The 288,358-nt window shown below is 40.2% G+C and overlaps 1 protein-coding gene across 1 annotated transcript; it reads right to left on the minus strand.

Annotated features, from left to right (window-relative positions):
- Nucleotides 1-49,225: 49,225 nt before the first annotated feature.
- On the minus strand, nt 49,226-227,325 carry CDH8 (cadherin 8). Its single transcript, XM_065416681.1, has 11 exons — nt 227,074-227,325; nt 173,261-173,555; nt 153,955-154,074; nt 136,303-136,470; nt 131,272-131,459; nt 128,576-128,829; nt 120,166-120,302; nt 90,352-90,473; nt 82,692-82,809; nt 51,088-51,339; nt 49,226-49,719 (listed from the first exon to the last, which is right to left on the minus strand). Exons 1-11 carry the CDS (start codon nt 227,323-227,325, stop codon nt 49,226-49,228), a joined length of 2,400 nt encoding a protein of 799 aa, XP_065272753.1.
- Between the last annotated feature and the right edge of the window lie 61,033 nt (nt 227,326-288,358).

The following is a 288,358-nucleotide window of genomic DNA, read 5'->3' on the forward strand; positions in this document are numbered from 1 at the left end:
GGAACAGACTAGAAGAGTGGTTTAGGATTCACTCATTCTCTCCATACAACATTCACATGAACAGCTGTGTGTACGAGGAGGGAAGATACGGTCAGGAGGGATGCCTGAGCTGCACAGATGATTTCTTCCACACACCCATCATGATTACCGTATTGTAGGTAAGGGAAAGGGAGTGAGGAAGAACAATCAAACTGGGGGGCAGAGGGCTGTTTCCTGCAACCTTCTAAATCAGCAAGAGGAGAAAAGGAGATGGGTGACATTTGGCTAATAGGTGATATACCATCATAAAATCCTTAGACTATGACTTGCAAGGCATTTTAAGTAGATGAATGTGGGCATACTTTATTTTTTTTCCAGACTGAATGACAGAAGCATGTTACACAAGGATGAAATTTCTCAGGCAGTTTCCTGCTGTTGATGAATACCAAATATAGCTAGGCACGAGGCACACTTTACAGCTTGTTAGGAACTTTGTCAATAATAAAGTTCTTTGGCTTTTCTCAGGCCTTGGCTACACTGGCGCTGTACAGCGCTGCAACTTGCTGCGCTCAGGGGTGTGAAAATGCCCCCCCCCCAAGCGCAGCAAGTGCAGCGCTGTAAAGTGCCAGTGTAATCAGAGCCTGCAGCGCTGCATGCTCACTCGCAGCACTGCAAGCTACTCCCCTCGGAGAGGTGGAGTACATACAGCGCTGCGAGAGCTCTCTCGCAGCGCTGGTGGCGCAACTACACTCGCGCTTCACGGCACTGCCGCGGCAGCGCTGTGAATTCCCGAGTGTAGCCAAGGCCTCAGTCATCAGATACCTTGTAGGGATGCTAGCCTTTCATTGTCCCCTTTGCCAAACAAGTCTTTCCCAATACAGCCAACTACTGCACCAAGCATTCACAATTACTAATGTATAACAAAAACCTCCAAACAAACAGTAAGGGGTGTGGGCAGAATGACAAAACAGGAACAGAATTAAAGTTGTATGTGGTATATGGTACTTGTAATGATAAAGTGCATGTCTGATGGCAAAGGAGTGGCTTAACTTTTCATTTCCTTGCTTTAATGTATTTGTATTATGTATGTGTTACATAGCAAATTTAAGTGATTCACAACTTTTTAAAAAAATAAATTGAACTTTGTGTGTGTGTGTGTGTGTCTCTCTCTCTCTCTCTGAAGCAGTCAAGTAATTATAACAAAGTATATGCAATATGTGAAGACAAGAGATTTGTTCTAAATAAAGATATTTTATTGAGAAACAGACTGAATAATTTATTTTCATTGGTCCCTCCAAAGGGTTTTCACAGTCTGTATTAAGTGTGGAGAGGAAAGAGTGACAATTTACTTCTTATGGCTCTTTAAAGTGAACAATGATCATCATTACAGCTAGTGAAATTTTAACAGCTATTTCTCTTCTTTAGTATTTGTTGTTTACAGCTGGCTTTAAGATTAAGGGGAATAAAAAGTAAAAATAAATAAGTGCTTCAATTCACAAGGCTAATATAGATACATAAGTCAAACTGACAGGTCATGTGATGTCTTCTCTGATACCTTAGGCTACTTTAGGTTGCTCCATTGGTCAGTAAACAGCAGTGCAGTAGGGCATATAGTTTTCACTTAGGTTGCCAATATTTTATCCAAACAATGAGTTGATAACATTCAGGATTACTCTGCTGTTCATTTGTATCACTGACTGTGCTACACTTTAGTTAAAGCCAGCTTAACAAAACAGCAACAGCATGATTAAGTAAGGTGCACGATATTTTCAGCTGTTTACATCTTGTCAGTTTCTGATGTGTAATACATAAATCTTAATGTCTAATAAATTATCACCTGTGCTTAATTGTTTTTTTGGAAAACAGTCAACTTTTAAGTTTGGGAATTTTTTTCTAGGTTATTTATTTCATTTTTCCAATGAAAAATTGTGTAATGAGCTGGTGTCGAGAAAATATTATATATTCTTATGTTAACCAAAAGATGTAACTAGATAATATTATTCCACTGTGTATTAGAAATTATATTTCAAATAACAAGGACATTAAGGGTTAGATCGTGTCCTTAGGTACAGCCCTGGAAATCAGTTGATGTGTAAACTGTGCCATCCCAAAAATAGCCTTAGGCATTTTACCTATGTCTTCTAAACAGTGTACTGTGGGTTTAATCTGATATATATATATATATATATATAAATAACTGTAGTAAGAACATGTGATGACAAAGCTGGAAATGTATTACAGCAAGAAAACTAAGTCCAAAGCAGGCTTCACTTGAGTCAGACAAACACACTGCCTTCAGTTACTACTGCTTCATGACAGTTTTTACTTTTCAACTAAAAATGGGAATCATAGTTAGAAAGCAAATGAAGACATCAAAAGCATCAATCATTTCTAATAGTTCAGATCTGAGTGGTAATTGTGGCAACAAAATAACAGTCTCTACATAAAACTCAACAATTTTAACCCTCATTACATCTATTTTTCCTGAATAAAACTGGGGAAACCCAGTGGTGAGATACAAGCCTGCTCTATTCCAGTTGAAGAAAACATGATGACTATATCGAAATTGTCTCCCCTGGCTATGCTGAGAGCTAATCATCCATAAGACTAGATTTGTCAGAAAAAGGCAATCCGTTGAAGAAAGTTGAAAGTAAGATCCAATCTTCAAAATTTGAGTTGCATTAGGTTTGCACTGAGTCCCAGTGGAGATAATTAGGTCTGCAAGTGTAATCATCCAATGCAATATAACAGCCTTTGTTCTCTCCAGGCAGTACTTATTTCAGTTCACTATCTGAGAAATGGGAATATTCAATGTCAATAATCAATTGACCTAAATAAAGAAATATCTTGAAATTCAAGGACTTCAGAGGCTTTGTAAAAATCTGGTAGTCTGGGAACAGGTGAAACAGATTCTTTTGGCCATAATAATTTGATTGTATCATATCAGTAATTAAAGGTGTAAAGTGCAGTGCGTTACACAGTCTCTGCTTATATGAGATGTAAACAGAATCCCATAAGGGTAGACTTACTGTGAAACTTAATTTAAAATGTCTTTTTTTTTTTTTTGGTAAGATCTAGTATAAGCAATATTTATTCATGAAATTTATTGCTAAAAAAAGGGCCAGACGTTGGCTTTTTCAAGCTACGGGCTTCATGCAGCCTGGGGAGAGAATATGTAGTTCTTCCGGCCTTTGAAAGGATGGTCTCCCTGACAACAGGCCAACTCCTCTGGTTGACCCAGAAGAAGAGAGGGAGGAAAGTTTTGTCATCATCTCTCCCTTCCCTTCCTCTTTCAAACTGCTAGCACAAGCAGGAAGCCATCTTTCATTTCCCCAAAGGCTTCTTAGCCCCTAATGAAGGGGAAATTTAATCTGAAAGCAAAGGATTATGTTTCTGGAAAATCTGAAGAAGATTCAAACTGATTTTAAATTGCAGGTCATTTTTTTCCATTGTAGATGCCCATCACACCGTACATAAATCATTAAGAACATCATAATTCTTACAATGTTCATTGTGACGAAGTTCCTCCTCTACCTTAGTGGGTCCTGCGCTTATTGGTGGATTTGCTCACCTCACAGATTCACCCTGTGGGTCGGGAAACAGCCCAGAGACCTTCCCCTCTGGTAGAAGCCACAGTCCAGGTCAATTCCTCCTGTGTCTGATCAGGAGTTGGGAGGTTTGAGGGGAACCCGGGCCTGCCCTCTACTCTGGGTTCCAGCCCAGGGCCCTGTGGACTGCAGCTGTCTAGAGTGCCTCCTGGTACAGCTGCGCGATAGCTACAACTCCCTGGGCTACTTCCCCATGGCCTCCTCCCAACACCTTCTTTATCCTCACCACAGGACCTTTCTCCTGGTGTCTGATAATGCTTGTACTCCTCAATCCTCCAGCAATATGCCTTCTCACTCTCAGTTCATAATGCCTCTTGCTCCCAGCTCCTTGCATGCACGCTACAAACTGATGTGAGGTCCTTTTTAACTCAGATGCCCTGATTATCCAGCCTGTGCTAATTGATTCTACCAGTTTCTTCTTAATTGGCTTCAGGTGTCCTAATTAGCCTGCCTGCCTTAATTGGTTCCAGCAAGTTCCTGCTTCTTCTGGAACTGCCCCTGTTACCTTACTCAGGGAAAAGGGATCTACTTAATCTGGGACTAATATATCTGCCTTCTAACACTCTCCTGTAGCCATCTGGCCTGACCCTGTCACAACATGTAATTAGACTCAGCTCAAGTTTTCAAACTTTGTGTAGGTACTTAGCTTCAGGCACTTAAATAAACAAGGCACTTAAACTGATTTTTCAAGGTGCTGAACACTGAACTCCCTTTAAAGTTCATGGGAGTTGGGTGCCTTCCCAGGGGCTGTAGGAGTGTATTTGTGCACATAAGAGTTTCCCTTCACCCTCTCCTTCCACTTGTGTATTTGCAAACCACTGGGCTCATATTGCTATTATCAATCCTTGTGCAATGCAACAAACATGTGGGGTTTCACTGGCAGCAGCAATTGAACCTGGGAACTCGATCTAAAAACATTTGCCTAATCTAAAAGACCTAGGTTTATTATTTCAAAGACTGTAGATGCATAGTCCTTCATGTAGTACAGCCACTAGAGGGAGACAAAGTTACACTTTGAAAGCATTAGTTACATGAGAAAAAATGTCAACAACATGTATAGTGTGCAGCAATTTGTTTAGGAAATTCAAAAGATTAAAATGGTGAGAATCTTTGAGGCTGCTGCTCACTTGCATTGTCTGAGTTAATAGTTTTCCCTATGAAATAGAAGTGGAACATGCAGTATTTTTTCCATGGGGTCTAACCATGATTTGTAGAGTTGCCTTCTAACATTTTTGATTCAGATTCTTTCTATTGATTCATCTTAATACCATATTTATCTTTTTACTATAGTCACAAACTGAGTTGATAATCCTTCCGTTTGATATATACTTCATGACTCTCATTGGTTATTTTGCTATGGACTTCAAAGGGAGGAGGGTTAGCCTGGAATTCTAGTTGTGCTCTAAATGCATTCCATAGGGTCTGATCCTACATGCCTTGCGTGCCCATAACTCCCACTGAATTCCAGCTGGGAGTGATGGGTGCACAAGGAAGGCAGGACTGGGCTCTGTATTACTGATTCTGCTTCCCTGAAACTTGTTTCTTGAGGCAAATCTCCCTTTCCCAGTTACATCAAGCAGAGTTTTGCCTGAAAAGGTCTCCAGCACTGGGCCTGTGTTTTAATAATTTAGTCTCCAATCCCACCAATGTAACCCACTGGTGAGTGTATGTTACAGGTATCCCCTCAGTGTCAATTTTCAGAGGATATGAGTTGTTATAATACACAACTCCAGAGCTTGGGTCTTTAGCTCAAACTGTAGTATCTTGTGCTTTTAGTTTAGAGCATGCCCAGTTCAATCCCTAGTGTGTCAGCCCAGCACATGGGGTGGCTGTTGCACCAGAACTTATGCAACATATGCTTAACTTTACTCACGTGCGTAGTCCCACTGAAATCAAGATAACTACTCACATGCGTAAAATCTAGCACGTGTAAATATTTGTAGGATCAGGCCTTCATAGTCATAATCACCTTATCTCTCAGTCAAGGAGAATTTGGCTAGAATTCAGATGAGACTAGTAAAATGCATTTCAATTAAAGCTAGGGGAAAGAAAGAGTTTGCCCATCAGAGTATCAGTGTCTTCTTGCTTTATATTTCTTAAATTGCAGTCTGTCAGTTTTGCTTGCTGTTCCTGGAATGGCCCAAATTCATCTCAGGTGAATTTGATCCAAGAAATTAATAGCAAAATAATTGATCTGGAAAAATAAAACAACTGTTGCACAGAGGTGTTTTATTTAATAGCGTTCTTTGTTTCTTTAAATAGTCTCTGCCACTGCCTTAAGAAATATATCACTTATCGATAGTATGCGGGTCATGCACAGGAATTTCTTTAAACAATGCATTATTTTAGTAAATTTTCTAATTCATTGTAAACGGCACTGTATATTTACACACTTGCCAAATTATATTAAAAAATAGCTTGGTCTTTCCTATCAGCTGAGTATGTTTGCAGAAAACCAAACATGACTAAAAATGGCTGGTATGCATGACACCCCTCTTTACTTTACCTACTTTTGTTGTAGCAATGGATTTTCTTAAACCATTTACCAAAGAGACGAATCTTACATATAAGAGGAAACAGAAGATGTATTCAAGCAAAGAGAATAGCAGTGCAGAGCAATGACCTGAAGTTTTTGTTTTAATTATTAATAGCACTAGCTTCACCTCTTCTCACAGCACATCAGTTTCATCTCAGTTACTATTCATCTGCAGTGCAAATCCTATATCACACTACCAACCATGACTGGTATGTATTTTTAACTAGCATTTCACTTTGTAAAAAGAATCTATTTCCTGTTTGGGAGGCACCATGGTGATTGACATTGTGTAAAAAGAAAGAGGAATGGTGTCTTTGGTAGAGTAGCTGCCCAAAATGAATGCTTAATTGGACTTCAGAAAGAGGAACCCCCGCACTACTGACTCCTTATCTCATTCTCCAGGCAAAGCACGGCTGCATAAGTCACTGGATACTGTGTGATAAGATAAGGAATAAAAATATTCTTACCAGGAAACTTCCTGAAGTTGTGAACATCCAGCAGGCAGGCCTTACTCATTACACTTGTTTTTTCCGATTTCCATCTGTGTTAAAATCATTGCACCAAGTTCACCCATGCCATATAATAAATTGTATTTGGGAAGGGAGGCAACTGTGACCTCACAGCTAGGATCAAAATCTCACACAATGCTAAAAGCTATTTCACATAATGGAGGGCTGAAGATCACATGATGTTTAAGATCATTGCTGGTTTAAATAGAATATGAGCAAATGTTGCTCTTTCTATGCACCAACACCTCGCAAAGAGACATTAAAATAGGAGGCCTTTTGATAATTAGGGGCACATATAAATTTCAGTGCCTACTGTAGCTGCTATAAAGGCCCACAGCTGCTGTTTTGCAAAGATTCTTTTGTATGCTTATGACATTTTAGAGTGTTACTACTCGATTAGCAGCAAATATGTGATTATTCATATTGTAAAAAATCACATACAAAATAATCCACAGAAAATCTTGAAAATTCTTTGCTACTTTCCACAAACTTCACATTTTTTTTCTGTAATTTTCTCTTGGTTCTGCTTACTTCTCAGTTCTTAAAGTAATTTTGTACCTAGTGACCTAAGTAATTCTACTATACAAAGCAGTGGGAAATGGACATTAAGAAAAAAGTCTCTTGGAAAGCACCTAGCATTTTTAAAACTAAATACCTACTTCATTCTTGTTATCATTAGCAAAAGTTTCAAGACAACACCACTGAAACAACACTACCACTAAATGAGTTGGAAACCAAATTAATTTGCAAACAAAAGGTATGTAATATCAGACTCTCTTTTCATAAACATATAATATCACCTTGCCAATATCTCTGTTTTCCCAGGCTAGATATGTTGCACAGTTACTAAGAAAAACTAAGGATAATCCTCATTTGTGCCTGGTGCACTAAGCAGGATGATCTAGCTTGGCTGAGGGAAAGCCACTCAGGTTGCAGATGGTAGAGGAAGGTCTTTTCTCTAAGCACCCGCTTGACCTGCCTTGTCCCCCAAATTATGAAATTTCTGGCAGACTGAAGGACGTGTTGAGTGACCTATGGTATTTCCTTACAAAACAGCTTCAACACATGTGTTACCCAGTCCTGCTCCCACTGATTTCCCTGGGCGCAGAGGCAAGCCCATAGAATATTAATATGTACAATAGTGGTTCTCAAACTTTTGTACTGGTGACCCCTTTCACATAGCAAGCCTCTGAGTGCAACTCTCCCCCCTTATAAATTAAAAACACCTTTTTATATATTTAACACCATTATAAATGCTGGAAGCAAAGTGGGGTTTTGGGTGGAGGCTGACAGCTCGCGACTCCCCATGTAATAACCTCGCGACTCTCAGAGGGGTCCCGACCTCCAGTTTGAGAACCCCTGATATACAACATATTATATATAAAGGCTTCTGCCAAGCCAAATACTTTTGGCTACTGGAGATTTAGAACCCAGTGTCATATCTATCATAGAGTTTAGTCCTAATATATATTTGTTTTATTGATTTGTATACAACAATCACCCTAGCAGCTGATTGCTTATACAGCTGTAAAACATTACTTAAAAAATGGGGTTGAGTGGGGAGAAGGGGAAGAAATCACACCAAAGCCAAACCAAATAAATATGTCTGTATCATAGTTGAATGAATACCAGTGTCTGAGTCCAGTGAACAGCGAAGGGGAGTGAATTCCAAAAGTGAGGTTCCTAAAATGACAAAGTGCCAAACCAGGAGAGCTTTGCAAGTCAATGGGAGTTAGACGCCTAACTCATTTAGCAGCTTTTGCAAAATCCCACTTTGCCCCTGTCTGCAACTTTAGGCATCTAAATACTTTTGTGAATCTGGCTCTAGGAACCTAAGCTTCATTAATAGCCAATGGGATTTATTGTTCTTAATGCCTCAGTTGCTTTTGAAAATAGGACTTAGTCTCCTTTTGAAAATTGTATGGGTCTTGCTATGAATTATTTTTACATCAGCTTCAGAGGTGTTGGTAATTTTGCACAGCTCTTATTAGTTATGCATTTTTTGGCTTTCTTCTAATTCACATGACATATTTATTAGGTATAACATCAGACTCTGATCACAAGTATATCTCATATTTCAGATACAACAGAGACTAACTTACTGTTTTGAACTTAGGGGAGGATATAGTGATGCTTGTTTATAAAATGAGTATTTGAGTAAGTGTTGTATGCTATAGTTAGCCAGGGAAAAAACAAACAACATTAGACTTCTCCTTTGACAAATAATGATATATATAATGAAACATGAAAAATACCCAAAGATGTGGGAGCTTTAAAAAAAGATTTTGTCTATCCTCTCCCTTTTACATTACGTAGCGGTCTTTCAGCTTGTGAACCTACAGGGAATTTAATTATAGTTAATTACTGTTATTTTAAAATATGTCTGTTCCCACTAATCAGCATTATTTCCAGTGGGTCTTGCTGTGATTTTTCATAAAGGCAGGAATTGAGATATTTTAAAGTGACAGGCCTGTAAAACAAACCGTTCTTTTGTTTTTCCTACACACAGTGGGGAACTTCCCATATTCAATGGAAAAAGAATATTCATTTTATTTTGCTTTCCTCACATTTCCATCATGTGGCCTGTTTTGAACCAGAATGCATGGCACAGCACAGCACTTCCTTCTGGGTCAGGCCAGGGGCGGGAGGGGTGGGGGGGAGAAGGTGGGGAGGTAAGAGGAGAAAGGCCTCTCAGCTGTCCATCATCTGCTCTCAGCCAGAACACAAAGTGATTTCCCCTCCTGGCTGAGAACTCTTTGGTTGAGAAGCGCAAAAAAGAGGGCATGCTAGGGTTCAAATGTCACCCTACCCAAAGAGGGTATAGAATGTGGAGTGTCTCAGAGAAGTAGAAGGGATTGGGGAATGAGAGGGTAATGCACAATGACATTGCAGAGGAAGAAAAGCATTGCAAATAGAAAGAAAGGAAGAGCCATTAGTGTGAAGAACAGAGAGAAAGACGGGCTACGAAAAGGCAAGAGAAAGGGAAGGATGGGAGGAGAGGAGAGTTACAAAAATTAGATTTTTGTCAAGGGTCTGCAACCATATTTTAAGCTAAAAGAATAAAGATAACACCCAAAAGCAACATATCCTGGTAGCAAGAGACAGATATCCAGAGTTCTCACTGACCCACTACTCTTTCAACAGCCTAACTGTACCAGGTCTAGACATCTTATGTAAACCAAGACTCTGCCAGGACCACACAATTCCAAGGCCTGTGATCCCAAGTAGGGAAAAAAAGACTAGGAAAGGGGGGCAACATTAAAAAGAGAGGGGGGGGAGAGAATGGGATATTACACTAAAATGAAAACATTTTTGGAGAATTTTTTTTTTTTGTTTCGAAATATTTGGGGAAAACAGAGAAAACCAACAACAACAAGTTTTCACACCTACATTTCTGGTTCATTGAAAGGCCATTTTACCATCAAAAAAGAAACTGATAAAAATTTCAGACAGTTCTAAGTCCCATAGGATGGCTCACGGGGCAAGGCTTTGCAGGATTGGACCTATAGGATTGATTTATGCTCAGTCTCACACCCAGAGACACCTGAGAGCATTACATTGGACCCTTTCAGATCCTAGGGCAAGGATGGAGCATGATGTTTTTCCACAATGACATCTTTTGGCTGATCCAAACCACTCTATTTTTGCTTCTCTAGCTCAGACACTGTCTGACAGAAGAGGGAAAGCTATTAAAATCCCTGCTTCCTTTCTCTTTCCTTTTCCTCTTCTCACAGCCTCCATCACATATGTCATCAGTTTGGCTTCCATCTTACTCCTTCCCAAGTCACTTTCAGCTGAAAATCAAGCTGTAGAGCTAGTGAGCTCATTCTGTCATGAGTCCTTAATGGCATTATTGGGTTCAAAACCCACTCAATGAACTTCCACCTAGGATTTAGAGATTTCAGCTCTGGCTGATGTGATTTTCTTTCAACACTGAACACATAACAAGGATACCACTCATAGCAGCAGACACTCTATCTAGAGTCTAATTAAACAGCCACCAACAAAAGATTTCAAAAAGATGTCAAAGACTACAAGTCAAAGACTTGTTCTGGCAACAATTTCAGCATCTGCCAGCTGTCTTCAGCAGATTACAGATGAACAAGTAAAGGATGAGACTTGCTAAAAACTTACTCAACTCTGCCAAAGAAGTTCGGGTTAAAGCAATCAACTTCCAAAAGACATAATACCATATGGACTGAAATGAACTTCACATTGTTGATGGCCTGCTTCTGAAAGAATAACACACTCTTATCCCAATGGTACTTCAGAAAGAGATGCTCTCCAAAATTCCTGAGGGACATTCAAGGTATAAACAAGTGCAGCACATGAGCACAACAAGCCATATAGTGGCTCAGTCTGAGTAGGCAAATTCAGACCTCAGTAGAGGGTTGTGAGATATGTAACCAGGGAAAAAGGGAGCAGAGAACTAACACCTGAACTACTACTCTCTACAAAGCTACCTGGCAGACCTTGGCAACAGATAGCCACAGATATATTTTTTTCCCTGGAAAGACCCACATACATTATAGTAGTCAATTATTTCACCCATAGCATCAATAGAGCTTAAAACTAGGTAGCCCAACATGAAAAAACCTTGAAAACAGGAGGCTGAAATAATAATTCCTCAGCAAAAAGACTGCAATGATCCACACCGAACAAAAAGCACTACCTGAACTGAGATTAGGGAACAAAGTTTGGCTCAGAAGCTCCCAAACACTAAGAAGTGTTCAAAGTATGGCAGAAACTCCCAGATCCCATCTAGTGGAGACTTCAGAAGGACTTTTCCAGAGTCAGGTTCATCATCATTTCCCAACACAACAAAAAGGGGCTCTGGAAGTGGCAGGGACTCAATCGGGAAGAGAGCCCCTTCCACAGGGAACTCCAAACAAACTCAACAGAAGTGAAAGAATGATCTGAAAAACTGATCAGATCCCCTCGTAGACTAGACCTGCAGAAAAATGCTTAGGACCATTTAAATGCAATTGGTAAGGGGACATAGCAGCATAAATAGTTTTAAGAAATTTAAATTCATTTTCAATTATTATGCATATATACAGTGGTATATAATTTAAGTTTTAATCTTTGGATTATAAAGAAAGGGAGATGTGCAGTGAGTACAGGGTTCCTGGTCCTCCAGTTCCAGCGAGGACCAGAATATGTTGTATCTGGGAGCTCAACAAATGAAGCAACTTACTGTTTTCAGGAGTTCTCTGGTTGTTATTCTTTGTGTTTATGTTCTCAAGCTACAGCGGATATGCAAAAAATAGCATTTTCTACAGTCTCAGAGGTAGAAATTTAAACATTATCTTTAGACGCCCTAATAAATGGATTCAGGTTCATGATGAAAAGGAGGCCTAGAAGGCCAAACAGAAGACAGCTCCCAAGTTAAAACTGGCAAGCTTAGACGAGTGCTGTTTGCCTGAGGATGCAGCTGAAGTGAACAGTTTGATATAGCTCTAGGTAGTTCCAGCTCAAGTATGTTTCACTGGAAACAATTCCTAGGAATTATGTAAACAAAACTAATATTATTCATTCCACTCCATCCTCCCCATTTTTGAGCATAAAAGTTCATCTCTAATTTTACTGAAAATTCTGTAGTCTGCCTGGCAAAATGTTACAGTGATAAATTCATCATTTCATGTTTGGGAGCTAAAATAAAACACAGCTTTTGAGATAAGAAAATTATCAGATCAAAAATGGTTTTCAGGCTAAAGGTTCAGTGACTATACTGCTTGTCATACATAGGTAAGTGATCCCATTGGGACTCACCCTATACATTTACCTACTGAACTCAATGGGGGTTACAAACACTGAAGACTTGTAGCATCAGGGCCATTCACTTTGATGGGATTACTCACATAACTAAGGCAAAGCACAATTTGCCCCCAAATTAGAGAGATGAATCATACCTCAGGGAAGATGAAGGTCTTGAAATAATTTTTTTAAAGGAGGGAAGAAACCTTTTATTTCTATAGAAAAGAGGCCCGAGTTTAGCTTGTAATGGTTCCTTATCATCAAAATAATAATAATTTTAAAAAGTTGGAGTTTTATACGGTTTCAGAAACAAATATTGAAGGAAAATGTTATATGATTGAAAAGAGGAGGGTACTGATTTAAAATGTTTCCACCTTCACTATCATTATGCCTTTCTCTTTCTTTTTTAAAATAAAAATAAAAACCACTTTCTTGTTTTAATAAGAAAAAGAAACATTTTAAGAGCATACGGAGAGCCTAGCATACAATGCTTATTTTTTAAGAGGCTAAAAAGTAGCAGTAATCAGTTCTCCTGTTTCAAAGACAGTAGTAAATAAAGAATTTCTCCATATATGAAATTGAAAAATCACTTTCCTTACTAACACACGCTGTTTCAAAGTAAATGCCAGATTTGTTTACTTTTGCTGGAACTTTATGTATTAATGAACAACTCAGTTACTCAGGAAGTTTTTGTTAACATCAAACAAAACTGTTAACCCCCAAGTTTAGCTCTAAATGAATAGTCCCACTGAAGTCAATGGGACTACTTGTGAGAGTAGCTGTGAATTCCTTACTCACATTGGTAACCCTGTGGTCCATATTATTCAGCAAAGCATGCTGCATTCAACATTTCTCAAATTGGTCATACTTCCATGACTTTAAATAAGAGGCATTTATTATCCAGTAGAGTGAGGGTCAGGAAAAGCAGACACTGTAAGGAGGTATTTGAAAAGCCACTCTAGGATTTGCAATCTATTGATTTCCTTTTTTGCCATGACCCCGCAATCTATGATTTTATCAATTTGACCTGCTTTAAATTCAACTGACAGCATCGCAGAGAAGGGTGATTGAAAGTTATAAGTTTGACCTCATAGATTTGAAATGAAGACCATAGGCCACTTGCTGAATTGAGCCAATTCTAGAAATGTTGGTGTGGGCAGAGTTTTAAACCCAGAGTGGCTTGCTGAAAGAGTCACAAGCGTTAGGACTTTGATAGACTTCAAAAAGTTCTCAGAAGAGAAAAAGGCAGACATATGTAAGGTTTGGCCCACAATACCTTCGTGGTGCTCTGTGGCCCAGACCTGGTACTAAGTATCCACAAAGCAGCCTCATGGCCCCTCTGGGTAAGACTCTGAGTATAGTGGGCCTCCCCAGTACATGCTGAGCTGCCTGTGTAGCTTCCCTCACAGGGCTCCCTGCCACAGGGCTGTCATGTCCAGTGCAACTTCATGTGTGACATTTTATCCAAATTGTGCCATGAGCTAGATTGCATCATTTGAAAGGTTTTGGAGTGACAACAGTGATGACGGGTGACCAGTTTCCCTCACATGGTTCCCTACATGTGGGAACAGTTGTAGGGTGGCAGGACTTGATTTCTCATATCCATCAGAAACAGGATGGGAAGAAGTGTGGATAAAGGGAGCCAGAGAAAGTCTGAGGGTAGACAACTGGGGGAGCCTGGGTGAGAGGACTATTAGAGTAAATCTGGGAGGGATTCCTAGGTGGTGGTATTGACCCCAGTCCCTTGTAAGCCCCTGCACCCAGGCTGTTCCACCTTTAGATCCTGACACCTCCCCCCGCCCGAGCTCCTGACCCCTCCCCCAATGCTTCAGTTGTTGTTCCCCCTCTTTTCCCCTGATCAGACCTTGCTTTCCACTCGTTAACGCCTGTTCCTTCTTACCATTAGCTTCTCAACGGCCCTATTTATGAAACACTGGCAACTATGCTGTGGCCTTCCCTCCCCACATGGCTAAGAACAGACAATGGAGTAGAGAGCAGACAGAGGGAGAGGCAAGTACGCGTTCTTCTCAGCTGTAGCAGGCCTTGGCTTTGGCCAAGATCAAATGCAGCTCAAATGTTCCTGTCTGTCCAGATGCCAGCTGCATCCATGGCATTAACAGTGGGCTGTGGGTATGCATGAGAGTGGAGGAGCCTGCATGTTAGGGTGACCAGATGTCCTGTTTTTATAGGGACAGTCCCATTTTGGGGGACTTTTTCTTATATAGGCACCTATTACCCCCCATCCCCTGTCCCGTTTTTTCACAGTTGCTATCTGGTCACCCTACTGAAGGTGGAAGTGTCACACAAGATACATGACACCTGGCAGGTCTGCTGGATGTTTGGGGCATTCTAGTGTGTGTCTGGGAGCAGGCAAGGGGGGTGGTTGTGAGGTGAGAAGAGGTGTAGCTAGGACATGCCTACTGCCTGGCTGCCATAAGGACCACAGGGACCATGAGAGCTGGGTGCAAGTTATGACAACCCTCAGAACTGCTCTAACCTGCACCATGGGTTGAACTGCCCTAAGGATGGGGGCAGTGTAATCTGCCTCACTTCAATTACTGCACGGGGCTCTGCAGTGGCACATGAGTGCATCAGGCCTAGGAGCTTGTTGTAGGCATGCCTCTTCTCCTCATATATCCATCCCCTCAATTACTTATTTCAAAGCCCTTCCTAGTAGGAAAGGGCTCATATTCATCACCGGTAGATTTTTCTGTAAATTAACAGGGCTTAAGCAATGCTAATAAACAGGTAATTCTATAGTTACAATGGGATCAGCTAATTAAAGTGGTGCCAAATGGGAAATATCTACAGCTCTGTTCTGGCAAAGAACACAGAAAAATTATCCGCTTCTAGTATGCAACTTGAGCCAGTAACGTCTCTCAGTAATTCCAGATTTCTTCCCTTTCTGATTTAAGGATCAGAATTACTTGTGACAGGGTTGTTAATAAGAGAGGAGCAAAAAGGAAAGTTTAGGGTGAGATTCTGCTTTGAAATTTGATTGTGTAAAAAATGGCACCTTTACCCTTTTTCATCAGATCTGATCCCTGTATGTCATCAGTTTTATTTCAGCTCTTGACAAACCCAGGCTTTCACCTCAGGGAGGCAACCAAACAACAGCAGCAAACTGGAACAAGTTTCCTTGTTTGTTTAATACCAGCAGCCCTCCACAGTCAAAGCAGGAGGGTGCTGCATTCTGCTCTTTCTTGTGAATCAGCAAGAGAATTGTTTACTGAATTCTCGTCAATTACACTTGTGCAACTCCACTGAAGACAATGGGGGTTGGCAAGGTGTAATGGAGGGCCAAATTCATCCTGCAGAACTTTTACATACTCTTTTAACTCCCAAAGCATATTTGATATGAAAATCATTGACGAAAACATAGCCTCCCGCGATGCCATTTTAGTTTTCAGACAAGAACTGAAATGTTCAATTGGATCTGTGCTTCCACTTGCAGACCGTAACTCCCATACACACCTGTTGTGATGGACGACAGGGGCAAAGGCCAAAAAAAGATGAGAGAATAGGAAGATGAGGAATGTATTAAATGTATACATCTATTTTTATGAAGAGATATGGGATCCTTAGTGTGCACTGGCTCTATGTAAAGCAACTTGGTATATGAGCTATAAAGCTTGTTAAATCAGCACATAAATAACGGTGAAGGGGAACAACCATAGTCTGTATTTATCTGAAGGCTCTTAACAGCAAGAAGGATGATTTTTTAAGGCAGTATAACTAGGGGGATGGGATGAAATTGATAAAAGAAAAAAAATAATGGAGGTGGGTGAGTATTGGAATCACCTAAGGGCAGGGGTCGGCAACGTTTGACACGTGGCTTGCCAGGGTAAGCACCCTAGCGGGCCAGGCCAGTTTATTTACCTGCTGATGCGGCAGGTTCGGCCGATCGCGGCCCCCACTCGCCACGGTTCACCATCCCGGGACAATGGGGGCGGCGGGAAGCCGCGGCCAGCACATCCCTCGCCCGCGCCACTTCCTGCCGCCCCCATTGGCCCGGGACGGCGAACTGCAGCCAGTGGGGGCCACAATCGGCCGAACCTGCCACGTCAGCAGGTAAATAAACTGACCCGGCCCGCTAGGGTGCTTACCCTGGCGAGCCGCGTGCCAAACATTACCGACCCCAGCCTAAGGGAAAGACAGGGCCGGCTCCAGGCACCAGCCAAGCAAGCTGGTGCTTGGGGCGGCAGCTTGTAGGAGGCGGCATTCCGCCCAATCCTAGAGTGGCACGGCCGCTTTTTTTTTTTTTTTTTTTTTTTTTTGTGGTGTTCCACTCCGGCCGCCCTGTAGGGGGTGGCGGCACGGAGGACGGGAGCGCCCTGCAGCAAGCCCGGCAGGGCAGCCCGCGTCCTTCCCTCCCAGCCGACCGAAGCAGCGCAGAGCCCTCCCGGCAGGCGGCGGGGCCGCGTGGCAGCGCCCAGCTGAAGCCCTGGCCGCCCCCCTTCTCTCCCTCCCCCCGCTCCCTCCCCCTTCCCCCGCTATCCGGGGCACCTCTGCAGCGCAGGAAGTCCCCCTGCACCCTGGCTCCGGCCGCACCGCAGGTTTTTTTTTTTTTTTCTTTGCCATTCTGGCCGCCCCGTTTTTTTTTTTTTTTTGCTTGGGGCGGCCAAAAAGCCAGAGCCGGCCCTGGGGAAAGAGGATGGATCTAGATTGTTCTCAGTGGTAGCAGATGATAGAACAAGGAGTAATGGTCTCAAGTGCAGTGGGGGAGGTTTAGGTTGGATATTAGGAAAAACTTTTTCACTAGGAGGGTGGTGAAACACTGGAATGGGTTACCTAGGGAGGTGGTGGAATCTCCTTCCTTAGAGATTTAAGGTCAGGCTTGAGAAAGCCCTGGCCTGGATGATTTAGTTGGGGATTGGTCCTGCTTTGAACAGGGGGTTGGACTATTTGACCTCCTGAGGTCCCTTCCAACCCTGATATTCTATGAAATAATGGAAGTCTCATCCCTTGGGCCCTTTAGAAATAGGCTAGACAAAGCACTAGTAAAGAAGCTGTATGGAATAATCCTGCAGTACCAACATTGATACATGACCTAACACATCTTTTCCATGTCTATCTTCTGCAGTTCTAAGATTTTTATAAAATACTATTATTGTGCAACTACCATTCTCTATCAGAAGCTATGGTTACACATTCTTAGTTCATTTTTAAATTGTCACCATTGACAGCCGCCATGTTTCCATCTTTCTGATTCATTCTTTTAAATACAACTGGAAGTAAAAGGCAGAAAATGGAGGAATTATGATATTTAATTTGCAGGAAAAGCAAATGCTGAAAAATATCTCATTTGAATTTTCTTTTGTTAGTAATAATGGCTAAATGCTATCCAATATGAAGTTCTACATGCTGAATAGTGAGCAGCAGAAGGATAAAAACAACAAATTCTTTCAATACCAGACAGATCCCATAGATGTTTTCCTGTTACTGTATATTTGCCAGCAAAAGGGTCTGCCACTGGATTTACAGCTTTGTTAGGATGGAAATACTCAGTATACAGACCCATTAGGTTTTTATTTATGTTTTCAATAGCATTGCCACACTCTAGTAAGGACCTAGTCCTAGAAGAATGATCCTGGCAGTTGCCTGTCATTGGATCCAGTTGAGACGGGGTGTAATTAAATGCCACTACATTAACTTCAATCCTACTTTCTATGAAGTCAACGGCAAACCCCCCCCCCCCCACCAGCAACTCAAATGCAACTGACATCCAGGGGAGTAGCACCCAAACCGTACAGGATAAAGGAAGCATGAATAATAATGCCTGTCTCTTATATAGCCCTTTTCATACATAGATCTTAAAGTGCTTTACAAATGAAGTCAGTATCCTTATCCCCATTTTACAGATCAGGAGCTGAGGCAGTGAGGAAAGCAATGGTCCCTAGCAAAGCTGTGGCAGAGCTGGGACTAGAACCTAGATTTGAGTCCCAGTCCAGTGCTCTATCTATTAGGTCATGAAAGCTCCCCATTAACGGTATGCATTTGTAAAGATCAAAGCTTGCACAATGAACTTTACTGCTCTTTTGTTTTTGATGAGATTACAAAATGAATGGATGGAGGAGATAAAATGACCTGTCTGAAGAGCAATAGGCACAGCTGAAGAGTGAGGACATAGAGGTGGCATTAACCCACTTTTGCAGCCAGTCCTGGGGCTAGCCCCACAGCACAAATTAGAGCAGCCTTAAGGCTACTTTAATTTTTGTCCATAGACCAGGGGTCGGAAACGTTCGGCATGCAGCTCGCCAGGGAAAGCACCCTGGCAGGCCGGGCCAGTTTATTTCCCTGCTGACGCGGCAGGTTCGGCCGATTGCGGCCCCCACTGGCTGCGGTTCGCGGTCCCGGGCCAATGGGGGCGGCGAGAAGCGGCGCGGGCCGAGGGATGTGCTGGCCCCGGCTTCCCGCCGCCCCCATTGGCCCGGCACGGCGAACCGTGGTGAGTGGGGGCCGTGATCGGCCGAACCTGCCGCGTCAGCAGGTAAATAAACTGGCCCGGCCCGCTAGGGTGCTTACCCTGGCGAGCCACGTGCCGAACGTTGCCGACCCCTGCCATAGACTCAAGGAGTCATTCTGGCAGCTAAGGAATGCTGGGACAACCCAGCCATGCCCCAGTTACTGGGAGAAGGTATCATGAGAGCTGTTTCAATGCCTCCGTGCCATCTGGAGACTCCTCCAATAGCTTGATAAATTCACTTCAAGGCTGCTTTGCACCAGAGATGTAACAAACGGCCTCTCAGAGAGGAGGATCTCTATGGTAGTAAATTATTAGACATGCCTTACACAATCTTCCAAAAAGCAATTTGAAATGGCTTGGACGCAAGCCAGTTGGACTGAAAACTGACTAAAGAACTTCGAGCAAATGGTAAAGTTAAACAGCAATGCATTGAGTTGTCCACTCAGACACCAGAAGGAGCAGTGTTCTGTCAGCTCTTATTTAAAGTGCAGCTGTGCACTGGAAAATGGCTTGATAAAATGACACCTTCTTCCTCAACAAATCTGTTTCTTGCATGTACCCAGTCATGTCTGATTAGTGATAAAAGTTTATTCCTATTATCCTTCAGAGCCAAAATAGTTACGAGAGTGAGCTGGGATGAATTAATGATAGAACATCATCAGAATGGTTTACTAGGTTCCAATCAGTTATACCTGTGCCATTCCGTGGTTGCACAGGTGTCACTAAGAGACTCATCGGCCATGTAGAACCTTTATAACTGGTGAAAATGCCAAAGATGGAAAGAATCCTGCTTGACTCTCCGGGCACAGGCTGAGTTTGCAGGGGTAGCAGGCAGACATCTCTTTACTTGTAAGCTGAGCACATTCCAGGTAGATTCATAAAGGGACAATAAGCATGGAGCCCTGCACCACCCTGTTCACAGAGTCACTTTTTAGAGTTGACACACACACTTAACATATTTGTTAATGATCTGAAAAAGGTAGGAAAGAGACTGCTAATGAAGATCACAAGTGATACAGAAATGAAGGCCGAAAAAGAACAGAAAGGAACCTTTAAAGGTTTAAAATACAGTGCACAAAATAAGCCTTTAAAATAATGGATCTTTAATGTGTAATTATTTTAGTATTTCTGCTCTGGCAATCTCTTAAAATACTTATGTATTCAGTGTCTTAAAGTGTACATAAGCTGATTGTACTGGAATTGCCTTTAGTTCTGAAGCCAGGATCCGTGCTGTGACTAGATACTCCTTTTCCTAGCTGCAATTCTAGTGAATGTCTGGGAAATGGTACCAAAGCCAGCAGGTGATATCGATTATTTTAAAATAAACTAAGCTAAACGTGTACAATATACTACAATGTTAAGGGTTGCAGCATACGGCACATAATGGATTTCTTGTGGTTCATAAGTAAGCCTCAAGTATTGACTTGATGTAATAGGAGCTAGTACAAATTGGGAGGGGGGAGGGAGAGAGAGAGAGAAAAAGAGAGAACTTAGACTAAATTCTAAAGAACTGTGGGACTTTTTAAAAAAAAGTTCTAAGTAAACAAGAACATCTGTTAAAAGGAAATAAAAAGACCCCTGCGTGGAATGGGAAACAATAATGGAAATTTGGATGTTGCTCTGCTGCAAATTTTGAATTAATGGTGACCATTGCAGAAGCATTAATCAGAAGAACAGAGTGACCTAAAAATTTCTGAAAGTTTCCTTCCTAGTTTATAAAATACTCTTCCTTCCAGGTTTTCCAAGAATGCACGACAATGTTTTTTTCCTGTATCACATTCCTACTGTAGGGTAAGCCATGAGTAATTCCTTGCTGCAGTATGTCTGCTGTAAGGATTTGTCTACTTACAGTTTCCAACTTGAAATGGACATTTCCCAAGAGAGGGCTTCACAAGACGATATCTCCTGTAACCAACAGTGAGTGAGAGAGAGAGAGAGAGAGAGAGAGAGAGAGAGAGAGAGAGAGAACTTTCCCCCCAAAATGAAACAAGCTGTTTCTACAGCAACCAAATACAAATCTCAGAGTAGCAAAATAATAAGCACCCCCCTCTGCTCCATATAATCCTAATAATATAACAGAGTTCTTCCCAGGCTGTATAAATTCCCACAGTAGAATCATCTTCATCCCAGACTTCATGAGGAGGGGACACTTTGGACACAAGTTTTCACCCATCCTGCACAGAAGGGAGTAGGGTTAGTTGCTTCTTGTGCTACCATCCAGCCCTTCTCTGTACCCCACTGAGGGGTCTCTACTGGTCCAGAGTCTGTGCTGGGGAAGGCACAGTGAGACAGAGTGTAGCGGTGAGCAGATTAGGAGGTTAATTAGTGGGGAAAGTGGTGAGGAACAACCATCACTGGAGGAGCCCTTGGTTGAATGGGTCCAATGACCCTGGTCTTCCACAGATTCACCTGGAAGAATGATGATTCCTCAGTTTTGGAAGGGATGGTCCTGCAGAGTATTTGCAATGAAGAAACCCCTCTAACCTCTTACAGAATGATTGGGGAAGAATTCCAAAAGGTAATCTTCATAGTGATTTCCTTCCAATATTACTCCTACCCCACATTAGGGGGAATTATGTAGGAGTTCTGGATTGACATCAGCAGAACTTTGTCACAGTTTCCTGCACTGAGAATCCTCCTTTTAATATAAAGGCATAACATTGATATTACATTTGACCCCCAATTGTATTCAGTACAGAATTTTCCCAATGTTAGCCTTTCCACATATTTAACTATGTCTAGAAACGGCTGAAACAAAACCCCAGGTCTGAACACCCCAGCCTTCTCAAAGACTGGATCCAAACTTTATGACTCATTCCATTTATAATTATGTTCAATATCCTCTTTCTGCTTGATGTTATACTTTTTAAAGGTTGGCTTTCTCTGAAAAGTGACTGTGTGAAAATAACTGTTACTTTACATTACAAACAGAATGATGCATTGTCTAACAGCCAACCTTGCAAATTTAAGCCTTAAATCAGAACATCTGCCTCATATTTCACCAAAACCAAACATTCTGCAATTGGATCTTAGTAAACAATCCTGCTGATTATGTTTGAGTCCCAGTAGAATTGTGCTCCTTCTCCTCTCACTGTATTTGCTTTGCAGTGCCAGTAAGAAAACAGAGTTGTAGAAAAGCAAGTTGTCACTCCAAATCAGCAAATGTAACTATATAAATAGAATAGATCAGATGGGTGAGAAACTGCCATTTTTAGAGTCACTTGTCAATTAGAATTATACTGCAGAACACCTTTAGTAGTAGTACCTCAAATATCTCCCTAGCTATATGCTTCCATTGCCTAATTTCCCTTATTGTTAAGGCCTTTTTCTTAATGTCTGACTTAAACGTTTCTTTTCATACAGTCGTTTCACATTATTGCTCCTTATTATGCCATTCTCAGCCACTGTCAATAACACAACAGGGATTCTTGCTATTCAATTATTTGTAGACAGTTATGTCCCTATCATATTATCCTGTTATTTCCTTTTTTCCTGGTTCTGCATATCAAAGTGTGGTACTAGTTGGAAAGTGACTAAAGCTGAGATCATGGGATGCAGTATTTATCCTCCATCATTAGCAGTTATCCTCCATCATTAGCATTTATCATCATATAAAAATGATACAGTTTGCATATATAAAAAACTCCCATGCCCAATGCATCAAACTCAGTCTGTGCTCTGCAAATCCAGCTGTGTTCCTTCTGCCTCATACACCATCATTTATAATAAAAATCCTGCAGTGGGACTCAGCAGGCAGTTCTGCCGATGACGCAAGAGGATAAATATGGGGCTAAACATAAACTCTTCCATTGGCTCTGCAGTTCTAATAGCAGTAGAAATTGGTTGTCACTCAAGCATAAGTGACTTATGGGGCAAAGCTATGCTGTCAGCATTTTATGTTTAACCTGTCATAGAAGTCCTTACTTTGGTGGATTCGAGTTCTGAAGCTTAACATCGAGAATGTTGTGACAATATGTTCTGTAGGATAGAAACCTACATCTCTTTTAACTAAGTAATTTCACATGCATTAAATACTATCTTTCATTTGCTCTTTTCTATTGAACAATTTGCTTTCCCACCACTCCTAAATTGTTATTAAATGTAGTACTTTTTCTAATATGAATTCATGGATTTAGATAGTATTTGTTTTGTGTGATGTATTAGTGAAAGTATACATGGATTTTATAGAATATTACATATCCTTTAGAATAACAATGTATACTTTTGAGTTTATTGTGCATCAATGTCAAGTCTGCTTGTTTAAATTGGTACTCATGCAGTTTTTATTTTCCTTTTAGTGACCAAATTCTCAAACTATTGACTACATTGTTGTGAAGTTAACATGGCAGTGCCTAAGGTTGCAAAGGAAGTACATAACACATGCCTTGCCACCTTTATTGGACTATGATATTGACATCTTTATAAGCACCATTTGTTGTCTGTGATCTGTGAAATATAGTGTCACATTCACATGCAATAGTTGGCTTTTCAAATAGTAATAAATCAGAGTGCTTGTTCATTTTGTATCAATGCCTCACATACACACTGGGCATTTGTTGAATCTAGAGGAACTTTTAATCTGATACTTTTCTATAACTCTCCAGGAACAATTAATTCTTAGATGAATTCTGAAGCCTGGAAACAACTTTCTACTACTTTGCATAACAATTTTTACATTTGGTACAGAGTAAGGAGTCAGGACGAACATTCAGAGATCAGCAAACAACAAAAGAGACCATCTTAAATACTTTGAGGAGATTAGCATTTATATCATCAGACCATTTTTTGGGACAAAACATTTGTCAAAAAAAAAATTCAGATTCAGGTCTACAAAAATGATTTGTGAATTTGTGTTGAATGTTATTATTATTTTTGGTTGACCCCCCCCCCAAATTCCAAAAAAGTAATAAAATTAGAAAATATCAAAATGAAACATTACAGCTCAAAATGACTTTTTTTCAAATTGTACTTCAATTTTGTAACAAATTGTTTTTTAAAAAAATTGAAAATGCAAAAACTAAACAAACATTTTGTTTTGGGTTAAAAAACGTGTTTAGATTGACCCAAAATGGCTTTAAAAGAAATACAAATTGGTTTGGCCACTGAACTGGAAAAATCATGTATCTGCATAACTGTAGTCGTGTTGTATTTTTAGCTGCAGAGCTAATGTATTAGAACATGATAACTGGACCTCACTGCTTTTGTAAGAACAAGAGAAAATAACAAATGTGGCAAAATACAATAAGGTAGTACACGGTGCAGCAATATTTTGAAATTACTTGCCTGTTAGCAAATTGAGCACACATTTTTTCATAAAGCTTTTTGTACAGAGGGTATTACAATTCAGAGGGATGTGTAGCAGCTGCAGAGACACAGGCCTAAATGTCAGACCCTGATCTATCAAAGCACTTAGGCGTGTGAGTAGTCCACTAATGTCAATGGGAGTGGTCACATGCTTAAAGTTAGGCATGTTCTTCAGTTCTTTGCTGAATCAGAGCCTAAATCTGCACTTGATTAGGAACAATGTTGTTAATGATGTGTACCCAGTTATCATAGTCATTGATAAGGTGCATGTGAGATGTAATGCAACCACAAGACAGCTTCTATATCAGAGTTGTACTGATAATTTACTTAAAGTGATGCAGTCATTTTCTATGTAGAATACAGATGTAGAAACCATTCCTAAACCTTAGCTATACTCTTAGATTTTAATAAATAATAATTACTGTTATTACTAAATAAAATCTGCTAGTTAGAGGAGAATGCAAATTCCCTAATGGACTACTTCTCTATTTATGGTATTTTAAATTTGATTGGAAACAATTAGGAGATAGAGAGATGCCTTTGAGCATTCATTATAATAGGGCATGTGGATTGTGACTGTTGATTTTTTTGCTGTGCATCTAGAGCTGTTTACAGTGATGGCACAGTTTTGTCATCATAAAAATAACTGTTTCCTATAAAGGTTATCCTGGCACAAAATCATATTAAAATATATTAAATTTTTGAGAAACTTTCCAGTGAGAAGCAGCATCTTGTTACCCGAGGGAAATTTCTATCAGATGACAACCGCTCACGGACAATTTAATTTGCTGTTTAGTTTAACAGCTTGTAAGTCTCTCTCCTATAAATAACATGCAGTTGTAAAAGCTGACTGCTAATGAGATGATTGACCCTAAAAGTCATACTAGCAGAATCCCCCATTGTTTGCTTAAGGATATAATTTTCATTTTGTCTAACTGAAAATTGACATTCAAGCATACTGTGATGAGGAATTAGACCAAAAAAACAAAAACAAACTATGTGCATCATCAGGACTCTCATCTGCTATGGAATTTTCTTTGAGAAACATTTTCACTCGGGGACTAGCTTGGATTGAAATGCTTCTAAAGTTACCCATAGTTAATCAGATGACCCAACAAACAGGGTTCTCCAAAGGCTGTAGTGAGAAGACAGGGAGATAATGCTTTGAAAAATATTCAGTGATTTAAGAAAGTCTCAGAAATGTGCACATACGGATTTCTTTTTACTCAATTCATCACCAGAACATTTTAAAAACTACATTGAAATGTAGACATGGACAGAGGGCCTCTGAGGTTTGTATTGACATATACTTTGGAATTCACTTTTAGCTTCTGTACTTGAAAGTATTATTGTTACTGTTTGAAAATTTTAATCTTTATCTATTTATTTGTATATGCGTCTGTTGGGCTGGTAGAATCCTTGGGCCAAATTCAAATGAGATGTGTAATAGGATATAAATTAGACTTTTACACCAACCTAAGCTGCTATGCATTCAGTAAGACTTCCTTAGAGCTACTTGAACCTATTCCAGTGTTGTGCAAGGCAGCCTAATGACTTGTCTACATGGTCCCGCAGTGCAGACTACAAGGGTAACATGCAACTTGCATTAAAGTGTTGCATTGTAACTCCCCTGTGTAGAACCTGCTAGTGCAAACTAAAAGGTACCTAGTTCTCTTAAACACAGTTTAGAGCCATTTAGACACTCTTAACACATTGGTAGAGTTGTATAAGTCAACCTAAGGAACTGTAAGTTAGTACCACCTGACATATTTTGAGATTACAAGCAAGACTAGTTTATCAGAAGTAAGGGTCTCCATCCATCACTCACTGAAAACAGTAGCAAAACTACCACTTATTTTTATGGGAGCAGCATCAGGCCCCAAATATTCTTAACAGGATTTTATCATGATGCATAATGAGGGTAGATAGTGCTCAGTTTTCTGATTTGGTTCCATTAACTAGCTTGGGAAAAATCTGGTTCATGATCTAAACTTCATTGCATAGACCCATCACTAGCTCTCATTTAGTTTAGTAGGCATCTATTGGGCTTCTGTGCCAATGTGTGCATTGACATACAGAATCACCTGATTAATAACTATCATGCAGTAAATCCAGAAATTATAATTTCTAACCAGAGACAGAAAAGAGCACTAATCATTCAGATGAACTGGTCCAATAATACTCATGAATAATGTATACAACAAATGTTTCCCTGTCAACTGTCAAGATATATTTGTGAATAATTTTGCTGGTTATTTGACCAACCATCAGGGAGAGAGGAGTATGTAAGCGGGCTTGTAGTATCACAGATAGAACAGATATAGATAACATATCTCAGTACCTTGACCTCCTCGATAAAATGCTTGGAGATATACTGATAAAAGCACTATATATGAGGCAGGCATCACACACAGGGTTTATATCATGATATTAGTCATGTAGAATGCAAAACTGTCCACTTATTAAAAATAATTACGGGTTTCAAAAAAAGGAACACTTTTGTACATTCTGGAGCAATCTTCCAGCTTTAGGTTTTAAATGAATCACAACAAAATTACTTCAGATGGGCAGTCCCTGGCATTTAGTTCACAGAAACATACACCAGCAGGGTGATTAAGATTAGCGTTAATGCTCATAGATCAATCCACAGGAAAATTATAGGCTGTGGGTAGGTGGACGGTACCTCATTTTTAAAGTCATGCATATTCACTAACCTAACAGGAGCTGTGTTGTTTGTATGGCTAAAATAGCTGGCCCATTTACATTTCTAAAGGTTTGACAGCATGGCACAAGGAATTCAAAGTCTCCATAGCAATTCTGTAGGTTGAACATCTGTTTTCATGAATCAAAACTGATCTCCATGTTTTCATTCTACTTATGATGGCATGCTGGCTTGCTGAGCTTGAGTACAGCCCAGCTTTCATTTTGAGCTCTTCTACTTTCTAACACACTTTTCAGTGGTTACACACTCTTTTAGGGGCAGGAAGACAAAAAGTGTCACACTGTCTGGATAGGAAGAAAGAGGAAGAACTGCTTCACTGTAGTGGGTGGAAGAAGGGGTGGGGATTGCTATGGTTTGGAGCTAAGCAGTAGAACTTTCTGATTTTATCTGAAACGAACCAAATCTCCAAACCTCTCCAAATCTCTTATCATTTTGCCAGCCCTGACTCTCCATTTATTCACTGGTTAGAAAGGCAGAATATACAGTCTCCTCAAAGACCAGCATTACCATCAAACAACTAACCATCACCTCTGTGATATGACCAGTCCTTCAGCATCACAACTCTTGCCTACACTGGAAAAACTATATTGTGTTAAATACAGCCTACTGTTCTGTGTAATCAGTGGCTGTCATGTTTATCCTAGCATCAGCTGGCTGTGTTTATCTCTAGGATCCAGGACAGTCCAGTCTACAATGAGTGTTATTAATGTTATTTATATTAGTTAACCTGATGTAACGGGGTCAGTACCCACGTCTCACAAGCACTCCCTCTGGGTGGGTGTGTCTGTATTCTTTCAGTTCTGGTGACCCCTTTCACTGGTTCTCAGGTGTTGTTTTCAGCATTTCAGCCCTCTGGCCTCACAAGTCAGCATGTGAATTAGAATAGACCCCTTCCCGGGTATACAGTCCACCAGGGCTTATCTCAGTACCTCTCTGATGATGTCTCTCTAGCCCTCCCTGGGCTCAGTCTTTAAGTAGTCCTGGCCCTGGTATGGGGCCAAATCCCAGGGCTTCCTCCCTGGACACTATCTTCCTGCAGCCCTGCTTGGGATCAGTCCCTACTCAGTCCTAGCAGCCAGCCAGGAGCTCTCCTGGTCCCTGCCAGCAGACAGTCTTTGGCTCAGTCCTAGCAGCCAGCCAGAAGCCTCTCACTCCCCCAGTCTCTGTCCACACTGAGCTGTCTGTGGTCCTGCTGCTCTTCCTTCTTTAGTCCTTTCTTGTCCAGCTCCAAGCAGCAACTAACTGCTGCTCTGTTCTGCACACACCCCCCCCTTTATAGGGTCCTCTTGGGTCCTGATTGGCTGTTTCCCCTGCAGCCACTCTAGCCTGCTCGGAGGACCTCTCCACTGCTCCTTACCTGGGATGAGTGTGGCAGGACACTGAGGCATCCAAAAGGGGGCCTTTGGATCTAGTGCACATTTTCCAGTGTATAGAAACCATCAAGGGCTAATGAGTCCAAACATCACCTATGCTGCCATTACATACAGCTGACTCAAAATGAAAGAAGAACATTTTCAAACAGATGTAAGAAATAGAGCTATGTGATAAACAATTCTTTAAAAACAGCATGCATTAAGCACCGAAAAGAATGAAAAAAGTGACAAAGCAAGAGAAAGACAATTCTGGTAGGAATACTTCAGGGATTTGTCAGATGTCTGCATAAAAATACGGTGTGCCGAGATTATCCATCTATCATTGCTTTAGCAACATCAGAAGTGTAATTTTCACTTATTCCCTCAATTTCTTTCTCTGCTGACCCCTCTCTGTTTGGTTGTTGATTTCCATTGGTGCTGTTCCTAAAGTAGCATCTTTTAATATCTCTACAGAGGCGCCGTGGATGATGGTAAGGCTATTACATTAAAAGCAATTTCTAGACCCTCTCAACAATTTGCTTCTTAGCATGTTGGTGACATTCAGAGCCTACGTTAGTCAGCATCACTTTTGTATTAGGGAAATTATGATTCCCACAGAAAACTGATCTTTGAGCTTGGCTATATAATTAGAGCTGGGCAAATTTTTTTCAGACTAATTTTTTATTGACCAAAAAATAAAATTTCAAGTCTACCATGAAATTGTGTCGAATTAGCTGAATATTTCCAGCCAAAAATAAAATACAATAAAGAAAAATCAGGTTAGATTCACAAGGAGACTTCAGTACCACTTACAAAGAAGGAGAAAAAGATGCTTTTATACCTTAGTGACTAGAGCATTCACCTAGGATGGGGGAGACCCAGGTTCAAGTCTCCGCTCTGCCTGATTTGGTGAAGGGATTTGAATTTGGGTCTAACCTCTCCTAGGTGAGTGCCCTAAGCCTAAGTACTGGGCTGTAGCAGCGTATTCTGGGGCTGGGGCTCTCTCAAACTCTTCTGTTGAAGCTGTTCCACCTTGTATAAAATACATAAATATTCACTGGAGCAGGAAATAGAACCCTCCCCCCCAGGGAATATGTTAACCACCTTAGTGCATACTGGCCCTCCAAGCCACATACGACAATCTTCTGAAGTCCCATTCTTGCTGAAGCCCCGAGCCCCGGCAGGTGCGCCGTGCAGAGCTGAAGCCCCAAGACCCTCTCCCCGCTGGACAGAAGCCCCTACCCCACTGCAAGACAGAGGTCCTGAGCTCCCCCTCCCAGTCTGGTAGGCAGAGAACGGGGGAATTGGGGGGGGGCCTTGCGAGCAACACTTTAACGGTAAAAGAGCCACAGTGTGGCCACCCCTGCCTTAGAGTGTCACACTCTCCCCTCAATGAATATTTGAGTATTTAAATAAAGTGGAGCAGCTTCAACAGAAGATACTGAGCGAGACATACCCTCTTGCCCTGTGGTTAGGGCACTCATCTGCTGTGTAGGAGACAGAAGTTCAAAGCCCGGCTAAATTAGGCAGAGTGGACTTGAATCCCATGTAGCATGTGAGTGCTCTAGCCTCCAGGAAGGGAGCCAGCACCCATTTCCCCCTTTGGCTTTGTGAACATCATTTCCAAATTTCCTTTGCTTTTAATAAAAAGCAGTGGTTAAAAATGCCCCAAAAGCAAAACAAAATGTTCCATTTCAGGTCAAACAACATGCTTTGTTAGACCCAAGATGATTTCCTTTGTTTGGTTTTGGTTGGCCAAGAAAAATGAAAAAAATAAAATAAAAATCAATTCAGTCAGCAAGCCAAAACAATTGATAATTTGCACAGCACTATATCTAACACTGAGGAGCAATCAGGGGTATTTTTCCATAAAAGAGGTGATTTCTGACTTCCTCCCTCCTCCTGAAACTCATGCTTTGCATAGAGACCCATTGGATTCACGGCTGTGTTTTTAACAGCCAAACAGGTTGCAAGAGAAACATCATGCCATCTACACAAAGCTAAAGCTAACTGAGGTGCTGGTTGTCAAAGCAACACTCCATTTTACCACTTGGATGCACCCAGAGTTCACGTACAATTACTTTAGTGACACTGTAGGTAACTTTTGGTTAAAAAAAGATAAACAGAGATGAGTCTAGATGGTGTGAAACTCCTTAATAGTTCTGAGCATAAAAGTGTTGAAAGGCATATAATGGAGTGAGACTTCTTACTCCCTATAGTTTTTCACTGTTCACATTTTCACTGTTGTCAAAAGTGTAAAAGTGAAGCCTCGTGTGTGTGATTTTGTGTGTGCATTTGTAAATGAAAAGTAGCTTTCACAGGTAAAAAAAATAGATGCTGCTTGAGTAAGGGCAACATTTCACTCCCTTCCCTTCCCGACTCCTCAAGAAAAAACTGTATTTCCTAACAAAGATGACAAAATTACAACTTGAACCAAATTTGTGACCTTTGGCTTATGGTTTTTAAATGAAAAGCTCAGGTTTTTGTTCCCCCATAATTTACTCTGAATAAAATCTCCATTACTGTATTTTGCTAAAATAAATGTTATGCTTTTTTCTATACATATATAATTTTTTCTCAAATTATAATACATATCCCTAGTATATCCAGTATTCTATGTACTTATGCATCTGCCATTTAGATCTCTTTTGTATTCATGTAGCTTTAAAGCCACTTCATAAAGTGACTATCTAGAACGATAAGCATAGAGGACTGAATTTACACAATCTGATATTTCCAGGATATTGTGTGCTTCTTTTCAGTGGGAGAAACACGTAATCCAACAAAATGCATGCAAGACTGTTTGTAGGCCTCCATTACTTTTCAATAAATAACACTTACAGTTTACAATCATGAAATGACAATAATTAATTATTATTTAATGTAATCCATGGCCCCCAAAGAATTTACAATCAAGTAGGTGGAAAGAAAGGAAAAAAGGATAGGGAGAAGACAGAATACACTGGACAACCGGGATGAAGGAAAGAACAGTGGATGGGTAGTATATTTGATTTGCTTCACAGTCCTACATGACATCCATGTGGGATGGAATTTATACGTAGGCCTCCAAAATCAGCTGAAAGATTCACACAATGGCTTAAGGTTGAGATTTCCATATGTACCATGCATCTGAAGAGACTCCTATGCATTGTTCAGGCCAACAACTTCCTGAAGTACCTTTTGCTTGTGCAATGTCATACAGCAACACTTGTTGTTGACAGCAGTATGAAAACAACTGAAACAGACCTGAAACAGTTAGGGAATCACAACTTTTTAGTGAATTATGTGAATACCCTAGCTGAGCTAATAACTTTGGGAAACCAAGACTATCCTGCTGTGGCTAAATAGATTATGCCATATAAGGGGAAGGAGTTTATGAACATGCCTATCACTCTCAGTTTAGAGATGAGCTTTTAAATCCGTCTCCAAAAATGAATCCTTGGAAATCTAGCCGAATAGAATAAAAGCATTTAAGATTTAAGCATTGTTTATCCAGGAGAGAATAAGTGTCCCAGGTTTGAAGAGTTGTACTTTATTCATAGCCTGGCAACACAGGGTAATATTCTGTCTGAAAGAATTGTACAAAGGAGTTTATTGGACTCATCTCAACCCCTGGTGAACAAACCTAATTACTAAACTGCCATGGAAACATCAGCACAGTTCCAGTTGATTGATAGCCGTTGTTATCTTCTAAAACACAGAGAGCGAGGAGGAGGAAGTATTTAAGTAAATGAACAATGCTTAAATGTAGGGGGAAATGTTGCCATATTACTAAAGAACATTGCTGTTTTAAGAGAGTGGTGTGCTTATCAAATCAGCATACATTATCTCTTCCCTTTATCCATAATCACATAATAATAAAACCCCACAGCATTCTTTTGCAGAGAGTCTCCCCAAGCCCACCAAATTTGCTGAACCTCCAGAGCAAGAATACAAAGGATCTTCAGATATCTGGAGCTAAAGCAACACTTGGCAATATGAAAAATACACACAATCAGAGCAAAAGAGTTAACAGAGATCATGGGCCAAACTCTGCTCTCAGTTACACCAAGATACAACCGCAAGGGTCTAATCCAAACACCACTGAAGTCAGTGGAACTCTTTCTGTTGACTTTAGTGTGGACGGTGGATTACACTGTAGCAACACTGGAGTTACCATGGTATCAATAAGAGCAGAATTTGGCCTTGTAGCTTAGAGGATAATTTTATTACCCAAAGCCTCCTTGATCATGCCTTTTACAACATCTCTTGTCTGTCTAGAGAGAAGTTGTTGCAGCCACTCTGTTTACTTAGCTGACAGCCTGACAACTTCATTATGTTGTAATGAAAAGGAAAGTAACAAGGTTGTCAAGCACACACTGTTACATGGATTTAAATAAGAATTCTTCAAAATCCACAAATTTTACTCCAGTTTTACATGGAATGAGTTTCCATTTCCTTTAGCAACACCTGTGCCTGCATTTCTTTATTTGCAGTTTGGATCAATGGCTATTTTCACCTCAGAAGCTTGCAAAAATTTAATGAAAAATTCATTCTCGCTCAAAAACAGGCAACTTCAATTGAAAAATTTGCATACCCAGGGCCTCCACACAGCTGATCAGTCCCTCTGTATTGCTTTTTAGGTTCCTTCCCCCCTCCATTCCCAGCAGTACAGCTCATACAGGAGCAAGGAGACCAATTTGCCCATAATAAATATATTTACTCCTCAAATTATGGGCAGTGCATTCTGGATTCATGGCATAAGCCAATCACCCATTATTTCTGTATCTCCTTAGGTAGAGAAAGAGAGAGAGAGAGATGAATACATTATTGAAATGTACAATTCCCAAGCATGGAAACAATAGTCCTTGCCACATAATCTCCATTGAAATTACTTTAGAGAGACTAAAAGCCAAATGCAAACTAACATTAGAAATAAATGTTATAAATAGTTAAATAAATAGTTTTGTACAGAGCAAACTTTCACCCTTACCCCTTGCTTCTCCCCAGACTTTGTGTTTCCTTTGGCAAGTCATTAAGCCTCTTTCTGCCTCACTTCCCCATCTGTAACATGGGGTAATATTACTTCCCGACTTTACTGGGGTGTTTTGAGAATAAATACATTAAACATTGACACATTCAACTACATGATAATGAAGATCATATAAGTACTTGGAGAGAGAGAAATAATTAGTAGTACATAGAGATAGCTATCCCTCATTTTTCTGAAAAGACACGTCCGATGGCATCAAACTCTCTAAAGATACATTTCTGAAAGGATTTTGAAATCCCAAAGTCACCCGAGTCTAACCCCTAATGTGTGTCCTCCCACACCCCCATGGGAGTGAATAGCCACTCTAATATTTCAAACACCAAATTTAAAAAAGAACCCCTGAAACATCTTTGATTTAAATTACCGTATTTTTTGTGTGTCTTTTCCAATCCAGATAGCTACATACTGTGGCCTCCTTTCATATTCTGACAGCCAGTACCTTTCCACTAACCTCAGACAATGTGAGGGCAAACCGTTCACATTTTTCTTTATTGATGAGACAGACTCCAGACATTAATTGACTTGAATGTTCCATTTTAATTTATCTTTGGAGACTTTATAATTCAAAATGTAATTGTCTTTGGTCAAGTTGATAAAGATACACATACAAATGGCACCAGTTCCTAACACAGACACAATTTTGGCAGATGAAATTCTTGTTTAAAGGAATTAGGCTTATTTTTAGCTGTTATATCCATCCAAAAGCCAGGCTAGTCTTAGAAGGAGCTGGAAACAGCTCAGATATACTACACTAAACGAGTCTATTATTACAAGAAATAATAGACTAAGTGATTTCTATACTACTGAGGTGCATCTACTTTGAGTGTTTGCCATTAAGGGCCTTACATGTCACTCTTCTAAATGAAAAAAAAATAGATTACTTGAAGGAGCAGCAATAAAGAGGGAAAATATGTTTCGTAATAGAACCATGTACTAACCCACACTAAGTAGAACAATTGATGAGTGGAGTATTCCACAGAAACATCATCAGTGGCACACAACCATCAATAGATAAAAGTCATGAATAGCACATAAAATAAGAGACAAGAATAGAGTAATGACTAATGAGGAACTGACCACTGTTCTAAAGCATCTACTTGGGAGCAAACCCTCTTTACTGTTCCCTGTATTATGACAATTCCTATCCAAAACCTCAAGTTATTTATAGTGTTATATAATTTATTGATGCTTATTGTATATTTTGACAAAACAAGATACTGATGAGGCCTTCTTTTAAGTTCTTGAGACAGCTTTTCTTCAATAAAATATGATGGATAGGATATAGCTACCTCACTGTTAGAGACTAAAGGCAAACTAAAATGGCTACCGGGTAAACTGTAAGTTCCGGTGCATTCTAGAGGTCTCAAAAGGCCAATATATGGGATAATAGATAAACTAGATAATTCATCTGGTCATTTCCACCCCTGTGTCTTTTATAGGCCAGATTCTGATACTAAATATGAAAAAGGTATGTTACTCAAATCCTACTCAAAGTGAGTAAAGGAATCAGAATCTGACCCTATGATACATCATTTATGAGACAGGAAATTATTTTCAGAGGAAGCTGAAGTCATCTGAGTCTTCTTCCAGCCTTTTCTTTTTGAAATATATAGATCGGGGTCGGCAACGTTCGGCACGCGGCTTGCCAGGGTAAGCAGAGAAACACTGGCTTAGTGGTTAGGCTGGTCATCTCAAAGCAAGTGCCTGTTCCACAATAAGGATTCAAACCTGTTTTTCCCACATCATAGGCAAGTGCCCTAACTACTGGGTTAAAGGGATGTGCGCACGTGAACACACATACACACAGGAATTTTTTTGATGGCCTGGAAAAAGGTTTTTCCCAGCTGAAACTAATCACGTAAAATTTGCAAATAATTTAAGGTTGCCCCAAAGTGCATTTTTTTAATGAATACATTATTCATCCAAACAAAAAATTGCACAGCTCTAGCTAGCACATCCCTGTTCAAGAACTGACCTTTTAATATAGGTTAACATGGTTGGTCCCATGCAGCATAGTAAAAAGGAGTTCTGGGGAGTGTAGGGTGTTGCAAGGCATTCTTGGAAGGAATATCAGGGAACAAAGTAAGTGGCTTCATTTAAAAGAGTGAGACTTGGAGGGAGTAGGAAGTGTTGAGGCAAGGCTTTCATTGAAGTAAAATCTGGTGTGGGACTCCCTGCTAAGGGAGCAGGGAAAGGAGTAGTAGCAGTGATGGTACAGCCTCTAAGCAAGCAGCTTGGAGGAGGTATGGGTGCCAGAACCTCTTGGAAATAGCCTAGGAGGGTTGAGCTGAAATAACCTGGGAAGGAACTAAAAAAAGACCTTAAGCAATTATGCTCCATACATCTGAAAGCTGGACAATGAAACAATCATTTCCCACACCACCGCCTTCAATGATTGCTGTTAAATACTCCTCTTAATCTTCCATGTCCTTTCCACTCTTTGGCAGCCACAGGCTTTGGGCTAAACAGGCACTGTGGGGAGCAGCCCTTGAAAACAAAGCTGGGGGCTTGAGGTGGAATGCAAACAGCCCCTTTGTGATGTAGTGCCCCAGGGCCTTTGGAGGGCACAGGCCCCACTACAGTGCATAGTGGTGCTGTGGAACTTATATGGCTGAAGGGTGAAGAGTATTGTGAGCTCTTCTCAGAAGAGTAAAGGAACATTTAACTGTTTAGCCTGAGGAGGCTGAAAGATGGTTGGTGGAGCCAAGTGTGAAAGTGATGGTCGAAGGAGGGCTAAGCACATATGGTGTGTGTGTTTTGGACTGTGTCTACCCTGGAAACAGAGGACGCTGACCTGTGCTTTGACTAAAATCAAACAAATGCTCAAGAGTGAAAGAAAACCAAGGTACTATTGCACAGGAAACATGAACATCCTGCACCGGTTCAGGTTAGCCTCTGCTACAGTCATCTGAGTGTTTTCCCTAGAAAACTTGTTCTAAGAATTATGTTCATCCAGTCAAAATAGTTGAAATTCAAATTATGAATATCAAATTTTCAAAGCAGTGCTTGCAGCACACAGTTGATATGCAGTTCATAGACTTGGCTATGTTAGCATAAAACACTGAAATAATTTACCAGAAGTCATGAGTTGTACTCAGATAATTTGTGAACAGAAAAAAATAGGGTTACACTAGATCAGGGGTCGGCAACGTTTGGCACGCGGCTCGCCAGGGTAAGCACCCTGACGGGCCGGGCCAGTTTATTTACCTGCTGACGCGGCAGGTTCGACCGATCGCGGCCCCCACTGGCCGCGGTTCGCCGTCCCGGGCCAATGGGGGCGGTGGGAAGCTGTGGCCAGCACATCCCTCGCCCGCGCCGCTTCTCGCCGCCCCCATTGCCCCGGGATGGCGAACTGCGGCCAGTGGGGGCCGCGATCGGTTGAACCTGCCACGTCAGCAGGTAAATAAACTGGCCCGGCCCATCAGGGTGCTTACCCTGGCGAGCCGCGTGCCAAACGTTGCCGACCCCTGCACTAGAAGAATACCTTGATTACTGTAAATAGTTCACCCAGCACAAAGGGTGACATCTACTTCTGTGCAAAACTAGAGCAAAGTTTATGCACCACTTAATTACCACTTAAACCCTTACAATAGGGCCCTTTTTACGGGAGTGATTTTCTCCCAGGACCCAAAGCTTGAGGAGAAGCTCCAAGCTTACAGGATATTGCCATTATCTTGGCAGTCTCATGCATGGTTGCAACTTTCATGCAATAGAATGATCAAATTTTCCAAACACACACAATGAATATTTAATATTCTTATATTCAGACTCTGGGAATACAATGTCCAAATTTAGTCTCCCATTGAGTAATTATTGCAACTTTTCTCAATTCTCAGTCATTTCTAGTCTGCTCAGTTACTTACTGGAAAACACTTCTATTCTAGTTTCATTATGTTCTTTCCTCACTTAATCTCCAAACCAGACTATTATTATTTACTATCCCTTCTTATGAAATAAATGATCATCTGAGCCACACAATGTGGGGCATAAAATAATGTTGCCTGACCTCACTACATTTAAACAGACTTTCTTGCACCAGATTCCCTTTTGCTTTAAGATGAAAGATAATTACATATTTTACAATGTATTTGTATGATGTTTTGGTGTTTCATTTCTTTGACAATATTTGTATAGTTCCTTTTGTCCTATTACAAGCTGGAGGGAGGCAAAGATACATAGGAAACGGGGAGGGAGGGGGATGTTTTTGCTAGCCACTCTCAAAGAAAAGTAATTTTTCTATCTGATGCAATTTGAAGTTACAGGGAGATAGGATAGAACTTCCTCTTTGGAAACAACCTTACCCCCTCCACCCTCCAAAAAAGATGGATTCTCCCCACTACCCCAATACAGTACATTACGGAGAAGAAGAAACAAAAATGTATACAATTACCTTGAGCACATTGAGTTAACATAGCCACTGAAGGAGGAGTGGATGGCTAAGGAAATTTCATCTTTAAGCAACAAATTTAAATCCCAACCAGACTGAATCATAATTGTTAGAGTGGATGATGTAGAATGAGCTGAAGACAGATAGTGAACAAGTGTACACACTGCAAAGCCACCTAGAAAACAGTGACCCTCACAAGAGCAACATGACTGTTGCCATCCATTCCCCAACACCACCACCAACTTCCATCATCACAGACTTTCTGCTGATAAAGTTCATGGAGTGTCAAGGCTCAGGATGGATAGCAAAATCTCAGGCTTGAACACAGAAATCATGAACTATACAACAATCATAGAACACATGTATCGTTTTGACATAACCAGTGTATGTTTGATTATGATAGTCCAGCTCAGTTTAGGCTGTTTGGATTCCACAAATAAACATCAGCTTGGGCATCTCTGGATAAGCCATGTGTACCCAGACAACATGCCTGCCATTATCTATATCAGGGGTCAGCAACGTTCGGCACGCGGCTCGCCAGGATAAGCACCCTCGGCCCGCGCCGCTTCCCGCCGCCCCCATTGGCCTGGGATGGCGAACCACGGCGAGTGGGGGCCGCGATCGGCCGAACCTGCCGCGTCAGCAGGTAAATAAACTGGCCCGGCCCGCTTGTGTAGGGAAAGCCCCTGGCGGGCCAGGCCGGTTTGTTTACCTGCCCTGTCTGCAGGTCCGGCCGATCGCGGCTCCCACTGGCCGCAGTTCGCTGCTGCAGGCCAATGGGAGCTGCTGGAAGTGGCAGCCAGTACGTCCCTCGGCCCGCGCCACTTCCAGCAGCTCCCATTGGCTTGCAGCGGCGAACCGCGGCCAGTGGGAGCCGCGATCGGCCGGACCTGTGGACGAGGCAGGTAAACAAACCGGCCCGGCCCGCCAGGGGCTTTCCCTACACAAGCAGCGACCCCAGTTTGAGAAACACTGCACTAAGCTATCAGGTTGAGGGAGAAAGCTGCTCTCAGTCTCTCCTGTTGAAGCTGTTCCAGAGTGTATAAATACTTATATAATCATCAGAGTAGGGAGTTATTTTCACCCCACCCCTTGCCACGTGAGTGTCTTAACCCCTAGGCTATTCTGCTCTGAAGCTGTCCTATTGATGATGTTCCATTTTGTATAAATACTTAAATATTCAGAGGGCTAAAGTGAGTGAGAATAGCTCTATAGGCCAGTGATTAAGGCACTTATTAGGGAGATAGGAGATGTGTTCAAATCCCTCTAAATCAGGCAGAGACAATTTGTCTTTTAAATCTCCTACTTCACAGGCGAATGTCTTAATCAGCAGCCTATGAAGTAATGCTCACTCTCTTGCTTTGGCCTACTGAATAATCAAGTATTTATACAAAGTGGAACAGCTTCTACAGGTGAGATTTAGAGCAACCAACCCACCTCAGAATAGCATCTTGCCTGGTGGTTAAGCTGCTCAGCCAGGAAAATGGGAAGATAAATTTGAGTCCTTGCTCCCCACTAAGGATTCAAAGCTGGATCTCCCACATCCCCTGGAAGCGCTCTAATTGCTGGGCTAAAGGTTATAAGACATGTAATGGCCTGAAAAGACTTTCCATTTGCTGACAAATTCCAAACATTTTTGGAACAGAACCAAATATTTTTTTCTGATTTTTATGTTTGCTTGTCAAACCTGAAATATCAATTATTCATCCAGCTCAAGTTCTGGCCTATTCTTAAAAGGGGACAGAACTCCTTGTATCAATTGCTGATTTATATATTGCTTTCCACATATATTCTACAATATTCACTTAAAGTTCAAAATAGTTATGGGGATTCCTTTGTATTTGCTCAGGGTATGAAAGATTCATGTTAAAGTTTATCTCCTCCAACTGGGGTACCAGTGTACCATGCTCACTTCTAGTTTCCCTCTATCAAACCGTAACATAAAGAATTTATCTGTGTTGGTTTTACAAAAACAAACAAAACAACCAAAAAACCCAACAAGACACCACATGGGGTAAAATCCTGCAGTCCGTAGTCTGTTCTGTTTGGACAAAACACCCATGCACGTCATTGGGAATGTTTTCTTGATTAAAGATTGACAAATAGACTCTAGCTTGCAAATACTTTCCTCCTTTAAAAATATAATTTTGTGGGTCCACACATGGAATTTTAGACTCTAATGAAAACCCTACATGAACAATCCAGAGACCCCAAGAGTATTCAGCAATAGAAGAGTAGCTGCTTGAAAGTAAAAGAATGCTTCCTACCAATAACATTACTTCAGCTTTCGGTATGTGTTCTCTTGGGATCCGGGAGAGGATTTTCCCTGTGAACCCTCTATAGATATCTGACCATTTTGGTAAGCATTCCCTGGAGCTATATCCTGCTCCCCTCCATCATGCAAAACTAACTGGAAGACGTTGACTCCCGTGAGCTGTGAGTAGGGTAACCAGGATCCAATGTTAAGTGTCAATGGAACCAATAGCTATAAAATGAAAACTGAACCGACCATTTCCAATGTTAAAAAAACAACAACAACAACAACCAAGTATCATCTTTTCCTTGTTATTTTACAATTTTGTGTGTGTTTGCACTACTGCTTTCTGCTCTTAACTAGAAGGGGATAGTGACAAATACTCATTCAGTATCAGTCTGTGCTGGATTGGCCATGTAGATAATGTAGGAGGATTTAGTTTCATATCAGTGTTAAGAAGATGCTCAAAAAAGTTAATTAATTCTTTGTTGTGCTCTTAACTGACAAAATATATAGAGAGAAAAGGCAACGGCAGAAAAGACTGAAAAGCAGTTATTAAGGCAATCACTGGTTCTTAAGATATTACTTTCTGTCCCTATCTATTATTAGCAGGATGAGAGAAAAGGAATAATTCTTAATAGAGCTGAATCAAACAGCTCTCAAATGGGCTCTTATGTGGATGAGAGATGATAAACATAATGAATGGTTAAACAAGCCAAGTGCATTCATGAGCATAGGATAGAGAGAAGCCACTAATGTCATCTGCCCCTCTGTTCCGATACCAACCTGTTATTATGGGATTCAGGCCGGTTTAAAAATGTCCTCTTGATTTAGCTATGTGAGATGTAAGAAACATAAAGGATCTGTATTTACACTGTAGAATACTGTAACATTTTGAAGGGAAGGATTTCTGTTATGCAATAGTGGTGATGACAGGTCTTTGGCATGAAATAGGGAGCTTGGAAAATATCAGTTTTAAATAATACGAAGTGTAGACCAGGGGTCGGCAACGTTTGGCACGTGGCTCGCCAGGGTAAGCACCCTAGCGGGCCGGGCCAGTTTATTTACCTGCTGACGCAGCAGGTTCAGCCGATCGCGGCCCCCACTGGCCGCGGTTCACCGTCCCGGGACAATGGGGGCGGCGGGAAGCGGCGCGGACCGAGGGATGTGCTGGCCGCGGCTTCCCGCCACCCCCATTGGCCCGGGACGGCGAACCGCGGCCAGTGGGGGCCGCGATCGGCCGAACCTCCGCGTCAGCAGGTAAATAAACTGGCCCGGCCCGCTAGGGTGCTTACCCTGGTGAGCCGCGTGCCGAACGTTGCCAACCCCTGGTGTAGAGAGTCACGCTTGACCTTTTTCTGCAAAGATTAGTTATTTCTCTTGCTATATATTTTGATGACCTTATATCTAACAATGACCTGCCTTCTTTTGGCCTAACATGCTATATTTTCCATGAGACAAACATAGTTGTGGCTGCAAAGGTTGAAAGGATGGCAATGTTGGTTGGAGCTTGAAAAAGTTTACATGATGTGTAATTGCAAAAAAAACTCTAGGATTATTTAGTCTTCCAAGGAAGAGTAAGAGAAGGTTTGTTGAGACTATAAGATTATGAAGGGTATACTCAAACCTGCTGAGTTCCTCCTTTTGACTGTCCTGTTATGTGGTGACACAGGATCAGTTGGTAGAGTTAATAGCTGGGGAATTAAAATAAGTTAATACATGGAAATATCACCTTCTACGGTGTGTGTAATTCTAGAGGAGGTCATAGGGTCCTCATTCTCCTCTCACTGGCCGGAAGACTAGTCTATAAAGGAAGGATGGTCTCATGGTTAAGTCACTGGACCAGGAGATTTGAGTTCAGACCTTGGCTCTGCCACAGCCTGTGTGAAGTTGGACTATAAGTCAGTATAGATTTTGGCTCCAGGCGTAAGTAGTCCTTTTCTCATCCATTTTTTAGGTCATGGCATGTCCCTGGGATAAATCATCAGCAAAGGAAATATGGAAGTAAAGCCCCAAGATAAGCATTTTGGCTCCATTGTTTAAAGATCTGTTTTTCAAAGACCAGCTACCCATTGGAATGAGCAAAATTGCATTAACGTTTGCACAATCAAGCTGCATGCTAAATGCATATGTAAAACAGATACAAATTCCCAAATGGGCATTCATTTATATGAAAAGCACTTTATTTCCTTATGCAGTCACAGTAATTGCACAATCATACAAGCACACCTAGCTGTTTGAAAAACCAGGCCAGAAGTGATTGCGTATTTATGTGGAATTCATGACTTCTGGAATGTTGAATCTTTGTAAAGGGGATTTGACTCTCCCTGTATTGCCACTGCAGCAGCATGTGCAGATATGTTGGTTTTTCATATGAACATCTAAAAGTATCTGTAACCTATGAAATGTGATTGCATGAACTGTAAGGCTGGGTGTGCTTTAATGCCATCCACTCCTTGGGTCAGTGTTGTGAACAACAGAACTTGCATTTATGAAACAAGAGCAGAATATCCAACAGATAATTATGCATTGTAAATAAGATCTGCTATGAACATCAGGGAGGAGAATTTTGCCCTTATTAAAAAAAAAAGTTATTATTGTGATACTCCAGGATTCACTGAGGCTGAAGATATTGGGCTGGATCTTGGACATATTAATGAGGACATATCCTGATTCTTAACTTACAGAACAACTGCTATATGTGTTATCATGAGACCCTGATCTAGGCAACTTGACCTCCAGGGGAGGTGTGAAGCGGGTGGGCGACGACGACGATGTACCATGCTAGCACCTACTGCTGGTCATCTTGCAGATCAGCTCCATAGGTTGGTACGCTGACTCTTGGTGGTGTCTCACCCGCCATCACTTATGCTCCTCGACCGTCGCTCCGAGGACCATGGCATCCTTTTCAGGACACAGCCCTCCCACTGTGCCACACTCTGTGCTCTTCCCTTCCGGGGGGACAGTACCATAGTCTGAGTGTCTAGCCAATTCTTCAGTGGCGAGCATGGCGGGGAGAGGAGGAGACCCAGGTCTGCCCACTACGCCAGGGCCCGGCCCAGGGACCCTGTAGATAGCAGCCAAGTACTGCATCCGCTCCAACCTCTCAGTCTACTTCCCTAGGCCGCTTCCCCACAGTCCCAGCACCTTCTTCGCCCTTGTCTCAGGGCCTCAGCATGCCAGTCTTAGCAGTCAGCCAGGAGCTCACTCTCACTCCCCTGATTCTGCCCAGCACTGCTCTGTCCAAGGTGCTAGTGTTCTTTCTCCTGCAAGGCAGCCAGACTTCCATCCTCAAGCTCCACGGAGGAACTGAATCTGCTCTGCTCTGCAGCTCTTCTTATATGGGCCAGTCCAGCCCTGATTGGCTGCTCCTCACAGCCGCTCTGCTTACAGGCCAGTTTGGGTTGGACGCCCCATCACAGAGGTAATGAGCAGACCTCACACTTTTTGGATAGGAGAGGAATGTCTAGTCAAGGAGTATTTGTGTATATTTAGAAGGCTTCATTTTCTCCATATGTTTTTCAGGTGCCCTTCATCCATGCATTAGACAGGGATGTCATTGTCACACTGAGCATACTAGTGTGGGGCAAGGTCCACAGTAGTGTAAGGGAGAGGGAACATGGCTTTGTAAGTTATATTTACCCCAAACATGATGTCTAAAGCTGCAGCCTTCTCTTCATTTTGTTCATTTTTATTGGATTAATTCTGGTAAAAAGTGAGAGAGAGGCTGAGGAAGAAGTAGGTGTGTTGCAATGCTAATGAGCACATTTGCCAGCCTCTGCCAGAAGCTGACTGCCTCTGCTTGCCTTTATTAACCATTTTGGAAAATGTCTCAGTTGCAGATGCACAATAGCAATTGTCAGTGCTTTTATAATTTCTCATTTAGAACACTATGACATTATTTGGAGTAGGACTAGTTCTGCAGCACTCAAGCCTATATCAGTATTTTATAATAGAGCAGCTAGACTCATTTTGCAGTGTGATTACAAAACCCATCAATGTGAATTATACAGCAAGCTAAATTGGTTTCCAACTTCTGCAAAGCCAGAATATTATCTTGCACAAATAGTGTACAAATGTAGAAATAATATGAGTCCGACTTATCTGAATGATAGACTACAGAAAGCTTCTACTGTTCGCTCCATCAGTGCTGTGTCTGCTGCTAATGACACCTACCACATTCTGAAAGTAAATTCTAATAATGCCGAATAAGTCTTGCTTATTTTCCCCCTACAAAGGCTCAGTTTACTACACCATTCTGCTGATTGCTGAAACATTCTCCCAAACTGAAAATTAATTTTTCAAGTAACATTTCTCTGGGTCAGAAATACTTGTGAACTTATTTGATTCTAATGCACATACATCCTGTTAATTGAACATTACTAAGAATGTTTTTGATGTATTTTCTGTATCATTTTACATATAAAACTCTATCATTTTTGATACACTGTAGTTTTGTATCATTTTACATATATTATTTAACAGTAAATAACCCAGATTGTTCACCGCAGTTTCCCCTCCATTTCTTTGTGTGGTTTTCCATTAATGTGTTTTATTTTTCATATTGTGTTTGATCCATGTATGTTTATGCTATAGTTCTGGTGCTATATCTGGACGAGCAAGCTGACTGCATGAGGATTTTTTTATGTAACTGCATAAATAAGCTAGTGTAGAAGAGGCAGAGAGCTGGATGAACTGAGATATGCTGCCCTTCCTGGCTGTCTCCCCGCCTTGGGAGAGGACCATGGGGGAACAATATATGAGCAGGGAAAAGGGAACCTGGGTAGATTGAGACCTAGTTGTGTTAGTTGTTTACAGTTTTTTGATGTAAGAAACAATTTCTGGATTGCAGAAACAGGGTTGGGAAGGAGGGAGGACCAGTATGGATCAGGAGAGCGAGTTGAAGGAGATGGATGTCTGGGGAAATAGAGGACAATGGATGGAACTAGAAGAGCCAGGAACAAAGAAACAGCCGGGAAAAAACAATGAAGATAAAAATAGGGGCCAGGTGAAAGAGAAGAAACTCACCTCATTTGCTCACATGGATGTAAAGAATTTCTCTGTGTAGAAACTTGCAGCTAATGAGTGGCATGCAGGGGCAGAAATGACTGGTAGAAATGAGGTGGTGTGGTGGGCTACAGCAGCATGTGGTGTGAAAAGTGGCTGGGCGAGGCAACAGCAAGAAGTTTGGAGCCCTTGATAATCAGGGGAAACCGCTGTGAGTGGGAGCACTCAGGGAGTTAGAACATGGACTAGGTGGGAGGAGGATGAGAGGCAGCTAGACAGCTGCTGGAAAGGAAATAGGTTACTTGGGGCACAGACATCAAAAGGAGCATGTTCTAATTTTTGCACTGGGCCCAGAGTCTGCACTTTGGCCAGCCCTACATTATGTTTATACACTATGCCCTGTATGCTAGGCCAATGGTCTTCAATCTGTTCCAGGCTGAGTCTCCCTTTTCCAAACCAGGACCCTTCCACTGGAATCCCCCCCCACATGTTGTAATACAGTGTTTCTCAAACTGGGGTCGCCACTTGTGTAGGGAAAGCCCCTGGCGGGCCGGGCCGTTTACCTGCCCCGTCCGCAGGTCTGGCCGATCGAGGCTCCCACTGGTGGCGGTTCGCCACTGCAGGCCAATGGGAGCTGCAGCGGCGAACCGCGGCCAGTGGGAGCCATGATCGGCCAGACCTGTGGAGGCGGCAGGTAAAAAAACCGTCCCGGCCCACCAGGGGCTTTCCCTACACAAGCGGCGACCCCAGTTTGAGAAACACTGTTGTAATAGGGGAATGGCAGGTTGCCAAAAGTCAGGTTCTGCAATGCCTAAATCTCCTGTGTGAATCTATACTATCTTGCCTCCTCTGTGCTTTCACCCATGGGATGATTTACTTATGTATCCCAAATGAATGAGGTAGCATAGTGGGTCAGGGAGGAAAAGCAGAATATAAGGTAGCTGGGCTCTAGGCCATTTAGGGCTTTTAAGGGATTTGGGGAATTTACCTTAGGAATTTGTAAATGTTATTAATTCTAATATAACCCATTTTACTTGTCATTTAAGTTGATCCAACAGCCAAATCAACCTCATAAAAAAGGACAATAATTATTTTATGTGATTAAAAAGACCATTTGGATAAAAATGTCTAAATCCAACTGCAAAATGAGAGTTGGTATGATTCTAATCCCAAGGATTATAAACCATCAACATGGCACACAAATCATGCAGCACAATTCCTATCCCAAACAATTTCACACTGAACTAATTTCATCCACACACAATGAGCAAGTACGGAGAACTAGAGATCAACATTTCACTTCCTAAACTTTGTGAGGATCCACAATGCCATAAATCATCCATTCAAAGAATCCTGAGTTTACTTGTTTGCCGACTGAATCTTTTTGCCATTAATATTATCAGATTTAAGAAGAAAATGTTGCACGTTACCATTGGTAGATACAACGGTTCCATTGCTTTTTTGCCCCCTCCTTTTCATTGGTGATATTTATGTTTAGAAGCTATATGGAAGCACAATTTAAAGCAATACCTACCAGTAGTGGTTACCTTATCTTTTTTACTGACAACGATGAGATTTCTGTCATGCTTTACCTCTCCTATAGTGCTAGTGATGGGATTTTTTGGAAATCTTATTACTAGGGTCACAGTCATGGTCTCCGACGGAGCTTTCAATCAAAAAGGCAATCAGAAGGTTATACATTCGCGAGTTTCCCTACAAAGGAGCCCTGCAAAGAGCCACAGTGAACAATATAACACCTACTCAGGAGCTACTTGTGTTATATCTGTGTGTAGATATAAACAATAATCTTATCCATATCTTACATCAACTTCCTTTGCTCCAAGGAGTGTGGTCTAGATTAGAACTTGGTCTAACATCAGATGGAAATCAGATCTTAACACGTGTGTTATCGTAAGATGGCACATTACACTACACAATACCCTTTCACTTTGGCCAAATGATTAATAGAGCCTTCACAAGAATGCATTTGACTATTATTGAAATCTATTACAAAATGTGTTGAGTTTCATTTGAAACCCTGATGAATGCAACTTTTCTATCTTTAGATGACTCCACTGTTTAGTGTACGTTGCTGAGAGCGTTGTGGAAAGCTATTCAGATGGAACTTGTGAATACAGCCTAATTTAAATAAATTGGAGACTTCATTAATTTCATTAAAACCTTTACAATGCATTTAGAAGTGGTGTTAGCATATTAGTTATCTGCAAACTGCAGTCATTAAAGGCAGCTGCGGCATAGCTAAAGCAAATGTCAATGTTTCCATTTTGAAATGCATGCAGAGTTGGGGATGATGCGTCAAGCTATTTTTGTTTATAGAAGAAACATAACTGAGAATCCTAGAGACAATAATTTATTTTTATTAGCAACATTCAAAAAAGGTTGGGAGGTTAATTTTCAGCATGGCACACAGAAAATTAGACATATGCTTAAATCCTCTTGTGGTATGAGGTTGCTGCATGTTCAATTCTCCAGGCACTGTCTCAAAATTGCCCCCAACATCTTTTTCTTTTGTTATTCTCACTTTATCCCCTATTTTAAACAGTGTATTGATGTGATTGCCAATAGTGAACTATTTAATTGATTAATAAATGACTGAAGAAACTGTAGCAGTCAGAGGTTTATAAAGAACCTTTTAGCTATTCACAGCTGATGATTCCTCTCTATAGGGTACAGGTTAAACTGAAAAGAAACAGCAATCACCAGAAAGGTATTTATAAAAATATATTTCACAAAGTAGGAAACAATACAGGAGTTTCTCTGAATACAATACATGAAGTAAATAAACAAATGATAATATAGCATCAAAACAAAGTAGAAAATTAAAATGATTTGCATGTAATACTCAGTTTTATTATACAATTGCTACTTCTAAATGGCAAGTTTGCATTACAAATTGAATATGCTTGCAGCTCCTAGTGCTGTTTTCGGTGTGTGCAAGAGCCCTGGTGCATCACCATGAATATTATATAAAAGAAATGCTAATAACAGAAGCAGTAAAATTATGTACATACTGGTTCCTGCTCTAATACAGTGGAGAACTATAAGCATTGTTTTACTGTACTGTGTAATGTGTGGATTTCTAAAAGTCTACAGTTTAAATATTCACATGAACCAGTTTACTTCCAGCTGTTTGTGCTTGTATTAAAAACGCCAGTTACTAGATTTATGAAGAAAATATAAAACTGTCAAAAGTTTTATCTGGGAAAGTTTTATTCCTGCCAGCATTCACTTAAAACTCAGCTACTGCAAATGGATAGGTTACTGCTTTAACCTGCAACAAATTGTCATTTTCTTTTCAAAATGTACATGTATTAAACATTCATTTTATATATAGAAAAAACTCTAAAGGTTTATTAATGGATATAATTTAGTTTTCTTTATAATCTTACTCTATAGATTATTACCCTTAATAAATAAAAGCAGTAATGGACATCAATAAAATATTTATTTCAAGGATTAAACAAATAAATTCAATCTTTAGCAATATTTTCATTAATTGTTTCATATATGTAAGTCCATCTCCTTTCAGAGTTTCTTTTTCTTTCCCCTTTCAGAAGATGGAGTAGGAGTTCCTTCTTCTAGAAAACAATCCTCTTTTAAAGTAGGGTTTTGAACCCCCACTCTTGAACCTCTGCACATTGGTAGGGTTTATAATCCCATCACTGGAATGAATTAAGAACATGTGAATATTTTAAGGCTTGACACAATATTTAAAGATGACGTTCAGTCTGTGGTTATGTGGCCAACAATTACTGTATGTACAATGTATGGTCACTGCACAGTAGAAGCCAGTAGGGATTTACAGTGCTGTTTCCATTCAGCATTGCAAAGAAGACCAGATATTGCTTTTAACATTTTTGTGGTAGGATCTTTGTTGGCAATGCGGAAACAAACCATTAGCTTTACAGACTGACAGCCGATTCTGTTCAATAGCAGAACCACTGCAGGTCCATTATCTAGAAAAGCACTTTTTTCTTTTCATTCCTTTCATTTCACTGAAGATTATCAAAGATCCAAATCTCCATCTTCAGAGTGGTCAAGTGAATATCGAATATCCAAAGACTTCTAGACACTCCACATACTTTACTTCACACTCCACAAGACTTATACCTCCTAACATATACTTTTTTTTTTATTCAACATTACAATGAAGGTGATTTTATGATTTTTTAGATGACTGGCGCTAAACTTGCCTCTAAAACAAAAAGCCACATTAGTCATAACTAACAGCAGTGGCCCTAGAATATTACATGATCCTTAAGTCAAGAGTGAAAAAGTTTGTAATCCACTGTCAAGTTTCTTTGTCACTTTCTCCGACTGAGTAGAGTTCTCCAAGTCTTTTAAAGCGGGGACCCCATTCACTGAGGTAGTCAAAATTCTGATCTGAGTCTGATGTAGAGGACTCCAAAGAACTAAGGGAACCAGCCACTGAGCCTCTTCCTTCATAGCCATAAATCTGGATGGAGTCATAAGGTGGAGCCGTGGGATCATTATCAGCTTCATGAAGCCTTACGTTAATAAATTCATCAACGTCAACACCATTAGGAACAGGTGCAAGCCCCTGCCTGGGCATAAACTGAAGATCAGGCTTAATATCCTTACGGGGTAAAAATCCATTAATTCCATCTGGATTTTGCAAAGTCGCAATGTCAAAAGCTTCTGTATCTTCTTCGCCACCTCCTTCATCATCATAACGGATTATATTTTCCCTCACGTCTTCCTCATCTTTGATAATCAGAGGCTCATTTTTATGTCTTCTCAATGTTACAAACAGCACCACAATAACTGTAAAAAAGCATCACAGGCTGATTACTTAAGAAAACATCTAATCAAAGCAGCTGTAAACTAGATTTTTTTTGTAGAGGGCTGCAGACAGTATCCTTCTACAAGAGTAATAAAGCCATAATAAAAGCTGAAAGAGCTAGAAATGTAACACGCTGGTGGAATGGCAAAAATTTGATCAGGAGCTAGGGGAAGGAGCTCTACCTTCCTATTACCGTAACCCTATATGTATAAAATAGCTTATTTAGGCCCTTTTTTTTTTTAAAGAGTCAGAATTTTGAATGTCTCCATTTCTAAGCTTCACTTCAGACAGCTTTGGCCTGATTTTCAGATGGCTGATTTCTGAGAATTCACAATCCCAACTGAAATCAATAGGAACTGTTCAGCATCTCTGAAAATGAAACCCTAGTGCCCAGATGCATAAAGGTATTTAGGTACTTAACTCCCATTGATGTACCTTTGTGAATATGGGCCTATGTGTCTAAAGCTGGGCATGCAAAAATGGAGACAACCAAAATTAGGTGACACTTTTTGAAAATATGGCTCTGATCATAGTCACAGGAAGAAATCTTTTGTTGACCTGTTGCTCGAAGGCCATACAGTACTACAGTAAGGAGAGTGAAACTGTGATGGAGGGGGTGGGGGAGAAGAGGCTTAGGTCATCCTAATTTTAGAATTATGGGTAGGTGCACAAAGAGTTGGGCTTTAGTTACTATTTGTGGTTTCTGCAGCTTAATTCTGAAACCTGTTACTCAGCAGAGCAACAGGGCTCTTCCATCACTGTTCTCTCTTGCTTGCTGATGTCATATACTACTTTTTTATGTGTTTGATTCAAATATACTGTGCTTTTTATCTTGTAAAACTGCAATCTCTCTAAAGCCAGTACAATCCGGAATAAACTCATACAAGTCTTGGAAAAAATAGCAAATAATTCAGTTTCCAACATCCACGGTATAGTCTCAGTTCACCTTCTTACTCAACATTTCTAAAGCCTGATATGAATTGGTAGATTTGATTTCATAATACAACTTTTATTTAAATGCAATTTCTATGTAAGGATCTTTGGAATAGGGACTGTGCTTTCTGTTTTTGTACATCATTTAGTACAATAGGGCTCATCATGACTGGGTCTTAGGGCATTAATATAATTCATATATATTCTTTTTCTTCTTCTAGCCTTAGACTCATCTATATGCAGTTGAAGCAATTACTCCAAAACTCCACAGCTACTCAAATGTATATATATTAACACTAATAATTAGATAATATTTTTCCAGATAGCATCACCTTTACCAATTGGTTTCTTTGTTTATTTATAGTCATTTATGAACCAGAAAAATGTTGAACAGCAGGCTGTAAATGAATACATACCTAGCAGCAAAATGATGCATGCTAATATGGCAATTAAGGCTCCCATACTGAGTCCAATAGGAAGTACATAAGCTTCAACGTTACAGGACTGAACAACACCATCACTGCTGCAACCGCAGACCCGAATTGTAAGGGTGCTGGTGCTGCTCATGGGAGGATTTCCACTATCACTTATTACGATTGGTAAAAGATACACTTCTTGCTTCTGACGGCTGAATCCACTGTGCTTTGCCAAAATGCTGAGTGTATTACCTGGAAAAGTGAACATTTAAACAGCTGGATCATTTCAGAATAGCTGCTGAAAACAATTTTTCCCTAGTTCATAAATCCCCCACACAAGCACATACTGTGTCATGCACATCAGCCCCCTTCACCAGCCCCAGCCCCACTTACCAGATACATAAGGCACTGACCTTCTCAGCTTGCACATTCATAAAAACTAACTTCATGAAACTAGTGTATGGAAAAGTATTATTTTTAAAGTAATCCCACCTGCTATTAGTTCATTTAATAAAGTACACCCATCAGTAAAAACAAATTGAGTTTTGTATTTTACATTGAAGCTACATAGTATTGCTCCCACAGTAAAAGAAACATTTTTGTTGTTTAAAGTGGCAGAATTGTATAGAAGAAAACCAAAAGGAAGAGCTAGATTGGGTTAAAAGCTGTGGGCCTGATTTTCAAAGGTGATGGACATTTTTATTTGAAAGGTAGTTATTGGTACCTTGAAAACTAAATCCTATTTTCTTTTGAAAAAGTAAGAGAAACTGATTCCAGAGCATCCTAGCCCTCAATCTTGCAAAGACTTATGAACATGCTTTAATTCTATGCACGGTAGTTGCCCCATTGACTTCAGTGGGATCACTCATGTGTAAAGCTACCCTTTACCAATGCCTGACTTCTGCCATTGGCAGCATATCCAGCCTTGTGCACTGGAACTGAGCACAGTCACCAATGCGAGGAGAGTGACAAGGGAAGAAAAGGGATTTGCCACAGTTACAATTGGAAGAACTGCCTTCACTTTGGCAACTTTTTTTCCGGTGGTGTTTTAAACACAGTTTTGGCAGGTTGTTGGTTAGAAAATTCTAGGAAGTCACCATCAAGAAATCAGTTTTGGCCATCAGCTGCCTATTTGTTGGCTTTGTGCTTTAAAGAGATATATGTGGTAATGAAGTTGTGCTAATATCAAGGATCACTCAGCTAGATCGTATACATGGGCATTTGCTTTACCCATGTGGTTAGGGTGAATATTTGATTTACAAATCACATGTACTGTTCTCTCACACATAGTTAAACCTCTTGTATTCTCACAGCTTTCAACCATAGTGGACACAATTAAAACAATCCAGATTTAACTCCTGCGGTTGTTAAGTTTACTGTGCTATTTGTGATATTTTCAAAAATTGGCAATACTGTAAATACTATGGTGTGGCAAATGTTGATTTTGTTTAATGGTACCTAATATGTGTAGCTGTACATCAAATAACTGACTCAGATTCTCACAGGTAATTATTGAATTTAATTCCTCACTTAACATAAGAGATTTTCTATTGCCTTTAGGTAACCATAGAATCCAAACATTTACCAACCCACGCCTTTCTAATATAAATGATTTTGTATGTGGCAGAATGTTCATGTTTTAACGACTGTAAGTAAGCACTTAAAATATACAAGACACTTTGATTTATTTACATGCTTAATGATTCATCTCAGCTTTTAACTGCTTGATTCAGAGGAACAAATAATAAAACTCAATGTTTGGAGTCATGCCCTAACAGAGTGCATGTTGATTCATGTTAACTTGTTTTGTATATTCCTTCACAAAATAATAATAATAATTAATAAAATAATTACCCCAGACCCCTACATACAAGTATTGTGATGTTTATGTGTCTTTCTGAAAACCCTAATATCAGTGATGGAAAATGGAAAGATAAAGCTATACATCACATTTGGGGCTGAAGGGTTAGATTGCAGCTCTTTTCAGTAACCTCTTTTCTCCTGTATTCCCAGAGTAAATGTGCTTGAAATGCTATGAAAAAAGCAGTCTCCTCATATTTTGTGTTATGAAATGGTTTTGACTTAATCGCTAAATGACATTTCATGGAAAGCAGGAAATTGAAGAGGGAGGGTTGTGTGGCTGGAAGGGAGAGAAAATTGAAAGATAGGCAAAGTTCATACAACAGACAGATAGCACAAAGGCCCCTCTCCTGAGATGTGGCTGAAAAACACTCAGTGCAGCTCAGGAGGTGGTTGGTGTGTGTGGGGGGGAGAGGGGGACGGACAAAGGAACCTCTGAGATACCTTTGTGCTCCCTTGATCCTGGTGCCATTCAGGTTTCTGGTGTACACTGAAACTCCCTTAGGGCTGTTCTATGTATACCAACTTTTCATGGCCCCAGGGGCCATTCCAACAGCAATAGATCACGGGGGCAGTGACCACTAGCATTATACCAACATTAAAGAAGGCATGCTCAGTGCCCTCAAAGAGCTTGCAGTCTGTAAAATACAAAATACACAGGAAGAGAGAGATGGAAGGTAGGGGAATGGGGGGGGGGAAGCTATTCAGGTGGTTGGTCACATTCTGATAAAGTTTTAACAACATAGTGCATTGTTCTTGGTGTGTGTGTGTTCATTTAAGTGAGGGTAGATACAGAATACAGACAACTCCATACTACCCAACAAGAATACCCTAGGACAGGGGTCAGCAACATTCGGCACGCGGCTCATCAGGGTAAGCACCCTAGCGGGCCGGGCCAGTTTATTTACCTGCTGATGCGGCAGGTTCGGCTGATCGCGGCCCTCACTCGCCGCGGTTCGCCGTCCCGGGCCAATGGGGGTGGCGGGAAGCCGCGGCCAGCACATCCCTCGGCCCACGCCGCTTTCCGCCGCCCCCATTGGCCCGGGACAGCGAACCGCAGCGAGTGGGGACCGCGATCAGCCGAACCTGCCACGTCAGCAGGTAAATAAACTGGCCCGGCCCGCTAGGATGCTTACCCTGGCGAGCCACGTGCCATACGTTGCCGACCCCTGCCCTAGGAGATACTTACCAGTAGATGTGGTATTACTGATATAATAATAGTAATTTCTATAATTGATTGAGCCTGTAGCAGAGTATTAGAAAATGGACAAGTTCTTGTAGCTGACTAATTAGTTTTAGGGTGACCAGATGTCCTGATTTTATAGGGACAGTCCCGATATTTGGGGTTTTGTCTTATATATAGGCTCCTGTTACCCCCCACTCTCTGTCCCAATTTTTCACACTTGCTATCTGGTCATCCTAATTAGTTCCATAAACAGAAGAAGAAAAGAGGGAGTTGGATGTTGCATAAAGCATGGAAATGAAGATTAGGACTTCTAGGAACCTAATTCTCCACTCGCATACACCAGTTTCATGATGGTGTAGCCACAAGGACTGGGTGAGAAATGGTTTTCCCATCCCATGAGAATTTAAGAGTTCAATAAATGCTCCCATCCCAAATTGGGACAAAAAGTCAAATTCTAAACAAAAAATTGTGGTCCAGAACCGCCCTCTCCCCCACCCCTATCAGTTCAGGTCATTCAACACATTTTGTTTCAATAATTTCAAAACATTTTTTTTTAGATTTTGACCTTGTTTTCCTCTTTTTTTGAAATTTTTTTCATATAAATTAAGTTACATTTCTAACTGAAGTCATTTTGAACCAAAACAAAAACCAAACCCCCTTTTTGTTTAGAAATTGTCAAAATGATACATTTAAACAATTTAAAAACTTTTAATCGCCATTTTTTCACGTCAGGAAACTTATCTAAAGCAACCCTTTCCTGTGAACAGTTTCAGTTTCAATAAATCAATATTTTTGGCAAAAAAAAAATTAATAAAAAATTTCCCAATCAGCTCTAATAATCACGTGGGGTGTGTCTACACTGCAGCTGGTAACGAGTTTCCCAGCCTGGGTAGACAAGCTCCCACTAGCTTGAGTCAAGTGAGCACACTAAAAATAGCAACATGGCTGCTGCAGCTTGGGCTCCCAAGCCCATCTGACCCTCTGGATCTGAGCTCAGGTGGTAAGCCTCTGCCAGGGCTGCAAAATTCACGCTGCTATTTTTAGCATGTGAGCTTAAGCCAAGCTAATGAGTCCATCTAGCAAGGTGGGAGGCGTGCTCCCAGCTGCAGTGTAGATACACCCCTAGTGTAGCAGAGGAGAGAACCAGGCCCGGTTCTACCAGATTTGATTTCAAACATCCCTCCTCGCAAAATTCAGAGGTGCTTGGTTTCACAGTTCTAATTTAACTGATTATATCTAAAGCGGACCTAATTATTTAGATCTGAGTTTGAGTTTGTATTTTAGACATATTTAGAATAGACATTCAAACAAAGACCACCATAAATCAAAATAGTGATAGTATAAAGCAACATTTTTGAAGTTGAAGCTGATTACAGCTGAATACCTCTCTAGTACAGAAAGGATTCTCCTTCACTTTTCAGCTGTGGGAATCAGATTTTCCTTATGTCTTTTCAAGTTAGCAACAGTCACATCACAACTGATGGCACCATGGAGCTAAATAGATAGTCTAGTCCTTTCTCATGTCCTTTTTGGAATTATAGGAAGTGTGCCTGTTTATTAAAGCTAAATTTCAGGTGTGAGTTCTCAAGGATTTAGACAACCCAAACAGCATCAAACTCCTTAATTATACCCCTTATTCTGCGTGCCACTCTGATGTAATGGAGAAGATGTGTGTATGGAATCAATGATTAGTACATCTTCAGAATGAAGCACAACTGCACTTCTTTACACTGGTTAAAAATGTCAGAGGTGACACTGAAATGCACATATAGCAACAAAATCTCCCTCCTATCTCATACATGCTCACCAGCTGAATTGCATGGTATCAAACATCCAAATGTAAAGAAAAAAGGTACATTACTAAAATTATGCTGTAGTTCAATTTATTTAAGGGTTATTTTTAAAATGAACCTAATTTATTTTGTGGGTATAATCTTGGAATATCCTAGCAGGGCATGTTCAGCAAATCGTGTTTCCCCCCTCCTAGTCCCAGTCACTATTTTGGTGAGATTTTTTTTTTTTTAAAACACACATTTCTGTACATTTTTTTTAAAATGACCATTTAAAGAGATTTTAGCATGAGTTAAATCCATAATCCTTTTCTTTTGAGCTTCCAAAGGAGGGGTCAGACAAAACTAAACTCCAATCCTCCACAGAGAACCACACCCCTGTGTTGAAGTCCTTGGGACTGCACATAGTTCTCAAGGAGCAGGACCATATATGGTTGTTTTGTCCACATTGTTCCTATGCTCTTTTCTTTCTCCACACCTGATTCTTAAAAGAAAAAGAAAAAAAAGGCAGCTGAACTTCTGGGGCTCAGTCCCTACCCTCTCACTATCTTGTATCTAAGACATAGTCCTGCATGGGATAGCATCATGCATGGGGTCATTTTCCCATTGGGAGCTCCAGGTGTGCTTGTGCATGAAACACATACAATGATTTCCAGTTACAGAGACCCTCCCTCGAAGAAGCTACTTGCCTGTGTGACTAGCCAGCTCTGCTAAACCTGGCCTGGCCTGTACCCTTTGGAAAGGCTAGCACTACTGTGAGTGGGATCTTTTCACAGTCTTTATGCTGCTGGAACACAAAGCCCTCTTGGGAAGGCTCCTTGCATTCCATTCCTGGCCTCCTCCTCCTGTCCCCGTTACATATAGGAAGGGTCAGACACTTGCTTTGACATGAAAACATATTTTTTGTTTGCAGCTCCTTCTTCTTTCTGACGCAGTCACCCTATTCCTGTTCGCACCAGTGTAACGTGTTGCGGGTGTAGAACAGGCAGATGCAGACGAGTCATGAACAAAACGGGCAGGCTGTGCAAAGAGAAATTCTTTTTACTGGGCCCTGCTTGCACAATGAGCTTCATAAATAGAACTACTGCTCCCATGCTGCCCTTCACCTATTACCCTTTCACACACAAGGGTGCATCTAAACCATTCAGCCAATAGGTGGCTCCACTGAAACCTCCATGAGAAAGAGCACTGACAGCTGCCATTGCACGAAGAGGGGATTCTTGTATGTTTAAAGATGTTTACAAACAATGGATGACAACAGATCTTTCAGTTACAGCACAAGGAAGAGGGGGAAGAGAGGAAGAACTGGAGAGTGACGTAAGAGGGAGGAATTGGATGCTCTGGGGATAAAGTGGAAAGGCAGAGTGTGGGGGGGAGGGGAAAGAATTGGGAAAAAACACATGGGAAAAGGACTGGAGAAAATGGGACGGAGGAGAACTGGGATGGGGACAATGAAGGATGAATTTCTTCCACCCTTGCTCATGCTGGGTGGTATGTTACTTTGCAAATAGTCCTATTGATTTCAGGAGGACTACTTCTCACAGAGTGAGGTACTACTCAGCGTGAGTAATCTGGCCCAAAAGAAGGGGAAAAGAGAGGACTAAACTTGCTCTTTGTGCAGTGACTGTCATTTACTACATATTTATACAGCTAGCACCAGGTGAGCTCAACCTGGCTGGCCTGTAGGTACCAACGTGATATCAGAAGAGGCAGTAGACAACAAGAGGAGAGAAAGAGCTTTGTCAGCTAGAAGAAGACTACTGTTGAGCTAAATGATAATGAACCTTAAATATGGTGCAGTAGATATCGAGGAGACACAAGGGTGGGGCTCAATCAGATGTTCCCACAGTGGCAACCTGAACCTGTCCTCAGGAAAAAAGCAGCGGGTGACATTGAGAAAATTGTTTTGACAATGGATAGAAACTGCTCACTGCTGCTGTGGGAATCATGTTAGCAAGAGCCTCTAATTTGCCCCCTCAAAGTAAAAAAAGAAGAAAATGTCACCTAGTGCTGCTGGAAATATGGCCTGTACATGAAGAGCAACAGCCCTCAGCTTGCCTTTTATTTAGTTCCTAAAACTTGAAACTTGCAAATAAATCACACCAGCTGATTAGTAATAAATTCAATTTATCTGATTTGCTTTCCCCTCCCTGTGGACACTTTCTTTATAGTACTTGTAGCTGGAAAAGCAGCAGGCAGCTCCTCCAGGAACAGACACCAATGCTTCTGCATGAATTAACTTGGCAGCAGATGCTCAGCAGGGTAGAGGATGATCACTCTCCACTCATCTCTCTAATTAACCTGCTGATCCTTCATTATAGCGCTGTCCGTGTTATTTATTCATGCTACTTTTATCATAACAAAGAAAATTACGGGGGGAGGAGGGGGGACAAAAAACAACCCCCCTCCATATATTAATAAAGCTCTGACTGAAGCTGACAGAAGCAGAGACATTCAAAACTCAGGCTCCTAGATGCACAGAGGATTCAGACCCACTGTTCAGAGAGTCCACTAACATCCATAATAGTCACAGTGACAAAATGTAACACCCTTGCTGCTGAATTCTGCTATGAACTATAGGACATTGATGGAATTCATTGGAATACCCGAGTTTCGTTAAATATCAGTTGTTTACTGGGGAGGGAACGGGAGATGCATTTTATCCTGAGGCCTGGAGAATGGTGTGAGACGAGTATGGTAGCTCAGTCAGCATAGTGGTCAAGAAATTTGCCTTGATTCAAGCCAAATTCTGCTGTTATTTACAGTGATGTAAATCCAGCGTAACTTCATGGACTCCAATAATTATGTTTTTTTGTAACGCAGAACAGAATTTTGCTTTGGGCGTTTATTTTAACCAAACACAAAATCGGTAATTTAAGTCTGAGAATGAGTTTCAGTTTCTTGACATGTCTCAGTACAATGTACTTCAGTGGAGGCACAAAAATGAGAGCACTGGGACAATGAAATATTAAGCATTAAGACTGTGTCGTAAGATAGTTTAGTGAAAGCATCATTTTGATAAATAGTTTGGCAATGTCAAATAAATCTGACATCCTATTGAATCGCATTGTTTTGATTTCATTTGTGCAGGCTGACACCTTATGTTTTTCGTGGAGTTTTTAAGATGTTTTCCCCCTTTCACTCTCCTTGTGCTCAAAACTGGCTGAATCATTCTTGCTCAGACTTCCACACACACACAAATATCCACAACTTTGGACGGATACCAATCCTAGAATATCTGAGCCAAAATGATGAAAGTTTCAAAAATTACAAGGGACTAAAAAACAGGGGGATAGATTGGATATTGTGCAACTTTATTTATGCCAGTTGCTGCTGCTCCTACTATCACGAAACAAGGACCAAGCACAATCCACAGTATGTCCAAAGCTTGAACATGATCTTTCTAACGATTCAAAAGCAGTTCACTGAAAATATTTTAAAACGAGCTTTGTGGCTGTCTCTGTACTTACAACGTTTGTTTACAAGTGGATTTGCCAAATTCCCATAAAATAGATGGCTATGGAAATATTTCCAGCACAACTGAAACCAAGAAGTGACAATGGAGACAGTACTTGTGAGATGGCCAGTGTGATTTCTAGACCCAATGACTTGTAAAAGCACCACTTAGCACTTGTTCCTGCACAGGGCTGAGTGCTTCCTGAAGGCTTCCAAGTACCCTCAGCTCTCACTGAGCTGTTCCGAGATAGCTGGATGAAAAGTTACAAGGGCAAGTGAAAAGTGTTAAGATCACAATGCCCCAAAGTTTCAAAGTAAAAAGCCATGTTCATGATAAAGTATGTTGATTTTACTAAGCAAAATGCTAACCCTGAAACATATGTACATAAAAGTGTGGGTATACATGCAGTAGACATGAGTGGCTTTTATGACACTGGCATCAACCTTGATTAACTTGCATGTGAAAATAAAAAGCTGGTCCTCAAAATGGAAAGACACATACAGAAAATGTGATTGACAATTTTTAAGCGTTTAAAAAAGAAAGAAAAGAAAAAGAAACACCAGCAGTCAGTTTACATTCAACTGTAACTTTGTGTATGCACCTCATCTTGCTTCTTTAATTCCTTGACACACTCTATTTACAGATCAGTAGATTTTCCTGCTGGGTAAGCTTCCACCTACCTAGCTCTTTTTCTGTCTCTCTCTTTCTCTCCCTTTTGTAGTGCTCTCAGAAAGATCAAATCATTAATGGTATTAAAGACTTTGTGGTAGAAATTATTATCTATGCTGGATATATTACTTACATGAAGAAAGAGTTTTTAATTGGAAATTTTACAGCTGGAAACCTCAGCACTGCAGAGTTGTGTATTTCTTCACGTTTATTGGAGCTAATACGTATTGTACAGGGTTTGAATAAACACTATTATCATAGGTGGCTTTTTATATGCACTTTGGAGAGCTAAAAAGCAGTTTCTCCATAATACAAAGAGCCCTGTCAGATAATATGGAGAGAAGTAAGGATATCCTTATTAAGATGTTCCGTGCATTCTAGAAGTGAAAATATGAGGACATTTCATTCATTTCTTATCTCATTCCATAAGTGATAGGAGTTCTCCTGGAGAGTTTTAAAGAATTTAATAATAAAGTCATCAGTAAGTATGTTTGAGTGGGAATGGTCACAAAACAAGCACAGAATCAAAACTCTGTTGTATTTAAAGAAATGAGAGTCATACATTTGGTAGCCAAATATAAGTCTGTAGAGGGGAAAAATACCAGACAAATACTTGGAGAACATTTCAGCTCTTTACGTGACTACTAATCCACTTTAATCCATGTGAATATTAATCCATTATGCCTCCTTACTACTATTAACTATGATAAGCAAATGTTTTCAGATCATCTAGCAATACTTTGTTCATGTATTAACTTGCTCATTGACAATTATGGTCAAATTTTCAACCCCCAATACATGCACATTGAAAGAACTCTAACTTAGATTGTTAGCTCTTTGGGGAAGAGACCATCTTTTTTCTCTGTGTTTGTACAGCACCTAGCACAACGGGGTCCTGCTCCTTGATTAGGGCTCCCGAGCACTATAGTAATACAAATAATAATAACAAATGAACAATTGGTGCCACATTGTTCTACACCAGGGGTCGGCAACGTTGGCACGCGGCTCGCCAGGGTAAGCACCCTGGCGGGCCGGGCCAGTTTTATTTACCTGCTGACGCGGCAGGTTCGGCCGATCGCGGCCCCCACTGGCCGCGGTTCGCCGTCCCGGGCCAATGGGGGCGGCGAGAAGCAGCGCGGGCGAGCGAAGATCCCTATTTTACAGTATAGAAAATGAGGCAAAGAGATGAAATTGCTTTTCTAAGCTCACACAGTAAGGCTGCTGTAGACCCAGGGGTTGAACCCAGAGCGTCTCAGTTCCACACTAGTGCCTCAATCACAGGACTACCTTGCTTTCTCGTATGCCTCTATGTTAACACCTGTACAGTGACAATAAAAAAATCAAATGGACGCCCAAACTGTAAAGTTCTTATCTGTAGAGGCAGGACCAAAATTAAGTACACACCAAACCAGTCACTCTCACAGTCCTGTACATTTGGGAACCCTCTGTGAGCTCAGCTATTCAGGAATGCATTTCCCTTTTCTGGTTCTAGCAGACCCAGAGAAAAAGAAAATTCACAGATCAATCTCTCTTCTAGCATCAAGAATTTAGGAGCCAACTCAAAGCCCAGCCCCTTCACCACCCACAATGTAACAGGACACACAAATCATAAGTAAGGCTACGCTTATGTCACGGAGGTCACAGAAGACGTGCCTTCCAGAGACCTCCGTGGCATTTTCTGTTTCAGCCCCCAGTCTGTGGGGCCCAGGCAGGGTTCCAGAAGGGCGACAGCCTCCTCAGAGTCCCCCTGCAGATTTCCAGCAACAGCTTATAGCCTCTTCAGGGTCCCCCTACAGGAGACAGCCTCTTCAGGGGGCCCTCCCCGGGTTCCAGCCACCAGGGACAGCCTTGCGGGGCGGGGGGTTGGGGAGGAACCCTGCAGCTCCCAGCCACCAGGGTGGCAGGGGAAACCATGGAGCTGCAGGAGGTAGGTCACGGCTTCCGTGAATTTTTGTTTATTGCCTGTGACCTGTCCACGACTTTTACTAAAAATAACCATGACAAAATCTTAGTCTTAATCATAAGGCTAGCCCTGTGTTGCAAAACTGGGCTACGAGTCCTAGTCTAGGCTAGAATACAAAGCACAGACACTACTTTGTTGCTCCTGAAAGGATTCCATTCACACTGCTTTGAAAGATACATCTGAGGTTCTTTTACTTAACAATGTTCTTTAGTCTGTAGCACATTTAAAAAATATGTAAAAGGGGAACACAGAACAGGACAACTTTTGATTATGCAAGTCACCATTGCAAACCATATGAGCAAGTGAACAGTGATTAATTTCACTGTGGGAGAGGTGAGACAGCATTTTTTTTTCTAGAGTAAATTGAATGCTTTGGAATACCTACTTGTATGCAGTGTAGTTGTAGCTGTGTCAGCCCTGGGATATTAATGAGACAAGGTGGTAATACCTTTTATTGGACCAACTTCTGTGGGAGACCTGAGTTCAGTTCCTGCTCTGCCCTAGCTTGTCTCTCTCATCAACAGAAGTTGGTCCAATAACAGAGATTATCCCACCCATCCTGGAATATGTGGTGCATCACACATATATATAACACCGGATACTGTAGGTAGGTTCACATGCAAGGTCTGCTTTGAAAAAGGATTTTTTATTAAAAACAAAACAAAGTCTTGCTGATCATGAGAGCAATATTGCTTGAGTAAGGCCCTTTGCATAATCTTTTACAATAAAGATAAAAATGTCCCATTGAACCAGAAGGCTTATTAAAATAATCTGAAACTAAATTATGCAGTTTTTATGGTACTTTTTGGGTGATTTATGATAACTAATCTTACAGGCTCTGAAGCATTCATGGATATTTCAAAATGACCTGCTTTTCATGAAAACCAACATTTGTGATGTATCTTCTGAAAAAAAACAGATTGATAGCTGCTATCAAATTTGATAGCAGATACCAGATATGAAGAAAAAAATTTGCACTGTAAAATTTTAGCTGGCTGATCAAATTATGTCATTTACATCCTATTATGTCACATGTCATGCTGACACATGGCAGAGTAGAATTTAAGTCACATAATAGATGGCTGCCATATGCAATGTAATTTCCTAATTGTGAGCTCTATTAGTCTGGGGAAATAGCCTTCCAAGAGAAGTATGGAAGACCTAAATTTCTTGAATCATTTAAAATACTGAATAAAATACCAGAGAACATAGCAGAGAGAACAATAGTGCACAGATGGAGAGATGGACCACATCATTTCATAAATCTTTTACATCCCTAAATTTATGGTTCTTTGCCAACAGCTTAAATAATAATACTTGTTTATAACATAAATTAACCACTGGATCAACTGGTGGATAATCAGCCTAACGTGTTTACAGAGTATCTATTCCTATGCTGAGATTAAAGTGCACCATGGAGAATTTCAAAATAATGAACAAACTATTTTCTGGTTTATTGTTATCATTCTTATAGGCTAAAATTTCCCAGAAATGAAAAATAATAATATTTATTCTGCTCTTGTGCAGCATTGACATAAAAAGGGATTATTTAAGTAATAATAAATAGAGGCAAACAATGCCAAGGTGAAGGAATGAACATTTTTTCCTCCCTTTTGAAAAATGTGAACTTTAAATAATTGTCTGAATAATTTCTAGTTCTATGCCTTTGGAAAAGTCAGAACTTTAGATAATTGTCTCTTAAGTATTCTAAAACTTTCCTGTGACCTTTAGTCCAGCAGAGCTGTAATCAAACATACCTGTATGGTCATTTCCAGTCTAGAGGCAACTATTATATTTTACACTTGGGTCTGCTAACCCTTTAAAAGCTGGATAGAAATTTCTTTGTCCATGAGGTGATCATACAGAAAATTTGTACTGACAGTATGAGACTGTATTTGTTTTATCTTTAACAGGAAGGTAAAAAAACAAGTGAATAATTCAGATGCAGAATCTCTACTTTTTTTTTTTTTACACTTACATGCTTCTATGAATGTGGGGAATGGGGGTGGAGGAGGCACAGAGGACAGCAGCTTTGGTTTCCAGATCTATCTCATGTACTTATATGGTCCCCATCACCACACAGTCTTTAACTTATTTATCCTCCCAACACCCAATGTGAGGGAGGGAAATGCTACCATCCCCATTACAAATGGGGAATTGAGGCAGAGTGACTTGCCCAGGGTCACACAGGAAGTTTGGGGTAGAGCAGGAACTGAACACAGTCCAAGTTAGTGCTCTAGTCACTGGAACATCCTTCTTCTCTAAACTCCTATTGACATCAATGGGGTCAGGTTTTCACCTGAGTTTCTTAATTTTGTTCTGTGCTGCCTACAGTCATCAGACAGTTTCAAGGTACAACTTTCCCTACCATCCTGATGTATATTTGTACCCTTGTTTCTGTTATTTCTCTATTCCATAGTTGCCTGGTTTAAAAAAATCACTGCTAAAGATAAGAATCCCTATTGTGTCTTCAGCACACTTGTGTCTTTAGCTGAAATGGCAGAATATTCACCTGGGATGCTTGCAAATTTAGGGGCAATTTCTGCTCTCAGTTACACTGTTGGAAATCCAGAGTGACTCCATTAATTTCAATGACCCTTGGATTTTGGTCCTCCCTGTAATTTCTGTGTGTTTTCTCAGTATTAATTGCCACGTATGTCTTTGTCTTAAAGAAAGGATGTAGCAGACTTTAGATGAACCCAGAGGATTCCAACCTGCAAGTGGAACATTCCTGGCCACATAATATTTTGTGTGTATGAATTATCACAATTTTCACTGAATTGCAACTTCATTACAGTCAATAGCTTGATGCTGATCTCACTCAGACTGATTTATCTCCACTGACTTCAGTGGAGCTTCTTCTGATTTATATCCTTGTAAAATGGAATTGGAGTCAGACCAATGGAATTTCAAGAGTTAGCACAAAATTTGGCTCCTCAGTTTTGCCCAATGTACTCAGCTAGCCAGACACCTTGGTTACTTGTAATCATATTGTTCTGACATGATGTACATTTCATTCGGATCACATCACTACATATCATGTGTGTTGAATGTTGCAGCTGTAAACTATGAGAATTAATGCAAGATGCCAAGCTCTAGTATGGAAAAGAGATGAAATGGTTGTCAAATGTGCTTAGCATTAAACATACATTATTAACATGGTAATTTGCATAGACTAATGGATCATTTTCAGCATCTACAGATTATATTTAATTCTATTATGTTGTTCATTTAATCAAAAGTTTCAAAAAGTAAGAACGTACTCCATTGGTCATTGTTTTAAACTGCTTTGGTAAAACTAGTGGCTATATTCTGACCTGGAGCCATGAACTTCCAATTAATTAGTATTTATATTTTGCCAAATTTGGACCAGGTGCTATGGGGGTAAATGAAAAGCTAACAACCCCATCCAGAGGGCCTTGCAACCTGAATTTTACTTAAAATAGGATGAAATGTCATAGTATTGATGACTTTGCTACAGGCATTGACATGTGAGATTTAGACATTGAAAATAATGGAAGATATGTATCTAACCCCCCTAAATCATTTTGAAAGTTTCAATTGAGAGTATCTTTCAATGCTCAGCCTCAAATGACATGGGTTTTAGTGTATGTATATATCACCCCGGTTCAATGAAATTCATGAACCTTTCATCAAACAAAGGATGAGTTTCAAGAATCCCTTCCCTAGCCCCATCTCCTTCCCTCACCCAAGCTATTTCCGCACAGGTTCTGGGAAGGGTTTCTTAGCTTAAATCAAAACCATGAGAAAATATGAAATTATTCTTGCTTTCTAAAAATCAAACTGAACTAAAAAATTTGAACCCCATGCTATGAAAAAATAAAATAAAAGCAGAGACAATTTAAAATATATCCATTTATAAAAGGTGCATATGGGGAGCTTAAGGATCAGGAGTTTTTTATATTGGCATTAATCAAATATTAGCACAAATAACTTAGCATCTCACTGTCAATGCTGAAATGACTCTTAGGGTATGTCTACACTGCAAAGAAAAACCTGTGTGACAGGGCTTTGCAGGGCTCAGGCTGTGGGGCTAAAAATAGCAGGGTAGACGTACCTACTCAGAAGAGCCCAGACTCTGAGACTGTTCCCCGTCACCGGGTTTCAGAGCCTGGGCTCCAGCCTGAGAGGGAATGTCTACGCTGCTATTTTTAACTCTGCAGCCTGAGCCAATTGACCCAGGCTCGAGACTTGGCGCCGGTGGTTTTTCTTTGCAGTGTAGACATACCCTTGTTCACACAGATGCTGACTCTACACACACATAGAATTTTAAATGATTTACCAACAGATCATACAGCACTCCAATAGAGTTGACCTGGGATCAACCATATCAACCATATCAAATTTCTATTAGAACATTTAAAAGGGCAAATGTAGGCCATGGTATTTTAGTACTGCTGTACCATTAATTCTTATAATGTGTACTTTGAGATAGTGGCCACCTTACTATAAAAACTGACTAGAATTTATCGGAGAAGTGCCTGTTGGTACTGTTGTAATAAAGATTCTGTCAGCACTTCCATTACAAACTCTTATTTTCAGGGGTTTATAACTCAGCTGTAACTTGCTATGAGAAATTTTTTAGCACGCATACTCTTTGCCAAAGATCATTCCAAGCTAAATGTGGCTTAAATTATGAGACATTTTAAGAAAAAAAATATCACTTGAAATTTCCTTGGAGCTGCTGCAACTCAAAAATTGTGGCTTTGGTTTCAACAGTGTCTGATCCTGCAGTCTTTCAACATGCAAGAGTCCATTTGATTTCCGTGAGAATAAGGTGTGCGTATGACTGCAAAAACATGCTCTTACATATATTTTTAAATGTAATCCATAATATAAACTAGTGACATCATGTGTTATATTTGCTTTTAAAATTTTAAAGTCTGAGATATTGAGGTGTATAAATACTCCTTAATGTATGTGCAGTATGGACAAAGGTCATAACTGGAAGACCCACACACAGTAAAAGTCATGGATCCCAACATATCTAGCTTGGAAAGATGAAGGGTTGTCAGCATATGACACTTTGCTTCTGGGCAGTATAGTTATTTCAAACCTGATGACTAAGCCATGTAAATGCTATAGGCATACAAACTAATTTGCACCACTATCAAAACTGGCAGATAAAGTGCTGAACAGTTTTGCAAAAACTGAAATACTTGGCAGGTACAATTCATTTGTGTGTGAGAGGAAACAAAAAGGCTATTTATTTATTTAGTTAGTTATGAATCACTTTTGTACCAAGCCAAAAACACGTGAGGCAGAAATCAAATATGGAATCCTTCCCACTGCCTCTTTCCTAAGGGGTCTCACTCCATTGATTTTGCGGCTTCTGGGTAAATTGTCCCTTTTTCGGAATTGCACAGAATTTTAGATTTATGCCACAATTGGCCAGTGAGATGCCTCAATTGTTCTGACCTCTAAATCTCTGGGGCACAGCTTGCACTAGTGTTACTGGTAGCCATATATCTTGCTTGCCACACTGGATTTGCTCCCTCTATCATCTGTAATTCATGGATGAAGAATCTGTAACAGTACAGACAGTAGCTGTGATAATACAAGGTGAGACGAGCATAGTAAAACCAATAAAAGTAATAAGAATCTCAAGTGATTCTATTGGCCCAGATTAGGGACATGAGAAGATTTTAACAATAATCCAACAAATAATTTCGATCACGGCAAGAAGGCTGAATTAGCTGAGCAGTGAATCAGAAGAGCAGAGGGAAATAAACTTGGAATAGCATGAGAAATTCTGAAGGAGAATGTTAGGTACTCTGAGAAAGATATCAGTTTTCTTACTGGATGAACTAGAAGATCAGAAGGCCAGATTAAAGGAATCCCAGAAGAAGATGAGTGTAAGAATTCTTTATACAAAGTTTTCTGAAGGAACTTCTTCTGATAGAAAGAAGGCCATAGAATTCTCAACAACAAACAAACAAAAAAAAGGAAAGGCGTATTTGCTGATAGCTTTCTGTGTGTCAGGAGACAATCATGAGAGAAGCACAAAATAAGAGTGTGGATTTTTCATGAAAAAAATCGACTGGAATCTTTACTGATTTAAAAATTTGAGATGTTACAAGAGAAATGGGACTAGTACCACTTCTGGAATAGACTAAGCAGATGCAGAGTGATATCTGAAGTGTGGTATCCATCCCCAAACTACCCTCCTTTATTTTTTAATACTAGAGATCAGCACAAAGATTGCATCCAGATGAACAAGGAATTGGAGAACTTGCTGGTATGAGTTATACCCACCAGCGAGAACAACAGTATTTCTTGAGACTAGTCCCTCCATGTAGTTCACTTGGTTGAGACCTAGAAGCATTTACTTATTTATTTTTATGAGAATTTTCTACAGAATCAAAGGGTAGTTAGGGATTTCCTTTGTGGCTCTTATGAAAAATCACAATTTTTATTGATTTATAGGCTATTATGGTCCCCATCATCATCTGAGCACTAAGCAAACATTAAAAAAATGTACCCATACAGCCCTTCTGGGAGATGAGTATTCTATATATGGGGAAATGACACACACACCATGATTAAGTGATTTATCCAAAGCCAGATAAGAAGCTTGTAGCATTTCTAGGGAAAAACACTCTAAATCCCAGTCCAGTTCCATAATTGCAAGCCATCCTTTGGAGTGAGGCTTGCTCACAAATAATAAGGTTTAAAGTTATACTGGAATGACTCCCATGTCAGTTATAGATGGATAGAAAATGGCTACATCAAAGATTATTGTTTATTATTTGTATTGTTGTAGCACCTAGAATCCTTAGAGTGAAACTTAGGTATGGCAGTTCACAACAAAACATTTTTATTTCAGTTCTTATGAGTTCCCACCTCCTATATTTTGCTTTGAGTTTGGGGTTAGGTTGAACCAAAGTCTCCAAGAGAAACTCAGACAAAATCATGAAATTCTACCTGGTTTTAGGTGAAAACCATATAAAACCACCAAGTCATTAGTTATATCCTAAGGAAAAAAATAACCAACTCCCATGTGTGAGACGGGCAAAAATCTGCCTAAATGTGCAAATATCAGAAAAGATTGCTCAAGTGACCACCTGATTTTTCTCTTGAACAACCTGAAAATTCTATAAGCACTGCGACAAAATGGCTAATGTTGATATGGTGGGTCCCACGCTTTTCTTGGCAGGGGGGCTAAGATGCCACCCCTTGCCCCTGCTCTTGGGTGCCAAGGGCCCCGCTAGTGGCCTGGGAAGGTGGTAGAGGAGGGAAGCGGGGGGAGGGGTCTGGGTTTGTTCCTCACTCTGAGCCCCAGCCCCTCTCAAACTCTGCAGGTTTCTTGCCCTCTTCCCCCTTGGGTAGGGTTACCCTCAGTCCTTAATGCTAGGAGAGGGAGTCTCCCTTCCTTCGGTTCTCTGGTCTTTCAGGTCTCAGCAACACACCTCCAAACTCCAGTCCTCTCTCCTTCCTCACACACTGACTGCCCGAAGCAGGGTTTTTTATTAGGTTCCTGACAGGGCCTTAATTGACTACAAGTGCTCCATTTAACCTGTAGCAACCCTCCCTAGTCTACAGGGAACCACACCTTAATTAGCCTAGAGCTTATATATCTCCCCTCTCCCACTCCTCCCTGGCCCTGCTGTATCACAGCACTCAATGGCCTACAATCTTGCCAATTTTACTGAGATGGTCATAAGCACCACATGGTAGTATTCTCATTGAAACTCCTCCTGAGCTCAGTCTTGCATTCCTGCTTCCCATCAATTCAAAATATGAGAGCCAAATCTTCCTCCTGGCTTATCCCTCTGACCATCCTCCTCCTCAATTGGCTCCCCTGTTTCCACAGCACCAAATACAACCCTTTTGTCTTTTCCCCCAATTCTCTTCATAACTTAGCCCCACCCTACCTATCTGACTTGTTACCTTAAGGCTGACTCCCATCTTCACTCTACCAATAATGTCAGCCACAGTCTCCCAATTTATTGCTTCTCCAACAAGCATTTTCGTGCTTTCTCCTATACTGCCCCTTATGAGTGGAAATAGCCCCCAGTCTAAATCTATACAATCAGCACCTTGTCCCCCTCCAAACCCCTCCTCAAAATTCACCTTTTCTGTAATTCATACCAAAAACTGGCATCTGAATACAGCTAAACTGGCTGGAACAGCTCATCTCCTATTCTGTTACCCTGGCTTCCCAACCCCAAGCCTGGCCTGCAAATTTGTCTCATCCACCTATCATGCCTTGTCTTCTAGACTATAAATTCTTTGAAGTAGGGATTGTCATTCATCTCACAATACAGGGACCAGACCTGGTTGCCCTTTAGGTGCTACCATGATAGAAAATAATAATAATTACTCATGAAAAGTGTGACTAGCATAAATGTGGTTGCATGAGAGAATACTAACCCTGATAAGTTGAATTTTAACAATTAGGTACAGGTTGGAGACTCATACCGCATTGTATTTTATGCATACACATGCCGCTGTGTCTGTTACGGCCAGAGGAATCCACTATGTCTGTGAATGAAATTTGCTTGCTTATGACTAGTGAGGAGGGATTCAGGTTTTTAGGGATATATTTGACACCCTCCCCACAGCCAGCCAGTCTCTGCAGCACAGAAAGGGTTCACATTAAGATTGATGTAATGGTCATCTGGCTGGGAAGAATTACTGTATTTCAAATGAATAAGAGGAGCTCCGTGAAAGCTCAAAAGCTTGTCTCTCTTGCCAACAGAAGTTGGTCTGATAAAAGATATTCTCTCACCCACCTTGTCTCTCTGTACTTCAAATGATAATTTATTACTTCCTCAACACCACTTGTATATTTGGCACTGTATGGGAGGTTACAATCTATGCAAACCAACTCCATAGTCTTGCTTTACACTGTATGTTGTCCGCAAACCGGATTCTCTCCCTAGAAGAGGTGTATTTATCTGTTTAACTGTACTACAACTTCAGGCAGTGGGAATATCAGCTAATTCTCATCTACTGAGACCCAGTGGTTAGAAGAGAAAAAAATACAACTGAGGGGTGGAAGAATTAATTAATATTCTTCCTGACAGCCATTGGAGGATGATTAAAACAGAGCAGGTATGCAGAAACCTTACAAAATAAAATGCAAAACCAGTGACTAAAAATGGACTTATGCTATAATTGCCAATTAGCTGCTCAGAACTACAAAACCAAACACATGCACACACTCCCCCAGCCAATAATGAGGTTGGGGAAAGGGTAGGGAGTGTTTGTTAAAATATCATGTTTGTCCTGACCTGTGACCAGATTAGGGACAAAAATCAATGGCAATTTCCCCTCCTACCAACACCTCCACTTCTGAGACATTATTTCTCCTACTCAGTGAATAAATGCCACTTAACAAAATATCCAGCATGGATAGAAAGCATATTGTCCATGAGTACCTCTACTAAGGGACCTGCTTTTTGAGTGCAGAAAACTTGGAGGGATTCATTCCAAATAAGAAACCAGAAGCGCCTTATATTCTGACAGAGGCATCTAAGCTACATGTTTGCAGAAGACTCTCTCCTGAAAATCTGGAAAAAATATGTCCAAGAGTACTGATGTACATTTGGTAAAAGAAGCCAAGGCAAAGATAGCCACTCTGCTTATATACATGATTCCAGGCAGGAAGCAACAACCTGTGAAAGTTGTGCGGGAATAGTTTCTTTCTTTTGCTCCCATATAGGTTGAGTTCTGAATGAGACGTGGTGATCCAGTACATCGTGAACATTGTAAAGCTACAATTGGAGAGATGCAGAGATCATCTTCTTGGAAGAACATTCCCCCTTTATAAACACCTTATACTTCTAATGCAAACTATCAGATGTTAGAGTAGAAATACTCCACCATGCACAACAACCGAATGAGACTGGCAAACCTGACACATAATGGTGAGGAACAGATTGTGAAAAGTTTTCCTCTCAAATACACTGATTCTAAGCCCCAACCTATACAGTGAAGTTCCCACGCTGTTTTCGAGGAGAATATGGCCCACTGTCTTTATTATTGAAAGACAATTTATTTTATAAGTCTTAGCATTTTGCATAAACAGTCAGTACACTAATCTGTATGCACAGCCGAACCAACATGTGACAGAACACTTAAGCAATTTGTAACAAGGAAGGAACAGGAGGACAAGTAGAGTTACTGTCACTAAAGTTTGCTTATTTATAGATAAGTTCATTGGTTTAGACATCAGATAGATACTCTCAGGATACACAAAGATCTGAAACACGGACAAACCTACAAGTGTCCAAGCAGATGTTGCCAGATAAGAAGAGGAATCATCTCTCGAAACGCCTATTAATGTTAAGGTTTATTTTTCTCTGGTTTTCTTTCACTCACTTTCTTTATTTTAATCATGGTTAATGATTATATTAAAGTGACAAAATGGGAGGAAATGTGTGTGTGTGAGGGGTAGAATATAGTTTAATAGTCTGTGTGTACTGAGGAACTTTTGGTGAAGAGATACAATATTGCTGCTATGTTTGACTACACGTTGGCCTCCCATTAAAAGACAAGTGGAAACTGAAATGATACAGAAAATAAACATGATGAAGGAAACATTTAAGTCCTCTCACCAAATTATCATGTATGTGCTGAGGCTTCATTAATTTATGTTTGTAAAGCACTTTGAGATCCTACAAGGTACTACATACAATCAAGACATTGCTGTACATCTGAAAAAACTTCTAAAATTTCGGAGGGATCCAACTTTGGATTCCTTTATTGCCGAGATGCTCCTGGATGTGAAATTAGCACACTTGCTACCCTCAAGGCCTGAGGTCCATTGTTTAGCTGAAATTATGTCAGACTGAAGCTTTAATTTGTTCTTATCTCTATGTGTCTACCTGGTATTTTATCCGCATTCCAGATTTTCTTTGCTAAGATGAATTTATTCTTTCATGGTGATTGCCTGGCCCATTTTTTTTCTTTTTTCTGTTTTGTTTTCTTAATCTTTTTTTTCCTTATGTGCTGTTTTAAAATGATGCCACTGTTACTTACTTTACTGTATTTCTATTGACAAGTTAATGAAATAATTATTGGAAAAAGAAATAAAACTATATTAAACTATTAGATCTGGCAAACACTACAGCAGGAAAATTCGCAATGTTTTCCATTGTAGTGCATTTGATGCTCAACACTGACCTCAGATCTTTTTCACTTAGACTGCATCTGGTTCTTAATTAGTTTGATTTATAAAATGAAACATAATTGACTTCTTGTCAACATTATGTTGCTAGCAGCACAAATCATAAATTATAAATAAGTGAAGTAAAAGCCTTTTATGATCATGTATGCATAATGGCATGCTGTACATATACAATATTATCCCTTCCTTTATTGCTCTCCTTTCATGTTTGCTTGTACTGGTTCATGTTCACATAAATGTTCTGAAATAAACTGTCATTGTGACTGATAATTCACGTGGAAAAAAAGGGCTCTCTCAGGAGGGATATGATGCTGTGGAAGTGAGCCCTCCATTTGAGTATATGGATTCCCTGACTATTGGCTGGATACTTTCATCTGTGAGGGTGATGGAGAAGCCAACACAACAGAGATAGGATGAAGACAGGACTGAAAAGGTTAAAAGAGTATCTGGAACAAAAATGCTCCAGTAGAAGCACTTTGTTAGCTATAAAATTTCAAATAGAGCAGGGAAAAAAATAATAATAAAAAAAAAAACCAACAAACAAAAAACCCCAAACCACAGCACAGCTGAAGAAGAGCCTAAGGATGCCTAAAAGAGGACAATCAGCTTACCAGGTGGCCCCCTCCTTGCTGGCTGGAACATCAGGTTGGCCTATCCGGTCCAATGAAGACTTGATTGATCACATCTGGCTTATGGCGGAGGAGAGAGGGGATCTGTCTGGCTGGAGCCCTGCATCCTGAATACAGGAGAGGAGTGAATAAGGTTTCAGCTGGACAGAATAGACAGCATGGTCAAAATGTGGAGGAGGTTGGTAGCTGTGTTAGAATTTGTGGATCTGGTTCTGTTCTCTGGCATTGGGTTTCAGCTAGAACAGAGGAAGTTCATTGTCAAGCTGCCAAAAGGAGGCCACCTCTTCAGCCTACAGAGGTGGCAAAAGCTGCATCAATCATTGAAAGAAAGCGTAGACAGCAGCCAGGTAGGGTTAAAAGATATGTTTGAAGAAGAAATTGCACGCAGTCCTCACCTGTTCCGTGGCTCTAATTAGAGGTGAGCCTGGAAAGAGTAGCTGCCTACACGTGAAAAGAAAGATGGGGCAGGTGGCAGAGCACCAGGTATTGGTGGAAGAAGCAGAACAAGATTAAATGTCCAACATGGAGGGATTACATGCCCAATATACACTCTGCTACAGTGGTGGCAGTGGGAAAATGCAGGTTTCACCCTGTATTGCTGTAGTCCTCACTACAGACAATAATGGAAACTTCTTCTCTACAAGACAGCCCATTCAAATATCACTCAGGTGATAGCATGGGGGCATTACAGAAAATAGCTTGTAGGTGAGGTAGTAGAGGAGGATAGGAAAAGGGAAGAAGGAAGGTCTCAGACATGAAGGATACATGCTGAGCGAAAGAAACAAATGCTGGCTTTTCATTGTTACTGGGGTTCTAAGTAGATGGTGCACATGCAAAGTGGCATGTTCTAAAAAGTGAAATATGTTATTTACATTACAATATAAGACAACACCACGGAAACTGAAACACAAGTGTATTTGTACAGTGTCTAGCAATATGGGACCTCTGGGCATTTCTGCAGTGTAACAGAGACTCCTTTGTAAAAAAAGGGGGAAAAATCATTTACTTGAAACCCTAGTGGCCTGTCTCTGATTTAGAGTAACTGTCAAGAAGAGTGTGAACACTATGAAAAAAACAAAATCAAATCAGATGTTCCTGATCCCTCACTCATCATCAATACAAAGAAACATCATTTGCCATCATGTTGCTGTTCATCTCATGGAGCAACAAACACATCCAACACACTTGCAGGATGACGTCATGTTTCAGAACTTCTTCAGTTATATGACTGAATAGGTTTAAGTCTACTTGCCTACTTAGTGCTAAGAATGAAAATGTCCACCACAGCCACTGATCCCTGGCAGTTCCCATCAGATCAATCATCTAGGGACTAAGAATGGGTGAACCAATGCAGAACAAACAGATAACCCCACTCCATTCTCCATGTCCATTTCTACAAGTGAACCTTTTCGAGACTTTACAAATGTCATCCCTCAAAGACACCCCTGAAACTCAAGTTCCTCCCAGCTTTTTTCTTGTTCCAGAGACAATAATTTTCTGCCGGTTTTGATAGGCAACAAATTACCACACCCTCTGTACTGGCTACCTTCCACTTTCTGACACGTTGAGGGGCAGAGCTTAGGCATCACCCACATTCCCAGTCTAGCACTGACCACACTTCACCCACCTGCTACAGTGGTGGTTAAGAGTAAGATGGTGGCAATATCTGCTTACCTGTGTGTCTCTAGACCCAGGGTGCTTACTTCTTCTTTGCTCCCCTGCACTGGCGCAAAGTACAACTCACAAAGCTAGGCCTCCCCCCTCCCCTTTTTAAAAAAGAGTTGACCATGAACAATCACCAAAATCTAAACACCCCTGAATTTTGCAAATCTTCTGGCTCAAAATCTGAATTTTGTGAATCTGTAGACCTATACCTAGAATGTTATCTTTTAACTAGAACTGGTCAGAAAATGCTGATTTGATTAAATTGAAAAATTTCATGAGAACATATCTATTCCATTGATTATTTGCAGGAAATTAGTGAAACCTTTTGTTTCAATAAGGTCATAACATTTAATTTTGACTAATCATTTTGACATTTATATTATAATACAAATGTCAAAATAATAAAGTTGAAACAAAATGGTTTAACCTTCTTGAAATGAAATGTTTCAACCTTATCAAAATGTATCATTTGGATAAGATTAAAATGAAATATTTTTGGAATGTTTTGCGAAAAATTCTGAGTTTTTGACTTTTTGGCCTGATTTGGGACAAAATGAAGTTGATGGAAGTTCCAAATTTTGATCATCTCTACTTTTAATCCGGTACAAGATTGTTAATATGATATTGATAACATGATTTATAGGCCTAGGCCCAGACACTGCCACAATTTGTGTTTTTGGAGGAAGGTGCCACTTCTGTCAGTGGGTGGCAGATTGTCTCACACATGTTACCCAATAACCCTAGTGTCCATGAAGTATTTTCAGATGTTCAATTATTTAAATACATAAGCATCCAGTCTACTTAGGTCCGAATACTGGCATCTGCCCAGTGAGTAGCACCTCATTATGCAAGTAGTCCCATTGATTTGAGATGTCATAATGGTGCCCATAGCAATTAAAGAAATTCTGACCAGTGGCCTTTCTAGGGCTTAGCAATTCATTTTTTTTCATTAATAAAATTCAACTCATATTTTAAATGCATGTACACACTGCCAGTGCTGCAGATAGGGTGGCAAAATGTTTACTTATAGGCATCAGGACTTGCAGTAACTGCTTTGCAATCACATCAGTGATTTTTAAATAAAAGCATGACTTCAGATGTGATTTGGTACATTTCAGAAATGCACTTTGAAAAATATGCAAACCACCTTAATTACTATGGATAAAAATGAGTATAATAGTTAAACACATTAGAAATATGGAAGCATGTGCTTCCCCTGGAGAACTGCCACTGTTAAATGAAATCTGAGCCAGGATGGATGACAGCTGGCCACAAAGATTCCTGATGCTCATGTAACACTGCATGAAATGGCAATGGAATATGAGGATTTATAGCACATGTGCATAAGACAATAGGAGTGCTGACATTCTGGACATGCATTGTACATCCATAGGCAGTGATGGGTTTAATGGTGTCGTTGGTAAAGCAATTTGTACTAGAGGTTATCTTTCAAACTGGGCAGAGCAAAGAGAGAGCATTCAGCTAACATATTTTAACTCTCCAAGCTATCTATATCTTATATCTATCTATCTATATCTATCTGTATATGAACATCAATCAAAAACACAGTAGGGACTTTTAAAGGCGATGACAGACAGACAGACAGACCGGAAAGGAAAGGAAAGGGAGCATGATACTCAGTGACAGAATCCTGTATTAGCACAACCAGAGTTACTATGGTGGGAGCAAAAGCTATTTTGCCATAGATTACCCTGTGAGTATGCATGTGAGAGATGCTGCTAAAGAAAATATCTGACAATTGGAATATTTATATATTTTTCTCTTTTTGTTTTTATTAAACTGAAGGCAGAGAGATAACAGAAACATTTTCTGATCTCATATATGTTCTGGACATTGGCTTTTAGCATTTTCATTTTGGACAGTAAAATGAGGGGAAACAATCCCCAAAGGTGTTGCATACTTTTTCAGATCATTCATATAGTTTGGAAACAATTGCTTATAAATGGAAAGGAGGTGATTTGGAAAGCAAGTTTTAAATAAGGTGAGTAATTCAAGCACAGGATGTCATGTAATCCAACTAGTGCTTGGGTGATATATACGGTATGATTATAACAACAGGCTATCTTACTTTAACCACATGGCACATTGCCTACCAGTTTCAAGTCACCCCACTGAGGAAATAACTGACAGATTAAAATTGTTCAATCCAAGGAGCAAAATATTGCACTTTTAAGCATGAATATTTTGGAAAATATTGTGTACATGTACAGACACACACACTGATAATTGTGTGTGTGTGTGTGTATATGAGCAGAGAAAATGGTGCATGTAGTCATAAGTGTGAGAGTCTAGATACAATATTGATTGTATATATAATAAGTATTGTACCTAGGCTACCCAGAAATTGAGAATGGCATTTATAACATTTAATTTTGCTAGGAATAAGCTACACCACAGGTTTCTCATTAGAGTACATATGATGCTTCAATTTAAAAGCAAAGTAAATAAATATATACTCTTGGTTTTATTCACTACGCCTGCACCAATATTCACTTTGGTCCAGATTCTGGGCTTCTCATCAAGAGCATGGAATGTCTGTTGAGCTTTTTCAGGAGTATTAATGTATGCCCCTAATGTGGTCCCCTCTGTGCTTAGAGGGGCAGGTTTTCCCTTGTCTTGCCCATTCTCTTCACTACTGCCCCTTGGTGGGTCCCAGCAGAGTTTAGCACTATGTACTCTCTCATTGATGCAGTGAAAATGTACCATTTTCTCTGCCAGGAGAGCCTCTGCAGCCCTGGACATCTGGGGACTATTTGATCCAGGGCATATTTTCAATACACAACACATTTGCCATTTGAGGAACATTTTGAAGTTTTACCAGTTAATGGCAAACATACATTTGCTAGTTTTAGAATGAAAATTGCAATTTGCATTTGCAAACAATACTTGAATGCCTGGGAAAACTGTCTTTTTTCATAAGTCTCTGCTCTTGACTGATCAAACAATAGGGATAATCAGAACAGGGGTTGCTTAATGGCATATACAATACACTATGTTATAAATACAAGAGAAAGTTATATACGATATACTATGTTATAAATACAAGAAAAAGTTCATGTGCTAGCACTAGGCTTCTAGTTACATTTTTCATATCACGCTTTTATCAGAATACTATCAATCAAATTCCAAAGCCTCATTTTCACAGGTCTCATTTCAGTTTAGTGGTGCCACAAGGCTACAAAATTCCTTCTCAGTTTCCTAAATAATTGGTGGCATTTCGTTATCCACCTCTGTGCCAGAATTAGTGACTGGTGACCCATTATATGTTGGGAGATTGGCCCTAAATGGATAACCATTCTAAGGGTTGAGATACATTGTCAGAGTTTATCCAAATCTATCTGAACATCTTTGTTTGCCTGGACATCTTACAAAATCAGGTTTTCACCTGAGATTATTTTCAGCATTTCTTGCTTTGGAGGCAGTCAGAAGTAATGCAAGAACAGCATTACTCACGGTATTTCGTTCATCCATCCAAAACCAGATACAAAGACATGCAAAAATTAGATAATCAATAACTTCACTCATAATTAGCAACTGTGCGGCCATACAGCTCCAGGTAGCCAAATATGGGATCTGTCCTTGACTCACATGGTTGGGTACCTGGACTGATGTTGCCACATGGTTTGTAAGAATGGGTGACCTGATTATGTGTTAACTAAGTAGGATTTTCAAGTCCCAATCTGATGGAGAGAGAAGGGTTTAATACATCTGGTCAGTTAACAGAATGATCAACTCTGCTTGCATCACAGTTCTAGAGAGTGAGCCTATCTTTCAGTAGGTTTTCTGTGACCAGCAGTAGCACATTTTGCTAAATTTAAAAATTATCAACCCATTCAGTGACACAGGAGATAAGAAAACATACTCAGGAACTGAAGTTTTGGGCTCAGACAGAATGGAAGAAAATCATTGCATATTGTTTTCTGAGAGATGTTCTATGGGCTTTAGCGAGATGCATGAGGTTCCTGATGATGTTCAAGATTACTTTGCTAGTCTAGCCATCAAAAAGGCAGTAGAGGTCCCAGTGAGTTATTTCAGGATGTCTTGTCTATGGAAGAGATTGTAAATATGCAAATTTACCAGATAGAAAATACAAAAAATCTTGTCATGGTGCCTGTAAATCATTTCACAGGAACAGAATGTAGCTATGAACACTGGCCAATTTCTGTAACACATAACATATTCTTGTGGGGAAAAAAGTGTTTTGCGGCGTGCAAATGAAGGCCCAACATTATGTCAAAAGGTCAATTAAAAACATTTAGTAAAGGCAGGTTTTAGCCTATTAGAGTATCACTCGTCACCTGTGCAGCACAGTTAAGACAGCTCACAAATTGTTAGATCACCTGGTGACAGTCTGGAAGGCTTAAAAGGCATATTAGCCCAAAGGGGATGAATTAAAGTGAATTGATAGTCAGAGGTTTTTGTAAGTATGTTACAAGAACAAACTCAAGCCGGTACTAGTATGTAGCCTTTCTTTATTATTTGGGCCAGAAAATATGCCCGTCAGAAACAAAACCACTCAGCTTTGATTTCCACAACAGATGTCAAACTGCATTGGTTGAGTGCTAGTGCCAAGAGAAGAGATCAATTAAAACTACTGCTCCTTCAAGTACAAAGGTGTCTGCCAATCCCAAAAATGCCAGTGCAGCACAAAGGAAGCAATATTAGAGAGTAAGACAGTTTCAGAAAGACCCTAGAAAAGTGGTGGTTTTGCACAGCATTGTGCTTCACAGAGTATGGAGAAAGGCAAGAAATGCTCAAAAAGAAATTAAATAAGCATAAAGAAAAGGAAAACACAAATGTAGTAACTTTACAATTTAAAAAAATGCATTTGTAGTTTAAGAAGTCACTGAGACACTGGGCTTAATTCCACATTCAGTAATGCTCGGGAAATACTCTAACAGTCACCAAAGCTATTCCTGACTTGCACTATTACACCAAAAGCAGAATTTGGACCAATGAGTTGAATTTTACAGGAACAATAGAGTAAATTCATCAGGCATAATCAGTCATGCTGATTGTGAAGATAGAGAACATTTTATAAGTCATCCTTAAGCATCGATGATTCAGTGGCTTGACTATGTAAGGAGCCTTTATGGCTCTGTCCACATAGATGCTGGGAGTGAGTTTCGCAGCCTGGGTGGACAGAGTTGTGTTTATGGAGCTCACACTAACATGCTAAAAATAGCAATTTGGATTTTTCCGGCTCATGCTGGTGCTCAGGCTCTGAAGCCAAGGGACGGGGGTGGACTTCAGAACCCAAGAGCCAAAGCAATGTCTACACTTTTATTTTTAGCATGCTAGCCTGAACCCCACTAACATGAGTCTGTATAGACATATCCTCTGTGACATGACACCTTGCCTCACCTCAGCTATATTATCCCAATTTTGGATTTGGCAAGAATCCTTCCTATACAAGGGAAGATTTGTTCTAGCAGACAAAAATTGGACTGTTTTAAACAGCGTAACAGTCTTGATAAAACATGCTTTAAGGGTGTATGTTATAAGTATGTTTAAAGGGAATAATGTTATTAGGCAGAAAAAGATGGATGTAACTATATAGCCTCACATGGAATTTGTGAACGTTTATTCCTTAATGGGTGTGGATTTGTTATAGAAAGAAAAAGTGTAGTGGATTTATTATGATGATTATTATTAAAATGTTAATTATAAAACAGTATCTCTATTGTACACAAGAGTGGGATGTCGAAAAGAATATTAAGGCTCCACTCCTTCTCCCATGCTAGTCAATGGGAATTTTGCCATTGACTTCAGTTGGGAGCAAGAGTGAATATTAAAAGGGTAATAGATTGGAGCAGGAAGGTTAATTAGTGGTATGAGCGGATAGTCTACGCTCCAAAAAAGAAATGTAAAAACCTTTGTTTATTCTGTCGTGCTGTGGAAGGTAATCCACTGTTTATAGGAGCTTCATATTTAGGGCACTTAATTCAAATTGTGATCTATGATTTTTGGATTATGAAGAAGGTTTTTTTAGTCACTTTATTTTCTATAATGAATGTACTAATTAAGAATACAGTCCTATAAAGACTCTTTAATTTCCTTTGTAAAGATACATTCATAAGAATATATATAAACTTAGAGTGAATAATGCTACAATAAACATATCCAAAAAGCGAAAACCATGATATTTTTAAATAGGTTCAGAAATTTATTTTGTATAAGGCCATATTTATCAAAGCAGTACCAACATACTTCATTGGCTGCTACAGCTAGAATAACAATTGGTATGAAAATGGTGTTTTCTTCTTAAATGCTTAAATATTTCCTTTATATACACAAATAAAATGTCATATTAATACTAACAAGGCTGACTAGCATATTTTGATTTCCTTCATAATCATTGCACAAACATGATATAAGAGACTGAAATACAGGATGCAATGTTATGAGAAAGAAAACCCTTGCCTGACATACAAATACCTAGGAATGCACTGTTTACAGAATTATTGTGATCATTTCCAGCTCTCTCACTATATGACCTTCAGGTATAGCTGTGTGCCAAGAACAAGGATCAGACTAAATTTATTACTCAAAAAAAGTAAAATGGATTGAATTTGTTTTCTTCTTTTTTCCCCCCACCATGAATGAATTCCACTTCTATAGTATTACACAATGAGACTATGCCCTTCCAGAAGTGCTATAAAACAGCAATTCTAATACAAAGTGCCCTTCAAGACTTTGCTGACCGAATAGTTTTCTCATCCTAGTTAGAATGCGTTTAACTGTAGTAGTTCAGAATCTGTACACAGACACCAAGATGGCTTAAAATGTGTTTCCCTTTGGGGATTTAGTAAACATTTAGTTAGATGTTCTTGACTAGATGTGAGCCAATGTGTGTTCAATATTTATTTATCAGCATAGTTTTAACCATTTATTTTACAATCTCTCTCTCTCTCTGCTATCTCAAAATCAATAGAAGTATAGTACAAATTAAATCCCTCTGTTCAAGTTTTATGTAACCCAATGAGTTATTTTCTGGATCTAAATTCTGTTTTCATTTTAGTTTTCTTCTTATCTATTGTACAGATATTGGAAATAGCGGAAGATGTGTAATTATGGTACCATTACACAGATAAACCACATTCTAATTGCTCAAGTGAGATTGGTAAAGTAAATGGAAGTCAACCAAGCAATGCAAAAGAGAAATAAAGTAAGTTATACAGTGCCGCACTATATACGTTTTATATTTACCTTCATTTTTCTTGATGGTGAAATTCGGATTGTTGACCATTTCAGGAAGAAGACTATATAGAAAAAAATGTCCATTTTTAGGATCATCTTTGTCAATGGCACTGACAGTCTGAATTACCTGCAATAGAAAAAGGTTACATAAAATGTACAGCCTCAACGTAAGTTCTATTGATCACCAACACCAGGTTTTATAAATTAACCTGCTATATATAAAGATACTGAAAAATCTGCATTCACTGATGAAAAGGACATTCTTTATTATATAGGATACATTCTGATTTCTACTTTCACAAGTGTAAGAACCCTCCCATACACATACCTAAACTTCTATGTGGATTGCCCAGATCGTATAGAAATGTAGGGCTGGAAGGGACCTCGAGAAGTGATCAAGTCCAGCCCACTGTGATAAGGGAGGACCTAGTAAACCTAGAACACCTCTAACAGGTGATTGTCCCACATATTCTTAAAAACCTCCAATGATGGGGCTTCCGAAACCTCCCGTGGAAGCATATTCCAGAACCTAACTACCCTTAAAATTAGAAAGATTTTCCTAATATGTAACCTAAATTTCCTTTGCTTTCCTTTCCTTTGTAGATTAAGCCCATTACTTCTTGTCCTACCTTCAGTGGATATGGAGAACAATTGATCACATTCCTTTTTATAACAGCCCTTCACATATTTGAAGACTGTTTTCAGATGCCCCCGCAGTCTTCTTTTCTCAAGACTAAGCATGCCCATTTTTTGTAACCTTTCCTCATACGTGGTAGCCTCTGAGGCACAGTGCCTCCTGGGCTACTCATGGTTTGATATAGCTTTGCACAGGGAATGTGCCTAGAACAGTCCAGCCATAAAACTCCCTCCACCACCATTCTCTGCCCCCCGAGCTGAACAAAGTTCTTAAAAATGTACCTTTTTTGTGTGAAATTTTGCATGTCTAATATCAACCTAACAGTGATACTCTGTTTTTAAGTTAGAATAAAATTTGACCAGCCATTTCAGAATGTATGGAATTGCAAAAAACAATCAAAACCTTTTCTTCTTTTAATAAAATGCTTAACAATTCTTGCGCAAAAATCCCCACAAAACTATGTTTGATTTAACACATTCAACTTAGGATGCTTTGCACATTGTCCAGAATATGGTGCTATTTTAGCTATGTTTGGTGAGGAGGGTTTTTTTAAATACCAAAGTTAGGAAAATTTGAAAATCAACTGCACTTATTCTGCACAACATCCATATTCAGTGGTGTATATGGAATGCTAGCACTGCAGGTACAGTTGCTGATCTTCCTCCAGGCCAAATGGGATTGCAAAGGACAGGGGAGAATAATATAAGAATAGAACACTTCCAGAAAAGTAGGAGAGGAATTTAATGGGGTTTAAAGTTTGGGACAGATTTACTTGATTCCAAATATTTCCCCATCAGAAGAAGTGGAGACCGGGAGAGATAGGGACCTAGACACAGGTCTCAGGGCCTGATACTGCACTCTTGAACTCAATGGGAATTTTGCTGTTAGATTCAATTATGTAGGATCAGAAACTTAATGAGTATTATTTAAATTTTCATTTCCCCACTGAAGTCAATAAAACTTTTCTCTTATTGCTTTATTGCCAAAAGCATCAGACCCTAAACCAACCAACCAACCAACCAAATAAAACCCTCATAATAACAACTAAAAATGTGAAACTCCATCCTGAGACAAATATATTTAAGAGTAACAGGACTGTGGCAAGAGGAGCCATGACAATGAAGCGAGATGCTCCTCCAGTCCAGCAATTTTCAGGGCTGGGTACACAGGCAAGGCTCTCTGCAAGCGTCTTGGGGCTAAGGACACAGACCTACCCCACCACTGAGCATTGTCTTCACGTATGGTCCTAGAGCAGAGAGAGTGTCCGCAGCAGCAAGAGACAGGGGATGGAGGAGTTGGGGAAGAGGTGCTGCTGGGACTTGCGCAAAAGAGAAGCCCCCAGGCAGCAGCAAGCATCAGAGTGGTGCTGGGTCCAAACAACTGAGAGGGAGAATGGTATGTCTGAGCTAGGTGATATAAGCCATAGTTCTCACATGTGCTTACATTGTAATTTGACGGTGTGCACCTTTTATAATTGTATACTTTGTTAGTTTCCTAATATTTTCTTCCAGTAGTCACTGTGGCTTCACTGGACTTGACGAAGGCTTTCAGCTAATTTTATTTATTTTATATATAGGGCTAACTTTTACATTCCTCCACTTGCAAAGATTTAGCTGCCATAACTTCAAATATATAGTGCTTAAGGGGAAACAAAAATACCTATAAAATAACCTAAAGTAGCTTTTCACTACATAACAAGTCTCCCAATTAAATAATTGTATCAGGGGATCTTCAAGGCTAGAAGCAAGTGTTGCCTGTCCCACTGCAAATATGGGATTTTCCCTTTTCAGAGGTGTTCAGTTCCAATTTCTATCTCTGCAGGTTTGTAAAATATCAGACCATGTTTCTAGCTCAGGACTGAATATTGCTGATCATGGGTCTTAAAGCAGTGCAGGTTGGAATGGAATTCCAATTTTTGGAGGAAAGAAAACATTGTTGTGCGAGGGTTTTTTTTTTAAACTGTGACTTTTTGAAACTTGGAGGTTTAGAATGTTATTGGAAGACATAATGGGGAGATCTATTTGTGGGCAGAGTGAAATTTAGGTGCTCAAGTGTGCATGATAAATGCAATTTATCACATGGGTATGCAATTTAAATATCTTGCTGGTTGCTTAACTGTAGTTCTTTCCAGTGTTATGTGGGAGAATTGGTTCTAATTATTTCTCTCCTTCTCCAGGGTTTCAATGAACTAAAAGTCACTAGCCAGCCACCATAGTGCCATGAACTTTTCAGCTCCCAGAAACTATGCAAGATAATTCAGGTCATTATTTAGATTGGAAATATTTGAGAAGTGGAATCTGTGGGCACATACATTGTTTTTTGTGCACAGATTTAATGCTTCTCAATCTCCTATGAAACGTATTCCTTACATTGAAATTATTCTCATCCACATGTTATCAATTATTTTTTATAAATACACACAAAAATATAGTCAAAACTTAGCATTAACAAAATGTTACAGTTGTTATTTTACTAGCACAAGCCAAGAATTTAGGAGTTAGCATTCCCATAGCAACCTTACTCTACTCCTTTCTGTGTATGCATTACAAAAGGATTTTCTTCAGCATATAACATATGTGCAGTAATATTAACTGCTTTGTAGTTGACCTGTCCTCCTGTTTCCTCACAGGATTTTCAAATGATTCTGAACAGCACAATAAGGAGCTCCACAGAATAAAATTGGTTCATAAAGGATAGTTTTAAAACCTCTGACTTATTGATGCATATATGTCAGGTTGCTACCCTTAAGGTTGCTGAATTCCTCAACATTTTTCCACATAAAATTTCAACCTTGATTTTCTGTTAACAAAGTTTGTGCATGTAATTGAGTATGTATATGTTTTAAGGAAGAGAGCACTAAATTAACATCTTACCTAACAGGCATATCTGAATTGAAATTAATAGCATAGGTATCCCAGAGGACCACGTATCGTTATATTCTGCAACCTTGTATTACATTCCTGCAAAGCCACAGATGCCTAAAATTATAGCATTCCTAGAAGAATATCAGTATAGTAATAGTGAATGCTACTGAAAGGTAAATAGCAAAATTTTGTAAATATAATGTACCTATCTCTGTATGATTTTAATACACAGCATAGTTTTAATATACTCAAAACATACCAGAGCTGAGCAGCATTACAGAGTATGGTTTTATGCGATTACAAAACTTTGCATTGGTAGAAAATGGGAGGAAAGGCATTCTCAAAATTAAAGTCTAGTTTCTACTATTTGTAACCCTCCCCGTGACCAGGGCCGGCTCCAAGTTTTTTGCCGCCCCAAGCAAAAAAATTTTTTCCTGTGCCCCCCCTCCCGGCCCCGCCCCAACTCCGCCCCTTCCCCGCCCCATTCCAATCCCTTCCCCAAACCCCTGCCCCGCCTCCTACCCCTCCCTCCCAGGCTTGCCTGGGTGGTAGGGAGGGGGGAGAAGCGGAGCAGCAGCGTGCTCGCGGAAGGAGGCGGAGGTGAGCTGGAGGGGGAGCGGTTCCTCTGCCCCCTCCCCCAGTTACTTCCTGCGGACCTCCCTGCGCCCCCCACCGCCACAGCTCACGTCTGCTCCGCCTGCTCCACTAAGCGCTCCTCCGCCGCTCCGCTTCTCCCCCCTCCCTCCCAGGCTTGCCGCAAAACAGCTGATTCACGCGGCAAGCCTGGGAGGGAGGGGGGAGAAGATGAGTAGCGGCGCGCTCGGGGGAGCAGGCGGCAGTGGAGCGGAGGTGAGCTGGGGGGGAGCAGTTCCTCTGCCCCCCCCCGTTACTTCCTGCGGCCCTCCTCGCGCCCCCCACCACCGCAGCTCACCTCCGCTCAGGGCCGGCTCCCGGCTTTTTGCGCCCCAAGCCAAAAAAAAAAAAAAAGGAGCCGGAGTGCCGCTTGGAGCGCTGGTGCCAAGAGCCGGCCCTGCCCGTGACTAGAATATCACAGACTACAAAACTTTCACAGAAAGTGTGCTGTGCAGGCACCCTTTGGGTTACAACTGAACTATCCTGCAGGTTCTCAGAAACGTAGAAGTGGACCCCGGTCTTTGCAATCGTCTCCATGACTATGCAGCTAGAACCCACCTTCACCAGGAGCATGGTCTTCCCCTCCCTCACATGGGACTGGTTGACACTGCACACTATTAGTACAACTAAGTAGAATCAAGTTAGAGACAAAATGTCTGAGAAAGTTGTATTCTATTTTAAACTAGCCTGGCCCTAAGGCCTATGGGCTTGCTGGGTCTACAGTAATTTGAACTTTGTAGCTAGCAAGGGATAATATTAAAGGCATAAACTGCTTTTCATCAAGTTGGAAAATGCCTTGACAATAAATCTGATTTTTCCCCTCAAAAAGACATTTTTAGTATTTTCCTATTGTATGTAAAATGTACAAAGAGCTACACGTATACATGTGCGCACACACTTTTTCTATCAGCTTTGAGTTTTGTATTTTGCTGTTACAGATTCGGAATAAAAAGCAAAGAAAATTCATCTGGCAATATTATACATCAACAGTTTTTAATACATTCTGTCACGTCACCAGCAGCCGCGCTTGCCACTCTCAATTGTATCAGGACCGAAAATAGAACACTTGGAAAACTGAACTGTAATAGATGGTTCAGTCAATATATTTAGGGACTGCAAATAAGGTTTGGTAAAAGGTTCAGATGTAATCTTTTCCCTTAAAGTGATTCAAATTCAATTTGAACTTAGGTTTAAGTTAAACTGCAAATGTAAATATACTGATGTAGCATAAAGCTATTGCACCCTTTCTTCACATGCAACCATGCTGCTTTAAAATTTTAAACACCCAGCTAAATTAGGATTTAGATACTACGTATTACAGCATCACTTTCTCATATTAACCTTCTTATGGCTTGGAGATGTAGCATTATTTCAACTTCAGTTTCTTTAAAAAAAAATGAAAACGTTGACTTGTCCATATGTTTACTTGCAAAATTTTAACACAGAATACTAAAAGAAGTAAAAGATCAGCCAGTGTATTTGCTGAGATTTTGCGATGAGCTGTGTGCTGTGTAGTATGACTGCTAATTTAGACCCTGCTCCTGTAAGTTACAGTGCAATGGTGGATACTTGCACCTGCCCTGGGGCAAAAAATGGAGAATAAGTTGCAGAATCAGGGCCACATGCCCCAGTGTGGGAATTAGGAGGATCTGCTATTTCATAGGATTCTCTGTCTCTTCTCTTACTAATGTTTGTGGTAGTCTGATACTATGGTGATTAGGGCAGTATAGAGCTGGTTACATTTTTTTGATAACATTTTAAAGTGTTCATGAAAAAATTGTAAGTGATTTTGTCAGTGTTGTTCCTGGTTTTCCACCAGCTGTTTGAGTTTTTTAATTTAAAATTTTGGAAAAAAAAGAAATTGTGATTTTTTTTCACCCAACTCCAATGTGGTACAAATGCTGAGATAGATGGATACTAAAACCAATTCAGAATATATCTTTCTCATTTCAAGCTACATCTAGTACATGCTCATATTTTGAGAACAGTCACTGAGCCTTAGATGAGGATGTAATCATTAGCATAATACAATATTGGAAACAGAGATTATGGGGATCTAAAATCCACTTTGAAATTTGGGAGTATAAATATCAATATATTCTCTGGAAAGAAAATACCCTCTAAAAGGAAACATTACAATAAGCTTATTTTCAATGGTTATAAAGAATGTTTACTACTCAAATGATGCATTTGTGACAGTAAGGGAAAAAAGTAGCTGGAAGGTCAAAACATTGATCTTTTACAACAATCAAATCTTGGCACAAAAAGGTTCTCAAACAGTACTACTAAAATAAAACAATTTCTGATTCTATTGTCAGGTAAGATATTTTGGCAAATAGTGAGTTTAATGCCTACCACCCACATGAGGCACAAGAATAGTCATATTAACAACTCTAGTGTCATGCTGTCAGCTGCTGTTTATTTAAAATTAAAATGTCACTACTCAGAATAAATTATGTAGTAGAAAAACAGTGGATTTCTATAACACAAGCTGGACAAAAATGATTATATTTCATTCGTTCTGTATCGCTTTATGTAAGGTTATGTCATATCACTGAAATTGCATGTGATGTACTCACCCTTAACTCTCTATACTTCTGTCTAATGAAGGACACATTTGAAAATGCTTGGAGGTTTGGTTTACTTTGAAGAAGACTCTAAAAGTTAGAATTCACTTCTTAAACATAACCAAATTTATCTGACCTTTTTGAAGTCTCTTATCCCTTCCTGGCGTGCATCCTTCTTCTTTCCTCAATCCATAGTCCATTTCACCAAAATCACAAGATGCACATCACCCACCAAGTGTCTCTCTGAGTCTACATTCCTGAACCAAAACCTTCCAAAACTCTATCCATACCCATTGTTAAGGTCCATGCTTTTGGTGCCAGTGTGACATACACTTTGGTGTTTTATTATATATTCAGAGGTTTCTCCTTCCGCCCCATAATAAATCGCTTCCAGACACAAGTGAAACCTGAGAACTCTAGAGCAATAGAAGAAAGCAACTTGCCCAGAAAAGACTGCCAAACTACATGAGATGGATATTTATCATAGCTGAGAATCAGGAAGAGGGAAGGTCTTCTTAAATGACCTCTTTTCACCTAACATACGGTTTGAGTTAGGCCCACCATAGTTTGACATTTGAACAGAGATTCAGGCAGGTTCATAATTTTCTCCTAATCAAGGACATGATCTTGTTAGGTGCTGTTGATCTCCCTGAACTCCTACTGAAGTCAATGGGAGTTTAAGGAACTCATCACCTTACAGGATCAGGGCCCAAGCTACTTATCTTTAGTTCAAACCTCATTATTTTGATTATAAATAAAGTAATTAGGTTTCTCCTAAGCGGTGACTAATAATAGCTCATACATCTCCAAAGGCAAATATTTTGAGATAAAGGGCGTATTGGCTCAACATCATTACATTCCAGACAAAATCTACGTAATTTGGAGATACGATACAACTCACATTTGCTGACAGATTACTGGGAGAATTTACAAAAATTACACAGCATCAACAACATGGAGATATTTACTTGTCCAGGCTTCCCATTCTCACATAAAAAGGCTTCATGCTCTGATGCAAACTCAGGAGCGTTGTCATTTACATCAAGAACTTTGATAGCAACAGGCACTCGGGATACTTGACTGTGGTTCCCTAAGAGAAGAAAACATAGCATAAAAGGTAAGAATATTTCATTTGGGATTGATGCCATAAAGGGCCCAAGATATAAACGCTTCCATATCGAAAGTGTACTGTGCCCATTCTCAATTTTTGCTTAATTGGGGTGCTTTCTTCGCAATGGATTATATAATTGGAGCAAAAGATAAAGATGAATAGTCAGTATTTATTGAAGGGAGGAAAAAGCAAATAAATCCCTACTGCAAACAGCATTTGTTGTTAGACCTTCTCAGCCTAAATTGCTAGATTTTTCTCTGATGAAGTTTGTATTGTTTTATTGATAAAGTCCATTATACCATGGAAAGCGAAGGCTGTAAACAACATAGATTTATTTCTTTGTTTATCTTTGGCAGAGCACAGTGCATTTTACTCTATTAGTAGTTTTGAGTGCACATCTATTATTTCTTCATTGCAAATACGATTAATGTTGAGACCGAATTGGGAGAGAGATGGGTTGCAGGCTTGACGTTGACGATACTGGATATTACTTGAGATTATTAAAGCACTCTGATTCATTTATTGTTGACCAGAAAAGTGACCGATGAACGTCTTAGTTTTCTGAAATAAAGCCCCATCATTTTTAATATTAAACTATTTTGCATAAGGTTCATCAGTGTACATTGCAAAATAACCTTGTTAAGCTCTTTGGAAAGCTGAGCTAAAGCAACAATTGGAGTTTTACTTTGACTGAAATTTACAGACAGATTTTATTGTCCTCACTGAATTAGAGAGAGAGTGTGTGTGTGTGTGTGTGTGTATTTTAGAGACAATTAATAACTTAGAATATCTGATCTTATGACTATTTCCCCTAAATAGCAAATATATGATTTATTTAAAAGAGTGATTGTTCAAATGGTTAATAGAAAAATATGTTATAAACCATAATAGTATTTCAGTAGCCTAATGCTAGCTTCATAATCCAGCTATGAATCATAGAATCATGGAAGTGTAGGACTGGAAGGGACCTTGATAGGTCTTCTAGTCCAGTCCCCTGCTCTCAAGACGGGACTAAGTATTATCTACACCATCCCTGACAAGTGTTTGTTTAACCTGCTCTTAAAAACCTCCAATGATGGCGATTCCACAACCTCCCTAGGCAATTTAATCCAGTGCTTAACTGCCTAGTGGGAGCTGCGATCGGCCAAACCTGTGGACGCAGCAGGTAAACAAACCAGCCCGGCCCGCCAGGGTGCTTACCCTGACGGGCCGCGTGCCAGCGGTCGCCGATCCCTGTTTAAGCCCATTGCTTCTTGTTCTATCCGCAGAGATTAACAAGAATGACTGCCCTGCACCTTTAAGCGGGGGGGGATAGCGGGGGGCTGAGGGGTGGGGGGGCACTGTGTCTGGCTGGCCGAATGAAGGGAAAATTACTTTATGGCTGGTGGGGGAGGGGGAGATGAAAACTGCTGCAAAAAGCATGGTCGCTGACTCATCTTCTGGGAATGTAGGGTTTAAAAGGGGCAGCTCTGCACCTGAAGCCTTCCTTTTTACATGGACCAGGCTGAAGCAGGACCCACCCGCCCTCCGTTTTAGGTGGTAAAATACCAGGTTTTTACCTGATGGGGGGCATTACACTAGCCGCCCCTTTCTTAAGGGGACTAGGAAGGAATTTTTCCTTTACCACCAGATTGGCTTGGGTGCGGTTGGGGTTTTTTTCGCCTTCCCCACAGCGGATTCAGCAAGGGCTCTGTTCATGCATGGCATGATGGGCAGTAGGCTATATGTTGCAACTCATTATTTAAGTGTAGGGTGGATGTCCAGTGCAGATACTCCATAGGAAAGGTATACAGTGACTGGATAAATGGCTTGGAAAAGAACTTAAAAAGAGGTGTTCCTTAAAGGAATGAACGGGGAGCGGCTGGGGAGTCCTATGATTGGTATGACAGGGAGCCAACCTCCCATTCTTATAGCTCATCTTAACCCTCTTACAAGGAGGGGGGAGGGGATGATAAGTTCCCAGCAATGGATTTGCTGGAGGGACCTGGATGGAAAAAGAGGGGGAGCTGGTAAAAGCCCCCTGGGTAATTACGGAATAAACATGGATTTGCCTGCACTGTACACTTTTATCTGCCGGGTAGTCCCAGACATCTAATAATAAAGTTGCGGCCTGATTAAACCCATGTCAAATATCTCCTGTCCTTCTTTCAGCATAGCCACACAATAATTATTCTCCCTCCTCCTTGTAAAAACTTTTTATGTACTTGAAAACCATTATCATGTCCCCCCCCCCCTCAGTCTTCTCTCCTCCAGACTAAAGAAACCCATTTTTTTCAATCTTTCCTCTGAGGTCATATTTTCTTGATCTTTAATTTTTTTTTTCAATCTTTCCTCTGAGGTCATATTTTCTTGATCTTTAATAATTTTTGTTGCTTTCCTCATGGCTTTCTCCAATTTCTCTACATCTTTCCTAAAATGTGTCACCCAGGACTAGATACAATAATCCAGTTGAGGTGATATCAGTGCAGAGTAGTGCAGAAGAATTACTTCTCATGTCCTGCTTATAACACTCTTGCTAATACATCCCAGAATGATGTTTGCATTTTTTGCAAAAGTGTTACTCATATTCAGCTTGTGATCCACTATGACACTTAGATTCCCTGCCACAGTACTTCTTCCTAGGCAATCATTTCCCATTTTGTATGTGTACAACTGATTGTTCCTTCTTAAGTGGAGTACTTTGCATTTGTCCTTATTAAACTTCATCCTATTATCATATTACCTTATTTTACATAATTTTCCCCAATTAAGTATCAACACTCTGAAGAACTGCCTACTACATGAGTTCAATTCAGAGCCTGTCTCAGGTAAAACTAATTATCCAGAGCAGAAGTTTTGCCTGAGTAAGTACTGCAGAATCAGTTCCTGTCAGGAAACTGCAGGTTAAAGAACAGGCAGGTTTTCATAATAATGATGGAACCTTAATTAATAACTATATCAGATACCACAATAGTAATATTTTCCTCTTTTTAGCACCAGTTATTCAAGAATCTCTAAGGATGTCACAAATGCTATTTAATTATCAGAACATCTCTGTGAAGTACAAGTATTATTATACCCATTATAGGGCAGGTAAACTGAGCCACAGAGAGTAAATCTCCACAGTGAGCCTCAGCCCCTGGCAGTGAGCCACAGAGCCTGGGTCTACAGATCCGGGCTCGTGGGAGTTGGGTTACTGTGCTAAAACTAGATGTCTAGATGTTATAGCTTGGGCTAGAGTTCGGTCTTTGAAGCCCAGGGAGGGGATTCTTGTCCTCGGAATAAGTGTCTCTAAACATAAACTCCAGGCAGGCACTTCCAAACAAATGTCAATAAAACCTTTATACTACACCACAGTACAACCCGTTCTAGAAATGCCATCTATTTTATGAAGGAGAGGGGGGATAATTACTGTACACAAGTTTTACGGAGTTTAAAAAATAAATACTGGGATTATCTTTTATGTCCCTCCACCTGTAACCCAGCTGCCTTAGTTACTACGATTCTCAATGTACATTGCTCAAAGGGAAGAGAAATTACCCTAAATACATTCACAACATTTCTAAAAATTATCTGAAATAACATAAAAGTGTTTACTTAAAGATTCAAAAGTATGATATCAGCAAACCTTGCAGGGTTAGAAGCAAATGCTTGGTGTCCATTGGAAAGCTTGGAACATTCCATTTCTAGTTATATAAGGTATGTGAGTTTACCAGATATAATATATAATATCTGGTAAACGCTTAATGCTTGAAGCTGCTCAGAGTTAGATAACCTAAGAAAAGTTCTAGGGGAGATTGTCTCTGGACAGGATAAACTTGTTCTATCAAAAAGTGTATGATAAATGCAATGAATCATAAAGTTTCATAATTTATCACATTAATAACAACATTGCATTGATAATATGTACACATTCAAAAAGGTTAATATGCAATTCACAAAGCCAAAACATTTTAAGCACATTTTCTTTAGCTTAACTTGATAATATATAAACAATGAATGTATTGGCTTTTCAGAATTCTCAGCACTCGTGTCACATTTAAACACTAACGATTTGCTTTTATCTAAATGAAAGAAACAATGACAGTTCAAATTTTAAAGATATTACAGAGAAATGTAATTAATTAGAAAAGCTTCTAAAGAAATTATTCGTGTCCCTTGCGACTGTCCCCAAAATGTTTGTCTTTCAAGTGAAATATAAACATTATATTTAAATATATTATAATTAGAAACTTGATGAGAATTCATTAAAAAAATTAATTTACTAAACACGACAGAGAGACCCAACTGGTTTGGAAATCTCCAAACAAGGGGATAGCCCCTGCTTGTTATTTGGGTTCTTCAGACTACAATGAAATTAACTGTCATTTAAGAGAAAGAGAGAGAGGTTTACATATTGTTTACATTGATCACCAATTTTTGACATTATCACTCTGAGCCATACCTCCTTGTTATCACCTCAAACACTGCATTGTCCTTTCACTTATGTACAGTGCTGTCTATATAAGTATAATTCAGAAGAAATAACTATTAAAATAGTGAAAAACTAAGAAATACTAAGCAAACACATAGCTCTACACTAGGATGAATACATTATGAATATAAAATAGTTAACGTTTCTTTCATATTCCTGTTTTGGCACTTCCAGTGTACACCTCTTTCTCTATGGCAAAGCACTTGTATGCAATTTATCAGACTCTCAAGTTCAAACCTGTCTGTTAGCTATAGCCCAATATTCTTAGAATCCTCATTCCCTGTTACATATTAGAAAAGCTGTACAGAGTATGATGGGGGCTATTCCTCTGATGCAGCTAATGGATTGTTCCAATCAGTTACTCTGGTGCAAAACTATTAAAGGCAATGAAGTTGCACTGGTGTCATAGAACATCATAAGGTAATGGGATAGAACAGTTTTCACAATGGGCCTAATTTGGCTTCTAAAGGTCTTATTACTGATGATGATGATTATGCACAACAATTAAAGGCGCAGCTTGATTCTCACACCCTAAGGGAGTTTGCAGGGCTGTCACTTAAAATAAAAGAAATAAAATCATGACTTTGTAAATTAAGTATAATTGATATGGATATCAATGATGTGAACAAGGACTCCCACAATGCCATTTTTAGCAAGTCTTTTTTAAGAGACACCTTAAAGACCCCATTTTCAGTCCTGGTAAGGTCACACCCACTTGGTCTTCTGCAGACACAATTGCCACAAACATGTAATCACAATAATTGCACTGCACTTGCAAATTAGGTGCATACACATGCACATGTTGCCTCTATATAATTACTGAAGTCACCATTGCTGCCTGTGATCTGCAGGCCCTGAACACTTCTGAATTGGCACTGGTGAAAGCAACCTGACTTCCCACTGTCTAACAAGGTAGACATCAGGAAAGGATGCAACAGTATAAAGGAGCTAGAGGAATCAATTAGTGATAAGTGAACCTGAAAATATGAGAAGGCTCAGCTGGGTTCAGATCCACAAGTTTAAAGGTTTACCTGAACCACATGTGTCTGAAAAAAGTTCCACTAGAAATTTAATGCAATGTTACTTTATTTCAGCACGTGAACCTGGAAATAAAGGTCAAATCTGGCAGTCCTTGCTCAGGCAAACTATCCATTGATTTTAATGGCAAACTTGCTCAAGGAAGGACTAAAAAAGGCTTCAGCATTTGACACAAAGTACAAAGAGATGAGAAAATCAGAACATGCCAAATGACCTAATCAAACTTTTCCAAACCTCCAAACATGATCTTTTAGATTTATTTGAGGACTGTGAGTTGGTTGTTATAGCCAAACAAGTTTGCTGACACCTTGAAAAAAATAGATACAACATTTGAATTTAAAATATTACAGTTCAGTTATTATTATTGTTGTTGTTTATTAGTATTTATATCTCTGGAGCACATAAGGGCCCTAACCAAAATACAGAATAGAAGACAGCCCCTGTCCTGAAGAGCATACAATCAACAAGACAAAATGAACAATGAAAAGCAATTTGCTAAAAGTGCAACATTTGGTTCTGAGTGTAGTGGGTAGTACCATGAGTAATTATTCCCTCTGAAGCATTATAAGCCAAGTTTTCAGCCTTCACTATGGAGTAGTGCAAAGCAGCTGTAACGCTGCCATAAAGGGGTAGCCAAGGATTCCCCCACTACTGGAACAGCAGCCTTCATTGAAAGTCCTAATTTAATGCATAGAGATGTATACTTTAATATTTCCTTTATCCAAGTCTATTTTTCTTTGTTTAAATAGATTATCAGAAATTACATTGATGTTCTGCTTAAATAGTAGTAAGCTGTGTTGTTTTTAACTAAAATCAAGCAATATCTAAATACAAAGTAGAATCCTGGAAAACTACAAGCTTTTTGTCATCCTATAGCTTGGAAATGGCTATTTCATACTTCTCTGGCTCAGTGAATTTTCAAGTATAATAAGATTTGAAATTAGAAATAGGAGAACCGAGAGAAGTTCCAGTTCTAATAGAGAAATCAAAAACACACTAAATCTAAACTACTGATTAATGAATAAACAAACAACCCCCTCAAAACAAAACAAACACCAAAAACAGAGTTTATTTCACATATCTATTTTTTCAAGCTCAACAAGTTGTATTTAACAGATCGTTTCCTACACCTTATTATGATTGTATCTGATGGGTCTCATAAAATAATCTACACATATGATAAATGTATTCTGTTTGACTTTACACTCCCCACTCTGTGTATTCCTTTATCTGTATAACACTGCACCCGATAACAACTCTTTGCCAAATAAAACTGACAGAGCAAATCTTGATAATAAGGGATGCAATTATGAAGCTGAATTTTTATTTAGATGGTACGTTCCAACTGTGGAAATACTACAGCATAGAGTATGTGTCCATTTGTCTTAAATACTGCATAATTCCCCACCTGAGACTAACTTTGAACTAATTAAGGTTAAGACCTATCAGTCTACAACTTTCCTATTAAAAATAATGGACCACAATGGATTCTGAATTGAAAAAAAGTCATATTAAGGAGTGGTAATTTTTGAAGGATTAATACTACAGGAAAAGATTCCCTATTTGAAAAGTATGGGGAGATACTGGCGTTGAGGAATTACCATGAATCAGTGTAAGTCTACCAGCATATAGGGAAAAGGCTGCTAGAACATGCTGTTCAGGAAAAAGAACATTGGTTCCAAATTAATGTTCCAATGGTATTTACCTTCAGCACACCTGAAGAGATGTATTATCGGAATACAGATTGGAGACAGTATATGGAAAAGAAGAATGCTGAGCACATTTTTTGAGCCTGTCCCTTAAATCATTCTTTGTGGGGAAAAATAAGGGTGATTGAAAGCACTATCTGCTCCCAATGGGTCCTTTAGTCATTTTCCAGGTGAAGGAGATAAATAACTCAAAAGCAAACTTATTTTAAATTTTATATTTATAATAACACATTGACATGATGCCAATTTTTTTTAACTGTGGACTTTTTCAAATATTTCCCAGTGATGCTCACCAGATAAAATATTCTCCCTTCTGTTCCTCATCACCACCACATATCCCAGATTCTTGCCAAACCCATGTCAACCCTGATAGTGGTATGTCAGGGACAGCATTATTTCCTGGCTGATAAGTGAGGCGGAGTTGGGCTGGGGGAGTAGCCTTGGTGAAAGCTTTTTAGTGAAAGCAGTTCCAGCAGGGTGGATGGGTTATGTTTTAAGGGTAACTTACTTTGTAACTAACATTTTTCTTCACAGGATCCAGCTGCCAGCTCTACTAGTAACGTGGTTAAGGGTGTGTCTACATAGGAGCTGGAAGGTGTTAATTCCAGTTTAATGAAGCATACCTGTGCTAGCATTGTGAGTGCGCAAAAAAAAAAGTGCAACTGTGGCAGTGCAAGCAGCAGGATGAGCTAGCCACCCCAAGAACGGTATCTTTGGTCTTGGACAGATTCGTATTCGGTGCAGCTACACTTTCCAACTCTATCATAGACATACCCTAAGACAGGCCGATGTCAGCTAAGCAGTGTACAAGACTTGTGAATGGTGATGGAACAGTACCTAATACTTTTCCTTCACTTTACCTTCCTCGCACCCATTCTTTTCACTGCTGATATAAGAAGAATTTGAGAAATTTTAGAGGTGGAAAATGCAAGCTGCTCCAGAAGATTTTAATTAATTAGGGCCATATCCTTCAGGCCTGTGTTCAGGCAAAAATCTCAGCAACTTCAATTTTTGCTTGAGTTTTGTAAAGCATAACAATTGCTGAATTTGGCCCAGCACTATTATGAAATACGGATTTCTTCTTCTTCTTCTTCAAGTGATATATCTGATATGGAAGTTATCAGCCACCACCTTCCATCTTTCACAGTCCTGACAGAGTTGTAAAACATCCACTCTCCTTTGGATACCAGTCCATCTGGAGATATTTCTGACATAGTTGGTTCTCTTTCTTTAACTGCAATCTTGCCTATAGTATAAGTGCTGAATTTAAGTCACTCTGTGATCAACCTGCATGTTCACAAAAAGATGTTATTCTCTGACCTAGGGTCTCAAGCAATTGTGTTCTTTTTAATTTCATCCTTCTCATCACCTCATTTTTCATAGTTTTAGTTACCCAGCTAATTTTAAAAACTATTCCATAACATCAAAACTCAAATACTATAAGTCATTTCTCAGTGCCCTTTTTAAGCGTCCATGTCTCACATCCATACAGTGAACACATGTAGTACTTCAGCAATCTAGTGCAGATGTGCAGTTTTAACTTTCGACAACACAGAAGTCTTTGGAAGTTGCTGAATGCATTTTTGTAAGCTGTATCCTTAGCTCTGCAAAATTCACAGAAATGTAAATACCCTAAAGCTACATGACCAAGCAGATTAATTGTATTGCTGATATTCTGCCCATCCTGTATAGCTCCCTTTCCTGGTGTAACCTTAATGGATTATATCTTTCACATACTTTTTATTTTTCCTTTAAGGCCTGATTCAGCTCTCATTTAAGTCAATGGGAGTCTTTCTACTAACTTCAAAGGAAGTTTGATTTAGTCCTTACTCTTGATATTGTATTGTCCAATTTAATTTCTTTGAAAATATAACAGTATTCTCAGCTGGTGTAAATCAGCTCCATTAATTTCAATCGATCGTCACTGATTTACACCAGCTCACGATCAGATCCACAATATTTAAAAATTAAACCAGCGTATTCTGTACAGATATACACACACACACTCCTCTTGGAGTCAAAGAGATGTGAGTTTGAATATCTCAGGGCAGAATGTAGCTCAGTATTTATATGCAACCTCTTTGCTACTTTTCCTGTAATTAAGCTGTGTATTGCATTACTTTGCAGTTATTCAGCAACCTAGTAAATAGTTACTGTGTAATTACCTCTGATCCTCTGTGAATTAAGAAATCCATTTTGTTAGTGCCCTTCAAATCTGCTGAGCAGTAATTAGGGGTGTTTGTTTCTTTGCAGAACGCTCTGATTGCAAACATAACAAAGTCCCTAGAAACTATTGTTCTGTATATTTCATTTTGACCACAGTGAGCTTCATATTCATTGCGACTCATAACCCAGATATATGTGACACATCAATATGAGTAAACAAATAGATAATTCAAAATAAATTACCAGTATACCTCCTTGGATAACTGTATTGCAACCTGCTATCTCAGTGTCAAGCTTTTGGAGATCTTTTTTAAAAAGATCCTGCTTTAGTTGTAACTCCCACTGCACATACTTAAAAACATGTATGGAACAAACATTCTCCCAGCCACCCTTCCATCCTGGTACCACATTACATACAAATCTGGGAATTATCTGGCAATAACTCATACAGTGTAGATCACTTTCCTTCCTCGCTCATTCCCACCTATTTGGGGAGGGCTGCTGTCAGTTCCCCACCCCTCCAAACTTGATCCCAGCCCACTGCTGGAATCCCACCTCTGTCTCCTTGCATGAGGGCTAAGGGCTGACTCTGCTGTGCCAGACATCAGGAGCCCCAACCCCATTCACAGCTTCTTTAGGGGATGCCTTCCCCTAGGTCTACTTCTGACTCCTGTTTACCAGGAAACCAGGCCACCTTTGGACTGACTATCTGCACTGGACATCGATTACCTGCTAAGTTGTGACAGCGTGAACTGTACCTCCTGACTTACCCAAACAGGTCCTGGAGCTTCTGTGGAGAAGATGAACTCCAATCCCATTCCCACCCAATCTCAGTACTGAGGGAGAAATTCCTTCCCAGTCCTGAAAACCGCAACTAGAACAATGCTCACATCAGACCAAAAAACACCAGTCCTACACTGATTCCATGGGTCAGAAAGTGGGAGCTGCTGGTCTGGACAGGAGAGAGATTTCCATCAAGCAGGACAGGGCAGGGGGGAAATGGCAAACCTGAACCTCTTCAACCTGCCCTCAGCTCGGGTGATGCCCCCATCTCCTGCTCCCCCAACCCAAAGGAGGAAGGGAACACATCAAGGAGCTATGACCCCTTTCTTTCCCCTTGACCAGAAAAAGCCTCCTGCCACTGAGGTTGTAGGTATTGTATTCTGTTGAGCCTTTCTGTTAACTGGAGTTAGAATCTGTTTACGGCTTCTTAGTAATTTCCGCTCAATCCTTGTGGCAGCTGCCACTTGTTAACTCTCCCAGTATGTGAAAGAGATGTCCCTACGGGTCAGATGGAAGTAAGAGACAGGGAGATATTTCAGGGAATCCAAGGAACAGCTGGGATTTAGGAGACACCTTTGGCTGTGATTTGCATTCTGATATCATTATTATCGATAAATCCAAACCCCAGATGTGGTAAGTTTGTCTTTACGCAATGTGTGTTGTAAACTTCATTTGGAACAGACTTGGATGAGAATGCTACCAGCACACAGCAACATAAGCACTTTGATGCATTTCTTATATTTTCAGAGGCTATATGCAATATCATAATCATTGTTAGGAAGTAATGGGTTCTCATTTCTACACATTACCATGAGTTATTTCCAGAAAATAATGTGGCACCATTATATGACTTGAAACAAACACATAATAAAAGCACTAGAACAAATCTACTCTATAGGATAAAGAGATTAAGGCGCCAGTCTCAGACACAACACATCTAGCAGGTAAATTCACAGGGCTTGAGTCACCATTGTGTAGCTCCTGTTTTAGGTTGGAGTAACTCCATGTTAATCAATGGAGCTTCAGAAGTATAAAGTTGGAGTAGCAGAGTCAGGAATCAAGCCCACAGTTCAGAGCAATTACAATGTTAATATGGTGATTGTGTATCATGCATATTAAAAATGCAATAAAATATTGACTCATACAAAACAACTTATCAATTATAATTAGCTTTGAAATTGTATAATGAATAGCAGCAATAATAAATAAATTTTATTGATGACACGGTGTCTGGGACGTTTTAGATTTTTAATTTAAAAATAATTTAATGAATAACAAAATAAATAACCCAGAAGAAAACTGACCCAAAACATTTCAGTAAAACTTTTTACATCTAAAATTATTATAAAATATGTGTCTTGTATTTATTTATTTAATAAGTGGGCAGATTTTAAAATATGCTCAGCATCTGGCAGTTCCCATTGTTCTCAACTGTGCGTGTTGAGCACTTGGGAAAATCTGCCCCTTTACCTCTAAACCTGAAGGTACTGCAACTTCTCGCCCACAACTACCTTTGTTAAAACTCACAGTATGCTCCTCTGAGTAGCTTCATTATTTAAGATGGACATTCTATCCACAAAAGTGTTCCAGGGAGACTGACTATCATGGTGTTCAATTATAGATATATCTCCACCCTGTTCCGTTCCCAAGCTATGGCCTGCAATCAGCCACACACAATTTTCAAGGTACTGGATCACATATTGCCCAGAATAATAAGTGTACTCATATCAAAATAGCCGAGTACTCTGCACTACTGTTCTGGGGGGGGGATCCTTCCTAAATCATAAAATCCAAGGTGCAAATGCCCATTTGGCAATTGTCTAGTTTAGGAACCCGCTTCACTTCAGTCTCACACTCATTTTGCTAATGCAATAATGAAATATTGTCAGTTTATACTTTCCTCCATTTCTTTTGTGGCAATTCACAAATCGGTCAAGCACATTCAGTCCTTTAGCTAACAAACCTGCTTGCATTTGTACTTATTTTAGTCCCTATCATTTCTGGGTCTCATAACACCTTATATGCTATCCCTTTCTCTCAAAGAATCCGTCCCCTTTATGCCCATTTTTATAGTGTAAATTTTGATCAGTGTTGTCAGTCTTCAAAGTCTTTTAGCAAAGTCAGATTTTTGCAAAATGTAGAGCTTTACAGACTAACATGGCTCCATAAACTTCTAAAACCAGGGATGATGGTTCTTAGGCAGCTGATCCAATCACTCTCCCCATTAGGTATGGTACCACCTCCTACAAAGTATGCTTCTTGCATTTTTTTTTCCTTCAGCTAAGTATTCATTTTTATAGTTGTCTTGTGATTTTTCCTTACCAGATAACTGGAAACACAGTTTCCTTGCCCACTTATTCCCTTCTCTTCAGTGCCCCCACCTGCCTGTTTGCATTCCAGTTCTCAAAGTATGGAGCACAGCTTACTATTGAGATCTCTATTCCATTCTATATAGGCTTTTATACCACACTCCTAACTATACTAGGTGAGCACCTTTCTAACAATGTGACTACATATCTGTCATGTGTTTCTTCTCTCATCTTCACACAGGGAGTGGATTGTTTTCCACTCCCATTAGCATCCATGTGGGCCACTTCCCCTCAGAGGAATTCCTGAGGTAAATACATCAATTGCTCACATGGAAAGCAATACAGTCTTTGGAAAGTAGGTAATGCATTTTAGTGCATCTTTTAGTGCAATTTAGTAGACAGAAGCAAGGAGAGCCAGGATCACATGATCAAACAACGCCTCAAGCACCTCCAGCACTTGCTTTGTGGTCTATAAAAGGTAAGCCTGTAGTCATGACCAAATAAACAAGAAACCTAGCTTAGTAAATTCAGGTAGAGCAAAAATTATGGGTTATATAATTTCTATGATGCTGATCAGAAAAGAAAGTGTCTGGTGAAAAGGTTAAGCAGTTCTGAGTTCCTGTTTAAACCTTCTCTGATGCTTCTTTCCTTTTTACATTTTACTGAAATTTATTCAGCCCTAAATGAAAGATAATTACATAGTATAGCAAAGTAATTCCCTAAAACATTATAATTATTCTTAATAATGTCAATAGTAGTTTTACAATAAAAGACAAAATAAAATTAAGAAATTAAAAGTATTAACAAAAGAATTCATGACACTAAAATGTAGTTTTCAAGTACATAAAAGGTTGTTACAAGGAGGAGGGAGAAAAATTGTTCTTCTTAACCTCTGAGGATAGGACAAGAAGCGATGGGCTTAAATTTCAGCAAGGGGGGTTTAGGTTGGACATTAGGAAAAACTTCCTAACTGTCAGAGTGGTTAAGCACTGGAATAAATTGCCTAGGGAGGTTGTGGAATCTCCATCATTGGGGATTTTTAAGAGCAGGTTGGACAAACACCTGTCAGGGATGGTCAAGATAATACTTAGTCCTGCCTTGAGTGCAGGGACTAGACTAGATGACCTCTCGAGGTCTCATCCAGTTCTATGATTCTATATGTTTGCTGAATGCACCAAACATTAATCTGAAGAATATTTTTACTACATATCTTTCTTCCTTTTTAACTTGTGTCCCTGCATCCTAAAAAGCCCACCTGTAATATATAATAAAGACAGTTTAGCATAGAATGCACTGTGTGATGATTCATAATTGTATTTATATTCATGGTAAATCATACAGAGTCTTTTTGGATTTATGCCTTTTGGATTTATGGATTTTTTCCACTAGGTGACAGAAAGGGACAAAATTGCCCCATATTTCTTTATTTCTAAAGGATGCAGCAAGTATGGTTAATTGACTTTGTTGGTTACATGCCATAGCTTTGTCCTCGAGATTCCTATGTTCTATGTCTGGAAAACATTTTTGTGGTCACATCACCATTTTCATTTCAATATCTCTTCTATTTTCTCATCTAGTGCTTTGACTAATGATCCATCAGAATTTATACTAGTTGTGGTACTTTGCCAAACACCATCAGGAATATTAATGTGATTGTTACGATAACTGTATTATAATGCAAAAATGATGTTACTTAATTTTACGCAGAAATGAGTGACAGTGATTTCTACTTTACTGTGTCAGAAAATAATCTTTTTTCAAATAAGCTTGGTTCATGAGCTATTTATTTCAGATCACTTCCTACCTAAAAATGAATATTTTACTTTCTCAAGCATCGCTAAACAATTTCATTATCAATATTTGGTAACCCAACTAATAAGTTTAATATTAGTTTAAAAAGTAGAGCTGTGAAGAGAAGGAAAATTCTTTCATGGAGGATTCTGAATTTTCAAAATTTGTTTTTATTCCAATATGGAAAAAAAACCCACAATTTGAACACTCTCCACAAATTAATTTCCATCCATCCATCCATCCATCCATCCATCCATCCATCCAGGATTGATTAAAATGTTTAATTTAAATTTTGACTTTTTAAATTTATAATACATAATACAATAAAATAAAAAAATCAAAATGCAAAGTAATAAGAAAATAATAAAATGCATTCTGAAAATGTCAAAATATAATGTGTTGACATTTTTAGGAACTATTCTTTACCCTTTTGTCCCCAAAATGAATTTTTGTCAAAATCAACATGCCTCCCTTGCTAGGCTTCAGATAGAGAGGTGCAGTGTCCATTCATTCCACCCAGTTCCTTCTTTCGGGGCTGCCAGGCGAGGTCACACCGGCATCCCTAATCCAGTCTGGGAAAGTCTTCTGAGGGTGATATCTTCTACTTCTTGGGCATACTTGTTCCCCACTCACACTGCCACTCCCTTCTAGCAGCCAGCTCTCCATTCACAGCAAGCTGCAGCGCATGGGATCTCAGCTTCCCCACTCGCTCCTCCTCCCTTTCCTGTTGATAGTGGCCAAGGGAATGCTGGGAAATGTAGTTCCTTCCCTGCTCCAGGGCAGGCTCTCTAGGCAGGGAGCTGGCCAAGGAACTACAGCTCCCAGGGCCCCTTGGGTTCTGAGCTCCCATGCTGGATCCTGCTGCTCGGAAGCTTGTGCAGCACTGCGAGAGGGGAGGAAGAGAGTGTTATGGGCCCCCTTCTGAGCTTGGGCCTGGCGCTAGGAGCACTAGGTCAGCAAAAAGAGTATGTTTCCACTGAAGTCGTAGGTGGGACTGCAGCTCAGGTAGAATTCCAAGCAGGCTTGTATAGCCCATACTGAAGCTTAGGCTGTCATATCTTTATTGCTATTTTTAGCTGAGCTAGTTAGATTAACACTAGCCTGGGTATGCCAACCTGTGCTGCAGTGAAACCTCCAATTCAGTGTAGACACATACCCTAAAGGTGTTGCTGCACCCATGCTAGAGCAAGAGTGGGAGGTTTTCTTGTGTTTTTTTAACATAGCTGCACCATGTTAGAAAAAACAAATCCTTTCATCTATGGAAGAGAGAAAATAGCAGGACAAGCCGTGGTGGAATTTGTCACTGGTAGAAGTGAGGTTGAAGTAAAAGAGGAAACCTGCAAGAGGTGGAGCCAATGGAAAAAAATATATATCTTTACAGAGATAGCTCAGTAGTCTCCCAGTCGAAGAGGAAAGAGAAACACCACCCATTGTGTTCTGCTGCCTTCGTATTGATCGAGAACACCAAGCACTCTGATAAAAGCAAGTAAAAAGTGTGGATGGAAACCAAATCATAGAATCATAGTCTTTGAGGTCAGAAGGGACCATTATGATCATCTAGTCTCACCTCCTGCACAACGCAGGCCACCGAATCTCACCCACCCACTCCTGTATCAAACCTATGTCTGAGCCATTGAAGTCCTCAAATCATGGTTTAAAGACTTCAAAGTGCAGAGAATCTTCCAGCAAGTGACCCAGGCCCCACACTGCAGAGGAAGGCGAAAAACCCCAGGGCCTCTGCCAATCTGCCCTGGCGGAAAATTCCTTCCTGACCCCAAATATGGCAGTCAGCTAAACCCTGAGCATGTGGGCAAGACTCACCAGCCACACACCCAGGAAAGAATTCTCTGTAGTAACTCAGATCCCACCCCATCTAACATCCCATCACAGTCCATTGGGCGTATTTACCGCTAATAGTCAAAGACCAATTAATTGCCAAAATTAGGCGATCCCATTATACCATCCTCTCCATAAATTTATCAGGCTTAGTCTTGAAGCCAGATATATCTTTTGCCCTCACTGCTCCCCTTGGAAGGCTGTTCCAGAACTTCACTCCTCTGATGGTTAGAAACCTTCGTCTAATTTCAAGTCTAAACTTCCTGATGACTAGTTTATATCCATTTGTTCTTGTGTCCACATTGGTACTGAGCTTAAATAATTCCTCTCCCTCCCTGGTATTTATCCCTCTGATATATTTATAGAGAGCAATCATATCTCCCCTCAGTCTTCTTTTGGTTAGGCTAAACAACCAAGCTCTTTGAGTCTCCTTTCATAAGACAGGTTTTCCATTCCTCGGATCATCCTAGTAGCCCTTCTCTGTACCTGGTCCAGTTTGAATTCATCCTTCTTAAACATGGGAGACCAGCACTGCACACAGTATTCCAGATGAGGTCTCACCAGTGCCTTGTATAATGGTGCTAACACCTCCTTATCTCTACTGGAAATACCTCACCCGATGCATCCCATCAGGCATTGGGAGCTCAACCCAGAATTCAATGGGTGGCGGAGACTGCGGGAACTGTGGGATAGCTACCACAGTGCAATGCTCTGGAAGTCGACGCTAGCCTCGGTACTGTGGACGCACTCCGCCAAGTTAATGGTCTTAATGGTCTTGGAGTGGGGACACACACAATCGACTGTATAAAATCGATTTCTAAAAAATTGACTTCTATAAATTCGACCTAATTTCGTAGTGTAGACATACCCTCAGTCACATGCTTCCACTGTCTACTTTCCTCACCCAGCAGTCTCCCCTCAGAGTTCTTTGGTCCTGCTTCCATCTGCAAGTCTAAGCTTTTCCCTTCAGACTCCTCATGTCTTTGCTCCATCATCTGCTCGAACCCCCTTCTAAACTCAACCAGAGTTTCCACCTGCATCTCCAATCCTCGGATCTTTTCCTCCATCAGCTCTATCAGGCGGCACTTCATGCAGACAAAACTTTTTTCAGGTATCCACTCCAGGATCATGTACATGCCGCAGCTTCCATATCCAGTCATCTTCACTTTGTCTTCCACTGCTTGGGTCACTACCACTGCTACCTCTGTATCTGTCATAGGCTTCCCACCTAAATCCTGTAAATCTGGGAAACAAAACAAACCATACAACCATACCACCACCACCCACAGCAAAACAAACTCCCAACGAGCACCAAAACACTGCTAGAACACCACACACTCCCTTCACTAGCCTGTCTGTTCCTCTGCCTGCCTCTTGATCTTCAAAGATCCCCAAACTCCCCTTGCAAACTCCCACTCAAACTCCCCTGTTTACAGTTGGATAGTAGGGACTTCAGGAATTAATCTTATTTATGTGTTCTAAAATAAATAATATCTGAATTTAAATGATCTTGCTGTGCAGAGTGGTCCTATGCAAGGATTTGATTACTATTTTTCTCCTCCTCCTTCGCATCATTTATTACACTCATGTTTCATCCTAACAGACTGTAAATTCTCTGGGGCAGGGACTGTCCTGTCGCTCTGTGTCTGAACAGCACAGAGCACAATGAGGCCCTGTTCCTGGCTGATGCCAGTATGTCAGTAGCATAAAGAATAGGGTGTAAATTACATGCGAGCAACTGGTTATATATGCGTTTCTCAACTGCTGAAAGTTACATGCCGTAAAACTGATTAAAGGTGTAAATTATGATTCAGAGTCACACAGACTGAATTTGGGACACAATAAAACATTACGAGAACAAATATATCACAGAATAATTAACTCCTGATAAATCTCTCTCTCTGCTCTTATATACAGTGTGCATACAAGAAGGGTGTGTATTTTTAAACCTAGGGCTGGACTGGCACATTGCAATCCACCCTGAGGGGCAGCATGTTGCTGCACTGTGGCAGGCTCAGCACAGGCCAACCATTGTGAACTTTGCTCCAAGGCAGATGTAAGCCAAATCTGCCCCTTTCCTAGCTCAACTTACTTCCCCCTCTACAGCTGTGTTGATGGATCTGATGTGTGGTAGGGAGAAGCCAAGACTCTTACCCATCCCACTACTGGCACCACCTTCACCCACATATGCAAGAGGAGGAGTAGCAGCCCGGGAGAAGCGGCTCCATGTTGTAACCCATAACGTAGGTGGCCAACACAGGGAAAGGAAGGAGATATCTTTTGCCTCTTTACTCCCCAGTGTGGAGGTGTAGGCTGGCTCAACATTGAGCCCATAGAATGCAAGCAGAACATTCCACTTATTTAAGTCTCAGCATCCTCATTTCCATAAGATCATATGTCACAAACCATAACAGAGATCCACTTGAAATATGGAGTTTGTGGAATCCAAAGAAATAAAAAAAGAATAAATAAATAAGTGACACAGCTACACACACTCACATACACACACACACACACACACACACACACACAAAGAGGATATATGTTAATCTTGAGTGGCAATTTTTAATGAGCACAGTAGTTCTCTCACAGTCAGGTGAGAGAAAGCTTGTGTATTTTAAAGGGATCATCACTTAATCACCTTTAAAGCTTACCATGTTTTTCTTGACTCTTGCTGATCTGAGTCTTTACAAAGAGACAGCTTAGAAAATGGAATTTTTTAGAAGTTTTTAATGTTGGAATTTATGACATAATTTTATATTGTTGTGCACATATTTCTGAAACACACTGCATCACCTTTTGCAAGGCCAATTCCAGACAGGCATAGTTAGTAAGGAGCCCATGTCTTATAATAAACCAGGCATTTCTTTTAAGATTCACCAGAGCCCCATAATTCAAATGGACCTCACTTATGGTCTATGAGATATGAGCATGCAAATATCAGCATGTTCAGCCTCGGATTAGTGAAATGTTCTGCAGTCATACTATGTGACTAATGCACCCCTTCCGTGCCTAAGTTATAATACTGTCTCTGATATAAGCCTTTACCTTGGCTCCCAGCTACATTAAACCTCCATTTATTATTAGTCTTGTTATATCAGTTAATCAGTAATGATTGAAATGCAGGGCATTTCCTTAGCACTAATGACAGGCTGGGAGGAATTGATGGCATGAAGAACAGATGAGGAAATAGCCTCAGCAAAGGGTGTTATTGCTATTATAAGATGGAGATGGAAAATCACAGAAGAGGAATATGAAGGCAGAGGGAAGATAGAAATGTCCTACATATAACAGTGAAAACTAAAAATGTAATGCCTGATACATAAAGCAGTCTGATTTCTTGAGTCATGAAATGCTACTCAGTTTACAATATTTGGATAACATTAGTGAGAATGGTGTAATAAATAATAAATAGTGCACATTTTACTTTCTTTTGATGTTAGAGCTGCAGATACAGTAATTACTGTGTCATCTTAATTGTGTATTGATAGATAAGGCAAAGCTTTCTTTACCCATTTACATGTCATCAGTGAGACTAGGGACAGGATGGACCAACAGATTAGCCACTCAGTGGTAGAAGTTATCACAATTTCCATCTATTCACAGCCTATTTCAGTCATTGTTTAATGTATTTTTCTATTTCCATAGGCACATTGTAAATCATTAATTTCTAGTACCATTATATCATATCATATTCCCTTTCACAGGATCCTGAGTTTCCAGTCACAATGTAAAACCATGTGCTACTATTCATTATACTACCATGTGACCAGTTGTAGGGCTGTGGGAGAATGAAGCCATACTTTTGACATTGGTGTGTGTTTTGGTAGAGTAGAGTGATATTTATATCCTAAGTGCATGTTTTGTTCACAGGGCAATTCAAATGGGAGGTACAGTTCAAACCTGGACCAGTTAGGACAGAGTTCAAACCTGGACCAATTAGGGCACGACTCTGAGAAGCATGGAAACTGGGGAGGGGTAGGAAAAATGGACTGGGAAGGTAAGTGAGATGTAGGTGCTAGTAAGGATGTGAGCAGATGACTGGGAATTACAAATGACTGGGGGACTTTTCCCTTATAATGGGTATAGCTGAGCAGTCAGGAAACCACATTTCGAAGATAGTACCAGGCAAATCAAGGATAGAAGGAACACTGCATAGAAGGAAGGGGGAAGTTAAAGGTGCACTAGGAGAAGTTACTGAGAATGTCGATTTCATTCTTATTGCAAGGAAGTTCTGCTCAGTATCTCAAGCAAATGTTTTTATGCCTATATATTTCCTCAACCCTTTCTCCTCTTCAGACTGCAACACAGGAAAATAAAACTATATCAAGTCCCCAGCCACCTGGTGAATTCTCCTAAGCTTCTAATCACAATAAAGTCTCCATTCTCAGCATACATTATGAAGTTCTTTAGATCTCAGTCACATATTACCTTGTGATACAACAAAACAATGTGAAATTCCATTACTCCAGTATCTAAAGTCCAGAGTCACTGACAGGAAACAAAGTTCACCTTTTATATTCAAAGAACAAAAAGGCATGTTCCTGGTAGGAAAAGGTCACTTGGCCAACAAGACTGCTCCCTTTAGATTTTAATCAACTTCATGTTCTTACTTTATATTCTTCTTGACTCACAAAAGATTCTCTCTCTCTGGAGCAAACTTGGCAGGGGGCAGGGGGAAGGAAACACAAGAATCAATTCATGTCACTAGTCATTTTTGGTATCCCTCTTGCTGTACTTTAATAAGTGAGTGTCTGCCTCGCACTCCAAGCTTCTATTTCAGTGTGATTTTGCAGTAAGGTAAAAATCCTTTGTTTTATTCTGTTATCTTAAAAAATAATGTGAGATAATATATCAGCGTAACAGGGTCACTACATGGCAGAATAGAAAATATGTTTAATTGTAAAGCAGCAAACTCTTGTTTAAATACAAATATTTTCAATGGTAAGAAAATATTTAGTAGAATAAATAAGGGGTGACTTGATATATGTTTTAAGACTAATGCTTGAGCTTCTCAAAGCAGTGCAAGAAACTTATCCACACATCTTTCCATTAAAATTAATGATACATGGCAATATCTCCTGCACTGGTTTGAAAATCTCATCTGATATAGCTGAAGCTGTTGTGCAGTGTTTAAGATTACTTTCAGCCCCACATTTTGCATTGATGTCTCTCTGTATAAACACTGAAGCATACCGTATCTTCAGCATAGTGACAATAAATCCAGGCTGAAGACTTGTCTGAGAATCACCACTGTGGGACATTCACTTTGTTGGTGAAGACTGTATGCTATTTAGTTATTGCAATTTAGGAATGAGCTTACAAATCATCACCTGTCTATATATCGCACAGATTTAAGACAGACAATGGTGATAATTCTGTTAACCATTTATAAAATGTCATATCTGCTGCTTTGATCTAAAAAAAATCCAAACGGATTCCTTTCTATTGCTAGAAAGAGGTAATCTACCAATGTGACCAGCACAATATCCATACCCAGTCCTAAAGCCAGAATGAAAGGTGTAAAGGAAGTCAAGGCCTTCATGTGCTTTCATAACATCTGCTCAATAAGTTTTTAAATAAAGAAGGTTAGAAGACATACTGGTAGTTGTTGAGATGGTCAGGATCAAGACACAACTTCTTGAGCATGAGCCTAATTACTTCTCACTTGAATGAAACTGGCCCCCTACCTTCTCAAAGGAATATATTAACAGTTTCCACCAACTAAGGACATCATATTCTTGACCAGCTAATTTTACCAGCTGGGAAAGGTATTGATCCATCTTGTATATAGCTCTGCAACTACATCTTGAAACTGTTTGAAACTCAGAAAAAATACAATGTTTCAGTTCCCCACATGTATTCTCAAACACAGATATTCTACCAGAAAGGCAGCCAAAGGCTGTCTGAAGCTAATTAATTGTGTTCACCACAAGTTAAATAGAAAGTTTACAGCAAGAAATATTGAATTCTGCTTCTGAGAGAATGCAGCTCAGATTCACCATACAATCTACCACCTAAAAAGAGTACCACTATTTAAGACTTCATGTCCGGGTGATGGAGCAAAATACTTCCTTTGTCTTCATCATTACAGAAGATTGCCAAAATTTATTTACATCACAACTGAAAAGAATCAGAGATCAGTTTCTACTCGAAACATGACAGCCAGTGGAGGAGGCTATCACGTGAGGATATCGCAAAAGGAGGAGACTCTTAGTAGTCATTTTTTTTATAGTCAAGGACAAAAAACTGTCCTACAGTTGACCACTGATTAAGAGAACTCTGGAACCCAAACAAGTCAACTTATCTCTATCCCAGCCCACAATAAGAGTAAAAGTGGGCCCTGAACAGAGCCTGGGAACTAATGGCCAAGGACTAGACTAGTGATAGACTAGGACAGAATGAGCTCTTCAATATCCATCTGAACCCCATATTGAATATTCTACATATCTGTTAACTCTATTTTTATGTACAAGATCATTAATTCATTGATATTATCATCAGACAATTATATTGACAATGTTTTTGAATTTCCCTTCATAGTTAGTGCCTGAGAGACAGTACACTGTCTCTATTAGATTTTCAAGGAACATACTGTCTCATAACAAAAACCAAACTTAAAGTAACAACAAAATAAAATATGTTCACTCCCCATGACAACTCACCAAACACACTTATTTCTGCCTTAGAAGCTTTTAAAAATATTTCCTCAAATAAAAAAAAAAAGTAGGTTTCTATGGTATTCTGTGAAATTCAGCCTTTGTTTCATTGTAAATGCCACATAATTACACTGGAAATGTAAAAAAGCCATCAGCAGGAACTCTAATGCTAGGTGCAAGCTATGAATTATTTTTTTTCATAGCCACCCTGTAGGCAGCAGTTTCACAATAGTAATGGATGCTGTGGCTCACATGAGGCCTAATGACAAGGCTTATTATTAAAAATACTTATGTATAATTATATATTTATTTAAAGCTGGGGAGGGCGGGGACTTGATTCTGATGTCAATGTAATTCGATTGACTTGGTGGAGTTTCTCCTGATACACACTGGTAGAAGCAAATCAGAAACAAGTCAGTTAAAGCAGTTTCTTGAAAAAATTTTTTTTCCCTTTAGCTTTTAGAGAGGAAATGGAAAGTGAAATTCTTCTGCATTATGGCAAGCCACATCAGACACCACATGACAAAACATGTCACCGAAGGTAAGAGAGAAGGCACATTTGGATTATACATTCAATTTAATCATTTAAAGGCATTACAGTCTTTTATACAAAAACTCCTCTTTTTAAATCAGTCACCTCACCAAACAGCAATGATATTAATGCTACCAGATTCTAATATATTTACGCCAGTGCAGGTCAAAGTATTTGGGGGAGGACGACCAAAACAAAATCATGGAAATGTTTGTAAAATATCTTCCCACTTTTCTGACACAATTTTGTTTTTGTAGAAAATTTCCAACCAGCTCTAATTACTATAGAGCAGGGGTCGGCAACGTTTGGCACGCGCCCCAATGGGGGCGGCGAGAAGCGGCACAGGCGAGCGATGTGCTGGCCGCGGCTTCTCGCCGCCCCCATTGGCCCGGGACGGCGAACCGCTGCCAGTGGGGGCCGCGATCGGCCGAACCTGCCACGTCAGCAGGTAAATAAACTGGCCCGGCCCGCCAAGGTGCTTATCCTGGCGAGCCGCGTGCCAAACGTTGCCGACCCCTGCTATAGAGCTTAGATGCCTTACACGTCAGATTCCAAAGCAAGCAGCCTCTCTGGCTGGCAGCCCACAGCAGCTCTGAGGGTTTCCTAATAAACCTCTCCCTATTCTGCAGGATTACTGTCTCCTGGCTTCTACCTATTCTGGGGGATTACTGCCTCCTGGTCTCAGTGTTTCCCCCACTTCTTACTGGTGACAGGGCAAATGTATTGTACACACATATACCCAGAAAACACATTAATTCCACTCTGGTGATGACAGGGGACTTTCCATACCCAATGCCAAGTATTGCTTTTGGAAGTTACAAGAAAACCATATATTCACAAAAAAGGACCATGGGGAAGTCTTACAATAGCACCGCAGTGCCTTTTCTGCACATTGTGCAACTACACCAGTAGTGAAACAGACTAACGGAGGAAAGCAGATAGCTCTTTTGCGTGAGATGTGTTCTTTCCTGGGAGGGTTTGTTATATTTTATTTTTGGCCTTATTCAGCAGATCAGCCTTTCTCCTGAACAAGTCAGCCTGCTGTCCTTCCACTGTCAATACCTTTCTTTAGCTCAGAAGCCTATGGATGTGCTATGCTGGATGAGGCTCAGTGAGTAATGAAAAACAACCATTTTGCTTCATTTAGCTAGTCAACGTTGGTGCATTTCTTTTATGGCTGGACTCAGTATTCAATGTCAGTAAAGTTCTGGGTGAAGATATAATGACATAGGTTTTAATCCTTGTGGTGAACCTCATAATCATAGAATCATAGAATATCAGAGTTGGAAGGGACCTCAGGAGGTCATCTAGTCCAACCCCCTGCTCAAAGCAGGACCAATTCCCAACTAAATCATCCCAGCCAGGGCTTTGTCAAGCCTGACCTTAAAAACCTCTAAGGAAGGAGATTCCACCACCTCCCTAGGTAACCCATTCCAGTGCTTCACCACCCCCCTAGTGAAAAAGTTTTTCCTAATATCCAACCTAAACCTCCCCCACTGCAACTTGAGACCATTACTCCTTGTTCTGTCATCTGGTACCACTGAGAACAGTCTAGATTCATCTTCTTTGGAACCCCCTCAGGTAGTTGAAAGCAGCTATCAAATCCCCCCTCATTCGTCTCTTCTGCAGACTAAACAATCCCAGTTCCCTCAGCCTCTCCTCATAAGTCATGTGCTCCAGCCCCCTAATCATTTTTGTTGCCCTCTGCTGGACGCTTTCCAATTTTTCCACATCCTTCTTGTAGTGTGGGGCACAAAACTGTACACACTACTCCAGATGAGGCCTCACCAATGTCGAATAGAGGTGAACGATCACGTCCCTCGATCTGCTGGCAATGCCCCTACTTATACAGCCCAAAATGCCGTTCGCCTTCTTGGCAACAAGGGCACACTGTTGACTCATATCCAGCTTTTCGTCCACTGTAACCCCTAGGTCCTTTTCTGCAGAACTGCTTCCTAGCCATTCGGTCCCTAGTCTGTAACAGTGAATGGGATTCTTCCATCGTAAGTGCAGGACTCTGCTCTTGTCCTTGTTGAACCTCATCAGGTTTCTTTTGGCCCAATCCTCTAATTTGTCTAGGTCCCTCTGTATCCTATCCCTACCCCCCAGCATATCTACCACTCCTTCCAGTTTAGTGTCATCTGCAAACTTGCTGAGAGTGCAGTCCACACAATCCTCCAGATCATTAATGAAGATATTGAACAAAACCGGCCCCAGGACCGACTCTTGGGGCACTCCGCTTGAAACCGGCTGCCAACTAGACATGGAGCCATTGATAACTACCCGTTGAGCCCGACAATCTAGCCAGCTTTCTATCCACCTTATAGTCCATTCATCCAGCCCATACTTCTTTAACTTGGCGGCAAGAATACTGTGGGAGACCATATAAAAAACTTTGCTAAAGTCAAGGAATAACACATCCACTGCTTTCCCCTCATCCACAGACCCAGTTATCTCCTCATAGAAGGCAATTAGGTTAGTCAGGCATGACTTGCCCTTGGTGAATCCATGCTGACTGTTCCTGATCACTTTCCTCTCCTCTAAGTGCTTCAGAATTGATTCCTTGAGGACCTGCTCCCTGATTTTTCCAGGAATTGAGGTGAGGCTGACTGGCCTGTAGTTCCCCGGATCCTCCTTCTTCCCCTTTTTTTAAAGATGGGTACTACATTAGCCTTTTTCCTGTCATCCGGGACCTCCCCCGATCGCCATGAGTTTTCAAAGATAATGGTCAATGGCTCTGCAATCACATCCACCAACTCCTTTAGCACCCTCGGATGCAGCGCATCCGGCCCCATGGACTTGTGCTCGTCCAGTTTTTCTAAATAGTCCTGAACCACTTCTTTCTCCACAGAGGGCTGGTCACCTCCTCCCCATACTGTGCTGCCCAGTGCAGCAGTCTGGGAGCTGACCTTGTTTGTGAAGACAGAGGGAAAAAAAGCATCGAGTACATTAGCTTTTTCCACATCCTCTGTCACTAGGTTGCCTCGCTCATTCAGTAAGGGGCCCACACTTTCCTTGACTTTCTTCTTGTTGTTAACATACCTGAAGAAACCCTTCTTGTTACTTTTAACATCTCTTGCTAGCTGCAACTCCAAGTGTGATTTGGCCTTCCTGATTTCACTCCTGAATGCCTGAGCAATATTTTTATATTCCTCCCTGGTCATTTGTCCAATCTTCCACTTCTTGCAAGCTTCTTTTTTGTGTTTAAGATCAGCAAGGATTTCACTGTTAAGCCAAGCTGGTCTCCTGCTATATTTACTATTCTTTCTACACATCGGGATGGTTTTTTCCTGCAATCTCAATAAGGATTCTTTAAAATATAGCCAGCTCTCTTGGACTCCTTTCCCCCTCATGTTATTCTCCCAGGGGATCCTGCCCATCAGTTCCCTGAGGGAGTCAAAGTCTGCTTTTCTGAAGTCCAGGGTCCATATTCTGCTGCTCTCCTTTTTTCCTTGTGTCCGGATCCTGAACTCGACCATCTTATGGTCACTGCCTCCCAGATTCCCATCCACTTTTGCTTCCCCTACTAATTCTTCCCGGTTTGTGAGCAGCAGGTCTAGAAGAGGTCTGCCTGTAGTTGGTTCCTCCAGCACTTGCACCAGGAAATTGTCCCCTACACTTTCCAAAAACTTCCTGGATTGTCTGTGCACTGCTGTATTGCTCTCCCAGCAGATATCAGGGTGATTAAAGTCTCCCATGAGAACCAGGGCCTGCGATCTAGTAACTTCTGCTAGTTTCCGGAAGAAAGCCTCATCTACCTCATCCCCCTGGTCTGGTGGTCTATAGCAGACTCCCACCATGACATCACCCTTATTGCTCACACTTCTAAACTTAATCCAGAGACTCTCACAGTATTATGTGATAGAAGTAACGATGCCTTGAGGAAAACTAGTATGGAAAATTTCCTTAGAATCAGTGTTTCTACATCCACAAAAATCTAACCATTACACTTTGCAGCTTTCTCCACTAGAGATGGTAGTATTACTCACTGGCTGATATTAACGTGGGCAAAGATGCTCCATACAATAGACTCGTACTTCTGTCCCTGTAAATGGTTGTTTCCATACTTTAGGGCTTCTCCAATAGAAAGCACTCAGGCCATGCTATCAAACTAGTGTTAGCCCACAAGATTTAGCAGTAATTAACAGGGCAAGTTTTATTTATAGTACTACACACAAATCACAATGGTAGGTCATATTAATACAGTTTACTGTGCATGTAACTCATAGATTCCAAGATAGAAGGAACCATTGTACGCATCTAGTCTGACCACCCATATATCACAGGCCATAGAACTTTCCCAAAATAATTCCTAGAACATCATATCTTTTAGAAAAACATCCAATCTTGATTTAAAAATTATCAGTGATGGAGAATCCATCATGACTCTTGATAAATTGTTCCAGTGATTAATTACCTTTACTGTTAAAAATTGACACCTTATTTCCAGTCTGAATTTGTCTACTTTCAACTTCCAACCATTGGATCATGTTATACCTTTCTCTGCTAGATTGAAGAACCTGTTATTAAATATTTGTTTCCCAAATAAGACTGCATTTCCCATTAACCTTTTCTTTGATAAGCTAAATAGATTGGGCTTCTTCAATCTGTAAGTATAAGCCATGTTTTCTAATCCTTTAATCATTCTTGCTGCTCTTCTCTGATCCCTCTCCAATGTATCAACATCGTTCTTGAATTGTGGACACAGAACTGGATACAGTATTCCAGCTGTGGTTGTACCACTGCCAAATACAGAGATAACATATTTTTTCTACTCCTACTGGAAATTCCACTCTTTATGCTTTGAAGGATTGTATTAACCCCTTTGGTCACTGCCTTGCAATGGGAGCCCACATTCAGCAGATTATTTACCACAACCCCTAACTTTTTTTCAGTCACTGCTTCCCAGGATAGTCACCCATTGTATAAGTATGGCCTATGTTCTTTGTTCCCAGATGTCTACATTTACCTTCAGACATATTAAGATTGCTCTGTATCAGTGACCTGTCCTGTTCATTATTTACCACACCCCCAATTGTTATGTCATCTGCAAATCATGTCAGTGATCATATTTTGTTTTCTTCCAGGTCATTGATAAGAATGTTAAATAGCGTGGGGACAACTTGAGATTTTATTTTATATTCAATGATATCTTTCTTGTTTATTCACACACTCCTGTTACCACTCATGGCTTGGACTTTCAAATATAAATACTATGGGGAAAAATATTGTAACATCCAAGTAAAAACCTTGTATTCTGTCATTCATTCTCATGTTGGAAGATGATGGTGTTATGAGCTTCATAATTAAAAGTAGCAGTTATTACAGCACCAAATATTTAAATCAGATGGTTGAGAAAGGGTGGGAGGAGAAAAGCTGAAAATCAGTAAAGATCATGAACATGGTTAGTGTGGTTATGGTTATCATATCATTAGAAAATTAGTATGTTTTCTTCAACAGAGGACAATATTCTTAGGACAGTGTGGGAAGAGCGCATCTACTAATAGAAATTGTGTATACACATTGAAGGAAGAATAAATATATTAGCAAGAACACATATGTATCTAAACTGAACCTGTCAAAGATTGGAAAACCACTCATCAACATCATTAAAAAATAAAAGACCAACTTTCCTAAGATTTCTTTACTGCAATAGGTTCTTGATGTCAAGTTTCTTTTCTGAAATAATAATAATTAAACTTATTTAATCCCTAAATCCCCAAAATTGAACTAATTGAGAATTTTGCCTGGTTATGGTCTAAGGCTCATATTTTTAATTGTATTTAGGCATTACTGTGCTCAGTGTTGTAATGCCTAATTGATTTAGGACCCTAAGCCTAATTCAAAGCCTAGATCTCATTCAGTCTCAATGGGACTTAGATTTTAGAAACCTGGCCTAAGACCCTGAATCCTGTGGATACTTAAACACATATGTAACTTTGATCATGTGCAAAGTTACATACATGCTTAACCATTTATGGGACTGGAACAAAGTAAATACTCAGAGTAAAGACCTCAGGATTTGGCCCACAGTTGACTTCAATGGTGTGAGGATTTCACGCTCCTTCTATTAGATTCTCACCAGGTATTCCTTCTCTCTTACATTTACAGTTTTTCCTGCACAAACATATCCATATTCTCTTTTACAACTATATGTTACTTTCCTCACTTATAAAACACATTTCTGAAAATAGACATGATAGGAGAATGTCATATAAAATTAGCTTAGCTTTCACAATCTTGTTATTTTAAAATCTAAACCACATATACTGTAGAATATCTTTCACAATCTATACAATCTCTAATAGTTATTCAAACATTTGAAACGACAACAGACAATATTACAAGACAAACAGAACCAAAAGTAAAGCATAGACAAATGCATAAGCACTTACTAGTTTCTGTAGCTACAATAGTTATGTTGTGCCACGTGTTGGTTTCTCTGTCGAGTGGTGTTGCCAAAGTTATTTTTCCATCATCTGCATTAATGTTGAACTGTCTCTCAAGGTCAGTATGTCGATCAATGGAAAACCTACAAAATGGACATCCCTGTAATCTACTCAGATAAATTTGTATGATCTGTTCATACTGTAGGAGAATTTAAGTAATCTTCTGAGAACTGCAGTTTTCTAGCCAAATGGATCGAGCAGCTCAATAGCATAATAATTTATAAGGCAAAATGAGTGACTGTGTCTCAAGAAACTTAATTATTGTCCAAGGAGTAATTAGCTGAATATTCAACATGAAGGTCATAAACTGCCATCAGGTTCAGTAGGTAACATCTTTAAAAACCGCTGCTGATCAAGAGTTAATTAGACAATCCATCACATTTATTAGACAGCTTATGTAGTATTTCATAGTATCTGTTTATAATTTCAACACCAATATATTAAACACACACAAAAATATTGAGCTTCATGGTTATTTTAAAGGAGTACTGAAAAACATTCTTTTACTAATATTTTTCAGTTTTAATGAAGCATGAAATATTAACCAAGCACGTTACCTGCTTAGTTTTCAAGCAATTCAATGGACAATAGGTGGTTAATGAATCATCATTTATCAGTAAAGCACTTAAAAAAAAAACAACCCAACAACACAGGGATTGACTGTGATATGGATTGACATAATTGGTTTCTAACAGAACAACTTTGATCTGACAGCTAGTCAGAGCTTGCAAATGAGAATATACAGGTAAATTATGCAGCCTAAACATAGCCAGCTTGACTAACAAGAATGAGCTGCAGTAGATTGCGCCAACAGTGCATTAAGCAGAATGATGATTTAGGGCTCAGCACAAGAAAGCTTTTATATAGGTTCATTTTCATAGCGTTGTTTTATTAATGTATTACTTGTAAAAAGAAACTAAACTGGAAAATTAAGCCTTCCAATTTTTTTGACGGGTGAGGTACAAAAAGAATTTATCACAAACTACTGATATGGTACAACAGTCACTGGCTTCAAGGGGTTTTACTGAATCTGAACTGTGGATTTATAATGCTTTTGTGTCTAAGTATTATAGAGAATAACAGCATGCACTGATGGTTCTGCATCTGCTCTGCATTATACCTAGGCATAATGGGGTGAGCTAGGATGGAGTGTCAGAGTGGATTACACACTTTATATTGTGGTTATGGTCTGGAGAGTGACTAAAAAATGGCAGTGTCCTATTACACATCTGTTTCTTACTAACACTCTGCACTATATCCGCTTAGTTCATTGATGAAAAACTAACATATTTCATTACAGTCGACAAGACAGTTATTAAGATACCAGCTTATTCTATTCCTCCTCATGCATCATCATCAACTTCCATCAACGTTCTGGTTCCAGAGCCTTTCTTTGTCATGATGACATACAGTGGGAACTGATTTAGGATTAAACAAAACTTGATTAACCTGAACTAATTCCTTGTGTAACTCTACTGATGTCAACAGAATACACCAGGAAAGATCTTGACCCATCAGACTCACCTACCTAGCTTTAGTATGTGAATCTTAAATCTCACTGTTACAACAGTTTTTTTCAGTATTTGAATAGTAAATCATTTGTTCATATTTAGAAGTAGATAAGTGTTGCAATTTAACTATGTTGCTGGTAAATTTAGTAAATATATCGCCCATTTTAAAAGTTTTAGTTCACTGCAAATGTTTATTGGGGAAGCTCTGCTGTACAAACATAGCTCTAGGAAAATCTAGTGTAGGCCATAATATTGCTAGATTGAATAACAACTAATGGACTTAAATTTAAAATGTCTCTTTGACCCAAAAGACATTTTATACTTGATTTATTCCATCTTCAAGGTGTTATTAGCTGTGTGCAGAACTACGGTAGCTAAAAAGAATAGCAAAGAAGGATCCACCGCCAAATTTTCATAAATGGTTGCTTAGGGCAAGGCACCTACATTCATATTTGGACCTGTCAGTAAAGTGATTTTCAGGTGAGCTGAGCACACTCAGTTCCTATTGGCTTGAATGAGAATGAAAACCTTTCCATTTGTCCGAGGCTGCCTCTGTATTATAATTCAATTTCTGGTTCTGTACCGACAGTATATATTTTTTTAAGGTTATATAACTGGGGATTTAACATGAGTGAGTTTATTGTATTGACTTTAATCCTAACAATATTTATTCAGAATGCAAAAAATGCATTAAAAATAAAACATTACTTAACACAAGTTACATGGGTTTACAAGGTTGCCAAGAGGCAAAAATCCCCTCGTGACTATAAATTACGAAATATCTTGTACAAAGTAAAAAATATAAAATCTGCAGTGCCATAAACTTGGGGCGACTAATAGCATATATGAAGCTATCTTTTCATGATGATATTATAGCTCTTTTTAATGGGGATGCATTGTCAAATATATACACGATACATAAAATGTACATTTCTATAAACATGGAAAAGAATATCTCAGAAAATAATATCCCTTGAAATTGCCATAGTAACACCACAGGTTATTTGGACTTTTTTTTTGTTAGTTTATTAAACTGTGCAGGAGAAAATAGGTGGTGTGATCATACATTCTTTTAGCTAAAGACTTTGGGCCTGATTCTGATTGCTCTCACTAGATTTACCTTAGTGCATTTCCACTGACTTAATATGAGTTATTCTTGATTTACATCAAGGTAAATGAGAACAGAATGCAACCTTCATTGTTGAAAACTCTCCTTTGCTGATCCTGCTGAGATCTGAATCACAATATTGATGCTATAAATCACCCTATCTCAGTGATGCCAGGCAAAGAGGGCATGTTACTTGGTGACTGAGATAAACAGCTGTACCTTAGGAAGGCAAAAATATATTGTATTGAGGTTTTTAAGGCCTGCTGTGAATTAAGAAAATGATCTATTGCTACCAAAGATGAAATCTCTCCAGTATGAATTTGAGGGAAAACTTCTACAATGAAGCTTACTTCTCTCACAGAGAGAGACTGAAGGGCAGTGATCATCTCTGAACTTATAGGAGGGCAGAGAGTGTACAGAAAGCACAAATTATTGCGCATGTTTTTTGCTATGCACTTGGACCAAGACTTGGCCAAGGCAATAAAATAACAGAAATATGAAATGAGCAGCACTGGAACAAGTCAGAACAGATTTGAAGAGGAACTTCGAATGATAAAAGATGCTGATCTGATACATTGAACCACTACAGAGCAGTTTGACTACCTTTACTCAAGTTCAGCAATGGAACTCCTTACAGAGTAAGGTGCTATTCATTGTGATTAAGAGTGTCCCTAGACACAAGTCTAGAACTATAAACTACACATTTATGAAAGTTGTAATGGAATTTGGTAACTGTCTGATTAGCACACGTTTGAAAAAAGTCTGTTCAAATTTGTGACAATTTTACATCAGCAAAGTTGAAAAGTGAACCAGTGACTTAAATAATTTGGAACAGAGAAATTGTAAATGTAGAGAAAAGAAGCAGAATTGATCCTTATAAAAAACAACACTGGATTATGAGACACAGACATCCTACAAGATGCACAAAGAAAATAGTTTTGCTTGGCCATATATTTTTCCATATGGACATACTTTAGAATTGATACCAACAAATAAATCATATGCCAGGGAATACCCTAACAGATAATTAAGACAGAAGCAACAGCTAGATCTTACATAACTTTTTCCCTACTTCACAGAGCACTAGTATCCCTCCATTCCCAGACCTACAGCCAGACAGAGGTAGTGAGAGAATGGCCACATTACACATACACACAAAGCCTCATCCTTCAGTCTGTCCTGGCACAACTCCCTTTGAATTTAAATGGGAGTTTTCCTGGTATGAAGATTGCAGGATTCAGGATTGAGCAATCTGTTTGCTATAGGTTATTGCTGTCCCTTGTTACCCTTCCTAACAAACAATCACTCATAACCAGACTGGGACCAAATTGTGAGGCTATGAAGTGAAGTAAGACACCCTCTGCCACCATTTAGACCAGGGTTTCTCAAACTGTGGGTCAGTACCCAAACTGGGTCATCAGAATGTTTCAAAGGGTCACGTGGCAGTTCCTGTGGCTCCTATTCCCCAGGGCTGGCTGGGCTCACCCCCCTTCTCCAGGCACTGCAACCTTTGGGGTCCCAGCGCCATTCAAGTTTAGGATAGCCTGGATGATGGGAGTCCAGGCATAGGCACTGACTCCGTGGGTGCTTCAGGGCTGGAGCACCCATGCGGAAAAAATGGTGGATGCTGAGCACCCACCGGCAACCCCCCTAACAGAACCACCCCCTACCCCCATCTCCTCCTGCCCGCTGGTGGGCCCTGCTGATCAGCACCTCCTCCGCCCTCCCTGCACCTCCTGCTCACTGCAATCTGTTGTTTTGCAGCATGCAGGAAGCTGGGGGAGCGAGGGGGGAGGAGCAGCAAGAATGTGGCGCACTTGGGGGAGGAGCACAGAAAGGGGTGGGAAGAAGAGGGGCGGGGTGGAGTGGTGGCAAGAAGAGGCAGGGTGGAGGCAGGGCAAGGGTGGGAAGAGGCGGGTGGGGGTGGGGCCTTGGGGGAAGGGGTGGAGTGGGGGCGGCACCTAGGGCAGAGCTGGGGGCCGAGCAACCCCAGGCACTTTGGAAAGTCGGCACCTGTGAGTCCAGGTGGCCAAATTCCACTGAGTGGCACTGCAACCCCATGAGCCAGGTCAGAACCCCACTCACAAATTTGGTCCAGTCAGGTGGGTGGGGCCAAAGTTTAGCGGGACTGCAAATCCGGAGCCAAGAGCCAAGCCCAGACAGTTCCACAGCACAGGAACTGCAGAAGCCACCGGTGTGGGGTGAATACTAGGCAGGACACAACCCCAGGAGGGGGGCAGCCCTCCAGGGCACAAAGACATGGGTGGGTCTCAGGGTGAGAATGCCACTCCACCCCCTGACTCACCTCAGTGGGCCACCCAGACTGTCTGGGTTAGGGGGGCACAGCCCAAAACACTGGGGAGCATGTGACCCCACGTGTCCTCCCTGCACATGTCACCTCTGGTAGGGAAGGAAATATGCTTGCTCGTCCCAGGCGCTAAAATGCCAATCTGCCACAGGGCCTCCATGCCAGACTATTTACTGGGTTGTGACAGGCCATAAACATTTATAAATGGGTCCTGAGCCAGAAAAGTTTGAGAGCAACTGATTTAGATGATGATCTCTGCATCTCAGCTGAAGTGATCGGAGAGAGCAAGGATTAAAACAGAGTGATTCACAAAATCATATTAATCTCCCTGAAATTTTGTTTGGGAGAACATAAATAGAAAAACATCCTATTTTGATATTTTTGGAATAAAATGTTTTGATTTTTCCTTTCAAAACAACTTTGTTTCCATTTAAGAAAAATGTATAATATACAATTTTTGAAATGTCAAAATCAAAACAAAATATTTTGTTTCACCCAAAATGATTTATTTTTTAAATTTTCTTTCAGACTATTTTAAAATGTGTGGGTTTTGTTCCAAATGGTGACAAAAACAAATATTGAAATCTCGAAATCTTCCACAAAATGGATTTTCAATTTTATGCCCAGCTCTAGTATACAATAGTGCTATTGTAGAGATGCAAAATCTCATGACCTTCTTTTATCTTTTAAAATAATTTGTCCAAGAGATAAAAATATATTTATATTCACTAGGCCTGTCTGGAACCAATTAGTACTGTACTAGCTAGTGCCAGAATTAACCGGTTGTATGCCAAGAATAAGCATGAAAATGCAGAAAATTACACTTTGTACTTTTCTCATTTAGTTAACAAGAAAATACTGTGGAAAGATGCCAACTTTTTTTTAAATTAGTCCGATCATCTAGTGTATTTAATTTTTTAAAGAAAAAATAATTGAATTTACACTAAAGAATTCGGCATTTCTCATTTTAATAGGCTCAGTTCTGTCCTTTCTTATATCAAGGGTATATGTGGTTTCTATATAATTTGATCAAGAAATAGCATTACCTGGTTCTGCCATTCAGTTTGTATAAGATTTTGGAGAACATCATGAGAGATGTACCATGTGCACATAAGGGGTACGTCTACACTTACCTCCAGGTCCGACGGCAGGCAATCGATGTTCTGGGATCGATTTATCGCGTCTTGTCTAGACGCGATAAATCGATCCCGGATCGATCCCGGAAGTGCTCGCTGTCGACGCCGGTACTCCAGCTCGGCGAGAGGAGTACGCGGCATCGACGGGGGAGCCTGCCTGCATCATCTGGACCCGCGGTAAGTTCGGACTAAGGTACTTCGAATTCAGCTACGTTATTAACGTAGCTGAATTTGCGTACCTTAGTCCGAAGTGGGGGGGTAGTGTGGACCAGGCCAAGGTGAAGAAAGGGAAGAGTTAACGACATTACATATCCAGAGGGGAATAAAGCAAGGAAGTGGGTCAGATGTCAGGGCTGGGGCATGGGCAACCTGGCCTAGGGGTTAGCATTAGGCATGGACTGACGGTCCAGAAGCCAATTACCAGGAATCAGGCTGGGTTGGAACACCAGGAGATCAGAATCGGGAGAAACCAGAGGGCAGGGATCAAGAATCAGTTATCAAGTGTCAGGCCAAGTCAGGATACCAGCAGGTCAGGCTCAGAAGGCAGAAACAGGTAAACACCAGTGGCCAATGGCAGGATGAATCCCACTTGTACAGACAATTTCCTGTTTCCTCCTCTGGCTTAAATAGGGGCTGCAGCCCAATCAGGACCCTTGGAGCTCTCCCAATCAGTGTGTAGAGGCAGATCATGTGTCCCAGTTAGGCTTCATGGACCTTAGGCCTAGCTGCTGTCTGTGAGCTGCCAGATGGAGAATTGGAGGGTGATGAATCCACAGAATTAGGGTTGAAGGCCCATGGGGCCTGACATCAGGCAGATCAAGATGTGTGTATTTTTTCTTCCCTTTTTTTTCTGCTATTTTTTTAATCCTGAGAAAATATGCTGTGCTGTTCAAAATAAAGATGTGTCAGTAATTTTTAATTGACTCGATCAGCACTTCTCAGAGTCCCTCTGTTGAGAATGACAAAAGGGGTGCCAATTAACACTAATTTGGATGTGCCCATTAGGAACTAGGCTGTAATCATCCATTAATTTCACAAAAGAACCTGAACAGTTATTAGATGTTAACAATCTTTGGTCACTACTAAACTTAACTAGATTTTAATTGATGACCTAGAGGTGAAAGGCTCTCTACTAATGGTAATCTTCCAAACAAACCAGTCCTACAGGAGTTAACTTTTCCGATTCTGCTGAGGAAACAATAATTTCCTGTTACCGTAAGCTAGTCAAACTTAGCGTGCAACATGTGGCTCATTGTGTGATACGGTAAAACTGTGTCCTTGGCCACATTTTTTAAATGATGTAAATAATGGTGGTCAGAAAATGGGTGTAAGCGGTAAAATAATGTAATTAGCATCATTTTCTCATCCTTATGTGTGCAAAATGGGTACAACTTACATATCATGAGGGCGGAAAGGTGGGGTGGTGGATAATCTTATCAGAAGTCATATGGCTTCAACTTTACCAATTCTTTCAAAATATACCCGCACCGTGGGACTGACTCTGCAGTCTATTTTAATAAGACTTTTATTGACTTTAAAAGGAGTTTTGCCTGAGCAAAGTGTTCGGCATTGGGCCCAGAATTCCTTCACACAGCAAACAAAGTGTTCTTTTGGAACTGTCTGATGTTATCACATAAGAGATTAGAAAAGGGAAAAGATGTGTGTGAATAAAAATCAGACAGAAATAATCTTAATTTGCATAAAACCTTAATAGTGGATTTTATCTAATTTGGGTCAGATCAAAGAGGGACAAAATATAAATGAAAGAAAAGAAGCAAAATTCTTCCCTGGTGCAAACACTGCTCTTTTCATTGGCATTAAATCAGGGATGAGTTTGGTTTAAGAAATTCAGTACAGACTATAAAAGAAATATTTCCAGCATTACCGCCAGTTATGTGGAATTGCCTTGTACTCAGGATTGTTAACAAGGAAGCTGGAGGATTATTTCAAACTAAACACAGTAAGTGAAATAAACATTAATGTGTCAAATGCTGCACTCAGATTTCTTATATCCCTATATGTCTTATATCCATTTCATTCCCATTGTTGGACAAGACAATGAATTGGGAAAGAAACAAAGCAGCTTATGTTTTTTAATTATGAAAATTATTTGATTAGAAGTGTGACATCTAACACTGCAAAGATGTTTTTCAAGTGAAACACAGAAAGACAATGCTTTCTCAAAAACATAACATGGATAGTGAGAACAAACTGCTCTCCACTCCATTGCATTAACAATATACTTAGAATTCTGACAGCAGCTTCTTTAATGATAACTTTAAAGCAGCACTACCTTATAGGACTAGAAGACACATCAGGGTCATGAGCGGTCACCTGACCAATCACAGAGTTAATAGCAGCATTTTCATGCACTTCCAGTAGATAAGTAGGTGATGAAAAGACTGGTGGTTCATCAGCATCCTCCACTACAATTTTTACTGTTGCTGTATCCTTGAATGGTCCTCCACTGATGAAGCGAGGATCAATATGAACGTTGGCTGCTTCTACCTTCAGAGTATAGGATTTTTTGGTCTCAAAGTCCAGGGGCTGTTAAGAATGACAAAGATAAATGACTTGCACTAATGACCAGAGAAGCCAGAACAAATAAATATAATGCTGATGGATGAAAGTTACATGCATTTAAGTACATTCACTGAGTTTTCATGCAATCACTTCCCATTCCCTGAAATCCAACCTGTAAATTATCTGGGCATTTATTGATATGTTTAGTATTTAGCCTCAGTGAAAGCAGTCCCTCGTCCTTTTTTCTTCTGCATTATTTCACTAGAAATTCACAATGATATATTCTCTCTCATGAATTTTACGATCATAATTTCATGTTAGATTCACGATAAAATTTTACTGGTGATTACCTGATGTGCATGCATTTAATCAGTGTTAGTTGGAGATAAGGAGAAATCTTATACAAGCTCCAGGTGGAATAAATATATTATTATTTTTTAGAACAGCATGAAAAATGTAAAGAACTAGCAATTATTGTTCTTTAGGCAGAAGAGGCATTATGCAGAGTAATTTAGAGATAATCATATAAAAAGTATTTTAATATTACTACACCTCAAATAACTCTTTGCATCAGTATTTATAGGGATAAAAGAGGCAGATCTCGCTCAGGAATTTCTTATAACTACTGCTGTATCCTTCTTTAATTTCAGACAGATAAACATGGAGCCAATTACTCTAATCCACCAATGTAACTTCACCATCATTCCCATAGTTTTTGATATTTTACTGCTGTACATCAAAATGTAAGATTTGGAAAAAAATGTTATTGATGTAAAGAAATGAGTCATATAGTAAAAAACAAGTCTATGATATCTTCAAATGTGAGAATTTATGAGCATCTAAGATTCAGGTCTGCAGTTTCATGCACATCTGCGTCAGTATATTCACAATATAATTCTCATGTCTCAGAATGATTCAAATTTCAAAAACGCAAATTTGCTAAGCTTTGAAAGATTTGCATGACAATGTTCAATGGAAAAAAGAAAAGGACAGAGAAGTCTCAAATCTGCAATGCAAATACAAACAAGAACACAAGCAGGCATTACAAAAGTCTTTCAGGAACTCTCTGAAAGCTTTAAATATATATTCTTACTTTGAAAAATTGTGTTGATTTTTAGATATGAATCCAGCTCTAATTGGACTTTGCTTTTTCGCAACAATTTCTAGTAAACATGACAAGCACTTGCTTCTCTGTCTACTCAGAAATTACTAAGCTTTTGTACTTATGAATAGGTGATTGTAGATCAGCATATTCACAATTTGCCAATCACACCTTCTGTATCATTTTTAGCAATTTCAAATTCTTCATGATAATGACTGCATCCCATAGAATTTGTCACACCTAGTCCCCAGAGTACCATATTCAAAATTTATTCTACATTGTCTAAAATGTGATGAATTTAAAACTGCAGGGGGATGGGGAGAAATAAAAGAAGAAAAGAAAGAAACCCCCACATCTTTGGTGAATGTCTCCTTACATATATTTTCTGCTACAGAGAACAAAAGTGGTTATTGCTGTCAGGATGAATATGCGAAACAACAGTATGTTAGAGGCTCAGTTATGAAATAATTGGTGAGGGAAACAGGGCAAAAGGCTAATTGCTTTAGTTTGTAAAGTAGGCCCACAGCATACAATAATTAACAGAGTATAGGAGCCTGTATCATGTCTTTAACCTGTGGAAAAGAGAATCTAAAGCACAGATGCATACATAGTTTTTCTTTTCTTTATATATTTCTTATGAATAGGTCTGCACTGTAAAAGTATATTAAACCATTTTCATTCTGAACTTTTTAATTTAATAACAGCCACAAAGTTGAATGTTAACTATCTATTCATATTGGATTCTTATTTTCCAGCTAGAATGTCATGTGGAAATTTATTATATTTGTTTAATTACAAAAGACTATTAGAGTGCTTTATGGTAGGCATGAAATTCAAACACTTTCATGATCACTTTTATAATGTTATAATTTATAGTCAGGTTTCTAAAAGACCTGAGTTTTGCCATTGACTTCAGTGGGACCAGGATTTCACCCCAGATGTCTTCTGTATGTACATGGCTAGATGGGTGCCTCTTCAGATAGGCAAGTACACAACCCTCCATGTTGTATACAAACATGCAGTAAATACACACACAAAAAGGAGTAGTGGACCTGCAGCTTTACCTTGGGCCTGAATTTCCCACCCTTACTCATGCTGAGTACTTCCTTATGCCATGAGTAGGTCCACTTAGATCACTACTCATGGAGTAAAGTGGTGTTCTACATGAGTAGGGGTGGCAGAATTTGGTTTCTCTGGATTACAGATACTTTATTACTCAATAAATACTCATGAAATTATATATTAACTGATCAGGATTCAACTAGCCAGACAGCTGGCCAAATACCATAAAAAGATATTTGACCAATGGCGAAACTGAATAATTGTACATGGATGAAAGTTAATTTTACACAGTTGTCATTTACCTTTCTCAGTCTAATAATACCATCCTGAGTCTGAACATCTGATGTGATTTCAAATATATCCATTCCATCTCCTTCAATGATGTCATAGGATGATTTAGCATTTTCTCCAATATCCAGGTCATTTGCTTTAACCCTTCCTATTGGCTCCCCAAGAGCAATGTCTTCCGTTACTGAGAAGTGATACAGACCTTACAAACAAGAGGAAAAGACTAAACATTAAGCCTGATTCTAGTTTCCCTTTCAAGCTCTTTATTCATCTCTGTTTCCCCAAAGTAAATGCTTGAGATGTGCAACCGATACAAACCACATTTAAACAAATTATTTACTTAAAGCTGCATAATGTGCTCCATACAGGGGAATGCTCTGTTGACTTGATGTGAATGTTCTTCTTTTCACTTACTATATTATCCCATCTCCTGCCTGCGGGGATGTTCAGTGTTGCCAAACATAAAATATTAAGCTATTTTCAGCACAGAAAGATGCAATGTGTAATTTACTGCAAGGCACTTTTGAACTTACCTTTGTATTTACAGACTTGTAGACCATTTTTGATAAAATCCAATTACTAAACTTCAGCTTGTGCCCTGCAGCAAACTGATCAGATACACTGAAGATGTCTCTTGTGACTTAAAATCTTCACTGCTCTGTTGACCATAAACTTTACCTTCTACTACTTTCTGGTCAGAATCTAATTGGTCTGTATATTTTCTTCTGTGAGGTAGAAAACTCACTAATTAGGAGAGAGGCAGGAAATGTCCCCCAACTCATGTTTCAAAGGAAATAATACCTACTTCATAATGAGGGATTACCATCTTTACAATTTTGCCAAGGGATGACTTAATCCCAATGGAAAGCTCTATATGTGCCCTGCATTGTGTGAAAATTCAGTAATTGTATTTTATTTCTTATTTTAATCAGTTACGGTACTTCAGACACCTTTATATTCAAATGGGATTTATTTAAAGGAGATGCAAAGTCTGTTTTTATTGAAATTCCATGTTTTATCCCTCAGATTACTAGTTTGTTAAGAAGAGAATCAAAACACACATTTTGATGAAATATATTCCTGGCTTTAGCAAAGACCTGGAGGCCAGCAGATGCATACAAAGCATGCATGGCCTCTGCTTTCTGAAATCCTCTACAGATGGCCTAATTATTGCAGCTTCTTAATAATCTCTACCCATTGTAGCTACAGGTAAGGGCTGAGCATGTCACCTTCAGGACTGTTTGTTAGTTGAAAGAATACAAGCTTTGCAGATAAGTATGTTACAAACATCCTGTGGTAGAGGATCTGGACCTGTTCTTTCCATTCCCTCTCAATGAGAGTTTGCTCCACCACAGTGTGTAATTTTTAGCCTAATATGCTGCTTTTTGTTTTCTGAAACCATGATTTGCTGATGAAAAGCTTGCTAGTGTAACTAATAAGTGTATTAACTACACTGACACCATTCAAAACTGAGTAAGAAAAGGGGCAAATATACAAAATACATAAATATATACATTGGATATCAAAAAGCATATATACATAATCTGCCCTAAAATTCACTGGATTCCTTCCCAAATTTTTCCTCTTCATTTTACACCAACTCTCTCTAGAGTAGTTCTTCTCTTTTGATGTCATTAACATTTGTGTCACTGTGTTTACTGTATAAAACTGACATTTGTATGGGGCAGGAAAGTAACAGCAGTTTAATCTATAATTTATTTTTTCTTTCATGTTTCCCAGGCTGAAGACATAATTTGGAGATCATTGAGAATCCTCAAACACATAAAAGCTCAGAAACAATGAGCAGCCATAGCAATCAGTTTCCTCCAGAGACTAAATTATGTATTCATGATTTATACTGCTGTCCACACATCATGGTTTGTCTCTCTACACAGTTGATTGAAATTCTTTAAGGAGGTATTTTTTCTCTGATTTACAAAGAAGATATACAGAATTAACATTTATTTTTCCACATTGTTGACTAATGGATAAAAATAGTCCCTAAGACTTATGAAGAGGTCTGCCATGACATCATAGTTCAGACTGTGACCAGCAGTCCATTCTAAGCTTATTTTAAAGCATTCTAACTTTTCACAGCAGTGAGCTGTTCTTCTGAATATAATCTTATGGTAAACTGTTGGGTTAAAAACGTCAATGTTTTATAAAATGCCTCTAAAATGATTTCAAAGAGAGCACAGAAGTAGTGAAAGTTCATCTTTTTCATTTCTAAAACCCGGGAGGCTCTTTCAAATCTAACCATAAACGCACATTTGTGTCCTGCCTGGAAACAATAAACCGATAAAACACACTGGGTTCATTACAATTTATTGTGAAAGCAGCATGTATTACATCTTATGAATTTCCATTTCATTCTGGTAAGGCTCCATTGTAAGCATGATCCTTTCTTATTTTGGCTTACCAGGCAAATGCAAACTGTGCTTTAACAAAGGTGTCCTAACAAGTGTCAAAGAATTGAACGATGATTGTATAAGATTAGAGCCATGACTAATCTGCAATATTAGCCAGCCTGGCTATGAATACTCACTTCTAAAAGGCCATATTGACGATAGTGTCCAGATACAATATTTAACAATGTGCATCCTCTTTATAAGGGGTTTCTTTTTCTTTTATTGCTTTATATAAATAAAAAAGAAATATCTATATATGAATTTTTGCACTGATGAAACGTGCTGGACATTACAACCTGGTCTGTATTTATGTTTAGATCTGAAAGAGTGTTAGTCCACATTAATTGTCCACCTAGTTGGTACATCACAAGGAGTGGTGGTGCAGGCTTCCTCATACTGCCCTGTCAATGTATTTCAAAATCCAAAGCTGGAGAGACCACATGGAGATACATGTGAGGAGTTTATAGGGTAAAAGTACATCTTAGGTCTTATCTACTCTACGGGGGGAGATGGATCTAAGTTACACAACTTCAGCTACGTGAATAACGTAGCTGAAATTGAAGTACCTAGATCTACTTACCGCAGGGTCCACACTACGCTATGTCGACTGGAGACGCTCTCCGGTCGACTCCCCTTGCGCTTCTCATTCAGGAGGAGTACAGGAGTCGACGGGAGAGTGATCTGTGGTCAATTTAGCAGGTCTTCTCTACACCCGCTAAATTGACTGCCAATGCATCAATCACCGCGCGTCGATCCCCCGGTAAGTGTTGACAAGCACTTAGTCTCCATATCCATTCAGTCCTTGATCTCCAGGCTGATACTCCCAACAAGACAAGACAATCAGTACCAGCTATGTAATGATTTTCTGATCTGCTCATCTGTTTCCTAGGTCCGGGACAGACCCTATCAGATCATTTCATATTGGCATTAAAGCCCTTTGACAAAGGTATGACTAATTCTGATGTAAGTACAAAAGCTAGGTATCTGGCCAAAGTAGCCCTATAGTTACAGATTTAGAACTACTGTACATTGCACATATACAAAATAAATGTCTCTGCATTATGGTGATACAGCTCATATATTAGCTTCATTTATAGATGTTTGCATCGTTAAGGGACATGTCACCTTACATTGTATAACACTGATGCACAAGGCCACGTGACACAATGTGATGTGAAGTAAGAAACTCAGGGATTTCATCATATAATATAACAGGAGAAATAAGGGGGGGAAAGATTGTGCATTCAGTACTTATCACTTATAGACCTCACTGAAATTAGGTATTAAAATAACTTTGTTCAGAAGTAACCCCTTATAGCTGCTTACTTATTTTATTATATTTTCTTCCTCTGCCTCCACTTATATGTGTCTATCCTAAACTCTAGGGATTAAATTTACTCTGTGTAGGGGTCTGGCATAAGACACTATTTAAATCCTCAAAAAAGTGGAAAGTGGCGCTTAAAATGGTACATAGGTATCTCCATTTTGATGGGATGAATTTCACCTTGGACACACAAATAATTTGCTTTAAAATCACATATGTAGAGAAGTATAGATGACCCAATGTCAACATTAAAATATTTCCCAGCCCTAACTTGCCACCCACTTAACCCCTCAGAAAAAAGCCTGGATGATTAGATAAGATTACACATTAGAGGAATATATTCTATCATGACATTAAAATACACTATTCCAAATAAAATCAAACCAGTTATGTTCCTTTTTTTAAACTTTGAAACAGATTAAAAAGCACTGCAGAGAAGCTCAGCAGGATGCCAAATCATTTTAACCTAACCCAGCAAGACATGCATTGGAACCATAGCAGTAAATATGGATTTTGAATTAAAGGTCAACAATTAACTAGACTCATAATTTAAAAAAATATATTTTCTCCTTTCATACTCAGTCAAACCTTTATTTCTTTTATCAACTATGTATGTCTTTTAAAACTAGTATTACTGTACCTACCTTCACATAAGGCAGGAATGCATTTAAAAGTAACTAGTACCTTAGAAACAACAACACAATAAACACATTTTCCCCTCCTCCTTCTGCATGTGTGTGTGTGTTTGCTCATCAATGTACACCTCTACCCCTATATAACGCTGTCCTCGGGAGCCAAAAAATCGTACCGTGTTATAGGTGAAACTGCGTTATAGGTGAAACCGCGTTATATCGAACTTGCTTTGATCCGCCGGAGTGCGCAGCCCCCCCCGGAGCATTGCTTTACCACATTATATCTGAATTTGTGTTATATCGGGTCGTGTTATATCGCGGTAGAAGTGTATATGGGCACAACTCTCTTTCCAAAAGCCCTTAATCAGTCAGTGATCCAGGTTACTTTATATAGCGCTTGCCGCGTTATATCAAACTTGCTTTGATCCGCCGGAGTGCGCAGCCCCGCCCCCGGAGCATTGCTTTACCACATTATATCTGAATTTGTGTTATATCGGGTCGTGTTATATCGCGGTAGAAGTGTATATGGGCACAACTCTCTTTCCAAAAGCTCTTAATCAGTCAGTGATCCAGGTTACTTTATATAGCGCTTGCTACATTTCTGCAGTAAGCAAATGCAATATAATGTTATAATACAAAGAGGTGCACTACATACTCAATCAGGAAAACATGCACACTTACTCTGTGCAAATTTGGGAGGGTTGTCATTAACATCAGTGAGTGTAATTGTCACTGTTGTGGTTCCAGACAGTCCGCCCATATGTCCACCCATATCCTTTGCTTGGATGACCACAAAGTATTCTTCTTTGGCTTCCCTGTCCATGTTAGGGAGGGCAGTTTTAATTATAGCTGGGGGGGAAAAGAAGGGGGAGGGAATCATGAGGATGGTTAGATTCATACCCAATTTACAATAAAGAAAAGAAAAGAAAAATACATGGTTAAGAACAGAGAAACTTTTTCATGTCATTTCTATTTAGGCAAATATCAGTATAAAAAGTGTACTCTTATCTGCCCAGTTGAAGTTGGCACTTGTTGATACTAGGGCGGAAAGAACTTGCAGATGTCCAGAAAAGTGTATGAGAGGTCTTCTGCCTTTTATCTCATTAAAAATACAATGAAATTACAAACCAGCAGAGCAAAATCAATCAAACCTCTGATATATTTTCATTTCTACAACTTACTTTCTGACATAAACTTAGATTCTTTCCCCATTGAGGTCAATAGAAGTTCTGCCGTTAACTTCACAAACAGGAGCAAGTTACATAGTGCAAACAGAGCTTTTTTCAGAACTCCATAATCCAACAATTTCATAGATTTCAAAGCCAAAAGGGCCATTTTTTAATCTGACCTCATGCACAGCACAGGTGATGGAACCTCCCACTGTAATTCCTGCATCAAACCCATAACTTCTGTTTGAGCTATAGACTATCTTTGAGAAAGATCTCCAATAGAGGGCCCCAACCAGCAGTCATTCATGTAGTCCTTGCTCAGGCAGAGCTCCCATTGCAAGTGTAGGGCAAGATTGGGTTCATATATCTAAGAGGGTTTTGATGAAGTGAAACAGCTTTGTGATTCTCAAAAGTGTGATTTGGAACTCTGAAAACAATATGGTTAATGGCCAAACTAAAAATCCTATCTTGCAAGGAGATCCATGCAGGTAGACTCCTCCCCCGGTCCTTCACCCCACCATAAAGCCCCATTAAAATCACGGTGCCTACATGATTCTCATTGCTGTATTGGGACCTGCAATGGGAAAAAAATAAACCTACACAAAATTAAAGACCAAGATCATGCTTACAACAGCTGCAATATCATGCTATGCCTTGAAATTCACAACTTACAATCATATAGAACAGGCATCATTTAAAAAAAAATAATTAGCCACATCACCACCCTTAAATTACTGCCATATTCACAGCATTCACTATACTTAGAATGGGAAATACAACACCAAATATGCAGTAGCAAATTCAGCCATGTCCACCATAACAAAAAGAACCCCTATAACGGGAGCCTCTATAAATGTTAAATCAAAATACACTATAAAGTAGTTTCTCTGGGAAGGTTCCTCCCTGCCCCATTAATCCTGGTTTTGAATCATACTTTTTAATGAAATCATCTGTCTGTGAAAAGAGAGCAAGGAGTTCAAGTTACTGAATCATCTTAGTAGTAAGTGAAGCGTAAGAGTGCCATGGGAAATCTAATCCACCAGTGCAGTGGTCTTTTTAAACCACGATGCTCTAGGGCTCTTATCAGGCATAGGAAAGAATGTCTCTTTCTAAGGGCCCATATTTCCAGAGCTCTCAGCTGCAGGATACTGCTTATGTGGAAACACTTACACTAACTCTGTAAGAGCTCAGGATTCATTTTTGTTTTAAAAGGGCTGCAATTATAACACATGGCATAAAAATAGAGTCACATGACAGATCACACATCTGTTTTCATTATCTTTTAACAAAATATTTATTTTGATTATGTGCTAATCTAAGAATTGCTTGGGTTATGTTATCTGATCATCAAGATTTCTTTAAAACAAAATCACTGGATGATTTACCTATTGGGAATAGTACAATCCCGGAGCCTTCAAAAGCCTCCTGCTCTGACATGAAGGCTGATTTCCATTAATAAGAATGAGCTCTGGGGAAAAAGATACTCTTTTCTGGCAGGGGAGCAGGAAGGCTGAGGCTCCAGGATTATATGTATCCAGATATTTACAGTAAATATTATGGACCAAATTTGAAATAGAAGTATGCAGCTAGTCGAGACTGGATGTTTTACTAAAAGATCTGCTCCAGAAGTTTTTTTGGGGGGAAGTTCTATGGCTTGTGTTATACAGGAGGTCAGACTAGATGATCTGGCCTTGGAATCTATGAACCCTGCCAACGTCAATGGATTGCATTTGTTTATACCAGCTCTGAATTTTTGCCCCATATCTATCCCAATTAGAGAGGGGCCTGATTCAGAACTCTGAATTCAATTATCCTTGAACTTCAGTGGTGGCTGGAATTCAAACCCAGAGCTAAATGTTATGGCTGAATATATGGCTAAACCAAAACCATAATGGTGGGGGAAGAGGAGGCATTCTTATAAATAATGAATACACTACCCTGCAGTAATCACATAGATCATTGCAGTAGTACTATTATAAGCTACAGTGTTGTCAAGAGCTAATCGTGATTTTCTAACTAAATATTTAGTCAAAACTGAAATAGTTCAAGGGAAAGGGTCTGTTTAGATGACTCTCCTGATTCAAAAATAAAATAAAAAAAACCTGAAAATTGTCAAGATTGGATGTTTTGATATTTTGGAAACAAAAAATGTTTTAAAATGAGTTGTGTTTCAGATTTGAGTTAATTTATACTAAAAAGATTACAAATATGAAAAATGAAACATTTTGAAATTATCAAAACAAAACATTTCCATTGACCCAATCTATTTTCCCCCCAGGATTCCTGGTTCATGAAAATTTGAGATTTAGACTTTTTGTGACGATTTGGGAAAACATCTCAAAATCTCTGACAAGATGGTAAAACTGTTTCCCACCCAATTCTGTTGTGGACCATTATTCTAAAATAGTGTGGGTTTTCTTAATATAATATAATCAGAATTTTGCCCTATGTTGACATGGGGCAGTCCTAAATTATATAACACATTAGGGAGTGGGTGGGTTCTTAATACTGCATGTTCGTATTAGTGTTACAGTGTTATAAGGGGTGTGTGGGTCTTGAAAATCACCAACAACTGTATTATGTAATTTCTGGACAGCCCCTACGTTCTGAATCAAATCCATCCCTAGTTCCTAAACCTTGCAAATCAAAAGGGCAGGATCTGAATTCTTATCTCTGTTTTTCAACTCAGATCCATCTCTCTGATGGCAATGCTAACCAGCTGCAGTAAGTGGGATTAGGAAATGGTTAATAAAATCGAATCTTTCCTCATAAGTGTTAGAACAATAGCCCTGCAGCACTATGTACTCATATTGTAACTGCTATTTTTACTGCTAGAACCAGCAGCAACCTATCATCAGGGAACATAAATTGTCCTTGTTACTCAGGCAAAAAGTCCTATTGACATCCATTGGAATTCTACGTGCTGAATAAGGGTCAATTGTGGTCCACTGCTTGAAAGAAAAGAGGGAGCAGAAAACCCACTGAAGGAAATGGAAAATAATTTCTGAGAGACACAAAGTACACTAAATATGTCACAGGTGAAAAGAGCAGGGCCTTTTACTGCACGGGGAATTCCCACTGAACTCAATGGCAGCTCTCTCAAAAACAGCCAGTAAGTTACAACTGACACACATTTGGTTACAGGGCCAGATTCTATTCCTTTATTCATGCTTAATAGAACTTTATGCCATAAACACCTCTCTTGAAATCAGTGGGACCACTCATGAAGTAAGATTCTACTAATCTTGAGTAAAGATATCAGAAATATGGTCCATTATGAGTTTTTTCTCATATTAGGCCTGATCCAAAGATCATTAAAGCCAACCCTCTGCATTGACTTCAATCAGTTTTGGATCAGGCCCACTATGAAAAAGACATTGATTATTGAATTTTCTTGGGATAATTCTCACTCACACTGTTTTCCTTCTTACTCACACAGTTAATCCAGATTTCTGGCACCTATTTCCATTTGTTTCTGATTGCATGAAATTGACAACACTGTGTTTGTGAAATTGACAACAAGGGGTGTTGTGGGGTGGAGATTTAAATACTCCAAAAACTTTCTATACCATAATAAAGGTTCCAAGTTTCTGATTTTTAAAGCATGAGATTTCATTTTGCTGTGTTACCAACACAACCATGTCATTTCAATGATTTTAGACATATCCCAACATGAAGTCTCAGTTCATAAACCTTTTGCCATGGGCTGCAAGTCACAGACAAAGCTCAATCTCAATTTGAAACAAAATAAAAAGGTAAAAAGAAAAAGTTAATTGCCTCTGTTACTATCACCAGGTCTGAAGGTTCTGTAACATCAAACAAGTCTGAATTACAAGGGTTTACTGTCACCACCACTACTGCTATGCTCAATATCAATGATATGCTGTCCAGCAAAAGAACAGAAGTGTCAGTATCTGCTAACAACCAGATTAATGAACACAAAAGTCCCCCCTCCCCCCTTTTTCTGCATCCTCAGCTAAATAAGTAATGTGATTAAGACAGGTGAAGATAAGAGTTGAACACAGAGGGTTTCAGCACTGTCACTGAAACTTATTTATTCTTTCACCTCAAACACTGTATCGATCTTCAAGCTCTAGTCACAGGAATTACTCAAACTTGCAAACTTCTCTTAGAAAGCAATTGAAGCTCACCTAATATTAGTGCTAATGCACTCCTTAGCACAATTAAGAGCCTGTTCATTCAACCTACTCGATCCCAACTCAACTCAGGAAAAAACCTTGAATAAATAATCTTTGCAATATGCCCTGAAATGTGGGTTCTGAAGAACCAAAATGGGAAAGGACTAAGTCCCAGAGTAAAGAATTTATGGCAGATAGAGACATAAACTAACAGAGAGTAGAAAAAAATTATGAGAGTGGCTTAAAGCTAGGGAGAAGAATAGTAAAGGCTGTGTCAATGAGCTTTTAGAGAATATTTCAGAGAGTCTAGCTCTGAGAGGAGAGCTTTTTTAGACTGTAGTCAATAAATAGATATCTAAAAAGATATCCTATCTATGGAATCTATCTTCAAAGACAGAGAAAAGAAAGGAAATGTGCTGACAAGCAAAAAAATAAAAAAAATAAAATCAAGGGGTAAACCACACTTTAAAGTCTCCCGGAAAAATGTCCTCAGTATAGGAATCACAATGTTTAGGCTATGTTACTTTCCCTAAACAGCTATTGGTGTCACACTGCTCCATAGCAAATAAAACAGCTGCAGGATGGGATTTTCTTTTACAGTGGCCCTAAATGCATTCACTGAGCAATTTGCACAATCTGCCTCACGACTTGAATCAGTTAATATACATCTCTGTGGACTACTTTCAGAAACCTGTTTGGAAGAGCGTACAGTGTCTGACACTGGAAAAGATCAGGGAATAAGAACTGAGGCATCAGAGGCTGCAGATAGTGAGGAGGAGGAGGAGGAGCAAGCAGCACAAAAGTACTTGAGCATTTTTTTTCCCTTTCCCACTCTTTCTATTCTCTTTTTTAAATGTCTGTTAATATAGTTCTATAAAACAATACACAGCAGTGCATATGTGGAGAAGTAGCAAAACACAAGCAAACACTTTACAAAACCAACTTGGAATGGTTCATTATCTCACCAATACACCACCTCCCAAGTGATCTCCTGTGTCTCATATTCCAATGGAGAAATTTCTGCCATATCTGTTGAAAGTAGGATATCAGAATTTTTCAGTTTTCTAAAGATCAGTCTCTGAGGGATGTACAGTTATGTCTGTTTTGTCTCCATCCTAATGCTAAGATCTTGGCACAGATTTTTACTTCTATGTGTAGTAGTAATTTAGGACCTGATCCAACTCAATGGGAGTCTTTCAAAATTTTCAGTAAGGGAGGTTTGATTGAGCCCTGAGGCCTGATCCTGCAAGATCCTGAGCCATGTACCTACATGGAGCCCCACAGACTTCTACAGACCTCTAAGCAGCACAGGGACTCTGCCCTCTTGGAGTCACTTGTGGGATCTGGGCCAAGGTCTCAGTGCTCATACAAACTAGTGGGATTCTACATTTCTTGAACACAAAAGAAATTATAGCCTTGTTAAGATGTGTGCAAAACTTTCCCTCAGATTCCATTAGGACTAAACTTCATATTGGTTTCAATAATTTTAATAACATTTAGCTATCAAACTATCCTCCCTGGATATTTACCTACTTTTAAGTGCTCTCTTGGATATTTGTTGTATGTTTGTTTTAGTTTATAACAAGAGAAGGAACTTTCAATGTTGTCTTTATCAGGATCTGCTAATTTTACTCTAATTCTCTCTCTCTGTGTGTATATATATATATATTCATTAAATAGTAGCATTGAGTTACGAGCTTGTTTAAGCTTCAAATGAAAGAGGGTACAATTCTACTTGCTTGCTAAACAAACATTTTAAATCTCTTAAGACCTTAAGTGTTGGCAACTCTATAAGAACCTAGAAACTGCTGTACTTTATTTTTCTAGATCTACCACATTTTGAATATTTTTTGTGACTGCTTACGTACTAGGCTTCCTTTTAAATAGACCTTGCAGGTCTCCCATTGTGTATGAATTAACAGCATCTACGTTTTCTGCCATATATGCATCTCTCTGTCATTTAATAAAATCTTTTGAGATAGAAGCTGGTATGTTTTAGTAGACCCTATCTGGGTTTCATAGTTATGGGGGAAATGCTCTTTTCATCTAAGGTACACACAAAATGTGAGAATAGATGTGATGGTTTTATGAGTGCAAAATGAAGATGAACATTTTGCACTGCATATCACATATGTAAACCCTGCATCCTTAGGATTTCATTTTATTTCTAATAGTACTCTGTCTCACTATAATTCCCCTTGATATTGCAGGAAGAAGGACCATACCATGCACTGAATGAGGCAGGGATCCTGTGGAAAAAAATAGTAGGCAGGTTATTTGCTAGGATCATCTGGGTGCATCTCACCAAATCAATTTGCTGCTATCGCAGAGACCTCATGCACTGGTATGCCTCGGTCCCTCCTATTCTCTGCCTGCGGTACACAGTGGTTTAGTCTCCTAAAGTCTGAATACTTCGGTCTAATCCAGATAATTGGGATCAATACAGGTGTAACTGAATGGGATTAGTAACCTCTGATGTGCAAAAGGTCAGACTAGATCAGGGGTCGGCAACGTTTGGCATGCGGCTCGCCAGGGTAAGCACCCTGGCGGGCCAGGAAGCGGCGCAAGTGAGGGATGTGCTGGCCGCGGCTTCCCACCGCCCCCATTGGCCCAGGACGGCGAACTGCGGCGAGTGGGGACCGCGATCGGCCGAACCTGCCACGTCAGCAGGTAAATAAACTGGCCCGGCCCGCTAGGGTGCTTACCCTGGCGAGCCGCGTGCCAAACGTTGCCGACCCCTGGACTAGATGATCTGGTGGTCCCTCTGGCCTTAAACGTTATGGTTATTTGGAATTAAAAACTTTGTATCATAATGCATATACGCAAGGGGGCCAGAATAAGGTTGCACAAGAAACCTTATATTCAGGTATTTCCGAACTTTTCGCTGCTTGACTTTGCAACCTTGATGTTCTTTTAATGTAGATGTTTGAATATATTATAGAAGTAATTACACTTGCTATAGAGATTGGCTGAGCCAGTGGGGTTCTCTCGATGGGTCTTCAGTGACTCAGCCCTCTGGCCAAGCCGCATACGCTGTCTTCCCTTCTGGATATACAGTCACAAGTTCTTATCATGGTACTGGTATGGGGCCATAGCTCTTAGTCTTCTTCATAGAGGCACTGCCTTCTTCAACCACCCAGCTGGGGCCCGTCTCAGTACCCTCAGCTGCTGTCCTTTTCAGAAGCCCTCCCTGGGCTCAGTCTGCAACCAGACCAGCAGGGCCCATCTCGGTATCCTTGTCTGGTCTAGCCGGGTTCTGCGCTCAGTCCCCTGGACTCAGCCTGCCTGCACTGACCTTTCCTTGGTTCTGCTGCTCGTCCAGCCAGTCAGGAACCCGGTCTTTGGCAGTCTTCCCTGGGCTTGGATCTGTCTGGTGAGCTCTCTGCAGTGACCTGTCTGCAGTCCTGCTGTTCATCTAGCCAGCCTGGCACTGGGTACTCCCTCATCGAGCTCCACACAGCAGCTGAAGGCTCTGTTCTGATGCTTGCCTTTTATCTGGCCCTTCTGGCCCTTTACTGGTCGCTCCAGCAGCCCCTTCTCTGCAGCCACTCTAGGCTGCCTGGAGGACTTCTCAGTGCTCTATTCTGGGGCAGGGTGACACAGGGCCATGAGAAATCCGGATCTAGTCCATCCTGCCACACAGGGGTCGTCAATAGGTGGATTTCAGGCCAAATCCAGAGCACCAGATGCTTTTGAACTGACTGTGACATCTTTTTATTCTCTTATTATTATTATCATCATCATTATTGTTATTGCGGTGTGAAAAATGTTTCTCTGGAGTCTGGACCTTGACTATACCTTGACAAAAAATAATTAATTCTATCAAAGTAAAAAATTAATCAGACAGATATATCAAAAGTCTATGCTTCATACTTCATATCAAGAAGATACCTCAGTCTAAAATAATCCACTAGCATTGTGATGTGATATAGGTATTGATCTGCAGTGTTAGAAGTACCAATATTATTACTACTGGGTAAATTCTAGAATCAGAAATCATCCCTTTAGAGTCCAGACTCCTCTGTTCATAATTCATTCCTCTTTTCCAACCAGAAATCATTGTAATTATTTTCAAACCTCCACAGTGGTTAAATCTTTTCCTTATGAATATGAAAAAGCAACTCTTCTCTTGTTGTTATCAAGGGGCCCGATCCTACAGCTTTTACTCACAAGAATTACCCTTTTGACTCTCAAATGAAAACAAGGACTGCAGAATTTAGCCCCAGGGCTGCAGCACAAGCAATCTCTCTGCAAAAGACTCTCCCTACTGGGTCATCACCAAGACAACTCACAGGATCTACTAAGGACAGTTAGCCTTATAAATGCCTTAACGCATCTCCTAAGGATAGAGGGAGCTTAGTATACAGTGACAGGAAAAACTGCACACTTGCTTTGAAAATGTGGCCTTCTGAATGCATCTTCAGCACTGCTTCTAGCACTGTCAAACAAAAAATAATCCTATTTAGTGAAGCCAAAAATGAATCATTGCTCCCTAGATTTTAAAACAGGAACCAGATTCTGACTGGACACACCGATGATTTAAATGGAGGTACTCCACAGTTACACCAATATAATTGTGATCAGAACCTGGCCTGACATTTTCCATTCAAACTCTAGGAAGAGCAAGAAGAGAGGGCTGGGAAGAGTCTCTGTTCGAGGCATGACAGACTTGCCCCACACCAGTGTAGATTCAAAGATAACGACACTGGAAAATTCCTCTTGAGCGATCTAGTCCAGCAATAGTCGGTAGGAGAGGTGAAAAAAGGTAGTATTCGGCTCAACCCCACTTATGCTGTGCCAATAATCTATGCGTGGCTAACAATCTTAAGGGATCTACTAAACTATCAGCTATAAGTCTGTCAACAGCTCTAACATTGAAATTGTCACCATTGGGGTTCAGATTTTAACAGCCCTTGTTGATAAATGAGGGTTAGTTTCACTTATTTTAGAACTAAGGGGCCAAATTCTGCTTTCAGCTGGAGCTGGGTGAAATTTTTCAGATGAATAGTTTATTTGCCAAAAAAACAGTTTTGGTTGACCTGAAACTGTTCACAAATTTGACATGAATTCACCAAATACTCTCAGACAATTTCCGCCCCCCCCCCCCCGCTAGATTCACAAGTGGACTTAGGTGTCATTCACAAAACAGAGAAGAAGATGGTGATGATCCTCCATTTTAACAACCAGCCCAGTGGCTAGGCTACTCACTTGGGACACATATGGGAGAACAAGGTTCAATGCTCCGCTTTGCCTGAAGTGGAGCAGGGATTTGAACTTGGGTGTCCCAGGTGACAGCCCTATTCACTGAGCAATAGGGTATTTAGAGGTAAGTCTTTCTCAGGGCTTGTCTACAACTTACAGGGGGATCGACGCATGGCAGTCAATGAGTCAGCAGTAGATTTAGTGGGTCTAGTGAAGACCCACTAAACCAACTGCAGATTGCTCTCCTGTCAACTCCTGTACTCTACCGGATCGAGAAGAGTAAGGGGAGTCGACGGGAGGGTGTCTCCCATCGACATTGCAGAGTGTGAACCCTGCGATAAATAGATCTAAGCTACATTGACTTCAGTTATGCTAATCACGTAACTCAAATTGCGTAGCTTAGATCGACTTTTCCTTGTAGTGTAGACAAGGCCTCAGTCTCTCCTGTTCAAGCTGTTCTACTTTGTATATAATATTTGAATAGTCTTTCGGCCAGAGAGAAATGGAATTGAACTCGAATCTCCCACATCCCAGATGAATGCCTTAACCACTGGGCTAAAAGTTGTACATGGGAAACAACCCCCTTCTCTAGCTAGTATGTGAATCTAGCCCTTTAAAAACGCTAGGAAACCAAATGTTTTGGGTGGAACAAAATGTTTTATTTGACCCAAAATTGACTTATTCAATTAACTGAAAATTCCAAAAGTGTTTGGATTCAGTTTGAGTTCAACCTTTTTTCTTTTCAATTTTTCAGAACTGCTGGCAAAGCACCCCCACCCCCACCCCAAAAAATCAGTTATTCACCCAGATATACTCTCATTTACATAGGTGCAAATCCTATTATTTTCAACAGGTGTTACACCTATTTAACAGAATAGAATTTAAACCACAGGTTCACTCTGTCTGCATGCTTATTAAGACAGCACAACATTCAGTCTCATTCAATACACAATCAAAAGAGCTAGAAAGTTACAAAAAAAGTATTTTAAATGAAAGCTTAAATCTGCAATAACTAGTGCGGCTCCCACAGCAGCATTAGCTGGTAAAGTGAGCCACAGAGCCATGGCTCAATCAAAGCCCAGAAGAACACAGAGCAGCTTCTCCCTCTGTACTAATCCCACTAGGGTTTAATTCTAAACTATTTAGAAAGCCTCTAGAGAAAATGGTTCATCTCCCTTCCTAGGCAGTTCATTACACAGCTCCAAATTGCATTTCTTGTATCAAAGCTCAATTTTTCCCATCTCTCTTTCTAGTCTGAGGCTGTTACCTCTCCATTTTACCACACATAATTACAATAATAGTCCCTTCCCCTCCCTCTTATTAACACCTGTCTAATATTTGTGCAATGATTTCATATCCTCCCTTAATCACATTTGAATCAGTTTATACAAATTAAGTCCAGTCAATCTCTCATCACATCATATTCTTTCATCACTCTCACCTTAGTTGGCCACCTATGAACTTTCTCCAGTTTTTCCGATAGCCTTTTTATAATGAAGAGCCTTATATCTGCTTGCAGTACTCCTAGGGCATTTTTCTTAAGGCTATATAGAATGTAGCATTTATTAATAAACTAGGTAATAAAATAGACAGAGGAAATCAATTGTGCCGGAAATGTTTGGAATGTATTTTATCCTGTTTATGATATTTTGTTTGTACTCTGTTCCAAGCACGGTTGTGAAATGAGAGGGAGCACATAAAGACTGAAGATCAGATAATCAGAGTTAAAATACAAAACTCAAATATGCCTGTTTGCAGGTGCAATTTCTACCATTAGATTGATTTACTCATGTATGTTCCAGCTTGAGAGCCATCAGGTATCTCAACTTCAGCAATATGGCCCTGGAAGAGAGGTCAGACCAAGTCCCAAACCATTTAGGCCTTTGTAGCTTAAAACCAGACACCTTGAATTCCACCTAGAAACTCACGGTGAGAAGCACATCACACAGTGATTGCTCCCATTCAAATCAGTAGGCAGTGGCTTCAATTCAGCCTTTGCTATGCTCACCAGAAATTAATGGGAGCAGTCAATGGCTAAGATACTTCTCAACACAAGTAACAGTGGCGGGATATAGCTTTTATTTTGTAGACTTCCAACATGAGTTAGTCATGGAGGTCATGTGTGTGATATGAAATCTGTCAACTCTCACTTGGATTTGTTTCCTACAGATGTCCAAAACGTCTGTGTCATGGAAACTCTTCAGTCACTAACAAACAGGGCTGAATTCAAGTCAATGGCCTAGGTGTGAAAGTCTCCATATTCCTCTGACAATTGACCTCAGCTCTCTAGATCTCCTGGTTTGCATGTTTTTATCTCAGTTTTATTGAATCTGTGCTGCTTGTAGTACCATAGCACAGACATTTCCTACATCGATAGAAGGGGCTTTTCCATCACTGTAGTTAATCCATCTCTCCAAGTGTTAGTAAAAATCCTTCCGTTGACCTAGCCATGTCTACCCCAGGGATTAGGTCGTCCCAACTGCAGCACTCAGGGCACAAAATTTTTCATGGCTCTGAGCCACATACCTAGGTTGATCTAATTTTTCAGTGTAGACAGGGCCCCAGCGAGCAGTTCCAAGGCAGCCTCTTTTAAAATGTAAAACATTTACGGCTTTATAAACAATCAGGGTTTCCGTTTGAATAATATACTGTGCCTTCTAGTATAATAAAGCAATATGTTAAACTGCAGCCTTCATGAAACTTTATTTCAAAGACAGTGTAGGAGTTACAGAATTTTAGTAAGTTCATATGAAATGTAAATAAGTCAGACAGTTGAAAATGTATTTTCTCTGACACCTCTATATTGTAGAACACGGTGTCACTTCAGATTATGTTCCATTATGATAATCATATTGTAAAACTGACTGTTGTGATTTAATATCCTAGGAAAAGCTGAAAAATGAGAACTATTCTTGAGCTTCTTCTTGGGGAAAAAATTGCAGCATGAATGTAAGTGTGTGAGTTATTTGAGAATAAATGCAATTTGCATACCTTTATAAATAATATCAGAATCCTGTCTTAATACCGAACATTGGAAAAATTAAGCCATAGCTCCATATCTGTCTGACATGCTATAGTTATGATTTACGGAAGTTACAGTTATTTAGTCCAGTGAGAATAACATCACTAATTTGGTGTCATAACTTGGTATCATACAAAATCTTCATTTTTTAAAATTTTTATTTTTCCTCTCTAACTTATGAATTAACAGCCCCGTTAAAACTCATCTGTAGAAGAAACCATGCAAGTGGAAGGTGGAGAGAATTATATCCAGAAAGTATTCTCCTCAAACTGTGACAATGACATTTAATGGAAAGATAATTACTGGATTACTTTCTGGGATGTGCACTATAACATATATAGCAGAGTTTGAAAATCATAACTTGAGAAATACTACATGTATATGCATTTTTCATAAAAGGTAATAGGAAATGACTGTTTTAAGCATGGGTCCTCTACCAATACTTGTGACTGTACATGCCGCTACACAGAAGTGTGCCAAACAAACTGAAAACCACTGTCAGAGTCTTAACTAAGGATCTGACTCAACAAGATCCTGTAGCCCATTTATGGCAGCTAGGCAGGTGCAAAGAGGAAGCAAGGCAGCCCTAAGGCTCCCCAAAGAATAACCCCAGGCACAGCAGGCCTCTACAGTGTACCCCAGGCGAAGAGCCAGGTCTCCCCATGCTTAACCATCTCTGCTGCGGTATTCCGGGGCTGGGCTGGGCCAGAGGAAGAAGGAAGCAGGAGATGATGTGGCTAGGGAAGGTCCTATCAGTTCTATGCTTTTCTAATAACTATAGGGGTCATTGTAACAGAGGCATTAATTTAGCCTGGGCCAGAAATTGAACCTGAATAGAGGAGGCACAAGCCACCTTCATTCTACCACTGCACTAGGTGCTGGCATCACCAGAGGGATGAATCTGGACTAAACTTTTCAAAAGAGAGTCATCTCAGAACATAGTGGGCCAGCTCTAAAATATTGTACTGCAACATCTGAGGGACGGAAAATATAAATATGGATTTTTAAGTAGTTCACACTTTTATATGCATCCATTCATCCAGGAATGCTTTTGTCTGTGGCACAGAATTGTAGAAATAATACGAGTGCATAAATATCTGTATTATATGTGGAAAGCTCCTGCACTTCATATGGATGTGTGAAAATGGAACCACAGAGGGGAAAAAAAAGAAATCAACTACGCTACTTGAAATTGCCTCCTTCTGAAGGTTTTCCTTCATTTTTACAGCTGTTTCTGACAAGATCCTAGTCTAACTATTCTACGTTGTTATATTAGTGCCTATCACCATTGCATCTGAACACCTCTCAGGAGTTAAACTACCACAAATATCCCCACGCTTAGGGTATTAGGAGTACATTGTCCTAGCCTATTCAGCAAGGGAAAAAATATTAGTTGTGAGGCACTCACATTGCTAAGATTAGACACATATAAGAATGGGCCCAGTATGTCTACTTTAATTCTGCTTGCTCCTCTGAAGACCCAGACATTTTGTCTTTGTTAATATGCATCCTCCCCCCACTCCACCTGCTAATGTTAATACTATTTTAAGCTTTACTATTCAAATTGTAAAGTTGCTGAACTCCAGAAATGCACAGAGAATACTGTCATTTGCATGTTTTATGCATCACTACCCCGAGAAGGTGACATTTACAATGCCACAAACTGCTAGGAAATTGTAACTATATTTGATCTATGACTATTGGCTTTCCAAGACTGAATGTAACAACCCATAAAAGTGTCCCTGGTATGTATCAGGCATTATCATTTCTATTACTCCCAGATGGCCAGATTATCAGGAAAACTTGCTGCATATTTCCTTATCAGTGTCTGAAAATAATGCAACTCTTTGGAAGCACCTTGACTGTAAACCTCTAGTCTACCTGAACAATCCATTTAATTCAGTAACAGTGCAAGGCTGCAGTTTCTACAAGGCTAGTACTCACTTTTGATGTGCCAGATAAATTTTCTGTCAAAGAGTATTTGTTTAGCCATTTTATATTCTAGACAACAGGGTTATGCAGATGTCATTTCTATGATTTAATATTCAGTATGGCTCATGGTTCCTCTAGGATCTACCCCCAATAACTCCCCAGCATGACACTGCAATTTGTTTTAAAATTTAAAGACAGGATTATCTGATCTGCTATGCACTGGTGCACAGGAGTAGAAAGGAACCCTCTCACTCCTCTGTGCTGACAGCCCATATTATACATAGCAACATGAGTCACAGAGCAGCATCCATGGGGTCACTCCCCTTCCCACACAGGTGAGGAGGAAGTGAGCAGGGAAAGTGTAGAGTTTTGGCTCCTCCCCCACAACATGTGAGCCAGATCAGATGTCCTGGTGATGAAGAGGATATAATCTGCGCCAAACTTAAATCTGGGGCAGATTATTTCTCCCCCAGAGTAAGCAGGAATCCTGGACCCAGACTGCGGGTCACAATGTGGTCCCTGGGACTACTTCTGTGGCAGCACAGCTATGTGCTGCCACTTACTCAGGATCCGTCACAACTGAACTCTATATGAGTTAATGCATCTTAGAGAACTGATTTATCACCTTTTTATGCTCACTGAACTGCTACTGATAGCACTGTTGATGAGTGGAAATGAGGTGGGAAAATGTAACACTAGGAGAAAACTCATGATTTGTAGGTTCACAAAAAATCCTAAGAGTTTTTATTGGCTTTCATGAAAATAAATACCTGCTTTCCTGGGAGATAAATTGTGATTTCTTGTATTAAGCAGTTTTCCCAGAAAAAAAGAATAAGCCAATATTGGTAAAAAAAAAAAAAAATTGAAATAAAAATAATAAACCTAGGGCAAATTCACAAAATTGTAGGTTTGGGATTTTTGCCATGAAGGACATTTGAATGAAATAAATGAAAAAGCTTCACCTTGGACAAACAAAACACTTTTCAGCTCTTCTGTGAAAGCTGCTAGTTTTGCACAGCTCTTGAGAACAGCTAAAGGAATTATAAACATGTGCATTAGGAGCTGCCCCTTGGAGAATCCAAGAAATTGGTCATCAGAAAGCCCTATTAAGTCTTCTAATGCATCCTCTGACTAAAGCTATATTGTTCTGTACAGTTTATTTTCTAGTGCTTTATCAGATCTTGTTTCAAATATTTCCAGCAATGGGAATTCTACTACTTCACTTTGGTAATAATTTCACAGTATAAAAGATCTCACTGTGAGGTATGGGTTCCCCCCTCCCCGATATTCAAACTAAATTTTCCTTTATTTCATTTTATTCTATTAGCCTATGGATATTACCTCCTGGACCACTTTAAACAATTTTTCTTCCTAAAAGATTCTGGTGTCTGAAGCACAGAACACACTGAATACTACATTTGTTGCACTACCAATATATCTAACTAGTCATTACTATATATAATATTTTTTATATCTTATGTTTGAAAGGTATTATAGAAACCAAATAATATGTTCTAAGGCCCCAAAAGGGACTCTGCATGGTCAGGCCTCTGCCTACATGTATGCTGATGCACGATATAGGGCCTAAGTGGTATTTCAACTAGGATGAGAAAGTTCTTCCATGGGAAGAGGGGACTGCCCTATGCCATTCAATGGACGTGTTTCTCTCTGGCAACAGGAAATCACAATAATTTCATTGTGCTGCATTCAGAAGAGATTTTCATAGATCTGAGATTCACGTAAGGCATGCAATGTATTAATAAACCACACTGCAAAAGGACATTTCCACAGCCATGGTTGCTTTTTATTTTTCTTCAGACCACATGAAAACATGTTCTCAGAGTGATCTCTGTCATATTATCTGCATAACACAGTATTATAGACTCACAGATGCCTCTGTTAATTTTATTATAATCAATGAACAATAGTTTTCCTTGTGCAACTCAGCTGAAGCCAAGAGGAATTTATTGGTGTGTCAAGCAAAGTAAAAATCGGGCTCATTTTAACTGACTTAGGAGCATCATCTAATAATTTCTTCTGACCAGATCTTTTTGGTGTTGATGAAAGATTTAATCTGCATAAGCATGAGATGGCTGCTTTACTTATGAATGGCAAAAGTTATTTTCGGGTAACTTTAGTTATACTTTTCTTCTCCTTCAGAGGCAGCACAACTGACTTACAGTAACTAACATGAAAAATATAAAAATTAATACTGGAAAAAAGACAACAGAAGAAATCTCTCTCAAACATTTCTAAATAGCTTTTTTGTTTTAAATGTGGCATAAGCAGAATAAACAATGTGTGGTTGGCTTTATTAGCACTTCTTTGAAATGACCTACATTATCAGACACTTACTAATGGCTTTGCAAATGGTGAGAAATAAAGCCATCTCAAATTCATGCAAATAAAACATATTCTCTCTCCCCAGATCCATCCAATCCATGAATACAAATATTTCTTAATGAAAGCACACAGTATATTCATTAAAATGCCCAAGCCAAACCCTACAGTCTTTAGCCAGAAATTCTAAAATCTTTTATTAAAAAATATAATATATTCATTACAATCCCCAGGCCAAATCATACAGTCCCTAACCAGTTGTTAGTCATACAGTAATGGGAGTTTTGCTTCAGTAACTTCTACAGTATTGGCCTTGGCATTATTGTCAGCATCACTAATAGAGGGTCTTTTTTTTTTACATCATCACATCAGGATTGGCAACGAATCAGATACTCATGGATTACAGTCTGACTAATGTTGACAGACACCTACTTAAACATCATGTTTAAGTGAAGTGAGTGAAATATTCAGGAAATGCTGTTTCTTGTGTATATTGTTACCTGGAGAGTCCTAATTCAGGGTCACCTACCTGTATGTGGTTCAATGGAGAAGTAAGGCTGTCCTTCCAAAATGCTGTAAACCAGCTTTGCGCTGTTTCCATAAACTGGATCATCTGCATCCGTGGCCGTTACTTTAGTAACAAAGGTACCTAGTTTAAAAGAATATTTAATTAACATTTCAGTTCTTGCCAGAGATTTGTATGTTTCTTTATGAAAAAAATCAATTTGTTTAAATCTATACAGAAATTCATGAGGGGAGAGATGTTAGTAAAGTGAAAAAGTAATCAGTTATGACTTACAACATTATTTAGAGAGCACAGACAAAACATTATGCTTTGAGAAGAAATATGCCACCAGCCTAGTGTTCTAGATAAAGAAAAACCTTTTTAGTAGCTGTATTATTTAAGGTTCCTTTATAGAATGCATTTTAAAGTTACCTGTTAGATCTATGCAGACTTCAAGCATTTGCAAAGAGAATCATATCAAAGGGATACGAAATACAAGGTTAATAATACAATATAATATGTTGCACTTAAGTTTTGAAAAAGCACATTTGAAAGAACCTGGCCAACTTACAGTGACCGCATAGAAAAGTAATAATATAAAGGATTTTTCTCTCTTTTTCTTTGGCTTCCAGCTACAATAATGGTTTGATGTGGCCAGAGTCAAGGCATTATCTCTCGTCTCTGAAATGACTCCCCATCACTGAGGGGATCCACTGCCCAGCTGCCATTGTACCTTCACTGGTCTGTCCAGAAAAGAAAATAAACAAAGACATGACAAGAAATTGTTCATTTTCCTTCTCAGACTACACTCTGGCTTCTGATTGTGTAGAAAGCCACATCAAATCAAACTCAAGTGTGCTTCATGGTTTTGTTGCAGCGACTTCTTTGGAATGACTTTAGAAAATAACGATGACACTAATTAAGCTAATTCATATGCAAAAAAGGCAATATCTAGAGAGGAAGAGAAAGAGAGAATGAGGCAGAGTTTGAGGGCTGAATTATGCTTCTTGTGAGCTGAGATATGCCTGGCAAGGGAAAGAATAACAGCATCCACCAAGATGTGCCCTCTCTCTGGGTCTGCTGGCATTGCTAGAAATGATGGCTCACTCCTGCTCCTTGTCCCTTTGTCCTGCTGAACCCAGATTATGCCTGACTCCTGTTTGGGAACACTAAGTGCAAGGTCTTCCTTTGTTCTCTCCATCCCCTTTGCTCCCCTTTACTGCCCCATATGGGGAGATTCATAGTGGCCAAGTTTTGTGCAACTCTGTTTATGACATTTTATGCAAATTACATAGGGGGCTTACATACATTTGCATGTTTGTAATTTACATATATCTACCCTCTTCAGTGTCTACACCTTAACTCAGGCAGTGCAGGGGTAGAAAATGGAGCTGCAAAAAAATATTGGCAGCTGGGGCTAGGGTACGGTGCAACTAGGAGTGGGTGCTGGGTGTTTGATGGCTATCTGGCAGGCTAGCTTAATGGGGGTATCTGCGAGGGAAAGTGGTGGCTGGATATAGGGACGAGTTCAGGGGAAAATGATGATTCCCTGGGAAATAGCCAGGTTGCCTGGGGTAGCTGGAGGTGCTGCATGAGTGGGTCCCAGAGAATATGGGAGTGTTGTGATGCCTGGAGTTGCTGGGGATGGATGAGCATGGAGGGGAGGGGGGTGTAGGATGAGGGTGACCCTGGTGCAGCTTACTGGAAGTGAAGGAGCTTGTGGCCTGCCTTGAGTCCCTTGCCTTGTGCCTGGGCTGAATCCCCCACAACCTCTTACTATTGCTCAATCCAACAAGGTGGGCACCACTAGGAGAAATAGAGCGGCTACCCTGAGGAAGGCAGACTACCTCGTCACAGGCCCCATCAGGCACCACCGCAGGCAAATGCCTGCAGCCTTCCCAGAGCTCAACTGGTTGCACAGGAATCCGGCTGATCTGTGGCAATGCATGACATGGCAGAGAAATACAGAAGTGTAAAAATGTATTACATGACACTTGGCAGCCATGGGAGGGAGAACTTTATCTGGCCTATGTTATACAGGAAGTCAGATAATCACAGTGGTCCCTTCTGGCCTTGGAATCTATGAGCAATTATTCCTCATTGAAATATCATTTCCTATGAAGGAAACAACAGCATTTTCCTGAACCCTTTTGCCCCAAACAAAACCAACCAACAAACCAAACAATCACATTTGGACCCAGTATTCCATATGATAATTATTTACTGAATTTGGCAATTGCTATCCCCATGTGGTTAAACTCCTGTAGCATAATATCCCCTCCCTCCCATGGAAGAAGAATGGATGACAATGACATGGGGAAAGGCAGACATGGGAGACACACAGAGCCCCTGGAATGTGGTGGAGGAAGAAATGGGAAGCACACATGATAAAAAAGTGGGGAAAGGCAGGGAGAAGGGGCATGAGAGGGCCCACAGAATCCCTAGCATGGGAAGAGAGTCATGGCCCCTGTCTGGTGGGGAGGGAAGAATGGGGAACATGGATGCAGAGCCATCCCTTGGGTACAGCAAATTGGGGCAACCACTCCGGACCCCATGCTTTGGGGGGCCCCACAGGTCGGTGCGATTGGCTGGCATGTCCCAGAAATGATGGGTCAGTCCCAAAAGTGATGGATACGTCACTTCCGCCCCAGGCCCTGCACCCACCTAGGGACAGCCCTGCATGGATGAAAGGGTAATGGGAGGTACCCAAAGCCCCTAGCATGGGAGGGGTTGCGAGGAGAGTTGCAGGTTATCCCTGAAATAGAGGGGGATGGGAGAGTGGCAAATGGAGCTTGTGTAAGGGGCTAGAGGAATGCAAGGATCCCCTGGTGTGTGCAGGGACATCAGTTTACAAAGGCAACGATGTGTGTAACCCTCTAGTTATTTTAATCTAGAATCATTTCATATATTTAAAAGTGATATTGGCTTTCTTTTATAGTTCAAACACTAGCTATAATTTACCCAGTGCTTATCAGCTTTGCCATCTTGCATGATAGGGAGTCTTGCAAGCTTGTCTGATCTACTTCTGCCCTCTTGCACAGACCTGGCCACAGCCCCACCCTCCCAATAGGTTACATTCTGCAGCTGCTCCCCCCTGGCTGACAACTGAGAGAGTGAGAGACAGAGAGATCAATGCACACCCCAATTGGATTCAGGCTAAAATAGCAGAAGAGATCTTTTCAGTTTCTAGGGGCGTGGCAGAAGCTGTAAAATGTAACCTGCTTGCTAGGTCAGTAGGGATGTGGTCAGACTCTTAGGTTACGTCCTCACTACGGGGGGGGTGTGTGTGTCGATTTAAGATACGCAAATTCAGCTACGCGAATTCGACGTATCGGAGCTGACTTACCCCGCTGTGAGGACGGTGGCAAATCGACCTCCGCGGCTCCCCCGTCGACGGCACTTACTCCTACCTGCCCTGGTGGAGTACAAGCGCCGATTCGGGGATCGAATGTCACGTCCCGACGAGACGCGATAATTCGATCCCCGAGAGATCGATTTCTACCCGCCGATTCAGGCGGGTAGTGTAGACGTAGCCTTAGAGGATGTGGCTAGGGCAGGGATAAGACATAGCTCATTCAGAGAGTAGTTGGAACTTTCACAGGTGCTTCTGACCTCATGGTTGTTCCTTTTGACTTTTATGATATTATCTTTAGAAACAAAGGAACAAAACTGTGGACTTTTCTGAGTTTGTTTTGCCCAAGTTTCTCCTTCTGATGTAGAAAGAAGATCTGAAAGGTTTATTTATTTCTTTAAAATAGTTTTTCTATTGCTCATTTAGGAATATTTGGCACATCAAGTCTATTTTTTCCTTTTTCAGCTGAGGATCCTTTTTCAGGGATCTTAGAAATATTTGTTCTGAGCTCTCACACCTTAATTGGAAGGTGCACATGTTAAATCTTTTACAAAGGCAGCCTTTGCCCCAAGTGATCATTAGGTAGTGGAGTTAAGTATGCCATAACAAAAACAATCCATCCAGTTGCAAAATTGCTTCCCTACTCTGTTGATCAGCCTCCAGCCTCCTTTCTCTTGTGATATCATAATTTTACCTCTTCTCCAGTCACCAGATAGACCTATATTTCTTAAATAAAAAAGTAAAAAAATAAATAAAAACAAGCCATTTTCTCATAGCCCTTATTTATACATCATAAATAAATAAAAAAGGTCATTCGCCTATTTGATTTTCTTTGCACGTGACTTTTAAAGTCAATATCTTTTTACCTAATAAAACTAATGGCAGTATTGGAAAGGCAGAATATTTTCCAGAGTCACACGATCTATTCTCTACTCCATACCTCATATTTCCTGAGCCACATCTCAAGGGTTACCACTTCCTTTTAGTTCCATGATGACCTCTGTTTGATAGAAATGTGGTGGCCCATCCCCAACATTTTTATTGTTGAAAATGATTTACACAAATTGTTATATATACTAATAGAGTGAATCACACAGCAGTTTGTGTCGCTCGTTTCGGATCCTTGTCTCACATTGCATCCTACATCTGGGCCTTGGCAGTTGTGAGGCATGCCACACCCATACATATAGCTCAAATTGACACTAATTGGAGATACATGTGCTTACCAAAGCAAATCTTGTCCCATCTATGGTTGTGGAGGACTCCCTTCCTCAGAACTGGGACAGGCAGATGTTAGTATCCTAGCAGAACTCACAAGCCACCGATTCTACCTTCCCCCACACCCCATATGTTATGGAGCCCAACTCCATGTGGTTTCCTTCCACGCAAACATGAAGGCAGGACTCTGAAAACCTCCCCTCCTCCTCCCCCCCCCCCCCCCCCCACAGATGGGGAAGTGCTACAAGCACACAGGGTTACTACTGCTCTGTGCTGTGGAATCCACAGACCTCTCCCCACTCAGCAGAATTCTCCAGATCTCAGACTAGAAACTTAGACTATGAACTTTGCAATAGGATTTGCTCCGCAATTGACAGGCAGTTACATGCTAAATATACCTAAATATTGCTATATACATGTACAATGGATGCATTTGTGTATGTTTTTTCCCTTTAAAAAACCCTACCACCACGTTGAGAAAATGGCAAGGTTGCATGGCTAAGCACTCCGTGTTTGTCATTTGAAAATTAGTGTCCCAGAATCTATCCAGAAAACAAAAGACCAGGATTTTCCATTAGTGTTTAATTTTGACTGCATTTGGCACATTTGTTCCTTTGTCAATGCTACAACAAACTCATTTAGCTAGAGACTATAAATTTGACATGGTGCCATTTTCACAAGAAAGCCACTGTTATAGTCCAACTTGCTGTTGTCCTAATTATAATAATATAGCAGTTTTATATAATCTAATCCAACAACATAATCACTGTTTCTCCTTTTTGTGTTCATACCTAATACTGCCGTATGTAATACAAAAACATTTTTAGATAGATGTGTGGGCAAATATTAGCATGTTAAATTTAAAACTTTCTGCGTCTTTCCTGAGACACATTTCTGCAATGCTAATGACACTGTGATTAAATGTGGACTGCAAAGAGGTTCGACAGATTTTAATTAATGAACACTTCTAATGTGATTTAACTGTTAACCATGGCTGATTGTTTCGCTCTGTTAGTGTCAGGTTTCATAGGTTCCCGTTGCCATATGCTAACAACCAGAGACACAGTTAATAATAAAAGTATTTTTATACGGCTAGGTAAGGAGGCTTCTGTTTGCTGACAAACTAAGATTAAAAGCCTTCATAAAAATAAGATGTGTGTGCTCGGGTAGTGTTGTTCTATTGTTTTGGCTACGCTTTTTATGTGCAAGTCAAGGTGCAGATTCTGCACATTAGTCAGAAAGAAAAATGCACACACTGCCATGGGGAGTAAGAAAGCAAAGATTTTGGTGTGGCAGTGAAATGTGTGTATTGGAAAAAAATAAAACTTGTATGTCCTGGAGGACTGAACAAATAGTCAGCATCTGAAATTTACATGAATCCATATTCAATGAAGCAACCATTTTGTTGAAAGATTGTAATGGCTAGGGAAATAAAGAAATGTGACTATATTTTAGTCTAGTGGGACTGTGCTTTCTTGATTTCTCTGGGACTTAAAAAAAAAAAAAAAAACCCCAAACCAAAACATCCTCTGTAATTTTTCCTCCCCAAATTGGGCAGGCTGAAATCTCCAGCTGATTAGGAGATCCAATCACCATTCTAGCAGAGCATTAACGGTATACTTGCATAAAGAAAGTACTTGCCACTATTTACCAACAGATATGTTTTCTATGAGATTCACTATGCTTAAATATCTGCAGCTAGAATTTTAGTCTGGCTGATGATGGCTGTGTAGTCAACGATGGTCAAAACAACATGCTGTTTGTATTCACGAGGTCAGATAAGAGGTCGTTCCCAAATAAACCCTTTGCCTGATTGTCCTTCTTTTCTATAATCTCACAGGTAGCATGACAGCTGTTGTCATGGTAACTATTTTTTATTGAATAACACTGCAATAATCTCATAAAAACCTGTATAACTTCTTGACATGTAAATTATTGCTGCCTTGAAGCTGAAGGAACTTACTCTTCTTTTTTTCTCCTTGAAATTTTTAATGTGCCACCATGAATGCAGTATGTTTAATTCATATATGTAAACTTTCTTATTTTTACTATACTGAATTCATGTTAAATGGAATTGTGTGTCCAACAATTTACAGCAAAGGACTAGAAATCAGGACTCCTGAGTTCCATTCATAGCGCTACTCATACCCTTACTGCTTATATGCACAGCACCTCTCTGCATCTCAGTTTCTCTGTCTGTGAAATGGGTAAAAAATACTTGCAGTGTAAAGAAACTCAGTTAATTAATGTTTGATTTGTTTGTAAGTTCTCAGATATAAGGAATGTTAAATGCAACGTATTGTTAGTATTAAGGAAATATCCTAAACTGAGAAAAGCCAGATGGGTGAAACATACAGAAGTGCACACAGACCCCCTGCCATGAGGGAAAATGGAGGGCCCTGGTATGAGGGAAGGAGAGAATGGGGGCACACACAGCCTCTGTCACAGGGAGAATAGAGGACTCTGAAATGAGGGGAAGAGGGAATGGAGGCACACAGAATCCTCGCTGGGGGATATTGGGGAACACAGGAATAGGGGAAGGGGATACCCTAAGCCCCTGACATGGGGTGAAGGTAAGAATAGGGCACATACAGAGTCCTTGCCATTGGAATGAAGGGGGGACCTGGAATGGAGGGAGGGGGGAAACAGGGGCACACAGAACACCAGTAGGGTCAGATTGAGAACCCTGGTATCAGAGGAAGGGAGAAATTGAGGGCACAAAGAACCCCTGACAGGGGAGAGTCTGGGGAAGTTTCTGAAATAGAAGGGGTGGGAAGGTAGCTCACAGGGAGCATGTGGGGTGGGATAGAAGAACGTACAAAGCCCCCGGTGTGTGCAATAACTTCTGCCTACAGAAGCTATGAAGCGGGTGATGACTTAGTTATTTATTATTTGTTTTTCCATAGAGCCTAGAGGCCCAAGTCCTGGACCAGGACCCAATGCTGCTAAGCGTAGTACAAACAGAACAAAAAGATGGTCCCTGCCCCAAGTAGCTTACATTCTAAATACAAGAAGAAAGACAACAGATGGACACAGACAGTACAGAGGAGCACAAGGAAAACAGGAGACAGTATTGGTCAGGATAATAGGCTGTGGTCTCAGCACACCAGTGGCCTAACCATTTTTTCTCTTTTTTTGTAAGCAAAGAATTGTAAAGAATGATTTGAAGAAGGATAATGAGGGAGCTTTGTGGGTATTTACAGGAAACTCCACCAAGCATGAGGGACAGCCTGGGAGAAAACACCAAGATAGTTGTTAGAAAAATGAAGGATGCATCGGCCCAATTGAAAGTGGGGGTCGCAATCTCAAAAGCAAGTAAGAGATGACAGGTAGGGTAGGGACTGACTGTGAAAGGGCCTAGAAAGAGAATACAAGCAGCTAAGGTGTTTATACTAATACTGTGTGCAGAATCTTGCACCAAGCTACCCCTAGAGAGGGGGAATCAAAAGAGAGTTTGTTTATTCTTCTTTGCCACCAAGAGACAAATCAGATACAGATGATGGCCTTATAAATACCTTGCTCAAGAGATGAAGAGGAGGCATAATTCAGTTGCGTATAAGGGGGTAAAACTAGGGGAATAACATGCCAGAGGGAGGGGGTGATCTACCTCATAACAAGATCTAACAGTATGTGGAATAGTACCTCAAGGGAAATAGCAGAAGCCTCTTCACTTGAGACATTTCACACTACTGCATGAAGCATTAGATAGTGTATTGTAAGGAAAACCCCTATATTGACAGGAAGATGAAGTAATGAGCATGAGGTTTTTTGCAGCTGTAATTTGGTGGCGCTATTATGATTTTTATATTTGTTTGATAAGAATAAGGTAGAGAATATGAAACATATCAGTTTCAGAATATCTGCTTCTTCCATAATATATTGTGTATGTATGGGCATGTGTATATTATATACATTGTACAAGTACATTGTATACCTACCCACACTATATATATATATATATATATATATATATATATATATATATATATATATATATATATATATATATATATATATATATATATATATATATATATATATATATATATATATATATATGGTGGAAGAAGCAGACATTCTGAAACTGGTATGTTTCATATTCATTAATTTTTATATCAAAATTGAAATATACAGGTGACAAAGGTGTAAAATTTTAACAGTGAGTAATTAACCATTTGGACAACTTATCAGGGTGACTGACAATTTTTAAAATCAAGATTGGATTTTTTCCCCCCTAGTAGATATAGTCTAGGAATTATTTGGGGGAAGTTCTATGGCCTGTGTTATTCAGGGTGTCAGACTTGATCACAATTGGCCATTATGGCCTTGAAATTTATAAAAAACTATTGCTCTTGGTTTTTCATAGTATGTGTGAAATTTCATATTATTATTAATATTATTTACCATCTGTACTGCAGAAGCACCTAAAAACCTGTGATATCAGAATTCCCTTGTCCTATGAGCTTTACAAACCTATAGAAAATGACAGACCCTGTCCCAAACAACTTACAAATTAAAAACAAACAAACACTTTTATTGCTAACATTTTTAAAAATGGTCTTATCATGAAAACTCAAGAGAGTCATAAGAGCAGCTGCATGGACATCACCATACGTTATTCTGATAAACCCTCGCTTCATGGTTTCTTTAAAGTAAATGAAAGGAATACAAATGTTGGGCCAAATTCTTTTCAAACTGCATCAGCAGAATTTTGCTGCTCAGAGGTCCTGATCTCAAAGTAGTCATGCCAGATTTACACCAGTATAGCAGAGTAGAATTTGGATTTCTGTTTCCAAATGTTAAACGTAATTTATTTTAATATACTTGAAGTGTACATAGTTTAGAAAGCTAATGACATTGGAAGAAATGTTAATAGAATGAAAAAAACCTGAATGAGTCAAAAACTTTCTCTGAACAATTAAATACCCCGGAAAACACACAGCAACAAAGCAATGTTTTCAGACTGCTCATCTGTCATTCTAATGAGCCTTTATAATGTGAAGCAAATGGAAAATACACATATTGTCTGGAAAAGTGTAACTAAGAATCCGGAAGGTGCTTGCTATGCATAGAAGAAAACTGTCTTCTGCACAGCACATAGACAATAGAGCAAGCTGGCAGCCTTCAGCATTTTACAACTGTATAATGAGGAGCATTGGAAGCATGGTTGTGAAATCTAATAAGCTGCATATTTTACCATTTCATGTGCATAAACTAATTGTTTTAGAATTGTGATGCTTCCTTCCTAGAGTGGTGATCTTAAGAAAAGTAAAATGTTTCATACTGAGATAGATAAAGCTCTCTCTGGAAATTGTCCTCGTTGATGTTACCTACTGCTTGGATTTGACTCATGTGAAAGTAATAAGAAAGGACATCGTCTTTTTAGTTTTAAGGTTGGCAGTTCTCTCCGACTACAACTTATAAGATGATGCCATTAAAAAGCCTGCATGTGCTGCTTTATAAATTCCCCAGAATGACCGTTTGTTAGCATTAGAATACAGTTTGTAGCATCATAGGCAGCAGCACTGGGGTCCACCATATTTTATGTTTCTCTTAAAAAGAACTCTGTTTTCTTTTAGACATTACTTTCTTTTCCCTTTTAGGTATTGCTGTTATGATAGAACATTAATAATATTTGTGAGGGAGGAAGAAAATACTTGCTCTATTGTCCAAGACTTTCTAAAAGATGGCATTTGTCTAATCAATTGACTATTTCATCAGCACTCATACAAAACAAGGTGAATTGCCTATTTTATATAGAACTACTAAGGCATAGAAATTGCAAGGTCCCCAGGCAAAGAAAGTAAAATTGGACAATCACTACACAGTTATACTTCCATGAAGAGAAAAATTACTGTATTGTTTGTTGACTTACAAAGGAAGCTTCATGTAGGTGCAGTGTATAAATTTATTTATTTATTACATATACACACACACACTTACATGTATAAACAATAGTAAAATAGTCCTTGCTGAGTGCACAAGGAATTCACCGATTTATAATTTTACATTATAAAAATAAGAGATTTTCTACAACCTTGCAGATTCAATTTGGTGTTTTCTTTGTGTGTGCATGTGCATGCGCCCGTGCACGTGTGTGTCTTTTACAAAGGCTGATAACGCCAGCAAATATGAGCCAGGTTGCAGGAGCAGATTCAGAACTCTTGCTCCCTCAGGCCAGCAGAGAGCAAGCATATGGCAGCAGAGACCATTGGCCTCCAGGGAAAGGGTACAGTCAAATCATCCAGCCAGCAGTCCTCTACAGGCTGATTCATGAGAAAGTAGCATTGACATCAGCTCCACAGGCAACAGCTCATCTGTATTCACAGAGAAACATTAAGTGTTGCAGATTCAGCAGTTAAACAAAGGCAGAGGTACTGATTCCTAAAGAAAATAATAATATTAAAATAAACTTGGACTGAGGCACAAAGATTGTATTCTGAATTGAGTCTGAATCTGACTTCTCCAAATTTCAAATGTGTCAATTACATAGAGTGACCTGAGTTGTAAAATTTGTATCTACTTCTGAATTAAAGTCTGGTCTTCCACAAAGTTTGGGGAGGAGGAAGTTCTGAGGTCTATCACCAATGAGTTAAAAAAAGTACCAGGTAGAAATAAATTACATTAATATAAGCTTCTATGAGAATATTATCACATAATGAGATTATTTTTCTGATACAAGACAAAATTTGGATGTGGTGCCTTGTGACTAGAATTTGTCAAAACTTTCCAAAATTTGAAAACACAAAATATAGTCAGGTCTCTTGTCGTGTGGTGCTTATCAGTGTCTCAATATTTGGGCAGTAATGTAGATGGACTTACTACCTCTCATCTGTGTCTTCTCCAAATAAGCTCTGGCCATGCACAAGTGCCTACTGCCACAAGCAGAGGTGTTTGAAAAATTAGATGGAATTTTTGCAAACATTTCAGTCACAAATTTTGACCACCTTTCTGTCAAAATTTGACATTTGGAAAAATGTTGAAAAAACTTTGTGAAGAGTGAACTTAGAATTGCTAAACACGGGTATTTGTACCAGAAATGTGAATTAAGGATATGTCTACACTGCAATCAGAGGAGTGATTGCAGCAGATGTAGACAAAACCGAGCTAGCTTTAATCTAGCTAAAACAAGTACCAACAGCAGCGAAGCTGTGGCAGCATGGGCGGTACAAGCTTGCAAGGGACATGTACAAGGTTGCTTAGGTGACTAGTCTGCACTGAAGTCTGTGTTGCTGCAGTTTCACTGACATTGGTATTTGTGCTAACTAGATTAAAGCTAACTCAGGTATGTTTACATGTCCTGCAACCATACCTGCAACTGCAAAGTAGAGATACCTGAAAAGTTATGTTCACACAGTCCAGAATAAAAACAATATCATGTGACCTAGGCATGCAAAAACAACTAACACACACAGCTCAAGTTCAAATGCAGAATACTGGCAACAAACTGCCTGTGATTGTTCTAGAGACAAGAATCTCTGCAGAAATTATTCTGGGCACAGATTCTGATAGGCCTGTACATAGGGGCACAGAATCAGGAAAGAACACAAGCAGCCCTGCCAACAATGCAGTCTCTGTGCAGAAGTGCATATTGCCTCAAAGAGTGTGTGGCCAAGCCCCTCCCCCCAGCCTGCGGGGAAGGACCAGCATGCAGGAAGAAGTAGGCAGCACCCAACGGGAGGATGTAGCAGCAGCATTCCAAGGAACTCTGGGAGGCAATTTCTCCTCCAACTCCTGCAAGTGTAGTGTGGCTCTGCTCTGACCCCTTATTCTAGTGTGTAGGCAGTTTGCACAGTGTACCCTCCTCGAAGTACAAATACATCCGAGAAACTGCAGACCATACGCAGACAGGAAGAGAGGCAACTTTTCCCTAATAAATCATTCACCCAGTTCTTTGCATAGTTAATTTAGGGCTCAATTCTGCACCCATTTATATCAGTGAGAGTTTTCACATTGACTGAGATCAAGACTAAGGGCTTGTCTAGACTTGGCAGTGCAGCTGTAGCACTTCAGCGAAGACACTGCCTACATGGATGGGGCACTCTTTTCAGCATAGGTAATCCACCTCTTTGAGAGGTGGTAGCTTGGTCGAAAGGAGAATTCTTCCCTTGACCTAATGCTGTTTACACCGGGGTTTAGGTCAGTTTAATTGCATTGCTCAGGGGGGTGGATTTTTCACACCCCTGAATGACATAGTTATACTGACCTAATTTCCTAGTGTAGACCAGGCCTAAGGGCATGATCCTGCAAATACCAGCAGCGCTAGCTACTTTGAGGCATGCCCTTGATTGCAGCAGCTCTCTTTGAAGTTAGTGGGACTACTTGCAGTAGTTTGCTGTATATTCTCTAGTCAAAATGTTGGTAGGACTGCTCCCTCAGATTATAACCTCCTTGGGAACAGTGACATGACTTTCTATATACACAATGCCAAGCATACTTCAGCCATTTAGCAAACTTTTTTTTTTTTAATTGCCAATTCGGATGCTGATTGAAACCAAGATGCAAAACCCAAGGTGCAAAAAAAAAAAAAAAAAATTACAAAGTTTTAAAAAAAAAGATCAATAGTTCCCTCCCTCCTCCCCCCGCAAAAAAAAAAAAAAACCTTAATAAAAGTTAAAATTTTGGTCAAGAATGTGTTTTTTTCCCCCTTCTGTATCCTAACTGATTCTCTCATGCTTATTATTGCCTATCTACCTTTCATTCTCATAAGCTCCATTGAGGTCATTCACAATGTACATGAAAGATACATATAATTTCCATGTCTGGGGGAAAAAAAAAAAGTCCCTTATTTAAATGGCTCCTCGGTGCCAGAGTTCAAGAAGTTGATTATGCACAAGATGAACAAGTAGTGGAACAAGAGAAAGTGATGATATACATTTTCTAACAGCTGTTACATTGTAGCCATATTTTACAACATCTGCTATTTTTTTTCCCTGAGCTTTTGCACTACCTTGGAGTTTACCCTTTGGGCTAATTTGTAGTTGACCCTAGTAATACAGTCCTTTTAGTCAACATTTTTGTGACAGACTATCATTGATTTAACAGTCATGCACAGTGTCTTAAAAATCAATATATACGGGGGGAGGGGGGAGGGAAGAGCAAGAGAGTGTGGTGGGACTTGATAATATTACATCTTGGGTTTTTATCACAACTTTACAATTTACCAAGTTATTCCATCATTATTTATACCAGACTTCGGATGTTGATGACATACAGCAGATTTTGTCCCTTTTGGCAAACAATATGTAACTGGAGTAGAATTAATACCTTTGGGAGAAAGGGAAACACACACACTTTTTATATGTGTATTTATGTGAAATATGTCTGTTTTGTATATGTGAAATAACAGATGGCCAAATTAATTGGAATTACTCCTGATATACAGTAGTGCAACTGGGGGCAGATTTTGGCCCAAAGAAAGCAGATATATTCAGATTAAAATTGCAATAATAGCAAATACTAACCTGAAAATCCAATTTCTTTTCCAAGAAAGAAATTTTCCAAGAAAGAAATCTTTGATGTTGAGAAACATCATAATAAAGAGAAGATGAATTATTCTAAAATAATTCACCCACTCAATTTTTTGACGCATTGCAGGTGCAATTTATTTTTAGTGCACTGCCATGCTGCATTACACTATGTACTGTGTTTTTTATGACAAGTGATGGGGAACTTTCGAATAGTTGGAGGTTTAGGTCAGATAATCCATGAAACGTTTGGATGTTTGTCTGAAATTAGTCAAAAATTGTGAATATTCACTTTTCCAATCTTCCTCTTTCTTCGGTCTCACCTTCTTCCCTGCACCAGCACATCTGTCATTCTATTCAATGCATCTTTCTATTCTCCTGAACCTCTGCTGCTGACCATTAGCAGAACCATAGACCTCTAAGCACCCTTTGCTCAAAACAGAACTATGGAGTCTACCTCGCTGTTCCTTCCCTGAATACCACCACAGAACCGACAACATTTGAAGACCGCATCCATACCAGGGCACATTATCAGACCTGCAGCAACCTAACCAAAAGTAAGGAATCTGTGAACAGTTGAGGAGAAGGAAGCACAAAAGGGAGACTTATCCAGGCATTTTCAAAGATACACTATGGTATCAGTTCAGTTTGACCTGGTTCTTCTATTTTTTTTTTTAAGCTGGCTCACTCATCTGTACATTATGACATCATTATTGGCTGTTACACAAAGGATGCAAGTTCAGGAACAAGTTTAAAAACAAGTGAACCACTGGGTACTCCACCCTTCTTCCCCATACTTATCTGGATCTCTTTCTAGGGGTTCTCACCTGGTCCTCTTCCAAAATGTGTCCCTTTAGGTCTCATGATGCTTAAACATATTTGTACAGATTGCAGCTTAAATGCCTTTGAAAGCAAGTTATTTCCTACTTCCCAAGTGCACTTCTGTGAGCAGCCCTGCTAACATATGCTGCCACACAGGAGACAGGCATTCAGATTTGACTTCCTCCCTCTTTCTCAACCCTGGGTTCCTCAGGAGATCAGAGCAGTATTAAAACTGTACAGAACATTCAGTCTCACCAAAGAGGGAGGGGGACTGAGATGGACGAGAAGAATGATTATTGTGACAGAGCTGAAAGGAAGGAAACTGAGGGTTGAGGTAAGGGTGAATTGTGTGTGCTCCTCAGGGCTTTTTCTGGAGCATGAAGCCCACTCCTTCCTCAGAAAAAAGAGAATGATTTCAAATTATCCCTGAACACTGTGACTGTGCACACCATTCAGTGTGTGTGTTCGTGCGGATGCAAGAGTGTGCAGTCAAGACGGCTGAAAAGTCAGCATCATTCCTGCAGGAAATAACTCTGGAATAGAGATTGCCTTGGCACCATTTGCTGGAGGAAGGTCATGCAAACAGTCTTTGCAGGGAATCAGGATTTTCCAGCATCAGTCATATACAACATGTGGCGTATGTTCATACTGATTACGTATGTAAATGCATGTATACATGTGGTGTACATGCTGTCTAGAGAGGGTTTGCACCTGCAAAGCTCCAGCTTCCCCACAAACATGATATATTATCCATGTTGTAGATATACATATACAAGAGTGCATGTCAACTGTACTATCCATGTACTTATTCATACAGTTAGCACCTTGGGACAATGTTTTGTACAGTGCCCACCACATTGCTGTCAAACAAGAAATTATAACATGCAGCAGTATAGGATATATCAGCTGCATATATTATGTTTGAAAAGCTACACTATGTCAGAATCTCAATGAAAGAGGGATGTGTTAGTTTTGGAATGCTAGAGAAATTAATGTGTATTCATTTGTATCTTGTATATTACTTTTTCCAGCTATCCAGAAATGAAATGACTTGTATAGTATTTTCATTGCATAAGCACTACATATACCATATGAGTTCCTCTCCAGTCTCAGAACATTCTCTCTCTCTCTCTCTCTCTCTCTCTCTCTCTCTCTCTCACACACACACACACACACACACACACACACCAGTCCCAAGTTTTCCACACTTACTGTCTGGGCACCCTAAGAAAACCCTGCCTTAGTGAAGACTGTGTTAGTGGAAAGTATCACACAGTTGAAATAGAAAAGCATAGGTGGGTGGAGTTCTCTTAAAAGGGGAATGAAGTGGATAACGGAAGCAAAATACTGAGAGCACAGAAAAAAAAAGAAAAAAAAAACAACTCTAACTCTGGAAGAAGTAGTCAATCTTTCCCCTACATATTGATAGATGACGGAAACTGACTTTAAAATAAACATGACAATACCTAAAAAAAGTTAAAATAATTTATATTTACTATAGCCGTTGATATAGCTTCTAGTTGGTTAGAAGGAGGGAGAATAGCCAAAGAAGTAACAGTAAAATTGGTAAAACAGCAATGTTCTCGCCTTCAAAATGTCAGCCTTGACTTTTAGTCATATTACAGGTTAACAGGAAGAACTGCATATGCTGCATTGATTTTATAATTATTCATCATCCACATAATTCAGTGAGATACATGCTCTGTGTCCAGGAGTGGCAGCTCAGAATTAGGGTTTGTATTTGCAGTTGGTGCTTTTTTGGAGTAATAGGTTGAAAATAAAGTACATCCCATGGAATGCTACATAAAGAAAAAATATAAGGCATAGGGATATTTAGATACATACGCTGTCCTCCTGTCTGCTTCATTCAATAACATTGGAGTGCAAAAATCATACGGTAATTCTAAATCCAAGTCTTCTTTTGAGATGACTTATGACTTGTTTTCACCTTGGTTGTTGTTATTGTTATTAAGGGTTTGAATATTAACTATAACATTTGAAAATAAAATGTTTATGGGCCATGTTGTACCAGACAGAAGAGGCACAGGCCTGGTAGGTTCAGGAGCAGAGCTGACCCACCTCAATGGGAATTTCAGGAGCAATTGTGCTTCCCTGTGCTTCTAGCACACATGGGGAATGAGACACTGTACCATCCCTACTCTATCTTCATTGATAACTCTCTTCTCCTTCATGTCTCCAAGGTTAACATTCTTGATACCAATGTTTGTCTCATCTCCTATACCCTCCATATATAATCTTTTGCAAAGTCCTATCACATCTTCTTTAACGTCCCCCCAAAACATCCTTTTTTCATTATCCCATCTGCTAAAACTCTTGTCCATATACTGACCACCTTTTGCTTTGATTACTGTAGACTTCTACTGTCCAGATTTCTTGCCTCTCACCTTTCCCTCCTCAAGTCTGTCCAAAACTCACTGCTGATTTCATTTACCACTCCTGTCATTCTCACCACATGCTCTTTTCTCTCACCATTAATGATATGTCCTTTCCATATCACTAGTTTCATTTGTATCTAATCCCATACACATTCCATATGCTTTTCCCATCCTTTCACTTTACTGCTCCTTCATTGCCTTTCTCCTTCTCAGTTTCTTCCCTTCCTCTGCTCTTATCCACCATCTCTTTCCTCCTCAGTTGCCTCATTAAAGATCATCTCTTTCAACAAAGCTTGCTCCTTCTCATCAGTAACCCCTATGTTTTCCTCCACCTGATCTGCTACACAGTGCCCTGTCTATGATTTGCCTTGTCTTACTTAGATTGAAGCATCCTTAAGCAGGAAACATGTGATGTCTTAATCTATGTTTCTAAAGTGCTGCATACTATTATGGGCTATATAAATTATTCTTAATAATAGAATTAATGCTCAGAAAGCATTTTCCCTCTGCAGACATCTTTGTATTTCCCTTCTAGTTTTTCCTTCGGAATGCCCACTCAGTCCAGTTCATATAAGGATTAGCCTACAATTTCTTTCTTGCCCCCTCCCCCTTTTAATTTAATTAAGCCATTTTCTTGCCTAGAGCTTGGCAAAAATATCATCTGAAACCAGGTCCACATTATGTTTGAGCTACTATACAATTAAAACAGCTTAGCATATTAAACATGTGTTTTGGTAAAGGAATTGACATTCAGGCTGAAAATGCATATACCAATTCCAGTAGAAGTGATTCAAAGCAACCAAGACATCAAATCTGGAGAAGAATTATAATTGACAAACCCTACCGTAACTATGCTAGTGCTACTGGGTCTGCTGCAGTTAGATTTGAAAAGGTCCTCATACAACTCATTGTACTGAATTGCAGGAAGATGACAGTTCTAGCCCCATATATTGTCTGTGTGTATGTATGTTTCACTGCAATAGAACAGAATGCTGTTTCCAAACTCTTTGACAGGGCACTATTATGTTTGTAAAGGGGCTTGGCATGCCTTCAAGTGAGCGTCTATGTATATCTTGCCTTGACTGCCATAGAGTACAAGAATTGCCAAAAACCACATTACTTTCAGTTTAATATTGATAAACCTTAGAAACCATTCTTTACTTTCTATGGCCCGATTCTGATGTCCTCACTCACACTGAGTGCTCTGCAATTAATCACATTGGTTTCAGTGGGCCTCCTCTGAGAGTAAGATACTACATACTGAATTTCAATATATTCCTAGGTGTCTGTATCTTTCTACCTATATGTACAGGTATATGTCTAGACAGCTGCAGATATAGATATATAAAACAAAATGTGTACCAGAATTGCACAATGAAACAAACATATGCCCATCCAAGACACACACAAAAAAACATATGAAGGAATATAAATGAACACATTACCAGTACAATCTATTAACAAGTACATTTTGCATGTACTTTCTTATTTTCCTTTCCTTCAACCACATTCACTCCCTTCATCTTCTTCTTCTTCCCAGCTTTCTCTCTTTGCCCATTCTAATGCCCTCATTTTCAGATCATATGCCTAAGTGGTTAAGCCCACCATCAGTTTCCAGACATAACATCTTTCATTTTCATGTTTTTGGCTGATTATAGTTATACGTGGAGGAAAATAAATGAGTATGTGTCCACATATTGTAAGTGCTACATCTGTGTACAAATACACACAAACAGATAATTAAACATCAACAAAATAGCAATAGGATTAGAGTGGCATGTTGAAACAAATCTTGCTAAATCCTCCTCAGTAACAACACTCCACAGCATCAGAAACAGACTATAAATTTGGGCCATAGAAGTATTATTGTGCAAAGAATGCCAATTGAATATAACTGATAGTCATTTTCTTATTACTGAGGGTCTCAACCTATTGTACTGCAGTTAAGCACTTTGGTCATGAAGGGATTTAAAAAAATGAAATAGAAATGAAATAAATATTTTTCCATCATTGGTGTACTGGGCTATTTTAAAGGCTGACTTTTCAAAGCTCTTTATATGTTTAGGTGTACATACCCACAATGGACATTTCTGGAACAGTGGCATGATATGGGCCATCAAGAAACTCTGGTGCATTGTCATTGATGTCTTGAACCTTAATAATGAATTCTGATGGCGGTTCCAGAGGTTTGTTTGTATCCCCATCGACTGCTTGCGCTGTTAGCGTGTACTCTGCCTTTTCCTCACGGTCAAGTCTTTTCATAGCATGAATATCTCCAGTCTTGTCATTGATCACAAAGATTGTCCCAGCTCCATCTCCTGACAGGATATACTTGATTTTGCTGCTTCCAGGATCCAAGTCTGTGTGTAGCTAAAATGACAAATAAGCATTTTAGTGATAAAAACCAGCATTTACTTTTCACATTGGTCTAGCCATGCATTTCTCAAGTTATTCTTTTGTACTTTAATCTTAGCTCCAGTGATCCATATCTCAGCTTGAATATGCAAGGAGAGTAAGGACTTGTATGCATACTAATCAAAATTGAATGTAATCATAGGCATAATTAGACTTTCTATTTAAAAAGCAGCTGTTTTATACATTTAAATCCCTATTTCTAAATGTAAATGTCTTCAGATCTATTATGAGCCAAAATGAACAAACACTAAATGTCCTTAACCAATTAGATCAAAGAGCAAATGAAGGATAAGCAATAATATATTTTTAAATCTAGCTACTTATTTTCATGCATTACTTCCTTTCAGCTTATTTTCAGAAAGTGATGGGTGTTTAAAAATGACTTAAACACATTTGGCAAGTTTCATCTGAGTTAATGTTTTTAATTGACAGCATTACCCAAAATCTTACAACTGCATTTTAACTCAGTTGTTGAACTGAACTAAAAAGACTCTTAAATCCTTATTCCCAAAGGGTTATTCATGAAAGAGTGTTTTGTGAAAGCAAGCTACCAGAAAAATGGAGAACGATTATTTTCCTTGGGCACACTTTTCTTCACAATTTCTTCCCATCAGAAAACTGATTTTTAAATTGTATTTAGTGCTTCAACAAAATGAGAAGATAAGATTAAAAAACCCTGAAATAATATAGAAAAAAATCCAAATTCAAGCAGCTCTTCTCGTATACTTTTCAGCTAAGTGCTTGAACCAAAGCCCACTGGAGTGGGCTCTGGATCAACCCTAAAATGCCAGGTGAAATCAAATAATCAATTAATCTTCAAGTGTAAGATGTGCTTTTTATTATACCAAGTTTATTAATGTCAATATATATTGAAATGAATGAATATATTATTATAATTCATTTATAGTGATATTAAGCCCACTGGAAGATTACTTTAGTTTATGTACATATTTAACATTTTTTGAACACATTTAGTAAGAGAAATTGTATAAAATATAATTTTAAAAGAGTATCATTTGCATTAAATATCTTGCACATCATCTTCACAAAAGATGTTCTGATAGAGGTTTGTATAACCTGGTAACCAGCAACAATCACCTAACTGATTTTGCTTTCACAATGGTCTTCATTAGAGGATAAAATGAGATGGAAAAATTTCTTACAGTATTTGCTGTCATCCTATCCTGTAATTGATGCACCTAAATGATCTTGCAGACACGTTCTTTCATAGATATTTTTTCAAGTTTGGATCAAATGTTGTTAAGTTAGCCCATGCTCTTGCTTTGAGGTACTTGGGCTCCAGTAATGATGAGACAGTTTACATAACAATGTTAGAGCACCTTGTCTAGCATCATCTCTAGATGTTGCAATAAGCACAGCAAACAACTGCAGTCAAGTTTGGTCTTCTGGAGTTGGATTTAAGATTTATACAGTAGTCTGAATTTTGGACAATCAGTTTGAATCTTGGGAGGAGTTGGAGCTGGCATCTGTTATTTGACTTCCAGCCATATGGAGCCAAATAACTTAGTTGTCCCACAAAGATCTTCTGGGTGAAATCCTGGCTCCATTAATTCAATCTATCTCCACCCGCCCTTCATCCCCTCTTTCTTCCTCTCTTCCATCTTCTCTGTTGCCCTGTCCCCCTCCAATCAAAACCCCACCTAAACCAAACAAAAAACCACAAAACTAGCATGATGTTCACAAACCATCACTCTGTTTGTAGGTTCTCTCTCTTTCCCTTATCTTTGTCTGTCTTCTTAAGAGTGTAAACTCTTTCAGACAGGGAACAGTCTACTATTCTGTATTTGTACAGTGCCTAGCACAACAGAGGCTTGTTTCTGATTAGCCCGTAGTCACGGTTTTAATAAACACAACAAACAACTACATTGATGTCAATAGCAAAATCCGCAATGACGTCAAACGTGCCAGGATTTCATCCCTGTGTTTTGATGGGCAATCTACCATGCATTGATGATTTATGTCTTAGTATGGTAAGCCCTTAAAAATTATTAGATTTTTTTTTTAAAGTAGAAAGAGGGTCATATCGAAACTTCAGATGTTGTGAATAGGCTGATTTCCCACCCTGCTATTAACCCAGGGGATGGCAGCGATTTTTTAGAGAAACTGCTCAGTTAAGGGTAACTAACCATTGAGAGAAGTATGTGCCATCAATAACCTCACAAGACCTGTCACCAAGGTAGATACTGAGTCTGTGCTAAAGAAGATGAAACATGGGAAGGCAGTGGGACCACACAGTGTACCAATTGTGGCACTTAAACCATTAGGCCTTGAGGGGGCATGATGATGATAAACTTCAACCATTTAGTCCCCAAAACTGGAAAAAACGCCCAATGAGCAGCAGAAGACCATGCTGGTATCTATCTTCAAGTGTGAAATGTATGTGCAGAGGAATTACAGACTCATAAGGTTAATGAGTCATACAATTAAATGGTTGAAAAGAATTATCAGGAAAAGAAGTTGTAAATGACTAAAGCATCAAATAAATGACAGTCAATTCGGGTTTATGGCAGGAGGGCAAACAATAGAATTACAGGGAGAATCACAATGAATAGCATTTTGTGTACACTGCGAGAAGGCTTATGACAGAGTTTCTAGAGAATTGATATGGTGGTCTATGGCCACGCAATCTACCAGAGACATATGTTCAGGCCATCATGGACATGTAGGAGGGCAGTAAAACACCACTGAAAAGCAGCTGCAGCTACAGTGATCCATTCACAGTGAGGGTGGGTCTATATCCAAAATCAGTCTTAAGTCCATTCCTATTTGTGATTGCAATGGATACTTTCATTCAGGGGATTAGGAAAGAGGATCCATGCAGTATGCATTGTGCTTATGATATTAGATTGTGTTGCAAAGCTAAATACAAACTGGAAAGGGATCTAGAATGATGGAGGAGTGCATGAGAAGAAAATGGTTTATGGATTAGCCAACAAAAAATGAAATACATGCAATGCTTCATTGAGAGGGACAATGAGAAACCAGTAAAACTAGGTCATATAGAGTTAACCTCTGTGCAACAATTCAAATACCTCAGTTCAGTAATGAGCGATGATGGGCATGTGGATGTGAACATTAGGAGTCTCATGAAGAGTGCTTGGTGCAAATGCAGGGAGTTGGTGGGAATTCTCTGCAATAAGAATATGTTAATTAAAGTGTATAAAACCATGATTAGGCCATCCATAATGTAAGGATTGGAATGCTAGCCAATGAAGAAGAGAGAAGAATAACTACTTCACACTGCTGACTGAGAATGCTCAGGTGGATGCTGTGTGAGATGAGAGCTGACAGCCAACAGAGAAATGATACAAGCCAAGATATAAGTAGCCCCCATCATGAAAAAGCCAAGGGAGCATGGACTGAGATGGTTGGGTCATGTGAGATGAGACATAGGATTTCTTGGCCAGAGTTTACAAGAGCTATCACAAGGCAAATACAGCTAGGAAGACCCAGAAAATGGTTGTAAGAGATGCTGAAGGAGTCCATGAAGATCAGTGTCACCAGGAATGCTTGGACATAAAGAACAGGAATTACTGACTGACTAACAGGACAAGGTGAAGGCAAAGAAATATAGAGCCATGGAAGATTTGCAGAAGTTCTTTAATCACAAACTAGTGAGACATTGATATTTGGACTGAATACAGCTCATGGTTAATATTAGCACATTGGAAACGTGCCTAAAAGAGGTAGGAGTGCCCAGAAGCATTTTATAACCTTTAAGCTGCAATTGATTAGGATCAATGGAAAATACATTTAACTTCCCCCCCCCCCAAAGATTAATCTGGGCCAAAAACAATAGTGTCAGGCACCAGCCTGCAGCAGAGCCAGTCTCCTGGCAACCCAGTGAACACAGCTGGTTCTGACATAAGTTGTCTGATAGACTGTGGCACCTGATTGGTTGCAGGAGTCAGCAGGCTGGCTGGTACTTAAACTCAATAGCACCAGCAGTCCAGCAGCTGCTTAGCATAGTCCTAGTCTGCAGCTGTGCTTTATACTATCCCTGCCTCTGCCCTCTCTAGCTTTGCTTCAGCCCCAGCCTGTACCTGCTCCTGTTCCTGCTCCAGCCTCAGACTGTACTTGTTCTAGCCCCCAGCTTCCTCCTGACTTCTGATTCCTGGCTTAGATCCTCTTCTCCTTCTGACTGCAACTCCAGTTAACCCTTGGCTTTAGGGCTTTGGATTCTGACTCCTGACTCTGACCCTTGGCTTTGCTCCCATGCCTACCCCAGCCTGGATCCAGCTCTAATAGGTAGACTAGACTCTTGCTCCAATCTGGTCACTGACAGTCATATGTTCCGAGCCCTTTAATATAAAGCAAATGATAAATGTTACATTTATTCAAATTCTGTTCATCCTTTATGGTGAGTATCCAAAGTCAAAGGTCAAAACAGCTTTCTGAGATATTAAAGTGCTTTAATATGGAAACATTATAATAAATGACCTACATAGGTACCAATGTTTCTAAATCATTATATTGTTTTGATTTAGGATCTAACTGACATCATCACCTTATAGCTTCAAAGCACAAAATTAAGTGATGTTCAAAGTCAGAGAGCATATTATTTTTCCCAACTAACATTCCTTCTGTTGTACGAGATGTGAATGATAATAAAAAGCAATTGTCAAGCTTCAGCAGGCTGCATTCATGTGAACGTTCAAGATCATTACACTCATAATTATATAAGGTCTAGGTGAATTGATAGAGAGGCATAATCAAGAGGATAAACGAATCTGAGTTTCTGCTGAAAAGTCTTCACAAATGTTGGAAATATGAAACTGCTTTCCACACCTGTACCTTTATCCATTACATTTGTGCCTGGAACCTGGCCTCCTAGTTTTCAGAGTGGTCTTCAGAATTGTAACAAAAACATATATTTAACAAAGGAAACATTAATATTTACCACCTAGATTCCAGTACTAGACATGATCCCAGAATTAAGAGGAACATACACTTAATGAAAAACTTCATTCTATCCAGAAATGGTGGCCTTTACTTCCCTTGCATGAGACCCAATTAGACTTTCTGACAGAGAAGTCCTAGGGCAGTGAAATCACTCTCAACTCGTGGCCAGGCTGTAGAGTTGTAAATGCAAACATCTCCTTCCCTTGAAGTAGCAACCACACAGTTCCTCTATCCAACATATTCATGCGCTAATTGCCATTAGATTGTCCTTGCATCCTCCCCATAGCATACCTCTGGTCCCAATGGTGATACAGATGTCTTGTGTTAATACTCTGAAACCCCCATATGGCCTTAACACAGGTCTTAAGTAGCACAGAGGGCCTTACAGTACTTCTCCACATCAAGACAAATTTCACCCAACAATGAACTCTGAATCCCACAATAACGAATATTCATTGGTATAATACAGCTGGTGATCAGTGACTTCAATATTATTAATATCATGTATTGTACTGCCACAATACTAACTTTATTATTCATCAATTAATGAACACATACAAAAGAGTGTTGCCAACACATTTAGTCAGATATATAGCATATATTTATAGTCTTCCACATACATACCTTACAAACACACAATTACCATCAATGCAGCAGAGAAATTGCAGAGACAAATACTTGCTCTAAGGACTTTTCTATTTTGCAGATTTAAAAGAACCACTGTACAATAAAAAAAGGTAATACACTGGAATGCTGATTATTCAATTCATATTAAATGGTCATAGCCTATAGGAGTTCAACTTCTTGGCTAAATCTGTATAATTTTATAAATCCTTTGTGTGTTTGTGGTTTTTGAACTAGACGTGTGGTAACCCACTGCAGCACAACCATGGGAGAAATCAACCATAATAGTTCTTGAGTCTCTAGCTTCAGTTCTGTGATCCAGTGGGAGAGCCACTGTGCTTTTGGCAGATAGTAAAATGTACTCCCTTTTGCTTTCAGTCACCTCATCTGCCCAGTGTGAGGATGGATGTGGCCATGACTCTTCTCTCAAGAGTATCCTCCCTGCCTTAGAGGCTATAAACTCTTGGGAGCATTAGCCTGGAGCAGCAACTGTGCTCCCTAACCACATTGTGACTGCAAGCTGTGCGGGTGTACAGAATGGGGGGAGAAGGAAATAATGCTCTTAGGGTCTGACCCAGCTCTATTGAAGTCAATGGGAATCTTTCCATTGACTTCAGCAAAAGTAGGATTGGGCCCTTAGAGCCATCTCTGACCCTGGTGCCCAGGTACTGGATGAGACATAATCCAGCTTGTAATGAGCTGGATTGTCTAAACAGAGGCTCTGCCAACCCAATGTCAACATATTAGAGGTGAAACAAGCATAACTGCAGCAATAATCCAAAAGAGAAAAATCACAGCCTATTAGAAATATGCTCTTGGATATTTTTAATTAAGAAAAGAAAAGACTGCACCATGAAATGAAGTTTTATTTGAGTTCATTAGAGAATAATTAATTCATCCATGTATAATTACAAAGGAATTACCCATCACTTCTTTCAAAGGAAATTACACAATCTGCATTTTAAACTTCATTTTAAAGCCTTGCATCATTCTTCCGAGAAAGCACCACATGCTGCTCTCAATTTTAGAATTTCTAAGTATATTTCTTCAAGGGATCACTAGTAAATCATTGATTCCATTCACTTCTCTGAAACTTTATATATTATCCTAATGCTCTTTCTTTCCCCCTTTCCTGTGCCTGGTATGGAAATCCTGAAGGGGAATCCTTCATTTCAGAGGCAGATCACATTTAATGAACCCAGAGATAGTTTCTTTCTGGACTCTTTCACAAGTCCCTATGGGTTCTAAGGCACTCTAGCTCGTTCTGTAAAACATACTGAAAGATTTCAGTGGCTTCTGCATTCATTTATATACATCACTGCTTCCAATAATTGTAACACCTTTCTCCTGCTGTGATCCTTTTCCTAGTTATCTGTCTATTCTTCCTGTGTGTCTTCTGGTTTTGCTAGATATATGAAAACAATTAGGTGGTAAGAAAAACTTTGCTTTGTAGTTTTGGTGAGTTGTGACAAAAGATGATATGTGTGCTCATCAACGACCCAAGATATAAAGGATCATTCATCATTAAAGTCCATAAGACAGGCTGCAATTCATTTGTACACAATGTGGAATTAATAAAGTGATTGTAATTTCAATTCAATAGGATCTATTATTTTCTTCATGGATGTGCTGGTCCCTTTAATAGTAATGGGAATTATATCGGCATAGTAGGGAGAGGAAAACCAAATATTCTGCATTCCATAGAGAGTAATGACAAACATGGGGCACAGCCTTGTTCTCACTGAAGTTAACATCAGTCCTTCCAACTATTTTAACAGGAGAAGGAAAATGCCCATGGGGTATTTATGGTTTCGCTTAAGATATTAGGATCATGTAACTAAAGTATTTGTCAATGGACTTTCCTGTTCAGCTGCAGTTTCATAACCATATTCAAAGAGAAGTAAAGCAATAATACCCCTAATACTTTCATCCAATAGTGTAATCATTGGTTTTGTCTGCCTCCGTTTCCTACACTGTCAATTACAACATCTTTGATTCTGGATGCCTTCTTTTTTATTTCAATTTATTCTTTGCCATTGCTTTTTTATTTCATTTGATTTGCTAATTCAGTGTGTGTTTAGATTCATGCCTCAACTGTGCACAAACATCTTTTTACCATTTACCTCTCGCTATCTCCTTATGAGGTATCAGAGTGACCTGTGGGCTAAAAATAGAGCAAGGACTGGGAGCCAAGTAACATTGACTGGCTCTATGGCCTTGGGCAAATCGCATAGGGCTGAATTCATTCCTGTGCCACGCTTCAACCTCTCATACTATCATCACACACACACACACACACACACACACACACACACACACGATACTGGGCCTGCCAAGGGCTGCTTGTCCCCGCTGATGGTTAGGGCATCAAGTGGTTCCCTAATTTGCTCCTGGCTACTCTGTATCAGCCAGAAAATAGCCAGGTCATGGGACAGACTGGCCAGACACACTGTCATTACAAGACCATTCCCAACTTACCCTAGGATTCCCCTTTTGAAGGGGGCTTTTGGGAGGGTGAGGATTTGGCATCACCAGTCCTGCACCTAGCAGGGAAGACCTCCTCTGCCAGGGGTATTTGGCTTCACCACCTCTGGCTCCTGACACAGACCCTAACAGCACATTTCCATGGCAGCTATGGTACCCAGGTTACAGCTGTCCCCAGAACTCCTGGGGATAGAGAGCAGAAAAGATAGTACAGCCTCATATTGGTTGTATTTATTTATTTCAGCTAAACTGAGGGTTGGAACCCCAACCTTTACTTGCCTACTCCCATCCCCAACCTGGCCAGCTGTTGTCTCTCTTTCCTACTATGAACCTGGACCCAGACTGAGACCCAGACCTCTGGAACACATCCTATGACATCCAGAGGATAAGGTTTGGGGTGTCGCAGAGACCTCTTAGCGCTCTCCATTTAGGAGAAACAAAGGTCAATGTGTACAGGAATGCCCCTATGCACCGCTCTAGGAGGAGTTTGGACAGTCCCATCCAATGTGCCCCTTTTTTTAGTTTCTTTAATATTCTTCTATTTATTTACACTGAATTTATTTCTTCTGTGCTATATTTTTGAGCTGTATTTTTATTTTCCTCTTCTAAAAGTCTTATTATAACTTGCTACTCTATATACTCAGGAAGAGAGAACCTCTGACTTGAACACTAAGACCTTTTAGTGTTTTTCAAATGATTTTCTCAAGTGAACGTCATAGTACTAGCTAATAATACACACTCTTAGGATTGCAGAATAGAATATAAAGTTAATCACTGTGTACCCACAGCAGTAATTTGAAGGGTGCTTACTAAATCTGTCAAACCAGACAAGCTGTAGCCTAGATCAGCAAAGGCAGAAAAACACAATAGGCCAGTTAGGTCAAAGGTGACAGAATGTTTCTATTTACTTAAGCATATTTAAGTTGTCATGATTTTACAGTTCTGCATTATCCTGCTGAACCCATTGCCAAAATGCTACGCTTTTAGCTGCTTTCACCACACTGACTTCTGCACACCATGACTGGTAGGTTGCCAGAGATAATGTATCAATGTGTCTTCCTTCTTAGCATCAGAATTTCCATACAGGTAGAATGTGTTTTGTTATTTCCTAATATTACAAAATTAACCTGCAAATGGAAAAGTACAATTGTGTGAAAGTAACAATTGTTCAGACATAAGGTCACATTTCAGTGTTTGAACATCTGGGAGGTGAGCGCTCTGTCTAAGGCCACAGAATGAGCAAAACTGACAGTCTGAATAGAAAGCTCTCTTCCAGCAATTGGCTGTCAAACACATCCTGAATTTAAAAATGTAAACATCAGCTATGCAGCCGGCCAAAATCGAAAGCCGTTGGGAAGGTGACTGCTTTATCAGTAGGAGGAAGAGGACTAAAATATGCATTGTGAAGAGGATTTAAATATTGATTATAATATAATTATGCTGATATAATATCACTATTTTAAAGCAGACTTACCCTAACGTGTGACCCACATGCCTGGACATAGTAAAGTGAAATTTTAAACAGCTAGTGTAGAATTTTCAAGTTAGATAAAGTAGGACAAAAACAGACGTATGACAAATTCCTGTGTAGGTCCTGAACCAAGCATTAATCCTAAAGGAATATTGTTGTATTTACAGTTATACAATATTAAGAGCCTCACATTTCACAGCCAAGTAGCAATGTGTGAGGGCATACTTAATTTTTCCATCCTCTCTCATTTAAAAAAACACCATGATAGATAGCTGTACAATGATAATCCATTAGAGAAAGTGTTGGTTGAAACCAGTTAATATGTTTTTGTGCAAGTTAACATGAAAATCTTTACCAGTTCATTTGTATGACTTTCAAGTTTTCCAGAAATAATTTTCCATGAATTTCCACAGCCTCATGCATTCCTGAAAATCTCTTGCAGATCAACTTGTAACATTGATGTCTAGCATAATACAGAATGATTTTGCAATTTCATGCATTTGAAATTTGTCACGATAGTATGACGGCTGCTGTCTTTGACAATATTGTCCTGGGGAAGGATAGGAGAACACAAACAGCCACACACACACACCTATATTATATGTGCAGACATACAAACACCGGTGAGGGATGGTTGAGGTACACTTAATCCTGCCTCAACATGGAAGAATGGACTAGATGACTTCTTGAGGTCCCTTCCAGCCCTACATTTATAGGATTCTATGCCGACACACAAATACGCATGGGCACATATGTGCTGACCTGGTCAGATGAGGATGAATGTATACACTTATGTACATGCTGGTTCCACAGGAAGCAATATTGGATCCTGTAGCCAGCATTTGAGTGACTATTGAAACTGATGGCATAATGATACTCATTATTATCTATTTATGGTATGAGCCATAAGCCAGCCTGTTTCCCAATAGTGTATCTATATGCGTTGCTGATTTTTAAGATACGGACTATGGGCTTGATTCTCATTTATACTAAAGTGTTCTGGCCTATGAAAACCAGGGAATAATGTTAAGAAAGATACAAACCCTAGTATGGATTCAGCCATTCTACGTATAACAGCAAATTACAAACTATTGCAATGGCCAAACTATAAAAGCATGATATAAACCAGCCTCAAGAGAGTCATGCTCCATATAAATTTGGGGAGGGTAGTTACCTAATAAGGTTTAGTCTGGATGTTTATCCAAACTATAAAAACTCATGGAGAACACTACCAAAGCATATTACCCTCTCCTCAACCAAAGTTCTCCTTAAAGCTTGGCTGGAGGTGTATTCTTGTGTGAAATGACAGCCAACCTGCTATTCCACTCCAGGGTCTTTCAGGGGTGTAGGTGTGAAGTCCATGCAATGTCACATAGTGCCACTAACATTATAATTGTCATTATAGAGTCAGAAGGGGGAATCTTGAATTCTTACGAGCCACTTGGATTTAGTCAGCTTCTCATAACTGGCCAACAACTGGGCCACTCAGGGATGTTTTATTTGGCTGCCCATGTCAGTGAATATTAACAATGCTTCCTACTGTGTCCAAAAGGAGCAGAAAAGGGAAAGAAACAGTCAGACAGAAGAGATTGGAGTGTTACAGCCCCTTCCTCCAGATGACATCAACTGATTGTGTTGGGGGCTGTCTAGGAGATGGAGTACTGGGAACCTGTCAGAAAGGGATATGGGAGGGCATAGGAGAGAGGGAGAAGTCTTGCAAAAGGGAGAAGGAGGGACAATTGATTATTTTAAATTGGGGGCGCTGAATATGATCCAAACATCAGGCTACCCAAATCTGAGTAATGTTCAAATCTTAATATTATATTATTTGCATGTTCCTAATATAATCCAAAAATACCTCAACAAAGATTACGAGAACCTCCAAATGGTTTTGGACAGCTGGTGTGACCACTGTAGGATCAGTATTCATCTTATTAGTATTTGCATTATGGAAGCACCTGGAGGTCACAGTTGACATCAGGGCTCCATAATGCTGGATCATATTCATACATATAAAAAGTCCCTGCCTAGATGAGCTTATTTCACTATCTCTGATTAGGGTGAAGCTACTCTTTCACAGCATTGCACTGCTTTCCCCACAACTAGAGTAAATCCAGAACAAACACTTGTAGTAGTAGCTAATCAGAAACTGACGAACTTCTAGAAATATCACCTACTGATTCAGCATGACTCAAACTTATGGACAAGAGAGGTGTTTTGTTTCTGGAAAGATGAACTATTTCCTTTGCAGCCCAGAGATTCTGGGATCTGAACTCAGTGGGACTCTCTCTGGACTTCGGTGGACACTGGACCAGGCCCAAATTCTATATATTTATTTCACATATAAACTACATCCGAAGCACATTATTATGGTTGCAAAGACAAGCACTCAGAAATTAGGAAATGCTAGAATTAAGGGTGTTTGTGCAACCTTAACTCAGCCTCCTTGTGCATATGCATTATGATACAGTCTCTAGTTACCTGATCACATGATATTTTTTCAACAGCTTTAGTGGGCAGACTTTTCTGCCCATTCTTCCCAAGCACGGTCCCTTTTGACCCCTCTCCAACCTGTTCCTGTCCCAATCCTGTTTCTTCTCCACTCCTGGCTCCTCATTCCAGTCCTATTTGCCTCACCTAACAAGTCCTGGCCTCTACTATTCTGTATTCTCATCCCAGGCCCAGTCTCTTTGCTCAGCAAGTCTTAATCTCACCCCTCCAGACTCTCTGTCCCAGTCTCCCCCTCCCCACCCCACAGTCCCAGTTCCAATCTCCTTGTCCAGCCATTCCCAGTCTCCCTCTCCCAGTCTATTCCCCAACTCCTTGTCCCCAGTCTCTTTGCTAAGCCAGTCTCAGATTCCCCCACTCCTGACTCTTCAACCAAACTATTCCCCCCACCCTTGCCTCTAGTCACTCTCCCAACCTCAAATCACTGACACCTAGTCCCAATCTCCTTCCCCAGGTTCCTCATCCAATCTCAATGCCCCTACCCTTGGCTCTGTGTCCTAGTCTCATTGTCAAGTCAGTCCCTGTCTCCACCCAAACTCCTCATCTCAATCTACTCTCCCACTCCCAAACAGGTCCAACACTTGTCCCCTCTGCATCTGAGTCAGGCAATTTCCTCCTCCATGCTGCCTGAGCCCAGCAGGGGTGAATCACTGAGAGCACTAGAGAGACAGGCTCCCTGCTCTCAGATTCAGTTGCTTGGCCTTGGCCCCAGCCCCAGCTAGCCCACCATAGCCCAGAGCTACAATTGCAGGGAAAGTAATGCTCACCTTCAGCTCAAGCATGCTCAGTAGGGAACCTTTAGGGAATTTAGCTGCTAAAATCTAAGTCTCTAATGAGCATCTCTGAACTGCAATTTTTCAAATACTTATAAGCAGGCCAAATTCAGGCAGATTTTCATGGGAACTGCAAAAGGCACATCTGTGACACATACCCCACATCCCTGTCAAATTTCAACTACTTGCTTCAAAACATGGAGGTGCTGGAGAGATTCAAAGAAAAGGCTGCCAGATTTTTTTAACATGGGAAAACAATGTACTTTTCCCTGGCTTCATTCCTGGAAGTGGCTAGACTATTTTGGATGAAATTTTCCAGAAGGATTACACCTGAGACAGACACCCAGCATGGAAAATTTCAGCCTGAACAGCTAAAGTTTAGCGAAGTTATAAGCAATTTAAACCTGGGTTTTAGAATGGGAAATGACAGATTACTTGAATAATAGGCAGTGCTATCAACCCCACCTATATTAATATGCCCAGCAGGTTCAGGAGGTGAGTTTTACTATGGTATATTATTTCTTATATCTAATTATGCATTCATTGTATGAAAATTTATTGGAAGTCCAATTAAAATGCTAATTTACCACTAGCCTACAAGTTTATTATTTATACCTTTCTAATAACTAATAAATCACATGTAATTGACTTTAATAAAGCAAGATAAACAACAAGACCAACAATTATCTGATTATGAGATAATAAAGTCTTGACTACAGCAACAAATTGAAGTAAAGTAAAATATTTGAGATAATTTACGGTCAGAAAAGTTTCCTATCTACATTTACTTAGTATATAAGAGGTAGCACACTTTGTCTACCTAAGCAGATAAGTATGTCACCATCATTATGCAAACTGGTATTGATGTAAAAGTTAGCTGAAAAGATAATCTACAGCAGCGGCGAGTGGGGGCCGCGATCGGCCGAACCTGCTGCGTCAGCAGGTAAATAAACTGGCCCGGCCCGCCAGGGTGCTTACCCTGGCGAGCCGCGTGCCGAACGTTGCCGACCCCTGATCTACAGTCTGATGCTCCCTCAGCAAAATATTATTAGTTCAAATGCTCTGTTAGTTGTGTTAGGGCAGTTCTCACCACAAACAAAAGCCACGTGTAGATAATGAATTTGTCATGGATTATAAAATGCAGCTCTTCTTTCCTGACTCAAATTGGAACCATGAAGGCAGTCAAAATATGAAACAAACTACAACAAAACTAAATCTTTTTATTTTCCCTGCATATTATCAAATATTTATTGACATAGTAAATGTTTCATTATTGACCACAACTGGTTTCTGAGCGTCTATGTGCTTTTCAGGCACACTATAGTTCCCTGTTTCTGCTGTCTCTCCTTAGCTTTTGCACAGCTTTTCTCAGAGAAAGACAGAAGCCTATAGGATGAGAACGCTGGAAGCCAAAATCTTCTTCAATGTAGCGCATAACTGCTGCTGATTATAGAGCAACATGTTAGCAAGAAGGCTCAAAAGGGAAACCCCATTGGGTTTCCATTCTCTGCTTCTTTTCAGTGTGTGTTCTGAGAGAGTATGACACAGTGGTAAAACAAGCTTAAGTAATATTTATAAGAGAAAAATAATTCGCAAGAATATAACTGTTCTTTTAACTAGTGTGATCAATCCCAACCTGACAACAACAACAAAAGAAAATAAAATATTCAGTAATTTCATGGGAATGCAAGACTATTTTCATTTAATTAGATAGCAATCTGCCCCCCCACCCATAAAAACAGAGAGAACTATAGAACGGGGTCGGCAACGTAGGCACGCGGCTCGCCAGGGTAAGCACCCTGGCGGGCCAGGCCAGTTTTATTTACCTGCTGACGCGGCAGGTTCGGCCGATCGCGGCCCCCACTGGCCGCGGTTCGCCGTCCCGGGCCAATGGGGGCGGCGAGAAGCGGCGCGGGCGACGATGTGCTGGCCGCGGCTTCTCGCCGCCCCCATTGGCCCGGGACGGCGAACCGCGGCCAGTGGGGGCCGCGATCGGCCGAACCTGCTGCGTCAGCAGGTAAATAAAACTGGCCCGGCCCGCTAGGGTGCTTACCCTGGCGAGCCGCGTGCCAAACGTTGCCGACCCCTGCTATAGATTATTCTTTTGTTTCACATATTATTGATAAACAGGCTTAACAAACAAGTTCTTGTCTATGATGAAATTTTCATAAAGATAAACTGGAAAGGCAGGAAATCCTTATTTAAAAAAAATAATCACAAATAGCTCAAAGAAAAACTGCCTAATGATGAACTTTAATAAATAATAATAATACATTATACTGACCAAGCTATACAAAAACATTAACAGAAGCCATTTTTAAAAAGATTGATTTCTATTGTTTAGTAAATCCTAGAAAATTTACTCCCCCCCTCAACTAGGTGACTCTGCCCTTTCACAGCAGGTTTCATGATTCAAGTTTGATGGTTTCAATTCAACCTATATCTCAAAATCTCCCCACGCAGTTTGACAATATAACCACTCACTGCTTTGTCAAAGCCAAGCTGCTAACATGAATACTAAATTACTTCTTACTCCCCTCTGGACCAGGGCTGAACTTATTCAAAAAATAGAACATAGTGGAAAAGCCAGAATCATAGCTCGTGTGTAAATAAGAGAAAGAGAGAGAGAGAACTTCAATATAAAAGGGATCGTGATGGTTACCCTTTTCTAGCAGGAGGGAGTAAAGTGGTGCAAATTAAGTGATTATATATGTAACCCTTCTGCCCCTCTGAGTTGGCAGCAACAAGGGCCGGGTTCAGTATCTAGGGGTTCCGTTTCAATAACGCAATGCAAAACCGGCTCGAGCCCCCACCCAGTGACCTGGGACAATTACATACCACCCCCCTGGGTGCCTCTAGGAGGCAATACTTCCCCTCTCGCAAGCACGGAGTTTGAGTGTAGCAAAAGCCTTTTAATAAGGGAGAGAAACAATGCGGCATTATGTTGGGGAAACACCACAAACAGGATTCATAACACAATCCATGAGCAAAAGACCCACCTCCAAGTAAGTTTGGCAGTGTCCCTTTCCCCTCAGGGTCTTAAGTCCAATCACCCCAAAGTCCAACAACCCCAAAGTCTCTGTCCCTGGTCAGTGCCACCCCAGAGTTCAAAAGTTTATCTGCAGAGTTTTACCCCCCCACACCCTGGGCGGAAATGGGGGGGAGGGGCACACGGGATGTTAAGGGGCACCTTATGTGGTCCGAGGCCGACTGCCCCACCTCTCCGTGGAGTTCTGCTGCAGCCTTTACCACGAATGGCTCCGCTCTACCAGCCGCGCCGCGCCGCTCCGCTCCGCTCCTCCAGCCGTCCCCGCAAACTGCGCCGCTCTGCTCCCCGTTCCGTGGGCCACTCCAACCGTCCCACAAACTGCTCAGCTCTGCCAGCCGCTCCACTCCACCAGCCGTCCCATGAACCGCTCCTGCTGCCCCCGCAAGTGGCTCAGCTCCGCTCTGCGCCGCTCCACTCGCTGTTCCATGGGCCGCTCCAACCATTCCACAAACTGCTCGGCTCTGCCAGCTGCTTAGCGATATATCTTCAGGCTCCCCCACTGGTTAACACAGCACTCAGTGATCTCAGCTCAGCAATTTTAGCTCTTTTAATGATTTCAGCTTGTAGTAGAGAAGCCCCAGTGCTGGTGCACCATTGGCCCAAAGTGAATTCAGTTCAGCAACTTCTAGCTAGACTCCTAATGGAAGCAAACTTAGCTCTGCTATTCAACAGTGGAGAGAGGGGGTAGTGCAATTGGTGTTCCAGGCCCTCAAAAGGGGCCCATACCATCAGATACACATACCTGTCCCCAACCTCTCTCAATTCACTGGGTTTTGTAACCCATGCCCCTTTTCTAGCGAGTGCTATTTAGTTACTGGTGAGTCCCTCTGTCATACAACAGTTCCACTGGCCTTGATTCACAGAATCAGGGTAACAACACTTTATTCTTCCTGCCCCAATAACAGAGAAACTGGGGATCCCACACCAGCCAAAGTAACCACTTTCAGTTGTTGTTGTCCCAGGCTAGGCGGGTGGGTGTGCCTTTGCAAACAAGATCAGCCCCTGAAGTTCTTTTCCACCCTCGCCATAATTCACCACCAGATGTCAGGGTAGAGCTTATCCTGACTCTGCTTACATATATAGGGACAGAAGATAGTGAAATCCTGGATAAAAGTGTCGGTCTAAGGGCTGCAGTATTTTCACAGGTAATGGGGAGACTCCATTTGCTGAAATCTGGTTCAAAGAGGGATGGAAACAATGAGGGGGAAAACAACAACAACACAGCAATAAAACAGTGAGGGAATAAAGTGAAAACAACAAAAATAGCAGCAGCAATTGGAAAAGCACGACAAAGGACTAAACAAAAAGCAATGTGGAAACAATGGGATGGGACAGAAAGGTAGCTACAAATGCCATTCAGAAGAAAGTTACAAGAATCTTTGGCAATTTTAATCCTGAATAGAAAATGAAGCTGAGAAACTAAACTGCCAGATGCCAGTTTATTGATTACAGGATATCATCTGGTTATATAAACAAAGACCCTCCAAATACCTAAAAACTAGAAAGAAACAAGCTATCTACACTTGTGATAATGCTTACCTTAAGGGTTATCCAGAGAGCTTTACATTTGCTTAAGGATTTTTATGTTTAAAGAGAAAAGACAAGACAGAACAGACTATGTTACACAGTAAATGCACTTCTTAAGCCAACTGTAGAGAAGCAGGGGAGTGTAGACACAATCAGAAGGATGAAAGAGTAGCTTGAAGAGAAGTAGTTATTCCAAGAGCCCCATACAAGGTAAAATTAGAAACTAGCAGCCGGATGATATCAAGGAAAATATGTTACTGAAGTGTGGGCAACAAGTTGTTTACAGAGATAACATAGATTGCAAATAGCTTTTCTGGTTGCAGACGAAAGCTGAATGAATGGATACAGAGCATGAGAGGAAGTCACGCTATCCAAAAGTGGGCTTGAGACTTTATTTAGTCTAGTAATGGACAATATAGATCTCATCACATCCATAGAAACTGCATTTCTTTGCTAGAAATACTCCCAAACCTTATTTATTTTGCCTGGTACCTTATTACCAAGCTCATTTCTTCTCAGGCCCCATGGCTACAGCTCCCTTCTGGCCAGAGTCTTTTCCAGAACTGTCATTTAATATTCATAACCCAGGAGGAGATAGACATCATCAAACCAGCCTTGTCACTCAGCCCCAGGCTCCAAAGTGGAGTGGTCATGCGTCCTCAAATGCAGATATTCACTTGGAATCTCACAGTAAACCCAGCTAACATTTTATTTGTCTTCTCATGATAAGGGAATTCTTATCGTTGACATTTATTAACAGACATTTAAATGGTGTGACCTCATCAGGAATACTGTGTGCAACTTTGGTCTCCCAGATTTAAGAAAGATGAATACAAACTGGAATAGGTGCAGAGAAGGGCTGCTAGGATGATTAGAGGAATGGAGAACCTACCTTATGAGAGGAGACTTAAAAAGTTTGGCTTGTTTAGCCAAACAAAACAAAGGCTGAGGGGAAATAGGATTGCTCTCTAGAAATACATCAGAGGGATAAACACCAAGGAGGGAGAAGAATGATTTAAGTTAAGGACCAATGCTGACATAAGAACAAATGGATAAAAACTGGCCACCAGTTTATGTAGGCTTGAAATTAGATGAAGGTTTCTAATAATCAGAGGAGTGAAGTTGTGGGAAAGCCTTCCAAGGGGAGCATAAGGGCAAAAAAGACCGAAATTGATAAGTTTATGGAGGGGATGGTACCATGAGATTGCCATCTGCGACTGCTATTAGCAAATATCTCCAATGTCCAGAGATTGGACACTAGATGAGGAAGGTTCTAAGTTACTACAGAGAAATTCATTCCCAGGTGTCACGCTGGTGGGTCTTGCCCACATGTTCAGGGTCTAACTTATCATCATATTTGGGGTCAGGAAGGAATTTTTTTCCAGGGCAGATTGGCAAAAACCTGGGGTGAGGGGGTTGCCTTCTTCTGCAATGTGGGACCTGGGTCTCTTGCTGGTTTGAACTAGAGTAAATGGTGGATTATCTGTAACTTGAAGTCTTTAAACAAGATATGAGGACTTCAGTAACTCAGCCAGAGGTTATGGGCCTACTACAGGAGGGAGTGGATGAGATTCTGTGGCCTGGAATGTGCCAGAGGTCAGTATAGATTATCATGATAGTCTCTAATGGCTTTAAAGTCCATGAGTATCAGTGCACCTCAGAAAAAAAAATAGTTAATTTAGCCCCACAACACCATTATGAGGCAAAGAATGATCTTTACTCCCATTTTGCAGATTGGGAAACTGAGGCACAGAGCAGTATTAGGCCTAGAGCTAGTCTGGAATATTTTTGCTGAAAAATGCGGATTCACTGAAACTGAAATTGTATGAGAAATATGATTGGTTTTGATGAATCTCCCAATTCAAAAAATGTTTGGGAAAAAACATTTTGAAACTGTCAAAACACCCCGCTTTGACATTTTGAAGCAGGAAGTTTCCAGTTTTTTAGTAGAAACAATTTTTGTTTTGAAATTTTAGTAGATTTAGACTAAGGGAAGTTAAAAAAAGGGGGGGAAATGTCAAAATTGAAATTAAAGGTTTTGATTGACCCGAACAGAATTTCGGGGGAGGGGAAGATCTTCAGTTTGCAAAAATATTCAAGATTTTAACTTTTCTTCCTGATTTGGGATGGAGGTTTTTTTTATTTTAATCTCAACATTTTTGCAAGACAGGAAAACCATTTCCTGCCAAGCTTTAATTAGATCTGATTTTCAGAGGAGCTAACCATCTCTATCTCCCTTTGACTTCAATTCCTGCTGTAGCTGCTAAGCACTTCTGAAAATCAGACTCTAAATGGCATGCCCAAAGTCACACAGGAAGCCTGGAACTGAGCTGGAAACAAACTAGTTGATATAATGGTCCCTTCTGGCCTTAAAAATCCATCAGAATCCCGATCTCCTCATTCCTATTCAAATGCCTTAACAGCAAGACCATTCCTGCTGCCTAAACTAAGCTAATCTCCCAGCAATGTCACTGCTTCTAACAAAAATGAAGCAATTTATTTCCCTTTATTTACTGCACTGTGAGTAAAATGTAGCTTCAGTATTTCACTTGTTAGAATCAGGCTCTTTTTAAAAAAAAATATGCTAGGACTCACTCTGCACATGTTAAGATGCCTTTTTGTTGTGCCTTGAAATTCATTCTAATCACAAAAATAGTTCAAAATATGTTTCCTAGGCTTATATTTTAACATATACATATCAAGCTACATTTTGCTTTAGCTAGACGATCCTTACTGTTCATGTAATTACTATCAAGAAATAATGCAAATGGACTTCATGTATTTATTTTGTCTACTGGACACAATTATTGGGCTCTCTTTTTAAGTTTATAATGACAGCAATGAGAATTGACATTCCACTCATGGATGTACAGCAAACACCCATTTTATTGAATGCTTTAAAGACTTTAAATTAACAAGCTAAGCAGCTCTTGTTGGCATTCATCTAGCATGTATTTATATCTCTAAAATCCAGTCTCAGATTGGATTTCAGCATCATATAAATTAAATTATCTCAGATTAGTATATCTCACCCATGAAAAATAAGTATTGTGCTTCAGTGACATACCTATAACCCAGTAGCTGTATGTACAGTATGAATAAGTAATCACAGTGGGATGAGTTGAGGCTAGAGTTCAATTCACATTTATAAGACTCCCCTGAGAGCATTTAACTAGGGTAGGATTTAGAAAGCCCTTCCTAATTATTTAAACTTTTTATTTGTAGTGAGTAACAGAAGTTATTGAATATCAAAGAATAAATCTTTGCATTTGCTCCTCTTAATTAAGCTTCCCTTGCCATTTCCCACTGATAGAATTTCCTCGAATGCCCAATAATTTAAAAATAAAACAAAATTAATCTAGCTACAATATATAAAACTATCATATTTGAATACAAGGCTTTTTTCCCCCCAGTTGTGAAAATAATCTCAATTACTTACAGAGACTGTGTTAGGAAGCCTCAGGGAATGAGGAGAGATCAGGAACTCCAGGAATTCACCCCTGGAATTAACATTCAAATCTGACTCCAGATAGCTCTCCTCAACCTACCAGCCCAGGTAAATGAGACACAAGGAACTGATAAGGTCAGCCCAGAATTCCTGAGTCTCAGACCTTCTTCCAGTCCAAACTCCCTAACATCTTCTCTCCATTCCCTCACCCCCCTTTTCTTTCTCAAGCAGCCCTTTTTTGCTAATGAAGTATCTGTTTCCTGCTCCTCCCATGCATAGGTGCTGCATGCAAGAACATAAAAATAGCCATACTGGGTCAGACAAAAGGTCCATATAGCCCAGTATCATATCTTCTGACAGTTTCCAATGCCAGGTGCTTCAGAGGGAATTAACAGAACAGGTAATCATGAAGTGATCCATCCCCTGTCACCCATTCCCAATTTCTGGCAAACAGAGGCTAGGGATACCATCCCTGCCCATCTTGGCTAATAGCTATTGATGGACCTATCTTCCATGAACTTATCTAGTTCTTTTTTGAACCCTGTTATATTCTTGGTCTTCACAACATCCTCTGGCAAAGAGTTCCACAGGTTGACTGTGCGTTGTGTGAAGAAATACTTCCTTTTGTTTGTTTTAAACCTGCTGCCTATTCATTTCATTTGGTGACCCCTAGTTCTTGTGTTACGAGAAGGATTAAATAGCACTTCCTTATTTACTTTTTACACACCAGTCATGATTGTATAGACATCTATCATATCCTGCCTTAGAGAGAGAGTTTACTGCTGCTCTGTCAAGTGCCAATCTAAAATATTTAGTAAGCCCTCAGGAGCCAAGAGAAAGTGCAGTGCTTGAATTTATTACACTAGCACTTGACTCAGGCTGAGCCTGCCCAAGCCTTTGGAAACATCCAGCCTGCACTGCTTCCCACAGCTCCCATTGGATGGGAACAGTGAACTGTGGGTAGCCGTGCCTGCGGACGGTCAATGTAAACAAACTGTCTCGTGGCCCGCCTGCGGATTACCCTGATGGGCCATGTGCGGCCCACAGGCTGCAGGTTGCCCACCATACCTTACAGCCTCCTCCCTACTGGAAAAAACAAGGAGATGAGTTGGGGAAGCTAGAGGAGGAGAAAGACCAGAGGACAGAAGTAGCATAAACATTTTTGGAGTCCAGCAAAAATTGTTGCTAAAGATGTCGTCTTTTTCATTTGTACCAACAATGATATCACTGGTTTATCCTATACAATTTTAAATGGTCACATTGCCTAGTGGAGGCCAGTAAAATACAAAAGCTCTAAAGGAAGGGGCTTATAAGCTCCTGCAGACAATCAAGGTCAAGAGTACAATGCACCGTTTCCTCTGAAGTCATCTCACTGTCCTTCTGTGAGTGTTAAACTGAAAACAAACTAAAAGAACCCCCTGAGCTTAAAACAGCATTAATGTGCTCTGCCATCATTTCAGATGTATGAAATGTACTTAGATGCCACATTTCATTGATGAGCAGAGAATTTCTTGTATGTGTATATACTGAATGAAAACCATACATTGTTACCCTTATACGAATTCCAATAGGCATTTGGCTGGGAATGTGTAAATTGAAAGACTTGTGCTTGAATATACAATAGCCCATTGAAATTCAGCTGTTTTATTTCATTATGCGTGAATAGGGGGAGAAATCAATATATATTTTCCATGGAAAATAAAGTAAAAGCCTCTGGAGCTCAGGCATGTTTCATTTTTCTTTTTGGCATTTCCTTGTACAGTAAAAATGGAAGGGAATTTTTATTTATTATAGACCCGAGCAAGGTCTATAATGCCTGAGCCTGTATTAAGCTGGCATTATTTCTTGAAAGGCCAAGAAAGTGCAACCACACTTTGACTCTGTTCAACCAAGCAGTGTCTGTGCTTTGAACTGTTAGAAGCCTTTCTAAGGGCAAAAGCTTAGACAAGCTTATAAAGATGAAACCACATAGTCTGTGGTTGCTTAGATTTAATTCAATTCAGCTCTATGCACCAAAAGGTTCTTGCACATTTAAAAAACCCCATTGTTTTAAACAACAGAAAAATATATACAACTCAGTTTCCATCGCAGTAAAACTAGGAACATGGCTATTTTATGAAGACAAGAAACCCTGAACAATTTGTCTAAGTTATTAGAGTTTCTAATAGGAAAGAAGCTTGCCATTTCTAATTTAAAACTATACTGAACAGAGCAACACAAAATATTTCATACATTCTCACTCCACTGTTGTATTTATTTGCCCCAGATCATCTAGATTAGTTGAGTTACACTTGACACAACACTGGATGGAATGAAGGCAGAAGTACCTTTAACTGCCCTTTACAACCCCCTTTACTTGGGGCCAGGCAGGGATATGGCACTTCGGCTGCTTGAAATTACATCCTGCTGCCCATGGCTAAGGCTACAGTTTTGGCCTGGATATTTTAGTACATTTTATTGCAGAGATGTGAGCAAAATAATAAATGAGGCATGCAAAAGGGGAGGAGGGTTGGTGAGCAAGCCTGCACTGCACTCACCCCACTCCTGTCCCGCTGTGGCTCAGGGTGATGCAACTTAGTGCAAGGTGTCACAGCACAAGTTTGGCCTGTCTGCCACTCCATCTACGGAGGTATGAACATGCCGTACCTGAATGGTGCCATGACCACACGTGCCAGGTCTCAAACGTTTGAAGCAGGAGCCAGGCTGTGGGTTGAGAGTGAAGTGGGCTCAGTGGGTTGAGAATCCACTGGGGGTTGAGTGTGAAGTGAGCTCATCACAAACTTTATTCAAAGTCACAATTACCATGAACTCCATGACCTCCAAGCCATGGCCTCAAAGGGTCATTTCAGAAGTTAAGTGTCACTGAGCGGAGATCCCCTGGTTATACATCTTTCCCTCTAAACACAGTGCCAGGAGGAAGATGGGTGTAGGACTGTGACAGCTGCTCTCTGAAAACTGAGGAGTCCCAAACACAGGGGAAGTCCTCAGGTAAATGAATCCAGAGTGGTGCAAAGTGGCTGGAGTGGAGACCCAGACCTGGCTCATTTCATTTTTATTATTTAGCATCAAGATTAACAGTTCAGTGAATGACTTGAACAGTCTCTTTAGGATAAAAAACCTTGAGCTTCAGACTTACTGACAGCTTGGCTTTTTTTCCTCCTTGAACAGACAAGTAAGTGAATGATGTAAATGCAAAACTGCCATCAACTTCAGTGGTAGCAGGGAAGGTTTTGTGACAGCTTTTGTTAAAATGCAGTGAGATTAAAAATGCAGAACCCCAAACAACACTTCGGTAATTCCATGTTGGTTAAACTTTTTCTATGTGGCCACCAGGAGTGCACAGTTAATTTACTATTTCAAACTGATTTTGAAAGTAGATTAGCTGTTAATGTAAAATTGCTAGGCAAATCATTTCAGCGCAAAGTTGTTATGGGAAGCCATTATGAGAAGAGGTCATATATGCAAAACTGGGTTTTGCCCAATTGATTTCTAATTGCAAAATCAGAGACTCTAGAGTTCATGCTTAATATGCCTTTCCCTCCACCATGAAATACAAACATACTGCATGCACTCATACACACTCATATATACACAAAATGTCTCTCATGATTTTAGCAGACAACTACACTAGGCCATATTTATCTAAGAATGAAGCCTACAATGTCTAGTTGAAAATGTGATAGAGCCAATTGTTCCTTACATTAAAGCTAGAAAGATAATGTTGTTTAAAAAAATGGGGAGGTTCTACTGGCAGTGAATATATTAGAAATTCTATAATTCTACATTTTCCTTTGTGAAAAAGATACTGGTTCACAATTGGGCATGATTAGTTATTTAATTCTCAACACCAAGTGTAGACTTCTAGGACATTTGAGTCTCTTGTCTCATTTAATCATTGCAATAAATTGGACAGTTCTTTGGATGAAAGATAGCTGAACAGTACAGGCCTACTTATTAAGTACTCTTAATGTAAGGATTTTTTGGGAGATACATTATGTATCTCTAGTGTAGAGTGCAGTGGCATGAAAGTGAACATGGCTTGTCTGTAAAGCAGAAACAACTTCAGAAAATCTTTAGTTAACTTATTTTGTTCAAGAACATTTTATTTGCAAGTGTAACAGTCTATGAAAGTAATGCTTTCTACTAATTAAGTTTATCCTTGTACAGTAAATCTATAAATATTGTAGACCATTTTCTGGGCTGACTTAAATCCAGTGTCTTTGCATGCAATTGTTTGAATAATAAAGTACTACTTAACATGAGCAAGTGCTGCAGACCTTAAGGCCTTGTCTACACTACAGGGAAAATTCAAACTAAGCTACGCAATTTGAGTTACGTGAATAGCGTAACTCAAATCTACTTACCGCGGGATCCACACTACGCAATATCGACAGGAGACGCTCTCCCGTTGACTCCCCCTACTCTTCTTGATCCGGTACAGTACAGGAGTCGACGGGAGAACGATCTGTGGTCGATTTAGCAGGTCTTCACTAGACCCGCTGAATCGACCGCCGATGCATCGATCGCCACTCATCGATCCCCTGGTACGTGTAGACAAGTCCTAAGTTTCTTGTTATCCCTACCCCTGATTTTCACAAAAGTATAGTTCTGATGTTTGATAGCTGTAAATGTTATTCCATAATGGCTGCTAAAATTTGGTCTTATTCATCATTTCTTCTCTAGCATTAAAGGAAAGGAAACAAACAAACAATACTTTATACAGTGAGATATAATAATTTTCGTAAGACATAAATAATTTCTACTTACTACAGACTTCAGGCTTGATTCTCTACTACATTATACTAGTTCTAAGTCTGTGGGATTCCATTATTAGTGATGCTCAACCAGTGTAAAAGTGGTGAAACTTAGTGGAGAATCAGGCCCTCTCCTCTCTCTCTTTCTATACTCATGTCTCCTTACTACTTATCCAATGTCATATGAAGTATTCTGCAAACAGATATTCAGTGCCATGAACACAGTAGTGCATATATGAGTAACAGGTTTTTAATCGTGTACTGCTAGCATACCAGCTTGCAAGCCAGCAGTCAAATTTTGTGTTGGCATCACCCACAGATGTTTCACAGAAAGTGAGACACAGGGAGTTGTCAACCCACTGTGAATCAATTTATTTGTTCTCACCATCTCTTGAGTCCATTTCACCCATCAAAGTGCAAATTAGAAATACGGATGTATGCTCTGAAAAGCTTTCCAGATTCAGCTGTTAAAAGGTGAGATGAGAGACTTTTGGCTCCAGTCCAGCATAGTACCAGCTTAATATATCATGTGTCTTTTCCTGGGGAACTATAACCCAAACTTAGAGGTAAATGAACTTTATGAACTAATAATTTTTGTATCAATCTGTAACTACAGCTCTGGAACCTTAAGACTCTGCCCCCCCGTACCCCACCCTGGCAGGAGGAATTCCATCTAATTGTACTGAGTTCCTCAGGGCAGGATTGTGCTAAGATCTTTAACTAAATGCTGATGTTATGACAGATCCCATCATGGCTGAACCATGGAAGTTCAAGGAGAAGCAGGAACCTAAGTAAAAGTGGGTCCTCTGAAGTTTTGGAATTGATTTAGAACACTATTTAAAGAAAGGTCCTTCTGTCTCTAACACCACAAAAACGATAACAAAGATATGTTATGACTGTTATTTAGATTGTAAACTCTTCCAAAAGCGACTATCTTTTTGTTGTGCATTTGTCCAGTGCCTAGCACAATGGGGCCCTGATTCTGGGTTCATAGAATCACAGAATTGTAGGACTGGAAGGGACCTTGAATGGTCTTCTAGTCCAGTCCCCTGCACTCAAGGCAGGACTAAGTATTATTTAGACCAGGGGTCGGCAACGTTTGGCATGTGGTTCGCCAGGGTAAGCACCCTAGCGGGCCGGGCGAGATTATTTACCTGCTGACGTGGCAGGTTCGGCCGATCGCGGCCCCCACTGGCCGCGGTTCGCCGTCCCGGGCCAATGGGGGCAGCGGGAAGCCACAGCCAGCACATCCCTTGCCCGCGCCGCTTCCCGTCGCCCCCATTGGCCCGGGATGGCGAACCGCGGCCAGTGGGGGCCGTGATCATCCGAACCTGCCACGTCAGCAGGTAAATAAACTCGCCCGGCCCGCTAGGGTGCTTACCCTGGCGAGATGCATGCCAAACGTTGCCGACCCCGATTTAGACCATCCCTGACAGGTGTTGGTCTAACCTGCTCTTAAAAATCTTCAATGATAAAGATTCCACAACCTCCCTAGGCAATTTAATCCAGTGCTTAACTACCCTGACAGTTAAGAAGTTTTTCCTAACGTCCAACCTAAACTGCCCCTTGCTGCAATTTAAGCCCATTACTTCTTGTCCTATCGTCGGAGGTTAAGGAAAACAATATGGGGGGAGGGATAGCTCAGTGGTTTGAGCATTGGCCTGCTAAACCCAGGGTTGTGAGTTCAATCCTTGAGGGGGCCACTTGGGGATCTGGGGCAAAAATCAGTACTTGGTCTTGCTAGTGAAGGCAGGGGGCTGGACTCGATGACCTTTCAAGGTCCTTTCCAGTTCTAGGAGATGGGATATCTCCATTAAATAAAAAAAATATATATATATTTCTCTCTCCTCCTTCTAACAACCTTTTATGTACTTGAAAACTGTTATGTCCCCCCTCAGTCTTCTCTTTTCAGACTAAACAAACCTATTTTTTTTCAATCTTCCCTCATAGGTCATGTTTTCTAAACCTTTAATCATTTTTGTTACTCTTCTCTGGACTTTCTCTGGTTTGTCCACATCTTTCCTAAATATAGAACCCAGAACTGGACACAATACTCCAGCTGAGGCCTAATCAGCATGAAGTAGAGTGGAAGAACTACTTCTTTTGTCTTGCTTACAACATTGTTGTTAATACATCCCAGAATAATGTTTGCTTTTTTTTCCAACAGTGTTACACTGTTGACTCATATTTAGCTTCTGATTCACTGTCACACCCAGATCCCTTTCCACAGTACTCTTTCCTAGGCAGTCATTTCCCATTTTGTATGTGTGCAACTGATCATTTTTCCTAAATGGAGTACTTTGCATTTGTCCTTATTGAATTTCATCCTATTTACTTCAGACCATTTCTCCAGTCTCTCTGGATCATTTTGAGTTTTAACCCTATCCTCCAAAGAGCTTGCAACCCCTCCCAGTTTTGCATTATAAGTGTACTCTCTATGCCATTATCCAAATCATTGATGAAGATATTGAACAGAACTGAACCGAGAACTAATCCCTGCCGGACCCCATTCGTTATGCCCTTCCAGTTTGACTGGGAACCACTGATAACTACTCTCAGAGAATAGTTTTCCAACCAGTTATGCAGCCACCTTATAGTAGCTCCATCTACGTTTTATTCCCTAGTTTTTTTGTGAGAAAGTCATGCAAGAGTGTATCAAAAACCTTACTGTATTAAAAGTCAAGATATACCACATCTACTGTCCCTCTGTTCCCCCCCTCCTCCCCCCAGCATAGGCGCTACCACAAAACAAATAATAGTAGTAGTGGTTGAATCTGATCTATCAACTTTTAAGTCCCCTAAAATGTAGGAAGATCTTCTTTAATGTTTGTAGAGTGATGAAAATTGTGACGATATTGTTCAACTAATGAAGAGGTAGGCTTTACTTGTCTAAACCAACTGCATTTTGTGCTGATTCCAAGAGTCACACCTGTCCAAATGGGGTGCAGTAGTATTTTGTTTATTAGTTATGGTGTTTATTAAGGTTTGCTCTCTGGTATTTTGTTTCAAAATTTGTGCAACAGATGCCAATAGGAGGCAGGAAGAAGTGAGAAGTGGAAAAGTCTCACCAATTATGTGTAAGCCACTCCTTTTTCTATTCAGCTAAGACTGGATAGGGCAAAAAATATTTGATTCTAACCTGGAGACATAAATAAAATAATGCTATCAATATGCAAAGTTCTTCCTTTATTGAACGTTCTAGACCTGAACTCTATCAAGATCCAGATCCTGGACTATAAATACAGCTTAGAAGCAAGGGCACCAGAACCTTTGTAGAAGTCAGGGGGAGGGCAAGGCCAAAGTGGATTCCTGCACCCATCTCCCCTAACCCCAGCACAACATTCCTGTGCCCCCTTCTCCCCTAACCCTGCACTCTCTTGTGGTCCTAGTCCCCTATACCGTGCTCCCTCCCCTCAGGCACTTGGTGCAGCTGGTCTCCTGCGTCTAACAGCTGCCTGCAACTCTGGTGGAGTTAGAATACCTGTATGAAATGATAGTTTGTTTTCTAAAGAGAAAGGCTAAAACAAGTATCAAAGTATGGACAGATTTTCAAAAATATTTTATGGCGTGAAATTCTTGGGATAGCCACCAATCTTTCCAGCACAGTTTATATTCAAGCTTTTTCTAAAACAATTACATCAATATTCAGAATATTGGAAGAGTAAACTATAATCCAAACTGATGCGGCAATTCATGTGGCAGATTGACTTGCTGCTAGTGAGGTACTTTTCAAAGCTTTTAACACCCTTTGCTGATTGTTTGCTCAAGACATATGGTTTGGATGAGCTGGGCAGTGTACAGTACAGCTGGCAGACTGGATATCAAAATCTGGCATTAAGCCTTAGAATTATTTGGGTCTATGTATTGTAACACATATGGAGGAAAATTCTGCTGTCATTTATACAAAGATAAAGCTTTAAAACACACACACACTCATTTGAGTTACTTCTGATTTACACCGGTGTAGCCAACGTCAGTAATTGTGCAAAAGTATATATTCTTATAGGGGTCTGTAATGGGGTTGGCACCTTGCCTCTGGTGAGTGCCCACTTTCTCTGTCCAATAGTGCCCGCAATCACAGACTTTTCACAGGGCAGCACCCACCTCTTGTGGTTGGTTGGCTGTGAGCCAGCTTTTGATTTTAGTTCTTTCAATGTGGTGGCACCTGCCCCTCGCAAGCGTGACCTGCCCCCTGGTACTCTTGATGGGTCTTCAGTGACTCAGCCCGCCGGCTCGGCTGCACAAACTGTCCCCACTTCTGGGGTATACAGTCCTGAGTTCTTATCACAGTCTTGGTATGGGGCCGTAGCTCTTATGTTTCTTCCCAGAGGCACTGCCTTCTTCAACCACTCATCCGGGACCCATCTTGGTATCCTCAGCTGGTGTCCTTTTCAGTAGCCCTCCCTGGGCTCAGTCTGCAATCAGACAAGCAGGGCCCATCTCAGTACCCTCGCCTGGTCTAGCCAGGTTCTTTGCTCAGTCTGCCAGGCTCAGCCTGCCTGCATCGATCTTTTGATGGTCCTGGTGCTCATCCAGGCAACCAGGCATTAGGTCTTTCGTAGCCTTCCCTGGGCTCAGTTCTGCCTGGTGAGCTCTTGGCAGTGAACTGTCCGTGATCCTGTGGCTCATCTAGCCAACCAGGCACTGGGTCCTCCCTCATTGAGCTCCATGCAGCAACTGATGACTCTGTTCTGCTGCTTGCCTTTTATCTGGCCCTTCTGGCCCCTTATTGGTTGCTCCAGCAGCCCCTCTGATTGGCTGCTCCTGTGCAGCCATTCTAGGCTGCCTGGAGGACCTCTCGCTGCTCTATTCTGGTGCAAGGTGACACAGGGAGCCAGGCTTCCAGCAGGGGCCTCCTACCTAGCCACAGGGTCCAGAAATGAGCAGTGATTATAATTCTTTCCAGTTACAAAATATTTTTCATTCAATGATCTCAATAAGCTTTTATTTTTATTAAATTATTAAATTTTATTATCCCCATTTTATGGTTTAAGAAGCTGGAAGAGAGGTGAAGTCCATATACAGAATTGACTGCAGAAGTGTGAAGAGAATAAAATTCCCGTGTCACCCAGTCATTTGCTGAAACTACTGCCTGTCATGGGTTGAGTGAAGAATAGAATTTCAACCTTAACTCTGAAATTCCTCTCTCTCAAAGGTCTACTCAAGCCTCCAACATTCTCTGAATAAAATTTTTGTGGTTTAATTTAATAAGTGAAGCATCATTTTTAGACTCTCAGAATAATAAACTCTCATTTGCACTGAGTAGATTCATAAATTCATGCTGTTAAAAAACTGTTTTCATCAGAGATGGGCCAGCCTCCTATGGTTTTCGTTCAAATTCCAGTTCTGAACAGCAGGAGGGAATTTGCCCGTCACAAACATTCAGTTATCATTAGAGAATTTCCTTTCGTGCTTCTTGAGAAGCCAATATAGATACCAAGAGTAACTCTCTCATCTCAAACAAAGTACACAACTGGAAATTTCTGAGTATACACTCCCAGTTTTTCAAGGAAGTGTATCACATTTTTATGCTATACGAGTTCAACATAATGAGTTGAGATGAATAATAGCACAAGTGGGGAAACATGAAACTGTCTGGCACAGATGTGTGAGAGGTATGCTCATAGTAACTAGTACTGTACTTAAAAAAACGTGTTGCAGAGCAAAGGGTTCACCTAACTATAACATGCATATTCTTACAAAAACATTGTTTAAATATGTGCATCTCTTCAGAAAAAAAACAAAAGAGACAGAAGAGCAGATAGCAGCAGTCTAGCTCAAATATTCTTTGCTTTACACTAGAAAGTAGCAAAACCTTAACATTCCTGGGTCAGCATGTGCTAGATAGCAATACCTAGCAGATACAACACCATTCCCAGTACTATAATGTTATGGATAGTGATTTTGGTTAACATCCAATATGATAACTAGAGCTGCTTAGACAATTTCAGCAAAAACTGAAAATTAATGTCTTTTTTCTTGTTTCTTCCCTCATCTTCTGACCAGCTCTAATGATGAAACCCCTACATTTAAGCTCAGGGTCAATACACCCAAAGTTGTGTTCATTGTTTGGACAAATAGCAAAGAGAAATTCCAGGCATCTCCCAATCCTTCCTAGATACCCCACCAGTGTATTACCTTCCCAGTAGAAATATAAAAATAAAAAGTATGAGAAAAGAAGATTGTATATTTTTTCCGAGTGAATGTTGACAATAGGCATGAGTCTTTTCAACATGAACTTAAGAATAATGAATAAATGTTCATAAAACTAGTCCTTTTATAGGAAGAAAGATGTGCATGACCTGAACACAATAAAATAGGTCAAGTATATTGAAGAGGAGTACAGAGAAGTTCATTTTACTGGAAGAGAAGCAGGACACAGCCTGGAAAAGCTATTCAGTACGTAAGTTTTTCTTTACTGAGATCATCAAGGGGAAGAGTCAATGTTTCTTGTGTCTGTACAGCTTTGTGCAGAATGCTTTATTTGTAAAAAATCTCTCCCTTTTGAAAGAAGACGTGGCATATGCTGTCACACAGGTAAGTGAGAACTCCGCAGACCCCTGACTTCAGTGCTGCTGTGGCATTTAGTGTGCCTGTAATGGAAGGTTCTGTAGAGAAAGTGAAAGGACTATGTACTGTTGAAAGAAACTATGTAGAAAATTTAAGATGCTGAAGTGTGGTTTAAAGAGTATAGAGGAGGGTAAAGAATGTTTTTTCGTTTGTGCTCTTATCTAAGTGCAGTAAGAGGTTGCACTGGAGGATTAGAACATTTAGAGAAGAATGTCAGATGTTTCTTAATAAGCTTTCAGGTTTCTTTATCTAGCATTAATTTGGAACTGTACTGGCCAAGATGAACAGGCAAACATTATTAGGGATTCAGATGTTTGGGCCCACACCAATTAAAGTAAAAATGTTCAGTTGCTTCCAGTTAGGCCCCAGATCTACTTACAAGTATAAGCTGTACAAATTTAGGAGAGTTTAAAACAAAGTTGAACATATAAGGTAGTTACAAATAAATTCTTAGTGTACAATAATGTTTGCCTTGTTTTTCTGCTGTTAACCACAATACATAAGATTGGGATGAAGGATACCTAAGTTCTATTCCCGATCTGCCACAAATTCCTTTGTGCTTCAGTTCCCCCTTTTGTAAAATGCTCACAGTGAGAAATAACTACTTCACAAGAGTGTTACATGAATTGCCTGGACAATTATGCCATGCAAATTAAGCAGGGAAGAGAGCATGCATTATTGTGCATGCACACTTCTAAAAATCTAGCCCCAAGTATAGGCAGAATCAAAAGTAAATATTTTGAATAAATAGTACATTTTTAAGAGAACAGGAGAGGATAATCTCATTTTCTTCAGTCAGTTATGCTGTAGTCACACAGATCAATATACTGCATGTGTTCTTGACATACTACATGAGATATGGGAAATCCTTGTTGTAAACATAAGTGAAAAATGTAAAAGACTGAAAAAGAATGTGTGTTAGGAATTATTAATACTACATTATGTTATTCATGCACATGATACCTCATTGCGGGCAAGTTCAGATTGAAGCAAGCCAGAATTCTAGCACATTACTCATATACTGTGTCTGGTACATAGAAATGTTTTGTGAATTCATTATAATTATTATATTTACCATTCACAATCATTAACGTTACTGCAGGTCAGCATAATATTCCTTACGTTAGTAGCTCCTAACTACTGCATGACCCCCCTAAGTACTGAAGTGTGGGGGGAGATATCTCCTGTAATAGGATCGTTGCCTCCGAGTACTCCCTCAGGGCCTAAGACGACTCTGCAGTAGCCCCTGCTTCGGTTTCTCCTCCCCAGGGTTTCCATCTCTCCTGGGGATTCATGAGGCTCAGCCCTCCAGCTGTGTCACTCTCAGTCAGGGTACTCAAAGTCCAAAATAAACACCAGCTTCAACAATAGTCCCAAGTTAACATAAACCAAAGGTTTCTGGCTCTTCCTGGGCTCAGCTCACAGCTCTTCTCACTATTATCAGAGTGCAGACTCTTCTGTTTTTACCCCGCTGGGAGTCCAAGTAGAGCACAAACCAAAATGGTCTTCCACCCATCCTGGGGTTCCCATTCTACTCAAAGTCTTTCACACTCTTTACCAGAGCACTGACTCCGAGAACTTTACCTGGAGTTTGGCCTCTTCTCTATCTTGACAGGCCAGTTTCAGCTCTACCTAGCTGGATTCCTTTTCTCCCCTGCTTTCTCAGGGTCTCCTACAGGAGCCTTCTTGCTCTCTACAGCTACAGCCATCTCCTCCTCCACTTCTCCCTTTCTACTTAGCCCTCAGGGTTAAGTAAGGTATTGGCTTGATTGAGTCACAGGACCTTTATTCTCCCCAACTGGGGAGGCAAGCTAATTGTGACTCAGGTATGGCTGGGACCCATCTTTCTTTTAAGATCCAGCCACCTTGTGACATCCCCCACATCCTTTTCTATAATTATGACCAGACTACATTGTGAAGTGCTAGGAAATTGGAAACAAAACTTAAAGAATTCAAAAATAGACAGACAATGCTACAGATACTGATCCAGATTCTTCAGTCTGGAGTCGTACAAGTGAATATGCAGATACCTTGAAGACAGTGAGCTTTATTCTCCTCTTGCTTACGCTGGTTTAAATCAGTAGTGATCCCATGTAACTTAGTTAAGTTAGAGGAATGTGCGAGAAAACACATACCATTATGTTCTACAGCATGATATACTCTGATCTTGTCCTGAGTATGAAGTGACTGTATCTGCTCATAATTCTCCCATGAAAGAGGACAATTTTCAGCTACATTTTTGTATTCTATTCAGCTATGCACCAAGTGGTATGTACAAATATGGCTTGCAATCCTTGATGAAACAGGTGCTCTTTGAACCAACCAGCCTTGCTTTTTAATGTAAATAAACTATTACTAATTTTAAACCACACTGACTGTGATTACCTGTACCAGTAAGTCATAGTGCCAAAGGCTTTCTTAGATCTTTCTTAATAAACTATAAGTAAGTGCTCAAAGAAAGCAACTTCCCAAATGGAAAACTATCTTCTGTGGATGAAAGCTTTAATCAAAGGTGCTATAGGTGGGCTGTTAACTATAGCACAAAGAACTAAAGCTGCAGCCAGCTGTTTGTAGACCTCAGAACTGCAGTGATCAAACTCGTACATTTTAGACAGAAATTCTTCACTTGCTCCAAGAGGAAGACTAAAGGGATCTGCTGAAAATGTAAAGGGTAATATTCACCATGAAATAACTGCATTAGCACAATCTTATTCAGAATGGACATTAGGTGCACCCGTGCACCCAGGTGAGAGGATCAAAGATCTGTCTGGTTTGACTGAGCTCCTGGAAAGCAAAGATGAACTTGTACCAAAATCACAGTGCAAAACCCTTCCAAATATTTTTAAAAGTTCATCTCAGTATCCAAAAATTGCAGCTTGGACCCTTCTCAAGAGAATTTTTAAGTGTCTGATATTTCTTTTTTCTGGGGTGGGGGTTCATGTGGGGTATGCGCAACTGAACTTTAGAAACCACAGTAGACAAATCAAGACAGATGTTAGCTGAGTTCTTGTTAGGCCTACAAGTTTGGAGACTTTGAAAAGGCTTTGTGCTGAATGACCAGGTTTTCCCACTGCTTTCTTAGCAAATCAAAGAGAAGGTTTCAACTAACAGGTAGATAGATAGACGGACAAAACTAGGCGAGATCGTACATACTGAAACTAGGCTATTATTTGTAAAGTCTTACAAGATAGGGAGAGCTTTAGATGAGATCCAAATTCTGCCCTCAGTTAATCCCATGATACACCAGTGAAATTCCTGGGGTTGCATGTATATATCTATGAGCAGATTTTGGCCAAACTGAAAATAGGATTTTTTTAAAATTAATTATCAAGGACTATAACAAGGTTAAAAAAAGAACTAGATAAATTCACGGAGGATAGGTCCATTAATGGCTATTAGCCAGGTTGGGCATGGATTTGCCAGAAGCTGGGAATGGGCGACAGGGGATGGATCACTTCATGATTACCTGTTCTGTTCATTCCCCAGGGGTACCTGGCATTGGCATCGGAAGACAGAACACGGGGCTAGATGGACCTTTGGTCTGACCCAATATGGCTGTTCTTATGGTTAGTTAAAAAAATGGGCTTAGGCAATTACTACCCACTCCCTGCTGTACTCTAATGTCCAATAATAGTAAAGTATAAGATTTATATTTGAAGACAATAAAGACAACAAACCACACTTCATCTATCATCAAAAATATTCCTGCTCATTCTGAAAAATTTAGTGATTTCTTTAAAACCAGAGCTGCGGCATTGGTAAATGACAGCTACTCTGTTGGATGACCCTCCATCAGCAAACCCATAGGGGTGCTGGATCTGTTTATGATCAGTAGGATCAAATCATTCATCCATTCTGACTCTCTGCTCTGTTATTGTGAGTAGGCATGATGTTGAAAATTACAAGAATTGGGCTTTCTAAGATCAAGCAGGCAGAGCACTGGAATATGGAGATATGAGTGTTCAAGCCCACAAACCAAACCGAAGCTCAGAGGTTTCATTTTAGGCCTACCATGCCAGCCTTGACAGTGTTGTTTTAACAGATCTGTTTTGCCTAAAACTATTCCTTTAGCTTTGCATCTGCAATTTAGCCGAGGCTTTCATCCTCACTTCAGCACATGATTTATTTGGGAAGGGATGAAATAAATTAATTGTTCTGTACTGTGTTGCAACCCAGAAAATGCTAAATACTTGCCTATTTCTTCCCTGCCCTTTGTATTCCTCTTGTTCAACCTTATAAGTTGAACTGAAAATTCATATATGTTTTGGAATCTGCAAGTATCAAGCTGACAAAAAATACAAAATAACAAATTACAAAACAGTCCATAAGCCAGTGCTTCAAGCCAAAGTTTAAATAATACATACTTTAGACAAACTATATTCATTCCACTGCAGTGCTGTATTAATCAAATAAGGTGGCCTGTAGGAGAAAATACAAAGTACTGGTAACTCAAATAACAACACTTCTGTTCATGTTTCCTTCTACAGGCTTATAAGGAATCCTAATTGTATCCTGAAATTATTTTTTTAATGACTAGGTCTGTTTGAAGGTTAACATTTTGTCCCACTGAAATTAAGGAAAATATGCCAATGTTTGAGAGATTTGATTACCTGTATGAAATTATGCTCACTTGGTTGTTCCTAGGTAAGGCACTCCTGGGTAAAGGTATATTAAAAAGGGAATAGGAATAGTGTGCATAAAAAGAAAATATTTTCCAATTATGCTTCACAAGATGCTGAAAATATTACTTGTGACAGAGGATTATGAATAAGATAATTACTGAGAGCCTAATTTACCTAAAGCTACAATAAAGGAAAGAGAAAAACATTATTAAGTGGTTATTGACTGTTGCTACTGCTCTTTGTAACAAAAGGCCAACACAGTAGCAAGGACAAAGCTGTGCATAGTTTAGGTGTAATGCATTATATACAAGGATACCGCTTTACCACATATATTGCCCATCATTAATTCAGATAAATGAAAATTTATCAGCTTTTATTTGACAGCCTGACTGCTTATGTCACTCCAAACAAGCTTAATAGGAATTTTTTTTTCTATTAAGAGTCAGGTGAAAAGAAGAGTGATTTAGAAATATATAGGATAAATGTTCCCTAGTAAAAATGCTTTCATTTCTCTTCTTACATAACCAGGGCAAGTGTAATGCATTCCCAGTGAGCAAAGCTACATTTCTGAAGGAATCCAGGTTAAACTAAGGTGTGCAAAGCACTGAAACATGATAGAATTTGATTTCTGGAAATTAAACTCTCTCTTTTTACCCCATTTTTGATAATTCAGTCAATGAAAAGATATTCTAATTATTCAAATGTCAAGATTGTTATTATCCTAAACAATGAAATCACAAGCATAAAGACACAAGGAAACAATATTAAATTCAGTTATTTTTAAAGTATTTTGATCCAAAAAAGGTTATGGCATAAATTGCATTGTGTATTACTGAAAAGCCAAAATGTCTCTACTTCAAACAAGGTGGGTGAGGTACACAGAGAGCACTGTAAGCTCAAAAGCTTGTCTCTATCACCAACAGAAGTTGGTCCAATAAAACATATTACCTCGCCCTCCTTGTCTCTCTAATATCCTGGGACCGACACGGCTACAACTCTACTTCAAACTCAGCTTCAACAGTTATTGTAAAGTTAGGGTGATATTACCTTAAAATTACTCCATAATTTACTCTGTGTGGGAGGAAGAATGGTCTTGTGGTTACAGCATGGGACTGAGAGCTAGGAGCTTTGGGTTCTACGGGCCTACAGCTATGATGATTAAATGAGCTGTCCTCCTAGTCCAACTACCTAAAGTCTCACAACAGTCATTGGGGCCGTAGGTGGCCATGGGTCCAATTTTGGGACTGGAGATTTAATATGCAACCTTGGACAATTCACGTAACCTCTCCGTGCCTCCATTTTTCCATCTACAATATGGTGAGGTCTTCTGTCTGGTCCTTTATTCTACCCATTGAGTTATTCAGGAACAGTTATTGCACTTTAAATTCACACCTTATCTTAATATGAAATTAACTTGCAAGTGTAAACAAGCAGTAACATTTGTAAAGTGCTTTGAGTGCCTCAGATGGAAAGTGTTAAAAAGTGGAAATAATTGTATGTAGTGAATGCGGGGTTTTGAATGTGTGTGTGGGAGCAACAGGAAGGATGTAAAACGCTGACATTGGGAATTTAGTGACTTTCTTGCTACATAACAGATTTTGGCTGTGATGCAAAATGGTCTCATAACCACTACATTCCTTTTGAGATGCCAGAACACATCATTGCCACACAGGGTTTTAAGCAGCAATCCTCACAAAAATCATTAATATTTGTAAATATATTACATAGGGTACCCCAGTCACAAGGTTCCAATCCACCATGGACAAGTTGCAGTGCGAATGAAAGTAATATTGGATGCTTATGCTCCTTTGCTTAATTCTCTTTGGCAATTACTCCATCCCACTCATAAAACAAGATGTCCTCCCAATTATTGTGGCCCCTCCTGATTAACAAGAATCCTTCCACTAAACCCTTCCAAAAATATACACACCGGTCGTCATCACGTTCCCTATTGTTTTCATGTCTGTTTTACGTCTCCACACTATCCCCAATACCAACTAGCACGGAAGAGCTGAAGAAGGTCACACATTACATCTTGGAGCTTGTAGTGGCAGGGATTAGGAAGGGTCAGTCAAATTGACTCTGCAGCAGTGCTCAGATTTGCTGAACAGATCTTGGATTGAGTTCAACCTGCTGGATTTAAAGAAGGATATTTTAAAATTCTTGGAACCCCCAAGCCCAGGCAATTTGATGAGCTACAAGCTGTGATTGAAATCACATTCCAAGGATAATTTGGAGGGGAGACACTGTAGAGCAGAAAGTTTCCCTAAAGGAAATTAAGGGTCTAAGATATAACATATTAGAAAGCCTTAATAAGGACAAGAGATTTACTAGGGGACTTCCTGTGGAAAGAATAAATCAAGGATTAAATAGTATCGGATTATTGGTGTCCCTAAGAATTCTGAAACAAATGTCCCTTAAATATTTATCCAGTCAGTGGCTCATGGGGACATCAGGTCAAATGAATTTCCAGAATATTATGTCCTGGTTATTACAGTGAGAAAGTTACGAAGAGGACAGAATTTGTCTACATTTATTTTGGCATGTACCAGTCTAGATTCTAGTGGATTATTGAAGTTTTGAAAGCTTCTAAAAGTGAAATGGAATTTCAAGGGAATCAACATTTATATTCTTCTAGTGTACAAGCCTACCCTGTTGAAATATCAGAGCTTTTCTCTGACAAAGGAAGTATCTTAGAGAATAAGCCTTAAAGCTAAAGTGATGCATCTCTAGGTTGTTCTTCTTAAAATGGTGAGAGTAATTCTTATATTTTCTGATCTTTGGAGGAATCCATGAAATTTTCAGTGACTAAGAAAGACATCCGCATTGGAGACATCAGTTGGCATGAAAATGGACTTAACTTTATTAATATTCTTCTCTTTTCAAATATTGAAGATAAACATTTCAGCAACACTTCTGAAAATGATTGTATTGAACCTACAGGTTCATCACTAGATATGGTTGTAACCTGCAATTCAACATTTAGCCAGAAAAGGACTCCATAATCTCTAGTGGATAGCTGAGCAAACTAAAGAATTTCAGTCCCACATGAAATTCCAGTATTTCAACATTTATTTTCATCCCAAAATAGGCCAACAAGTTGAAATATTGAAAATTTTGGCAGAATGAAATTGTCTGAAAAATATTCAATCCAGAAATGTCAAAACATTTTTGGTTTTATTGTAAAAAAAACATTTTGGCATTCCCCAAATTGAAAAGTTTTATTTTAGTTTATTGAACTGAACTGAAACTCTTCATTTGGATAAAAACTCAACTGCATTTCCCTATTGTGCTTAGTATATGATGGGAGCTGTAGTTTGGGTGCCTGATGCCCCTGTTTTCTACTATGGGCCAGGCTCTCTAACTAGACTACATCTTCCATTATGCACCCACCTTGCTGCTTGGTAAGAGGGGAGGCCACATTGCATCCTGGGACATGTAGTTCTCCATGGAGCCCAGGACACAGGAGAGAATGGGGGCCCTGAATTACATCTCCCATTGTGCCATCTGATTGTAGTTTAATGTTGAACTCACTCAGAATTAAATGTTTTGGGTCACTTAATAAAATGAAATATTCCATTCAAATCAAGCCCACCCAAATCAATATATTTTGGCTTGATTTTCCCCAATGGGAAAGAAATCAATTTTTTTCCACAACCATGTTTTCCATCAAAAATTATTTTGATGGAAAATTCCTGATCAACTCTACTGCAGGATGCAGCAAAAAAGAAATACAACTCAGAGTTCAATGGGAAGGAGCCTGAGGCCATGCATGAGGCAGGTTGCCAACTTTCTAACTGAACAAAACTGAACACCCTTGCCCCACCCCTTCTCTGAGGCCCCACCTTGCTCACTACATCCCCCCTCCCTCCGTCGCTCGCTCTCCCCCACCCTCACTCACTCGCTCATTTTCCCTGGGCTGGGGAGGGTCTCTTTTCGACTGGGTGTTCCGGTTGAAAAGCAGGCTGGAGGAAGCAGCCTTGTAGCTTTCTGCAGAGGAAAGGCTGGATAACAGACAGCCTGGAAGGCGGGGCCAGCGAGTTGGCCAGACACACAGCCTGTTGTTAGCAGAGAATCTGTGGGAGGGAGGATAACACAGGGCGGCAGTCAGGAGAATGGTGCACAGGGGCTGTACTGTGAACTTGCTACTTTCATATCCCTGAACTGTACTGCACTGCCCCTCGGCATGGGTTGGGAATTGTGTGGGTTTTTGTTTTGTTTTGATTATACTATAAAAGCAAGTATGCCTAGGATATTTTCATCTTTGATTGCTGGCAGCCCTAGTAAAGGAATCCTCTATGTTATTCAAAGTGTGCGAGTGTTTATGTGAACCCAGTGAGGACTAGAACCTGGAAGGCCTACTGCTTGGAGAGGTTGCAAATGAACTCAGAGACACAACATGCTACCTGACATTTAGCACAACAACATGCTGCAGAGAGGTTGGCTACTGCATCTTGTGGCCATGTTTGTAATGTTTATATGGTGCACGGGATGTACCTTTAGTACGTGATTATTTATTTCAGATGGGTGTCCTCACGGGGTGAAAATCTGGCTCTTCACAATTTGCTAATTTTAAAAAATCCTTTAAATCTCAAAGCATTTGTTAACATATATTCTACTTCTCTTATTTTCTGTAGAATTCTGGCAGCATCCCTCCCTTTCAGCCAAGAGTAGTAGACGTGTTCAGACTTTTTAAACACTTTTTTTTTTACCTGAACAGTTTTAGTTTTGACAAATCTCCTAGACTCACAAAATTTTAGGGAATAAGTTTTGAATTTGTCCGATTTTGATATTTTCAGAACAAAAAGGTTTGGGGACATTTTTTAGTCGAAGTGACTTTTCATGTCAACATGTTAATAAATTTAAACTAAAAAAAGGTTTAAAAATAAAAAAGGTCAATTTTTTTGGGGGGGGGGGGAGGGAAATTATCCAAACACAACATTTCAATTAACCTGAACCTACAAAAGAAAAAAAATGGTTTGTTGATTCATGCAAATTTTCAAGTTTTAGACTTTTTCTCCCAATTTGGGATACAAAAAATTTCAAAATTTCAAAAATTCTCATGGGATGTGAAAATTATTTCCTGCCTAGATGTAACTTGTGAGCGGCCATCTGGTGGGGATTCAGGTCTTTGGCAGGCTGATTGATCAAAGAGACTACAAATGCTGCTGCACCTGAGAAGGATGCTAGAAATCCAGCTCTGCAAAGCATGAACTATTTCCCTCTAATCATTTTCAAGGTGTGATAACACCACAGATACAATGATCCTTAGGTACAATCAGTTTAGAAATGTGCATTCGTCTTATTATAGGAACTTTTAAATTGTTAATATATGCCGTTTTACACTTATTATTACCCTATCTTATCTTATTTCTCACTCACACCAGAAAAATCAATCATATTGATTCCTGTAAGAGTTCCATATAGTATTATGTCCAGATATATTGTGAAATCATTGTTCCCATTAGTGATCCAATGGGAGGCAGCATGATCTCCTGGATGGAGCACTGTATTGAGAGTCAGGAGCCCTGGGTTTTGTTCTCATTTAGATTTGCTGTGTGACATGAGGCAAGTCATTTCACCTCTCTCTGCCTCCACTTCCCCTCCCAACTGTTGTCTGTTTGGTCCATTTTGATTGTAAACTCTTGGTGGCAGGGATTATGTATTTGAACAGTGGAAGCAAAATGGGGCACTAATCTTGGTTGGTATCTCTACAAATAATAATATTAATAACATTAACATGTATGGATGTTTCTTATTTGAGAAGATTTAGGATTTATTTTATTTCACCACCCCAGTGTTCTGGGAGTAAATACAAGGTTTATAAAAATTACACACTGCAGTGGTAAGGTCTAAAGCAGGGGTCGGCAACGTTCGGCATGCGGCTCGCCAGGGTAAGCACCCTCGGCCCGCACCGCTTCCCGCCGCCCCCATTGGACCGGGACGGTGAACCACGACGAGTGGGGGCCACGATCGGCCGAACCTGCCGCGTCAGCAGGTAAATAAACTGGCCCGGCCCACTAGGGTGCTTACACTGGCGAGCTGCGTGCCAAACGTTGCCAACCCCTGGTCTAAAGAGAAAGCCCAGCCAAATTCACCATAGGTTAAAACTCACCCCCCACCTATCTATGCATCCCCTCCTGCCAAGTGAAATCTTACTATACACTTTAAATTGTTTATATAGCATCTGTTTACTCATATGAAAACTCAATAAAATGTAAGTTTAAGTCCAATGTATACATGTTTATTTAGATCAGCACCTGCTTTCAGTTCATCTAATAGTCTAGCAATTATGTAGCACCTCCAATAAAATCATCAAGATCCATTAATAACAAAAATAAGTTAAAGCCAATACAATAGTCCACATTTGTTAAGTCTTGCTTCAGATGATTTCTGATGAAGGAAGAAAGAAACACTTTGCCCCTGGCCTTCTTTTTTTTGTGTGTGTCTGTATGATACAGCAACAGTGGGAATTGCAAAACATGCCAATGATCTACATTCAATGCCTTATACTACATAATAGACAGATGCTTTTAAAAAAGACAGCATGGAATGCATATACAAATATACTAATAATTATATTAAAATACTATGTTAAAAGAATGCTTGTTAGGTTGCAAAGTCAAACTCTCTAAAGTCTGAAAATACCAGATTTAGGATTGTCTGTTCAATTTCAAGTCAGCCCCCTTATGAGTTCACCCTGTGCACTGAATGAGGCAGGGTCTTGTGGAAAAAAATGATATGTGGTCATGTAATTAAAGACTATCAGAATGCATACACACAAGGGGGCCAAATTAACGTTGCTCCGGCAACTGCAGATCTGATGTTTCCTAGCTCTTGAGTACTCAACTATACAACCTAAATTACACTCTTTTAATGTAATATATTTTATGTAGTTTCCTAGATTTTTGTTAAGGGAAAAAGGTAGATCCAATTATATTATTCACAACAGTAACAGCACGCATATCTCACATCATCATCAGGGTTTGAACCTTGAACTTCAACACTGCAGCAAAGACTGGGTCTGTGTACTGGTTCCAGAGAGTATTTGGGGAAATCTGGCCTGTCTCTCTCCCCCCTCCTCAGAATTGGGGGAACAGCATCTCCTATATGGGCTCTTAAGGAGAGGAGGATGGGCCAATGAAACCATGTTCTGAATTTGGAAGGGTTTATGGGTGGCGCTGGGGGTGGAGGAGTCCAGCCTGGCTCTCTCTCTCCCCATCCAACCAGGAGGTGTGGGGAGGTTCATGACACATGTTGTGCAACCAGAGGGGTATTTGGGCCATGAACCAAGTCTGGAAGTGAGAGCAACCTGGCTTCCTTCCCGCTTTTGATGCATCTGCACCAGCAGTCCCCACGTGTTTCCACTGCAGAGCATGCTGCTGCTGCTTTGGCAGCATCAGGAGCCTGGCTTTAGAATGTTTGTGTTTAGTTATTATTTTGGCAAGCTGCAATAATTTTCCTGAGGAACAAAAGTGAGAGAGGGGAAATGGCAATTTTTAACACTTTATATCTCAGTAAAAGATCAATGGAATTTCATAGGATACAGACAAGGTACCTCTCTGTCCTGAAGGCTATCCCCTGCTGACTATCAAATGTTTGCTGCAAACAATGTAAATGTGAGAGCTTCTCCCTCATATAATAATACGAAGCCTGATTGAAAGCCCACTGAAATCAAGGGAAGGATTCTTAACAGTTAGATAGATGGTCTGTGGATCAGGGCCATATAGCAGGTGTCTGATGTATGAATCCAACTCAAAATGTAATTCTATTCATCCATATTATCTGTCCATAATCCATAGTATCTATATTTCATATTTTCCACAATTAATCTAAAATTGAATTTTTCTTCCATGGCATTTACTATCCTGATTTCTCATGTTAAGTCATTACAATATGTTAGCATTTTTTTTTATTAAGCTTGACCTTAGAAATAAAGTTATATCCATTCTGATGAAAGAGTTAAAGGTTGAGTTAAAGGTTGGGACTGTTTCCTTTTTCTCCAATGCCCAGGGTACATCATACCCTAGATGTTTAGTGCCACTTGGTGGGATTCTCAGAATAAGAACACACAGTGTTCTGTGTATGCTACTCTCTCAGCAAAGGGAAATAAATGAGACAAGACAGTTGCTGGATTGAAAAGAGAAGATGATTGGGGCACTCTCTCCTGCTAAGAAATGTCTGTTTAAATAAAGTACCTTTTGTTGGTTTTACCTGCAACTGGGCTCTTTGTCTCAATTAGGTGGAATATGATGAAATAAAAGACTGTCTCAGAAAGGATTGCTGGAGGCAATCTAGCAGCAATGCAGAGCACACCAAGTTTGAAATACTAGCTCAGGGCTTCACTCTCTTTTCACAAGGGGCTGGATGTGCTACAAAGATAGCAAGCACCAGCACCAGAATGAGGGAAGGGATTTCTTATGTTGCTCCTAATAATTCCTCTGGTTAATTCAGGAATAGCATGGATACTCTCCACGGGAAACCACACAAAGCTCTTTTTAGCAGCTGATGTGGTGGCCATGAAATAAGGGCCTTGATGGAAATAGGGGAATGGAAATCTTTTTGGCCATGAGAGATGCTCAGCTGTTCCCCCAGGAGAGAGGAAAGGTATAGCTATACATTTGCTATTAATGGCCCCAACTCAACTAGGTACTTCACGGGAGCTAATGATGTGCTTAAAGTTAGGCACATAATTAAATAACTTGATGAACCAGGGCCTACATGTATGATTTTCTAAAATAGTTTACTTAATTTTCCCTGAAAACATACTTCAACTTCCTCCAGATTTTAGTGCCTTAAACACTGCCTAAACTATTTACTGCAGTGCTGTTTGGTCCATGGCTTTATTTTTGCAGCTAAGCTGAGTGACTGCTTCACATCCAAAGATTAAACTATGAAGTCTCTTATGGCCCATTAACTGGAGAGCAAACATCAGCAGTCTCAGATTTGTAGTCTTTGGGTCTGTCACACAATGCTATGCAGCACATGAGGTACCAACCAGCTGGGTACAACCAAGACATTTTAAATAAGAGTCTCCCATGCAGAAAAAAAGATTGTGCAAACCCTTTCTTGTTATTTTCACACAGAGGCTGATTTTCTTCATGACACTTGTCATATATGTAGGTATTCTAGTCTACAAATTGAAAACTGGGTGTCTTAAGCATACCTCTCAAATGTCCTTCATTCCAACATATGTCACTCACTTTAGTCCCAAAGTTACTTCTGTGTCCCACCTTTCTGATGTTCCCTCTCTTTTGCTGTCAAAAGTTATTTACCTCAGGAACAAGGAAACATGAAACTGTGATGACACAGAGTCCAGCTTACATTAAAGGACTGAATCCTGTTGTATTTCATGTTTCCTGCCTGAATAATTTTTGTGTCTTTGTCACACATTGCAGCCCACATTTGGGCTTTGGCAGATTGAGAGAGATATTTCTCAGGGCTTGATAATGATATATTCAGTCCTTCACCTTAATGGTTTGACTCCGACCTGTGTTGTCAGCTATGCTAAGTCACTACCAACTGATGGCTCTTCAGTGGCCTATGGGAAATAAGCTACTTGCCAAACCAGTTCATAATGGACAGGTGTCTGTTTAAAAAAAAAACTACCTGCACAATTGGCACTAATTGGTACCCATGTTGACAAGAGGAACTGAGTCGTCCTGACAGCACTAGAGGTGGTCCCTCCAGGTAGAATCTGAAACCCATTTGAAGAGCAGTGTGGGGAAGTTTACACTATTATGTCATATCTGTTACGTGGTCACAGAGGACTCCACTCAATTTTTCATACTGTCACTCTAGCACTTTGCATGGACATTTGAAAACCATTAAAGTTCATTAAGAGAAAAATAAAAAGTTTGGCTCAGTGTATTGATTAGAACAAGCACCTAATTTCCCCCCATAGAGAATTAAGCTCAATCGGATCTACCAATCTTCTGGGGGGGAAAATCATTTGTGAGGCTTCAGCAAAACATGTTAAGGAACAAATGCTAAGTAATAATAATATGAATGGGGCACCAAAATACCTGAATTCCTAAACCGAGTCACTGTGTAATCAGACCCACAATATGGATGTCCTTCCTCACCCCTCTCCTTCCTCATGTGTTATTATATACACCCTTGTCTGTCAAGTCTAAAAGTTAGGGCCCAATCCTGGAAGGTGCCAAGCACATCAGAGAAGTGCTCTGCACCCTTAACTTCATTAAAGGACACACACCATGTCTCAGAGGGTGCTCGGCACATTGCAGGACTGAGCCCTTCATGTGTATTCTGCAAAGTGCCTTACACACTAATAGGTGCTAGACAATAATGGGCCACATCCCAGACCCATCATTCTGCCTTGCTTTCTGCCACTCTAGCAGAATAAAGCAGAATTGATTGAATGCGGGGAGGGAGTCAGGGTGGGCACGGCAGAGTTCTGCTGCACTCAGGGACTACCCAACTGGCAGAACAGCCCTTTAAGGCCATTTTTAGCCAGTGCACTTGAGGCTGCTCTAAATTGTACTGGGGCCTAAACTGGCTCCAGGATTGGAGGGAGGGGAACATGAAAGTGGCTAAAAGCAGCCTTTGACTCCCCCCGTTCAGCTGTACTTACAGCAATCCATAGGAATAAGAAGATCTGAGTTCTGCACCTAGCTATGTGGTGTTTTAACTAAAGCCATGAGATCTCAACAATATGATTTTTAAACTGCCTACACTTTGAAGAGACACTTCCAGGTACTTTACTGAAACAGTTTGTTCTTGTTTAACATTACATTCTAGTAAGGAATCTTTTCTCGGTTGTATCTACTTGAATACCAATTTTAAAAGAAACCAACACTGTCTACACTGACACTGGAAAATTCATTAAAACCGTACCATTTTTATCAGGCTCATATAAAATATTGTGTGCTCCATTTGTTGTTTTGTAGCAATATTTACCTAAGAAAAGCTATTCTCGGAGCTGCGTATATACTTCTGTATTGATACTGGGACACATTAACAAGGAAATAACCGAAACAGGAGAACTCTAAAGTATACTGTACACTGTGATCCATTAGTAATAAGCAAAAAAAGATGGGGGATGCAGCATAAAAATAGGTAAGAAAATAAATTGTATTTTTTTTTTTTTTTTTTACTTCTGAGTGTTTATTAACAAATAACTAGGAAAAAAGCCCTACATGAATGCACTATTAAGCTTGCACAGGAAATGAAAAAGCTAAAACTCCAACAGCAATGGCAGCATTTCAAATCCTGAATGTTTCATGATGCACATTTTAGGTCATAATTAATAAAATACAAAGATAAGCAGAAAACAGGACTAGAAATACTACATGTATGTAATATGACTGGCCCTTTCTACAGTCCTTTAGCTGTAAAAACTTTAATGGTGCATTAACACAGGACCGCATCATCCCCTGAAAAGGATACACCCACGGACTCAAACTTCCACTCCTTAACATTGATTTCCCCCATTCAGGCAAGAAGCATGTAGTTCAGCACCTCTTAGATACAGATCCCTTTTGCAACATTAATGAGAACAGCATTAACAGGCAGCCACAAAAGATAGTGGAACTAACTAGCTAATTAAATAAATAAAAAGGACATAAAAATAAAGTAAATTTTACATGCAAATACTTCGTATGACGCACTGATCACATAAACATGCACAATGCAGAACCCATAGCTCAGCGCTATACTCTTCCATTCATGATGCTATTTCCATTTTAAGGCTCAATGCATTGTCTTTTCAGCACACCAGCCCAAGACCCAACCTGGGAACATATCATGTCCCTCTGTACTGTTCACCTCTGAGAGGCTCATAGGAAAGTATTGACAGGTTCTCACACCTCTAAGAGCCTGATCCAAAAACCATTGAAATCAGTGGAAAGACTCTCATTTACTTTATTGATCATGCCCACAGAAAGATACACACAACATACACAGAAAAGGCGATTGCAACACATGGCTTTGGAGGTAGAAAGAAGTAAAGTGGAAGAAATCAGAGTGGGATCCTGAGAAGAATTGAGAGGGTCTGTGGGGACAGGAGGAGCAGCCTATTGAGAGAGCATCAATCTGACTGTTTGTCAGTACAGCTCCTTTGAGTCTGGGGTTTATTATTGAATTATTCAATATTGACTCCAGGAATGAAAAATAAAAGGCTTCTGTCATTTTCAAATCCCTTCTATGTGCTTCTACTGTTTTTTTGTCTCCTGCACTGTACCCATAAATCATAACTGTAACGCATAAACTAAACAACTAGGCAAAAACAACAAGGAGTCTGGTGGCACCTTAAAGACTAACAGATTTATTTGGGCATAAGCTTTCGTGGGTAAAAACCTCACTTCTTCGGATGCATCCGAAGAAGTGAGGTTTTTACCCACGAAAGCTTATGCCCAAATAAATCTGTTAGTCTTTAAGGTGCCACCAGACTCCTTGTTGTTTTTGTAGATACAGACTAACACGGCTACCCCCTGATACTAAACAACTAGGTTTTGCCTGAAAATGTCTGTCTACTACACTGTAGATTACCTATGCCATTTAACACATCACAAGTTACATGTACTATATATTTATCTTGGGCTCCATAAGACTGGTAAATGGGAGCTGTGATAACATGTCCCACATATTTTATTACATTGTGCAGTTGCTTAATATTTCCTAACTTTATTTTCTACTTCATTGTGAATTCTGCTGTTGTCTCCAATGAAAGAACAGTGACATTTGATACACCACAGAGCTCATGGTACATCTGCCATGGAGTTGTAAATGCATGCGGAAGAGGCTAAGAACATACAGCAGTATATATCAAGTAAAAGTTCTAGCTAAGTAATCAAATCTTCGAGTACAGCAGGCAGTGTCATCAGACATATCACTCCACAGTTGAATGAGATTGTCAATCGCTGGAAGGCTGTCTGAAATACACAGTTTGCAGGACTTCCAAAGCTGAAAGTACTACCTTTGGAAGGTAATCTAGACCTATTGCAGGTCGACATATATGTGTGAATCAAAAGGAACAGATCATGGGAAATAAAAAAGACTGAAAGAAGATTATTTGTAAGTATCATGTTTCTGTACTGTTTTAAACAACATCTTTAAACTTGTGCAGGAGGGTAGCTCCATTTAGCACAGAGCTTATGTGAACTTGAAAGTGAATGATTAGTGTCCATATAGGTTTTTAAAATTGTATTTACATATGTACAGTATTGGAACAATGACATTTCTTATTATGTTAATAATTCAATAACTAAATATTGATAGGTAAATAATAAGCATTTATGTAGTATTTTATGGGCATTATCTAATTAATCCTCCCAACAACCCTGACACAATATTTATATCCTCATCTTAAAGATGGGGAAATGGAGGCAGCAGGGTTTATGGCATGTTTTTGCTCATACAGAAGTAAATGGCAAAATTCCCATTAACTTCAGCAGTGCATCCTGTTGACTTCAACAAAGTCAGGGGCAAAGTTAGAACCAAGCACTCCTCCTTCCCAGTCCTTTACTCATTTCACTCAACCACCATATCTACCTTGTTGTCTGTCTATTTCATTTGAAAGAAGAAGCTTTCAATTGTTCTGTTAATTTCATCCTCCAATTATTGTCATATGCTAGAGAGACCACATCGAGAGCATAATTCTTTATGTACCTTGTAGTCCCCAAGGATAATGCACAATAGTACTAGATAAGTATGCAGCTGTACTGCATCAGTTAAAGTTCTGTCAGCATTTTAGAAGCCCTGTTTTAAGGTATCTAACATTTATGTTTCCTAACTCATACACTCTGCATGTGTGTTTTTACCTCAGATAGAACTATATTTTAGAAAAGGTTATTTGAACCCATGTATGTGTTTTTCCAAAGGGTTTCAGTATTCTATTTCATTTTATATACAGGCTCAAGTGCCAATGTCATGAGGGGCTGAACAGTTCCTGAAAGGTAATCAGTGGCCTCAGCACCCACTGGAGTGCATGACCCTTATCTTGAGAAGTGCTGATTCTTTAGGGGTGAGTTCTCAAAGGGCCCTATATTGGCCTTAGAAATTGTGTGCCAACTTTTTCCTTGTACATGTGTGATTATCTAAGTATGCAAACCCTTGTGTTTGTATTTGCATATCAGAACAAAGACCTAAAAAGACCTGATTTGCACACATGGCAGGTCCTTGGTGCATATTAGCACAGTAACTGTGCAAGCACTCAGATAGTAAGGTGATGAGAGCCATATAAGAACTGATATAAATGGAATAGAAATAGCTCTACATGAAATTTAGCCTTTGTTTAACTAGAATCACTTTTGGAGTTTGGCTCTTACGTTCACTGCACTTTCTGCCTTGTGATAGAATTGCGTATGTTCAGAGCATTCTGTACAAGTACAGGTGTCTTGTGAATATAAAGAGTACTCATAACATGTAGCAAATGCAACATGTAAACAACATTGGCTATGCACGCAGTAGAACACACATGTACAAGTGCAGCAAATGTAACAGCATGTCAGTGTTTTACTTTCTTATTCTGGGACAGTCTACAATAACTCACTAAAGTGTACCTTATAGAGAGCCTTTCATCCAAAAAGCTTTAAGGTCAATCATAAGCTAAAAATGTTCTTGACAGAGGAAGCAACAGAAGTGAAGGAGCAACCTCCAACTGTGCAAACTCGTGGTTAGGAGAAAGACTGGAGGAACAGAATAAGCAGAAAAGGGACTTGCAGAATATTGGTAAAATAGGGAGAGTGAATCCAGTGAAAGCTCTGAAGACCAAGACGCTAATTTTAAATTGGAATCTGGGATGGGTAGTTAAACCAAGGAGGGTGACAGAGAACAGAGATGCCATACCTCCACTTTCTGGAGGCCTAAAAAAAGCAGCTGCCATTTTAAAGTTGGGAAGAGAGTTATAACCTGACTTTGAAAAGTGTTGAGCACCTGCAACTGCCATTGACTACAATGGAACTTATGGGGGCTCACATCTCTCAGGATCAGGCCTTAAAAAAGCAGAAGTAAAGGTGATTTTCTGGAGATAGCAATAGACACAGACAAGAATTACTAGGAAATATTAAGTTTAACTTCAGAAATAAGCCCCAAATTTCTACCCTTTAGAACATGTTCCACTTTTCACTCTCTTTCATCTCTATCATGCCATATACTAATTATGCAGCAGTCCCAGCAAATGGGATATCATGACATTGTAATAATAAGTACTATTCAAAGTCCTAGCAGAAGATGAGTATAATGTCTTTATTAGTTTTGCCTGAGGTCCCGTCCCCCCATCCTTTTCTCTTCATTAATGAATTTAAAACAATGCAGGAAATTAAATCCAAAAACTACTGAGCATTACAGCAAAGTTAAGGCTATGATTTACACTGAAAAATAAACTCCCACAAAACTGAGATGTAGTGCTCTCTCTCACTCCTTCTGAGTAGCCTTAAATGCTTGGGCATTGCTGCACATATGGTACATAAGATCACAAACTCTTCTGATAACCCTGCTATGAAAGGATTAACTAAGGAGTGGCTGCCTTGATTCAAAATCTTCTTGTTTGTCATCATACATATGCTACAAAAAAACGCTCTCCTCATTGTTTTAAATGCAACTGGGAATATTGTATATTAATAAGCGTGTTGCGGCCCCATTGATATTGGGATAGTTTACTGACTGCAACAAAGCATATTAAGATAAATCTCCCATTGGTATAAATCAACATTAGTTTACATTGAAAGTCAATGGAGCTATGCCTGTTTGCACCATCTGGCCCAAGATTTGGAGTCCAAACTGATCATTTCACAAAATCAATTTAAAATAGCAATGGGTGACAATTGCTATTAGCATATTGGTCCAGGAACAAATATCAAATCTATACTTTCTCTGTCTTTTCTTCAATAACATGCATAACTATTGAAATTCCCTGTAGTACACTGCAATACATACAGAATGTTTTAACATGAAATTATCCATGTTTTAACCGAGGGGTCGGCAACGTTCGGCACACGGCTCGCCAGGGTAAGCACCCTGGCGGGCTGGGTCAGTTTATTTACCTGCTGACGCGGCAGGTTTGGCCGATCGCGGCCCCCACTGGCCGCGGTTCGCCGTCCTGGGCCAATGGGGGCGGCAGGAAGCGGCGCGGGTGAGGGATGTGCTAGTTAGTCTTAAAGGTGCCACAGGACCCTCTGTTGCTTTTTACAGATTCAGACTAACATGGCTACCCCTCTGATACTTGACTTTCATCCTTGTGTTTAGGCTTGCTCAAACGTGCATCTCTGAGAAATGTCAGAGCATTTTAAAGCTTTTTGTAGCAGGACAGCAGGTGAAAAGTGACCATAAAGTATAAAAACTTTTGATTACTGTATGTAAATATAAGCATGTAACAAATAGCAGCTTTTTGAAAAGTCTTAAGATGAGAAAGGCTAAGCATGCTGTCTAATGGCATTTAAAAATATGTGCATCTGTTTCCCTTTATCACCAAAAATAAAAGATGCTTTCTATCTTGAAAATACAAGTTAGAACAGGCTGTCTGTACCCTGAAATCTCCAGTCCACTAAAAAGATCATTCTACTTTCTCCTGTCAGATGATCATATAATTTATGTCAGTTGCATAACTACAAGAGGAGTAAATATCTATAAAACATAAATTTACAGGCATCAGGGAAGTCTCAGAATGACCAAGAGCTGTAAACTTGAGCTTGATAGGAAAGTCTAAGCCAACATCTACTCTACATTTTCATAGTGAAAGAAAAAAAAAATCTTTACTTACCCGGCCAACTAATATTGGTTCAGGTCCAGAAAATTCTTCTAATACAAACATTTGGTTCCAAACCCAGCCCCTCTTCGAACGGTTCAAAACCTTCTGTTCTCCACTGAGCCCACTTAGTCCCATACTGGATCCACTTGGTAATATTTCAGATTGATTCAATGGAGCCATATAAATGGAAGGAAGAACAGTAATCCATAATATTATTAATGGAGTCCATACATCCATAAGCATCTCCGTTAGTCTTTCTGGCATTGTACCCTTTGCTTAGCAAATCACCACAGAAATGAAACAATTATTTTGCTTTCCTCCAGACGATAGCCATCCAGTTCATCATGCAGTAAAGTACATTTACTTACAGCTCCTCCATATGTTTGCAGCACAGTGAACATAAACAAAAATTGCTTAGCTTATAAAAACATGATCCACTGGGTTTTCCTGTCATCCAAGATTCCTGCAAAAATAAGAGTAATACAAAGTTAGCTATAAAGTGCTTGGGGATATATTTTATAAAAATCTTAGTTATTTTCATGTCAGAAACAAGCCAAAGTCCAGTTTTATATTTATAGTAGATGATATGTGTGTCTAGGAAATGAATTTTAATGCCCATTTTAAAGGGGGGGGGGCAACTAAGGGACAGATACTTCTGTCAATGTTGGTAGCACCTTCCTGCACTACTAGTTCCTTCGATTTCAGGTCAGAACTACTCAGTGTGAGCCGGCATATTAGAATTTGACCCTGTATAAACCTTTCAGTAAAAGCTAACCACAAATAACTCTGAAGCTGAGCAATAATACAGCGGTGGGTAACTCATTTTTCTTTTTTTAGTCTACGTGTCCCCTGCTCGCTTTGAAGTCAATGGAGCGTACTCAGTACCTTAAAGGATTGAATCCTTTTTTCCCCCCAGGCATTCATAACAGCCAGGGCAAGAACATTTTTTTTTTATTCATGTATGGCCACAAGAAAAAAATAGTTCAGCTTTAGTAAATATTGTAATATTAAGAAAGAAAATATTAATTTCATTTATGTAGAGGCAGGCAGGAACCAGATTTCTCATTTTGCAAGACTTTCTACCATTTCTATTTTTTTTCCTTTCCAAAACAGCACAAAATCCAAAATATTTTGAAATTTTATCACAAAATGACCCCCCACACACACACACTTGCACAAAATAAATGTTTTTGGTCAGTCAACACTGTTTTGTTCCTATAACATCAATGTCATTCCACTTTTTTATTTTTTTCAATTATATTTTAGCAAAAAAAAAAAAAAAATTAAAATGCAATAAAAAGTCATTTTGAAATGGAAAATCAAAATATTCCATTCCAAAAAGGTCAAAATGGAATGTTTACACCTCATTGGAATGTTCTGTTTCTGAGTTTTTGTTGTTTTCCAAAATTTTATTAAAAAAACATATTTCTGCAAAACACTTTTGATTCACCAGAATTTTTCAATGAAAAACACATCAAATTTCTGATCAACTCTATTTACAAGTTCACTTTCCCCTACCTCTGTTTATACAACATAATAAAACCATAAAAACCAACAAAAACATAATTTGGCAAAAAAATAAGACCTTAACAAATAAGGCAAATAAAACCTGATATGGAGATCTCATATAACATGATGAGGGGAAAGGAAGAGGACAGGAGAAAATAAAAGGCTCAGCAGTGGCCAATTTAAAAAAAAACAAACCCTTTAAAATAAGATCTTGAAGTGTTTGTTTCCCCTAAGAGATGTACTGAGATGAAGAAGCTAGTTTAACAACTTAAAGTCTGCTACAGTATAGCCACAATGCTCTACAAACCTTAAATGCAACCGTAGGTTACTTAAAAAGATGTCTGGGATATAACTCAAAGAGGATAATAGCATGGCTGGAGTTTTGTAAAAGGCTTCCTGATATATAATCATTGGCTGGTTCAGAACCAAATGTAATCTTATGGAAAACTACAGTGTAGGAGGATAGGTACACGGCTGTCAACTCATGATTTTTTGTGTGTGTGGCTCAGAGCTGTACAAATCACTGATTGTTTTGGTTAGCTAGTAGTTCTGAATTTTTTTTTTTTTAAATTTGTTTCATATAGGCCCAAACCAATTTTTTTTCCTGAAATTGTGTGCAGGATGTGGTATTATGGAGAGGTACTATGGCACTTCAAACCCAACACAGTTTGGTCACACAAAGTATTTCATTCAACCTGAAACTAAACATTTAATTTAAATTTTGAGCTTTTTTAAAAAAAAGTAATTTTCGTTTTCAACCAAAACAATTCAGAAATATCAACATGAATTTACAAAATGTTTCACTCAACTTGAATCTGCATTTTTCTGTGAGAAAAAAGTTTTGGCCAAAATAATGTCATCCAGCTCTACTATCTGATGATATTCAGTGTTTATCTTGAAGCCTAAACTTCTTGAGTCATATGATTAGGCGAGACTCACAACTTTCATTTTTGTATACATATTGTACGGTTCTAGTATTCATGTTTGTGAAGGAAAAACTTGAAAACATGAACATGATGTTTAAAGGCTAATAAAACAAACAAACAGAAGACAAGTAAAAAGGCACAAACTGTGGGGTTTGTTCTGTTTAATATAAGAATGGCCTACTGGATCAGACCAATGGTCCATCTAGCCCAGTATTCTGTCTTCCAACAGCAGCTGGTCCCAGGTGCTTCAGAGGGAGTGAACAGAACAGGCAATCATCGAAGACCCATTTCCTATCACCCACTCCCAGCTTCTGGCAATCAGAGACTAGGGATACCCAGAGCATGGGGTTGCATCCCTGACCAGCTTCACTAATAGCCATTGATGGACCTATTCTCCATTAACTTATCTAGTTCTTTTAGGAGCCCCATTATAGTTTTGGCCTTCGCAACATCTCTTGGCCACAAGTTCCCAGGTTTGTTTGTATTTCAGTAACTGACAACATAGCTGTGGAAACCTCTTGCAAGAAATTCTAAAGCCATGAGAGACTCATCTTTTTAAGAAGGTGAGAAGAGCTTTTATGAACTAAAACTCAGTCCAAGTACCTCTGGACCTCGAAGTGTGATACTTTCAATAATGAAACAAGAATGAGGTAAGTGCCCATTCCAGTAACTGTTATGGGTCTCAGTGCTGAAGACTGAGTGAGAGGGAGAGGGCTGGAAGGTAATGCAACCTAATTCTCTGAAGAGATTTTTCTATGAAATGTGGAGGGAAGAGACGTAACCTGACTTTCCATATCCCCTAAGTCCCCCACGGAGTGGTGAGGAACAGGGTGGAAGGACAGTTCTCCCCTAAGAGCTTGGGGAGGGGTGGGGACAACCAACTTCACTCTGAAGACAATGAAGGTATGGGGAACAAGAGTGTTTGTAGCTACTGCCCTGTAGACCGGGGTCGGCAATGTTTGGCGCGCGGCTCGCCAGGGTAAGCACCCTGGCGGGCCGGGCCAGTTTATTTACCTGCTGACGTGGCAGGTTCGGCCGATCGCGGCCCCCACTGGCCGCGGTTCGCCGTCCCGGGCCAATGGGGGCAGCGGGAAGCCGCAGCCAGCACATCCCTCGCCCGCGCCGCTTCCCACCACCCCCATTGGCCCGGGACGGCGAACCGCGGCGAGTGGGGGCTGCGATCGGCCGAACCTGCCGCATCAGCAGGTAAATAAACTGGCCCGGCCTGCCAGGGTGCTTACCCTGGCGAGCCACGTGCCAAACATTGCCAACCCCTGCTGTAGACCTTAAAAGGGAGAGGAACCCAGAATGTGTTAAGGTTGGTAGGAGGTAATTAGAGGGAGAAGGAACATTCAAGCTTAGATGGAAACAATACACAACTTGGTAGCTTGGGATAAGGTTTTTCATATTTTTCTGTTCATGTGAATCAAAAGCAAAGGAAACCTCAGGATAGCATGAACCACCATGAAGTGTAAAGGTCACCATCTTGGCTGACACTAGGGATCAAATCAGGGACATCCAGAGTTAGAAGCATAAGTCTTTCCAGCTTGAGTAAAACTCTGTAGGTGGGTAGGTAGCTGTAACACTCAGATCCACTGTGAATTTAACACAGAAGGGGGCACATAACACACACACACACTAACCTGTGAGTTACACGTGCACCAGAGAAATCTTTCAGATGAATCCACCCTGAGATTGCTGCTGATTTGGACACAGCTCTAATTGGCACTTTTTTGCCATTCCCAGGACTGAATAATAATAAAACACAGCACTTTTCATATTCAAAGGGCTTTTAAAAACATCAACTAATTAATCTAATTAAGACTGAACTGCTGTCCCCTTTCACTCAAAGGGTGCTCCCTCCTGAACAGAGCTGAAGCAAATTGGTGGGATAGTGTGACACTTGTACTGCTACTGCATATGCTGTATCTTTTTGTTATATACGGTAGGGAAGGGACATAAGACTTTAGTTACCTGAACTGCCAATCTGCAAAAACTAAATTCGCTTAGATGTATATTAAAAGAAATACAGGAAGCTCAGATCCATTACTTTTCACGCAGTACAGCCGGATTAAATCCCATCTAGCCATTGCTAATACATCAAGATTCTTTAGCCATGATTGGATCCGATCTCAGTGTAGCTCCATGGGAGAGGCTTCAGCAATACTTCAAGCAAACAAAAACAGCAGCAACAACGTTCACATAACACGTTTCATTAAACCTAACTCAGTAAAACAACCTGGCAAAAAACACAGTTAACTTGAGCACTGTGATCATAAATGTGCAATAAGTTCTCCAGCACCAGTGAGAAAGGAAAGTTGCAGCAAGTGTTAGGCATTGCAGGCTACAGAACAAATCCCACTCTTAACTGCACAGATTTTTGCTTTTAGCATGGTTATGCATGTGAATATGCACAGTTCACAATGAAGAAGACTCATTAGTATCTCCACAATGAAGGCTGATCTTCTGGAACCCTTCACTGCAAGCCTCATTTGAACTCATTACTCTGACTTTGCCAGTAGTAAGTCAATCCACCTGGAGCTGAGGGGCCTAGGCCTGTTTTAAGGGAGAGGCCTTTGACCAACACACAGAGAATGGCGCTGTCTCCAGAGTCCTGGGCAGTTGTGAAAATGGGTTGTTCTTGCCACTCTAGTTGCTGCATTCCATGTGCAGGATGTATTATGGAGCGGTACTATGGCACTTTCCCTGTCCCCATGACTGCTATTGGTGCATTTGACAGACAGGTGGTCCCTTCTGGTCAGGAAGGGGAAAAAACTTTGTTTCTCCAGTTCTGGCACCAGCCAGAGACTGCCGCAGTCTCTAAGGCCTGGTCCACACTACCCCCCCACTTCGGACTAAGGTACGCAAATTCAGCTACGTTAATAACGTAGCTGAATTCTAAGTACCTTAGTCCGAACTTACCGCGGGTCCAGACGCTGCAGGCAGGCTCCCCCGTCGATGCCGCGTACTCCTCTCGCCGAGCTGGAGTACCGGCGTCGACGGCGAGCACTTCCGGGATCGATCTGGGATCGATTTATCGCGTCTAGACAAGACGCGATAAATCGATCCCAGAACATCGATTGCCTGCCGTCGGACCCGGAGGTAAGTGTAGACGTACCCTAAGTTAAGTTGTTCTAATTTATTCCTGGCTGCACACTGCACAGGAAGCTATTTTGTGGTCAGAGATTGCTGTGAAATAGATGCATCCGACGAAGTGGGCATTCACCCGCGAAAGCTTATGCTCCAATACATCTGTTAGTCTTAAAGGTGCCACAGGACCCTCTGTTGCTGTGAAATAGAGACACTGCAGCCATGCTCCCCTTTTCCTTGATACTCAGTGTGTACCAGGGCCTAAGGAAGTGGTGTGGAGCTTCTCTCTGCCATCTGAGGATCCCCTCATGAGGCCAGATCTGCAGGCTCTCCAGCTACTTTGTGCCATCAGGACAGCACAAAATCCCTACAGCAGGAACAGAATCTGGCCCTTAAACTGTTATGTCCATTATTTCCAATGATTTGGTTTGTTTGTGAAAGTGTAACATTAATGTTTGCAGTTTTCTCAAAAGCCACAATGTTCTTTTTAGGTTCCATGTCTGATAGGTATTTACTTACAACCCTAATTCTAATTCAATAAAGCTTTTTGCCTGAGAGTATGTATTCTCTTGGTTCTCTGAATGGCCCTGCGAGATGAGGGTGGGGATGATTATTTTAAACAGTCTAGGAGTCCAGATTTTGGGTAAAATAAAGGGATTTTAAATATAACAAATAGAGCTAGGGAGATGTGACCCTTTTTCAGATAACAGAGTGTTCTGGATAACAGTTTCAGCTAATCAAAGTTTAATCAAATATTTGTAAAATGGTTGGTTTCCCAGAGCAAAACCTATAGAGAATCAAATCACAGGTTAAGCTGAATAGTTTGTTTTCTGTAACAGGATCTCCCTGCTGTATGTGTTGATATGCTTTTGGACAGGCAGCACCAAACCATGATTATTGTTTGGAATCTGGCAGAACCAAGGAGTCCCCGGCATGGACCAAAGTCCCATTGTGCTAGGTGCTGTACAAACACAGAACAAAGAGCTTACAACCATGCTGAGTTTACAAATTAGGTGATGCCCCCCCCAGCAAGCACCACTTGTTGGAATTATGTTGCAGCATTATAAACAGTGTAATATCATTTCCAGATGTTACATTACAATTACTTTAAGGGCCAAATCCTAGTCAATTGAGACAAGTAGTCCCATTGACTTTGTGGGGGAATAGAATAAGTATGGCAATAAGCAATGATATTAAGTTCACTATATAATTACTTTAATTCTCATCTTTTGTATAACATACCTGTGGGTTATGGTTATTTGGCAGCTGACGAATTGGTAACAACCAGTACTATTTTCATTATGGCTATTCTGCAATCATATTGTAACTTTTAAAAGGTACTAGAGAGATGATGGAATGCAATAGAACTGTTATAAAGATTAATAAAGTTAGTAAAAATTGTTAACACAAACTGCTTACTAAGAAAGAAAATGGAGTAAGGTCATAAAAGCTTGAAAAATCAATTTATTTTTAGATTTGTCAAACCACAGAATGTCTTTCTGGCCAAGTAATCCACTTTATTATATAGCTAGTGCATTGATTTACACCATGATCTCCAGTCAAGGAGATTTTACAGCCTCTCTAGAGTTTCTTCACATTAGGAAATGTTGAGGATCCTCTTGCAAACTGCTGCATCTTCAGGGCAATCCACTTCTAATTTCATTCTGCATTCATTGCTGCCTTGTTGATCATTGTGATTACAAACTACAGATAAGTCCTCTGACCTCACCGTTTCATTAAGGAGGATTTTGTCAATTTTTAAATGATTGGTTCAGTTACGTTAAAAATCTAGCAGTATTGATTTATTTAAATAAATTACACTGGAAATGCCAGACAATTAAAAGTGTGAGATATATATTTGTCTAAAGTAGGATTTTTTCAGATACTTCAGCATACATTAAAACAGTCTGTCAGAATGGACAGGACATTATCCTTTCATCGTGCACTGGGAAGACTGTGATATAAAATACCAATAACATGGTGAGAGAGATGGGACATAACAGCATCAAAGATCCAGTAAAGATGTTTAGGTAGTGTAGAGTCAGAGCTAAAGGCCAGAAGGGACATCAGATCACTTAGTCTGGCCCTCTCTATATCCACAGGATACCAACACCACCTAGCACCTGCACACCAAGCCCAACAACTGAAATTAGACCAAAATACTACAGGCCACAGCAGACCAGTCTATTATGTGCCATTCATATACTCCACCTTGGCACCCTGATTCAATACAGGCAAATGTGCATTAAACGTAGGCAGCACAGAACTAGCGAGATGTATGTTCCCCAAGTCATTTAAAGCTTTGGTTAGCACTAGTTGACTTGAGCATGGCGTTCTTTGTATTGTATACACTCCTGAAGTCTCAAAGTTCCATCAGACTCACATGGGAGTTCTTGCCCTGCAGGGAAAATTCCATTAAACAACCTTGAGTCCCTTCTATAAATAAATTAAAGATCCTTCCTTCCTGCTGGACAGGTAGAGCTTTAGATGACAACTTTCACTCAAGTTAGGAAAACACATCAGGACAGTTAATCAGAAGCCTTTTACAATAACTAATATCCTCGGATTGGCTTCCTTTATTTGGAACATACTCATCAACAATGACCCTTTCTTCCCATTATCTTGATGTTCCCTTGGCCCATGATCAGAAACTAAACATGCCGTCTACATGGGTACAAAATCTGCAACCGCCCCCTTTTTTTTTAAATAGCCAACATAGACACTTTTGTACCTTGCAGTGCCTCCTTTGTCAACATCTGGAAGCCTCTTCTTCCTCACCATTTATTCATTTATTTTTCTTTTCTTACTTTCTTACTTACTTTCCACAGTAGCTAGAATATCATTCCTGTCTTCTTTGGCTTCACACTTTTCTATCTGTTCTTTAAACTCAATCCTTTTTAGTTTTACATTTGCCACTGCAGGTATTGGTTACACTGCAACACTTCCACCCATACTTCCTAGTCCATTTTTTTCAGGGTTCTAACAGGGTTCCCCAGTAATGGCAGCAACATGATGCAGACCCTTCCCACTGTGGGAAGCAGAATCTTTCTCTGCTAATCCTTTCCTGGCAGCTCAGTAAACCCTGAAGTTTTCTACTCCACTCCTCATTCATGTGGGTAATCCTTGCTCACATGAGCTGTCCTACAATATTCAGCATGATAATTTGCCGTTGAAAAACCCAGAAAAATAAATAGCTTTAACAGAACCATCAAGACACAAAAACTGACTATGCCAGTAAAATTGGAGCATCCTCATCACACATCCCCCATGCTCTTTGCTGCTCTCAGTGATTGCATTGTATCTGAAATTTGATTGTAAGCTCCTAGGGGCAAAGTCTTGTGTTCAGCTCAGTGTGCTTTTTGCCACTGCATAAGTAATGAAGAATAATGATAAATAATAGAATCCATCTTCCAATAGTGTGACCCTCCCATGGCCAGCTACACAGAATATTGCAAAGCAGTGTCATAAGGGAGGAGAGAATCTGGTCAAATATATATGCAAATCATTTGTCCAAGTTTACTGTTTTATATTGTCAGTGGCAATTTGCTCCCATTCACGTTTGCATCAAAAACTGAAACAAAGCAAGACTAAAAAGAACTACTTATTTTGATGTCAGGCCAAGAGACACCGTGTTAAAGCTTTCTTCTTAACTGCTCTGTCCCACGCACACACTAACACTCTCAGTGGGAGTGTAAGGATATGCTACCTTAATTTTTAAGCTTAGTCATGCACTGCAGCTTTTTTATAGCTAGAAGAGGTGAACAATTCTCCCAGTTCTTATACAAAGGAGCATTTTAAGCACAAAAGTTCTTCAGACTTTCCTTCCACTATATTGTAGGTAGAATTTACACATGCATGCACATAGAGAGACATGCCCATGCACACACGTACGCACAAACAATCGTTTCTTTAGGATAGCCTCTGGAGGTTTTTTTTTTTTTTTTAAACGTTGGAGGACGTGGTTATTCAACAGCCTACAAGCTTACAACTGCCTAAAATAATGCCACCTTGTTCTTTCAAAAAAATAAATAAAACTAATGTCTGGGACATTCATAATCTACACCATTTGTCTGCCTCACTTTCCCTTCCTCTTTTTCCTCAGTGAGAAAACATACAGTCAGTGCTCTGGTGGGGAGAGGAGGCTTCTCCAGGAATCAGGTCATTCCACATCTCACTGATGAGTCAGGATGAAAGGAGAATGATACACTTTATCATTTCCCTGCCATTGTGGGGACTTCAGGCACTGGTGCACCTCAGTCCCTCCTATGCCATGCCTGTGGCATATAACAGTCTAATCTCTTGTGGGCTGTAATACTTCAGTCTAATTTCAGTTGTTGGGTTTAGTAGGCAGGTGCTGGATAGTGTAGATGTCCTGTGACATACAGAAGGTCATACTAGATGATCTAGTGCTCCCTTCTGTCCTTAAACTCTATAACTCAATAAATCAAACTTACCTATTCCAAGCCAATGACAACATCATAGCAAACTATCCATTGTTATTCACTTAGTTGCATAATGTGAAGACCTGTGATATCGACACACAACTCGAACTCTTCTTGTTTGCATAATTCTTCCAAATGTTTACATTCAGAAAACCCCTTCTGAAGGAACCTATAGTTTGCCTTTGAAGAAGGGGAGGGGTAGAATCAGCTTGGGATCTAGGAGTTATTCCCTATCTCTAATTGATACGATGATCCTGTCCTATATAATATATTACTGGGACTATTATTTGAATCCTTTGCCAAAGCCATAGGCTCCAATTCAGCAAGTGTGAACTTTAAGCACGTGAGTATCAGGACTCCCACTGATACATAGAAGTGCGCATCATCTCCCAGAACTAGCCCCTAAATGCCTCATCAAAATCAGTTAATTTTGTATTGTTCTTAGCACTTCAAAACTATTCATGTTTTCCTAATGTATTATTTGCATTTCAATAGTGCCTAGAACCCCCACACATGGCCCAGGATCCTACTGTGCTAGGCACTATTCAAACAAAGACAGCTCCTTCCCCACAGAGTTTACAAGCTCAGTAATACAACTTGCTTGATCGTACTTCATTTCCAATGAAATGACTATTTATATCATTCTTGCTCCTTCATGTAATATAAATATTAAAGAAACTATGCATTAAAGTAAACAGATACTGTAAAGCATGTGCCACGTTTATGCCTTTTAGAATGTCACACCTAGCTTTAAAAAAAAAGATTATTTGCCAGAGCATGAGGGTCAGATTTCCCACTGATCTGTGTCAGAGCATCAGTTCACCTCCACATTGCCTTGCTGAGAAGCTGATGGTGCCAGCTCAAAACAGAGAGAAGGAGAAATGTCATATTCCATTTGAACCACCAAAACAGTCTAGCAGATTATAACACTGAAATGCAATATGGTCACATCTGCCTCAGTTTGTTTATACAGTAAAGGGAAGAATATGACTGAACTCAATTTTTAATTTTCTGCAGTCCGGTGATTAAAGCACTTTTCCTTCCACCGAAATAGAATTCTAGACTACATATAGATTTAATAGTGCTAGCCGGTGCCAATCTCATCTCTCAGACCAATGCTAATTTTTATGAGGGTGTATTACATAATTCGAAAGACCTAAAACACTTTTAAAAGTGAGAGGGGAAAATGCAAGTTGTGCATACCATATTGAGAGCTCTTAAAAGGCAAACAGATTGGCCTGTAACTGAGAATTAGGTGTTAACCATCCTCTGTCTAGGGCATCATTTATCATCAGATGTTCAGCAACTGAGACGTGCTTATCCTGTTCTTATTGAAAATTGTTTAAATATTAATGGAGGCCATAAATATGTTTTCTCATTCTTTTTCAGTAATCCATCGACATACGACAGAAACTATTATTGTTCTTTCCTTGATTTTCTTTAGAGAATGTCATCTATTGTGCACAATTAAGCAAAGTAGCATAAATAACCTTCTTTTGTATCAACCTGAAATGTGACTAAAATAACCCTTGGTCTTTATGGTTTAAAGACTGCATATGTATGAAGCTTCCCTTGAAATAAATGCCAAAAAAATGAAAATCTATACAGAAAAGGAAACATTGCCGGGTTTTGCCGACAGTATACAGTAATTATGGTAGTTATGCTAAGGTTTGGTTAATATCCTCTAACTGCACCATATGAAATTAGGATTTAAGATCTTGATTCTGCACCACTGAAGTCAGTGGAAATTTTCTCATTGACTTTAATGGCAGTAGAATCAGGCCCTATATTTATTTTTGACATTTGCATTTGCCAGGCTGAACTAAATTTCTTCCTATTGGATATATTTGAAGCATACTCCCCAAGATTAAAGACCACAGGGTCACTGGCTTTATATGACTCATTTCAAAGTTCAGTCAGGGTAGAAATTAAGGTCCAATGATTATTTGGTTAAATGAAAGGAAATAATAAGCAGATATATTCAATCCATAATACTGATGTTCACTGTCAGAAATGTGTATTTGCCTGCAAAACTAATGAATTGCATTCTTCTTTTAGAAGTACACAATTTGCTTAGCACATTAGCATTTAGTTTATACATATATGTTTGTATGATTAAACATTAGTGATAGCAAAGAGAAAGTGATTACAAATGGATTTAAACTGCAAGCTGAGTTCCTTAAAGTAGGCTGTTTAGCGTCTCTTAGAATTAACCTGTTTGGATTTAATACACACCACTACGTTTGAAAACTACAAGCAAGCTGGTGAACTAAAAATTTCTGACATACTATTTTTAACAAAATACACAGATGCTTCTACTAGGAATAGAAGCCTGAACAAAACATACTGAGAGGCATTTTCCCCCTAGGCATGTTTAACATTTTTCGGGGGGAAAGTTGGCTTTAGACACCCATACATGCAGTGGAGGCTCCTCAGGAAAAGCAATACATAGGTTTTGCATATCCTGAGCCAAATCCTGCTCATTTTATTCATTCTGAGCCCAACCCACCAAGATGCTGAACATCCTAACTCCAGTAGGCTACAGTAGTAATAAATAGTAATTAGCACCTTGTTGGACCAGTTCCTCAAGTAGTACCATTGCCATCAAACGGTAATTGATAGTAATGGACTACTCACGAGTAAGGCAAGCAGGAATTGGTCCTCTCCTTGGAGTCAGCTGCTAGTAAACTAATTCTGAGGGCACCTTTCCATGTCAGCTCTTCTTTCCACTTTCAGATGTCATCTGCTCCCACTGCATTTTCAGAGAGAAATCCTGAAAAGTTAAAATTGCATCTGTAGTTGAAATGCCACTGTGCTGGTGCTGTTTACTTGATTTATCAAACTAAGAAATTTAATGAAAGTGTTCAAGAACTGGGGGAAATAATTGAAAATGTAAACTGTATTGGCACTTCTGTTCAATTTCTAAAAGGGTAAATTTTCTCAAATAGTTATGTTTAGAAAGCTATGAAGTGTACCACTTTTTCTATGGCAACAAGGCTAAGAAAAAATGTTGAGTTTACATCATCTAATTGAATTCTATTGATGCAGACTTATGGTAGCAATGATGCTTAAAATATTTCAACGCAAAAGTCTTAGAGTTCTCCTCCCACCGGTAAAATTTGATTTGTGTTATTTTTAAACTCACAGCTCACAAAGTCTTATATGGTTTTCTGAAATGCAGATATAATCAAGGTGCACACAATTGTTATTATTAAAAGTTAGTCCAAAAGGTCAGCCTTTTTATGGTGTTACAATGAGGCAGCTTTAAAATGGAAAATGCAATACAATATACATGTGGTTTGTATATATAATAATATATGGTTGGTTATACAAAATGCTGTGAGTAGACATTAACATTTATATTATGTAGCATTAGGAGTTGCTTTCTTATAAGTATTGTTTATAGATACTCTATCTTGTCATAACTGTTAAAGATTTGCAGCACCATGTGCTTTCAATATGCACTTTGTGTTGACTCTGTCTCTTGTCAAAGATCCATTCTTGTTCATAAATATCTATATATAGATCTCTCTCTCTCTCTCTCTCTCTCTCTGTATATATATATATCATATCCTTCCCCCCGCCCTGTGTTCATGATGGGAAATAAAACAATTTTACTGTTAGCTGAAGTAATAGTACAAGGTCTTTACTTATTTGTATATATCAGGAGTCATATGGGTGAGCCCCAGGCCCTTAATTCCAACCTCTGACTAAAAAGTCCCAGGCAAAGTACATAGGGCACTGAGACCTTCAGGAATCAATATCTTTACTAGAGAATTGACAATTGTGTGGTGAAAAAGAGACAGAGCTTCTCTAGAAACCATCTCTAAAAGTAATAAGCAAATTTATATCTGGTCTGTGACCGTGGACACCCTCTTATAAGCTTTTTGGAAGGGATAGTGAGTATGGGCTGGCACGACTGAAGTGATCTGCGGAGGATGCCCTCCCATAGTGCTATAAAGCTTTTTATTTTTTTAAATGAAAGATGCTTTAATGAATGTCATATAAACAGCATCAACATTTGTTAAGCAGCCCAAACATATTATTTTATTTAATGACTTTTTATAAAGATAAGAAACCTCGCAAGTAGCTTTTTGTGACTAACACCACATTTCAATTAACAATAAATTATTCACCCGTATATCATAATGTACCTATGCCCACAAAATACAGCTTCCAGGTAGCATAGCCTCTGCTGCAAGAGGCCCTCAACTTACAAACAGCAATAGAAACTGAAATCCTTCAAAGCCTATGATATTATAAAATAAGTATTGCAGAAAGATTGAAAATTGCTTCAATAAATAGCAATATTAAAAAGCAAACAGCAGAATTTAGAGGGGAAGATTATGGGTAATTCTGCATTCAGTGAGGCACAACTGCAAGGTTGAATGGATGGAAAACCCTAGACTAGAATATTATATAAGAATCAGTTCCCCTCATACAGCTTTGAGGTTGAAATGGTCACACAATTAGGCCAGGAGGGTTACACTGTAGAGAGCTTTGGGGTTTTAATATTATCAGATTTTATATTTGTGGATTTGATGAGTAATGTTTTAACATGTGTGGAAAATACCATCAATGCATTTAGACATTTTGATCATTTCTCTTTGATTAAGACAGCTGAAAAAGTACATTAGGATCATTTGCTTGTTTTTATTTATTTGCTTTTTTAATATTTTCAGTAAACCTACATTTCCTAAGAAACCAATTGTGAAATATCATCTTGTTCCTAACAATGGACTGTAGAGAAATATCTTCAGATTGCAATCATATGGAAGTATCACATATTTCTCTTGATCCTTATTGCAAAGAAACTCCTCAGGAATTTACAAAAGAGGATGAGTAAAGTTAAGAGGATTCTTTATCTATAGCTTTGTTACTTATCAGCTATATTCTTTAATTGAAACTGAAGTGAGCAGCTGTTAGCCGGCTTTCTATTAAACACTAATGTTGTAGATTTGAAAACAATAGACAGTTAATGTTATTTGATTTCTTACGTTCAGCAGTCCAAGGAAACATCTGGCAATGATGCCCATGAAGACAAATGGCTAGTCATTGATGAGCTCATCAAGTTGGCTGTTTAAACGTGTCAGCTTTTATTAAAGTTTACATTCTTATATTCAGAGGAAGGGAGAAGTACAGAAGATTTGGGGAGGGGGATTGGGGGTAGCAGGAGCATGGAGCGTTTGATACCTGTTGGTAACCAGAGCCCTGTTTTATAATGCTATTATGTGCCAGTTTGGATAGATTCAATGCCGTTTAGTCTGGTACTTAACGTAAACTGTTTAAATTGAGAAAGGGTCTAGACATGACTGAATGGCCATCAATCACAAAGGAATCCCTGCTTGTGTTAAGTGGTGGCATCTTCATGGTGGTAGCCAATGCCTAAAAAAGGACTTGAGTTAATCTCCTCTATATTATCCACCGAGAAATTGCCATGGGTTTTCTATACTGAAGCATTGCAGTGCTATAGCCTGATCCGGTGCCTTCTATGCTCCACAGCTGAACACAATATTCTTGCAGATCTGATACAAGCTAGCAGGGATGCTATCTGACAGCTTGGGTCTCCCGGTTGGGATGTTACCACCAAGCAGAATGTAAGAACATGCTATTCCTCTTGCCTTTCTCAGCCAGAGGATGAAACGCATAGTGGAACAGCCCGCGTTAGGGGTCGACAGTCCTGCATTCTTCTCTAGAAGCCACCGTAATGATGCAACTAACAAGCAACTGGAGCTAAGGGGTTTGCGCCCTCTCCTAAGTTTCAGCCGGGTTCATTCACTATTTAGTCAACAAGGACAGGGAAAGAAAACAACTTATGGGAAAGGGATGGCTCTCTTGGCTACTTATAGCTAACGCGTCCTTGCCACCCCAGCTTAGAGAAAGATAGAGCAGAACTGACGGGAGACTTTCCTTTCTGAAAGGGGGAGAAGGATAAATCAGTCCAATTCCATCCATGGCTTTATTTGAGAGGTTTGGGGGAACCACGGGTTCGGCAGTGATAAATAGGGGAAAATCCCCCCCCCCCTTATGATTCTACCAGCCTCCACCTCCACCATTTACATATCTGGCTGGTGGCTGATTTTTATTCTCAGCACGAAAAGTGCAATCTACTTCAATGCATGAATGCAGCCCTGCATCTATTCACCACAGTACAACAGTCCAGAGATTTATTGTACTAAAAAAAAAAAAAAAAAAAAACACGGAGAAGAAACGGGCTCTCCAGCCCAGTGAACAGCTCACTGTGATACAAAACTCCTTCTGAACCTTAAAAACAAAACCCACACACCCAACCTGGCATCCCATTATCAGGGAATTTCAAAGAATCCGAATTAATGAGCCACTACACTTCAGTCTAATAATGCATCTGTTTATAAGGAAACAGACAGTGTCTGTGACAGTGTATGCAAGGTGCACCAAGTCAAAGACAAATCCATAGAGAGAAAACCTTCTACCAGTGAGAAATAAATAACTAGCTAACAATAAAACAGATACTCACTCTTTCAATGACCCAGGAAACGTCTTGCGAAGACCACTTCACAAATGGATTTAAAGGGTCTACTTCAGGGAGAGGAAAATATTAACCAGTCCGTCTGAATGGGCAGGCTTCTCCGGATTTCTTTCATGCTTTTTGATGCTGCTGATGCTGGAGGAGAAGCTGGTTACTTAGACTCTCAGGTTTCTGTGCCTGCATAGTAAAGTGCAGTTAGTAATTTCTCCCTTTGCACAAATCAGCGGCAGCAGCACATCGCCAGGAAAGCAGGGATATTCCAAATAAATCCACTAATTCAGGGGCTGAGCGCTCCAATGTGCCTGCCTGCCAGATGTAACTGTGAAGTGATGTGGAAAAGTGAGCTGGGAGCCTCCCCTGACAGCTCTTATTGGGCTGATCTCGGAGGCAGGTCTTGCGCTTGGAAATTCAAGTAAGCAATTTTTTTTTTCAATCTAGTAAGCACACAACTTTTCTACAAATTTCAGAGCCATTCATTCCCGAGCTCCTTGCCAAGTGCCTTTCCAGCCTGAGGCTGGTGTATTTCACCCAAACACGCGGGAGGAGGAGAAGCGGAATGGGAGCGGGGGAGGCTAAGATGGGACTGAGGACTGATGGAGATGGCGGGCAGGGGGGCTCCGATCAAAGAAGAGAAAGGGGAGCAGTGGGGTCTGAGGAGCAGGAGCCAGCGGACAGGGACAGCCCAGGGGGAGCAGGGAAGTTGCGGGATCGGTGGTGGCTAGAAGCGAAGGGGGTGGCAGGACAGCTGGTGGCAGAGGATGCTAATTCTTAGGGGTCCTGGACACAAAGGGGTGGGGGGGATGGCAGAGGGGGCTGGGCGGTGGTAGGGTACAAGATTTCCATGAGGGGTCCTGGGAGAGAATGTGGAGGCTGAAAGCCAGGGGCAGCGTGTGCTGAGAAGGGTCGGGGTGCTACAACCCCCAAGGTTCAGGGAAGGGAGTGGGTGGGAGGGGAGATAAGGGAGAAGTCACAAGAGGAGAAGAGTGGGGAGACACGCATCCCAGGGGCAGGGAGGGAGAAACACCCTGGGAGCAAAAGGAGAGGGGAGCCTCCCAGTGGGAAGATCAAAGGATCCTAGAAGAGAAATAGAAAGTCCTCAGGAGGCAGAGACACCCCAAAGTGTGTGTGTGTGGGGGGGGGAGAATGAGGAGAAAGTTTAGGACAGTGTGGTAGACCCCTCACTTAGTGCCCCTCTGGAAAGGCGCAGAGATACCAAGGTAATGGGTGTGATATAAGAAACTGAATGGAAGAGGATGGGGGAGAGCAGGGGATGGGAGGGGAGGGAAGGGAAGGGAGACACAAGCAGGCTGGAGCCAAAGGAAGAGGAGGGTTTGGGTGGAAGGGAGAAATGTGAGTGAAATGAGATGGTGGGGGAGGCCTCAGGACAGGAATGGTAAGGAGTTGGTGGGAGGTGCAGGAATAGGTGGAAGAGGAATAAGGGGTGATGGTGACGGGAAGAAGGAGAGAAAAGGAAGGGGGAAATGCAGAGAGTGAAAGAGGGATTGGGGGGATAGAAACCACATAGAAGGAATGAGGGGATATTCTTAATCAGTATTATGAAAACAGACCCTGCAGAAGGAAAATTCAACCAAAATGTTCAGTAGAAGGCTTTGGGAAGAAAGGACAGAGGCCAGGGAGTCATGCTAAGGGAGCTATTTTAAAATCATTTATATATAAAAATAAATAAGGCATATGCATGTGTGCACGAGAGAGTCAGGTTTCTCCCCTATCACTGTAAGCCCTTATCCAGTGTGCTACAAGTATAGCTGTGCTGGGTGACCCAATTTTAGAGCTTTAGCATGGGGTGGAACAAGGCTAGGTCCCTTCAGTACAACAAGATGTGGCAGCAGTAAGGGACAACTGTGTTGTAAGAAGTTCTCTTGATGTGGTTGGGCCTCTTGGGATTACAACGGACCTTATGGCTCCTAGTTTCTAGTTCCTGTTTGTGATCACTGCTGATTACCTGTTGTGGTTTTATACAGTGCAATCCCCCAGCATGCTGAATGCTTCTGAGAGGTACCGAGCACTCTCAGCTCCCTTTTCACTTTAGTAAGAGGCGAGGGTGCTCAGCACCTATTTGAAGCATTCAACACTTATAGAAAGGGCCCATAATTAAGTTCCTGTGCAAAGGATCTAAAGAATTCTGTTATGCAGAACAGACTAGGTGATAATAATGATCCCCTCTGGCCCTAAAAATCTATTAACCGAGTTTGTGTTTTTCCTTTTTTTTTTTTTTTTTCCACATTGGAAGAGGTGTGCCTGAATATTGTTTTCACTCTGGAAGATATATACATATGTGAGTGTATATGTAATACTCACGTTTGTGTCAATATATACTTATGTCTGTGTTGTGTTGAGAGTGTTACAGGTTTTTTGGTTTGTAATTCTTCATATCATGGTTCTGAAGGTTAGTTTTATAAAGGAGTATAGTCTGGCACATTTCTGTTGCAGGTCCTTTAGTGCACTGTGACAGAGGAGGGGAAGGGATGTGGGGTAGGACTATAGGGAATAACCTCTTTTACTAAGGAAATGTTTCATTTGGGGATAGTGCTTAACATCTTTTTGCAATGCTGAGGCTAGCTTGTTTTTGAAGGGGTTATGCTTGTTATTTATTTAATTGATTTATTTTTATAGTGACATCATTGGAGGCCTCAAACTTATTCTTTTAAGGGGAACCTCTGTAAACCTCAAACTTGCCTGGGTGTCATGACTGTGTAGGAACAAAGGGTCTTTGAAGACTTGATTATGAATGGGAGGTGAACAATGGAGACCCCTATTCCTGCATAGGGGGAGGCAATATGCTGGCTTGGCTTTATATTTATTAGCTCTTTTTAAATGCCAATGACAACTATTGAATGTTTTTATATCTGTTTGTCTAGCTCTGATGGAAAATGCACATCTGCATTGGGGGCTCTGTGACTTTGATGTGTGGCATTTGTTATTATAACAGAATGTAATTTTCCCTGGCAAGTTATTCCAGATAACAGGTGTTTCCCTTTTTGCCCAAAATTTTAATTTTGAAAATCCATAAAATCATCAAAAGGAAACAGTACCTGGCATTTTGAAATGTGAACTTTCCAGGGGCTGGAGGAGGGATACCTGAATTCAATTTTTTCTTCAGTTGCTTCCCCACAGAGTCCAAATGGTTACTTACCTAGCTATAGCTCTGGGCTGACTCCTATTGTCTTGGAAAAGTAATTGCATACAATACTTGACAATGTTATTTTTGTTTGTTGGAGCAGGGAATGATGAGACACCTTGCAGTGCAATAGATAACATCAGCAATGTGGCTTCACTTTATTCAGATTTGCATTCAAACAAAAAGGTATCTTCCCCCTCCCCTTTGCTTCCACCAACTGAACAATAATATAAGAATATAGATAATGGCACGGTGAGGGATGAGGATGTTTTGTCTGTACTTCTTTACTCCTGGGTATTAATGACAGTTTCCCAAACACTTTCACTTATATTTAGAAAGTCTTCACATACCTGAAGTTTAATACATTTTATTTATATTGAAAAACAGGAGATTTCTTCATCTTCCAATGTGTGTGTGTGTGTGTGTGTGAGGGGGGGGTGGTTTGAAAGAAAAAATATATCTAATAATTCATAGATTCCAAGGCCAGAAGGGACCTTTGTGATCCTCCAGTTTGACCCCCTGTGTAACACAGGCTGTAGAACATCCACAAAATAATGCCTAGGAGCTTTTCCTGGAGCTGGAGATCACTGAGGTATAGGCCAGACCCCTTTTCCTTGGTCACTAGCTAGGAAGAGGGATGACATGGACTGAATAAGATAGCTCTCTGCTATTTATGGATTCCCCTGTAGTGGCAAATCCTCATATGGCAGGTTAAGACTTAGCAGACCAGAGGATCTTGCCCCATATTTCTAAACTAAAAACTTTATTGTGGGGGAGAAGGAAAGGTGAGAGTTGGGGGATGGGATTTTTTTACTTCAAGAATTCCACCTATGCTAATACACTCTTGTTAAAATCCTGTGGTGCTGATGAGTATGCTAACTATAGATTGTTTCCCCTTTAAAAAATAAATTCTAAATGTTGTGGTTACATTCCATACCGAAAGGAAAGCAGTGGCAACTAAAAAGGGAATATGCTTTTTAAATTAATAACTGCAATCAAGGAAGAATAAAGAGCATCAGATGTGAAATGTAGGTGAATAATTAAAGAATCGTTTTAAAATGTAGGTGCCTCCTGGATACACATACTATTCCACAGTTTAATGTTTGAAAATTAGATCTCTGTGCCAGGACATTTCACACAGAACCAGCTTTTGACTGATCAGGATCCCCAGGAAATAGAGGTTATTTACTTTTCTTTGTCAGGAAAAGATTTTTTTCCCCTCCATAATATTTTATTCTTATCATGAATAAGGAGGATGGTAAACCTAATGGAACTTCTCATGGTCACAGAGGCAGAAACTGTCTGGTTTCCTTCTAAAACTGTATGGAATATAATAGACTACAAATAGCTTTTCATCCTTTTCAGCTTTTGAAAAAGGGGTTGTTGATTATTTATTGTATATTTGCCTGCTTTTCAACATTAAAAGAAGTGTCGTAAACTGTTTTCTGTGGAGAAGACAGCCGAGAGCTCAGGCCTTATTGAAAAAAAAAAATCAATAGAAATGGCTTGAAGTGAGCTCATAGGGGGGTAACTCAACAAACAATCAAGCCTCACAAGGACTGGCCAGTGATGAAAATGATGAACATCATATCATTAATAATAATACAGAAGTCAAGAACCTGAAACTGGGGGAGAAGGGGAAGAGAGGGGAACCCACTATGTTAATTAATTCCTGATACTCAGAGTTTAACCCATGAGATCTTTCAGTGAAAGATTATTTCCTTCAGCACAATATTTGAAATGTCAGTGACTGAAGTTAGTTGTGGATATGTTATGTGGGCCTGATCCAGAGTCCACTGAGGTTCCCATTGAATTCAGTGGGCTTTTTATCAGATCCCATGTTTATTCATTCTAAATGCTGCACATGAATTCCCACAAGCAATACCACTTAAAAAATAAGCAAGTATTAAAATAAAAGGTATGCAATTGTTTGTTATGATTGTTTATTTCACCATTTCACTAATGTCTCAGAGAGCTGCCTCCTTTTCTCAGGCAATACTCAGATTTTACACATAGTTCTTACTTTTTACTCAAAATTATGTGCAGCATCAAGCCCTCCTTTGATTTTCTTCAAAGATTCATTTCATAGGATATTATTTGTTCCTTGGCTTTTCAGTATAAAACACGCAAACTTTTACCTATAAATGGAACTCCACATGGACATAAGGATCTGATTGCAGCACCAAGGCCAAAGGAATTTGAAGTAACTTAGTCAAAACCAACATGCTTCTTGCTTTCATGTGCATTTGGTAACAAGGGAATATAATTTGTATTTGATGAGACCATTTATAAAAGTCAAAGACTGAGAAAAGAAAAGAAGAAAGGTATGCAATGTTTCTGAATGAGATGTGCACTTTTAGTGGTTCACAGAGCTAATGCAAACATAACTAATGGTGCAAACAGTTTCTTATCACCTTCCTGCACCTTTCAAAATATACTTGCAAATGGTTTGCATTCCTGAGTAATTTACTATGAGAAACAGTGATCACTAAGTGCTTGGAAAATTATTGAAAGACAGCCGATACTTGTAAAAGCATTATTAAATGATACTTACAGCAGGCACTAGGGAAAAAGGCAAAACATGTAAGAGGCCTTTGATACTAGGTCTTTGTCTTTATGCATTGACTGCAGTTCCTGATTTATTTAAACTGGTACAGCTATAAATAATCTTTCTTTCTGAGAATCCTATCTAAGTGAATGGTTTTTACAGGAGTATATTTTCATAATGGTCAGGTGTCAGAAGTGATAAGATTCAGCCACCACCACAAAAACTTGAGAGTGGCAGAGTTTAGAAAAACACTCTCCCAGTGACCAAATAAGGGGATTCTTTCTTATTTAAAAGTACTCTTTTTGCACTCTAGTCTTCTGTCACAGAGGTCTCAGCAAATAGCAGTTCTATTTCCTTGTTACCGAAGGCATGTGAAAGCAAGAAGCATGTTGGTTCTGACTAAAGTTACTTCAAATTACTTGGGTTCTGATGCTGCAATCAGATCCGTATGTCCATGTGGAGTACCATTTATAGTCTCTGGTATGGCACACAGGTGCAAAGGGTGAATTCAACTGCAGCACTGGCGCCTCTGTATCCTTAGTGAATTATTTCCCTTTCACCTAAATTCCTCCATTTAGTTTGTTCAAACATACATATTTCTGAATCCGCTCCACTGTCTAGTGGATTTCAATGTCAAAATATGGAAGAAAAAATAACTATTAATTTGCACAGCAGAAGGTTTTCAGATTCACCAATTATATTATAGAATGTATATAAATACAATAATATATTAGCAAGTTTCTTATTATTCCTAGAGTACTGTTTGGAATTTTGATTAGTTGTCAGATTGACTATTAGGAAAACAGACATTGTTTTTATGTGAAACACTAAGATCAAGACAAAATAAAAAGAAAGTTGTATCAAACAAAGCAATCAACTTACCTAGTTTTTGTTGATTAATGCTTTGGATGTGATTTGAGCATCCTAATTCTTTGCTTTTAACTTCCAATGTATAAGCAAGATACAGGTAACTTGTTCCTTTTCAGTGGCTACAGAAATATCTTTTGCTCTACTTCAAGTGCCCTCTAGCGTGCAGTAACTAAGCAAGTTGCAATCTAAAGGAAGGATTTTTTTCTAACAGTCACTCTTCCAAATCCCAGAGTAATTTGTAACACTGTTTTCCCTCCTCAGAGGACATATAAACAAAGTTTTCACTGTATTAATTGTTTGTGTATATATAAACATATTGTCTCTTTTATATAAGCAGAGCACTGAGTGACTCTCTCAGTTTGCTCTGACATACTTTTCAGTCACATAGAATTCAATAATCTTTTAAACCAAATATGCAAGGGTGCCTTAGGAGTATGTTTCCTAGCTACACAGCAAAACCAGAACCAACTCTTCCCCTCCCCCACATGCAAGTTATATAACCAGCAGCAAAATACACTCATAAGCCAAGATTTTCAAAAATAGGAGCCTAAAGTTAGGCTCCTGAGTCTATTGATTTTCATAAGTGCTGAGCACCAACTGATGCTTCTACTTTTGAAAATGTCTTTAATTTTTAAGAGGTTGCAGGCAAAAAGGACTTTTATAAAACATATCCTGTAATACATAAAAGGATACATCTAAAACTACACTACTATTGTACAACTACGTACAACCCCAATTCTGATTAGCATGTTTGGATAATACCATAATACACAAATAATAAATAGGTATTGTTTTAGAATGTGTTTCAGGCTTTTTTTAAATTGCTACCTATGCTATACAAACAAAGGGACAGCCAAAGAATTACTGATATACACATACAGTGAGGGAGCACCATGGGACTGCATCCTTCCTCAAATCCAAGTCACTAGTTCGGGTACCTGTTCAGATCATGCGCTGGTTCAAAATACCAAAGTTACTTGACTGAACATGTTGTGTTGTGTCAGCCAGTGACAGGAAGTACTGTACTGAGTCCAGACACAATGCTTCTTCTCCACAACAGGAGGCAATCCATGCAGCTAAGCTGTTTAACGGCCACATCAGCAGGATGGAGAGGAGAGAAGTGCCTGACAAGAGATAGAGAGGAAATAGAGGATGCAAAGAAAGAACGTTGAGAGGCAACAGGCAGTGAGATGCTAAAGAAAGAACAGGAAGGAACACTGAAAATGAAGAGTGAAAAAAAGGTGTAGTTTAACATGTGGGAAGAAAAGTGAAAAGGACAAAACTTCAATAAGAAGCAAAGCATCCATATTTCTTGTGAAATGACAATATTTTCAAACGAACATGTTTTTCAGACTTTTTCTATGGACAGTCATCATAAACCTGACCCTGAAAAGGTATTTAGGCACTTAACTTCCACTCTCTCAGCCACATACAGATGCTCACATACAGATCTGAAATTCAGTTTCTTAAGAGTTCATGAATCTATGAAATTAATATTTTATTCTAACTTCCTTTCCCCATTTTTCACTCTGAAATGACTGCAGTGCCAGTGTCTTGCTATAGTTAACAAGAAGGACTTTGCCATGGATTTCCATGAAGTTTCTAAATAAAGCTACTTTTTTATGGACCTGAAAACCACAGTTGGCCTGTGAGCACAGATGCAGCCACCATGTTATGGGGACATGCTCCTTTAAGACAAGAGGTTGCTGGAGTTGTGATGAAGAGTGGTCACTTGACTAAGTATCATATGACTACTTGCTGGAGACTAAATAGATCAATTCTCCTTCATCAGATTCTGAGTGTAGTGCCTCCATGGGAACCTGGCAGGAGGCCTAGGAGATAGGTAGGAATGGCTACTCCAGGAGAAGGGCATGTCCTCTCCCTCTTCCTGCTTTCTGGAAGCTGGAAGGTCCTCTCTTGGCTGTTACTTTGATCCTGTTTTGGAAATATCCTTAAGTTAACATAGACTCATAGATTTTAAGGTCAGAAGGACCATCATGATCATCTAGCCCGACCTCCTGCACATTGCAAGCCACAGAACTTCATCCATCCACTCCTGTAATAAGCCCTTAATCTTTGGCTGAGTTACTGAAGTCATCAAATCAGAATTTAAAGACTTTAAGTTATAGAGAATCCACTATTTACACTGGTTCAAACCTGCAAGTGACCTGAAGGGGACCAGAAATGGCATTGTATTTTACCTCTTCAGTTGGCGTGCCTGGCCCCTCACCTATGTGTAGTAAGGAATGCAAGAATGTACAGCCTCAAGATAGAGGTGAAACAACAATAGCAACAGTTACTGATAGAAGTGGATGGAAAATGAACGATAGATAGCATGTGCTTATAGGCCAGTAGTCTATTACAAGGCCCCTCTAGGATCCCAGCCTGCATGTACTGTGTATTTACCTGAGTAACTCACCTTAAGGATAAAGGGAACTGCATGCATACATTGAAGAGAACTGAAAACTTATGACAAAACAGACAAACCGAAATTTGGCTACTAGTCTTTTTACTAGTTGGACTATCATTCCCAAAGGTTTTTACACCCATCAGAAGTATATTCCTATTTAGCAAAGTATTGTTACCAGGGCTTTTATTTTTATTTATTTAAAAAAAAAAGTTGAAAAAGGAAGTCAACATATCTCCCATAAAGTGATTGTCCCTATGAATTGCTAATATTGAAGATCCCAAGCTGATACTGTAATAAGGATTAAGAGGTGATATTGTGGTGAAAATAAAATATCCACTTCCTCTAAATATCACTTTATAATACCTGTACAACAAATATCACTGATGAAAGAGAAAATAAATTATTTAAATCCCCCATGGCTTAATGCTAAAGTACAGGACTTTTTTTCTTTTTCAATAAATGGCTAACAGTGTACAGTGTAGAGAAACAATCACTTGACTATACAATACAAATTTAAATGCCTGTTATGGAGGCAACTGAGTAAAATCTCCATATAGCCCTTACAAACAGATGTTCTAAGGTCATTTCAGAGCTTAGTAGGTTGCACGTATTATAATATTATTAAATGCTTGGTATTGCAATAAAACAAAACGCCTAAGAGCTGTGGACAAGATACTGTGGATAATAGGACTAGTTCAGCTTAGATGGGAGAATGATCTAACTCAATGTAATACTTCTTGTGAGACTAACATAAGTTGTAATACATGCCAGGAGAAGAAACAAAAGATATGGGAATCCTTCACTACCTTCCTCAAACCCTCAGCTTCAGCAAACTTGCTATTCTACCTTCAGTTCTAATCCTGCATATATTCATCCATGTCTGTCTGTCTGTCTACCCTGTCATATCTGTCAACACCTTCATGGCCTAATCCAAAACTCATTGGAGTGAATGGAAAGACTCCGATTTCTCTTCATTAGGCTTTGGATCAGGCTCCATGAGATGGTCTTTCATCTAAACAATAAGCAGCGTGACATACAATTTATAGCAGGGATGCTTTACAAATTTTGGTAAGACAAGTGGAGCTATTCAAATAGTAAAAACAACGAGGAGTCCTTGTGGCACCTTAGAGACTAACCAATTTATTTGGGCATGCCACAAGGACTCCTCGTTGTTTTTGCTGACACAGAGTAACATGGCTACCACTCTGAAACCTGTATGCAAATAGTGTTTATTAAGGGCCTGATCTCTCAATTCTTGTGCACTCCAAACTACCACCAACTTAAATCAGAATGTGTAAGTAAACTGATACATTAATAATTATTTGTACTGTGGTTGCAGCTTGGAGTTCCGGTCATGGACCAGAACCCTGTTGTGCTAGGTGCTGTACAAACAGAACAAAGAGACAGTTCCTGCCCCCAAAATGCTTGTAATCTAAGTCTAGGACAGGAAACAACAGGTGATACAGCTAGGGGACCACATAGACCTAATGAGACAATATCAATCAGCGTGACAGCCAGAAGACTGGGCAGTTGTGGGATTAAAACAAAACAAAAATCTTAGTGATTCAGAGTAAAAGAAGTCAAACAAGTTAGAAGATAAAATCATTTTCACATATAGAAAATGATGTACCCAATCCTGAAGCTGCTAAAGGGAAGTAAATGGGAATTACTTATGGATTGGGGCTCCAAGATTGTGCCCTGAATTAGAATATTAAATATAGCAAAATTATTTGCATATGATGTGCACTACAACTCAGTATCCTCATACAGGGCCTAATTCGACTCCCATGGAAGTCAATGACAAAGCTCCCAATGAATTGCTTGGGAATCAGATCAGGTCTTCTGTCATTATAACTAAAGTAAAACATACAGGGCCTGATTCACCATTGTGGCAGCTCCAGTTTTATATTGGTGTAACTCCATTATAATTCACTACAATTGGAGAAACACAGTGATGAATAAGACGCATCTTTTTGAAATTAAAATATCTAATATTCATCAAATATTTAGAAGAATATAAAACAAATAATTGTGGCAAACATTGCATAATAAAGATGAAAGAGAAAATTATCCTTTTGAATTGTTAAGCTGACGAATAAAGACTATTACATTAATAAGACTTAATTGTATCATTAAATATTTAAAATTACTTCCTCTAATAAATGTTTTTATTTAACATATTTCCTTTTTTATCTATTACTTTAGTAACAATCCTATAGAATATGAGCCAAAAAAACCAGCAGAACTGTTTGCATGTCTACCAAAAAGGGTTGCTTATTTCATTGTGCTTCTAGAGGTAATGGGCAAAAAAGGAGACATATGTTACCATCCTCAAGTCCAGGTAAACTGCAGGAGAGTACAATATTACACTTCCATTAAACTGAACTCTCTGGCTGCATGCGGCAGGTAGGTGCTGCTCTTACACTGAGGATTTTCTGACATTCTCCCACTCTTGCTGTAGCTCCAGCTTGGCTCCACAGATGATAACTAGCATAAGTAAGTCTCCTATGGCAACCTGTGTTTTTACTTCCCTATCATTGTAACTGTAATAGTGGGTCTGATCTAGTACTCCCTCTCTTGTTACCACCGGTACAGAAGCACTAGTACTAGAACAAGAATTGGGAAATTTCAGAAATCATCAGTCTACATTCAAGACAATAGAGGGGGCAGTCTGTGGAGAGAAACAGCAGTCCATCCCTGCAGATCCAGGCCAGCCCTACAAAATGCCCGCCTCTTTCTCGCTCACCAATTCCCTCCCTTGAACAATCTCCGTCTTGATTCATCTCCCTGCATCTGTGTCCTAGCCTTCTCGGAATTGGGGATGGGGTAGGGAATAGAAGTCTGAAGCAGCATTACTGCAATGTGTCCCCAAAGATGTTGAGGTTTGTCCATCCTTGTAGAATTAAAAAGTCTACTTACCTTCAGTATCTTCTGATTTTTTTTCTCTCTATCTTCATTCTACATATGTACATATATCCAGATAACCTATGTATATCATAATTTTCCTTTGAAAAGCTATGCATTATAATATATATCTACAGAAATAGCGATTAAAACCAACAAAAGCTAACAAATCAAACCATAACATTTTTTCTCAATGGACTTATCATAAAGAGATGCTGATATGTAGTCCTTCACTGAACATTGTAAGAGTTAAGGTCTACACAAGTAGAATATCCTACCTCTTTAGCTGCTGTACTGTCATGACTCATTCTTTCAGTTTTATCATCTTCTTAGAATGCTTTGCTTCTCTATTTCTCCCTCCCCCCCCCCCACACACACACTTTATTTCTCTAACATCTTTTAATATCTCTCTCCTCATTTTTCCCCATTCACCTTCCTTCTATACCCTGGCCTTCTTTGAGATAATATCCTCCCTCTCTCCCCGCCCCACCCTCTTTGTTTCATCTTATTTATTGTGATCACAGAAAACTGTTTTCTGGCACACAAAAGAACAGGGCTGCTTGCAGAAGTACTGTCATTATGCACTGCAGGTAGTGTGTAGAATATTAAGGAATCATGTAAATCAACTCCCTCAGACCAATCTTGCATGCTTTTGAAAACTCTGAAGAATATTCTTCTTTTGCTGAGATCAGTTTACTTGTTTGCACATTGGACAACTGTCATCTGCAACAAAATAACATTTATTTTCACTTGGCAGCTGTAGAGTGCACTGGAGATGTAGAATCTTCTAATTAACATGTATGATGCTGCAAATATAAAAGGGGCCATCAACACATATTCTATTACCTATAGCTGACAGTCACACTGTAAAATATCTTTTTTCCTTTCACTGCACAAGTAAAACATAGAACTACAAAGGAGGAAATAGAGTATCAAGTTTTAACTCCAGTACCTTTCTCTTACCATTCTTCCAAGAACCTATTTATCAGGTTACTTTTCTGTAACAGTTCCAATTAAATCTGCCAGTCGTGGCAAATGCCGGGTTACGTCATGGAACTAAGACTCAAATGACAGCAGAAATACTGAATGACTATTCACCTGCATTTTGTTTTAAGGAATCATTCCTTTCAAGCTACAAAAGTAACAATGTTAGGATTTTTGTTTCCATTTGGAGAAGCTCATAAAAATGGCAGTGTCCCTGACTTTATAATTAAAATGCTCATTAACATCATCATGAGTGGAGGTTTCTCAGGTAAGGCACTCAGGCCCACCCCAAAATTGGTCCCTTCCTTGATAAATATTTGCGTACACATACAATATAGGCAGTATTATGGAGTGTAGTGGGTTAGCGGTGGTCCCTCCTCCTCTGGTTCAGTGGAAGGCCACTCTGCCTCACTATGTCAGGCATTGCCCACGGGAATTAGCAGAGGAGTAAACAGTCTAAGGCTCTGGCCCTTAGGCAGGGCAGAGCTGCAAAGGTATATGGCAGAGCACCAAACAGTCTAAAAGTTTCCAGCCCTCAGGCTAGGGCAGGGCAAATGAGCAGTCTGAGCTCTGGCCCTCAGAAAGGGGCAGAGCTACAATTAGTCTCCAAGCAGGGTGGGGCACCAAACAGTCTAGGAACTCAAGCCTCCACCAAGGCAGAGCACCATCAGTCTAGGGCAGGGGTGGGCAAACTTTTTGGCCCAAGGGCCACATTGGGGTTGCAAAACTGGATGGAGGGCCAGGTAGGGAAGGCTGTGCCTCCCCAAACAGCCTGGCCCCCTCCTACTTTCTGCCCCCTGACTGCCCCCCTCAGAACTCCCGACCCATCCAACCCCTCCCCCCCCCCGCTCCTTGTCCCCTTACTGCACCCTCCCGGGACCCCACCCCATATCCAACCCCCCTGCTCCCTGTCCCCTGACCGCCCCCCTCCAGAACCTCCACCCCATTCAGCCACCCCCTGCTCCCTGACAGCCCCCGGCGGCCCCCCCAGCCCTTATACAATCCCCTGGCCCACTTACCATGCCGAGCAGAGCATGCAGAGCAGCATGTCTGGCTGCTGCACCGACCGGAGTCAGACACACTGCCTCTCTGCTTGGCAGGAGCACACAGCTCCGCCACCCAGAGCACTGCCTGTGCAGTGGTGTGGCTCTGCAGGGGAGGGGTTGCCTGACATCTTGTCTCAGGTAGACAGCAGACAAACACAGGCCTCACGGCCTAAAGTGGGGAGGCGGCCACCCCAGGGGTGGGGTTGCCAGGGGACCTGGACCCACCTGACTCCACCAGTCCCAGCCCAGGGCCCTAATAGCAGTGGAGTGTTCCGCCACTGGGTCAGTGGGGAACCCAGACGCAACACGGTGACCGGGTTTCCAGCAGCAATGCAGCCAGACTGGGGTCAGCTGTCCCTGGGCCACTTCGTCCCCTCCCCTTGGGGTGCACCTGGATCTGGGGGGGTCCTCTGTTTCCTGAGGGTAGATGGCCAGCAGTATTCCTAGCAAGTCCTCAGTGCCTAGGTCGGCTGGCAGCTACAGAAGCTCTGGCCAATCTTAAGCTTGGCAGGGCTTCTCTATGGTCTCCAGGAGTGGGCAGAAAGTATCTATATCCTTTGGCGGCTGCAGCACAACTGAGCTCCAGGACCCACCCTTTATATTTCCTGTCCCGCCTCCTGACTTCTGGTGGGAGAGATGGGCACAGCCTGTATCTGCTCACCTGGGCTTAGAGAGTGGCCCCTCTCCCACTCTGGATCAGTGGGAGGCCACTCCACCTCACTACAGGGAGCTAAGGATACTTCACATCTTGCAGGATTGCTTCCTAAAACACAAATTACACTGACTTCAATGGGACTAAAGTAGTAGTTATCCACATTGTTTGCTGTATAGTTCAATATAGATGTATATTTGGCTTAGTGTATGGTTTTCACACCAAACTCTCTGAAAGTGCCCTCAGACAGACTTTTAGTCTCCAAACCACAAATTGCTGCACACCCTCACCTGGAGTTGTCTCATACATAATTTAAAAATAAATGCAAAAGTGAAGCTAATGTTAACAATGCGATAGCGAAGGCTGACAGTGTAATAATTTGTTTCCTAATGGAATAAGTAGAGTTATCCATAAGGAAATATAAATATGAACTCATGAGATTACTTGTGATGAGCAGAAACAATCTCAGTGGCCTGCAGAAGTGACTTCTTTTACAGCACTTGCAGATAAATATGCTTGACACCATGGACTTGACATGTTTAAATCACTCACGGAAGTGGTACTTCTGATAATGGCATTGTTAAAATACTCAAATTAAAAAAAAAATCTTAAATTAATATTGCAAATGAAAATGGGATTAGCAACAACATTTTGACCACAAGGCTTTCTTTGGAAATGATCCCTAAAGGGAAAACAAAGTAAACTGAAAGATTATTCCTTGGTATGTCTATTTCTTAGCTTGTGGTTCACGCTGTTGTATATCATATTTGTGCTTTATTTAAAGGCAGAGAAAGGACTCCCAATCTGTTTCATCTTTCCCTTGTCTGTTCCTTTTACCAGACCAGCAATAACTCAAGATAACTTTGCACAAGAGCAGCCCCATGTTCTGCTACACATTTTTCATTACCATAGCTGAGGTGTGAGCAGTCTGTAGAAGCAAACAGGCTGGAGATACAGCAAAAGAACTTGGCTGAAGGGTGAGAAAATGAGATGGTCATTAGTGACAAAACTCTTAACATCTCACCACTATTTGGTGCTCATTGTAAAGTGAGTTGGTGGTCCCAGTCCTTTGTCCTAGAGATGAGCTGTTCACATCACAAAACCACTGCCACACTGGCGCTGAGTGTTAACCATTTTGGCAGCTTCAGCTGAGAGAACATGGACTGAATTGGAACAGAGACTGCACTCCCCTGTCCCCAGAAGCAGCCTCTCTAGGTCAGGATTGAGGCACACTAGCAGGGCTACATGAACAAGCGTTCACTGCTGCTACCCACACTGAACCTGTTCTATGAATAGACAACTCCATTCTCCAGGCCTGTCAATCTGTCACCAAGAGACAATGGAAAGGAAAATTAAAAGGTTGTGATGTTTTCTTCTCCAAAAATAGGATTTAAGTCATCTCTAAAAAGTGCAGTTGCTTGGATGCTTTCACTCAGATTCCAAAGCCTGTTGATATCTCCCTATTTCTCACTAGTACCGAGCTTCCTGTTGGGAATGCTAAAACCACATAAGCAAATCAGAATAAGTACCTCTATTATAGCCCAGGATATAAAGATGCAGAGGTGATAAAGATATTAATGCAGAGATGAAAAGAAGAAAACACAGATGTAATTTTACCTTTTTGTTTTTCCCTTTGCTGTTGTTGATGGCATTAAAAATGCTAATGGCTCTGGTTCTCCACCTCTGGCTCAGATCTGTCAATGAAGAGAGCAAGGGTTAGTTCCTCTGTCAGTGGCACTGCTGTCTGGAATGACAATTCAGGTAACCCAGTCTCAAATTTTGTCATGCAACTGTATAAACCAAAGGATCTTAAATTCCACTGGAGAAGAGGGCTTGTGGAAAGTATCCTAAAGCAGACAAATGGATGGCCCAGTAAGTCTTGAATGTTTCCATCTGTACTCTTTATCTGTAAGGGTGGAAAGAAATTAGTGAATGCCACTGTCCACTTTACCCGCAATAACACAGCCCGATGGCATCAATATAAATTGAAAAAAGATCCTGCTGTATTAAAGCAGAATAAAAGATTTAATCAGCTGTGTGAGCAGGATGGTGCTTAGTAACGATAGGCCTGACCCTGTGAGGTGCTGAGGGCCTCTGGGAAGCCAGGGAGTGGAGAGTGCTCAGTACCTCCCAAGCTCAAGCCCTTTGCACTGCGACATTTGCAATTCAGTCCCTCTGTAGATTAGGATTGATTTTCCTTGTCTCAGAATGCAAAAACCCAAACTGTAACCTTGAAATTGTCATCCAGCCCTCGAATACGGCCATCGAAGTAGTGGATGCAGCAAACTCTTGAGAAGCTGCAGAAGGAAAACCAGAGGTTCTGTACCAACATACTATACCACATACTATATTTACCAACATACTATATAACAACAGTGGATTTAGGTGTAGCAAGGTAGTGCATATATATGTATGTAATTTGCTTTTTCTTTATGAATTAAGAGTATAGTGTATTCATAATTTTTTTTGGAAATACATACTGTTTGCATATGCATTTTTAAATGAATTTAAATAGACACTCCAGAGTGCAAGTAGCTAGAAAAACTTCATGGGAATAATCTGGTTACCCTCCCAGGGTTGGAAATGCATCAAGCCTTGCTAGGGAGCAGTGCGGCAGCAGCAGCAGCCTTACCTATCTTGTTGTAACATAAATGATGATCATGCTCCTTCTTCCCATGGGGCAGCTGGGGCTTGTTGGTGGGAGGAGTGATATAGTAGTTGGCCAAGTTTGCTGGTTTCATTACAGACATGGTGAGTTTTCTACTGAAGTTGTTAGAGTTTTTGTGATCAAATGAATCAAGAACTCAAAGCACGCCACAGGAGGTGTGCTCCCTGGGGACTCCAGAAACTTCTGTTTAGAGTTCACTGAAACCATAGTAACTTAAAATGACAAAGATCATATAACCATACTCAGACTTTTGAAACAGACTTAGCATAGCTTTGATATGCATCTATATCTTTAATACCGATTGAGCGCTTTAGGATTTGCTATTATTTATTTATTCTTCATTTATAATGTAGCAGCACCCACTACACACTTGGTTCTGTGCAAATATATAGGAAGACAAGGTCCCTGGCCCAAAGAATTTACAATCTGAGGCCCAATTCTGAAGAGGCAGATCCCTGCATCCACGAGGAATCAGTTACAGGATAAGTATCTAAAAATATGAAAAAGAAAAAAAAAAAACAGGCAAAGGGGGATGAACAATAGAGAATCCTGCTGCAGTATAGAATGTCTCTCATTTGTAGCTACTGTTCGGTTGTTTAATACTGAGGAAGAGAACATGAAAGTCAAACTGAATCTCTTAGCCCTCCTGGGGGAAAATAGTATGAATAAGATTAAAATGGAAAGAAGTATGGATGTGGTGGGGCAAACCCCTTCCTGTGACTATGTTAGTTCTAGTTATTTAGCTAGCATACAAAACCCAGTGAACTAACAGAGGTTCGTGCGCACCCTTATGATTTAGTGTTTGTCACTTCTGATAGCCACAGGTGTTCTTTCTTCAAGAGGATTTTAGCAAATGTGCCTGACTCTGTGACATCTGGATGTTGTCCCCAGACTAACAATAGGTAGCTTTTGCCACTAGGCTCTTTTCTGGCAGATGCATTTATTAGCACTGTTTATTTCCCTCCCTGTAAAACTGCAAACCATTACCTTCCATTTACAAAAAAGGTATAATCTCATCTCTCTGCATTTAGACCCTTACGTTAACCAGACTCTGATTTACTACTTCTCCCTACAGAAAGTTGTTCATAAATATTCTTACCTAGTAAGATTGTAGGGCCAAATCATATAAATCAGTGTAGCTCCCCAGAAATCAATAAAGAAGCATTCTATACCCCAGTAACTCAGGACACTGGGGCAGGAAGAAGAGATTGTGTTTTAAGCAGTGAGGAGAGAGTGTGAGGTGCAAGGCAGCTGTTTCTGGAGGGCAGAGGTATCTGACCACAAATTGCTGCAAAAGAGATTTGCCCATGTGCATTTTGCTAACACTCTCATTAGAAGAAACAGAATTTGTGCGCAGTATTTAAAGAAAAAAAATCCACTAGGAAAACACTGGACTCCACAGCACTGATTTCCACTCCACAAGGGACACTGAACTGATAGCCCTAAAATTCTACCACCACTCAGCAAAGGGGTGGCAATACTTTTTTATCTACTGACCTTGATGAGACCACACATACGATTTCATACACAGTTTTTGTTACCTGAGTGTCAGAAAGATTAACAAAAGCTAGAGTGAAGAGAGCCCCACAAAATGTTATTTTTTCCACTTCTATCATTTTCTCTAGCCCATTAAGTGGATAAAATAGGTATAGTTTGGCAAACAGCTAACAGTTACTAAAGGTGGCCACAATAACTGCAGACATTTTAAAAAGTGTGAACGCCAAGGATTGCAGGGGGAGATGGCAGGGAGGTGTGGGTGGTGGACATCCGGTGCAAGGGGGTAGAGCTAGGGACAGTGAAATGGAAACACTGAACATTCCAAATTAAACAATAATGTATTAACAGGGGGATCTGATGATTAAATATGTCCTGTCCATTTCTAATTTCTCTCATTTCTTTCATGTGTCTTCATCATGAAGTCCATGTACAACATTTTATATTGATAACCAATTTTTACAAGACATTTTTAACCATTTTCACTATTTTTGTAACATAACCAAAAATTAGATTTTTCAAAGCTTCAATTAACAGCCAGACTGTATCTTGTAACTTGGCTGAGAAATACTTTCTAGAAAACAATCCAGTTTTTTGGCAGACCATCTGATGAGTTCACAACTTTTGATCAAGCCTTACATTATGTGTCATCAGTATTCTTTTGTTCATCTAGTACCTACCAATTTTGCTCATCAAAACCTAGTACTTTAAAACCTTTAAAATGTGGAAGAAGGTTGGCATGCTTTGTGGGCCATTTATGGAAATCAAGAACAGGATTTAGCATTAATATACATAAAATGACTAGATATTATGCACCACAGATCCAGATCAGGTCTAGCTTTTTAAACCCCATTGTATAATGTAAAGCATTCTCTCACTGAGGGACAGAAAAAAAATCAGGTGAAGAAATAATTACGAAATGAAAACCTAGTTCAGTTGAGGATACGTAGTATATTAACATTCTCATCACAGCAGGATGTTGGTAAATAAGGCTTACATCTATTAATACTAATTTTTAAAAACAAAAAGTAACATTCAGACTGTAAATGTAAAATAGCAAGTGTACTTTATTTCTAGTGCTAAGAGAGCTACTAGAAGACTGTAGCCTTAACCCTTCTTATGCAGTGGTACTTTCAGAGTTCACCTGCTAAAATGAGGGACTGGGTCACTATATAGACTTCAGAACACAGGAAAGACTACAGAATGTGATTTCGGTAGAACTGGGCCAGTAAGTAGGACTATTTGCAAAGCAACCAACTACTCATGAGGATGGATGTGAGAATCTGACTGATAATAGAGCATGTTATTCCCTTTTCATCATTATAAATCAATGTCCTAAAGTTAGCTTAGGATGTACTATGCCAATGGAGGGTGTCTTTTAAAAGAGAGAGATAAAAATCAAGGTCCTGATTGCCTGTGATAATTAAAGATCCCATGACACTCTATAAGTATACAAAGATACTAACCCAGTGCCATTGCCAAAATCCAACATGTGATTACATCCTGTCTAGTTAAATTCCTTTTGAGGCGTCAAATGGAAAAAAAATGCTTTCACTTCCTGTCCTAAACTTGTACTGGATCCTTGAGCTCTCGAACAGCTGTGTTTTATCCCATAAATTATCCTTGTGTATAGTTTGCATATCAATGTGTTATAATTATGCAGTGTTTATGGATCATATGGGATGACAAGTGTAAGGTCATTACTGTAACGAGTCTGCTGGCTTGTGTTACTGGTCAATAAGTTTCTGAGAACTGAAGTTCCCACATGATCTTAAGATTCCTCTTTTCCAGAGAATTTATTTCATGCTTGGGTTATTAGAGGAAAAATGCTCATTGAGTATTCAGCAAGTTTTATAGCTGTGCTGGAACAAGTCTGAGAGTCTTTCTAATTATTGGGGTTCAGTATCTTACTATGGCGATACTGGCTGTTGCCATAACTACGTCAATCATTACTACTTTTCTAGGATGATTTGCAGATGGCAATTTTTCTCCACAGCTAAGGTGCTATGATCAGTGTGCAGCTGTGAGCCAGTGAAATGCATTCAAAAGAGGCACATCCAGGATCAACACTCTGTTGGGTGAGAGTTTTCTATTTATTAATTTCTCTTGGATGCAGTGACATTGATTTTAATGGAGCTATGCCAATGCACACTGTCTGGGGATTGGGACCAATGTTTTCAGAGTTAACCACAAATGTTCCTTTAACAGGATGTCATTCTGTTGTCGTTAGGCCCACGTTCAGGAGTACAGTCAGTTCTCTCCTGCTTGTTCTTCTCCCTATTCTTTCTTTTCAGCTGGCCACCTGCAATGTCAATATACCTGGAAAGGGGAAGGAAGGGAAAAAAACAACATAAAATCAATCCACCGGGGAAGTTTTTTTCCCCTCTGCTGTGCATTGATCTCCCAGAGTTATTTATAGATTGTGACATTCTTAACCAATGCAGTCTTTGTGTTCTTGCCTTTGCTTTGATGTCATCATCATGAAGCAGACCTCTATAGTGAACAAAGGAATACTTCATAAAGGCATCATCAAGTGGGAAAAAAATTCTCCCTCCTGCCCCTTCCACCATGCAGGATTAGTCAGTCCTGTCACACAACAGAAATAGCACTTGAGTGATAGCATAAGCTCTGATGCTGGATAGAACTAGTAGAGACAATAATGATAACAACATATACCACTTCCCTTAGTTATCAGGTATTTAAGGCAGACAATTAAATGATTGTTCTCTGAATAAACAGAAAAGCATGAGTGTGTTTAGTACAATTCCCCAGCTCCTATCTAGGGGATTGCCTGCTTCAGATATGTCTCTTTTATCCAAAGAGATCCATTGCTCAACTATTGCACCAACAATGTGTAACTAGGGTTTTACAGACCCTCACACCATCTGCACTGCTTGGCCCTGAGCTCTCAGCATGATTAATATGCAGTGCCATATCCCCGGATGTGTGGATGTCTGTCTGACTACACTTCATTGATTCACAAGCAGTAGCCAACAGGCAGCATCATGGTTAAAAAGGAATAGTGGGGGTGCAGCTCTTGCATAATGAAGTGAATAGGGCATCAGTCCTTACATACAGACAGTCGTGCACTAGATTTTTTTTATTCTGAGTTTTTAAAAACAATACAATTTTAAATAATCACTTTACAGGTTTGGTTTGAAATTTAGTCCAGCAGTAATTCTCTTCCCCTCCAAAAAATCGCTGCTGCAGTGGAGCCCCAGGCTATAAAGAGATAGCTAAGGAAGTGAAAACAGACTCTCTTGCAACACTGCTATTACATAAGGACTGCCAAAGCACGCCTAGAACTTTTAAGAGATTCTTATGAATATGCTTGGAGTTAGAAGGTAGCAGGCTGCGAGGTGGCTGTGACTGACTTGCACTGACATGGGACTTCTCAGACATTTTCTGGAATGAAATGGTGGCACTTACACTTTACATGTTATTTAGCATTAGCAGTAAATTGAAATAATCTTGCCCCCTAGTGGGTGAAAGTCTGCAAAGAGATTATGCTGCAGGTTAAGTATAATTATTTACTCCAGTTGTAAAGTTACTGTTTGGGATTCAAAGATTATTGACTCAGGACCTAACAGGAGTATACTCCCCACAGCCTGAAAGGTAATTATTCCGATTAATGGGACTGATTTAATACTACTAAAAAATCTAATAAAGTTCTTATCTGAGAACATCCTTTGTCTTGCTAAAATTTTCAACTCTTTCTGCACCATGCTGCATCAGAACGTTTCTTTTCTGAATGCTTATTGATATAGGGTTACATCTCAATTTAGCCATAAGTAGGTCTTAGGGCTTTCTTCCATCTATGTCAAGAAAAGTTTTGCCATACAGCATCAACGGGAGTGGGATCAGGCCCTAACTGAGTCTTGGTATAAGAGTTTGTTCCAGCCTCTGCCCACCCTTGTGTACAGAAGCAGACTTCCTTTACACTTCCTTAAATTTGCTAATCAATGTGTAACTTACATTATCTTTACATACCACCTCTCAATTTGCCCCAATAAGCCAAACTCTCTGTTGTGGGGAGAGGGATCATCAGAGAATATCAGGGTTGGAAGGGACCTCAGAAGGTCATATAGTCCAACCCCCTGCTCAAAGCAGGACCAATCCCCATACAGATTTTTCCCCAGATCCCTAAATGCCCCCCTCAAGGATTGAATTCACAACCCTGGGTTTAACAGGCCAAAGCTCAAACCACTGAGCTATCCCTCCCCCCATAAGTCAATATAGCCCACAGAGGGGGCCAGAAGAAAGGAATGCGGGGGGGGGGGGACGGCGACAATGTGACGGTGTATAGGTAAAAACAACGAGTCCAGTGGCACCTTAAAAACTAACACATTTATTTGGGCATAAGCTTTCGTGGATAAAAAACCCACTTCTTCAGATGCATATATAGGTAGAGTTCTATCTTCTTACATCCTCGGCTACTGGCTTTTCCTAATATACTCTTCACTTCTTGCTCCTTGGCAAATATGTTACATTAACTTTGACTCTTAAACTCAGAGATTTACATTCAGATGTGATATGGAAAGTGGTGAAAATTACACGTCAGTAAATGGATGCGAATCTAAATTGGTTTAACCTATCCCCTGAGGGTGCCAAGAGAAAGCCTATGCTATGCAGTATCAACTTGGGCCATATCTATACTACAAACATCAGACAACGCAAGTTATGTTGTTGTACATACCCCAAAGTCTATATATTGCTCAGGTGTATACATAATTGTCTGCCTACACTGGTGCTGTGCATACTCCCCACAAGTGCATTGATGTAAAGCAGGATTCACCACAGGTAGGCATCCCATGCATCATTGTCCACGCCAATACTCTTTGGGACATTTTTGCAGTTTTTGTGGAGATTGTAATGATTCGCCCAACGATTTCTGGGAGCTATGGGTCTAGCTCCCAGGGTGCAACATTCTCCACCCCGTAATACATTCCAAATCCTGTAATTTGTGCCATTTTTCGAAAATCCACAAAACCTGTGCATTGCTTTTCAGTCTCTGCCATGTCTGACAGAAAGATGGAGCCCGCAGAGCTCAGCATGAATGATTCTCCTGGATTTGCAGACCTTCAGGAAGTACCAAAACCATTGGGATCATAATGAGGAAGATGAGGATATCTTTGAGGAGAGTTTGTTGATGGACATAGTGAGAAAAAAAATCCAGGTTGCTCATGGCATTCATGAAATAGCTGAAGATGGTGGCGAATTATTTCTGGGCCCAAGAACAAGCACTGACTGATGGGACTGCATTGTAATGCAGGTTTGGGATGATGAGCAGTGCCTGCAGAACTTTCAGATGCAAATGGCCACATATCTGGATCTGTGCACAGAACTCACCTCAGCCTTTCAGTGCAGGGACACCAAAATAAGAGTTGCATTGACCGTGAAGAAGCAAGTGGAACCACGGTTTGGAAGCTTGCAATGCTGGCTTGCTACTAATCAGTGGGAAATCATTTTGGAGTCGGAAAATCCACAGTGGGGGCCATTGTCACGAGAGCGTATAGAACCATTAATCATCTCCTGCTGTGTAGGACTGTGATACTCGGCAATGTGAAAGAAATAGTGAATAGATTTGCAGCAATTAGGTTCCTGAATTCCAGTGGGGCAATAGGCAGAACAGGGATTCCTATTTTGGCAGTAGCCCACCGTGCTACTGAGTATATCAACAGCACAGGGATATTTTCCTATGGTTACCCAAGCACTAGTGAATCACCAGGGGATGCATCACGGATATTAGTGTGGGTTGTCCAGGGACGGTGTGTGATGCGTGCATCTTTGAGAATACAGGACTGTTCAGAAAGCTGCACGCAGGGACATTCTTTCCCAAATGGCAGATTACAACTGGCAATGTAGAAATGCCAATAGTGATTCTGAGGAACCTACCCGAACCTTTGCTTATGAAGCTCACCATGGGCCATCAGGTCAGCACTAAGGAAAGAGTCAACTACTGCTTCAGTAGGTGCAGAATAACTCTGGAATGTGCTTTTGGTAGATTGATGGGTTGCTGGCATTTTTTACTCACTAGATAAGACCTCAGTGAGAAAAAACAACATCCCAATGGTTGTAGCTGCATGTTGTATACTGCATAATATATGTGAGGGAAAGCAGGGGAAGCTGCCGCTAGAGTGGAGAGGCGAGATGAAGTGGACGTCTGCTGAATTTGAACAGCCAGACGCCAGGGCTATAATGTGGAGTTAGGAATTTGAGTGGGGGAAGGTGTTTAAAGGTTCGTTTTCACTGCGAGCCACAGTAGTGTTCTGTCTGGAGATAATGTATGTCTTACGTAATTTAAATTATGTATTATTTTGTTTTTTGTTTGCTGGTATCTATTATGTTGTGCCTGCTGCAAGTTATAAAGACTTCTGGGCCTAGGGCTTTGCCTGCCACTATGAATTGTGTGGTGCTTATTGTACATTTATAAGTATGGTGGTGTTTTCCTCACGCTATGAATTCAGCGGTGCGTGGTGAGCATTTATAAGTAGTGTTTGATTTCTTGACTGCCACTATGCATACTGTAATGTTTGTTGAGAACTAATAAAGATACTCTGAGTGCAAAAATTCAATGCACAAAATCAAAGTGCAAACACACGTACTGTGTCATACAATTTTCAAACATAATGGGGTGAAATATTTAAAATTCCTTTTTAAAAGGAAGCAAACCTTTATATCCATTTGTGTAAACAAAACAGTCATTCATGGTAGTGCACTGTGGCTATCAGTCTGTAGTTTTCACAGGTCAGAATATTTGAAGCTGTGCTTTTCCTTGCTGTCCTCTGGCATGGAGCTGTAGGTCTGTGATGCCATATCCATGTGATGCCATGTGCTGCTGAAACTCTTGGGTCTTTTTGCCTGCCCCCGCTATATGATGAAGAGCATGGAGAAATATTGGTCCTCCAAGTTGTGTGTCCATGACCCAAATCTCACAAAATATGTCCACCGTAGTCCTCTTTCTCCTCCTCCTCCTCCAGGTCAGTCTTTCTCTGGGCGTGAAGGGGACACTCCTCAAAGCCACCACTCTGATAAAGCAGACACAAGTACAATCAGATTTACCATCATAGCAGAAAGGGAAAGGTAAGTCTCAAAACATCCATATATTATTCCCATAAATACTTACAGTAAGAAAGCCTTATTGACACTTCAGCTTTGGTGCACTTTGGTAGAGCAGAGGTCTCCAGCTCCAGCCATGGTGGGGACAGTCTGCCAGGGATGTGGGGGTGGGCGGTCGGGGGGTTGGTGATATTTTATTGCATGAAGCTATATGATTCTGGCCCCTTTGCACAAGTCAGAGAACAGGGTCAGGGCTGTGAATATTGGCACTATTTTTCACTGGTAGTGTTGATTTTTGGCTGATACCTCACTCCTCAGGGTTATAAAGGCCAGAACCCAGCTGCTACTGGTGTCCTGAAGCAAACTGGGCCTGTATGCCACTAGCCGGTTTGGTGCCAACTGAACTCAAAGAATGGCATGGGTAAGTGTCCTACCACCGAGGAAGAAATAAGGCTGCCATCCCTAGAAACCTTCTGGAGAGGATTGCAGAATCTCTCTATAAAACGTTTTATCCTCCTGAGAGATCTCAATGAAAGGGACATTGTTATTCACATAAACAGACATATTTCACCCTTCCCCAACACGGGAATGGAAAGGAGAGGCTGTCTCTATTTCTGTTTGTTCTACCTCTGCCCAAGCACAGGACACCGAATTGATGTGTATTATGTATTCAGACTGCCACGGTAGTGTTGAAGAATTTGTTTTGAATTTACTTCCTAATTTTGAATTTTCTCACAATATACCAGTAAAGCAATGAAAAGTTGATATCTTTGTTTCATAAACTTGAGGATAGGCCTAGTGCCATCTTAAAATGGGGGCGGGAGAGAGAGGGAGGAAAAGCAAATAAAACGTTGTAAAGAAAAATGCATGCACACACCTACCCAAGCTCCTTTTCCCTTCATCACTGGGCTCATCCACACTTGCCTTGTGGGAATAGCTAGACTCCTGCTGAGATTCAAATAGGTCCTGGCTCGCGGCATTGTTGGAGTCTCTCTCCTCTACTTCCGCCTCCTCACTATTCACTGCAGGAGTCTTGGTCTTGGGCTCCTCCATTGTATCCATGGTGGTGTGGGGTCTCCTCCAAGTATGGCATGCAGTTCATTCTAAAAGCAAGTCTGTGGGACTGTAGGGATATTAAAGAAGGTACTAACAGTGATTCCCCCAAGAGACAGTGACCCCCTCATAATTTGGCCCCCACACTTTAAAATCCAACAGTTTCACCAAGTACAAAAATCTCTTGGGTCTTCTGTTAAAACTTGTAAGCTACTGTCTGTAGAAACCATTGATTATATCTATCCTGTGAAAGATACTTTACTACTATGTAAAACTTACAAACAAGTTAACTGACTTTGTTCTTGAAGTAATTGATACAATGTAAACAAACACTATAAGCTGTTAAGTGACTTTCACTTCATTCAACGGCTCCTAGGACAGACCCCCCACCCTCTGTGATTAAAGGGCCGGGAGTCTCAAATGAATTAGCACACACCCCAAAAGTGGTGGAGACAGTAAATTAAAATATGGTTAAGGTATGGAATGTATGCTGATGAATGCTTGATATACATGGATGGTTAGGGAGGTGCCAGCCTAGAAAGAAAGTATCCATCAGCCGAAGAATGTGTCAAGTGGATGACCAGAAAACCCCCGGAGGGTAAACTGGGATCCACCCCATCACCTGGAAGGATGAGAAACACAAACTTTGGACAGTGTGGAGCCACCAGGAATGTGCCACTTTGGACAGGAATGTGTGCCATCTGCTGATTGAGTCAGCAACAGCAGGATGAAACAGCTCCCATAGACTAACATAGGAATTAAATCCTATCAGAATGGACTCTCAAGACTGAGGACTTTGAGTCTTTGTTTCTGCTTCCAACCTCCAGGAGCATCAGGTGCATCTGACACAGACTCGGCTCCATCCTCATGACTAAGATACCTGGCCAGTAACTTGGCATGAGCAACTTCTAGGCTGGTAACTATAACACCTATACAGAACTTGAATGAATGATTGTGTGAATGAATCTATCTATCTATCTATCTATATGTGTGTGTGTATAAGGAATAAGTAGTGATAGGAATAAGTAGTCAAACAACGTTGTTTACTTTTATCTTTTGCTTTATCATTATATTTACAATAAATGTGGCATCTTTGCCTTATCCCTCTTAATAAGATCCTGCTGGTTTTTATTCTATTGGTATAACAGGACAACACCAGATTTTTTGTTCCCACAACTTCCCTCACTTTATGGTATCCCTGATGATGCTCCTTTGCTTTTCCATGCCACTGCTGCTGATCCCTATTGTACCCCTTTGCCTGCATCCCCCCTGCAATCTGCTTGCAGATGTCCATGTTTCTATGGCTGTTCTGCAGTTGTGCTTCCACAACCTCTTCTTCCTACATGCCCAGGAAATCCAATGCTGCTTCTCTGCTCCAGGCAGGAGCGTGCCTCGAATTGCTGTGTGTGCATGGAACACTGGTCGGTTGGACATAAATAACAAAGATGAGCTGCTAGGTATGCTTACCAAAGTGGGCAACCAGGAAAGGGCATTTCAAAAACACACCAGATTTTAAGGGGGGGGGGGGATGGAGGGAGGGGCGGGCTTCCAGTCTCTGTAACCCCTATTCAGTAGAGTTTTAAAATGTGAGCAGAGTGGTCACTGTTGGAAATGGGGTTTTGTGGCACAGTGGCTGGAGGACTATTAGGGACAACACAGGTCAGGCATTGTCTACACTTGCATTGAGTCAACCAAAATAGTTTGACCATGGTCATAGAGGTGGTTTTAGAATGTCGCTGTAACAGGACACTTACACTGGCCCGAGACAAATTTGAGTGCAAACATGCATAAATAGGCCAACGGTGAGTTATATTGACCTAACTTTGTAGTATAGAAGAGGCTTTAGAATTACTTTCAAATATGCCTTAGGATTTCAGCATTTTTGAAGTTGTTTCAGAAGAGGTGGATTATATGCATTACTCACCTGCAAGTATGGTTTCATTCTGAGAGTTCTTAGAGACTCAGGGAGATGTAAATGTCACTATGAGAGCTGGACAAATAATTTTTATTTTAAAAATAAGTGAAATTTATCAATGAAAATATTTGACAAATAATTGTGGATTGTTTGACTGGCTCTAAACCCTGGGCAATACTGGAAAAAATAGATTTTAGGAATTTTTTTTAACAACTGATTTTGTAGAATAACATCTATCTGAACAATATAAATTCAATTGCTCTATCCAGTAATATTGTGTACTTCTGAAGCATTCTTTCACCGATATGTCAGTGTGCACATATGCTAAATATTTTGGAAAAGTGAAGGAAAAACCATAACAAACTTATACTTTCTTCAAAGTTTCCTCCCTATTGGCTAAAGCATGATCTCTGAACTGCCAAACACAAGCTTTCTTTGTGCCAATACCCTGTGGAAAGTTTGGAATGTTTACCCCTTTGACTCAATGTCAGGATGTATTATACTATTCTAACAGGGGTTATACAATTTCCCTCTCTTCTCTGTAAAATGATAACAACTTTTTTGATGTGTGTTATAATGGTGTGTGGTAGTGAAGGGTGGGGAGAATGTAAAGATTAAAAAAAAAAAGATACATTTCTCATCTTGTTTCGTAACTAACAAAATGTGTAAATGAAAAATAACCCTGTAGTTTGCTATGCTGGCTCTTTTCTGCTATCTGTGCTTGTTGACGTTGTGTTGAAAACAACATCTTCCATCAGGGTAAGGAATTCTGTTCCATTTGTTTGCTTATTAAGAACTAGAAAGTGCATAATCCAGAAGGGCATGACATATAGATGAAGTTGTCAAGAACAATTCAAATACTCAGAGTAGTTTCTCAAATGTGATAATTACTATTTATTTTATAGTCAGGCACATGACATCCCATCATTAAAGTATCTCCTCATTTAGCTTTCATTATTAACCACATTTTTCTATCTTATCGACTCCAGGCAAGACCTTATTCTACTACATAGCAACAATAGGAAAACTAGCACATGTTTACTTTATTAGAAATTAAATTCAAATCTATTTCCACATTTCTAAAAGGTGCCTCATTTGAAAATACTGATGGCATCAATTAGGGATTGAAATTGCCCTTTAGCACATGTTAGTAAATCCTCATACCATACCTTGGGGGGGAAAAAATAAAAGCAGACAAGATGGGTAGGATTTTCAAAAGTTCTCAGAGTTGGCTTAACTCTGCTCCCATTAAAATCCATGGAGGTTTACCACTAATTTCAATGGGAGCAGTTAGGCCAGTGCTGATCATTTATGAAGATTCCATCCTTTGTGTACATTCAGTACCCGAATATCCTCTATTCCAACATTTTGGATAGTTAGATTTCAGCTTCTCTCCAGCCATGCATGTCTCAAGTACCTGAGCCTTAGTTCTCCCCTCCGGCCTCTGAGTAGCTAGTCTCTGTTTTGTCTTCTCCTTGTGTTATTCACTCAGTTCCACCTTCCGGCTTCAGTAGGCAGGAAACCACATCCAGCAGCAGCTTGAGCTCAGTTCTGCTCAGCAGATGGAGTGGAACAGGGGAAATCAAATAGGCAGAAGGGAAAACTCAGAGTTGAAGGCATTGGGCAGGAATGGGGACAGAAGAAGGTGGAAGAAGGAGACCTAGAAAGTGGAGAAGAACAGGATGACCACTCTTGGGGGGGAGGGGGGGGGGAGGGGAAAGCAGGGAGAAGAAGGGCAATTATTACCAGTGGCAGAGAGAGTTGAAGAGGGGACACTGCACTGAGGAGACTGCAAGGGACAGAAACTCAAAGGTGGGCAACAGAAAGATGGCAGAAGGAGAAGCAGGCTAACAGGCCACACGCAGTTCCCTCCAAGCTAAGTTTCCGTTAACCCTTTGAACAAGACCAATGAGTATTCTTGTTATCAGGGTTCTCAGTAGAGAGAGGGATTCTTTTTTTTTGTCCTCCTCCCACCTTCCTTGCCCTCTCCATTCTGAGCTCAGTCTTTTGGAACAGCTTCTAATGCTGATGTTCCCACTTTTCAGTTCTGAATTTTCTGTTTTGTCTCCATCCTTGCCCTGCCACACATATGTATGTTGCCTCCTTCAGCCTGTGGAGCAGTCAGTAGTTAGAAGTAATGGGACAAAGGGCTCAGCAGAAGAGTGGACCAAGATATTTAGGGGGGTTCTCAGCAAAACAGATGGATCAAATAGTAGTCACCTTCTATTTGGAATAGCAGTACCTTTAACTCCAAAACACTGGTTAATCCTTTAGGGGTAAACCACCTGAACGTTAACCATCCTTTTAAAGCATTACTAAGCATTGACTAAATAAATTCTGAAGCTACCCTATTTCTTGAAAAGTTGTAAGAATTAAGGGGAAAGTATTTACACATACATCACACACTACTCACTACACTGAGCCAGGCATGTAGGAATTCTAGCAACATTGCAAAGCCCCACTATCACAGCACTGCCCACCTGGAGTGTCTTCCTCTGCAGACCGTGGCATGATAGGCATGCCTGCCTCAGTGTCTCTCCTTCAGAGTCCCCAGAACTAGTGCAAAGAGTCTTTCTGAGAGCCAATAGCCCTTTGCGGGGTAATTTATTACAAAAGAAAGCCCCCTGTGCACATAACGAGCTCCAACACCATAGTCCAGAGTTCCTCCTACATAATCCAAATAGTACATACAACATGCAGTCCTGGCACTCCTCACCACAGCTCGGCTCACCAGCACAGATTTGGGACGCTCCCTGGTTCTCAAGTGTAGCTCCTTCCTGTCCTTGTAGCAGGACAGTCAACCCAGCTGGATTGCAATTTCACTCATTCCACCATTTCTTCTGGGGAGCATCCCTCACTCCCCCACTGCCCGGACCTCTTATGGTTCCTCGGGATCCAGTTCTCTGGCCCTGGATATATCATCAGGTAAACTCCTCCTCTCCTCTCTTGCCTTCCGACTGTGGCTCCAACTTTCCAAGTGAAAGCCACTAGGCAACTCCCTCTGCTGTTCCTCCTGCCTTCAGTCCTCTCTCACTCTCCAATCCTGGCTTTCTGGTTTGGGGACACTGGCCAGCAAACCCATCGGCTGCTCTCCTGCCTTCAGCCTTCTCCAGCAAGCACATTCTGCTTCTTTCTGGGATTCCTCCAATCTCCTGGTCTCTAGCAGCTCTCAACTGCCCTTCCTGACTCAGCCTGCTCTGACTCAGTGGATCTCTCTCTCTCTCATTTGTTGGGTCCACTCTTCTTCTTATCTTTGATCCTTCATAGCACCCAAGTGCTGCTCGGTCATCTTAATTGACCAAATGGGGGGACCTGCTCTGGCACAGGGGAGCTGGAACTACTTCGTTCAGGGCCAGTCACCGACACCCACACACTTCAACAAAGAGATTTAACTCTTTTGAAACAGCATACTAGTAATGTTACATGGATGCCTCCATGTGTTTAGTTATCATGAACAGCGTGAGATGTAAGAGCAGAATCCTGCCATAGATGTTTAATACTTACTTGTTCATTTTTTTCCCTTTTGAAGATTTCTCTGGTACACTTTTGTTTTGATATACTTTTCATCTAGTGAATTTCATTGCTTTTTTATAATTGAAAATCATACTGGGATTTTTTTAACCTAATGTTAATTTTTACGGAAATAACACTTTTTGTCTAAATTACTATAATTATATTCAATATACTTTTTTATTGCAGCCTATCATCTAGACGCTCTGATGAAGAAATAGAGAAGCTAATTTAATGTACAAAGATAGAAATTACCAGTAGCGCCGATGTTTAAGTGACTGAAAAGATATTCTTTTTAGCAGACAATCCACCATTCTCAAAAGTAGTGTCCATATTCTAGGATACGGAAGCAAGAAGAAATTTGTAAACTCTTAAAAAACATCTTTGATGTTTAGGGTTTATTTTTTTATTTTTTTAATGTTCTTTTGATCTGAGATAAGCTGCTAAAATGCTCAAGAATATGTGGGATTTCAAGATGTGCAGAAAGATTTCCAAAAGCACAAATCAGACATTTGTCACTGGGGCTGAAATGCGACTCCATTTTTAAGTGTGAATTCATCTATGCATTCATCTATAACAGGGGTCAGCAACGTTCGACACGCGGCTCGCCAGGGTAAGCACCCTAGCGGGCCGGGCCAGTTTATTTACCTGCTGACGCGGCAGGTTTGGCCGATCGCGGCCCCGACTGGCCGCGGTTCGCCGTCCCGGGCCAATGGGGGCGGCGAGAAGCGGTGCGGGCGAGCGATGTGCTGGCTGCAGCTTCTCGCCGCCCCCATTGGCCCAGGACGGCGAACCACGGCCAGTGGGGGTCGCGATCGGCCGAACCTGCCGCGTCAGCAGGTAAATAAAACTGGCCCGGCCCGCCAGGGTGCTTACCCTGGCGAGCCGTGTGCCGAACGTTGCCGACCCCTGATCTATAATATCACCCAAGACATTCCTCAATAGATATAATTTTTAACTGAAGGGAATATGACAAAGCAGTCTCAAATGAGCTTGGGCATGTTGTTCTATATGAATTTCATTATACCATTGAATTCTTGTGTTTCAGGATAGTTGTCCCATAGAACTCAATTAATATTAACCAAAAATGGCACCACAATTACATTCACGATGTAATGCAAGATCCACATATCTTAGCACATCTTTTAGACTATATTGTCATGCAGTTTAGAAAAAAAACCTGAAAAGTAGTATCAGTATGGCAATAAGATACATAGTATTCTACAAAAGACAGTATCTACAGCCTTAACTTTGCATAATTTCCAGCAATTAGGGGGGAAAAGTGTAACAAATCCAGACACACACGCTCATCAAAAGCGAAAGACATTTTAGATCATCAAGATCATCTCTCCACCTTCTTTGCTACTCCAACTAAGGCATGATATTGTTCCTTTCCCCGAGATCCTGCAAAGTGGGTATATGAACAGTAGGTCGGATTCTTGTCTCTGGGTCCATACTGAACTAGTTTCCCAGCATAGTGTTATAAAGGGTGATCTGCTGGTGAAAGTGTGCTATTAGTTGCACAAGATAATATTAGTTTGTATATCTGTAGCATCTGAAGAGTTCAAAGTACTTTACAAACATGAATGAATTAAACTTCACGTGAGTTAGTTAAGAATTTGTATCCACATTTTAAAGATAGGAAAAAGCTACAGAGGAGTTAAGTGACTTGCTCAAGGTCACTCAGGAAGACTGTGGTAGGAGTAGAACGGAGCATAGATCTCCTGACTCCAAGTTCTATGCCTTTCATGTTGTAGTTCTTAAATATCCCATAAAAAAAGAGTAGAGATGTTAATGCCAGTGTCCCAACTACATTCCAGTTTGGACAATTACATCCTGCCTGTCTACATTCGCCTTCTGTTTAGCTGGATATGGTATTCTTCTTCACTTCCTTCCCTACACTGCCATGTGGTGCTGCCTCGTTCCATCCTAGTGGTGAGACAAAGTGATCCTTCACTATCCCTTTCTTCCCTCACAAGTGTCTCGTGAGCCTTACTTCATTACGGTTGGTAAAGCACTTTAATTTCCTTGGTGAAAGCTGCTGAAGTAGTGCAAATAATTTGTATTTGTAAAATACATTTAACTCAGAAACCTCTAAGCTTGTGTGACATAACTGTGAGGTATGAAAGAGAAAAAAATGGCTTTTAAATACTATCACTAGAGTAGTCTGAGGAAAATTTTGGATTTTATCTTAGTTAGTGATTGATGTATCTTAAAGACTTCACTGGTCTGAGTCCGTGGGAATAAGCATCAAACTCCGGATGCTTAACTGAATTTATTCACACATTTTGAGGATACTACTTATGATACTTTCTGGAGACAATACAATTACACACTCACTCTCTTAGTGATGCTCCCTCCTGCTCCAGGTTGAAGCACACTGGTGGGACATTTTGAGAAGCACACACTGCTTACACTGGCACTCTAATGCAGTGCTTGTTTTCTGGAAATTGGTGCTGCATTGCTTCCATCGATCTTGCTGTACTTGTCTTATGAATAAACAGAGCACTCCTTTCCCCAGGGATGTCAACTTGACCTCTTTCACATCCACTAAAATGTCCCTTAAAAAGTTTTTAAAAGTTATGAAAAGGCTCAGGCCAGTTATTTTATCCACACTTTGTATCAACAGAAGCTGAAGACAAGATACAGGTCTGTAAAGCAATTTAGTTACCTTATTTACATTTAAGCTAATTATGCTATTTTGTCAAGTGGATCTCATCTATCTGAACCAAGGGATGTTGCCCCACATCCTTCTTCTCCATGCTAGCTTGATATCCAACTTTGTATAGCATAACAAGGTAACATGTTTATGAACAAGCCTAGTGTCTGTGATCTGCCTTCGTATGAAATTAGTTTCTTCCCAAATGCCTGTTATTCCAGTTGTTAAATTACTTTAAGTCATGCTCCAAGGCATATATAATATACTACAATCAAATGCGAACAACACTTTGCATATCATTAAATGCCAAATTCTCTCTGACACTGTAGAAGCAGAACTGCAGCCAGAAATGTGTGTTTTTTGTGCTTGCTGTTCTGATTGCCAAGTGAACACAGGCGGGGGGGAAGCAATGCTGCCAAGTGTCAGGGCTGCATTAATATTGTTATTATTCTCTGGGAGTGAAGTATACAATGCTATTTTCTCCAAAGGTATTATTGATACTGAGGATTAGCTATAAAATTTGTATAATTATTGCAGTACCCATACCATCATATATTATACTACACAGGATGCTTCAAGACAAGGGATTTTACACATCTTTTTGCACTTTTTGCAGAGCAAAGGAAAGGTTACATGGAATCGATGAAATCAGTTGGTTAAAACAAAGGAAAAGCATACAACAGTAATTATATCACTCTGTTGAGAGGTTTCGTCAAAATCTCTTCAAACTCCTCTTCTCTTTGTCTACCAATAACCCTTCTGCCTCTTCTTTCAAATCCTCTTAAAATTCCCTTCTTTCAAGAATCCTTCCAATATTGTGTTTCTAAGCAATGAAATCTCTAGCGCCCTCCTTTACATTAGCTGTTATCCAGTATCCAGTCTTTCTTGGCTGTCTCTGCCTTAGGGCCTTCTCCTACAAATACTTGATGTTTATTGCTGAGAGTAATAGTGCTTATTGCTGTGAGTAATCTCACTGATACTACCTGAGAGGATAATAATAGAACTCAGTCTCTTAGCCTGATCTATGAAAACACCACTTATTTTTTGAGATATCCATTGACTTGGGATAATTTGTTCTCCAATTAACAGAATGGCATTTTACAAACATACAAGCATATGTTCAAACCCTACAAAATTTGAAGTAAATGGCAAAACTCCCACTGATTTCAACGGAAGCTAGATCCAGCCTTGAGATGCAAGATTAGTATATTTTATCTGGGCAAATGAGACAAACATTCTTTCAAGGTATGAAAGAGGGAACAGAAATAAGATAAAGGAATAAGTGCAATTCCCCCACCAATCCCCCAACTTTTTCACAATAGTAGTCTCATGATCATCCATAGGGATACTTAGGAGCTAGACTGAAAGTCCCCACACACTACTCACATGAGAAACTGCTCACCAGTATGCCCGATAATGTCATGGCAAACCTGGTGGATGAACTTTGTAACTATGTCCTCACCCACAACTATTTCACATTTGGGGACAATGTATACCTTCAAATCAGCAGCACTGCTATGGGTACCCGCATGGCCCCACAGTATGCCAACATTTTTATGGCTGACTTAGAACAGCGCTTCCTCAGCTCTCGTCCCCTAATGCCCCTACTCTACTTGTGCTACACTGATGACATCATCATCATCTGGACCCATGCAAAAGAAGCCCTTGAGGAATTCCACCATGATTTCAACAATTTCCACCCCACCATCAACCTCAGCCTGGACCAGTCCTCACAAGAGATGCATTTCCTGGACATTACAGTACTAATAAGTGATGGTCACATAAACACCACCCTATACCGGAAACCTACTGACTGCTATACTTACCTACATGCCTCCAGCTTTCATCCAGACCACACCATTCGATCCATTGTCTACAGCCAAGCTCTACGATACAATCGCATTTGCTCCAAACCCTCAGACAGAGACAAACATCTACAAGTTCTCTATCAAGCATTCTTACAAGTACAATACCCACCTGCTGAAGTGAAGAAACAGATTGACAGAGCCAGAAGAATACCCAGAAGTCACCTACTACAGGACAGGCCCAACAAAGAAAATAACAGAACGCCACTAGCCGTCACCTTCAGCCCCCAACTAAAACCTCTCCAGTGCATCAAGGATCTACAACCTATCCTGAAGGACGATCCATCACTCTCTCAGATCTTGGGAGACAGGCCAGTCCTTGCTTACAGACAGCCCCCAAACCTGAAGCAAACACTCACCAGCAACCACACACCACACAACAAAAACACTAACCCAGGAACCTATCCTTGCAACAAAGCCCGTTGCCAACTCTGTCCACATATCTATTCAAAGGCCACCATCATAGGACCTAATCACATCATCCACACTATCAGAGGCTCGTTCACCTGCACATCTACCAATGTGATATATGCCATCATGTGCCAGCAATGCCCCTCGGCCATGTACATTGGCCAAACCGGACAGTCTCTATGTAAAAGAATAAATGGACACAAATCAGACGTCAAGAATTATAACATTCAAAAACCAGTTGGAGAACACTTCAATCTCCCTGGTCACTCGATTACAGACCTAAAAGTCACAATATTACAACAAAAAAACCTTCAAAAATAGACTCCAAGGAGAGACTGCTGAATTGGAATTAATTTGCAAATTGGACACCATTAAATAAGGCTTGAATAAAGACTGGGAGTGGATGGGTCATTACACAAAGTACAACTATTTCCCCACGTTTATCCCCCCCCACACACAGTTCCTCACACCTTCTTGTCAACTGCTGGAAATGGGCCATTTTGATTACCACTACAAAAAGTTTTTTTTTTTTCTCTCTCTGGCTGGTAATAGCTCACCTTAACTGATCACTCTCATTGTAGTGTGTATGGTAACACCCATTGTTTCATGTTCTCTGTGTATATACACCTCTACCCCGATATAATGCTGTCCTTGGGAGCCAAAAATCTAACCGAGTTATAGGTGAAACCCCGTTATATCAAACTTGCTTTGATCCACCAGAGTGCGCAGCCCCGCCCCCTGGAGCGCTGCTTTACCGCGTTATATCCGAATTCGTGTTATATCAGGTTACATTATATCGGGGTAGAGGTGTATATATCTTCCTACTGTATTTTCCACTGCATGCATCCAATGAAGTGGGTTTTAGCCCATGAAAGCTTATGCTCAAATAAATTTGTTGGTTTCTAAGGTGCCACAAGTACTCCTGTTCTTTTTGTTCACCAGTGTGACTAAGGGACACACAATCTGGCCTTAGGTGACGAAGGGTTGCAGGATCAATTCCTAACTCAGCAACAAATTCAAAGCACATAAGAAAAGACCCATACTACATATTTAATACTCACATTTTAGCAGGTTTAATTTATTTTTCATTTCCCCCCTTATTTTTGTTAATTTAGAAGAAAGCTAATTGTAGAGAACCTTAGTCGAAGAGATGAGATTTCAAATCACAATATGTTTACTAGTTCTTATTGGTTGTCAAATGGCTAAAACATGGACAAATCTTGGTTAATTAACTAAATTATCATCAATTTAAACTGCCTTGACATCTAAAGACATTTAACAGAGTACACTAAATTACACTGTATTCATCTAATGATAATGCATTTGGAATGCAGTCTTTTCAGTTCATTTCAATTCTTGGATTGTAAGAAAAAGAAGAATATGCTTCTTCAGAGCAGCTGGCTTACAACTATTTAATAAATAATTTTTTCTGTGTCCATAATTATTGCTGATATTGGTAGTTAATAGTGAATTATCATAAAGCTGCTCTTGAGAGGTGAAGAACATGTGTTACAAACCTTTATACTGTTAAGAAGGGGTTTTGCATAGCTGCATTGCTCTAGGAGCAGATCACTGAATGAATTGCGACTCAGAATCAGTATTTTTCACCTGCTCCCACTTACTACCTCTTACTCCCAGGGGAATAGTAATTCACTTCACTTCTTTCCATGGAGCAGCTCCCACACACATACACATGCTCCAGGCCATCTAGCCTGGTCAGCAAATGGTGAAAGTGCAGGCAGGACTCTTCCCAATGCAAGCCCTTCTCTGTCTTCCTCTCTGCCCCCTTGCTCGGAGTGGGGAGTAGTGGACAAGTAGCTCCTGCTCTTCTTCCCATGGCTGGAGTCACAAGCTGAGCAAGGCTGAGCAGAAAGAATAATGGGGGTTGCGACATGAGTCTGAAGTAGCCCCTATCAAAGTGAAAAAAAGGACTCCTCGGATGAATAAAAGTTTGGAGTCTCTAGGTTTTTATAGACCTATGTGAGAAATACTTACAAAAATCAAAACTTTCCCTCTGAAGATCAACACAACTGTCACCCACTGTGTGTACAAATATATGGAATGCAGGATATTTTCATGGGATTTTAGAAGGACTCATTTGGGATCCCGCATTACTCATGAGTGGCCAGCCTGCAAGGGAGTAGTGTAGGTTATCCCAAATGAGTGTTGAGACCCCATCTTTATGGATTCTAAATATGTCAGATATATTACAGGAAAAAACATAGTAGGAATGTTTTATCAAGTTTTTACTAAATTGATTGGGATATTTTTTGAATCCCTCAACCCTGTAAAGCCAGGAGACTTAATTGTCCAAATGTACATGGATCAACAGGAGCCAAAAAATCCCCACAAAATTGACCTTAAATAGTTTTTCCTTACATACCAATGTCACAGTATTAAAGTTTGTTGTTCCATCCCACTCCATGGCTAAAAGCAAGTGTTTCCCAGCGATGGAAGAATAATTTTGCGGAAAGGATAATTGGGTAAAGGACAAATGAGGTATTCAGAGGTGAAGGGAACATTTTATTCATCATGAAGTATAGCAATTTAATAAGTGGACTTCATCTCCACATATGTAATCCATCCCCTATGGAAAGCTGCAGTAATAATCCAGTCTCTAAAGGGCCAGTTAACATTCTTGAACAAAATAAACCAAAAGCCAAACAAACAAAAACAAAAACAAAAACAAAATGAGAGTCTGACCTGGTAAAATTACTCCTTGGCTTGAATAGATGACCCTGGAAAGGCTAAGTCTATGACCTAATCTGTAGCGGTTCACTGGAGACATGAACTAATTAGAAGCAAACGTCAGCAAGACAGCCTGCAATTACATGCTATTTTAATATCAACATTTTACCGAAAATAATGTAATTGTAGGTGGGGCAGATTGTGCCTCCTATAGGTCAGGTTTCCCAGCATTTCCCTTTATAGCACCATGTTTCCAATTGCTAGTCACTTTGCCAGACTTTAACTATTTGGGATAAAATTTGGTATGATGGAGGTCTGTCTCAGGCTACAGTTTTGGTTAAAGTTTCAGCAAAAATGGTGCAGCTGTTTCTGAGAACGAGATTAGGGGGAAAATGTGTTTTGTCCACATTAAAGAAAACTCGTATAGACAATTCATGAAGACACTAGAGTTGCTCAATGCTTTGGAGGAGGAACTTGAAATCTGGCAGGAAAGGAAGAGGAGTCACCTTGGTGTCAGGGATGTGCATTTTGCTATTCCCATCAGAAACCACCCAAATTTGGCCAAGTTATAAGCATCAAAAATTGCAGTTTTCACTTGCTCAGTATAGATGTAGCATTTGGCAGCTAAGTTCTCTGAAGGGTCTATCTGCAATGAGCATGCTCCATCCCCTCACAGCTCCTCTGTGCTGTCCAGAGTGCGCATGCACAGACTCACTCAGCATGCTCCATCCCAGGGCTTCAGGAGAGGAGCAGGACTTTCCCTGAAGTTGCTTTTCACGGTGGCTGTGGACCTCTGTTGCACCACGCACCATAACTGAGAGCTAGGGAGACTGTCTCTCCTGTGTTCTCAGTACTCCCCAGCAGCATGAAGGAGAACACCTCCTGAAAAATGTAGAAGAGACAAAATCTGGACTTGGGGTGAGGGATGTAGGAGTAGAAGATTGGGACAAGTAGTCTGGTGGGGAGAGACTAATATTGGGAGCTCCTGGGAGAATAAGACTCAGATTGGACAAGGAGCCAGTAAACAGGGAGGGAGGGTGAAGAGGGAGATAGATCAGACAAGGAACTGTGTGGAGGAGGATGGAACTGAGCACAGTGGGAGGGGGTTCTGAGATCAGATGAGGAACCTCAGGGTGGAAGACTGAGACTGGCTGGGCAAGAAGTGTGGAGACTCAGGTGGGACTGAGATGAGAATCTGGGATGGGGGACCGGAGACAAGACTAGGACAGATGGGAGGGGATAGGGCAGAAGGGATCAGGTTTGGGGGGACAGAGCCGTCCCGAGGGGATGGCGAATCGGGGTGACCACTCCAGGCCCAGCACTTTGGGGGGCCCCGTGGGCTGGCGCAATTGTCTGGCACCGCATGGGAGGCGGGGGAACTGCTGGCTGGGGGAGACTACCCCCAGGCCTGCCCCTTCCACCCAAGGGAGAACATGCTGGGAGGGTGGCACGTGGGGTGCTGTTGCAGCCTCCCCAGTCCTGGAGTGCTGGAAGGGAGAGCGTGTGGGTGCTGCCATAGCCTCCCCAGCCCTGGGAAGACAGGTGGTGTGGCCCCAGCCCCCTGGATCCCAATGGTGCTGCCGAAGCAGAGCCCTGGGGGGCAAAGTGTTGGCAGGGCCACACCTGGCTGTTTGGGGAGGCACCATCTCGCCCAGCCTCCCCTACCGGCCCCCGGTGAGGTCAGTCCCGGAAATGATGTCACTTTCACCCCAGGCCCCATATCCTCTTAGTGACGGCCCTGTGTGGGGGAACAGAGGCAGAAGGGTCTGTGGCCTCTAACGCACAATCCTCTCCAGAATCTGTTCAGGAACTTAAGATTCCTGAGTCTCAGCATTCCTCTGCTGTCCTCAAATTTCTGTGAAACCTACAACAGCAAAGTGTGTGTTGCATCCCCCTCTAATGCTGGTCCACATAAATGGCAACCTACTACTGGTATAAGTTACTTCATTAGGTCAAGTGGCAGAGGTTTATGCTCTGGGCCTACAAGTTCCAGTTCTGCTGATGAACCACATGGGTACCGATATGATCCCACATGCCGGAATTTTGGTTGTTGTTTTAAAGTTTGCTTTGAAAACCTAAACCTGCATTAAAAAGTCCAACATTAAAAGTCCTATAGAAAAAAATAATATATGACCATGTAATTAAAGACTGTGGCTGGATTTTTAAAGGTGTTTCAGTGCCTAATATGCAGATAGATTTCTAGGGGAATTTCCAAAAGCACTTGAAAAGTCATTGGGCCAAAGAGAGAAAATGAGAATGATTCTATAGCCCCAGGGTTACGGCACTTACATGAGAGACCTGAGTTCATGCTGCTGCTCCACAGCAGAACGATGGGGAAATTGAACTCAGTTTTCCCATGTGAGCATCCAAGCCACTGAGCTAGCGGTTAGGCAGCACCACCTCCCCCTCTGGCCATTTTGTGAATCTAGCCCTTAATTTCTTTTGCTTTTATGCTAAAAACTGCCTGGAAAATAAATGACTTTTTGGTCAGTTTTTTCAATTTACCAGAAATTTTTCTGAAATTTTGGGTTTGGTTCCAATAAAACAATTGTGTTTATTATTTTTCAGAACTGTCAGTGAATTGAAACATCAGTTATTCACCCAGCTGTAGCCCAGTGCCCCTTAGTGCCTACAGAAGTCATTTTATTATCCATCACAGTATGTCCTAAGTGTTGTCCCTTCTTCCTACAAGGACCAGAAAGTACCATCTACTTAGAAACAGGAGTTCTGGAAATGATATTTCAGCAGTTGAAGTGCCAGTTTACTGCCCCCACTGAAAATGTCCTTTGAAGAAATGGGCTCAAATTACAAGCCCAATCTGTCAGGTAGGGCGTATATGCAAAACAAATCTGAACATTAAGGTCCATCTTTAATCATTTGCAAAAGTAACTGCTCTCTGTGGGAGCACATTTGGAAATAGGGGGTCAGAACTTCAACTAGTATAAATTGGCATAGCTTCATGGAAAGTCAACACAGTACATTGTCAGGATACAGGGGGGTAACCTATGTCAGAAGACCCTACCCATAGTGATTTCATTACCTGCTAATCTCTATAAACAACTGAACTATTACCCAAAAATGTCTCAAAAATACCCTCAAAATAAAGTACCTGAATAAAAGCTGTTAGTAGTAAGGATAGGACAACTAGTATCTGTCACGCTGTCTGCAGTGGCTCACAACTGTGAATGCCTACCTCAGGGCAGACTGCCAGAAAACAGAGCAGACACCCCCAAACTAGTGGTGTATTCTATAATTAGATTTCACCAAACCAACAACAAGTGTGAACTCCTAGATCACTATACCAATCTTACCATGAAGTCACAGACAATCACTGAAGTCTCTCCAGTCTATCTGGCCACCGAGATAAACTGGACTTTGTGATAAAATGGTTACTTACACCAAAAATCACATCACATTTATGTTGCTTCTAGTTCTAAGAGACCAGTCACTTACTCCGTATCATTTGGTACTCTAGAGCAGGGATCGGCAACCTTTGGCCCGCCAGGGTAAGCCCCCTGGCGGGCCAGGTCTGTTTGTTTACCTGCCGCGTCTGCAGGTTCAGTCAATCATGGCTTCCACTGGCCGCGGTTTGCTGCTCCAGGCCAATGGGGGCTGCGGGAAGCGGCGGCCAGCACATCCCTCGGCCCGCGCCGCTTCCTGCAGCCCCCATTGGCCTGGAGTGGCGAACCGCGGCCAGTGGGAGCTGCAATCAGCCGAACCTGCGGATGCGGCAGGTAAACAAACCGGCCCAGCCCACTAGGGGGCTTACTCTGGCGGGCCACGTGCCAAAGGTTGCTGATCCCTGCTCTAGAGCTAGACAATGCGAGCACCCAATTCTATAGTAAACTAAAGGTTTATTAGCTAAGATAAGGAAATGACAGTTATTGAGAGGTTAAAGCAGGTAAAATATATGCACAGGTGAGCTACAATTTGTAATTCCAAATGGTGGCAATGATATAGTAAACTGCCAGTGTCCCAAAAGTCCTTTCAGGATATCTTTGTATAAGTATCTGAACCATTACTCAGAAATGTCTCAAAAATGCCCTCAAAATAAATTACTGGTACCTTAATAAAAGCTGCTAGTAGTAAGGATAGGACAACTAGTACCTAAGTTGGGTCTTCTTTTGCCATCTTGTCTTAACCAACACAGTATCACAGTAATTGTAAATGACTTGACTACTATTAACATTACTAAAAACTTTATTGAGAGCAGCTTGCAAGGGCATTAAAATAAAATAAACTTTGCAAAATTGAAAGACTGAAAAACTCTCATCTTTGAAGCATTGTGCTACTAATTAACCAAAATTGCTTTCTGGTTGAGGAAGTCTCTTGGCTGTAAATCAGGGAAGATGCTACAGGTTGAGCAACACAGGCAAATCATCAACCAGTTTTGGCTTGAAAAAGAAATCAAAGGATGGTAAACAGTGCAATTCAAGCAAAAGAAGATAATGAAGAGTAGACATTTTTCTTATCCAGCAGACAGTACTGAGATTAAGTATTCAGTTACTATGTAGTAGCAGTTAAGGAAGGAAACTGTATGCTTCCCAGTCATCACTACCAATTTCTAGTTTCCTTTCTAGTTTCCCTTGGTGCTTTTCCCATGGAATGGATGTTTGGCTTTTACATGGCACATTGTTACTGATGTCAAGTTGTTTTTCCTTTCCATGAATGATTATGATTGTGCACAGAATGAATGCTCTTAGTTTGATACCCGTCATTACTCACATCGGGCAGGGGTTGGGAGTAACTCTACATTGAAAATTTGACATCTTACATTGCTTGGCCCTAGTTCAGATTTACTCCTCAGTGCAGAAGAGTCACTAGTGGTGACTTCAATAGTTGTCCTTTTATAGAGGAATAACTGGCCCACTATTTTAGGGGAAGGTTCCTTTTCCTAAGGTCCCCTCCCCCCTTTTCTTATTACAAGCAAATATTTCATCCTTCTTC

The sequence above is a fragment of the Emys orbicularis genome, chromosome 14 (genome assembly GCF_028017835.1).
Source record: "Emys orbicularis isolate rEmyOrb1 chromosome 14, rEmyOrb1.hap1, whole genome shotgun sequence".
NCBI classification, from domain to species: Eukaryota; Metazoa; Chordata; order Testudines; family Emydidae; genus Emys; species Emys orbicularis.

Bases quoted from the DNA above. Each gene is read 5' to 3' on its own strand.
- CDH8 (XM_065416681.1), bottom strand. From the start codon at position 227,325: ATGCCAGAAAGACTAACGGAGATGCTTATGGATGTATGGACTCCATTA. The intron at 154,075-173,260 runs GTATGTACACCT...CTTTTAAACTAG, and splicing joins TCCAGAAATGTCCATTGTGG to GTACCTTTGTTACTAAAGTA. The intron at 82,810-90,351 runs GTAAATATCTCC...TTTCTATTGCAG, and splicing joins AGAATGGGAAGCCTGGACAA to GTAATTCAGACTGTCAGTGC.